At 42.5% G+C, this 258,553-nt stretch overlaps 2 protein-coding genes across 17 annotated transcripts; one reads left to right on the top strand and one right to left on the bottom strand.

Annotated features, from left to right (window-relative positions):
* Positions 1–15,002: 15,002 nt before the first annotated feature.
* Positions 15,003–29,590, bottom strand: FASTKD3 (FAST kinase domains 3). Of its 3 annotated transcripts, XM_007057803.4 has the most exons (7): positions 29,441–29,587; positions 23,830–25,299; positions 23,050–23,135; positions 20,845–21,019; positions 18,430–18,499; positions 16,923–17,037; positions 15,003–16,064 (listed from the first exon to the last, which is right to left on the bottom strand). In XM_007057803.4, exons 2-7 carry the CDS (start codon positions 25,268–25,270, stop codon positions 15,966–15,968), a joined length of 1,986 nt encoding a protein of 661 aa, XP_007057865.3. In that variant the 5' UTR covers positions 25,271–25,299; positions 29,441–29,587; the 3' UTR covers positions 15,003–15,965. The 3 variants fall into 3 exon arrangements, with proteins under 3 accessions (XP_007057865.3, XP_043396213.1, XP_037749284.1); XM_043540278.1 differs by lacking the exons at positions 15,003–16,064; positions 16,923–17,037 and having other exon boundaries at positions 18,447–18,499; positions 20,814–21,019; positions 29,441–29,588; XM_037893356.2 differs by lacking the exons at positions 15,003–16,064; positions 16,923–17,037; positions 18,430–18,499 and adding an exon at positions 21,609–21,796 and having other exon boundaries at positions 20,896–21,019; positions 29,441–29,590.
* A 37-nt stretch (positions 29,591–29,627) lies between these two features.
* Positions 29,628–146,367, top strand: MTRR (5-methyltetrahydrofolate-homocysteine methyltransferase reductase). Of its 14 annotated transcripts, none has more exons than XR_006288774.1 (15): positions 29,628–29,754; positions 39,969–40,123; positions 44,269–44,422; positions 47,027–47,144; positions 48,376–48,757; positions 52,438–52,560; positions 60,585–60,738; positions 83,697–83,782; positions 103,126–103,306; positions 103,972–104,014; positions 106,039–106,225; positions 110,072–110,138; positions 117,128–117,246; positions 141,141–141,233; positions 141,386–141,404. XR_006288774.1 is itself a non-coding variant. In XM_043540274.1 (15 exons), the coding sequence occupies exons 2-15, from the start codon at positions 39,980–39,982 to the stop codon at positions 143,049–143,051; spliced, it is 2,049 nt and encodes a 682-aa protein (XP_043396209.1). In that variant the 5' UTR covers positions 29,628–29,754; positions 39,969–39,979; the 3' UTR covers positions 143,052–146,367. The 14 variants fall into 14 exon arrangements, 9 of the variants coding, with proteins under 9 accessions (XP_043396209.1, XP_037749277.1, XP_043396210.1 ...); XR_005224445.2 differs by having other exon boundaries at positions 141,323–141,404; XR_005224447.2 differs by lacking the exon at positions 141,386–141,404 and adding an exon at positions 140,044–140,138.
* The last annotated feature ends 112,186 nt before the right edge of the window (positions 146,368–258,553 follow it).

Here is a 258,553-nt window from a genome sequence, read left to right as displayed (position 1 = left end):
AGCACCAAGCCGGCGAGTACATAAACCGCAAGGGGTACTTTTCAGTAGTGCTGCAAGCTCTAGTGGATCACAAGGGACGTTTCACCAACATCAACGTGGGATGGCTGGGAAAGGTACATGACGCTCGCATCTTCAGGAACTCTGGCCTGTTTCAAAAGCTGCAGGAAGGGACTTTATTCCCAGACCAGAAAATAACTGTTGGGGATGTTGAAATGCCTATAGTTATCCTTGGGGACCCAGCCTACCCCTTAATGCCATGGCTCATGAAGCCGTACACAGGCAGCCTGGACAGTAGTCAGGAGATGTTCAACTACAGGCTGAGCAAGTGCAGAATGATGGTAGAATGTGCATTTGGACGTTTAAAGGCGCGCTGGCGCAGTTTACTGACTCGCTTAGATCTCAGCGAAACCAATATTCCCACTGTTATTACTGCAAACATACACTTCAATGCTTTGTTGTACAATGATTCCCGATTAGCCTGGTCTACACTAGGACTTTAGGTCGAATTTAGCAGCGTTAAATCGATGTAAACCTGCACCCGTCCACACGATGAAGCCCTTTATTTCGACTTAAAGGGCTCTTAAAATCGATTTCCTTACTCCACCCCTGACAAGTGGATTAGCGCTTAAATTGGCCTTGCCGGGTCGAATTTGGGGTACCGTGGACACAATTCGATGGTATTGGCCTCCGGGAGCTATCCCAGAGTGCTCCATTGTGACCACTCTGGACAGCACTCTCAACTCAGATGCACTGGCCAGGTAAACAGGAAAAGAACCGCGAACTTTTGAATCTCATTTCCTGTTTGGCCAACGTGGCAAGCTGCAGGTGACCATGCAGAACTCATCAGCAGAGGTGACCATGCAGAGCTCATCAGCAGAGGTGACCATGATGGCTAGATTGTCGGGCTCAACGGGTAGTGATCAATGGTTCCATGTCTAGTTGGCAGCCGGTGTCAAGTGGAGTGCCCCAGGGGTCGGTCCTGGGGCCGGTTTTGTTCAATATCTTCATAAATGATCTGGAGGATGGTGTGGATTGCACTCTCAGCAAATTTGCGGATGATACTAAACTGGGAGGAGTGGTAGATACACTGGAGGGGAGGGATAGGATACAGAAGGACCTAGACAAATTGGAGGATTGGGCCAAAAGAAATCTGATGAGGTTCAATAAGGATAAGTGCAGGGTCCTACACTTAGGATGGAAGAATCCAATGCACCGCTACAGACTAGGGACCGAATGGCTAGGCAGCAGTTCTGCGGAAAAGGACCTAGGGGTGACAGTGGACGAGAAGCTGGATATGAGTCAGCAGTGTGCCCTTGTTGCCAAGAAGGCCAATGGCATTTTGGGATGTATAAGTAGGGGCATAGCGAGCAGATCGAGGGACGTGATCGTGCCCCTCTATTCGACACTGGTGAGGCCTCATCTGGAGTACTGTGTCCAGTTTTGGGCCCCACACTACAAGAAGGATGTGGATAAATTGGAGAGAGTCCAGCGAAGGGCAACAAAAATGATTAGGGGTCTAGAGCACATGACTTATGAGGAGAGGCTGAGGGAGCTGGGATTGTTTAGTCTGCAGAAGAGAAGAATGAGGGGGGATTTGATAGCTGCTTTCAACTACCTGAAAGGGGGTTCCAAAGAGGATGGCTCTAGACTGTTCTCAATGGTAGCAGATGACAGAACGAGGAGTAATGGTCTCAAGTTGCAATGGGGGAGGTTTAGATTGGATATTAGGAAAAACTTTTTCACTAAGAGGGTGGTGAAACACTGGAATGCGTTACCTAGGGAGGTGGTAGAATCTCCTTCCTTAGAGGTTTTTAAGGTCAGGCTTGACAAAGCCCTGGCTGGGATGATTTAACTGGGAATTGGTCCTGCTTCGAGCAGGGGGTTGGACTAGATGACCTTCTGGGGTCCCTTCCAACCCTGATATTCTATGATTCTATGATTCTATGGAGTCCCAGAATCGCAAAAGAGCTCCAGCATGGACTGAACGGGAGGTACGGGATCTGATCGCTGTATGGGGAGAGGAATCCGGGCTATCAGAACTCCGTTCCAGTTTTTGAAATGCCAAAACCTTTGTCAAAATCTCCCAGGGCATGAAGGACAGAGGCCATAACAAGGATCCGAAGCAGTGCTGCGTGAAACTTAAGGAGCTGAGGCAAACCTACCAGAAAACCAGAGAGGCGAATGGCCGCTCCGGGTCAGAGCCCCAAACATGCCGCTTCTATGATGAGCTGCATGCCATTTTAGGGGGTTCAGCCACCACTACCCCAGCCGTGTTGTTTGACTCCTTCAATGGAGATGGAGGCAACATGGAAGCAGGTTTTGGGGACGAAGAAGAAGATGATGATGATGAGGTTGTAGATAGCTCACAGCAAGCAAGCGGAGAAACCGGTTTTCCCGACAGCCAGGAACTGTTTCTCACCCTGGACCTGGAGCCAGTACCCCCCGAACCCACCCAAGGCTGCCTCCTGGACCCAGCAGGCGGAGAAGGGACCTCCGGTGAGTGTACCTTTTAAAGTACTATACATGGTTTAAAAGCAAGCATGTGAAAGGATTAATTTGCCCTGGCATTCGCGGCTCTCCTGGATGTACTCCCAAAGCCTTTGCAAAAGGTTTCTGGGGAGGGCAGCCTTATTGCGTCCTCCATGGTAGGACACTTTACCACTCCAGGCCAGTAACACGTACTCGGGAATCATTGTACAACAAAGCATTGCAGTGTATGTTTGCTGGCGTTCAAACAACATCCGTTCTTTATCTCTCTCTGTTATCCTCAGGAGAGTGATATCATTCATGGTCACCTGGTTGAAATAGGGTGCTTTTCTTCAGGGGACACTCAGAGGTGCCCATTCCTGCTGGGCTGTTTGCCTGTGGCTGAACAGAAGTGTTCCCCGCTGTTAGCCACGGGGAGGGGGGAGGGTTGAGGGGGTAGCCACGCGGTGGGGGGAGGCAAAATGCGACCTTGTAATGAAAGCACATGTGCTATGTATTTAATGTTAACAGCAAGGTTTACCCTGAAAGAGTGTAGCCACTGTTTTATAAAATGTGTCTTTTTAAATACCGCTGTCCCTTTTTTTTTCTCCACCAGCTGCATGTGTTTCAATGATCACAGGATCATCTCCTTCCCAGAGGCTAGTGAAGATTAGAAAGAAAAAAAAACGCACTCGAGATGAAATGTTCTCTGAGCTCATGCTGTCCTCCCACACTGACAGAGCACAGACGAATGCGTGGAGGCAAATAATGTCAGAGTGCAGGAAAGCACAAAATGACTGGGAGGAGAGGTGGCGGGCTGAAGAGAGTAAGTGATGGGCTGAAGAGAGGGCTGAAGCTCAAATGTGGCGGCAGCGTGATGAGAGGAGGCAGGATTCAATGCTGAGGCTGCTGGAGGATCAAACCAGTATGCTCCAGTGTATGGTTGAGCTGCAGCAAAGGCAGCTGGAGCACAGACTGCCACTACAGCCCCTGTGTAACCAACCGCCCTCCTCCCCAAGTTCCATAGCCTCCACACCCAGACGCCTAAGAAAGCGGTGGGGGGGCCTCCGGCCAACCAGCCACTCCACCACAGGGGATTGCCCGAAAAACAGAAGGCTGGCATTCAATAAATTTTAAAGTTGTAAACTTTTAAAGTGCTCTGTGGCATTTTCCTTCCCTCCTCCACCACCCCTCCTGGGCTACCTTGGTAGTCATCCCCCTATTTGTGTGATGAATGAATAAAGAATGCATGAATGTGAAGCAACAATGACTTTATTGCCTCTGCAAGCGGTGATCGAAGGGAGGAGGAGAGGGCGGTTAGCTTACAGGGAAGTAGAGTGAACCAAGGGGCGGGGGGGTTTCATCAAGGAGAAACAAAGAGAACTTTCACACCGTAGCCTGGCCAGTCATGAAACTGGTTTTCAAAGCTTCTCTGATGCGTACCGCGCCCTCCTGTGCTCTTCTAACCGCCCTAGTGTCTGGCTGCGCGTAACTAGCAGCCAGGCGATTTGCCTCAACCTCCCACCCCGCCATAAACGACTCCCCCTTACTCTCACAGATATTGTGGAGCACACAGCAAGCAGTAATAACAGTGGGAATATTGGTTTCGCTGAGGTCTAAGCGAGTCAGTAAACTGCGCCAGCGCGCCTTTAAACGTCCAAATGCACATTCTACCACCATTCTGCACTTGCTCAGCCTGTAGTTGAACAGCTCCTGACTACTGATCAGGCTGCCTGTGTACGGCTTCATGAGCCATGGCATTAAGGGGCAGGCTGGGTCCCCAAGGATAACTATAGGCATTTCAACATCCCCAACAGTTATTTTCTGGTCTGGGAATAAAGTCCTTTCCTGCAGCTTTTGAAACAGACCAGAGTTCCTGAAGATGCGAGCGTCATGTACCTTTCCCGGCCATCCCACGTTGATGTTGGTGAAACGTCCCTTGTATCCACTAGAGCTTGCAGCACTACTGAAAAGTACCCCTTGCGGTTTATGTACTCGCTGGCTTGGTGCTCCGGTGCCAAGATAGGGATATGGGTTCCGTCTATGGCCCCACCACAGTTAGGGAATCCCATTGCAGCAAAGCCATCCACTATGACCTGCACATTTCCCAGGGTCACTACCCTTGATATCAGCAGATCTTTGATTGCGTGGGCTACTTGCATCACAGCAGCCCCCACAGTAGATTTGCCTACTCCCAATTGATTCCCAACTGACCGGTAGCTGTCTGGCGTTGCAAGCTTCCACAGAGCTATCGCCACTCGCTTCTCAACTGTGAGGGCTGCTCTCATCTTGGCATTCATGCACTTCAGGGCAGGGGAAAGCAAGTCACAAAGTTCCATGAAAGTGCCCTTACGCATGCGAAAGTTTCGCAGCCACTGGGAATCGTCCCAGACCTGCAACACTATGTGGTCCCACCAGTCTGTGCTTGTTTCCCGAGCCCAGAATTGGCGTTCCACAGCATGAACCTGCCCCATTAGCACCATGATGCATGCATTGGCAGGGCCCATGCTTTCAGAGAAATCTGTGTCCATGTCCTGATCACTCACGTGACCGCGCTGACGTCGCCTCCTCACTCGGTATCGCTCTGCCAGGTTCTGGTGCTGCATATACTGCTGGATAATGCGTGTGATGTTTAATGTGCTCCTCACTGCCAAAGTGAGCTGAGCGGCCTCCATGCTTGCCTTGGTATGGCGTCCGCACAGAAAAAAGGCGCGGAACGATTGTCTGCCGTTGCTCTGACGGAGGGAGGGGCGACTGATGACATGGCTCACAGGGTTGGCTTAGAGGGAATTAAAATCAACAAAGGGGGTGGCTTTACATCAATGAGTATTTCAGGCAGGACTTCATGGAGGGTTCCAATTAGAAATGGTGCACCTAAGTAATTGTTCTTATTGGAACAAGCAGGTTGGTCTGGCCTCTGATTGATACATGGCTAGATTTACCTCGCTGTACCTTCTCTGTGAGTGACTGCAGTGTGACCTAGAGGAATGAGTCCCCTAGACGGGGAGGGGAGGAAGCAAATGAGTACAAAACAAATCTGGTCTATTTCTCGTTTTGATCCACTCCATCTATCTTTTACATCTTTGGCTGGCAGCAGACGGTGCAGAAGGACTGCTAGCCATCCTCATCTCTTGCCTGCCTGGCAGAAGATGGTACAGTAGGACTGCTAGCAATCCGTATCGCCTGCCTGCTCACCATAAGATGGTTCAATGGGACTGACTGCAGGACTAAAGAGAATGACCTGGTCAAGTCACTCCAAATTTAGTCCCTGCGCCCATGTCTGCCCAGGCGCTCCCGGCCGACGTGGCCAGGAGCACCTCGGACATGACGATGACGGCTACCAGTCGTACTGTACCGTCTGCTGCCACAAGGCATTGGGTTGATGCTGCTGTGTAGCAATGCAGTACCACGTCTGCCAGCACCCAGGAGACATACGGTGACGGTTACCTGAGCGGGCTCCATGCTTGCCGTGGTATGGCGTCTGCACAGGTAACTCAGGAAAAAAGGCGCGAAACGATTGTCTGCCCTTGCTTTCACGGAGGGAGGGAGGGAGGGAACGGGGGCCTGATGATATGTACCCAGAACCACCCGCGACAATGTTTTAGCCCCATCAGGCATTGGGATCTCAACCCAGAATTCCAATGGGCAGCAGAGACTGCGGGAACTGTGGGATAGCTACCCACAGTGCAACGCTCCAGAAGTTGACTCTAGCCTCGGTACTGTGGAAGCACTCTGCCGAGTTAATGCACTTAATGCACTTAGAGCATTTTCTGTGGGGACACACACACTCGAATATATAAAACCGATCTCTAAAAAACCGACTTCTATAAATTCGACCTAATTTCGTAGTGTAGACATACCCTTATTGTGACAGTCTGAGGCCCTGTGCTTAGGCTAAGATCTTTGGCTAAGCAGCAGAGGCAGCTATTCCAAACTAGTCACATTGAAAGAAGGTGCTATTGGGCTGTTAGGAATACAATCCTGTCCTGATAATGCCTATCGCCTCCAGAGGAAAGGAAGTGCCTAGAAGATGTAAAAGCATACTTAGTTTGATAGCATCCTGTCTGGCAAGAACTCACTTATCAATACTGGGATGTGAAATTCTCATTTCTGTGTTTGTTCTATCACTGTAGTCCCCATTTCCCTATTGTTTGTCTGTATAATCTCTGTCTGGTTCTGTGATTGTTTCTGTCTGCTGTATAATTAATTTTGCTGGGTGTAAATTAATTAAGGTGGTGGGATATAATTGGTTAAATAATCATGTTACAATATGTTAGGATTGGTTAGTTAAATTTCAGGAAAATGATTGGTGAAGGTATAGCTAAGCAGAACTCAAGTTTTACTATATAGTCTGCAGTCAATCAGGAAGAGTGTGTGTGGGGGAGTGGGAACAGGGAATGGGGAAATTGGAATCATGTCCTGCTAAGGGCAGGAATGGGAAGAGGGACACAGGTGTAAGGCTCTGTGGTGTCAGAGCTGGGAAGGGGCACATTAAGGAAGGAAACTGGAATCATGCTTGCTGGAAGTTCACCCCAATAAACATTGAATTGTTTGCACCTTTGGACTTCGGGTATTGTTGCTCTCTGTTCATGCGAGAAGGACCAGGGAAGTAAGTGGGTGAAGGAATAAGCCCCCTAACATCATGGTGCCGGTGACTTGGATACTTTGCATCTGATAGGTGAGTGGCAGCCTGTAAGTCCCCCTCCTGAACAGTCCACGTAGCTGCTTGGAGGGGGTATAGCGAACTCTCGTGATGGTAGTTGTGGGTTCTGGCAAGCCAGGGTAAAGGATTTTTTGGATAAATGGATAAGGAAGAACCAGGGCCCATACCAGGTGCAAGGGTCAACCTGGGATGAGATTAAAAAGGAAATGGAGGAAGTGTTAGGGGATCCAGAGGGATGGGGGGTGGTCCCTATTCCCATCCCCCCCCCCACTCCTTGGTATATGGGTAGTGGAGGAAGGTCCCTGCCCATGGGGACTGAATGCCTTCCAGGGAAAGGAGGCACTTCAGTCTGCTTGTGAGAGGTTTGAAGTAAGGGCAGCATTATGGGAAGCTGCCAGTAATCTTTCAAGTTTTGTGCTGCTTCAGCAAGGGCTGCTGAAGGGTTGTAAATTAGTTAGGAGTAGTTAAAGATGATTTGGCACAACAGGGTTTAAAGTCAAAAGCAGAGTTAACAGACTACCTTTGGAGACTGGGGCTGGGACTTGGTCCTGGGGGAGTGGAGAGAAAGAAGTGGGGAGGGAGGAAGTTTCAAACTGCAAAATGGCAGGTCTGCAGGAGCAGGAAACAACCCCCACTCTTCTCCCAGAGCCAGAATGAGAACCTGGGGATAAGGGTTCCCTACTGTTTCAACCCAGGGAGCCTACTCTTGGCTCAACTATATCCTTTTCTTCTTTTTCTCGGTTTACTTAATTTGCTGCTGGTAGCCTATACTTTAAACTGACCTGACAGGCTTTATTGGTTTCTTTCCACCTCTCCCCCTGCCTTTCCACACTTTTGTTTTTCTGAAGTTTTAATGGAGGGTACTTGGGAAAACTTATGTGAAACGTTTTTGGTTTTTTTTGGACGAAGTATGAGGGAGGTCTGCTGTATTCCACTGGAATTTTTGGAGTAAAAGATCCATGGAGACAAATGTTTTACTGCCTCTTTGAACAGTCTCAAGATAAAGACAGCACAGGTTAAGGCAGCTGTGTGGCAATAATTGTACTAGGTGGCTAAGTTATTACAGACAAATTGCACTACCTTAAAGAACTGAATGTAGGAGCAAGTGAGTGAAAAGTTACAAATAGCTTTTGCAAAAATTGATAATACAGGGTTTGGAGGAAAGTAAACGTTTTGGAGATGGTAAAAAGTAACAGTTGTGGTGTTACAAGATGGAAGTTTCTGTATAATGATAAAACCCAGTTATATAAACGTAACTGTATGTGCAACTCTGAGCAGTCACACTTGATGGAAGCTTGGTAATTAAATTATCCAAGGGGGTCAGATAGAGTGGCACCACTAGGCTCAATGGGCCCTTTTCCCACAGAAATGGTCTATAAGGGACTGCTACAGGCAGCAGGTGGAGAGAGAATCAGATCAATATTATTTGACTATTGGGTAACCTAATCAAAATCACTAAAGGATGTAAGTGGTTTCTATTGAAACTTAACTTGGCTGCCCCTCGTTGTGTCTAGTTGTACAAGTTGGAAGTGTAATCGGGGTACAGTTGTGTAAAGAGTAATCACAGTGCAAGGGATGTTAGGCAAAAGAGAATTGTGTGTGCGCGCACAGGTAAAAGAAAAGGAAAAGGGGAGGAATGAGGGGAACACTGAACCTTGGGGTGGCTCTGGGGGATCAGATTGTTGCTTTGGTGGGTGTGCATGAAAACTCTGTGGGCATGGGAGGCAGTTACACCCTGTGTAAAATTAATATGGTATGGAGGTTAAACTATGGAAGGAATGTGCATTTTCCCAGGATGTGTGCAGTGTATATTGGAGAACGGGTAAAAAAAAAAATGCAAATAAAACATGGTACTTAATTAAAATCCTATTAGGGCTCCAAAAGGGGCCACGATAGGTTGTGCTTTCTTTTTCAGATCTGTGTGTTTTGGAGCAGGAAATGAAAGTGGAAAGTAATCAGAACTCTAGTGGAAGTGGTATGTTTCTCTTTTAAGATAGTCTCTGAGCTGCTAATAGCTTTGGATCCAGAAGCAAGCTAGTAAGCCTCTGTGTAAATGCAAATTACCTAGCTGATGGGCATAAAGGAGCTGCAAATAATGAATACATCTGGTCAGCAAACAAGCTACTAGAAGCCTCAGATTATGGCCCTCCAGGAAAGGGAGGTGAAAAAACAAGTCAAGCCTGAAAATAAGGGGGACAGGTTAATCTTAAGGGGTATGTGTACAGTGCTAAAATCTGAAGCTGTGTCTCAGCTATTACCTGAGAATAAACTTAATGCTTGGTACAGCACAGAAACTATTGCAAACTTGGTCTGTTGTACAAGAGGGGAAACTGAGTTACACCACCTCATGAATTTCATAAATGACCAGTGAGTGGGGTAATTCACTAGCCTGACTATAGAACAAAATAAGGACAGCCTAGAGGTAATTCTTCTGTAAGGAATGAAACTGGAATCATGCTTGCTGGAAGTTCACCCCAATAAACACTGAATTGTTTGCACCTTTGGACTTCAGGTATTGTTGCTCTCTGTTCATGCGAGAAGGACCAGGGAGTAAGTGGGTGAAGAAATAAGCCCCCTAATAGTTTTTAAATGAAAAGTTATTTCAAATCAAAGACACTAAACCGACATGTTTTGACTTGGAGTACCTTTCCCAGAGTTGAAGAAGAGCTCTGTGTTGCTCAAAAGCTTGCCTCTCACCAACAGAAGTTGATCCAATAAAATATATTATCTCACTCACCTTGTCTCTCTGATTTCGGTTTTTTTGGACCAGAACACATCTCATAAAATGTTTCCATCGACCCTCTGAATGGGCAAGTCCTTGCAGGCCTACTACTCTTTTAGTCATGTAAGGATTTCCAGACCCAGGAACTGAGAACAAGAGACTCCCTTTGTAAAGTCTCATTTATTAATTTTCTTTACAGAGTACAAAACCCCTCCATGTAGGGCCTTCAAATCTAACCCTTCTTCTTGCTCTGGGGCTAATCCCAGCAAGCATCCTCTCCTGAGGTCAGAATTTCCCAGCTCTCCCAGCTGTAGCCTTCAGTCAGCTTTTCCCCTTTGTCCTTTTTACTCACTTTTTCCACTAGTAAACCAGAAGAGTTTAACTCTACCCTGCTACAGTCTCACAAAACTCCTCTCTAGGATCACCTCCCTCCAACTGAGCTCTAGTAGCCTTTTACCAGACCTAGGTGCTTGTTAGTCAATTAGCTGCATGAGTGGACTGGCTGGCTGGCAGTTAATTGCTTACCGGTCAGCAGAGATGGGCTTGTTCTCCTTAAAAAAGCCCTTCACAAGTGGACTGGGTCCTGACTCCCCTTAAAGGGACCAGCCACAAAAGGTCAAAAAATGCTTCTCAGTTCTAATATCCAGACAGCTAAAGCAATGCCCTGACTTTTACAAGTGCTGCCACCCAGCAGCTCCCACTGACTTCAAATCAACTTCCACTTGAAGTGAATGGGAGCTGCTAGGTGCTCAACACTTTTAAAAATTGGGACACTCATATAGGAGCCTAAATAGGAGTTTAGGTTTCTAACTTTAGGTACCTATTTTGCAACATCTTAATGTGAGATTGCACCTCCATGAAAGTGCTTAGGTGCCACTGCAATCCACAAAACTCTCTTGGCTGCTGCCTAACCTTGTAGGTGCCTAACCTCACTTGGTGCGTAAGTTTTTACCTCTGGACATGCCTATTGCAGCCTCACTCTATGTGCCCGGGCCCTTATCTCCCGCCTGAGCCCGAGAACAGCTCACAAAGCAGGGGAAAATAAGCTTTCAGCTGCCTAAGTCACCTGCTGGGGGCCAATGAGCTTGCCTATTGGATCAGAACCCTCAGAAAAGTTCACACAAAACAGCTTGTGAAGTGGTAGGGGGAAGAGGCCCTCCCTTATAACCTTTAGCCTAGTAGATAGAGTACTAATCCAGGATGTAGGAGCCTTTTGGTTCAAGTCCCACCAAAGGGGAGAAGGGATTACAACAGGGCTCTGGCATCTGTCAGATGAGTACGCTAAGCTGTGGGATACTCTAATATGGGTCTCCCCTATCGAAGTTATCCCACTTTTAAACAAACAACTGATTAATTAAACTGACTCAAATATTCAAAGCTCACTGGAGAAAAATGGTGCTGTGCTGCTCTTAAATGTAAAGATAAATACCTGGTGTTCTCACAAGAAAAATCCTGTTTGGTTCAGTACCCAAAGCAGCAGAAAATTATAGCATGAAGAGGCCTCTAATTATCACTAAATACTGTAGTGTGTTAGAAAGGGCAGGCATGTCTCCTTTGGACACACGTGGCTTTGGACAGTATTCATCTGAAAAAGTTCTCTCACTCTAAAAGCACAATTAACTGATAGTAAAAATCTCTCCTCTTCAGAGTAAAGGACTGAAATGTCTTCTTAAATGGTTGTATAAATTTTATAGGAACATAAGAGTGGTCATACTGGGTCAGCCCAAATGTCCATCTAGCCCAGCTTCCTGTCTTCCAACAGTGGCCAATGCCAGGTGCTCCAGAGGGAATGAATAGAACAGATAATCATCAAGTGATCCATCTCCTGTCATCCATTCCCAGCTTCTGGCAAACAGAAGCTAAGGACACCATCCCTGCCCATCCTGGCTAATAGCCATTGATGGACGTATCCTTCATGAATTTATCTAGTTCTTTTTTTGAACCTGTTATCGTCTTGGCCTTCACAACATCCTCTGGCAAGGAGTTCCACAGGCTGACTGTGCATTGTGTGAAGAAATACTTCCTTTTGTTTGTTTTAAACCTGTTGCCTATTATGTTTCAACTGAACTCAGAATACACAATATTTTCATTACCAGTTTTAAATGACAATCACGAGTTGTTGTATGCAGTGTAGTTGTAGCCATGTCAGTCCAATAATATTAGAGAGACAAGGTGGGCGAGATAATAATATATTTTATTGGACCAACTTCTGTTGGTGAGAGAGACACACTTTCGAGCCAGACAGAGCTCTTCTTGAGGTCTGGGAAAGATACTCAGAGCATCACAACTAAAGAAGATGGAACAGATTGTTTAGCATAAGTGGGTAGCACATATTCTAAGGGACCATTCAAGGTACAGCGGCCTGTTAATACCTCTGCAGTCACAGGACAAAAAGATCGGGTTAGTGGGTTACAGATTGTTGTAATAAACCAAAAATACAGTGTTTCTGTTCAGTCCATGATTTTTAGTGTCTAGCAGAGTTACCTTGAATGGTACCTTACAATATGTGTTATCTACTTATGCTAAACAATCTGTTCCATCTTGCATTTAGCTGTGATGCTCGGAGTACCTTTCCTAGACCTGAAGAAGAGCTTTCTGGCTTGAAAGCTTGTCTCTCACCAACAGAAGCTGGTCCAATAAAAGATATTGCCTCACCCACCTTGTCTCTCTAATCAGGACTTGTAACAGACATCAATGCATCCATTTGATTCTCAAAATTTTTGCTGTTGTTTAAAAATGAAAAAAAAAAATGTCCACAAGAACTATCAATCACTGATGTTCAAAACCGATAAAACCCCATCGAAGTCAGCCTAGTCAGTAAAGATTATTCCAATTAAGAGGGGCCTGATCGTCAAAGGGGCTGAACACCCACTGCTCCTACTGAATTCATTTTCAGTGGTGACTAGTCTGCACTTCTGAGAAACAGGCTCTTGTTTCTTTTGTGGTCACAGCTGAACTCTTCTGCTGTTTTTATAAATAACTTCTTGATCATGGCTTTCATAAGCAGAAAATCAAGTAACAAGCATAACAAGGGGTGGCGTGGTGGAGGGAGCAGAGAAGAAATGGTAGCACCTTCAGATTTTTTTTTCCCCACTCATAATTTATATTTTGCTACCAAGAACAAAACCTAATAAGGGTAACATGTCCTGACCATGCAGTAGCACCTTTCACAAGAGCTATCGCCAACCCCCTGCCTCACACACAGCCACACCCTAACAGCCAGGGAGCACACAGCCATGTTCCATACAGGTTATTTTTGGTGAAATACATTAGATCAAGATTTAGTCCTCACATCTAGTCTGCTGACTTCATTTACACATGATTTTTGCTTGAAAACTACAAAACATCAAGACATTTGACAACAGCACCACCTGCTGGGTAGTCAGAGAAACAAGCAGCACCACCTCATATTCATAACATGGGAAGTACTGATAAGACAGGCCTGCTCCAGCTTCAATCAGGCAAAGATTATTCTCCTAGCCCATAACTTTAATCACATCACTCCTCTCTCTTTGCATCCCTCTACTGCAGGACTCTCCTCCTCCTCGCTCGTCCTGCTGGGGAGCAGCTCCCTGCAAACATCTGAAACTAGCACATTATCCTTCTTCAAACTTTCCCTTACCCCTAAGCTGCTGGTGCACTGATGCCACAACCATACCATGCTAGCCTGTACTGTCTCATTGTTTTCTTGTAGACTCCTGTCTGTCTCCATCTGTTGCCTCCTGTCTTACACTCAGATTGCAAGCTCTTTGGGACAAGGATTGTATTTTTGTTCTGAGTTTGTACAGTGCTTACCACAATGGTCTATGGCAGGGGTTCGGGGTCGGGGGGGGTCGGGCCCCCTCAGGGGGTCACGAGGTTATTACAAGGGGGGGTCGCGAGCTGTCAGCCTCCACCCCAAACGCCACTTTGCCTCCAGCATTTATAATGGTGTTAAATATGTAAAAAAGTGTTTTTAATTTAAAAGGGGGGGGTCGCACATAGAGGCTTGCTATGTGAAAGGGGTTACCAGAACAAAAGTTTGAGAACCACTGGTCTATGACTAGAGCCCCTAGAAGCTATGATAATACAAATAATTAATAAGGCTTTTCCTTTGCTCCCCCTTACTTCACCTGTGGAGACTATTTTCTGACGTGCTGATCGGGGAGTACTGCTTGCTCTTTATAACACAAGCTGTCTTCCGACTGGTGCTCAGCTCCATTCCCTAGCTATGTGAGCCAGCAGAGTGGGGAGTTTGGATGGTTGAACTGACCCAGACTGGCAGACTGGCAATTTGCCAGAGTGCCATGCTCCCACACCAGTAAGAGCAGGGAGGGGTGAGGTAAGGATTGGGAGAGGACAAAGTGAGGAGAAAGCACGTCAGGGTAAATAAAATCTAGATGTCCTTCCAGCTTTTGGCATCACCTCAAACCTCTGGGTACTGTTTGGCAGCTCTGACAGATGTCTGCATTTCAAAAGCAATCAACAAGGATCTTTTCTGAAGGTACATCTACACAGGGATAAAAACTTTGCAGTTGGCCCACGTCAGCTGACTCAGGCTTGCGCTCCAAGCTGAAAAATTGCTATGTAGACATTCAGGCTTGGACTGGACCCTTCCCTTTTGCAGAGTTCCAGAGCATGGGCTCCAGCCCAAGCCTGAATATCTACATGGCAATTTTTCAGACCAGAGCCCAAATCCTGTGAGCCTGGGCCAGCTGCAGGTTTTTATCCTTGTGTAGATGTACCTTCAGAAAAAAAACAAAACAAAAAACCAGAACCCATGCTAGAAGAGGTGTATGTTTTAATGAAATAAGAAGAGGTGTATTTTTGTTTGGTTTTAAAACTACACAAATTTTCCCTCTGACTTAGGTCACCTGCCATCTGTAGTAATTACGGTCAATCTTGCTTAACTTTGTAGGTTGGCTTTACTATTTGCGCAAGTACCTACACATCACTGTACATAAAGGAAACAATCTAGCCTGCATGAAAGATTTTTCCTCACTGAACTCATCCTGTGTTCTCAAAGTAAAGCTGAGCTACCTCTATCTCACACATTGTCTCCAACAACACACATTCTGCCGAACAAACGAGTCTCTCAGTGCCACCTGTGTAACTCCATTAGCTTGTAATGAGTGGTCTTTATCAGAGAAAATAAGGTTGATTTGACAGTGCAAGGTAGTTGGGGATTCAAGTTTCCATCTTTAAGAATAATTCTTCCTTTTAACTGGAAAAAGAGCAGTACAACAAACAGTACTGGACTGATGACAATGCAATGAATTCTTCATACTTTCAAATAAATTATTTTACTCTGTGATCAGTGGGCAATAGTGCTCTTTATTGGAGCCACTGAACATTAAAACCAGTAATATTTTAGGTTCTATGGAATATAGCTGAGAAATCTAAAATGGTGAGAAATATAAATAAGAACATGAGCAAATATGAATGAAGTGCATTGATTTTCTTTTACATTTAAAATTCCTGGTAAATAGAAAACTTGCATACTTAAATCACATTATTAAAGAAATTAACAGTAGTTTAAATATATATGCAATTATGATAATAAACCATACTTTACTTTAGGGTACTTAAATTTGTTTCATAAGTACTAAGCCTTTTGAGTCACATGAGTGGCAAAATTCTACCCTGCTTTACATATTTTGGAAACTCCAATAATTCCAGTGTTGCACAGCGTAAGACAGTGCACAATTTGACACTGTGCAACTGAATTTATTGTACCACTGAGAAAAGCCCTGATCAGTAACAACTTGAATGTCTAGCAACTTTTAGTAACCCCACATACAATGATGTATTTACCCATTTATAAGCATATCTCTGTCAACTCTAAAAGGAAAAGTGCAATACCCAGGAAACTCAGCATGAACGGTTTTGCAAGCATTTCCCATTATTATTCAGCTGCAGTAAATGTTCACACAAAACAAAATAAATTCTGTTGCCCTTTCTAATTCTTTGTACATCAATCCATCCAGGAACTGGAGAGACTCACATTCGGAAGCTAAAATCATCCCATGAGGAGTTACTTTGAAAGTAGAGTGGTTCTCCCATGCAAAATATTTACACTTCACGGTACCTAGAGGTGCTGTAGACCAGTCTGTATTCTATTATTGTTATATTGTATCACCAGTTGAGCCTGTAGGTACAAGGAAAAATTTTCTTGTGCAGATATTCTACTATCTCTCTGTTGTTACCTAAAGTCTCAAACTCAAAAAATGGAATCTGGAAGTTAAAGAGAGAAATGGTTGTGAGAAATTGCTTTAAATGAACAACTGCATTATAGTCAATATTCTTTAAGATTAACTTTCATAAAATGAAATTTTCGTGAATGAATAATTTCATGTCATAAATTATGTTAAGCTTTTAAAAATGCAAGTTAAGCGTCCAATCTTGCAACTGACTCCATGCAAGTGGACCCTATAGGGACTGCCTGAGTGTGGAGTTCATTGCAGAATCAGAGTCAATTACTAAAGTTGGGTGCATTGCACTAGCTGATTATAACAAATTCTCCATTTGCAAAATTTAAAAAAGGATTTTACTTCAATCCACACAGGAAAAAAGTCTTTCAGCAAAAATTAAGTAAATATGAACAACAAGCAAAATAAAGAAAATGACCTAGTTGTGGGGATTCTATGAACAGAAAAGAGGCTTTATATGTATTCTTAGGAAAAAAAAACAAAAAAACACACACCAAGAAACCCTTCACCTTTAAAAAAATCCCAGTTAAGGTCTTTTGAAAATAAAAAAAAAAAGTGAGACATTTAGGTACAAATCCTAGTCTCACTGAACTCAAGTGACAAAACTTCCACTGAAGTCAATGGAACCAGGATTTGAATCTTAAAACAGTCATAGGAGCTGAGTGCTCTTGAAATTTGCAACTGGCAAGCAGAAAGAATGAATTAATAATAAAGAAAAGGAAGACCAGAAGAAGAGACCAAGAAAGGGAAGAGGTCACATAACCGGAGCAAGTCCACAACCAGCATGGGAAATGTTTGCAGCAGTACCTTTAACCTTTATTATAAATTAGCCTTCAATCTTTTTCTAGCTAGAGAAGCACTAGCTGATAGCTTCAGCCCTTACCTGCACAACTTCATAACCAAGTAATTGCAAATGTCTTTGTTTAATAGCTTCTTTGCCTAGAAGACTGTGGTTGTTGCTGCAAAACCTCTTTTGACCATCAATACACAGGGCTATTCTAAAATCAAACACAAAAGTGCATTTAAAAACAACGTTATCAATTATTAGACCTACTTTGTGGGCCCCAGGGAAGGGGGCAAGGGATACTGCCTCTTCCCCACACCCTTTTAGAGCACATAGTCCCTCATGGGGTCAGAGCAGAGGGGCTGCTACTATGATTGGCCCCTCCCAGGGTAGAGTGATTTAAATCAAGGCAATTTAAACAATTTGATTTTTTGTTAAATCATGTATTTAAATCAGGTTGAAACGTTCTGAAATTAATTTGAAAAAATTTTATATAGCAATTTTACATTAAAATATATAATGAATCAAATTACGTAAATTGTTTATTTGTAATGCCACTATTGGTGGGGTATCTTATTTGAATCTTACAAAACTGATACAGGTAAAAACAAAATATTGAAAACAAGAGTCTGATCCTGCGAACACTTATGCAGGTAGCTTTACTTATATGAATGTTACTTAAAGTTAAGCATGTGTATAAGGTTTGCAGCATCAAGGCCAAAAACTGTATTTTGATTAAAAATGTCTCTCAATGGCATAAAACCTTTGTCATTCCAAAGCAAAATTTGCCTCATCTTTCACAATGTGCAGTTTTCAATAAATTAAAAGTTATTGTGAACATAGGCCAAACTTTTTGAAAGCAAGAGGCTATGTTTAAGCTCCTAACCCCACATTTAGACAACTATAGGTGGGATTTTCAAAACTACCTATATGACTTAGGAGCACAAGTCCCACGGATATCAGACTGAAAATTGTGATGGAGGAGTACAGCCTGGTCAAAGCATTCAGCTTCCTTGACTTATGAAAGTACAATTGCAAATATAGTATAAATTCCTTGCTCATCAATTTAGTCACTGAGGTTGTGCTGGTCTCACACGAAGTATGTTAATAAGGCCCTGGACTTAACTTTTTTCAGCACAGATGACATTTTAAAGGTGAAATTAATTAGTAGAAAAAAATCTTTATGTAAAATCTGAAATTTTACAATTAGGAAACTAAAGAAACAAGTACCAAACATCCACTTTAGCAACTTAAAAGTATAAAATGGTAAGAAAACAAACAACTAATAAAGAAAGTAAAATAATCAGATTTAATTTTTATTTATTTATTAGAAAATTAGTGTTATCCATTCTGGCTCCTACATAGTGAAGAGTGAATTTCTCGTCTGTCCCTCATCACCACTCACAATCTGGCTCTATATGTGATACATTGCAAGTCAAGGTTTTAAGATACCCAGGGTATAAATCTGGCTTCACTGCAATCAATGGCAAACCTCCCATTGACTTCAATCGGGCCAGAATTTCACCCTGAATATTGCCATTTTTGTCAATTTAATGTAATCTCACAGTCTGATGGTCTTTGCCTCTAGTGTTTGTAGTTCTCTTACCTCCTGTGCACCTCCTCATATCGGGTGGCAGGTAATACAAAGCCTTCTTCATCTAATTTAATCTCAACATCTGGGTTGGGGGAGGGACGAGTGGAAAAGAAAAACAAATGCTTTCATACTATATACACTGCTTATTGTAATTTTATTAATATTTTTCCCTGACGGACGGACAAACTCCCCAAGAACGAACGTAGCTTTCTATTGCAAATTACATCTATCCATGTGCCCGTCTAAAAAGCAGTTAAGAAGAAAGAGGCGGTTAATGATTAAAGAATAAACAAGGCACACAAACATATGGAAAATATTTCTAAAAAAGATAAGTAAATTATGCAACTGCTGAGTATGTATAATCTGGGCAGCCAGCAATTACCACGGACAACCTAGACCTTCAGTTTGCCAAGATTTTAATCAAGGAATGATTCTGTGGCTTCATGCACACTTGAAGTGGAGAATTTTCTGACATTCAAGACAAGATAGTGGCAGATCTTCATTTTTCCATAGCTGTATTGCCTACAATGTGAGTGTATAACACTGCATGCACCTAGTAACTTCCTTTCTAGATCTCATTTTAACCACCCCACCAACTTCTTAGTAAAATATCCTTTCCACCCGAAAGTTTAAAATGAGTGGACTCCTGCTAAATAAAATTTACGTGTGCACATGCAAATCTGAGCTTACCTTTCCCTGCCTGACAAGACATTTTGGAGATGGTTTAAAACAAAATTTATTTTTTTTTAAAACAAAACAAAATCTCTCTATTTTTCCGTGTTTTCTTTTTCTGCACTGTGCCATGAGTCAGTTAAGAACTTTGAATTTCAAACTATGACATTCTGATAAACACTGCTTTTTAAAAAGGTTTATAGCGTTAATTTTGTCTGATTTTTTTTTTTTTTGGTCGAGAGATCACAATATACATTTAACAAATAAGAATATATTAAACTGCACATTTTCTGTTTTGCATAGAAAGAGCTGGGAGGTAACTGTAACTGCTGGCCATCACACCTGTTCACAGCCTTCAAAGAGAAAGCAAAGCGCAGCTGTTGGCCTGTTTCGGCAGTCTGGCTTGCTGTGAATACCAGTGTAGGCAGAAAAATGTGCAGCCTGGAAAAATCCTAGACAGGAGGGAAGGAGACATGGGTCTCTACTCCAAAGAGGTGATGGCTGAGGAGCTGCGAGACTAAAATGGGTACCTTTGGTGGACCATGGAGAGGGAATACAGGTGCAGTTGCTCTAAACTGTGACAACAAGATGCAAAGTTCCGCTACTATAATATTACTTGTGACACTGGTAGGCCAAGTGCCAGCTCACGCCAAGGCCCCAGGCCCCACTGAACCTTAAAAATGCATAGCTAGAAACCAATCTTGCTTTCCTGTGTGTTAGCATTATCAAAATAGATATTAGATGGTAAATTGATAAGAATGTGCTTAGACTTTATAAAATGCTTGTAATATGTTGCATATACTGATCTCACTTATAACCTTTATAGCCCATGGTATAAAGTTATACTCAGCGTTTGCATTGTAAACCTCTATAATTTTGTAACTCGCCGAATAGGACACACAGCACTGATTAATGTAAAGTGCTTGTCCATGGCCACTGAAGGCAAATTAAGCATTGTGTAGCATCAAAGGATTACTGACTGCATTCCTAATTTCCTCCAGGAAGGAGAGACCTCATCCCATGAACTCATCCCATCAGTTTGAACTCTGGAGTGGAGGGGATAAAAATCCCTGACAAGGAGAAACTGAATCTCTCTTTCATGCTGTTTAGACTGAGGGGCAGATATTCCTAAACATAAGCAAAGAGATCCCCATGCTACTTGGTAGGGGTTAGCCCCAAAAGATGCTTCGAATTGACCGATTGCTATAACTCTATCACCTTTTGAATCAGAGACTGAAACTCACTTTTGTATATGCTTTCTTGCTTTAACCTGTAAATAACTCTGATTTCTTTTTCCTAGTTAATAAACTTTTAGTTAGTTACCAACGTTGTTTTTGGTGTGAGATCTAAGGAACAAACTGATCTGGGATAAGTGACTGGTCTCTTGGGACTGGAAGCAACCTGAGTATTTTGTGATTTTTGTTGTAAGTGACCATTTGTCACATAGTCCAGCTTGCCTGGGTGGCAAGATAGACTGGAATGTCTAAGGGGATTGTCTGTGACTCCATTAGCAAACTATGGTTGTACTTTGGGAATTCACATTTGTTATTGGGTTGGTGACATCTAATTACAGATCACACCACAAGTTTGGGGTGTCTGCCCTGCTTTTTGACAGTCTGCCCTGAAATTGGCACTCTCAGTTTTGAGCCACTCCAGACAGTGTGACAATAATCATAGAATCAGAGAAGTGTAGGTCTGGAAGGGACCTCAATAGGTCCAGTCACCTCTACCTTAAAAAATGACATCACCACTCACCTAATGTATAGCAATATGGTGTCAACACATGAGAAGCAAAATACATTCTTGTTCCTAGCAGATCAACTAGTCCAGTCTTCACCCTGTTGTAGAGGTGAACGTCCACAGAGGACTCCAGTGAACGGCCTGGTATGAGAAAGGACTTTACTCGATACTTTGGAAGGAGTTTAGGACCCTATCAAAAGAGCAAAGAAAAGGAAATACTCATAAAATTTCACTTAGCAAGAAAAAAGATAAAATCTAAGCCTCTATCTGCTCTGCTCTTACAGTTACCTCAGTAGCACATAGAAACATTTCCTACATATGCAAGTAATTAAGAAACTAAAAAATAATGGGGTGGGTAAGCTATTTTTTAATAGCTAGCAAGTGTATTATTGTAAAAGAGTGTACATAATGTGCTTTAGAATCTTGTTGAATCAGGACCCTAACAAACAGGATGCAAATACTACACCATACTAAAACAACAGAAACACTCCAAGCAAGATTCTTATTATATGTCCAAATACATATTCATCCACCATCAGCCTCAAGGATAGCCTAGGCTAGTCCACACTACAGGCTGCAAGGAGACAAGCCTGAAGGGTTCAATTTCCCAGTGGAGCTGCTTGGTGAATCACAGGAGCTTGTGTTACCTTCTATATCCTCTCATACCAAAGAAAAAAACAAAGGGAAATGTCTTCTATGCACAGCTCAGTGCAATGGGTGAGTTCACTCCCAATGGATGTCGTTTGAGATCCCTGCTGTCTGAGTCATGGTAACTACACCTGCCAGATGTGCTTGGTTTCCAGTCCTCCTGACCTCCTGTCAGTTACAGGTGAGTCCCAGAATGCTGTAGCTCCAACACTAACATCAGCTCTGCCCTGTCCCTCCAGACCCAGGCACAGGAAACAAGGAAAAAAAGACAACACTGCTGGTAGACTCTTACAGCTGGGCCAGACAACACTTTACTTTCCTGTGGAAAGTAAAGAAATTAGGCAAGAGTGATTTGCCAGCATTTTACATAGCCAGAAATTGAGAGGAGAAGAGAAGAGGGCATCCCATGACTCAGATGTTCTTCCCACTAGACAAAAAATGCTAGCTCCTCCACTGGGCTTTCCTATGGGATAGGAAAAATAAAGATTCCATCTTTCTCATCATAAAGTTCTTCATAAAGACCTAGTTCTTAAGGTCCTCCATACCTAAAGCACGATTTCATTTATGGTCCAAAGAGTTTGTCACTTCCTCATCCCTAACACCTACAAGTACAGGTTTTATAACATATCTCAGGCTAAGGGAAGCAGTCCTCTCATCACAGTGCCCCCTTTCTCACCAGCCTTTGTATATTATATTGAATTTCTATGGGTTAAAGTGTGAGAAGCAGGACAGCTGTTTATTATGTAGTGGTTGTGAGAGAAACCATAAGGACCTGACCCTGTGAGATGCTGTATACCCTCAACCCCCAGGGGTGTGGATATCACTCAGCATCTCGCACCATCAGGCCATTAAAAGGGTAGACCAAGCCTTTCCTCCAAAAAGTTTGTTTTGATGAATTAGCATTTTCCTGCCAATAAATGTTTTGTCAGACAAATTGCCAGCCAGAGTAGGTTAAGTTTCTTTTACACATTTTTGAAATCCTTGCCAATAACCCTTCCCTCTGCAACCAGACAGATTCCAGTATATGCCTTCACACTGGGATTTTTTTTTTAAATGGCTGCATATGGTGCATTGTACGTAACTGGTTGTGCAGAGAACAAAAAAATAAAGTAGGACAAGCTCATTGTCTCACAATTTTAATCATGAAAAGAGACCTATATATCTATATCAGAGGTCTCGAAACTGTGGGGGGCAGAGGAATGTTCATGGACGGTGCAACAGGGCCTGGGCCTGCCCCCACAGCGGGCAGGGAGGAAGTGCCACCCAGCCCCACTCCCAGTTCTACTTCAGCCTTGCCCGCAGCTCCTGGCCCCTGACCGTGCCTCTGCCCCTGTACTGGCCCCAGCCTTGGCCCTGGGCCGCAGCTCCATTCCCCCCTCCTCCAGAGCCACGGTCCCACTCCTGGCCCAGGGGGTGAGGGAGGGGCAGACAGGGACAAGGGGGGGGGGGCATTACCCTGAATAGCTTAGGGACCACTGGTCTATATTATGTTGCTTCAGAAGGAACAATTATACAATGATTACTATGTGGACTAAAAAAATCCCAAACAATATTTCAACTTATATCTACTACCTCATAGAAGGGACACTCCAAGGTAACTGTTAAAAAGAGCTGGGTCAGCTGGGAGAGGACAAATCTGTCCAAACCTGGTGTTTGAGCTGAAACAAAAAGATTCAGACATTCAGTACAGATATGTGTTCAACAAGAATTCCCATGCAAGTCATTGTACAAAGGGGAGTTGTTTTTAAAGAAACATTCATAAAAGCTGCTTTATCCTGAATCATTAACAGAACATGCACATAAACTTAAAAAATACATATAAAAATCAAATATTTGAAAATCATCTCTCTCACTTACTTATAGCTGTATTTTTAAATTTTGAAGAAAAATAAATATCTGGCAAGATCTGGGTTCTTCATGTTATCTTGCAAGATATCATGACATCAGAGAGGCATTGAGTTCCAGTGGATTAAGCATGGGAAAGGAAGCCTCTTCCACCCATCCCCTCAATGTGTGATTCAGTTTCCCGATCTGTAAGCCGAGGATAATATTTACTAATTTCTGAGGATCAGCTGGTTAAAGTTTATGGAACACTTTTAAAATACGAAGGTGCTAAGTATTATTATTTAATCAGAAACAGTTAAAGCAGGGAAGGAGCCTATCTTTCTGCTCTCCTTTCGAAATTTCTGTCTCTAAACTTCGTACAGGCACCTTCAACTTCCTGATCCCCTCTTCTTCAGTTAGCTCCAACAGCTGATTGTGGAGTTTGAGATACATAGGTTGGCAAGGAGGTGGTATGAGAGAAGCTAATATACAGAGTACCAGAGACACAGTTGAACTTAGTTCCCTTACCCTGCAGCTGTTGAAGAAAATAGGGGTTAAATATTTTTGCCAGAAAGTTTACTGGGTAACGCTCAATAAGGGTGCATGAGTGGAGCAGATTCAGCAGGGTGTGAGGCTGAAACTGAGTAAAGCGAGCATTTAGTATCCTTTCAAGTTTTCTGAAGACAGAGGGAGCACTTGGTGGTAGGTAATTGAGTGTCCCAAATGGAACAATATACTCAGCAATCTGTCTGGTGGTGCATTTGTCGGCATTATAAGCAAAACTTTCTGCCACTGCATCAAAGATGGGCTTAGAACGGATCAGCTTTCTGCAGCAGTATTGCATGACTTTGCTGACTGTTTCCGGGTGCATGGTAAAGGAGGATTTGGGAACAAGTCTTTCCAGTGCTTCTGTGAAGAATTGGTCAGCGTGTCCAAAGTGTATGAAAGCTCCCAGCACATTTGCTAGTTCATCATTTGTGAATCGAGGGACGTGCCTCACTGAATACTTACATAGTTTTATTACTAAAGGAATTGCCTGAGTTTGGTCAAGAATAACCAGTGCATTCAGTATTCTGCTTATCAATTTAGGGCTTAGTTGGGGAGCTAAGGTTAAAGTGATGTTGTTCATGTGGTTTAACAAGTCTTGGTATTGTCCTTCTTCTGTAATACTCATCTGCAGCATTCCATAAACCATTGCTATTTCCTCAGTGGTCCATTCTTCAAGCTTTTTTCCTTGTACTTGGTTCACAATTTGTTCCAGCATTGTACAACCTGGGCCTTCCAAATCAAGCAAGCTTTCTCCAAGAATACACAGGTTTCTAATGGTTAATTGTCCCTTATCAAGCCGTTCCTGGCTCTCTGATACCAAACGCACAATCAAAGTACTCCAGGGATCTACACGCAACTTTATCAAAGCCTGCAATGCAGTCACAAGACCAGTGTCTGACAGCTTTTGTGATTCATGTTCAAACTGAAAGCATAATGCCCTGAAGACTTCATTCTCCAATATGTCTTCGGGATTCTTCAATCCACTGTCATCCACTTCAAATTCACAGATCCTCTGTAAAGCTGCTGCCGCCATGGTGTCGGATATAACTTCTAAAGAACTCAGAAATTTAAAAATCTCATTGGATGAACTGAAGCTGTTCAGCTCCATGAAAAATTTTTGTTCATCCATCCATTTGCCATCAGATTTAGAACTGTTCCCAGCATCTCTGTGAAGATGCACAGTTCCCGTAATGGAGTTAGGCTGGTTCCAGAGTTCTGCATGGTAGTTTCTATAAAACACACACCGAAACCTAACCCTTGAAAGTACCGTGCCAAAGACCGAGGAACCACAGCACCATGACCTTAGCTGTCTGCCTTGATCACTAAGGTGGTTCAAGGTTTTTCTTAGTGTTCCCAGGGATCTGCATGTGCGTACAGTAGAAGAATAAAACTGGAAACTCTGTAAGTTAATCAAAGCCATATCAGGTCAAGTGTTCCCCTGGAAGTTGCCTACAGGAGGAAAAAAAGAAAGGGACATTATAGAGAAATGACAGTGTAACAGGAATATAGAAATTACTTTACCATATTAGACCAGTGGCCCATCTAGTCCAGATGCTTCAGAGGGAGGTGGAAGAAACCCTACAGAGGACATTGAACAACCTGTCTATAGGATTTCTTCCTTGCTCCCTTAATGGTCTGTTTCCCAAAGACACCCCTCCTCCCATCAGAGAAAAATTATTTTGGTGTGTTTTTTTCCCCAACTTGATTACTTTGCACATTTGACCGCAGAACATGTGTATAGTCAGTTAGATCCCAAGCCTATGGGTAGACCTGCTCAAGCACATGCCTATACCCAGGCAGTTACAGGATCAGGGCCTTAGTTACCTGCGCATACAGCAACAGAATAAAATAAAATAAAATAAAATAAGACAACCTCATCCCATTCCTGCAGACACTTACATATCTACTTCACATTTACTTCACTTTAAGTATATGAGTTATTAGATTGACTTCCATGCTAATAGAGGAACATGTGTGAAAACATCTGCAGGATCATGGCTTCTCAATTAGAGGCCCTAAGAATTGGCATGGAAACTCAGGAGTAAGTGTAGTGCCGTACCTGAAACTACCTTTAACACTTATTAAAGTTGACTTGATTTCAAGTTCACGCTGTTAATTTAAAACAGTAATTCTCGAACTATGCAAGAGTCCTATTATTGACAAGTACATTTTTTGAACTGCACATTGATAAATTATGTATTTAACATAAGAGTAGCCGTACTGGGTCAGACCAAAGATCCATCTAGCCTAGTATCCTGTCTTCCGACAGTGGCCAATGCCAGTTGCCCCAGAGAGACTGAACAGAACAGGTAATCATCAAGTGATTCATCCCCTGTTGCCCATTCCCAGCTTCTGGCAAACAGGCTAGGGACACCATCCCTGCGCATTCTGGCTAATAGCCATTGATGGATCTATCCTCCATGAACCTCTCTAGTTCTTTTTTTAGAACCGTGTTATAGTCTTGGCCTTCACAACATCCTCCGGCAAGGAATTCCACAGACTGAACTGTGTGTTGTGTGAAAAAATACTTCCTTTTGTTTGTTTTAAACCTGCTGAGTATTAACTTCATTTGTTGACCCCTAGGTTGTGTGTTATGAGACTGAGTAAATAGCACTTCCTTATTTACTTTCTCTACGCCAGTCATGATTTTAGAGACCTCAATCATATCCCCCATTAGTCATCTCTTTTCCAAGCTGAAAATTCCCAGTCTTCTCTCTTCTCAGATGGAAGCTGTTCCATACCCCTAATCATTTTTGTTGTCCTTTTCTGAACCTTTTCCAATTCCAATAGATCTTTTTTGAGATTGGGTAACCACATCTGCACGCAGTATTCAAGATGTGGATCTACCATGGATATAAACAGAGGCAATATGATATTTTCTGTCTTATTATCTATCCCTTTCTTCATGATTCCCAACATTGTGTTAGCTTTTTTGACTGCTGCCACACATTGAGTGGATGTTTTCAGAGGACTATCCATAATGACTCCAAGATCTCTTTCTTGAGTGGTAGCAGCTAATTTAGACCCCATCATTTTATATGTATAGTTGGGATTATGTTTTCCAATGTGCATTACTTTACATTTATCAACACTGAATTTCATCTGCCATTTTGTTGCTCAGTCACCCAGTTCTGAGAGATCCTTTTGTAGCTCTTTGCAGTGTGCCTGGGACTTGCCTATCTTGAGTAGTTTTGTATCATCTGCAAACTTTGTCACTTCACTGTTTACCCCTTTTTCCAAACCATTTATGCATATCTTGAATAGGACTGGTACCGTTCAGATCTCTGAGGGATACTTGTATTTACCTCTCTCCATTCTGAAAACTAACCATTATTCCTCCCTTTGTTTCCAGTCTTTTAACCAGTTCCTGATCCATGAGAGGACCTTCCCCTCTTATCCCATGACAGCTTACTTTGCTTAAGAGCCTTTGGTGAGGGACCTTGTCAAAGGATTTCTGAAAATCTAAGTACACTATATCCCCCTTGTGCACGTGTTTGTTGACCCCCTCAAAGAATTTTAGTAGATTTGGTGAGGCATGATTTCCTTTTACAAAAACCATACTGACCCCTCCCCAAAAAATTATGTTCATCTATCTGTCTGACAATTTTGTTCTTTACTATAGTTTCAACCAGTCTGCCCGGTACTGAAGTCAGGCTTACCGGCCTGTAATTGCTGGGATCACCTCTGGAGCCCTTTTTAAAAATTGGCATCACATTAGCTATCCTCCAGTCATTTGGTACAGAAGCTGATTTAAATGATAGGTTACAGACTACAGATAGTAGTTCTGCAATTTCACATTTGAATTCCTTCAGAACTCTTGGGTGAATACCATCTGGTCCTGGAGAGGTATTACTGTTTAGTTTATCAATTTGTTCCAAAACCTTCTCTAATGACACCTCAATCTGGGACAGCTTCCTCAGATTTGTCACTTAAAAAGAAAGGCTCATGTTTGGGAATCTCCCTCACACCCCAGCTATGAAGACCAATGCAAAGAATTCATTTAGTTTCTCCGCAATGGCTTTATCATCCCTTAGTGCTCCTTTAGTATCTCGATTGTACAGTGGCCACACTGGTTGTTTAGCAGGTCTCCTGCTTCTGATGTACTTACTTTTTTTTGCTATTGCTTTTGGAGTCTTTGGCTAGCTGTTCTTCAAATTCTTTTTTGGTCTTCCTAATTATATTTTTACACTTCATTTGCCAGAGTTTATGCTCCTTTCTATTTTTCTCACTAGTATTTAAATTCCACTTTTTAAAGGATGCCTTCTTGTCTCTTACTACCATCCATATTCAACCAAATTAAGTTGTATAGCTACATTGACTCTGCTTTGAGTTAAACTAGCACGTAATCAGAAGGAAGTTTCGGAGAAGTATTTTTATTGCCCCCCTGCAAAGTTAATAGGGAATCTACTTGGCATGCACATTAATTAAAAAGAAAGAACAGTATGTTATTCACATTTCCCCAAACTTCTGCCTATTCGTCTGCCTGTCACTCTGTCCTTAGACTGAATTCCTTGGAAAAGGGACCATTCCTTTTTTTCTGTTTGGAAAGCACCACGCCCTATAGCAGGTGCTACTATAAAAACACAACAAATAGTAATACAAATATTTACTCTGTGTGAAACTTCAAGCAGGCCTTTGAATCAGTCCCCCTTCCTCCTATTTTATAATATTAGTCTTAACACCTTTGAAAGACAATCTAATTGTTCATAATGAAAAAAAAAAGAGTAAGGAGGCCTCAGCAAAGGTGTACTGATTTACAACAGCAAAGAATCTGGCCCTCTCAGTCCCAAGGTACAGATACCTCTCCCATAAAGGACATGTTACAGCTATGTGTAAAGGTACACTTCCCTGCACCTAGAGTTAACACTCCAGTGGTACATGATAATCTAATGAAGGACACAAAAACCCCTGATCCACAACTATACCCGTTCCTATATTTGTTTACACTTGTGCAATGGGGGTGCAAAATGCTCTCCTTTTTCGGCAGCATTTTACATTCACTTTGGACAGGGGTAAATGACTACAAAAAGAGGGCAACAGTTAATCGGGATTGCTACCAGAACGACTCCCAGGGAATTCTACAGAACGACTCCCAGTAGGAAGTGCTAGGTCTGGCAGCGTTTGCAAGACAGCAGCTATTTGCTAACTGGTGTTTACCACGTGAGACCCTTGGCTGTGAGCCACAGAGGACCAGTCTCCATTGCTAATTAAGGAAAAGAGTAAGAAGGCTACCAGATTTTGTTATTTTTAGGTTTTAGAGCCCAAAGCGTTGTTAGACACGAATTATTCTTTCTGAAATATTGTTTTAACCACTCGATCGCTCTTTAAAGAGCCAGTGACAGTTTCCACCAGAGCAGGGCTTTAGCACAACGTCCTCTGCCAATTTCCCACGTTTCCCTGGAGCCGGCTGCATTCCCGAGCGCTCCGACGGGGAAAGGATCACACACCTGGGAAGGGCAGCCTCCCCTCACCGCTAGGAGCCTTCTGGCCCCGCTCCCGCCACCCCTGCATCCAGCTCCCTCCCACTCCCCGTGGCTGGCTTGAAAAACACGGCGGAGCTGCCCTGCTGCTGCCCCGCCTGGCTCTGTACCTGGGTGACGCAGCCCAGGCCGGGCTCCGAGCGGCGACCCCACGCGCAGTTCCCGCAACGCGCGTGAGCGCGGCCTCCTCTTCGATCAGACCCCGCCCCCTTCCGCCTGGCATTCAGCGCCCTCACTTGGGCCAACCAGAGACTAACCCGGAGTGCCCGCCCCGCCCGCCCAGTCGCGTCTCCGCCGGAAAGGGGGCGGGGCCGCTCCTGGCTCAACTCCGGGCAACGCTCCAGTTGGCTCGCAGGGGGCTCTTCTGCGCGGTGGTTGCGAGGGTGGCGTGACGGCCTCTGGGACACTGGGCCGCGCGGAGCAGGTGAGGGGCCTGGCCGTGTCCTGCGGCGCGAGCGTGTTCGGAGCGGGGTGACCGTTGGCGGGCGGCCGCCCGGGCTGGACTGGCTGGGCGGCCCGTAGCTGCTTGGCGGGGGACTGAACCCTGCGGGGGGGGGGGGGGTCGCCGCCGCCGCCGCCGCTGTCGCTGTCTCTGCTCAGCCGCCGGGCCTCGGCGCGATAAACCCGGGACGCGAGATCACGGGAAACCGGGATCTGGTTAAAGAATTAAATCCCGTTTCCTGTCCGCCGGCGCCGGGACGAGACCGGCCCTACAGGTGAACCCGGGCGCAGCCTCCGCCTCCCTTCCCCTCAGTCCGCCGGTCTCCCGAGACTGGCCAGCAGGGGCGCCGGGTAGCGCCCGTTACCCTCGGGGAGGGGTGGCCAACCTGCGGCTCCTGAGCCGGGTGCCGCTCTACAGAAGTTAATACCCGGCTCCTTGTGCAGGCACCGACTCCGGGGCTGGAGCGACGAGCGCCAACTTTCCAGCGTGCCAGGGGGCGCTCAGTGCTCAACCCCGGGCTCTGCCACAGCCCTGCCCCCACTCCACCCCTTCCCGCCCCCTCCCCTGGGCCTGCCGTGCCCTCCCCCCCCTCCTCCAGGCCACGAAACAGCTGATCGGGAGGTGCAGGGAGGGAGTGGGCGGGCTGCCCATTGGTGGGAGGCGCTGGGAGCTGGGGTGGGGGAGCTGCTGACCTATTACTGTGGCTCTTTGGCAATGTACATTGGTAAATTCTGGCTCCTTCTCAGCCTCAGGTTGGCCACTCCTCTCTGGGGGTTGTGATAGGGAACATCTGTTCTCTAGGGAATTGGTTTCAAAGTGGATTGGTTTTTTTTTTTTCATTTCAGTTTAGGTCTTTTTCACACATCTGGCTCTTGGAAAGCTGAGTTATTGCAAAGACGTGTTCTGTAACTCCAGACACAATCTTACTTCTTCATATTATTCCTAGGTCTCACTTGGAAAATAGTTCAGTCATTCATTTTCTTCTGTGATGAGGGTTATGCGGCAAACAGTGTATTTGAGCTGCTCCATCTGTAATAACATGTGGCTCTCACATAGTTCTTTCCTTGACTCTTAAATCTTTAAAATTCTTCCCCTCCTGCAGAAGGGGACTCTCTCCCCCTTCCCCCGGGCACTCAGCGTTATTCAGTAGAATGTATCCTTCAGGACAAGAAGCCCTATTGAGACCAGGTGAAATTTTAAGACTCTAGGACTGTGTTCTCAGTTTATTTCTGGATTGAGTCTTACGTACAGTGGAGTCGCATCTTATGCGCGGATTAGGTTCTAACACGTAAGGCTAAAATCACATATAGTCAAAATTACCCTTGAAAATCCCTTAAATTGCCCATAAAGTTCAGTATACTGTACATGGTTTTGTGTATACAACCCTGTACAAAGAAAAGGAGTACTTGTGGCACCTTAGAGACTAACCAATTTATTTGAGCATAAGCTTTCGTGAGCTACAGCTCACTTCATCGGATGCATACTGTGGAAAGTGTAGAAGATCTTTTTATATACACACAAAGCATGAAAAAATACCTCCTCCCACCCCACTCTCCTGCTCATGCTTTGTGTGTATATAAAAAGATCTTCTACACTTTCCACAGTATGCATCCGATGAAGTGAGCTGTAGCTCACAAAAGCTTATGCTCAAATAAATTGGTTAGTCTCTAAGGTGCCACAAGTACTCCTTTTCTTTTTGCGAATACAGACTAACACGGCTGTTACTCTGAACCCTGTACAGTAATATGTACAGATGTATAATGTATACAGTAATGTACACTCTAATAAAGAGAACCTATGCAAACTATAATTTTACAGTACCGTATTTTTAATTACAGGGGGGTAATTACAGGGCGTCGTCAGGGCTTGATGTCGATCCAGGAGATGGAGGTGACTGAGAGCGAGTCTTAGACGAAGTGGTTGGCTCTGGTTCAACTCGAGAAGTTGATTGCGTAGGATTATGTGCTGCTGGTTGTTTTTCCTTGAAAAACATGGTGATCAGCAACTGTTGCTGTTGTCTCTTGAGTTGCTCAAACATTTCTTGATACGGTCTCAAATTGTCCGTAATACTGCGTGTGATTTTGAGGCTTCGTTCCATAGAGGGATTGTATTCAGAAATTAAATAATTCTTTATTGGCAGATGCAGCTTCACCAGTAGTCTGCACCTTTTTGAGGTTGAAGCAGTTCCTAAAACTGTTAAGCCAGCCTTGGCTAACTTTGAATTCCTTCTCATCAGAAGGCTGTCCCTCTTTGGTGGGAGGTTTGAACAGTGCGTAGAGGCTAAGAGCCTTTTCTCACAACGTGTTGCCAACGATAGGCACACGTTTACGGTTCATGTCTTCCAGCCATAAGTTTAATGCCTTTTCATTCTTCACTAAAGTCTTATCACTCACCTGGCTCGTCGTCATAGCAGTTATTGGAGCACTTGATGCCATGGCTTGACGAATTTGTCTCTCGAATCTTGATGGCACGGATGCTAGATTCGTTGCGGCCATATTTACGCGCCACTTTGGAGACTGATATACCATCTCTCAATAAGTCCAACACAGCCAGTTTTTCCTCCAGGGTTGGAACAGATGGCTGTTTCTTCAGTTGAGCATCAGATGAAGTAGTTGGCTTGCATTTAGGGACCATGTTGTACGAAAAATATGTATCGTTAAACGGTAGAATCACACTCAGTGCAGCGAGATGCTCACACTATGAGAGGCACGCAGGAACTGAGACCGACTGAGGGAACAGCAGATTCATGTCTCCCATCTCATGCTCACTCTGGGGCATACACTCATTGAGTGGAATGGTGGGTGGAATCACCCGCACTATTTACAGGAATCTTGTTGTTTTTCTTTTTTCTTTTTTTTTTTTTTTGCCAAGCGCGTATAGTTGAATTCGTGTAAGTTAAATGCACTATGATGCAACTCACCTGTATGAGCTTCCTAATCATGGCATCCTGCTTTCATTAATGCTTTTACGGTTAGCCTCTCGCTGGGTCCAAAGAGGTCCGTCAATGTGGCAGGGGAGCCCTTTCAATTGGAATGGTTGACTGAGGCTCAACATTACCCTCTTATTTTTGATATAGAGTCTTGATTTGGAATCAATGTGTATAAAACCTTCTTCCTTCTACTCTTCCTCCCGTATGAAAAGGCTCTCCTTTTTTTTAATCAGTTTTCCATTCTCTGGGAAAATATAATAATTGTGCTTTGAACTGTCACCTTGATTTTTTGTCTTTTTTTTTGTTTGTTTGTTTGTTTGTTTGAGCCTGTCCCCTGCTGCTGTTGACTTCTGTGGCCTGTGTCCACACTGTATGCCTGTACAATGTATTTTGACCATGTGAATTGTACACTTCCCCAAAGCATCTCGGTGAGTTTGTGTCATTTGCAATACAACTTGTCTTTGGTTGGCAGTGTGATGTTCTGTTCAGGACACCCGCAACTGTAAGCCACACTCCTCTGCCTCAGCAAGTGAGGACTTTGCTTACTCCTGAGGGAATTCTGTGCCAAAATATTTAAAAATCTATGCCAAAAAAAATAAAAATTATGCACACAATGTTTTACAATTCTGCAAATTTTATTGGTCAATAAATAAATGGCTCCGGCATGTCAGTGGGGAGCATAGGCCACTGGCTTCAATGAGGTGGGAGATCACTCTGCAGCCCCCACCTTCTCCACTATAGGGACTCGGCAGTGACGCTGCACCCAACCCTGACACAGTGCAAGGGATGGACCTGCCCCAGAAACACCCCAGGGCCCTGCCCCTCTGTGCCAGGCATACCAGGTGTAGGTGGGCAGACTCAGCCCAGCAGGATCCAAGTGCGGAATGGCTTAGTGTGGGGGATCCAGGTGTGGGGTGAGAGGTTTCTGTGTGGGGCAGTCTGGGTGCAGGTGGCTCAGTAGGAGATCTGGATGCACAGGGGCTCGCTGGGGGGTTCCGGGCGCAGGGGCAATAAGACTCTGCAGGGGATCCAAGTGAAGGTGGTTGGGGCTCAGCAGGGGGGTCTGGGTGTAGGGAGAAGGGGGGCGGGTGTTGGGGGCTTGGTGCAGGGGTTGGGGGAGTGGGGCTTGATGGGGTGGGAGTCCAGGTGCAGCTGGTTGGGGCTCAGGGGGTGAGGATGGGGGGCTTGTCGGGGGTCCAGGTGTAGGGGGGTAGGGCTTGTCTGGGTGAGGGTTTGATGGGCCTGGTTAACAGGGGAGCCACAGCTGCTGCCGAGGGGACTCTGCATGTTGGGCTCCTGCTTCCCCCTGGGATACCCCAGCCCCCTTCCTCACTCCAGGGGTGCTGAAACAAGTTATATAGTAGGGGTGCTGAGAGCCATTGAACCAAACTGAAACCCTGTATATAATGGAAACCACTTCAAGCCAGGGGGTATGGCAGCACCCCCACAACCTAGTTCCAGCACCTATGCCTCACTCCCACATTCCCCTCCCCCTGCCCTATTCCACCCACTTCCTTCCCCACTGCCTCTTCCCCCCTAATCCCCCCCTTCCCTCATTTTCCCCCACCCTCCCTCACCCTGCCCCACTGCGGGCACTCGCTGTTGCACAGAAAACAGGAAGGTTCCCAGCACGCAGAAGGGGAGCACAACTGGCACTAGGACCCAGGAGGTGGCGTTCAGCTGCAGAGTTTACACACAACAGATACATACATCACACAATGGTGTTCATGACCAGCCTTTCATTGATTTACATATGATACCTTACAAGATACCTTTTGGATACATATTACAACAGTGTGATGTTGGAGGCAGTGAATGTCAGGCCAGATATCAGTTACAGTAGAGTGGGCCCTATGCCAGTGGGCATTGAGGGGCTCTTTGGGTCACAGGCAGCCAGGAGGGCAAACAAATCCCTGTCTTGCTGTTTTCACTGTTTAGAACACTTTGTTGTTTTGGGGCATGTAAGTCTCAACAGATGTGAATGTGGTCAGGTTAAAAGGCATTGATGTGGCACTCTTGTCAAAATATGACACTTCAGTATTGTTCAATTTTATTATCTTTCATTTGGAACTTGTAGCCTAAGTGAACTGACCTACTGCCTTTTGAGTATGTACAGGAAAGGAAGAAGAGTACAGAAAATAGTATCAGTTCAGGTACATATCCTGCACTGTACACGATATTCACCAGTGTGTGAGTCACTGTTGTTTTATGTGAATCATGTAGGCTTCAGTTAGCTTCTTTGTGTGGCAGGGTCTTCGGATATTTCTGACCAACAGTGTTTTTCTAATTCAGGACAGATAAAATCTCCTTTTGTAGTTTTTAAATAATAAAAAAAAAAAAAAAGTTGGCAGTATTCAAAGATAAATAACTGAAGTAAGCCTGTTCAGACAGCATGTAGTTTTACTAGACTAACACAGGTACCTTGACCTGTTCAGAAGAGACTTGAGAGGTGCACAAAAGGCCAAGTGCCCCTCCGGCAGCTTGCCCAGATGGGGAGAGGAAGGGGCGGGGCCAGAACGTAAGAGGCGGGACCAGAGCCTCTTCCAGCCACACTGACTGGTGCAGTTCAGTTGCTGACTGGGAGAGCACCTGGCAGTGGCAGCAGCAGGCTGCCCCCCGCCTGTGCTGAGCTTCTGGGGACAGTGGCTGAGCAAACCGGAACACCCCCGCCCCTCCAGCATGCTCAGAGTTGGCTCCTGTCCTCAGAAGTCAAGCCTAGGCAGGGAGCAGGCTGCTCCTGCCGCTGCTCCCTGCCCAGGCTCAGGTTCCAGGGACAAGAGCCGACCCTAAGAGTGCCAAGGGGGCGAGCGGGGCGGGGCTCCGACTTGCTCAGCCTCTGTCCCGGAAGCCAAGCCCAGCCACAGCCAGGCACTCTCCAAGGCAGCTGCTGTGCTGCACTGGGCAGCATCTAGGAGTGCCTCCAGGGCCTGGCTACTAGGGAGCAGCTGGGGGGAGCCGGTGCAGCTTGAGAAAATTTTGGGGAGGCACCAGTCATCTATCAGTGCTCTTGTGCTGCTTAGGAATGTTGTGAGCAGCAGCAGCGCAAACACTGGAGCTCTTCACGGAGAAGGAAGCGGATGGTGGCCCCAAAATCATAGGTTGGAGGAGGGGTAGAATAGAGCTCTGCTCCCACAGTAGTCAGACTTTGATGTGGAGGGAGAAAGCTCTTCTTCCATTCTCAAAGCCAGAGGTGGGGAAGCTTCATACTGTAGAACTTCAGAGTTACGAACACCTGGGGAATGGAAGTTGGTCATAACTCTGAAATGTTTTTAACTCTGAACAAAATGTTATGGTTCTTCTTTCAAAAGTTTACAACTGAATGTTGACTTAATATAGTTTTAAACTTTACTATTCAGAATAAAAATGTTGTTTTAACCATCTTAATTTAAATGAAACAAGGACAGTTTCCTTACCAGGTCAAATATTTTTTTAAACTTTTCCTTTACTATTTTAGTAGTTTACGTTTAACACAGTATTGTACTGTTTGCTTTTTTTTGCCTCTGCTGCTGTCTGATTGTGTAATTCCGGTTCCAAATGATGTGTGTGGTTGATCGGTTGGTTCGTAACTTTGGTGTTCTTAACTCTACTGTACTTAGCCACTTACTAGCTTTAGGCAGAGAAGAAAGATGGATGTCATAAATATAAAGGGAAGGGTAACCACCTTTCTGTATACAGTGCTATAAAAGCCCTCCTGGCCAGAGGCAAAGTTCTTTTACCTGTAAAGGGTTAAGAAACTCAGGTAACCTGACCCAAAATGGCATCTGGCATCTGACCCAAAATGACCAACGAGGGGACAAGATCCTTTCAGATCTGGAGAGGGGGGAAAAGGCTTTTGTCTGTCTCTGTCATACAGATCAAGGATGCAAGCCCTCCAACTCCTGTAAAGTTAGTAAGTAAGCTAGCTAGAAAATGCATTAGGGTTTCTTTGTTTTGGCTTGTAATGTAAATTCTCTGTGCTGGAGGAAATGTGTATTCCTATTTTTGTGTTTTTTTTGTAACTTAAGGTTTTGCCTAGAGGGTCTTTCTGTGTTTTGAATCTGGCTGCCTGTAAGATTATCTTCCGTTCTGATCTTACAGAGGAGTTCTTTTATTTTATTTTTTTTTGTTCTTCTAATAAAGTTCTGTTTTTTAAGAATTTGATTGGGTTTTTTGTGTCTTAAAAATCCAAGGCTGGTTTGTGCTCATCTTGTTTATTTTCAAGCCTCCCCAGGAAAGGTGGTGTAAGGGTTTGGGGGGATATTTTTGGGAAAATAGGAACTCCAAGTGGTACTTTCCCTGATTGTTTGTTAAATCACTTGGTGGTGGCAGCATTCTACCTAATCCAAGGACAAAGACTTTTTGCCTTGGGGAAGTTTGTAACCTAAGCTGGTAGAAATAAGCTTAGGGAGTCTTTCATGCGGGTCCCCACATCTGTACCCTAGAGTTCAGAGTGGGAAGGAACCCTGACAGATCCTATGAGCAGGGCCAGGGAAAGCATTCTGGTAGAAATCCTGGTACCTGGGGAGGTGGGATTCTCACCAAGACATCTCCCATAGACTTCACTGGCTCTCCCTCTCTTAAACTTTTGCATCTGTTTCCAGTAATAGGTTTAGTCCTATTGCCAGTAAGTGGTTCAAGCCCTGTCCATTGCCATCAGTTGAAAAACAAATCAGGTTGACACAAACGTCCACTTGTTGAAAACTATGTACAGCTGGTATTTTGTTTATATGGATTTTTATTTCAGAGGTTTTTTTTCTGGATTTAATCTGATATTTTAAACTATTCACTTCTCACCAGATAGATCTAGTGCAGTGGCTCTCAATCTATTTATCATTGTGGGCTTCATATGCGGCCTAAAATGTGTTACCTGGGCCGCAGGTTGAGAACCCCAGTGCCCCTCCCAACCCCCCATGCCTATGCCCAGCGCCCCAGCCCCCACCCAGAGACCACTCCACAGAGTGGGGCCAGGAGCAGACCCCGCTGCAGGTGAGGGCAGCCCCAGTGCAAGGGCAGGACAGCCTGGCAACCCGGATCCCGCTGCGCGGCCCCTGCGGCCTTTAGCATGCAGCTAGGCCGCAGCTGTGTGCTAATTGGGCCGCATACGGCCCGCAGGTTGAGAGCCACTGGTCTAGGGAGATCATTTGAGATCAGAGGAGTCTCTGATAAGCGAAAGTCTTGCCCCACAGAAGGTTTCTATATTTGTGGAGCTATGGAGAGAAATGATGATCCATGTTTATATTGTATTCTGAGGTCCTAGAATACAAATATGCTTTCCACCTTGCTAAAGTTTAAGTATTGGTGTGTTTTCCATTCAGAATGATTCAAAAAGCTTGTTAGCCAGTTACCCTTTAGTTCCAGTAGATGAGCTAATGTAGAAGAATATCTATATTTCAGCATAAATGTGGTTGCATTGTGGCATCAGGCAAAGGAGTTGGCTGTCTCTCTCTTTGAGGATGTGAAAAGTAAAAGTTTAGAAGGAACAGACACTTAGCCTCTTGAAATGCAATTTCACCTCATTCAGAGGGAGGAGAAGCCAATCAGGATTAACATACAGGATTTGGATTTGCAGTCTGAATCCAATCTTTAACATACATGATATACCCTATGTAATTCCTGTTGAATAGGAAAAAAGGTAAATTTGTACCTTTTGGTTTTGTGTGTAAAACTTATTTCTCACAGGTTGCAAATTCAGACAGATTTTTTTCAAGAGGTCTTCATAATTATTAATATTAAATTTTATGTAAAAATGGAGTATTTTAATACACCAAAATGCAATGAAAGATTTATTTCTTCTCCGTAGTTACTTTTCCCATCATTTATGGGAATTGAGGCATGGTACTGGCAGTGTACCACTAACAGATATGTCTTAGTTCAGCCACTCTAATTTACAGGACTACTTAAAGCAGTAAAGGATTACTCTCATGCATTACCTGCAATAAAGCTGTGGAGAGCAATGTCCTGTCTTATCAGTAGAGCACCAGACATGCAGTGCTTTTCCTTTGTACTCAGACTGTGCTTGATGTAGATCCTGTTTCCCAGGGGGAAGAGAGGAAAATGCAGTTGTCATTTTGTCACAGGCTCCACTATATCAAAGCATGTGAATCATAAATTGAGAGTCTGCTGTAATTGATCATGTGGGTGTGCAGGGGGAAGATGCAAGAATGATGAGAAATCAGATTTGAGCACATGAAAAAACTCTTTCAAAGACAACATTTACTTTAATACATGTTCAGTTAGCACAGTAACTATAGTCACGAGATTTTTTTACTGGAGTTTCACAGCAGCAACAAAATGGTGACACAGAAGATTAATGTACAAAGGATTAATTTACAATATGTATAGAAGGTACAAGCCAGTTGTCATTTTTTCTTGCCAGTTCCAGTAATCTTCCTTCTCTTGTCTAAAGGTGTTTTAAAATTTTGACATGCCCATAAAAGAAAATCTCGAGAGAGTAGTTCGTGTAAAATAACTTTTTTTTTTTTTGTTATTAAAGGAGAAAACATAAATATATGCTGTGGGTTGTAAAAAAACAAAACAAAAAAACCAAAACCTAATGTATATTTGGGGAGGGAATCACATTTCATATGAGGGATTGCCTTGATCGCTTTAATATATATTCTCATTCTAAGGAAAAACATACTGATATTTGTGCTGTTATTAGATTAGAAATACTTAGTTTTTAAATCATGGAGTAAAGAATAATAATAAAGTACAGAGCCAAGTGATGAAGTCATTATTCCTGGAAAACACCTGTTGACTTCCGTAGATCTTTGATCTGTGTATAAGGGCTTTAGGATTTGGCCTACACTGGCTAGAGCAGAAATTACTTGCATTGGGAAAGCTTAATTTTTTAAAAAATAAGTAACAAAATGCACTTGTTTGTATGTTTACGCTGTTGGCTTCACCAGGTGTCCACCCATTTCTCTTATGCAAACTACAAAAATATGTCAGAATATACACCAGTTTTCTGTGGGAAATAAGGGATCATGTGACAAATAGCAGCATTCCGTTTCATGAGAATCATTGCTCTGTTGCTTTGTTTCCAAGTAAAGTCAATGAAAACCCACATTAATATGGTGTGTTGCTGTCACCAACTGGTCCTTCAAGCCTCAATCCTTCAAGGATCTTTATGTAGGCATATAGGGGTCAACCTGCATGGGACTCCCTCTAGTCTAGGCCCCTTGGTCTGCATTTTTAATGTAGAAACCAGATATCTATTTTTCTATAAATGATCAGGCTTCGATTTCTTTTTATGAAGTAAACCTGCCTTTCCTTTTCCTTTCTGCAGTGTAGTTAAAAATGTGCTGTGAAATAAAGAGGAGGTTTTTGCTGCTTTATGCAACACAGAAGGGACAGGCAAAAGCCGTAGCTGAGGAAATATGCACGCAGGCAGACGCACATGGATTTGAAGCTGATATTCACTGTATCAGTGAGTCTGACAAGGTGAGATACTCTATGCTGGTTTGGAAAATAGACTTTTAATAAATGTATTTTCCTCTGTGTGCTCTTATAGTAGCCATTAACAGTAATGGAAGCTATGTGCACGCATAGAGAAGAGAGTATATCACGTACATTTATATTTTCATAACATCCATGTCAGTGGTTCGGATCAGTACTAACTGAGGCTTCCACCAGCCTTGTAGCAAATGTATCCTTTTTATGGTTAATGGTTTGCTTAGAGTAGTAAATGAGTATATGAATATTCTTCTGTGTGTGTCTACACTAGCATTAAAGTGGCCTGTTGAAATGATTCTTGGACATGCAGAAATGAGTTGCTGGAATTAATTCAGTACTTAGTGGATGGGAGGCCATATCATTTAAAAAAAAAATCACAACTTTTTTTTAGTTTTATTTATTGTTTGTATTACGACAATGCCCAAAGAACAGGCTGGGTTCTATATATACATAGGTCCCAATACGGCAGTCAGATCCATGCAGGTTTATCTCTGTGACATGTAGAATCCCCACTGAAGTTATCCAGTCTAGCTTTGTTGACATAAGCGAATTTACAGTTGCTAAGGATGGCACATGATATCCGCGTGATCCAGGAAGTAAAGACCTGATAGAGAGGGGTTGTGATTTTGATTCAGAATGATTAAAATTCTTTGGGGGGTTTGTTTTGTTACGCCTACCTAGTAAAGGGAGTTCTAAACCAATGTGTTTTTAAGAACTCAGGAATCCCACACCCTCTGTTAAAGGTTGTGAAAGGACCAAATCCACACATCTGGGTCCTCCAACAAGAACAGAAAAGATAAAATTTGACATTCCTGATATTCCTGTGGAAATAAGTAAGCAGAAAACAAAACCTATTCTGGAGATCAGGGATGGGTGATATTTTCATGTAATCAAAGGAGCAACAGAGAACAAAACGGTAAACTATTTACTGTTCTCAGGCCATCTTTATGGGAAGTACTACTTGTTTGTCAGCAGAGCTTATACTTCTGAAAGAGCACTTATTGTGTAATGTTACTTACAGTAGCACATCTTGTGTATTTTATACACATTAACAATTCTTATGGAGAGAACATAAAGCAAGCCCAAAAGGTGAGGGAGCCTCCAATCTACTTCAGAGCAGTTGTCTCTTCCTTCCACACACTCTGCTGTGGAGGCATCTCCAGGCCTGTTTGGCTGGAGGTGGCTTGCTACTGGAACAAGTCTATTTTGTCAGACATGGAAAGTTGGCACTGAGCTGTGATTTACTGCTGAGATGAAATGTTGCGCAGGTGTGAGAATTTTTTGATTAAAGTTTATTATTTATTTTGGTAAGAGAAGAAGACAATTTGTATAGCTTTGCAGATCTCTTCAATTACAAATTCCCTCACTCCTTGTCCAGGGAGCAGCTGTACCTGAATGGAGAGGCCTTCTATTTGGCTGGGACAAATCAGGGAAAAATATACCAGGGCTACGCCTAGGTTTTGTGGGGCCTTGTGTGAAGTCCGACATGGGAGGCCTGAGGGGAAAAATTCTACAATCTGCACATCTTGTGTGGTTGTGCTTGTGTCAGGTCAGGGACTAACGGCTGGCCGAGTTAGACTAATTTTGCCAATAGGAAAAGGGGCATAACAATTTTCCAATGTCTCCTATGAGCACTTCCATGCAGCTGTGCATGCACATGCTCACACATTAAGACAAGGATGGAGCAGGCCCCATGCCACCTCTTTTCTTTTTTACCTCCTGACTTTGCACTTAGAGGGTAGCACAGAAGCCAGCATCTGAAAGTGCAGGGAGAGAAGGTCTTGACCTAGCACTGGGCACTCAGGAGTGACCTCAGCTGGAGGGTGGCCCATGACCTATCAACAACAGCTAAGCAGCCAGGGCATCTCTGATGCTTTTATGGTATGTCTGCACTGGAAAAAAAACAAAAAAAAACAACGCTCAGTGCCAAGATCTACATGTTCAAGCTTGTGGGGATCACACTACAGCAATAAAATAGCTGCATATACATGCCAACTCAGGCTGGAGCTCGGGCTATGAAGCCTTTGCTAGGAGGGTGGGGTTCGGGGTTTGGAGACTGAGCTCTAGCCTGAGCCAATACATCTACATGGCTATTTGTAGTGCTGTAGCGTGAGTCCGAGTCCGTAGACCCAGGTTCTGAGACTTGCTGCTGCAGTGCTTTTTTGCGGTATAGACATACTCTTAGTTACTCGAATGGGCCTGCTACAGGGATAGTTCCGAAAACAATAAAGGGGAGGGATTTATGCCATGATTGCTGAAGTCTCATGCACATACATGTATGGAAGGGTCTTGACTCTTCTGTATGGTATGCCAGCCCTCTTACTCAGAGCATGTCCCAAGGGTTTGTGGTTCTGTAGAGCTGTATGTGACTGAATGCCAGCATTGCCAGCCTTGCCTGTGGATTGATGGAAGACTCTTTTTAAGCATCATTATTTTGATTCTGATATATACAAAGAAAAAGAAGATGCATTGTCCTAATTGTGGGTTTATTCCTGCACAGCTATATTATAAACATTATAGCTGGCTTTGTCTGAGGGGTTGAGTTCGGGTGTAAAACAGCATCTGTACAGAAATACATTTCACTTTTTAGTTTTACAATTTATATTGGAAACAGCTAAAACAAGTTATTTGAAAAGTTGCAAAATAAAATAAAATAAAATGTCCTGATAGATCTTGTTTTCTTGCCTTCATTCGTAACTCAGAAATTTTTAGAATTATATAATGGTACTGGGTCTGTACAAGTGATGGTTTTTGTGTGCCTTGAGAAAGAGGTGGAAGACCTAGCAATTTACATTATTGTGGGTATGAAAAAAGTCCCACAAAATCTTAAGTTCTAAATTAAGACCTAATACTGCCTTTATGATAAGACCTCCTATTGTCTGTACTATAGATGCTTAAACTAGGAACTAGTAGCCTAAGCTAGATACTGTACATCTGTGTCGTACCTGTTATTTATAACTTGTCATAACCTTAATATTTAAATGTAAGCATTTTGTTTAAATAAAAGCACTTGGAACGTGTTTAAATTAAAAATGTCTTTTTCACGTGAACTGCTGTCTGTTCATGTGATTCCAAACTTACCCTGCAGGGATACTTTAGAGGGTGTAGATGTCTGATTAATCAAACTGACAGTTGATATGCTTTTGCCATTAAGCTCACAGTGCAGCTGCAACCACTTTTTTTCTTGCTATGGACAACTTGACTCATCAAACAAGCAGAATTGTTTTCACATGAGAATTTCAAATGCATGTAAATAAATGAAAGAGTTGATTAAATAGTTCTTGTGAAAGCAACATACAACACTTAACAATCACTTAAAAAGGAGATATGCAAAAGATGTGTTTTCCAAATGATAGGTGGCAGATACTGTAAAGGGCCACATTCTCAGAACACCACATGTAAATCTGGATATGCAAGTAATCATGTGCTCAGAATTTTGCCCTTAATTGATTGGCCATACAAATGATAAGGTGTGAGATTAAAGCCTTGTTGAAAATTTGACCCTAAATGTGCAGATGCTGTTATTTCACAGGATTAGTATGGATACCCGTGTATTGCTTTCACACTTTACAAAAATCTTATGAAAGAGGATGAGAGGGGTAATGTTACTGAGTGCAGTGTTTTTTTTTTTTTTTTTTTTAAACCATACTGCAAGACAGTGCTGTTTACGTCTTGTACAAAAAGAAATGAACACTGGTCTGTTGTGTAACACCACTGGCATTCTTTAGGTTAATTATACATACATCATAGAGTTAAGAGATGACCAAGCAGTTCAGACTTCTGACATGAGTTCATGCGGTCTGATAGTCTTTTTTTTCTTTTCTTCTTCTATACAGACTGTTTCACATGTTAGAATAGGTTAATAAACAAGAGGTTACAAGCAAAAAAAGTAGTACAAAGTGAGAGAATGTTGCATCCACCAAATAAACTTGTCATTATTTAGAAGGCTTACTGTGGTCTCATGCAAATAAGGAAGAAAAGAGAAGAGAGAGCATAAAAATGTGGGATAGGGAGGAAAGTAAGAGACCATTCAATTGTAAAAGACAACACTGCCAGGATCAACTCTTTGACTTGACTATAAATGTGTATTGGGTTATACTTCTTAATTTGCTTTTTTTCCACTCTTTTTGTAGTATAATCTGGCAACAGAAAAGGACCCTCTTGTTATTGTTATTTCCACTACTGGTACTGGAGACCCTCCAGACACAGCTTGCAAGTTTGTTAAGGAAATTAAAAACAAGACCCTGCTACCTGATCATTTTGCACATCTACGTTATGGATTGTTAGGTAATACAGTATTTCCTGTGTCACCTTTTCTATCAGAAATTAATTTGTCACTATATTGTCCCCACTGTAGTGTGGTATCTTTTAAGTCATTTTAAAATGGTAAATAAGCCTATTCATACTTTTGAAGGTATAAGGGATACTATTTGATTGAGGTCAGAAGCCAGAAGGTGGCTGACTAGCACTGCTGGCTGTGCCTGGTAAAAGATCTGCAGCTTAATTGGCTGATTCTCATAAAAGGAAGAGCAGGAAATGGAGAGGAGGAGCTGCAATACCTGACAGAGACTGGAGCTACTGCTGGGCAGAACTGTTCCCTGAAACAGAAATGGACAGAAGGGAGACTGAGAAGTTTTGATCTTGTTTGTCAAGTAGACTTGAACTAAAAGAAAAGGAACCATAACAACTGACCCTGCTGGAAACTAACTTTCCTAGACTTGGTGAGGTGATTCCAGGCAGAATTCCCCCAGGGAGAGTGGTGGCTCAACAAGAGCAAGCCAGGGTCCATCCAAAAGAGAGTGCTATGAGACCGGACCAAATCTCTTATAATACAGCTTTTATTCCTATATTGTTAGCTGATTTTATGTGTAATAATTGTGGAGCAGTATATGAGGGATTTGTCATGAATGTGATTCAAAATTAAAATGTGATTCATCAATTTAATATCCATTGGGCATCCTGGGGCTGAGAAGTTTCAGAGTAGCAGCTGTGTTAGTCTGTATCCGCAAACAGAAAAGGAGTACTTGTGGCACCTTAGAGACTAACAAATTTATTTGCGCATAAGCTTTCAAATAAATTTGTTAGTCTCAAGGTGCCACAAGTACTCCTTTTCTTTTTGGGGGTGAGAAGTAATTTGAGACTACAAATTGAGATACGAGGTGTGGGTTTGGAAAATATTTGTATTACCAAATTTATAATAAATTGACTATGTAAGTTTGGAGATGTGAAAGTGTAAAAATGTCAGTGTTTTTTTTTTCCTGAAAATTCTTAATGCTTGTGCCATGACATATTTCAACAATAGTGAGAAACATCAAATGGCGTTTGTTAATTAAGCTACAGTTAAAATTAACACTTGTCAGTAACTTAATGGGGGAAAAATCAAAGAATATTGAGGTATAAAACCAAAACCCAGACAGTTCTGGAAATGCAAAAGTTCATCTGAAAAGCTTTAATTCCACTACCAGAGTGCTGCTGACTGTTCAACCTGCATTTAGACTATCAGGCTAAAAAACTTGGTCATGTGTATTCTGAAGTTTATTTTTAGTTACGAGTTTTCTGAGGAGTATAAGAAGTATGCAGCCATGGTCCTATTAATTCTGGAGAAGATACTGTATTTATTACTAATTGCAGGTGGATGATTGAGAATGTGAAACAGAGCATTGATTTTTGTAACTGATTTCATGTTTGCTAGCTCTGTGTGTAATGCCATCTTTAACAGTATACCTACTGGGAGGGGATATAAGTTTTCAAGTACATAAAAGGTTGTTACAAGGAGGAGGGAGAAAAACTGTTCTCTTTAACCTCTGAGAATAGGATAAGAAGCAGTGGGGCTTAAATTGCAGCAAGGGTGGTTTGAGTTGGACATGAGGAAAAGCTTCGTAACTGTCAGGACAGTTAAGCACTGGAATAAATTGCCTAGGGAGATTGTGGAATTTCAATCACTGGAGATTCTTAAGAGCAGGTTAGACAAACACTTGTCAGGGATGGTCAAGATAATACTTAGTCCTGCTGTGAGTGTGAGGGACTAGATTAGATGACCTCTCAAGGTGCCTTCCAGTCCTACAATTTTGTGCTTCTTTGTGAATAGTGGGGAAAGATACCCTTTGTTATGCTATGTGCATCTTTTACTATGGCCTCTCCAGCCATTGAGAAGGCAGCGAGACCCCTAATCAGAGTGTAGTTAAGAGCAGATATTCTCTCTGACCCTGTGCTGGATCAGGATCTTTACTAAGGCGATTGAGGTTAAGGACCTAAGAGTTATGCTTGGATATTTTTTACTCAGTATCTCTGGTGGTTCCTGAGCAAGACAATGGGGGAAATTACCTGATTCATGTATTTCCATATACCTCTCTGGTTTTAAAATTTACCTTTACTTAAATTTTCCTGCATTTCTAATGTTTCTCTTTCTTTTTCTCTCTAGTATGTTTAATATGTTTTCCTCCCTTAAATTAGTGACATATATTAATAATCTTAGCTCTAGCTGAAATAAGTTTATTTCTTGGGTATTCACGTGAATTTACAACCTACAATTTGTTTTTAGTTTAGGTGTTTTGTTAGACAACAGTTTTTGATGATAAACACCTAAAACATGGCAGGAAGATGTTGCTTGAGGTATTTTTAGTGCCTACAGCTGTTGCAACAGAAACAACATTTTGAACTTGGCAGTGGGCAGGTAAATGAAGAGGAACCATTTGTCAGCTATACCTTAATAATGTAATCAGCTATTCAATTTTCAGTTCACATGTGTTTTGTTAATTTAGGACTTAAATATATCTACTTTTCATATACATACCAACTTCCCTGTTTGTGAGACAATATCTTGATTTTTCACTGTAAATTTTATATTTATTTGTTTGGTAGATATAAACCCTCTTTACGTGGATTTTTCAGGTCTGGGAGATTCTGAATACATGTTCTTCTGCAATGGTGGGAAGGTAGTAGACAAACGACTCCAGGAACTCGGTGCACAGCATTTCTATGAGACTGGACTGGCGGATGATTGCGTAGGGTATGAGCAGAATTAGTTTAATTGCTTTTTATTTTCTCCCAGTAAACACGGGATTTAAAGATGAATCCTGCCAGTTGCTGAGTACTCAGTGAAGCCAGTAGTATTTGACGATGCTAAGCACCTGACTGGATTGAACCCAGTATGAGCTAGAAGAATCATACTTAAATCTTCAGTGGATTTGAATGGGCCTGTTTACTGGGAAGTGCTAAGTATCCATAATTCCAGTGGAAGCTGTGAGGGCTCAGCACTTCTGAAAACTGCATCTGAAGACCTTTTCATAAACAGTGACATGCTTGGCCGTTTTCTACCTATATTATGGGTACAAGGTTTTATTACTAGTTTTTAGGTTTAACCAAAGAAAATTCAGTCTTATAAATACAAAACAACCACAGTTCTACAATATCTCTGTAGTTGAAATGGTGGGTAGTGTGACCTCTAGCTAGTATATGGAGACTGGATTCAAACAAAACCGTGACCTCAGCTTCATGCAAAGGAGATTTACCCATCTGAGCATACCAGTTTTTGTATCTCAACAGGTGGAGTCTTCTGTGCAGTTTGTTTTTGTCTCTGTCCCTCCGCCTCCCCCTCCTGCCAATAGTAGCAGGATTAGTTTGGGTACTCCCTGAAATTATTTTTGTTTCTCCTCTGTAAAATGGCCCACTAATCTCAGTGTCTCCTTTTCTTTAGAGATACAGATTTTTACTGTGAGAAAATAGTTTTGTTCTTGTTTTCCTGGTTTCACTTTCCATCAACTGGAGACCAGACCCTTGGCTTAAAGCTATTTTGAAATGCTGTTTATATTGGTTAGGCGTATGAAGGTGCTGGACGGAATAAAACATACAAACATTGCCACAACCATAAGACTTATTTTTGTGTTTTTAAAAAATGGAACTTTATTAGTTATGTCTGTAGCTTACAATAAACAGCTGAAAGTCATGTGTTTTCCAGTTACTCCTTTTTTAACTCCTTATAATGAGCTTCATCATAAGAGGATGAAGGTTGTATAGTTGGCAGAAAGAGTGCTTTTTACCCCTAAATCTGGGGAAAAAAATGTCATGTCAAATGCAAACATGAATTTTTAGTAAAGGAAGTCCTTTTAATGGCAGCTGTTTGTGTACAGGTAATAGAAAATGAGAAGTGTCATCAAGCCTTTTTTGTTCTTTTGGTTATCTGTAAGAATTAAAAGTGAAGTAAGTCATTCTTTACCTCCACTTTGCCTTGTTTGTTTCAGTTTGGAAATAGTGGTTGAGCCATGGATTGATGGGCTTTGGCTTGCCCTCAGAAGAGAGTTTACGTCATGGAACATAAAAGAAGACATGAGCAACAATCTCAGGGCTGTGTCTAATGGTGTCTCTGCAATGACTGTAGTCCCAACCATGTCAGGAATATGCAGCTTAGACTCAGAAATACAGCATTTGAAGCTAGAAGATTTAGAAGTGAAGGCTACTGATGCTTTATCCCAAAAACCAGCTAATGTTCATTCTGTAGTGTCCGTTCAAGATACTGAAGCTTCACTTGATCGATCAGTCCCTCCTCTTTCACAGTCTGCTCTTAATATTCCTGCTCTGCCATCAGAATATATAGATGTACAGTTTCAGGACGGCACTGGCCAGGTAAGGACTTCAGAGTTTTGGATGATAAAAGATAGAGAAAATTCTGATCAATGGATGTTTACACACATGTTCCTATAGTTAAATGGAGTGTAGCTGTGTGTAGCGGGGTGTTTATCCTGCTCCTAAAATAGAAGGGGTTAAAAGCAGCCCTGGAGAGGGCTGTGGCTAGGGATGGCTGATTGGGGAAGCAGCTGCAGCTGTGCCATGCCCTAATCAGGCCCCAGCTGGCCTGTATAAAAAAGCTGTGAGCCAGAGGCCCAGAGAGTCTCTCTCCAGGCTGGCAGAGAGCAGGGCCCGGATGCCTGCCTGACAGGGTACTAAGGGTGGTGCAATGCTGGGAAAGGAGCAGGATGAGCGTGGGCGCTCTAGGCTGGCAACTCCTCAGGCTGTAGGGCCTGGTCCAAGGTCCATAGAGGTACTGGGAGGCAGAGCAAGGCCGGACAGGTATTGGGGTTGCAAAGGGGGTAGGCCGAGGCAGCAGGTCCAAACCTCTCCTTGCCAGCGATAAGTGGCTTTTGCACTGCAGTCTCCCCCGATACAAGGGGCAAGTTGGTGACTGGCAGTAACCTTACACTGAGGCAAGGTGGGGATAGGGAGTGGGAGTTCCCCTGGGTGGGGTGGGACGGGGACCCTGAGAGACAATAGGTGTACTGCCAGGGGGCAGCCATCCAAGAGACATGGGGCACTGGGTCTGGGAGGGACGTGGGGCCAACGGTAAGGCAGATCACCGGCCTGCAGAGGATGCTCCAGAGGCTGGTGAGCTAATTCCCAACAACCAGCAGGAGGCGCCGCAGGGGTGAGTCGCACTCTCTTACACTGTGTCTGAGAAATTAGAGAGAGACAAAGTGGGTAATGTAATATTTTTTTAGTGGACCAACTTTTATTGGTGAGAGAGACAAGTTTTCGAGCTGAAGAAGAGTTCTGTGTGGCTCAAAAGCTCGTTTCTCTTGCCAGGAGAAATTGGTCCAATAAAAGACATTACCTCCCCCACTTTGTGTCTCTGTAGTTAAATGGGACCTTTGAACAAATTTCTAAGGCATATATGTTTCTGAAGGAAGCAGATTTTCATATTACTTTATAAGTAACAAATGTCTGCTTATATCTTGGGTAGAATCTGAATGTTTGTCAGTTTAGCGGACAGTGACCTGATAAATATAACCAGTTACATAACAGACAAGATAAGCCCTCTCTAAGAAAATTACACCAAAATGCCAGGAAGTGAACAACTTTAATTGCTGGAATCATCAAAAGTTTATTTTGTAGTAATGAAAAACTCCTTCCATTAATATCAGTCTAGTCCAATTTTCATTCAAAACGCAGTACTTTACAAAAGTCAGAAATGATCATGCAAAACCAGCTCAAAGTATACTCAATAGCTGTGACAAACTTGCCACCATAATAACTTCATACTAGTTTTACTGTTGTAAATTGAACAATAAATTGCAGGTTAAAAGCTAGCAAATAGTTGATATTGGTGCTTTAAGCTCAATATGCTTTTACAAAGAAGCCATTTTAAACCATGGTATGATATGCTATGCAAAACAAAACAAAGAAAGGCTCCACAGCCTCAGCTTGTGATCTTTTGCACTCTATAGTTATGAAGCCCAGAATGGTCTAGAAAATGCAGCTCAAAAATGGTACTTTGTTTGCCAGACCATGAGCATTTGGTTACATTTCTAAGTTTCTTTCAGATGACATTTGGAATTCTGACATGCTCTTTGTTCCCCTATTGTTACCCTGCTGCCTACGTATTTTCCAAGATCTCACATTGCAGCAACCATCCCCTTCCTTCTAGGCAAAACTAAAGGCAACTCCTACTGAAGCCCATCAACTCAGATTTTAGCGTCACCATAAAAGGATTCCCTTTCATCCACTCTCAAGTGCGGGGCTGGGTGCGTGGCCTCTTTAGTGATTTATTTGGACTCTGAGTCTGAGTGACTGGAACTAAACCATTCTGAGAGCAATTTAAAATGTTCTTTAAGGGGTAACAGTTCAAAATGAATATTATTCATTCTTCTGCTTTAATTATAAGGAGTCTTTAGGATTAGAGCTGGGTGAATTTTTTCAGACTAATAGTTTGTTTGGAAAAAGAAAACCGGTTCAGTACACCTGAAATTATTTGTGAAGGTGATGTCAATTCATTAAATAGTTTTGGCAAAAAAAAATTTGGGGAGGGACTGACATGTCATTCACAAAGGAGGAGGAGGTGGTGATGGTGCCTATTCATAATGACAATGTATAGTCATTGTGCCAAGAAAAGTGTGAACATGACTATAGAACCTGGTGGACAGGACACTTACCTGGGATCTGGGGGACCCAAGTTCCTGCTCCAGTGATTTTTTTTAAATTTATTTATGCAAAGTGGTTCAATTTGAACAGGAAGGATTGAGAGACCCCCAACACCAGAATATACTATAGTCCACTAGTTAAGGCACTTTCCTGTAGTGAGTGAGACCCAAGTTCAAATCATTTCATGTGAGGCATAGGAGAAAATGGCTCCTCAGTCTCCCACATCTCAGGTGAATGCCCTAATGACTGGGCTAAAAGTTATAAGGAGGATGGCACCACCACATCCCCTTCTCTTCCTCCGGCTGTTTTTGTGAATCTAGCCCTTAACAAATGTGTGGAAAATCCATTTGGGGTCGAACCAAAATGGATTTTTTTTCAGTTCACTGAAATTTTTTGCAATGTTTGTTTCAGTTTGACTTGAAATAATTTTTTTGGAACTGCCAGCAAACTGAAAAATTAGTTATTTGCCCAGCTCTGTTTAAGGATACTGATGTCAATAGTTGTCCTTGTTTTAATTGATAAAACAATTTGAATCCATCTGAGAAAACAGTATAATATATATCCCATTTTCAGTTTTCTTAATTCTTCTCTAATGGTAGTGGATGATGCTCACTGATACGGGTGGGAGTGAAATGAGGGCTAGAGCCTTGCCTTTAATTGAGGACACCCTCTGGCAGAGGTGGGCTGGAATTGTTAGCGTTTCCCCTTCACTGAGTTAGAAAGGGTTGCTACAGTGTAGCATGCTCCTCCTTCTGGGCACTGAGCATGTTGCCTCTCCTGGTGTGCACAGAACCTGAATTTTGGTTCTCTTTTGTTGTACTGTCTATAGAGTGCTGAGGCTTAAAAATACAACTGTATTTAAAGCTCTCTCCCATAAGCTGCTTACTGGTCTAACCCTAGCTGTATCCTATATTTCTAATTTTTAAATGGCTTATAGTCTTACTTCCAACATTCATTAGTTATGGTGTTAGCCACTCTGTCATCTTTTCCTCATACAGTATCTGATTTAATTGCCACTTTTAAATTGGATCTTTTAAGGTAACTCTTCAAAAAGAAAACTACTGAACCTGTATTTGGTATCCACTTTAGCAGTGACTTGTCAAACTGTGTGCTTTTTTTCCCACAATTTGGGCTTATTACACTTTAGAATTGAAAAGTGTCCCTGTTCATACTCGGGCATGAATTTTTTAAAAAGGTATGGGGGAGATACTGTATGTGTATATAGAGTGCATGTTTACAGTGTGGTTTGGAATTCTCTTTTTATGATGTTAATATGAAAAAGAAAATGGTCCCACTAATTACTTGTGAGTTTATTTGTGCATGTTATATAGTAGGTTGCCATACAGTTGGTCATATTTAATCAGATTAAACTTTTATGTCCTTGTTTTCAGGAACTCGGTGTGTCCTCATTGATTTCAGATGGTATAGTCTTCCATGTTCCAGTGACCAAAGCAGTTCAGCTCACTAGGGAAGATGCAGTAAAAACAGCTTTGCTGTTAGAACTTGATATTTCAGTAAGTTGATAAACCTCCTCAGCTGGTGGAAGAAAGGGTAAAAAAAATATTAATTGGAGAACAAAGCTGTTAAGAGTGATGTTATATGCTAATGTTCTGGGTTATATTATTAAAATATCTTTGTATAGTGTGTTGAAGTGTGGGTCAACTGAGGTTGATCTTGTTTGTAATGCAAAGGGGGTAGAGGGTATGGCCCCACATAAGCTAACATTTTATAGTTGTTACATATCTTATATGTTTTATATTCAAGTATAGTTTACTAGGCTTAATAATAATTCATTTCTAGTAATTTAACAAGAATCTTTATTTAGATACATAATTAACGTATATGCAGAACATCTTAACTCGGGTCAATCTATCAGTCCAGCATCACATCAACTCACTCCTCCCACTGTCAGCTCCCACACCCTAGAGATTCCATTCATTTTTTAAAGCCACAGTAACACCACATCTACTTTCTTCCAATATTTTTAGCACAACTTTATTTGTGTGTATCTGTCTATCTACAAAATCAGAATTAACTGCTTACTATAAGTGTTTTAACAAGTCTCCTTTGATACAGTGACCGTCTAACTTCCATGTTTTCTATATTGAAGTTGCTCTTATGACTTAGAGGGATGATGTCATTTTCATTTTCTTGCCGCTCTTGATGCGGTATGATATCATTTCTTTTTTCAGCTGAGTTTGAAAATTGCAATAACAATTGCAAATGTCTCCAATTTTGTCTATACACTTGACCATCATTAATCATGACACAAGATTGAGGTGGTACGTCTTTTGTTGAAGTGGCTTTCTGAACCCAATTTCTACCATTTAGATATGTACTTTATCATTTGGTTTCAAATAAGGTAGTTCATGCGATCCTTTATCATAATAATTATTTTGATACAAACTTGACAGATATTTATATTTACTTCTTTCCTTATTTCATTCAAATTTGTTTTTCACTTCTGAGTAACTTTTAGTTATTTTTTTTTTTTTAAACTTCTTTCAATTCTTTTTATAAATTCCTTTGCTCTTGGTACCATGTGTTCTTTTATAGTCAAGTAATCAACTAGTCTTTAATATATGCAGCTTTGTTGTAGCCATGTTGGTTCAATGGTATTAGAGAAATGAGATATTGGGTGAGGTAATATCTTTTATTGGACCAACTTCTGTTGGTGAGAGAGACAAGCTTTTGAGCCATTCAGAGCTCTTCAGTTCTCGGAAAAGAACTCCAGGCGTCACAGGTAAATGCAAGAGAGAACAGATTGTTTAGCATAAGCACGTAGCACATATTCTAAGGGATCATTCAAAGTAGAGTGTTCCTGTCAAGGTTCCTTCCCGACTCTGAACTCTAGGGTACAGATGTGGGGACCCGCGTGAAAGACCCCCTAAGCTTATTTCTACCAGCTTAGGTTAAAACGTCCCCAAGGCACAAAGTCTTTGCCCTTGGATTAGGTAAAACGCTGCCACCACCATGTGATTTAACAAACAGTCAGGGAAAGGACCACTTGGAGTTCCTATTTTGCCCAAAATATCCCCCCAAGCCCTTACACCTCCTTTCCTGGGGAGGCTTGAGAATAAACAAGATGAGCACAAACCAGCCTTGGATTTTTAAGACGCAAAAAACCCAGTCAGATTCTTAAAAGACAGAACTTTATTAGAAGAACAAAAAAAAAAAAAACAACTCCGTAAGATCAGAACGGAAGATAATCTTACAGGCAGTCAGATTCAAAACATAGAGAAACCCTCTAGGCAAAACCTTAAGTTACAAAAAGACACAAAAACAGGAATACACATTTCCTCTAGCACACGGAATTTACATTACAAGCCAAAACAAAGAAACCCTAATGCATTTTCTAGCTAGCTTACTTACTAACTTTACAGGAGTTGGAGGGCTTGCATCCTTGATCTCTTCCCGGCAAAGGTATCACACAGACAGACAAAAGCCCCCCCCCCCCCCCAAGATTTGAAAGTATCTTGTCCCCTCATTGGTCATTTTGGGTCAGGTGCCAGCGAGGTTACCTTAACCCTTTACAGGTGAAAGGATTTTGCCTCTGGCCAGGAGGGATTTTATAGCACTGTATACAGAAAGGTGGTTACCCTTCCCTTTATATTTATGACAGTCCCGATAACACCTCTGTAGTCAGAGAACAAAAAGAGGGGGTTAGTGGTTACTGATTGTTGTAATAAGCCATAAATGCAGTGTCTGTGTCTAGTCCATGATTTTTAGTGCCTAGCAGAATTACGAATTTAAGCTCCCAGGCTTGTCTTCTGAAAGTGTTGTGGACTTTGAGGATGAGGACTGATAGGTCAGACATAGAGGATTGCTTTGTGAAACATCACAAACGTATCTACCATAATCTCTCTACCACCAAAAGGACGGCCATACAGACCCTGAGATGTAACTACCAGGTAGTGATGAAACCAGCAGATGAAGGGGGTGCCATCATAGTCCTCAACCGTGATGACTACATTAACGAGGCCAAAAGGCAACTCTCTGACACCATCTACTAGAAAGAATTCAAAGAAGACCTTACACCACAGTTTACTGAGGAACTTAAGGATATCATCAAATCCTTCTCCAAACAACTCCAAGAGAAACTCTACAAACTCATCTCCCACAAACCCACCCCATGGACATTCTGCATGGACAGATGGACTAAACTCCCTCATAGGCTTCCATCACAACTTCTTACCAACAGAAGTTGGTCCAATAAAAGATATTACCTCACCCACTTTGTCTCTCTAGTCTTTAATAATGATAATAATTCATTGCTCATAAATTAACTGTCTTTATTAAATACATAGTTAACATATATACAGAGCATCTGAACTCAGGTCCGTCTCTCAGTTTAACCTCAAACCATCGGCCTCCTCCAGCTGTCAGCTCCCACATCCTGGAGATTCTGTTCATTCTCTTAAAGCCACATTAACATCACAGTGACTTCCATTAATTTTGGATTGAATGAGACTGGTTTTGTGAAAGATTCTGTCAGTAAAAGAAAGGGGTTAAAGTAACCAGAAATGAGGAAAATGAGGGGAAAAGTTGATGCCAGTAGAAATAACAAAAAGACTCTATGAATACACGACTTTGAAGATATTTTGAAACACTGGGTAATAAGGTAAAACTGGTATTCCGTGATACTTAATACATGCAAGCATTGATCTTACTAGCATTGTGTAGCAGGAATGAGGCCCGGTCAAGTGATATGGGTACAAGACAGGAGGCTAGGAATTCCTGAGTCTAATTCTGGTTCTGACACTGACTTTCTTTGTGTCTCCATAGCACTTAGTCTCTATCTCTATTTTCCTAGTTGTAAAAATAGAATGACTTTGCTTTACTCAGGGAAAACTAGAGAAAAAGCACCATACACAAGCTAGGTGGTATTGTATGGATATTGTTTAAATAAAGATAACATTTTTATCAATGTACTCCATACAGCCAACCTATAGAATTCTACTGCAGTGATACCACAGTCTGTTCAATTCTGTAGGTCCTTAAAGTTCCTTCTGTAGGCTCTTTAATCCTATTGGTTTAATTATTTTTCATTTCAATAGGACTCTTTCAGAAGTGCTTGCTTGGTTACAATTAGGGTTTGTTTTTAAATTATTCTGCCCCAAGTTTTCAAACAGGTCAGTACCTAAGGGAGTATGCACTCTTTTGTGTGTGTTTGTGCGTGTAACCCCAATTCACATGCACATCCAGAAGATTTGCGCTCCTGAGTCAGGCTCAAAAGTGCATGCACTTATTTGAAAATTTGGACCTCTATTGTTAGGATCACAGAGTCCTTTTTGCCTGGTGCACCTTATGAATAAATGTTTTTATTGTTGTTGTTGCCTACACACTGTCTACATACTTTGTACGATGCATGCTGGAGTTTCATAAGAACAGCATAAGTCCATAGTGGGTCAGACTAATGATCACTCTAGCTCAGTATACTGTCTTTTGACAGTGGCCAATGCCATGTGCTTCAGAGGGAATGAACAGAACAGGCAATCATTGAGTGATCCATCCGCTGTCATCCACTCCCAGCTTCTAGCAATCAGAGGCTAGGGACACCCACCTCATGGGGTTGCATCGATGACCATCTTCGCTAATAGCCCTTGATGGACCCATCCTCCATGAACTTTATCTAATTCTTTTTTGAACAGTGTTATACTTTTGTCCTTCACAACATCTCCTGGCAATGAGTTCCACAGGTTGACTGTGTGTTATGTAAAGTACTTCCTTCTATTTATTTTAATCATGCTGTTCGTTGATTTCATTGGGTGATCCCTGGTCTTTGTGTTATGTGAAGGAGTAAATAACACTTTCTTCTTCACTTTCTCCACACCAGTCACAATTGTATAGACCTCTATCATATCCCCTCTTAGTCATCTCTTTTCCAAAATTCCAGTCTTTCTAATCTCTTCTCATACGGAAAGCTGTTCCATACCCCTAACTCATTTTTCTTGTCCTTCCTCTGTACCTTTTCCAATTCTAATATATCTTTTTTTGAGATCAGGTGACCAAAAGTGCATGCAGTATTCAAGATGTGGGCGTACCATGGATTTATATAGTGGTGGTATGATATTTTCTGTCTGATTATTTATCCCTTTCCCAATTGTTCATAACATTGTTAGCTTTTGATTGGCACTGCACATTGAGTGGATGTTTTCAGAGAAGTATCGACAATGACTCCAAGATCTTTCTTGAGTGGTAACAGCTAAGATTGTTTTCCCAAGTGCACTACTTTGCATTAGGGCTGTCAAGTGATTAACAAAAGTAATCACAATTAATTGTGTGATTAAAAAAATGAATCGTGATTAATCGCACGGTTAAACAAGAGTAGAATACCATTTATTTTAATAGCTTTGGATATTTTCTACATTTTCAAATATGTGGATTTCAGTTACAACACAGAATACAAAGTATACAGTGCTCACTTTATATTATTTTTATTACAAATATTTGCACTGTTAAAAACAAAAGAAATAGTATTTTTCAATTCACCTAATACAAGTATTGTAGTGCAATCTTTTTATCATGAAAGTTGAACTTACAAATGTAGAATATACAAAAAATAACTGCACTTAAAAATAAAACAATGTAAAACTTTAGTGCCTACAAGTCCACTCAGTCCTACTTCTTGTTCAGCTAATCGCTCAAACAAGTTTGTTTATGTTTGCAGGAGATAATGCTGCCTGCTTCTTGTTTACAATGTCTCCTGAAAGTGAGAACAGGCATTCACATGGCATTGTTGTAGCTGGCGTTGCAGGTTATTTGTGTGCCAGATGCACGAAAGATTCATATGTCTCTTCATGCTTCAACCACCATTCCAGAGGGCATGCGTCCATGCTGATGATGGGTTCTGCTTGATAACAATCCAAAGCAGTGCGGACCGAGGCACATTTATTTTCATTATCTGAGACAGATGCCACCAGCAGAAGGTTGATTTTCTTTTTTGGTGGTTGGGGTTCTGTAGTTTCCACATTGGAGTGGTGCTCTTTTAACTCTTCTGAAAGCATGTTCAGATTTTGGAAGGCACTTCAGATTCTTAAACCGTGGGTCCAATGCTGTAGCTATCTTTAAAATCTCACATTGGTACCTTCTTTGTGTGTGTGTGGTGTCTTTTTTTTTTTTGTCAACTCTGCAGTGAAAATGTTCTTAAAATGAACAACATACTGCGTCGTCATTCAAGACTGCTATAACATGAAATTTATGGTAGAATGCTGTAAAACAGAGCAGGAACCATGCAGTTCTCCCCCAGGGAGTTCAGTCACAAATTTAATTACCCCCCCCCCCCTTTTTTTTTTTAAATGAGCATCAGCAGCATGGAAGCATGTCCTCTGGAATGGTAGTCGAAGAGACTTGTGTGTCATGTGCCATCTTATTGCCCAGTCACACTGTTTTTGAGATCCCTTTATAACTCTTCAGAGTCTGCTTTGGACTTAACTATCTTGAGCAATTTTATATCATCTGCAAATTTTGCCACCTCATTGTTTATCTCTTTTTCAAGCTCATTTATGAATATGTTGAACAGCACTGGTTCTGGTACAGATCCCTGAGGGACACTGCTATTTACCACTCTCCATTCTGAAGATTGACCATTTATTTCTACCCTTTGTTTCCTGTCTTTTAACCAGTTCCTGAGCCATGAGAGGACATTCCTTCTTATCCCATTACAGCTTACTTTGCTTAAGAGTCTTTAGTGAAGAACCTTGTCAAAGGTTTTCTGAAAGTTCAAGTGTGCTATATTCACTGGATCACCCTTGTCTTCATGTTTAACCCCCTTAGAGAATTCTAATACATTGGTGAGGCCTGATTTCCCTTTAGAAAAGCCTTGTTGTCTCTTCCCCAACAAATAGTGTTCATCTGTGTGTCTAATAATTCTGTTCTTTACTATAGTTTCATCCAGTTTGCCTGGTATTTAATGTAAGCTTACCAGCCTGTAATTACCAGGATCGCCTTTGGGGCAATTTTAAAAAATTGGTGTAACATTAGTTATCCTCTGGTTATCAGATACAGAAGCAGATTTAAATGATAGGTTACATACCACAGTTAGGTCTTGTGCAATTTTATATTTGAGTTCCTTCAGAACTCTTGGGTTAATGCCATGTTGTCCTGGTGACTTATTACTGTTTAATTTCTTGATTTGTTCCAAAACCTCCTCTACTGATGCTTCACTCTGGGATACTTCCTCAGATTTCTCACCAAAAAAAAGAATGGTTCGGGTGTGGGAATCTTTCTCTCATCCTCTGCAGTGAAAACTGATGCAAAAAATTTGTTTAGCTTCTCCACAATTATCATATCTTCCTTGCATGCTCCTTTAGCAGCTTGGTCGTTCAGTGGCCCCAGTAATTGTTTGACAGGCTTCCTGCTTCTGATGTACTTAAATGAAAAACTAACAAATATTTTTGTCTTTGGTCAGTTGTTTTTCAAATTATTTTTTTTGGCATGCCTAATTATGCTTTACCTTTTGACTTGCTAGAGTTTATGTTCCTTTATATTTTCCTAAGTAGGATTTAACTTTCCTTTTTTAAAGGATGCCGTTTTGCCTCTAAACACTTACTTTACTTTGTTTAGTCATGATGGTACATTTTGGTCCTCTTACTATATTTTTTAATTTGGAGTATATATTTAATTTGAGCCTCTATTATAATGTTTTTAAAAGGTTTCTATGCATCTTACAGACATTTCAGTTTTTGTGTCTGTACCTTTTAACTAGCTTTCTTGGTTTTGTGTAGTTTTGTGCTACTGTGGTGGGCTTCTTTGGGCCCCACAAGGATATTAAATTGAATTATACTATGGTTGCTGTTAACAATCAGTTCAGCTATATTCACCTCTTGAATCAGATGCTCTGCTCCACTTAAGACTTAAGCATTCATTAGCATCATGTACCTTCGCTTAGGATTAAGTCATCAGTTAACATCATGAACCTCAGCCAAATAAAGAGACTACGACCTCTTATTTATATTCAGAGATCAAGTTTTATGTTTAATTTTCTTTGAATTTCTCTCTTACTTGTGCTAATTTTCTCAGGAAAAGGAAATAATTGTATATAATTATAATCACCATTCACCAAAGTATTTTAACCTGCTAATTTTCTGTTAGGGTAACAAATTTATGTAAATTGTTCACCACGAAGATTCAGTATTTACTTAGTTTTCAGAGTGGTCGCCGTGTTAGCGGTAGCCATATTATTTAGTTCTCCAGACATAGAAAAACAATATACACAACTAATGATGAATTGGGGCCTCTTGTATATACAAATCTCCTTGTAAACACATTTTTTCTGCATAAACTGTTTAACTGGGCTTATTTTATATATCTGAAAAACTCTTCGACCAGTAAGAGAATAGGTTTCCTAAGTAGAAAGCTTAAATTTAAAAAGAAAAGGTTACATGCTTAGATTTCTGATGTACCAGGGCCAAATATAATAAAAATATAAAACGATGGTGTAGTCTTTAACAGCAGGATTTTGTTTTATGAGTGTGGAGAATATGGGCCATGGTTTACTACACAGCTTTATTTTAAAAAAAATAAATCTTTATCTTAGAAAACAACATTTTGCTACCAACCTGGAGATGCCTTCTGTGTCATATGCCCCAACAATCCCAAGGAGGTGCAAGAACTTCTTCATATCTTGGGACTTTCAGAAAGGAAAGAGTGCGTTGTTTGCTTAAAGATTAAACAAGCCACTAAAAAGAAAGGTAATGTATAATGCACTATTAAGCAACAAATAATGCTTGTTTGCCTGTTTAAATATAATGGAAGCTCATAGGTATGAACATTTTGGCTTGAATTTTTCAAAGGTTAGGACATTTGGTCATTTAATCTTATTGGCACTTAAAAAAAAAAAAAAAAAAGTGCGGGGATGGGTTTGCAAAACACTGGCCATGATTTTACTAGGTATCTCTCTAACAATCAGGAGCCTGTTCTGGTGAAACAAACTATTTTACTAAGATTACGTTTGTAATTTTTAAATCTGTTTGCTCTTCTTCGAGTGTCCTTTGCATATTGGATATGTGCTGACTAGTGCCTTTGACCAGTGCAGCCTTCTACTGGTATTGCCTGTTAGAGCACTCCTCCTTGCCCCTTCCCTCAGCGTTCTAGCACATTCTGAGAATGGGGCTGTACAAGGTGGCATGGCAGTGGTTGCTCCCTCAGTTCCTTCCAGCCACAGGACCAGATGTGAGCATTCTTTGAATTCAAGATCCTTAGTAAGATACGTGCCTTACTTTTTAAATAGTTAGACATTTGTAAATAGTTAATGTTAGTATTAGTATTACTGTTACTTAGCTATGGTGGATCCAAAGATCAAGAAATATGGATTTAAAAGATGTGCATCTTATCACACAGTTTTTCTGGCATCAGATGCCCATGCTCCGTGCCTAAAATGCTTAGGAAAAGGGCATTCTCCTATTCCTTGTACTATCTGTTGGTCTTTCACACCATGAACTAGAAGGAAGAGGCAGAACAGGCTCCAGGCCCTCCTTCTGCTAGAAGTCTTATGAGTTAAAATCTCCAGTTCTGACATTTCTAAGGAACATGAAAATAAGAGGCCGGCTCCAGGCTCAGATCCTACTCCTCGGGGAATTCTGCACATCCCCCCCCCCCGCCCTATAATTGGCACTGCAGAGCTGCTGGCCACCACTGGGAGTCACTGAACATGGGAGAGCCCAACTCCCCATCTCGCAGTGCGCCTGCACTGGAGATGTGGGCAGGTTGCGGTTCCCAGGTTTGCCAGCCTTCCTCGGTCACGTGGTGCAGCCAGGCCCCTTCCCTGTGTGGCAGCTGCCAGAGCCAGCTAGCTGCACCCCATGGGGAGCTCCGTGGAGGGCCTGCTGCTTTCTGGGAGGTGAGACTGAGAGTAACTAGGGAAAGACACATGACTCGAGTTGTTCTGGGGGCGGCTAAACCTTTAAATTGTGCCCCATCACTATCAGCAGGTATGGGTCGTCTCTGTACGACAGTAATGAAGCTGGACGGGTTGGAGCCTGTGGCTGGGCTCTGAGGGGAGGGGTGTGGGTGTGTGGTCCCTTGGCTAGGCTCCCGGGTGGGGGGGGCAGGAAGCTGGTGTGCGGATGTTTGGGTCAGGGAGGTTCCACGTAACTCCTTCCAGCACCCTTCAAATACCCCTTTCCAGTACACACACATCCCTCCAGAACCCTCCAAATGCCCCTTCCTAGTACGTACGTGTACACACACACACACCCCCAAATATCCCCACAAATTCGACTCACTTTGCAGTTCCCTCTCTTCTTTCCCCTCAACAGTGTCCTCTATTTGGGAACCTTAAAATATGGTAACCCTGGGAGGCGGGGGGCGAAGGGGGAAAAAACCAAAGAATTGACTAAAGACTGGAGGAGCAGAGTTCCCTCCAAGATTTGCCCAGCATGTGTCAAGGTTCCTTCCCCACTCTGAACGCTAGGATACAGATGTGGGGACCTGCATGAAAAACCTCCTAAGCTTATCTTTACCAGCTTAGGTCAAAACTTCCCCAAGGTACAAAATATTCCACCCTTTGTCCTTGGATTGGCCGCTACCACCACCCAACAAATACTGGTTACTGGGGAAGAGCTGTTTGGAAACGTCTTTCCCCCCAAAATACTTCCCAAAACTTTGCACCCCACTTCCTGGACAAGGTTTGGTAAAAAAGCCTCACCAATTTGCCTAGGTGACTACAGACCCAGACCCTTGGATCTTAAGAACAATGAACAATCCTCCCAACACTTGCACCCCCCCCTTTCCTGGGAAATGTTGAATAAAAAGCCTCACCAATTTGCATAGGTGACCACAGACCCAAACCCTTGGATCTGAGAACAATGAAAAAGCATTCAGTTTTCTTACAAGAAGACTTTTAATAGAAATAGGAGTAAATAGAAGTAAAGAAATCCCCTCTGTAAAATCAGGATAGTAGATACCGTACAGGGTAATTAGATTCAAAACATAGAGAATCCCTGTAGGCAAAACCTTAAGTTACAAAAAAGATACACAGACGAAATAGTTATTCTATTCAGCACAATTCTTTTCTCAGCCATTTAAAGAAATCATAATCTAACACGTACCTAGCTAGATTACTTACTAAAAGTTCTAAGACTCCATTCCTGGTCTATCCCTGGCAAAGCAGCATAAAGACAGACAGAGACCCTTTGTTTCTCTCCCTCCTCCCAGCTTTTGAAAGTATCTTGTCTCCTCATTGGTCATTTTGGTCAGGTGCCAGCGAGGTTACCTTTAGCTTCTTAACCCTTTACAGGTGAGAGGAGCTTTCCCCTGGCCAGAAGGGATTTCAAAGCAGTTTACCCTTCCCTTTATATTTATGACAGCATGTGAGACACCCAGACTGAGGTGTGTTACAAAAGCATAACAGAGAAACAGGAACTGGGTTGTCACGGTTTCTTTAACGCTCTGCTCCTGGAGGAATCTTTTTTTTTTGTTGTCTGTACTATTACAGACATACTTGGTGACAGGTATTTTGAAATCACCTTGATTTAGTTGGGGATTGGTCCTGTTTTGAGCAGGGGGTTGGTCTAGATGACCTCCTGAGGTCCCTTCCAACCGTGATATTCTATGATTAATTGGTCCTTCCGCCCTCGTTTCGATTGCACCGATCACAACAAGTCTTCCATTCTTCTCATATCCTGGCCTTCCTTTTCCGTGTGCGGCCATGTCTTTTCATGATTAAATCTTCCCATTTCTTTGGAGGTCGGCTGAGTGGTTGTTTCAGTTCCCGTGGGTACCACTCAGCAACAGCTGCAGTCCATCGATTGTCAGTAAGCCTCGCTATATGACCGGCCCATCGCATTTTACTGTGCCTGCTCTCAACAACGACGTCCTGCACTCTACTCTGCTGTCTGATCACTTCTCATTCTCAAAGACTCATACATTTCAAGGCCAGAAGGGACCATCATGATCATCTAGTCTGATCTCCTGCATATTGCAAGCCACAGAACTTCACCCACCCACTCCTGTAATAGAACCATAACCTTTGGCTGAGTTACTGAAATCCTCAAATTATGATTTAAAGACTTCAAGTTACAGACACTCCACCATTTACTCTAGTTTAAATGTGCAAGTGACCCATACCCCATGCTGCAGAGGAAGGTGAAAACCCACCAGAGTCTCTCCCAATCTGACCCGGGGGAAATTCCTTCCTGACCCCAAATATAGCGGTCATTTGGACCCTTAGCATTTTGGCAAGACCCAACAGACAGACGCTTGGGAAAGAATTCTCTCTAGTAACTCAGAGCCTTCCCAATTTAATGTGCCATCACCAGCCATTGGGGATATTTACTACTAGCAGTTGTGGATCAGCTACATGCTGTTGTTGTAGGCAGTCTCATCATACCATCCCCTCCATAAATTTATCAAGCTCAGTCTTGAAAACAGTTAGGTTTTTTTTCCTGCACTGCTCTCCTTGGTAGGCTGTTCCACTGATGCTACATCAGCCTCAACTGACCAGCAGGGCCCTTCCAAGCACATGCCTTGGAGTGGAGCCCTCAACATCAAAGCCCAGAGACTCTTCTTTCAGGGCTCTGCATGAGTGAAGAGAAAAAAAGAAACTGCCAGTTCCTTTGGTCACCTCGGTACTGAGCGAAAGGATAGGCAGATATTCTCCAGTTCAGTCTACAATTGCTGGTCTAGACCCATTGTCAGTACTGCCTTGTCTATCTCAAGACAATCTAGTCACTACAGATGCACCACGTTTCAGACTTAACTGCAGGAACCGCCTGGATACCTGGGTGTACCGAGACTTGTATAAATTCCTCCCTGACCCACAGAGTCCACTTCTTTTTGGCCCAGACCTCCTGAGGGTTGTCCTTACTCCAGAGGAGGAGTCTATCGTTGTCCCAGGAGCTGTCTCACCTCCAACCATCTGGCAGGAGTGGCTTGGTACAACAGCACCCCTGCTATTGATGGAGCAGTTCTTGGACTCTGATAAATGAAAGGAGATGTCCACAGCAGTATATCCACAGAGCCAGTTGAGCCCTGATAGACAGTCAAGGAGGGGTTACTCTTGCCATTCTGTTGGGTATGACCCCCTGGTCTTCCTGTCCCCCTCCCCTCCGCCCCGCGTCATTGGTACCAATTTGCTTGGGGTCCCCCACAACTGATCAATCCCTCTTTCTTGCCTTATTGGGGTCCATGGGATCATTATGGCAGGCATCCGGGTCACTCTCAAGAATTATACCACTCCTCTTCCTCTTGCCAGCTAGTTCTGTCAGTGTACAAGAAGGAGATGGAGGAACCGGATGCACAAGTACCAACAGTTCCGACGGTTGTGTCTTCGTCTTCCTTGGATGAGGCAGTCACTCTTTTGCCTTCTCCACTGGATAACCACTGCTGGTACCAAGAGCTGTTAGAAAGAGTTGCCAGTGACGTACAGATCCCATTAGAGGAGGTCCAGGACCCTTAACACCAGCTCCTGGACATCTTGCAGCTGCAGGGACCAAGTAAGTTGGCCATGCCTTTCAATGAAGCCATACTATAACTGGCTAGAGTAGTATGCCATGCTCCAGCATCCTGGGCCTCTACACTGAAAAGGACTGAGAAACAGTATTTTGTTCCTGCGAAAGGGGCTGAATTCTTATTCTCTCATTCTGCCCCCCAGCTTGCTGGTGGTTCAGGTAGCTCTTTGAAAGGGCTCAGTCACACTCTAAAATGGCAGATAAAGGCTCTAAAGACTGGACCTCTTGTGGGGGAAGGTCTTCTCCAGAGGCCTGCAATTTCATGTCACTAACTTCCAAGTGGCGTTAGCGAAATACAGTTTTAATTCTTATTCCAGGCTTGCAAACTCCAGAGACAAGCTTCTAACAGAAGGCAGGGCTCAATTTCTGTCCATTTTAGATGAGGGGAAGCTAGTGGCACAAGTAGCCCTCCAGGCTTCAGTCGATGCAGTGGACACAGCTTCCAGAAGTTTGGCTGCTAGTCTAGTCATGAGGAAGGATTCCTGGCTGCAATTCTTAAGGTTTCAGAGGGAGGTCCAAAAAACCACCCAGGGCCTCCCTTTTGATTAGCTGAATCTCTTCAAAGAGAAAATGGATGAGTCCCTGCACTCACTAAAAGATTTTAGATTGACTCTGCATTCCCTGGGGATTTATACTCCAGCCCCCAGGAAGAAACACCCAAGGCAATCCTATAGCCTGAGGTCACTCCCTCCTTATGCACCTCATTACCAGTGCACAGCTGAGTCTCTGCGCCTATGCTAAAAGATTCAGAAGCCTCGCTTCTTGGCCCCCTCTACTGCCACAGCCTCTACTCACTCTCAGCCACCAGATAAGAGCCACTTTAGACATATTGGTAGAGACCTGCGTACCTCACTGATGCCAAGCACCCTGCCCCTATCACCTATGGGGGCCATCTTACACCCTTTGCCCACAACTGGAACAAGATCACTGTGGGTTCTGGACATTATCCACCAGGGATACTCCATAGAGTTTCTGTCCTTCCCTCCTCACAAACCCCCTTGCTGGTCCCCCCCACTTGATGCTGTGGTGTGTTATTTGTGCTGCAGCATTGTTAGTGCTGCTGGTGTTGCTGTTCTTGGAGCTCTGATGCACTGTCTACTAGTGCAGCTCACACCATGTTAATTCAGCAGACTTCGATGTAATTCATCAGAAAGGCCATAGGCTTGGTTCAATGGCAAAGGTGCTCAGCCAGGATTATTGTTGACAAAGCACGGTATTAGCGTCCCATAAGATCTACAGGTACACCAACATGTATGCCCATGACAATGGTACCAGCTCAGTCAGGACACTAGGATCTTGTCCCTTAGGCTAGGACAAAGCTGCTCCTATGACTTCTCCTTTTGTTATGTTGATACAAACAACTATTACGCTCCAGACACTGTTAGTTATCACCCTTATCTTTATACCCAGCTAGTTCAAACAAAACCATCCTCTCCAGTCAGGAATGTGCTTACTTGGTGTTAGCTAGTACCTGTGTGGTGGTGTTTTGCCAAGGCCAGGCCTACTCTGGTTCACAGCCTTTGGTTCATGCTTTTAGTTATTCCTAGTGCTCCAGCAAGGCCTACACCAGATAATTGTTCAGTGGAAGGATAATCTCTCTTTTACACCGAGGGGCAATAGAATGCGTTTTGTCTCATTACTATGGGAGAGGGTGGTTCTCCCTGTTGTTTCCTAATTCTCCCGCCCCCCCTCCCAAAAAAAAAAAAAAAAAAGTAGGGAGCGTGGACACCCATCCTGGACCTTTGGCAACTCAACATTTTTATTCCAAAGCTGGAGTTTCAGGTGATTATGGTGGCATCTAAAATCCCCTCCTTTCATGAAAAGATGTGATTCGCAGCTTTTGATATGAAGGACACATTTCCATGTGGACATTCACCCATCACACAGGAAGTTCCTGCGTTTTATGGTAAGCCAGGAACACTTCCAGATTCAAATCCTCCCCTTTGGGCTGGCTATGGAGCCCAGAGTATTTACAAAGGTTTTCTCTGGGGTAGCCATTCAGATGAAATGCCAGGGTATTCCCATATCTGGATGACTGGCTCCTGAAAGACCGATCTTGTCAGGAGGTCAGGTTGGCGACAGGGTTTCTCATACAACTTTTAGCAGCCCTAGGCCTTTGCATAAACAAAGAAAAGTCTGTTTTGTTACCCACAAGGTCAATAAACTTTATAGGGGGAAGGTTGACTCTATTTCTGCAAGAGCATTCCTCTCCTCAAAATGGCTTCATACTATGAACAACCTGATTTCACACATCACCCACAGACCACAAATCACAGTGCATAAGTGCTGCTCTCTGTTAGGCCGTATGGCTGCATGACTCCTTTTGCCAGACTCCACTTTGTAATGCTTGCAAGCTTAGCTCCACTGGATCTATCAACCAAATAATGACCACATCAACTCCAGGATAGTCATTCCCACCCATTATCACCTCCTTAATGTGGTGGTTCAACCGGAAAAGGTCATGGTGGGAGTTCCCTTCTGAACTCCCACACCTACGGCCACCATTGTGACAGTTCTCCCTTTGAGGGTGAGGTTCTCACTTGGACAATCACACTGCTCAGGGTACCTGGAACCCACGAGAGACCAGCAGAACTGAGAGTGGTCCACTTCGCATGCAAGGCCTTCCTTCCACTTTTATGTTCACTCCATATACAGGTAATGTTGGACAAAATCATTAAGGTAGTCTATATAAACAGACAGGGATGAGCAAGATCTTGTCCCCTCTGCCAGGAAGCCCTCAGACTTTGGAACTGGTGGGTCAGGAACTGCATCACTGTATAGTCAAAAAGAAAAGGTTTACTAGTGGCACCTGTGCCACTAGTACTCCATTTCTTTTTGCGAATACAGACTAACACAGCTGCTGCTCTGAAACTGTATAGTCAGTGTGTCTTCCCGGTATTCACAACTCCCTGGCCGACAAATTAAGCTGAAGCTTCTTGATAGACCATGAATGGGAGATTCACAACACAGTCCTAAACGAGATATTTACACAGTAGGGTACTCTGCTATGGAACCTCTTTGTATCCCAAACTAAAAGGCAGATGCTCCTATGTTGCTCCAGGGGAGCTATGGGTTGCGACTCCCAAGGTGATGCTCTGCAGATGTCATGGACGAAGAGCCTCAGATATGCCTTTCCTCTCATTCCGCTGCTTCCACGGGTCGTAGGGAAGATATGCTGCAACAAAACTGACATCATTCCCCAACACCCCACTGGCCCAAACATTCTGCTCATAGAACTTCTAACAGTGTGTGCCATCCCACCAATTGGAATCAGCCTGTTCCCCTATCTACTAACCCAAGATGGGAGGAAGACCAAGCATCCCAAAGTGGGCTCTCTCCACCTCATGGCCTAGTTTTTGAGTGGGCATCAGAAATAGAATGCTCGTGTTTGGCTCCTATTCAGGTTGTCCTTAACCAGAATAGAAAAGAGTCTACTAGAACCTGCAATCGGGCCAAGTAGAGATGCTTTTCAGCCTGGGCACAGTTACATCAATGTTCTCCAGATACTGTAAGCATCCTGATTGTTTTAGACTATCTCCTGTCCCTGAAAACTTCAGGTCTCTTTCTCACTTCACTAAGAGTACCGCTAGCAGCGATTTAGTGCCTTTCTCACTCCCGTGGAAGGATGCTCGAGCTTTACTCACCCAACTACGGTACAATTCGTGAAAGACCTGATCAGGACCTTCTCACAAATGTTTAAACCTACCCCTGAGTGGGACCTTAACCTTGTCCTGTCCAAGATCACTAGTCCTCTTTCAGACCCATGGAGACTTGTACCATGGCCCACCTGTCCATGAAGATGGCATTCTTAGTAGCTATCATCTCAGCTAGGAGGGTTAGCAAGCTCAGAGCCATGTGGTGGACCTTCCTTATAAAGTGTTTCACAAAGAAAAGGTTTCTTTCTGACTACATCCCAAGTTTCTCCGCTAGACTGTTTCTGAGCTCCACATCAATTAAATGTTACTTACCTGTATTTTCCCCAAAACCCCATGCTTCCTCTGAAGGCAAGAGACTTTGCTCTCTTGATATCCAGTGTGTCCTGGCGTTCTACCTGCAAAGAATAAGCCTATTAAGAAATCGTTGAGACTCTTTATCACCATAGCAAAGAGATTGTGGGGGCAAGCCATATCCTTCTGGGGATTTCTAAATGGGTCTCAAGGTGAATCTTAAGAGTGCTACAAGATAGCAAATATTCCTCCCCTTGGGGGTGTCACACCTCATTCCACGTGAGCGCAAGCTGCGTCCATGGCATCCCTCTCAGACGTTCTGCGGCAGGACATCTGTAGAGCGGCCACCTCGAGTTTGATCGACACGGTTGCGATGACTATACTCTAGTTCATGCCATGGCTGCTGAAGCAGTGGAATCATCAGTATTTGCTGCCAGCTTCCTCACCAGCCTCCAGTCTGAACACTTCTTGCCAATCACCCATACGTGAAATACACATAGGGACCATCACTCAAGAAATGGAAGCTCCTTACTGTAACTGGAGGTTCTTGATGTGTGGTCCCTATTTGTATTCCACTCCTTCACCTCCATATGCTCTGCTTCAGATCCTGTTGGATTTGTGGTAAGAAGAAGAACTGGAGGGGTATTGACCCACACTGCCTGTTATATTCTTGGTTGGGAAGACTAGGAGAGCTACTGTGCATGTGTGGGCCAATGGAAGTTGCTTTGAAGTAGTTCTGGACTTGCGTGCATGGCCTGCATGCATACCCCATGTGTGGAATACAAATAGGGATCATACACCTCAAAGAACTCCAGTTCCAGTAAGTAACCTTCACTTTCTGCTAACACTGTTCCGTAATTCCAAAGAAAGAGGTCTTCAGCCAATCCTGGATCCGAGGAGGCTAAACAGAACATTCTGAAGCGAAACCTTTAGATGTACAACTCTAGAATCCATTATCCCCTCCCTCTCCTATCTAGATTGCTTTGCTATTCTCAATCTCAAAGAAGCTGACTTTCGTATGTTGATAAGACCATCACACAGAAAGGGTCTTTGTTTTTCCATAATGCAGAACCTTTTCCAATGCAGGGTCCTCCCTTTTGGTCTTTTTACAGTGTACCCTAAGTCTTTACAACCTGACTATCCGTAATGGCAGCTTTTCTGAGAAGACAGGAGGCTTTTGTTTTTCCATATTTAGATTATTGGCTCTGAAAAGTTGCTTCTAAAGACTAACTGAAGGAATTGCTCAATTCATATGCTCTCTGTTCCAAAGATTGGCATTTTTGATAAACAAAAAGAATTCTCTAATGACATTTTCACAAAATATCCTTTTCTTAGAAGCACGTCTTGACTCCAAAATGGCAAAAGCTGACCTTCTGGAGGAGAAATTCCTGAAGATGAAATCTACCAATCATTCTCTACTTCAGAGTCCATCTTAGAAAGTAAAGTTCTTCCTTTTCCCACCGGTTCTTATGGCATCAGTGACATCAGTCACAGCTTATGCAGTACTAAAGAGGAGACCTCTTCAACACTGGTTAGCAAGAAGCTTCAGACCTGCAAATACAAATGTGAATCTAATAACGTTCCAGAGAAAATCCAGAAAACTTTCTTGTGGTGGATGGACCAAGAAAATGTATGGAGCTGAGTGATGCTCAGCCCTCTCTTTTTCCATGATAATTAAAACAGACATCTCAAAAACAGGCTGGGTGCATGCACCTCAACAATTTTGTAACAAGTCGTCTCTGGAATAAGGAGTAGCGTCACCTTCATCTCATTGTTCTGGAGTTAAGAGCAATTCATTTGATACTCAGCTCATTCTTCCCTCAAATGCAAGGATCTGTCGTTCAAGTGGCCACAGATAATATGACAGCAATATATCATGTAAACAAACGGGTGACCCTGCTCATGATAACTTTGCAAGGAAGCAATGAAACTTTGGGATTGGTCTATACTTCATGAGATTTATGCAGTGCCTCTGCATGTGACAGGAAGTCTCAACCAGTTTGTTGATCAACTAAGCAGAGACTCTTCCCAGATGTATAAATGGTCATTGAAAGACTCTGTGATCTGGGACATTTTTGTTATTTTGGGCACTCCGAATATAGACGTGCCACAAGATTTATCAAATGTATTGTTTTTGTTCAAGAGCAGGAGTGAACACTTACTCTCTAACAGATGCATTCCTTCTCATTTGGGGTACAGATCTAATGTATATGCTCTCCCACCATTCTCTTCAGTGTTGATGGTTGTAAAGATCAGCCAAGATGATACTTGTCACCCCTGCGTGGCCGAGACAGTAGTGGTTCCTTCTTTCAAAGGGAACTACAGATGCTTATAGAAAAGGAGTACTTAGAGACTAACAAATTTATTTGAGCATAAGCTTTCGTGAGCTACAGCATGCATGCATCCGATGAAGTGAGCTGTAGCTCACGAAAGCTTATGCTCAAATAAATTTGTTAGTCTCTAAGGTGCCGCAAGTCCTCCTTTTCTTTTTGCGAATACAGACTAACACGGCTGCTACTCTGAAACAGATGCTTATGTTTGTCACTGGATCTTCTATCACAGCAGCAATGGAAAGTGCATCATCCAGGTCTACTTTCATTGGGTCTGATAATGTGAGCAATAAGATTCTGACAGAATTAGAGATGTAGATGTACATGTTTTACTTAATGCTACAAGACAACAAACAGAAAATGTTATGATTTAAAATGAAAAAGATTTCCACTGTAGGTATCAGATAAGGGTATTGATCCTATGTCAGCTCCTATTCAATCCATGTTGGATTTATTTGCTCTTTTCAAAGAATAAAGGTTTATCTATTAAATCACTTGGGGTATATTTAGCCACAATTGCAGCATTTTGTATAACAATAGATCTATACTCTTGCATAATATTAAGAGGTTTCTGAAAGAGTTATTAAATCTCTATCCCCCGTGAGAAAGCATACCCCATCATGAAATTCAAACTTAATGTTATCACAGATTGTCTTCACCCTTTGAACTTCTATCATTTTATTCTCTATTTCATCTTTCGATTAAGACTGCGTTTATTATAGCAATAACATCAACCAGGAAAGTTAGTGAACATCGTGCCTTAGTGGTCCTCCATTTACAGTTTTTCATAAAGTAGTTTTGTCCCCGCACAGAATTTACCAAAAGTAATTTTTCATTTCCATGTCAATCAATCCATTAGTCTACCAGTGTTTTTCCCCAGACCACATTCAAGTAATGGCAAGTCAGAATTACTCTATTTGGATGCTAAAAGATACTTAGGACCATGGATTTTAGATTTTTATGCAAACTGTTTCATATGTGGGTAACTATGAAGGAAATAACATCTGTGCATAAGTGGGATCTTAGGTGGGTCAGATAATATATATTGGAAAGTTTTATAAAAATGCCTCACAAGCTCCTCCTGCTCTGCTGAGAGCACACTCCGCTAGAGGAATTGCTGCTTCTGTAGCATGTATAAGGCATTCCCCACTAATTGAAATGTGTAAAAGCAGCCATGTGGATTTCAATACATATGTTTACTAAGCAGTGTGTGTTAGCATCAGGTGACCAGTTTGGTAGATTGGTTCTGTAGTCCTTGTTTAATTAGGACTCTTTACCCACTGTCCCTCTTTCGATATATACTGCTGACTAAACTGTCCCAAGAGTGGGGACATGCAGAATACACTCAAGAAATGAAGGTTTTTTGTAACCAAAGTTATTTGAGATGAATTATGCATATTCACACTCTCTGCCTTCCTTTTTTTTTTTTTTTTCTGCAGAGTTGTAACTACTCACAACTCTACATTGTTACTCAGTATTTTGTTCAGTTCTGGGCACCACATTTCAGGAAAGATGTGGATAAATTGGAGAAAGTCCAAAGGAGAGCAACAAAAATGATTAAAGTTCGAGAAAATATGACCTTTGAGGAAAGATTGAAAAAATTGGGTTAGTTTAGTCTGGAGGAGAGAAGACCGAGGGGGAACATAACAGTTTTCAAGTAGATAAAGATTGTTGTGAGGAGGAGGGAGAAAAATTATTCTTAACCTCTGAGGATAGGACAAGAAGCAGTGGGCTTAAATTGCAGCACAATGGTTTAGGTTGGACTTTAGGAAAAACTTCCTAACTGTCAGGGTAGTTAAACGCTGAAATAAATTGCCTAGGGAGGTTGTGTAATCTCCATCATTGGAGGTTTTTAAGAGCAGGTTAGACAGTCACCTGTCAGGGATGGTCTAGATAATACTCAGTCCTGCCTTGACTGCAGGGGACTGGACTAGAAGACCTCTCGAGATACCTTCCAGTTCTATGATGCTGTGATTAGCAGTGGACAGAACTGAGGCTCCACTGCTGCTGCGCGCACACCCCCCCCTTATAGTCCCACTGTCGGAACGTGCTTGAACACTAAGGGGGAGGATGGGATTGGGGTGGGTGAATGTTCTAATGGGCACTACTAATCGAAGGCTGCCCAGCTCAATAGCATGAGCTGGCGCATATCCCAAAGGTGTGAATATGCAGAGTCCATCTTGAAAAACCTCAGTTACAAGTAAGTAACCTTAATTTATTACAATCGGCAAATATAGCACATTGACTAAAGATTAATTTACCCAGCCTTTGCAGTGTCTTGACTAAATGGCAATAGAAACATCTCATTTATATTTTTTGTTAATTATTAGTTGATAGTAGGTTTGCCAAAGAACAATGTAGGGCCAGATCCTTCATGACCCCTGAACATGTAGGGCTAGATATGCCCTCCCACATCCTTCCGTTGTATGGCCCCCAGCTCCCTTTTTGCTGCACTGGTGGTGCAAGCAAGCTGTAAAGCTGCCTTAATGGGCCTACTGGGATTCAGCTGTGGTGTGGAAATCCCCAGCTGGAGTGACACAACTCAGCTAAACCCAAGGATTGAGGACTCAAAATGTAGTTCAGTTTCCGTATTCCATCCACTATTTACACACCCCAAGAGGTGTGTAGTCCCTTCAAGTCAGATTCAAGGCACATTAGTAGGATGGTGAGGGGAGGCTTGAACTGCAGCTGCTCAGTCTGTCCAGGCTGTGATAAGTAGCCAGAGAAATTCAATCTCTAGGGTTGTTAATGTAGCACCTTTGACAAGCCCTAAATTTGGCACTACCCAGGAAAAAAAAATGAAACTGAAATGTAGTTCAGTTTCCATGTTTGTGTGTTGTTCGTCTGTGAAATGCTGTACTTGTGAATTGCTCAGTATAAATAATAATGAAAAGGGAAGATTATGCTTTTGCGATCTATTGCTGTTTAAAACACTTCAGTGAGCAAGTTTCTTACTTGGTTGTTTTTATTTCTTGTATATATGGTATGTGTGTATGAACTATAGAGACTGCTGCTATGGTTGAAGTCAGTTATCAACTTTTCAAAAACTTCTCGTTCTGCAACCCAGTGTCTCCCACAGTTCTGGCTGTCTGAGCTGTTCTCATCTCTCTGTACCTTGCGGAAATGGATTGGTGTTTTGGCGCTGCAGTCTGGCCACTCCCTCTGCTCCCACTTGCAGCTAGATTGTCTGCTTCCACAACAGCAGACAGTGGCAGTCTCTTTTGCGCCTGCTCTTACTACTTCTATTTTAACTTTTCTGCCCAGTTTTTTTGGGCAGTGGGGAGCAATGTTCTCCCTCCTCAGCATTACATCTCCTCCCTGGATCAGGGGCTTAGCCCTCCCTGAGACTCCATTTCAGCATCTCCCTGCTGTCTTCTCAGACCCTTACAGGAATAGCAGAGCAGCCAAGAAAGCACTGGGTCAAATCCAAGCACTGTTCTATATGTGAGGCAGCCTTCCTAGGTTCAGCAGATGGTAAGTAGTGCATCCAGCCTTCCAGTCCTAACTCAGTTAGGTCCTGCAGCTGCAAGTCAGACAGGCAGGTATAGTCCCCTACCCACTGAGGCAGTCAAAACCCCGACTGAGAAAAATGGACCAGGAACCCTAGGGCAGAGCAGGGAGAGGTTCCAAAAGTGAGGAGGACCCTGACCAATTGACTTAGAGGGTAAGTCCCAGAACAAAGAATGGAGGCTTGTGAGGCCATAGGTTTCCCCTCCCACCTCCTCCCCCAAGTTTTAAAGTGCATCCCAAGCACCCTGGGGAAAGTAGCAGGGCTTTCCATTAGTCCTCTCCTTCCCAAGTCGACCAGGAGGATCTTACAAGTCCCCCCCCAAGCAGGGGGAATGGGACCCACTGGGGAAGGATACTGAGGCAAACCTTTCAAGAGGGCTCCAGACCTTAAGGGAGGCAAGCAGCAAAAGGCCTCACCAAAGCTGCAGCTGAGCGTTTATATTCCCAAAATGTGCAAAAAAGGTTAAAAAAAAAAAAAATCTAAAAAGGGGAAGAAAAAGCACAAACAATCCAGGATATATGAATTCTCCTCCTTTTCTTCCTTCTCCTCCAATGAGGAGGGTGAGCTATCCGGCTCTGAAACCTGAGCAGGCTCCTGTGATTTAGCCTCGGAGTAAAATCCTCCCCAAGGCTGCAAGACCCTTTCAGTCCTCTGAGGAAGTGATTAGGGATGAATGGAACAAGCCTGGTAAGGCAAGCATATTAATAAGAGTGACCTCAGGCACTATAACATTCAAGAACCAAACGACTAATGGTGCTGAGACACTGTAAGTTGATGCCAGCGTCCCTTGCCAGCGGTATGGTTGTTTCCTCAGAACGGGAGTTCTACTTTAGGGACCCCATGAATGGAAAGATGACCCCGTGAGGCCACTCTCTAAAAGGGCTTTGAAGCCGCCTCTGCCACTTCTGAACACCCCTGGCAGCTACCTGCTTTGAAAGAGTATCTCATTCCTGGCTGGAAAATCTCAAAGGCCTTAAGGACTGAGATCTCCCAGAACATGGCTCCACTTTAAAGAAAGTCTCCCTAGCAACAGCATTTGTAGCTGACGCCTCCTTGGATGCAGCATGGTTCTCAGGCTGAGCCATGGCTTCCAGCTCGGTAGCCAGTTGCCACCTCCGGCACCGACCCTAGAAGGTGGGAACTCAGTCAAAATGCTCAGCCAAGTTTACAGGCTCCCTCCTGTTTGGAGAAAAGCTGGATAAGATGGTGGCTATGGCAAAATCCATAGTCTCTCCCTTTGCAACCAGGTGGTTTCAGGAGAGAATCTAGACCAGCCTTCAGAGAGGATCTCCTTTCACTCCTTGTCAGCACAGAGCTACCAGTGAAGGGACAACAGATTCCCCAAGGGAACAAAGTGGAATCAAGGTCCAGGGCTCCCCCCAAAATCTGACAAAGATTGCATAGGCCTCGGCCCAGAGCTGAAGCTAGGGGGCAGGATTTCTCATTTCCTAGAGGAATGGTTTTCATTGACCACAGACAAGTAGGTCAGGGAAATAATGAGCCAGGGATACTCCCTCAGCTGTGGGCTCAACTACATCCATTCTTTATTCAGTCACCCAGCTTCAACACCCCATAAACAATCTGATCCAGAATGAAATACCTCATCTAATAGACTGTGTTCCCTCAGAAGAAAGATTCTCTGGGTTTTACTCCATCCTCTTCATTGTACAGAAGTGAATGGGAGATATCAGAGCCATTTCTGACCTCAAAAGGCTCAAGTGGATGAAGAAAATTTAGTTTTGGGTGCAGACTCTGGGCTCTACAATGTTGTCCCTGCCCTATGGGGACTTCTTGACTTCAGTAGATCTAGTAGTAGGCATCTTGCAGTGTAGAGAGACCATGGGTGTACACCCCTCAGAGGTATACTCAGTTGATTTTATGGCAGCTGAAGAGGCCCACTCAAGAGAGACAATCTCTGCTGCATCGGTCACATTTAAAGGTGATGTTTTGACCTTTGGGCTCTGCCTTCTATGAGCTCTTTTCTCCTCTGCTAAGCTGGACTGCTTCCTCTTCTAACTCCGGAGACCTTTGTTAAGCTCTTGTTTCCAAAGGCTGTGGTCTTGAGTGTGTTCTTCCCATTTGTTCACATCTATGTCCATTTCTTTGAGGTCTTGCTTGCATGCATCCTTGAAACGTCATTTTGGGCGTCATTTAGTTCTTTTTCCAGATGCCAATTTGCCATAGAGGAGGTCCTTTGGGACGCACCCATCATTCATTTGGCACATATGCCCAAGCCAGAGGAGGCGTCTCTGTTTGAGGAGTGTTTGCATGCTTTGTATGCTGGCCCATTTGAGCACCTCAGTGTTGGTGACTCTGTCCCTCCAGGAGATTCCAAAGATTCGATGAAGGTAACACATATGAAAGCTGTTGAGCCTCTTTTCCTGATGAGCGTATAAAGTCCATAAGATTCAGTAGATTTAACAGAAACATATCTCCATATCCCCATCAGACTCTGCCTTTGCATACTTCTGAGGTTCACCTATGGCAGGAAACATTGTCAATACTGAACACTTCTTTTCACTGTGTCTTTGGCCTCCAGGGTTTTTACAAAGATATTGGGGTTGATAGTAGCCAGACTCAGGTGTCAGGGAACTCATTGTCCCCCTTCCTGGATGACATCCTGATCAAAGCTCCATCGCATTCAGCAGCATACAGGGCCACGTCTCGGATGTTGATTCTCCTCCAGAAGTACAGCTTCATCATTAGTACCAAGAAAAATTCTCTGGTTCCATCCAGAAATTTATTTTCTTGCCCTGGAGCTGTAGGAGACCTACCATAGCATTATGTCTCCAACTGCTAAGTCGCCTAGCGTTTGTGCATAGGGATCACTCCACCAGCACAATCACACATCAGAAGTCTTCAAGGTTGGCACCAAGGTTGGCTAAAGGTTTAGCACCTCTTCCTAGAACACATGAAAGATCAAATACGGGCTCCAAAACAGGTATTCAACTCCTTACATTGGTGGCCAGCCCACAACATTGTCTGCAAAGATATATCCATCTGCCTTCCAGATCCTTTAGTCCTGGCAACTGATACCAGCCTGGAGGGCTGGGGAGCTCATTTGGAGACCCAGATAGCTCAGGGCTTCTGGAGCTAAAAAGGAAAAGGCTCACAACATAAACCTTGGAGAGTTGAGAGCGGTTAAGCTAGCTCTGCAAAGGTTCCAGCCCATCCTAAAGGGCAACCGTGTCCTGGTTCATTCAGGCAATATGACTATGATAGTATATTTAAATAACCAGGGGGACCAACAAGTTCGGCACTACAATGAAAATAATGAGGTGGGCGGAACAGTTATTCCTTTTCCTCAGAGCAAACCACATCAAAGGAGACCTGAACCAAAAGGCAGACTGGCTCAGCAGGCCCAGGGACAATAAGCCCTAGTGGGGTCAGAATCAGGAGGTTTTCAGTCTCCTCAATCTCATCATTCAGATGTTTCACCTCTCTTTGACTGACTTGTCCATGAATTGTACAAATGTAAATAGGCCAAAATTCCTCATAAGGGAGGTAGACTCCAGATCTATGGGGACAGATGCCTTATCGCACAGGTGGCTGCAGGGCATACCTTACAAGTTTCCACCCTTTTCACTACTGAAAAATAAAATGAGAACAGACAACAGGTGATACTGATAACTCCTCATTGGCTGAGAAGACCTTGATTCTTAGACCTAACGGGGCTGACACTGGAGTCTGTACTCCAGTTTCCATGGATACCAGGCATCCTCTCGCAAAGTCCTCTTCCTTATCTGGACCCAAAACGGCTACAACAAACAGTCTGGTTATTGCGAGGGAAGCACTAGAAGGTCTTGGTCTGTCCTCAGGAGTCATTAAGACGCTGATTACAGCTAGGAGAGTATCAACATTAAACGTATCTTGTCCAGATTCAATGACTATTGCCAAAAGTACAATGGAAATTCCAGGAATTCCAACCAGTGTTCCCTCTAATTTTCTCCGTCCATGTGCGGAATAAATTTTATGCGCACAGAAGTATGTGCATATGTGCACCACCAGTAGAAACAAACCTAGATATAATATATATTTTTAAAAAGTTACCATAGGGATAATTACTTCAGTCGGGACAGGCTAAGCATTTTAGAACTCACTACTCAAAGAATTAAATTTAAGTGTAAGAGAAATGAAAATAATGAAATTCATAGACCAGTCAAAACACTAAAATAACACACTTTGAAAGAATAAAATTACAGAGAATATATCTGTATTGCAAGAAGTACCAAGAAGTAACAACAATAATAATACAAGTATGTTTTGGGAGATGAGTGTGAAAGAGACTGTGTGCGCGACTTGGAGACAGTGCGCGTGCTGGCTGCTGAGGAAGTTTCTGAGAAATGTCATGTGCTGTCTCTTTAAGGCACTCAGTGAAAGGCACCTCCTGCTCTGTCCTGAGCCCTGTTGTCTCCCATCCCCCACTCTGCAGAGATGGGGTACATGGGCATGCGGGAGGGGGAGAGAGAGAGTATGAGTGAGAGACAAAGACTGTCTGAGCTGGCTGCTGGGGAAGTCTCAGAAACCGGGCGCTGTCTGTTTAAGAAAGGCACTCAATCACTCACCCTTCAGACTGCAGCAGCTCTGAGTCATCCTTACCCAGGCTGTCCCTTCTCCCCTGCTCTGCGGAGATGGGGGAGAGGGGCAAGGGAGAGGGACACCCTGACGTCAGCGTCCCCCCTCCCTCCCTTGCTCTGTACAGCCAGCAGGAGGGTCCTGGGAGCAGCTGCAAGACAGCAGTGTGGCTGCAAAGCAGCGCGGGGGAGGGACACCTGAACACACACTGCTGGATATGCGCACTCTGCTAATCAACTGGGTGGCACTTGAATCTCTCCTGGGCGGTTGCCCAACCACGTAGCTTACAGGGAACACAGATTTCAACCATTCTGCACTTGTTCCAAGACTGCATGGACAGAGGCCGTCAGTCCAGTACCATTGCATATCAAATGTCTGCTCTTAGTAGCAGGCTATTTGCAAAATCCTCAGACTCCCTGGCACACAGTCCACAAATAGCCACATTGCTTTGAGCAGTCCAATAAGCCACACCATCAGTCAGGCAGCTATTCCCAAAATGGCACCTTCCACTCATTTTGAGACTCTGACTTCAGTGTTGGCCTTTTATTTATCTATTAACACTTGTTTCTTAGTAGCTGTCACGTCTGCCAGGCGAGTGTTGGAACTGACAGCCTTATCTATACAGGAGCTTTACTTTGTGTTACATGAGGATCAGGTGGAGCTAAGGGCACCAGAATTCTGTCTTCCTAAAGTAAATTCCTCCTTCCATACTTCCCAACAAGTTGTGGTTCTTTTATTCTGTCCAAAACACAATATCCAACTGAACAGGTGTGGCACACCTTAGAGATCAGAGGAGTGTTGAAAACCTATCTCAGGCGAACTGACTCCACAAGAATATTGGGCTCCCTATTTGTGTCCTTCCACCTGAAATGCCAGGGATTCAGAGCTTTCAAGTTCTCCATTGCTAGGTGGATTAGAATATGTATTCTGGAAGCCTACAGATCTTCAGAGATTCCTGTCCCGGAAGGGATCAAGGCTCACTTCATGAGTTCCTTAGCAACCTCATGGCAGAACGACCAAATGTGTCCACTTCAGAAATTTGAGGAGCAGCTCTGACGGGGTTCCTGGTGTGCAACCTGGACTGTGGGACCACTGAGCCCTCCCAACCAACCAACCTGGGTGGCCTCTCACACTGTGATGCTGATGTCAAGCTCCAAGCCTCTGATAGGCACTGCACTCACACATTCAGGGACGCACCCAACTGAGTTTCATGAATGATTTCCCAGCCACTCATGAACTATCAATAGGGAGGCTTCAGCCAGTTCTCCCCGGTCTTGCACCCCAGAACTGTACCGTCTTGCACTGGTCAGAAGTCTGGCCAGTGTAAGTTTATTACCTAGTTTGCCATTTTGTCAAAGGAAAGTGGATGTGCACCAGCCTTTGTAACCTGAGCTCAGGTTTCCCAAGCACTTTAGACAAACTCCCTGGTAAGCATAAAACATTAAAGTAAGTTTATTAACTACAAACAAAATTAAATGATTATAAGTGGTAGGTATAAAGGTCAGAGAGAGTTACCTTAAGAAAATAAAAAGTAAACTTGCATTCTAAATCCTAAATTTTTAGTTTAAGCAAGAGTTGAATCAAACACCTTTTCTCACCTGGACAGATGGTACAAACAGGCTATAGTTCCTCAACACAAAGGCTGGGAATACCTTCCAACCTTCCCTAGTTCAAATTCTTTGTCTTTCAGACCTTCTTCCAGCTATTGAGATTGTGGGGCGGGGGAGAGGCCCAGTGATTATGTCACCGTCTCTTTTTTTTTATCCCTTCTTCCTGCTACTAGAAAGATCTTTGCAGTTATGTGGAGGTCAGGCAGTTCCCATTGGTCAAGCAGTATTGTGCATGTGCCTTCTCTAGAAGCCTCTGGGATAGTGGATTGTGTGTTTGATGAGCCAATAACAACCATCTGGCTATCGATGACTACTCCTTTGTTGTAACTGAAAGGCTGGTTGTGGGTGTTTCCAACCTCTCAATATATTTCAGTAACACAAATAGTAATACTTCATAACTTCACATACAGTGATAGTACATACTATCCAACAGATTACTATTGTTCAACAGATCAAAACTTACAAAATGGTACCTCGCAAGGCATACTTTGTATAAAACATATAATCAAATCACAGTGGTGAATATGGGAGTTCCAGGGTGCTACTTTGATGTACAGAGTGTCACTTGGTCTACAATTATAACACCTTCATTAAACACTACAAGGTGGACCTTTTATCTTCTGCAGAGACCTCCTTTGGCAGGTAGATGCTGCAGGCAGTGGCCCAGAAATAGACTTTTGAGAGAGCTCACAAAAAGGGGGATACTTCTTTCCTACCAGACTTTTGTTTCATAATCCTCCCTACATCTTTTCACTGCTCGCTACTTCCCAGACATTCAGAATTGTGGGAGACGCTGTGCTGTAGAACAGAAGATTTCTTACTGATAATGTTCATTCTGCTTGCAGCATCTTCCACAATTCTACCCACCCTGGATGGCTCATGACTTAAGAGTCAGATACTAAATAGAATCGTTACCATATGACTGTCTTCCTTGGTCTAATGTACATAGTTATTTCATTATCTCTGGAATATCTGTTGTTGGTGTTATATAAATTTTATAGCTGGGGAATAGTGGGAGCAGAGGAGGTGTGGCCAGAGCATATGGTGCCAAAACACTGATCCGCCTCCTTGAGCTGCAGGGAGCAGCCCAGATGTCCAGAATTGTGGAATATGCTGCTAGCAGAAATTATTGTTAAGAAATTTTCCATTCTGTGTGCTAAGGGCCACAAATCCGTTACAGTTGATACTTCACGCTGTTTGCATCTTGGGGGCAGTACCAGACCCATCAGTCACTGGCAGCAGAAGTTTGCCCCACCCTCTAAAGTTTCCTCAAGATTGTTCTGCCTACAACTGGCCAGTGGCTCAGCCAGACCTTGCAGCTGCAGGTCTTTTTCGAGGGAAATGCCAAACTTTATTTCAGATGTTTAGACTAATGGGCTCGGTAATGTGTCTGTCTAATTCCCAGCCAGGTCCAAAGGAGGAGATTGTCTCCTCAGCTCTGCTCCTCCTCCTGAGACATTTGCAGCAGATGTTGCTTCAGGAAGCAAACTAGGCTGAGAAGGGGGTCTGTGTGTCTGCCCTATTTCTCCTCCCTAATCCTGCCTTCCCCTCAACAGAAATCCCATTGAGTTGAGGTTTCAGAGTAACAGCCGTGTAGTGAGCTGTAGCTCACGAAAGCTTATGCTCAAATAAATTTGGTTAGTCTCTAAGGTGCCACAAGTACTCCTTTTCTTATTGAGTTGAGGGTAAGACTTCACACTGTATTAGCAGCTGATGAGCAGTCATTCTGTGCAGCTTTAGTGTTGTTTTGCAGTGTGGCTGCTCTCACTGTAACTAGGTTAACTTGAGATGCGTTAACTTGAGCTAATTGCAGTAAAGACATAGCCTTAGATGTCAGTGGGGTGTGGCAAAGTTGCAGCTTCCACAATCCATAGACCTCCCAAACCCTCCCATCGTAATGGAGAGCATAGGGGAAAACTTTGGAGAGCCTCTCTCCATGGAGATTTTTCCATCACATTGGAGGTGACAATAAGCTTGAAAATTCAGCAATAAAGCATATAGTAATGTGTGTTTAACAAACCCTATTATTTTATTTCACACCTTTTCAGTAAGCTTGAGTTCTATGGTAGGTTCTTCACTAGAGAATATTGTCTAGCTATTTAATAAAAAATGCCAATAATTCAGAATATGAAGTTCAGTTTAACTGTGATATTTCTTTAAAGAACAAATGCATTGTGAAATTATTGCTGGCTTTAACCAATTTAATTTCCATTTCTCCACTCCACAGGAGCAGCTCCAGAGCATATACCTAAAGGAAGTACTGTGGAATTTATTCTTACCTGGTGTCTGGAAATAAGAGCAGTTCCCAAAAAGGTTTTTATATCTTGCTTTGCTGTTTTTAAGAAAAGATCTTATAGATTTCAAGCCCAGAAGGGACCATTGTGATAATCCAGTCTGACCATAACACAGGTTATAGAAGTATCCCAAAATAATTCCTAGAGCATATCTCTTAGAAGAACATCCAGTCTTGATTTAAAAATTTTTGGTGATGGAGAATCCACCATGAACCTTGATAAATTTTTCCAGTGGTTAATTACCATCGCTGTTAAAAATTGATCTTATTTCCAGTCTAAATTTGTCTACCTCCAAATTCCAGCCATTTGATCATGTTATACCTTTCTTTGCTAGACTGAAGAGCCCGTTATCAAACGGGTATGTCGACACTACGAAATTAGGTCGAATTTATAGAAGTCGATTTTTATAGAAGCGATTTTATACAGTCGATTGTGTGTGTCCCCACTAAGCGCATTAAGTCAGCAGAGTGCGTGCACAGTAACATGGCTAGCGTCGACTTTCGGAGCATTGCACTGTGGGTAGCTATCCCACAGTTCCCGCAGTCTCCGCCGCCCACTGGAATTCTGGGTTAAGCTCCCAATGTCTGATGGGGCAAAAACGTTGTCGCGGGTGGTTTTGGGTACGTTGTCAGTCGTCCCTCCCTCCATGAAAGCAATGGCAGACAATCTTTTCGCGCCTTTTTTCCGTGCGGGCGCCACACTGCTTTCAGCAGACAGTGCAGTAGGACTGCTAACCATCATCATCAAACCACCGCTTCCGCAGATGCCATACCTGCAGATGCCATACCACGGCAAGCGTGGAGCCCGCTCAGATCACCATGGCAGTTATGAGCATTGTAAACACCTTATGCATTATCCTGCACTATGTGCAGAACCAGAACCTGCAAAAGCAGGCGAGGAGGCGATGGCAGCACGGTGATGAGAATGATGAGGACATGGACACAGACTTCTCTCCAAAGTATGGGCCCTGGCAATTTGGACATCCTGGTGGCAATGGGGCAGGCTCAAGCTGTGGAACGCTGATTCTGGGCCCACAAAACAAGCACAGACTGGTGGGACCACATAGTATTACAGGTCTGGGACGATTCCCAGTGGCTGCAAAACTTTCACATGCGTAAGGGCACTTTCATGGAACTTTGTGACTTGCTTTCCCCTGCCCTGAAGCGCAAGAATACCGAGATGAGAGCAGCCCTCACAGTTCACAAGCGAGTGGCTATAACCCTCTGGAAGCTTGCAACGCCAGACAGCTACTGGTCAGTTGGGAATCAATTTGGAGGGCGCAAATCTACCGTGGGGGCTGCTGTGATCCAAGTAGGCAACGCAATCACTGAGCTGCTACTATCAAGGATAGTGACTCTGGGAAATGTGCAGGTCATAATGGATGGCTTTGCTGCAATGGGGTTCCCTAACTCTGGTGGAGCGATAGATGGAACGCATATCCCTATCTTGGGACCAGACCATCTTGGCAACCAGTACATAAACTGCAAGGGGAACTTTTTCAGTGGTGCTGCAAGCACTGGTGGATCACAATGGACGTTTCACCAACATCAACATAGGATTGCCGGGAAAGGTACATGACGCTCACATCTTCAGGAATTCTGGTCTGTTTGAACAGCTGCAGGAAGGGACTTCCCAGACCAGAAAATAACTGTTGGTGATGTTGAAATGCCTATAGTTATCCTTGGGGACCCAGCCTACCCCTTAATGCCATGGCTCATGAAGCCATACACAGGCACCCTGGGCAGTAGTCAGGAGGTGTTCATCTATAGGCTGAGCAAGTGCAGAATGGTGGTAGAATGTGCATTTGGACGTTTAAAAGCGCGCTGGCACAGTTTACTGACTCAAACCTCAGCGAAACCAATATTCCCATTGTTATTGCTGCTTGTTGTGTGCTCCACAATATCTGTGAGAATAAGGGGGAGACGTTTATGGCAGGGTGGGAGGTTGAGGCAAATTGCGTGGCCGCTGATTATGCACAGCCAGACACCAGGACGGTTAGAAGAGCACAGCAGGGAGTGCTGCACATCGGAGAAGCTTTGAAAACCAGTTTAATGACTGGGTAGGCTACGGTGTGACATTTCTGTTTGTTTCTCCTTGATGAAAACCCGCCCCCTTGGTTCACTCTACTCCCCTGTAAGCCAACCGACCTCCTCCCTTCGATCATCGCTTGCAGAGGCAATAAATTCATTGTTGTTTCAAATTCATGCATTCTTTATTAATTCATCACACAAATAGGGGGACAACTGCCAAGGTAGCCCGGGAGGGGTAGGGGAGGAGGGAAGGACAAGGCTACACTGCACTTCAAAACTTATTGAATGCCAGCCTTCTGTTGCTTGGGCAGTCCTCTGGGGTGGAGTGGTTGGGTGCCCGGAAGGCCCCCCGCTGCCCCCCCCAGCGTTCTTGGTTGTCTGGGTGAGGAGGCTATGGAACCTGGGGAGGAGGGCGGGCGGTTACACGGGGGCTGCAGCGGCAGTCTGTGCTCCTGCTGCCTTTTCTGCAATACAGCCATATGCCGGAGCATATCAGATTGATCCTCCAGTAGCCTCAGCATTTCATCCTGCCTCCTCTCATCATGCTGACGCCACCACTCCTCTTGCTCATCCCTTCTGTGCTCTTGTTCATTTTCTGCTTTCCTGGACTCTGCCATTGTTTGCCTCCACGCATTCTGCTGAGCTCCTTCAGCGTGGGAGGACTGCATGAGCTCCGAGAACATTTCATTGTGACTGCTTTTTTTTCGCCTTCTTATCTGCGCTAGCCTCTGGGACGGAGATGATAAGGGGAGTGTTGAAACATTTGCAGCTGCGGGAGGAAAAAAAGGGAGAGTAGTATTTAAAAAGACACATTTTAGAAAACAGTGGGTAGATTCTTTCACGGTGAACCAAGCTGTTAACATTACATAGCATGTGCTTTCGGTACAAGGTCACATTTTGCCTCTCATATTGAGGGCCTGCTGGTTTGGTGTGAAATCACACACGCAGGGCCGGGCAACAGAATTCAGCTTGCAGGCAGCCATGGTAAGCCACAGTCTTTTGGCTGCTTCAACCTTCATAACATGTGGGAATGGTTTCAAACAGCAGCACCCTCATTTCCCATACCAAGCACCCATTGGGTTGGCCATTTAAAATGGGTTGGCCATTTAAAAAGAGGGGCTGCGGTTTTCAGGTTAAAGTGCAGCACAAACCCAACTAATCCCCCCCCCCCCCCCGCCAATTCTCTGGGATGATCGCTTCACTCTTCCCCCCACCGCGTGGCTAACACTGGGGATGATTTCTTTTCAGCCACAGGCAAACAGCCCAGCAGGAACGGCCACCTCTGGATATCCCCTTAATAAAATTCCTCTATTTCGACCAGGTGACCATGAATGATATCACTCTTCTGAGGATAACACAGAGAGATAAAGAATGGATGTTGCTTGAATGCCAGCAAACAATGATCCCAGACTCCGTGCTACTTGCCTGGCGTGGTAAAGTGTCCTACCATGGAGGACGGAATAAGGCTGCCCTCCCCAGAAACCTTTTGCAAAGGCTTTGGGAGTACCTCCAGGAGAGCTTCATGGAGATGTCCCTGGAGGATTTCCGCTCCATCCCCAGACACATTAACAGACTTTTCTAGTAGAAGTACTGGTTGTGAATGCATCCCAAGTCTTCAGGGCAAATTAATCATTAAACACGCTTGCTTTTAAACCAAGTATTCTGTTTAAAAAGGTACACTCACCAGAGATGCCTTCTCCGGCTTCATGGTCTGGGAGCCTGGGTTGGGGGGGTATTGGCTCCAGGGTGATAAACAGTTCCTGGCTATCGGGGAGAATGGTTTCATCCTCCGCCTCCTCATCTTCCTCGTCCCCAAAATCCTCATCTCTGTTTTGTGAGACTTCCCCCTTGCAGGAGTTCATGTACAGGGGTGGGGTAGTGGTAGGGGCACCCCCTAGAATTGCGTGCAGCTTATTATGGAAGCGGCATGTCTGGGGCTCTGACCCGGAGTGGCCATTTGCCTCTTTTTGGTTTTTTGGTAGACTTGCTTGAACTCCTTAATTTTCACGCGGCACTGCTGCGGGTCTCTGTTATAGCCTCTATCCATCATGCCCTTGGAGATTTTTTTCAAATATTTTGGCATTTTGTTTTTTGGAACAGAGTTCTGATAGCACGGATTCGTCTCCCCATACAGCGATCAGATCCAGTGTCTCCCGTTCAGTCCATGCTGGAGCTCTTTTGTGATTCTGGGACTGCATGGTCACCTGTGCTGATGAGCTCTGCATGGTCACCTCTGCTGATGAGCTCACCATGCTGGCCAAACACGAAATGTAATTCAAAAGTTCTCAGTGCTTTTCCTGTGTACCTGGCCAGTGCATCCGAGTTGAGAGCGCTGTCCAGAGCAGTCACAATGGAGCACTCTGGGATAGCTCCTGGAGGCCAATACCGTCGAATTGCGTCCACACTACTCCAAATTCGACCCGGCGATGTCGATTTCAGCACTAATCCCCTCGACGGGGAGGAGTACAGAAATCGATTTTAAGAGCCTTTTAAGTAAAAAAAAAAAAAAAAAAAAAAAATGGCTTCGTTGTGTGGACAGGTGCAGAGTTAAATCAATCAAGTTACCCTTTAATCTTCTCTTTGTTAAGCTAAATAGATGGAGCTCCTTGAGTCTGTCACTGTACGGTATGTTTTCTAATTCTTTAATAATTCTCTTGGCGCTAGATCCACAAAACCTGTGGAAACTGCCAGGATGCCACATTTTCATGTCCCTTTCTATTTCCATGATGCTCCTCTTCACATCCAGGCATGAAAGAGAGCAGATGCCTGTATAAAGAGGAGTCTTCTTTGAGGAGTGTCCCTGTGGTTTCTCCACTTTAGGTGAATCTGTGCCCCTGCACTTGTAATCAAAGATTTTTAGTAGTGCCTGGTTGGGTCACACATGTGCTGTCCCTGTCCTGCACCGCCTCAGGCGGTTACATAGTGCTGTGCAACCAACTCTCCCTCAGTTCCTTCTCTGCTGCCCTCGATTTGAGATGGCAGCATCTGACAGAGGTTCCCCATCACCCTCTCAGAGGAAGGAGCACTCCTCCAAAAAGGTGACAGAGAAACGGGGTCCAACCTCCCCTTCTCAGAAACCCATGAAAAAGAGACATTCCTCAACACTTCAGACCCCATCGGTACCGACTGCACTGAGACTGTCTACCTCAGGAAGTGGGACCATCCGGTGCTGTGTGAGCCAAAGACCTAAGCATCTGGCTCAGAAAAAGGCAAAAAAGGGAAACCTGCCATCCTTGCCTCGGTACTGCCGGAGCCACTCAAACATGCAACACCAAGCTGCTTAGCATTGCTACAGTCTCTGACACCACTGTGACGTTCCCCTTTGGTCATTTCTGGACCGGTGATCTGCTAGGTCACTCCAATCTATGACTCTGGGAGCCAGCCTTACCCTGCTCTGCTATGAGAATCCCCACTCCTGAGCTGTTCATACACAGCCTCTGACATGTAAACTGCTCTTTGCATTGTGCAACTGAATGACACTAGCCAATATCTCCTTATAGCCGAGGGTCAGATCCTAACTTGCAAAGCTTTACAAGCTTCATTGGAATCTGCAGACACGGGGGCATTGTCCATTGCCACAGCCATAGTAATGTGACCAGCTTCCTAGCTCCACTTCTCGGGTTTTCCAAAAGAGGCACAATCAACTGTCAAGGATCACCCATTCAAAGGACCCAAGCTATTTGCAACCAAAAAGGATGAGTCCTTTCACACATTGAAGGACTCCAGGGCGACTCTGAGATCCTTGGGCATATGCATGCCTACACAAAAGAACAAACGGGAACTCGATGCAAAGATCTAGATCCACATGCTACACCGGGGGTGGGCAAACTTTTTGGCCCGAGGACCACATGTGGGTGGGGAAATTGCATGCAGGGCTATGAATGTAGGGCTGGGGAGGGGGTTGGGGTGTGGGAGTAGGTGCAGTGTGCAGGAAGGGGCTCAGGGCAAGGGTTTGGGGCAGAGGAGGGGTGCGGGGTGTACGAGGGAGCTCAGGAAAGGGGGTTGGGGTGGAGGAGGGGGTGCACAGTGTGGGAGAGGGCTCAGAGCATTGGTGCAGGGAGGAGTGTAGGAGGAGGCTCAGGGCAGTGGGTTGGAGTGCAGGAGGAATGTGCAGTGCAGCAGGGGTTGGTGTGCAGGCAGGGGGCTCAGGGCAGGGAGTTTGGGGTGCAGGAGGAGTTTGGGGTGCGGGCTCCGGCCCAGCGCCGCTGCCGCAGCTTACCTGCAGTGGCTCTCACCAGGACCAGGGTAGGCTCCCTGCTGGCCCTGGCCACGTCCCTGCGGCCCCTGGGTGCGTGTGTGCGGGGGAAGCAGCACAGGGCTGAGCATGCTGCTTTTGCCTGTGAGTGCTTCCCCCCCCCCCAGCTCCCATTGGCTGCAGTTCCCCGTTCCCGGCCAATGGGAGCTTCGGGGGCGGTACCAACAGGGAAGAGGAGCGCCCAGAGCCCTCTGCCCCCCTCCCCCAGGGTTCGCAGGGACATGGTGCCAATTGTTTCCCGGAGCGGAGCGGGGCCCATGGTGCCATGAAGGTGGCAATCCTGCTTGCTGGATCCAAAGCCCTGAGGGGCTGGATCCGGTCTGCAGGCCATAGTTTGCCCACCCCTGTCCTACACGCAGCCTCAGAGGCAATATGACCCTCAAAGTCTGTGGAAGAGACCCGTAAGATGGAGACAACTCCCTTCTCAGTCCTCGACATCCCAACAACTCCCTCTAAACAACAGTTTTGAAGATTTGATTGAGGACTAGAGACACCTCTTTCTTTTTCTATTGTGGGCCCATCTGATACCATCCATCCATTCGGAGACCATCTGATTCCATACCACCCAGTGTGGTGAAAAATCACATTAGACAAATGGGCATTAGAAATGATCAAGACTGGCTATTGCATCCAATTTACCTCATCCCCCTCCAAACAACCCTCTCTCCCCATCCCTCTTCAGGGACCCTTTTCACAAACACCTACTGTGACAGGAGGTAAACCATCTCATATGTCTATGCACAGTAAAACCAGTACCAGCACAACAGAGGGAAGGGTTTCTACTCCCATTATTTTCTAACCCAGAAAAAAAAACGGGAGATGGAGGCCTGTTCTTGACTTAGGAAGACCCAACAAATTCATGAAGACCCAGCAAATTAGGATGGTCCCTCTAGCAATAATAATTCCACCACTAGAACAAGGAGACTGGTTCTCAGCCCTCGACCTCCCCGATGCATATTTCCACATAAGGATACATCCCTCACACAGGAGATTTCTCAGATTTGTTCTGGGAACAGATAATTTCAAGTACCAAATACTCCCTTTCAGCTCATCTGCAGCTCCACAGATAGTCTTAAAAATCCTTGCAGTGGTAGCAGCTCACCTCCATGGACAAGGGGTCATAATAGTCCCCATCTGTACGATTGCTTACTCAAAGCCTCAACTTAGGAAGAGGCAGTAGAAGCTACCCAAAAGTTAGTAGCTCTCTTCACACAGCTAGGGCTACAAATAAACTAACAAAAATCAATATTCACACCTGTGCAGAGACTGGAGTTCATTGGGGCCTACCTCGACTCTCTAGATGCTACAGCCTCTCTGCCCCCACACAGATTTTTCCACTCTAGTCCACCTAATCGCTATAATGCAAGCCAGCCCACAGACATCAGCCAGGACTTGCCTCCAACTCTTAGGCCATATGTCAGCAATGATATTTGTCATCAAATGCAATGCCTGCAAAGCACATGCAATGCCTGCAAAGCAAGCTCAGGACATATCTTCTACACAGACACAGTACAAACAAAATCTTACGATGCCAACCAAAGTAAAAAAAATTCTCTGGACTCAACCACACAACGTTTGCATGATAGTTCCCTTTTTGCAGACCCCTCCATCCATGATAGTCATAACAGATGTTTCTCTGCTAAGTTGGGAGGCACAACCACACAAGCTAAGGCTGCTGGTGCCCATCAGAATCAACATTACACATAAACCTACTGAAGCTGCCGGCAGTCCGGAATGCATGCTCAAACTTCCTAACCGTGATCAGGGACAAGGCCATAAAGGTGCTTACGGACACTTGTTCCGCCAAGGAGGGGCACGCTCACGCTCCCTATGCACGGAAGCCATGCTACTATGGAACTGGTGAATCTGCCACATCGACATCTCAGCCTTCTATCTACCAGGATGCCAAAACACTACTGCAGTTGCACTGAGCAGAAAATTTTCCCAGAACCATGGGAGGGAAATGAACACCAGGGTACTACAGAACATATTCAGACACAGGGGGTTCCCAACTATAAACCTCTTTGCGAAAACCCAGAATGCCAAGTGCCCATGCTGCTTCTCCAGAGCGGGACTGGGATCCCATTTTCTAGGCAATGCTTTTCTCCTCAAATGGGATGCACATCTACTGCATGATTTTCCCTCTGTGCCCCCGCCCCTTGTAGCCAGGGTCATACACAACATAAGGACCGACAACTCTAGAGTCACCTTGATATCCACCCACGTGGCCCAGACAAATGTGGTTTTCCTTACCTCTTGAAGACTTCTGTGTTCCCACCACACACTCTTTCTCATCTCCTGTCTCAGGATGCAGGCCAGATCTACTACCCAAACTTGGCAAGACTCCACCTGAAGGCATGGCGACTCCATGGTTCTGAGATGATTAAATGACCTCTTCAGAGGAGATAAGGGACATTCTTTTAAACAGCCGAAAATCTTCTACACAGAATACCTACCTGTGCAAATAAGAGAGATTCCATACCTGGTGCCAGAATAGGCAAACAGTAGCAACTACCTCTCCTTTATCAATAGTAATGGGTTACACACTGGAACTCAAGAAATCTGGTCTCTGAATGAGCTCGGTCAGAGTACATCTTGTGGCAATCAGTGTTGCCCCACTAGGTAGATGAGTTCCTCTTCGAGAGATGTCCCTGTGGGTGCTCCACTTCAGGTCAAGGTGCGTCCCAGTGCCTTTGATTGGAGATTTCTACAACAGTACCCCTACGGGCCGTGCATGCGCTGTGCCTACTTCACAAGCTGTCAGTGTTTGAATAGCGCGTGCACGGCCTGGGATCCTCAGTTCCTTCTCTACCGTCCCTGGCTAGAGACGGATTTCAGCAGTCCTCTCAGATTTACTCATAGATAGTTCTGTTTCTCAGTTTAATTTAGATGGTTTAGTCATAGTTACTATTTAAGAAAAATAGTTTAGTTTTTGTAGTTATTTTTAAAAAAAACCAAAACCTCAGCTACGGACATGCCCGGCTCCCCCGGCTTCAAGAGATGTGCCTCCTGCAACAAGACCATCCCTATCTCGGTCATTCACAGTGTGTACGCTGTTTGGGGGAGTCTCATGTACCCCCAAAATGCGTCCACTGTAATAAGCTTAAAGCATGAACCCACAAGGACAGGGAGCTAAGACTGAAACTGCTCCTCTTAGAAAACGCCCTCAGACCCACCTCTGACCCTGGCCAGCAAAGCTCTTTAAAACCCTCAAGGGAGAAAGGTAAAACAAAGAAACGGCCAGCTTCCTCCCCCCCTCAGGGGCTACTCCTCAGCAAAGAAGTCTCAGATGACTTCCACCTCACAAGTGCTCGCCGCTCCACGGCTCAGCACTTTTAACTCTGCAGGCACCTTAGGCACCTACTGTGAGTCGGCTGCTCAGCTTCCTGGTGCTGAGGCTCAGGGCGTTCAGCTGCCCGCTTCCTACAGCTCTCCCTCAGCAACCTTTGACAGCACAGTGCTGAGAGCATAAGTAGAGATTGCGGCACCGCCATTTAATCTTGTGGCGCCGCTTTCTCACCTGACTCTCCCGGCACAGAGCCTCCTCATGTTGCCTGCCTGCCCGACAGGTCTGGGGCACCTTCTCTTGTGGCACAATATGCACCCCCCAGTGCAACCTTCAGTGCAGCAGATGCCTCCGCAGACTCTGCCTGCACCAACGGCAGCGGCATCAGCTCCACTTCAGTTAACCCTTACTCCTCTCCTGCCTTATTATTCGGCACCTGAAGTCGCTGTTTTAAGTCCCCTGGATGTAAGAGTATCACATACCCCTCAATCTCCGCTACTCGGCACTGATCTATCACTAGGACCTTCAGCACCCTATCTGCAGTACTCCCCTACCGCTCCAAGCCTCTCAAGTGGAGAAGAGGAGAAAGAGGATGACGACGATATGTTTTCCTCACAATATTCCTCCCAGGTTCGCTTACCTATAAGTGGGAGACGCATCCCTCCTATCCTAGTGGCTCCCCACACTGGTATGGCAACCCCTGCATGGGATCACCTACCCCCTTTCCTAGGCAATGGCCACACTGGGTCCATGCAACTACACCACGGCACAATTGAGTGTTCACCGTGCCTCCCGTAGAAAAGCTGTCATACGCTTCCTGATGTTCTTACACGGATATGCAGATAAGACGTGAAATAGCCACTCCGCCTGCACAGGACATGGCTCCCCATCCTACAGCAATAGCACCACAGGAGGCAACAGTGCCCCCACCTCCTACCACTACTGATGATCTCATTCACTTTCAGGAATTATTTAAAAGGGTAGCCAATGAACTCAAGATTACCCTAGAGGAGGTACCAGAAACCCACCACGAACTTACCGACATATTACAAGCTACCACGTCATCCAGAGTAGCCCTACCAATTAATGGGGTCATCATGGAACCAGCTAAAATTATCTGGCAGACCCCGGCCACAATAACCCCCACTAGCAAGAGACTGGACTACAAATATTTTGTCTCGTCGAAGGGTTCGGAGTTTCTGTTTACTCACCCATCACCCAATTTGCTAGTGGTTGAGATGGCCAACCGGAAAAATAAGCACCAGCTTTCCAATTTACCCCGTCTGACAAGGAGAACAAGAGACTGGACTCTTTTGGGTGCAAAGGGTATTCATCTTCCACTTTGCAATTTTGAGTAGCGAATTACATGGCGCTCTTAGCAAAATATGACCACAAAAATTATGCTAAAGTAATGCAATTTATTGATGTTGTGTTGGAAGACAAACGACAACAATTCAAAGCGGTGGTGTCCGAGGGCCAATTGATCTCCCACACAGCTCTTCAGGCCGCCCTCGATGGTGCGGATGCAGCCGCCAGATCCACGGCCACAGCCATCATCATACGGCGTGCCTCATGGTTTACTACTCCCTCCTTTCCCAAGGAGATACAGAGCACTGTTGAAGATCTTCTCTTCGACGGGGACAAGCTCTTCGCCTCTACAACCAATGAGGTCCTCGTTCCATGAAAGAATCATGAACTACACTCAGATCTTTAGGCATTCAGCCACCTGCCACAAAAAAAGAGGCAGTACAGATATCAGCCATGCTTTTGCTCAAAATCAACATTTCAGACAATATGTTATGCAGCAACAACGCCATAGACCCAGAACCCAATGACGTCACCCTCCACAAACGATGGCGACTCACCCTCCTGCCTCTAACAAACAAATCTGAAGTCTTCAGCATCGATTTCAACCATCCATTTCTTTGGACACTGCCTGCGCCCATTCCTTGCTAATTGGGAAGCTATCACTATGGACAGATGGGTCCTGGAAGTTATCAGATCGGGTTATGCCATCCCCTTCCTCTCCATACTCTCCCCCCCCACTCTCCTACCCTGTCCCTCTTAAGGGACCCCCTCACGAACAGTTGCTCCGTCAAGAGGTATACCACCTCATACAACTAGGAGCGATAGAGCGGGTATCAGCTCAACAGAGGGAAAGGGTTTTACTCACATTACTTCTTGACAGAAAAGAAAAATGGATGGCGCCCTATCCTCGACCTTCGACATCTAAACAAGTTTGTCAAGAAACAGAAATTCTGGATGGTTTCTCTACCAACAATAATTCCAACGGTGGAGCAGGGAGATTGGTTTTCAACCCTTGATCTCCAAGACGCATATTTCCATGTCACTATCCACCCTGCCCATTGACGTTTTCTCAGATTTGCTGTGGGAATGGAACACTACCAATACAGGGTCCTGCTTTGGCCTTTCCACTGCCCTATGTGTCTTCTAAAAAGTGCTAGCAGTCGTAATAGCACATCTCAGAAAGAAAGGGGTCCTCATTTTTCCTTACGTGGACGATTGTCTCTTCAAGTCCCCCACTCACTTGGAGGCGATCCGAGCGACTTCTGCAACTGTGCACTGCTTCCACACCTTGGGTCTGCAAATAAACAGAAACAAATCTACCTTACGACCTACCCAACAAATAGACTTCATCGGGGCACACCTCGACTCCACCACGGGTCTTGCCTCTCTTCCCCAGGGCAGATTCCACATAACGGGTGCCCTAATTACCCAGATACATGCCAGCCCACGGGTTACAGTCCAAGATTCCCTGCAGCTGTTAGGGCACATCGCCGCTTCCACATTTGTGGTCCCAGATGCCAGCATGTACATGGGATGCCTTCAGGGGTAACTAGCCACGGTATACAAACCACATATCCACAGAGTAAACAAACTGCTAACTATGCCTCCGAAAGTCAAGGACTCGCTCCTCTGGTGGACCTGTCCTATCAACATCTGTGCCGGGATTCCCTTCTGACAAGAACCCCGTTCACTGACCATCACTACAGATGCATCCCTCACAGGATAGGGAATGCACATGGGTCACCTCACCATTCAGGGCCTCTGGTCCTCTATGGAAACTAAGCTTCATATAAATCTACTAGAGCTCTGAGCCGTACGCAGTGCCTGTTTCCATTTCCTTCCCATTATCCAAAACTGCAAAATTCGGATCATGACGGACAACATTGCATGCATGTTCTGTGTGAACAGACAGGGGGCAGCCTGGTCCCACTCCCTCTGCACAGAGGCGGTAAAACTATGGAATTGGTGCCTTCAGCACAATATCCATATCTATGCCTCATACCTGCCTGGTTCTCAGAACACCACTGCAGATGAGCTCAGTCGATCTTTCCCCATACAGCACGAGTGGGAACTCAATGACACCATTCTGTCCACCATTTTCCAGACCTAGGGTTATCCCCAACTAGATCTATTTGCTACGGCTATAAACAAAAAATGCCCGACATTCTGCCCCAGAGCCAGCCGGGGGAAACGCTCTCGAGGAGACTCCTTCATGTTCCCATGGACTGACACTCTCATGTATGTGTTTCCACTAATACCTCTGTAATAGTAACAGAGTAATACAGAAGATAAGAACAAACAGATCCAACATCATTCTAATAGCCCCAATGTGGCCCAGACAACCATGGTATCCCTTCCTTATGCGGATGTCGGTCAAGCCACCGATTCCCCTTCCCCCCCATCAGCAACCTTCTATCACAACCCAGGGGCCAGCTATTTCATCCCAACATACAGTGACTCCACCTGAGGACCTGGCTAATCAATGGTTCTCTAATGAGGAATTAGCATGTTTTGAACAAGTGTGGACAGTCCTACTACACAGCAGGACGCACACCACGCACAGTACTTATCTACATAAATGGAAGAGGTTCACATCATGGTGGACGGCCAAACAGACCTCCCCAGTTTCCGCCCCACTCCCACTGATACTGGATTACCTGCTAGACCTTAAAACATCAGGTCTCTCCACGAGTTCCCTCAAGGTCCACCTTGCGTCAGTCACCACATTTCACCATAAGATCGACAACACTACGGTCTTTGCCCATCCAGTAACCAAAAGGTTCCTGAATGGCATCCAAACGTTATATCCAGACGTAAAACCACCTGCTCCACCCTGGGATCTCCACCTAGTTCTCAGAGCCCTGATGGATAAACCCTTTGAGCAAATGGCTACCTGCTCCCTTCTCCATGTATTCATGAAGACCACTTTCTTGATAACAATCACATCTGCCAGACGAGTAGGAGAAATTGGAGCACTCATGGTGGAACCTCTGTATACCACATTCTTCCATGATAAGGTCGTGCTCTGCACGCACCCGAAGTTCCTGCCTAAAATGCACTCTTCCTTTCACCTCAATGAGCCAATATACCTACCAACATTTTTCCCCAAACCCCACACTAACGCTTTTGAAACAGCAATGCACACTCTTGTTGTGCGCAGAGCACTATCCTTTTACCTGGATAGAACAAAACCGTTTAGGAAAACCCCCAAACTTTTCATCTCTACCACTCAGCAATCACAGGGAAAAGCTATCTCTACACAGAGACTCTCCAAATAGATTGCAGACTGCATATGTCTCTGCTAGCAACTGAAGCACTTACAAACCCCTACATCAATTAGGACACACTCTACTAGAGCTGTCTCCACTTCCACTGCCTTTCTCCATAATGTCCTGCTTTCTGACATATGCAAGGCAGCTACCTGGGCATCGAACCTTACTTTCGCCAATCATTATGCTCTCATGCACATGGCAGCATCCGACACCAGGATGGGTAGAGCTGTCTTGTCAACAGCCTTCTTACCTGATCCGAAGTCCCAACCATCCTAAGGGATACTGCTTTTCAGTCACCTGAAGTGGAGCACCCACAGGACATCTCTCTCTCGAAGAGGAGGATACTCACCCTGTGCAGTAACTGACGTTCTTCAAGATGAGTGCCCCTGTGGGTGCTCCACTACCCGCCCTCCTCCCCTCTACTTCGGAATCTGGAACGCACTCCATTGTAGAGAAGGAACTGAGGAGCCTGGGCAGTGCATGCGCTATTCAAACACTGACAGCTCGTGAGGTAGGCACAGCACATGTGCGGCCCGTAGGGGTACTGCTGTAGAAATCTCTGATCAAAGGTGCTGGGACGCACCTTGACCTGAAGTGGAGCACCCACAGAGTGACTCATCTCAAAGAACGTCAGTTACTGCACAAGGTGAGTAACCGTCTCTTCTTGATTTTTTTTCCCCCACCCTCCCGCTATACGCTTCCTCAAGGGTCTTCATAACCTTTACCCTGAAATATCTGCCCCTACTCCATAATGGGACCTCGATCTGGTCCTGCGATGCCTTATGGTGGCCCCTTTTGACCCATTAGCAACATGTTCACTTCTCCACCTTTCAGTGAAGTTGGTCTTCCTGCATAAGCTGTATAAAGCTTAAACAGGTTAAACTTATACATTGTTCGCCCTCTGTAACACTGATAGAGAGAGATGCACAGCTGTTTGCTCCGCCAGGTATTAATCACTTGCTCTGAGTTTATTAATAAACAAAGGTGATTTTATTAAGTTTAAAAAGTAGGATTTAAGTGTTTCCAAGTAATAACAGCCAGAACAAAGTAAGTTAGCAAGCAAAATAAAACAAAACACACAAGTCTAAGCCTAATACATTAAGAAATTGAATACAGGTAAATCTCACCCTCAGAGATGTTTTAATCTTCTTTCACAGACTAGACTCCTTCCTAGTCTGGGCCCAATCCTTTCCCCTGGTACAATCCTTGTTAGTTCCAGCTCAGGTGGTAAGTAGGGGATTTCTCATGACTGGCAGCCCCCTTTGTTCTGTTCCACCCCCTTTTATAGCTTTGGCACAAGGCGGGACTCTTTTGTCTCTCTGGGTCCCCACCCCTCCTTCTGAATGGAAAAGCACCAGGTTTAAGATGGAATCCAGTACCAGGAGACATGGTCACATGTCCTGTGAGACCCCAAGCCTCCATTCTTCCCGGCCTGACTGACATGAACACAGGAAGGCTTACAAGTAAACAGAGCCATTTACAACCAATTTTTATAGTCATTGGGAGCCATCAAGCTTCTAAACCATCATTAATGACCCATACTTTGCATAATTACAGTAGGACTTCAGAGTTAGACTTCATATTTCTAGTTTTAGATACAAGAATGATACAAACATACAAATAGGATGACTACACTCAGTAGATTAAAAGCTTTGTAATGATACCTTACAAGAGATCTTTTGCATGAAGCATATTCCAGTTACATTATATTCACGCTCATTATATTCGCGCTCATTAACATATTTCCATAAAGCATGTGGAGTGCAATGTCACACCTATGACCACATCCCAATCTCTTACCTAAAATAGGTTCATCATTCCATTTGAACCAACCCATCCATCTCCCATCGTTTGTCCCAAAATCTCATGGGAACAAACGAGAAGCAAGTCTTCGTACCCTGGATGTCTTTCAGAAAGTCACCAAAGTTATTTCTTTCCATTATGGAATGATCTAAGGGAGACGCCATGTCCAAACAAAGGCTGTCAAAATAGATCTCCAGCTACACTGACTTTTGTTATCACCATTAACAGTTACAACCCCCGCCGGGGAACCCCACACACTCCACCAGAGCACTCTACATTGACAGCCTTCCTCAACAATGTACCTATTATGGACATCTGCAAAGCAGCAGCCTGGGCATCAGCCCATATGTTCACACAGCACCATGCCCTAGAGCAGCATTGTCATCAGATGCTCTACTGGGACTTATGGTTTTATCATCCGCCACGACTGCAACGCCGAAGACCCTCCCTTCCACTGTGGGGCACTGCTCTGTTCACCTACGGTCGATTAGACTATAAGTATTGTACTTGTATTTCAGCATATAGAGCAGTATAAAAAAGTCGTCGTCCGTATGAAATTTTGGTTTTTACTGACTTCGCTAGTGCTTTTCATGTAACCTGTTGTAAAATTAGGCAACTATCTAGATGAGTTGGCATATCCCTGGAAGACTTCTGCGTAATCCCAGGGGTACATGTACCTCTGGTTGAGAACCATCGCCTTATAGTTCAAAGTTATTTGGGTAGGGACAGTGGATGGGATTCATAAAGGTATCTAGGTGTCCAGCTCCCCTTTCAGTGGAAGTTAGGTGCCAAAAAACCTTTGTGAATCCCACCCAGGGTCTTCTGGCTTTGAACAGCACCAAGAACATTGGTGCTTAATAAATAATAATAATAAAGCATTAAGATCACTTCTTGCCTATGTCTCCCTGAAGGATCTTGGCTACATCAAGGCCTTGTGATACGCAAGGAAGTAAACCAGTTATAAAAATAACCTTTCATTTCAAATGATTCCAGAATGAATTACAGCCATAACAAGCTAAACTACAAGTGTTTATTCACACGCTCAATTGAAGATGTATCAGCCACATTAAATCAAATATCAGAGGGGTAGCCGTGTTAGTCTGGATCTTAAAAGTGGCAAAGAGTCCTGTGGCACCTTATAGACTAACAGATGTACTGGAGCATAAGCTTTCGTGGGTGAATACCCACTTCATCGGATGTGCTATCATCAGTTGTAACGTAGCATCAGTTGTGCTATCAGGGGCAGAAACCTAAAGTATGTCTACACTGTACACCACTGGTGATGGCATGTAGCATATGCATAGCTACACGCTCCTGTGAAAAGCAGGCGGCATCCACGCTGTAGTATGTAGCCACGTGTGGTAGTGAAAGGCTTTGGCAGTGGGGAGGTAAAGGGGAAAAGCTCCAGCAGCTCTCTGTGGCAGGGAAAGGTTTGGGAGTGGGACAAAAAACTGCTAAAAATAGTAGTGTAGCTGAAGAAGGCACTGCTTTGGCAGGTAGAGAGCTGTGTAGGGTACATACCCACAAGGTTCAGATGTGTCTTTATATGCCTAAGCCATGTCTCGCTATCTACACTGCTGTTTATACGTATGCTGCAGGAGGTGCAGTTTATGTACTCTACACGCTGCTGCAATGAGTGTGCCCTGTAGACATACCATTAGTTTCTAGGGCATTGACCTGAGTAGATCCGTTAAGCTTAAAATGAACTAACTGCAGTTGATCTGACATCTAACAATAAAACAATTGTTTGTTGTGTTGCAAAACTGCCTAATTGTGCTGTCTGTAGTAAATCTGTTCTTGTCTGTCTTCTTACCCTGCCATATTTCTTCAAGTACAAGCCATTATCAATAAACAGGCACACGTTTATTTTGTATTTTTTAAAATAAATAACCTTTTAAAAAAGGTTTCCCCTTTTAGACACTTCACCTTTACCAGGCAAGCCTCATGAGGCATATAATTAAGGACCAGGTTCTGATAACCTTACTCATATTCAGTAGGACCTTGCTCAGTGAGTGGTCCCATTGAAATAAAAGGTACTTCTCATGGAATATGGTGCTACTTCAACATGAGGATGGCAGAATTTGGCTGCAAGTGTATAATCGAAGCTGTGCTCACTAACCAAAGATATCCTGTACACGTTACGTCTCATAGACTCATAGAATATCAGGGTTGGAAGGACCTCAGGAGGTCATCTAGTCCAATCCCCTCCTCAAAGCAGGACCAATCTCCAACTAAATCTTCAGTATTATTACTAGAAATGGGTGGGCTGCTACATCCAAACAATCCAAAATGTTTTTTATTTTAATCATAACTCCCATGTGCTTTAATTCTGCAATAACTTGGCAAAATACTCCACAGATTTTGCAGCTGAGCCAGTACAGTTGTGGAATTTGATTTCACAACCAATAAAAACTACTTCCTTTACAGTTAATGCCTGGAAATAGCAGAAAGTTTTAAAAAATGCAACACTAGTATACAGTTCTGTTAAAACACACTTGGAGATACATTTAGGGAAAAATTCAATGAAATGCATTTTTGAACGTGCCATACTCGTTCAGTTGGAGTAGTTTTTACAGCAGGATCCACTGGATGTCAGTATTATACAACATTCCATATAAAAAAGCCTTTTAATTGGCCTAACCTTTCAAAACTGCATTAAACAGTTTTGCAAAATTTGTGTCAGCAATGAGAGTAAGTAGAGTAGTGGTTAGGGAATACCACCCAAGACAATTTTCATAACCCATCTGTTTTATAGTCTGTTCAGTGCACAACATGCTTTATATAACTTTGTAGTCAAAACTGTTACTTTCTGTAGAGGTCTTGTGCTAGAATGTAATTTGAGCAAACTCAGTCTTTTTTTTTTTTGAAGAATACAAGTTCTGATTTACACAGTATTTTGATTCACGTGTTTCTTTTTATGTACTGTGTATATTTTAATGTCATGTTGAAAGTATAACACTGCAAATATTTTAAACATGATTTTCACTGTTTTACAATACGCAACTTATTTTTCCGTAGGAAAAGCTCAGATTGCTGTATGTGGACATAGGAGAACAGAGTAGAATACTATAATTGCATTTACGCTGCTCAGTATATACTGTACTTAATATTGCACGTTTATCTAGCAGTACACACCATCCTCCACCTGACTAGATCAGATTTCATGACCTGCTACGCTGCCCCAGGCACTGAAGGAGGTGTCTGAGAAATGGAAAAATTTTCATGGGAGGTGAAAATATGTAGCACATAGCAAATTGCATTATTTGTTAACCTACAGGATGTCCCTGCAGGCAATCCAAATTGTTCCCAGCTAGTTGGGCAAATCTCCACTGAGGTAATGAACAAAATATCATGAAAATACAAACAGTAAAATTCATCCCAATTAAAACCTGCTTTCTCTTCCCCTAGGCATTTTTGCGAGCTCTTGTAGAATACACCAGTGATGCCAGAGAAAAGCGAAGGCTTCAGGAGCTGTGTAGCAAACAAGGAGCCTCTGATTACAGTAATTTCATTAGAGACCCAAGTATCTGCTTGTTGGATTTACTCCATGCTTTTCCAACATGCAAACCTCCACTTAACCTGCTGATAGGTAAGTAGCTGATTTAAGTTCAGTTGTGTTTAATTTCTGAAAATGCAACAGAGTATACGTTTAAGAACAAAACACTATTCAGTTATTGCTTCTTTGGGAATATCACTAGCCATGGTTATCAAACTGAAATTATAATCTGGAAGTAAAGACCTGCTCTTCGCTTTGTAGTGTTTGGCCTTGATTTTGCCAGTGCTTATGCACATGCTGAACTTCATGCAGGTGAGTAGTCCTGTTGACTTTACGCTGCTCCTGTGCATATTGATAAGCACTGGCATAAGTGTTTCCAGGATCACGGCCTTTATTTGTAAAGCTGCTTTAAAAAAAGGCTAACATTTTCAAGGGCCCATTTTCCAACACTTGGGGTTTTTGCCTTCTCGTGTTCTTCTTTTCTCGTGTTCCCCTTTTAGACACTTCACCTTTACCAGGCAAGCCTCATGAGGCATATAATTAAGGACCAGGTTCTGATAACCTTACTCATATTCAGTAGGACCTTGCTCAGTGAGTGGTCCCATTGAAATAAAAGGTACTTCTCATGGAATATGGTGCTACTTCAATATGAGGATGGCAGAATTCTTCCACAGTGTTGTTAGTAAGGCATAAGGAAATTTGCTTATGATTTTTGATGTAACAATGATAACCAATGGGTTTTTTATTATTCATTTCAGAACATCTTCCTAAACTCCAAGCCAGGTCCTATTCAGCTTCCAGGTACTGATATCTTTAGATTATATCTTGTTTGTAATTTAGGCATTGTTTTTCCTCACAAAAGGATACCTTGTTAAGGCATTACAGAGAGCAAACTCTGGGTTATATTGCAATTTAGTTTTGTTTAAGAGAACTTTGATCCTGCGGTCAGCGTGGAAATCAGCTTTACCTGTTTGAGTTTGTACATACACATGCAATCCCCAATGGCTAAAATCCCCAGCACATAGGTAACTACTGTTAGGGGGCTTATTCCTTCACCCACTCACTTCCCTGGTCCTTCTCGCATGAACAGAGAGCAACAATACCCGAAGTCCAAAGGTGCAAACAATTCGACGTTTATTGGGGTGAACTTCCAGCAAGCATGATTCCAGTTTCCTTCCTTAGTATCCTCCTTCCCAGCTCTGACACCACAGAGCCTTACACCTGTGTCCCTGTTTCTCTTCCTGCCCTTAGCCAAACATGGTTCCAATTTCCTTACCCCCATTCCTTGTTCCCATCTCCCACACACCCACCCACCCCCTCCCACCCACGCCCACTCACTTCCTCATTGACTACAGATTATATAGTAAAACTTGAGTTCTGCTTAGCTATACCTTAACCAATCATTTTCCTGAAATTTAACTAACCAGTCCTAACATTGTAACATGCTTATGTAACCAATTATATCCCACCACCTTAATTAGTTTACACCCAGCAAAATTAATTATACAGCAGACAGGAACAATCACAGAACCAGACAGAGATTATACAGACAGACAATAGCAAATTGGGAACTACAGAAGTCCCTCACAGTGGAACTATTTTTTTTATTTTATTTATTTTTAGAAATCTTGAGGCAAGACTAAACACATGAAAATGTCCTTGATTTATTTGGAATACTTCCAGCACAAGTGTGCAGTATGGCTTTAGTTACACACAGCAGGCAAGTAAATAATCTCAGGACTAGACTGGGCCATGAGGCATTTGCCTAGTGGATTGATGTCTTCCATGAGCAGCAAGGCTGTCTCGCTGCTCAGCTGCCAGTCCTGGAACTGCTTTACTCTGAGATCAGGCAGACTGAGTGGAGTGACTAAACTGCTCCCATTTACTAGTGCTGCTGAACTAACTCAGCCAGGTAGCTCCCAGCCTTTACCTTTGGGAAGAGATACAGAAGATCACTGCAGCCTGGCTCTCCATCCCCAAATCCTGTGAGGCAGAAAGAGGAGAAGGAAGAGACCCCCAATAGCCCTTTAACAGGGACAAGTATTGAAGGCATGGCAGTCTCTGGAAAGGACCTGCCCAGCAGCCTTCCCCAGCAGGCCAGGTTGAGTTGTCTGAGAAAGACATCAGGAAGCTGATTTATGAGTGAGAAGATTGCAAGGGGAAGAGTTATTGAGTGGGAATGGAGGAGGGGGAGACTGACGATGAGAAGGAGGAAGTAATTGAAGGAAAGCGATGAAATTGGTTAAAAAAAAGAATGGAGAGCTGGAAATAGATTAAAAAAGGATGAGTGGGAAGATAGGAAAGGAATGGAGAGAGAGAGGAAAAGAAAGGGAACAATATTAAACATTAAATAAAATCTAGAATGAGGGGAAATAGAAAAAGATGGAGACAATAGATGGAGGAGAAGAAATAGGGTGGAAGAAAGGAAAAATAAAACCTGGGTAGAAAAGAATCTAAGTTCATTTTTTAGTTTAATAAAAAGTGTTATAAAAATGTTCTAATTAAAAACACACACAAATGTTGTGTTGGATATAAATAAAGCAATATTCTTTGAGTGGCTGGTAACATTTTACCAGTGCTCTCACAAAATAAAACTCTCATGCATATGAATCTGATAAATTTAGAAGAGTTTTGTTCAAATTCTGTGAGTCATTCATATGGTATTGTCCAGGCACCTGCCAATCCAGCCCTGTACAACCCCACCCCATGAAGTCAAGGGATAGAATCTGACTTAAATGAGATTTGGATTAGGCTCAAAATGAAGCTACTGTACTGATTCCTTCTCAGATAGTATTTTGATTGTTCAATCATTTGTGTCATTGCAGCTCCAATTTATTTCAACCAGGAAAACTGCAGTTTGTTTTTAATGTTGTGGAGTTTCCATCCTCCCCATCTCGACTGGTTTCACGAAAAGGAGTGTGTACAGGTTGGCTCGCTGAGTTAGTTGCACCAATGCTTCAGCCACATAAAAATTCTCTACGCACAAAGGAAGAAAAATTATCAGCTGTAAAGGTACCAAAACAAGGTCTAAATTCTTGTGGTTTTAGGGTGATACAATTAGAATGTGTATTCCTGGAAAAAACAATTTTCCTTATTTCTTTGATCTGAGGCTCAGATATTCTGATACTGGCAATATGTTTCTCCATTTGTGCAGTTACACCCCTAGTTACAAGTTTCTCCTTTCCTTTGTGATCCCTTTTTTATCTGCAGTGTGGTATATCTCCAATGGGATTTTTTTTCTGTTTAAAATCTCTGTTAATTTTATCCATGAATAGCATATCCTGGCAAAGTATATATAACCATTGTGTTGGAGTGAATTCATGGAGGGATTTAAAATTAATAATGATGGGCCAGAATCCAAAACCCGGGTTTAAATGCTCCTCCAAACTCGGGAGGAGTTTGGAAGCAGATCTTCATTTGCAGCTTGTTCCTCATATCTAATCCTCACCTTGAAATGCACATGTAACTTGCAGTAATCTTCGTGGGAGTTACATGTGCATATTAAAAAGGAAATTAACCCACTATGAGGGCTCATTTACTGAAATTCTCTACTGGTTTAAATAGGTTCAGTTCCATTGACTTTTGTCAGCAAAGAATTTAGTGCATGAGTAATGTTAGCCCAGGCTTCTTTTGGCCAGCTTCCTATATACTTTTGACACTGAAAAGTGGAGTCTGGTATCGGGATCAGGACCTTGGTCCATGAGCTTTTTTTTCTGTGACAACCTCCTCCACAGCTGCCTCGGTCTTTTATAACTTTGTAAAAGGGTCAGCTGGCTTACGGTTAGCCAATCAGAGGGCAGTTTCAGCATTTCTGGTAAAACTATTTCTCTCCCTTTCTGAGTCTTCCTGCACAGGTAGATGTATATTTGATCGGCCAATGAGTAAAGATTGTAACACTGGAGTATTGACAGTATCCTTGCTATTCCCTCCCCCTTTTCAATGATTGCATATGGTTCGATCCCACCACACAAAGTATGACTATGAGTGTATACATATAGCAGTAATGTAACAAAGTGAAAAACTAATTATAGAGTTCAGGTAACCTATTTTGCTTTTCTAAAAAAATTTCACTCTTGCCATTTTCTCCTTGAAATGACTTCCTTTAGAGAAAGATTCATATGCTTGAACAGCCACTGAAAAGGTAGATTTATGACACTACTTCATAGAAAGGAACGTCTTTTTTCTCTTTTGCCTGATTTTCTGTCCAGCTCTCTCTTGGGTTATGGCACTTTATTCTGCCCCTATGCATTAGGGAGAGAGTATTCAGCTCCTTGCTCTGTCTGTGTGCTTCAGCCAGAGCCAAGATTTTTGATCAGAGGCAGAGAAGCAGAGCTGCAATGTGTGTGCTGGGAGGGGAAAGTGTGAGCAGTGCTCCCACACTGTTGAAAAATGCTGTAGAAGGGATGTTTGTGTAGTGTTGAAATAGTGGAAAGGTGGGTTTGTGTGTCAGCCAGTGGAATGGCTGATTCGGTAAGGTTCCATCTCTTTAAAAGACTAGACTCCCAATCTGGCCCCAACGCACTTCTAAGAAGGTCATATAGAGTGCCCTGTGAAAATTTTGTTTTGTTTTGTTTAAAAAATTCATCATAATGTAGAGGGCAAAATATTGAATTTCATGGAGTATGCATGGAATTAATTTTACAACTAAAATTAGCAGTAAGCAAACACATATACAGTCAACTAAATATTCAATTATTTCTATTTCTTTTTTTAATTAAAGTTAAGTATCAGTTTGTTGAGTGGTTCCTTTTTGATGGATTGCCTCTGCTCAGTAGGAATCGCCCATATGCTGAAACACTTTGGTTGGCATCCACAGAGCTAGGGACTGCAAATAAATATTACTTGGCAAATTTTGAAAGACATGGAAAGATATGGTTCTGTAGACCTCCAAAAGGTAATCATTGCTGCATTCCTTTGCATAAAACCAGTAGCCTTTTAATTCAGTTTTGCAGCTCCTGTTGAAATGATTTAAGAAATCGAGTGGGATGGCGTCTATTTTTAAAGTATGTACTTGCAAGGTATCAAAGACCCTTACTGCTTTAAGGAACTGGCATGCTGGCTGGGTGAAATGGGGTTTTCTTTCCATGCACTTCGGGAGGTTGTAGTTTGCAATCTTATCTGCAACTTCAGTAAAAGTTTTAATATATTGGCTTTGAATCCCTGCATCACCACTGTCTTGCTCACTTTTAAGTGCTCAGTAAGTTGTTAATTAAGTCAACAACGTTATTGTATACTTGATTCATGTACATCTCACAGCTTTCAAACCATTTGATCAAATCAGCAAGCTCTTTGCCATACCTTAATGTAAGGGGACTGTTGTCCCCTTACTAAAACTCAGTGGTTTGTTTGTTTGGTTTTATTGTTTGTTTGTTTGTTTGTTTGTTTGTTTGTTTTGATTGGCTAGCTCCTAGTACCAAAAGTAAGGGGAAGGGCCAATGGGAAATCAGGACTGTGAGACTGACTGTCCCCAAGAACAATGGGGAGAGGCCAATGCTCCAGGTCAGCCTGATTAACAGGGCAGGCAGGCTAATCAGGGAATCAGGAGGCCAGGGGGATTCTGTCCACCGTATGAGCTGGAATTGCCTGGGTCAGACAGAGTTGGGCTGAGCTAAGGAGAAAGCTGGGGCCCAAGCTGAGCTGGGGAGCAGAGCTGGGCCAGATCCAGAGGGACCAGAAAAGCAGCCCACAGAGCAGACCTGTGCTGGGAGGAGAGTTACAGAAGCAGCCCACAGAGCAGACCTGTGCTAGGAGGAGAGCTGCAGCAACCAGAGCCAGAGGGGCCAGAGAAGCAGCCCAGTGAGCTGGAGGCAAAGCAGCAGTAACAGAGCTGAGGTAGAGTGGAGCTGGAGTTGAGGCAGTCCAGTGCCGTGTGCAGCCGGGGAGAGCAAGGGGGACCCTGGGCAGCGGGCCCAGCCAAGACGCCTCGCCGGCCAGACTTGGATGGGGATTATAACCCCAATGGGGCGGAGGCAATTCTGGGAAGAAGGGTCCTGCCACCTAGAACTTAAGAGCATGTGGTCACCGCCAGAGCAAGTGTCTGAACCACAGCATCCCTGCAGCACAGCAAGAGCCTGAGAAGGAGGCCTGGGGCTTGTGAGGAACAGACTGAACTTCTCTTACATTCCAGAGATGCTGGTTGTGATGTCCCCGTGCCACAGTGCGGGGTTATGTGTTTTCCTTTAACCTTTCCCATTTTTTCCTTGTTTTTTTAAATTGATTGCTGTTTAATCAATTTGTATTTGCTTTGAACTGTATGTAATGATCAGTGGGTCAGGGAAGCATCCAGTGCAGAGAGCAAATCCTGGAGTGGGGACACCCTAGCCCCTTCCCTAAGTGACCAAAACAATGTTGGGGATCGAGCCCCCAAGGAATCCTGGGCCCAGCTTTGTTTGGGTTACGAGGACTCTGCCACGCATGAGAGTGGAAGGGGAGCCCTTGAGGTCAGGCAGGCCTATGGGTAAAGGAAATGGGAGTGAGGACTCAGATCCTTTTGCTAGCCCACTTCACCGAGGTAGTGTATAAGCTGGGAAAGTTCCCCACAATAGCAGGACCAATTCCCCCGCTTATGTGTAGATGAAATTGAGTTGTAGCTGTAAAATTTCTGAACCGTGCAACAGATGTTTCAGCTCCTTAACACTTTGTGTTTGTAACTTTCATCTCCTCTTCCACCAAACTCAGTGTACTGTGCATGGTAATCAGTAGCAGCATGCAAGCTTCGTATCTTGTCTTAACTGCCTTAGGTGGCAGTTTCATAGGAAGATTCAAACCCACAGCCTAGACTGCCCTTTGCAGATTTTCTTTAAAATGCAATTTTCTGCTCGGATGATATTTACAAACTTTTTTGACTCTTTCTGTTAGCTTGTCAACCTTTGGGAAATTGGTCCTTCAGATCTCATTATCAAGGGCTACTATGTCAGCACTACAGGTATGTTGAACTGAGTTAAGCAGTAATGCCAAAGCATTTGATTGTAAGCTTTTGACGTAGAGTGTGTTGTCAGAGATAGATGAACTAATATAATCAAAATCCACTCCAAAGGTATTCAGCACTTTACAGTAGCGTGTGCAATGGTGTTGTAAATAACCACATATAGGTAAATGGTATCGGCAAGGACAACTTTCCGTTCCAAGTTAGATTGTCTTCACAATTTAGGACTTGCAAAACAAAATATGTAACACATACTCATCTTGGGCATCAGTTAGTTTGTCAGTGACCACGGACAGCCACCCAGACTTCTTTACAAATTCCATAATCTCCTCCTTCTGACACTTGTCAACTTTAGGTAAATATTCATATCTCAGTTGGGTTGATGAAGGAATCACTCCACCATTTACTACATTCTTTCTGAAAAATTCCCATAGCCTTTGGTTGTCCAGTTTTATGAAGGGAGATATTTGTGCAAACAAATGTGTCTGTCTTGTCAATATTTAGGGAATTGCGTGCCTTACAGTTTTCAGTGGAATTTTGAAACAAGGAAGTCACTGGCTTTTATTTCTTCACAAGTAAAAGAGTTGCTATACTGCTCTCAGTTTCCACCTTTCTCTTTTGATAAGCACCTAAAGCCAGTTGACTGTTTTGAACTTTTTTGGTAGTGATGTACAGTAACATTTCAGGAGGTACAGAAGAGCTTATCTCCATCACTGGGTAAAACTCATGGTGGATACTGCTTTATGTGATCTGCTGCAGACACCTTTTTTTTTTTTTTTTTGAGGCATCCATTTTCTTATTTGTAGTGTACAGTGTTTCCCAGCTAGATTATATTCAGTCACATTGATGATGTGATTACTTTGCAGCACACTATTCTGTGCATGCGGGAAAATAGTACACATGGAGGTGTAACATCTCAACTGTGCAGTTTGCTACAGTGATCTTTGTATGAAATTATTTGTACACATTTTCATTTTGTTTAAGAATATTGAAAAAAAAATGTGGTGTTGAGCTAACTTCACGATTTCTTTGCAGTCTATGAAATCATGGTTTACATAGGGCCTTAGTCGCGTAGTATGTTGTAACCCGTGTTAGAGTGCTGTTGGGGGCTGTAAGTGTTGCCAGGGGGGTGCTCTTTTTCTCTCTCAGTGGTGAACCTCATGATTTTCCCATCTCTTGGGAGGTTTTGTAACAGGCCATGTTACTGAAAGTTACTATATTGGAAAAGTTTCTGGAACAACCATAGAAGATTGAGAGATTTCTGGTGTATACCTAAGGTCAGGGAACTGTTGGAAGATGACACCTTTTTACAGCACCTTATGTGTATATTATTTATTGCCTCATGAGAAGGGATTTATAGGGTATTTTTTGTCAGAGAATTGCTTGCTATCATATATATTCATCATGCTCTCAGGCTCATTAGAAATAAGTGAAATATCAGAAATCTGGCAGGATACTGTATAAGCAGCATGCCAAAAAGGAAGAACAACTGACACCAAAAAGTTTAGATCGCCATCTATTTGATTAAAAGAGGGAGTCCAGTTGCAACATATCCATAGTCAGAGGTAATTTGTCAAATTTACTAGAGGAAGATCTGTCTTAAAAATTATTTTAATTTTTCAAAAATTATTTTCAAGGGAAATTGACTCAGTGTGCATATGATGTAGTTTATCCCAACTTTCACAAACATCTTTGATTTAATATATATTATCACATTTTAAGTTACTACTGGGACATGGGAAAGGGGCCTAAACATATGGTGGGTGTGGGGGAGAAGAATGAAAGGTTAATTACTACAGTGGGCTGAACAAAATTCTAAGGTGTTTTTATCTGCTGTGTAAGCTAAAATTCAACATAGATAAATGTGCAGCTGTACACATTGATTGCAAAATATGTAGAATACCAATACAAAATGAATGAGGCTGATGTTGAGCAGAAATATACTAGATTAATTGCAAACTCTTTTAAAAATAGATATACATGTACCATTTGCAGAAGCAATATTAAAAAAAATCAGAACCACACACAGTATTGGAATACATAATGGCAAAAGTAACCCACTAACTCAAATATGGTGGAATGCACTATGGTTATATAAATACAAACTTCAGCTTCCCCTGCAGGAATTGCACTAATTTCTTATTGTTAAATAGCAAAAGGAAACAGAGGGCTGTAATATTTTTAGAGAAATGATAAAAGGGAGCTTCACACAGAGGATTAAACAACAAGAACTGAGTTGTTGTTTTTTTAAAAAAAACTTGTTTTTCGTGGTAGAGCAGAAGTTCTTAAATTTTATTCTAACATTTCTCCCCTTAAACTTTATAAATAAATAAAATTGTGGTCTACTTTAACGAAGGACCTAATCTTGCTCCACTGAATTAATTCACAAAAATAAGTTTGTCATTTGTCATTGACTTCAGTGGAGTACGTTGAGTCCCCATTATTGTTATTTATATGTATTATGGTAAGGGCTAAAGGCCCCGATTTGGGATTAGGGCTGCACTCCACTAGTCATCATACACGCACAGCAAAAAGATGACCACTGCCCAGAAGAATTCACAATATGAAGTACAAGACAGGAAGCAACAAATGGATGCAACAACAGGATTGGGGGAGCACAACATAGCAGTAAGATTATAGAATCAGAGAGCTGGGAGGGACCTTGAGAGATCATCTAATCCAGTCCCCTGCACTCAAGGCAGGACTAAGTATTGTCTAGACCATCCCTGATAGGTGTTTGTCCAACTTGCGCTTAAAAATCCCCAATGATGGAGATTCCACAACCTCCCTAGGCAATTTATTCCAATGCTTAACCACTCTGACAATTAGGAAGTTTTTCCTAATGTCCAACCTAAATCGCCCTTGCTGCAATTTAAACCCCTTGCTTCTTGTCCTATCCTCAGAGTTTAAGAAGAACAATTTTTCTCCCTCCTCCTTGTAACAACCTTTTATGTACTTAAAAACTGTTATGTGCCCTCTGTCTTCTCTTCTCTAAACAAACCCAATTTTGTAACTATTTCCTCATAGGTCATGTTTTCTAGACCTTTAATCATTTTTGTTGCTCTTCACTGGACTTTCTCCAATTTGTCCACATCTTTCCTGAAAAGTGGCGCCCAGAACTGGACACAATACTCCAGTTGAGGCCTAATCAGCGCGGAGTAGTGTGGAAGAATTACTTGTTGTCTTGCCTACTATACTCCTGCTAATACATCCCAGAATGATGTTTGCTTTTTTTGCAACAGCGTTACACTGTTGACTCATGTTTAGCTTGTGATCCACTATGATCCCCAGATCCCTTTCCGCAATACTCCTTCTTAGGCAGACATTTCCCATTTCATACATGTGCAACTGATTGTTCCTTCCTAAGTGGAGTGCTTTGCATTTGTCCCTATTGAATTTCATCCTATTTACTTCAGATCATTTCCCCAATTTGTCCAGATCATTTTGAATTTTAATCCTATCCTCCAAAGCATTTGCAACCCCTCCCAGCTTGGTATCGTCCGCAAACTTTATAAGTGTACTCTCTATGCCATTATCTAAATCACTGATGAAGATATTGAACAGAACCGGACCCAGAACCAGTCCCTGCGGGACTCCACTTGTTATGTCCTTCCAGCATGACTTTAAACCACTGATAACTACTCTCTGGGAATGATTTTCCAACCAACTGTGCACCCACCTTATAGTAGCTCCATCTAGGTTATATTTCCCTAGTTTGTTTTTGAGAAGTACATGTGAGACAGTATCAAAAGCCTTACTAAACTCAAGATATACCACATCTACCGCTTCCTCCCTATCTACAAGGCTTGTTATCCTGTCAAAGAAAGCTATCAGGTTGGTTTGTCACTATTTGTTCTTGACAAATCCATGCTGACTGTTGTTTATCATCTTATTATCTTCTAGGCCATGGCGCCCTCTGGGGCATTTTTGTGGGCCCATAGGACACCCCGCTGCCGAAATGCCTCCACTGAGCACGGCCGCCAGAGAACCGCCCGCTAAAATGCTGCCAAGAAGCGTTGGATTTATCGGTTGCATTTCAGCGGCGACACTTCTTGCCACTGCCGTTTCTCAGCAGCATTTCGGCAACAGGATGTCCGACACCCGCCACAGTCTTCTGGGAATAGTAATATGCTATTCCCACAGAAAGGTTGGGGACTACTGTTCTAGGTGTTTGCAAATTGATTGCTTAATTATTTGCTCCATTATCTTTCCGGGTACAGAAATTAAGCTGATTGGTCTGTAATTTCCTGGGCTGTCCTTATTTCCCTTTTTATAGATGGACAACTATATTTGCCCTTTTCCGGTCTTCTGGAATGTCTCCCGTCTTCCATGACTTTTCAAAGATAATTGCTAATGGCTCAGATATCTCCTCAGTCAGCTCCTTGAGTATTTTAGGATGCGTTTCATCAGGCCCTGGTGATTTGAAGACATCTAACTTGTCCAAGTAATTTTTGACTTGTTTTTTCCCTATTTTAGACTCTGATCCTACCTCATTTTCACTGGTATTCACTATGTTAGATGTCCAGTTGCCACGAACCTTCTTAGTGAAAATCGAAACAAAGATGATTATTTGCAGTATAACAAACAGCAGTCGCAGTTCACCAGCTGCCTAGCACATTGTCACGTGTTTTGTGGACATCACAGTTAGGTGAAGTTGAAGGAGTGATTTGAAGAAGGATAATGTAGTGGCTTTGTGATGATTTTTATGTACATGTGATGGGATATTCAAACCCCATACTGGGCAACAAGGGTTAAGGAGATGTTCTGAGCTGAGCCAGTCCCACGCTGCCATACCTGCAAAAGATGCACACGCTAGAGATGGTGTTAAAAGGGAGAAGAACAGCTCATTTGTGGGCAAACCAGGGAAGGGAGCAGACCTGCAACTTGTAGCTCCTGAGGAAAGGGTTGAGGGAAAGCAGGATCTCTCCCAGCAACAACTGCCGGAAGGTTCCTCCCTGAGGGAAGGGAGAATCTGCTTCAGATACACCTTGAGAGGGAAGAATTTCCTTCTCTCTCTCATATGAATTGTTTGTTTGTGTTAATTCCCCTTGGGTTGTTTGTGGACTACCAGGACAGGGGAGAGATTGGAAATTGACCTGGCCAGAGGGTCAAGTCACAGGAGGAGGCAGCTGCTGCCCTGAGAGAGAGAGAGAGAGAGAGAGAGAGAGCTGCCACACCAAGCATGGCCACAAGGAGGCATTTAGTGGTAACCTGACCCCCTTGCCAACTTTACACCGGACCCCCTCCCTTTACACCTCCTTGCCACAGACTGGGAACTTTGGACATTAGCGGAGTGGTAGGAAGTGGTCCAGGGAAGGCAGCCTAGGCCTGGGTATTAGGCCTTTGATAGCCCTCACAGGGCCCTAGGCGGGAACCCAGTGGAGTGGGAGGTCCCTGGCTCCCCTGCCAACCTGCCCTCCACCCCGCATGTTGAAGGGTCTAAGCCCTGACCAGGCAGTGTTCCCCACAAAAGCAAACCATCACATTGTAGCTTTTCCTACGCAAAAGGGGTGGCATTTAAGAAATCACAGAGGTGCCTGAGGAAAAACTGCACCGATGGACAATGACTGTTGACATCACTGGTAGAGCAGAGGTGGGGGTTGACATGATTGGCCTGAAAAGAAAAAGACAAGAAGCTTGTGTTTGATGCAGCTAAACAGGTGGAACTAACAGAGGGATGCAGGGGAGGGTAATGTGGTTAGAAGGATAATCCAAGAAGATACTTGTGGCATTTTCAGTGGATTTAAGGGGGCAAGCATTTGTCAAAATCAGAGAGGAAGGTGTTGCAATATGTGAGATGTTGGAGGGCCTGGATAAGTTTTATCTGTGTGGGCAGAGGGAAGTCTGGATCTTGGAGGTGTTTTGAAAGAAGAAGCAGCAAGATTTAGACATGGCCTGGATGTGTAGGTCTACAGAGAAGGCTGAGTCAAAGATAATGCCCAGACTATTTCCTGGGTTGCAAGAAGGATGGTGGTGCTGTCCACAGTGATGGAGAAAAGAGCCTCTTCTAAGGCAGATGTCTTATTTTATATTTTATTTTTTTGCTGAACTAGTTCAATTGGGCGAGCATTGGAGTGAAGATCTAAAGGTCCCATTTCAAATCTGGCTTCTTGTGGTAGATTCTCTATCACTGACAACTTTTCAATAAACATTGGATGTTTTTCTAAAAGCTGTGCTCTAGGAATTTTTTCAGGGAAGCTCTATGGGCTGTGGTATACAGGAGATCAGATTAGATAACCACAGCAATCTTTTCTGGCCTTAGATCTGTGAATCTCTTCTTCCAACTGTCCCTTTGAAAATGTTCTCTTACATTGGGGGTAGGGAAATTTTATAATGTGTTAAACCTCTGGACAGGGGAAACCTGTTAACCTTGTTTCTAGCTGGGTAATTATTATCTTCAATTAAGCTGGCACAAACAGACCAGTATAGAGAATATTTAATGTTCAACAGATGGTTCAATTTTTGTTGAGAGAAAAATGTCTGTCTCTCACTCACTCTCACAGGGAGTCAGTCTTGCAGTTCCAGAGAAACTCACATTTGACTCTTTTCCATAATAATAAGAGATGATGGGAGCAGGGGTCACAAGTGGAAGGAAAGAAACAGTTTAAGATTGCCTTGTTTCCTCAGAGTACTACAGATCAAAATTTCAAGAACCTCTAAAAATGCCTCTCCTAAATTTGAGATTGTATCAGTTTTGATATTCAGAAACCCATGTTTCTGTGTGCATTTACCCACTTTTGGACGTGCAGATAGACTGCAAATTTGGCATCTATATTTTCAGAGACCTATTTGAAATTTGGCCTCAAATATTTACATGACTTCAGTAAGCTGGGAAGTTTAAGCAGACTACAATCATTCAAATATAATTCATTAATTTGTTCTGTGTACGCGTGTGTATGTGTGTGGGAACGAACACACACACACACACACACACACACACACACACACATATGTTCCCACACATGTAATAATATTTAATTTCATTCTAGGTCTCTATTTTTGCTCGTCCAGTCAACACTTTCCACTTACCTTCAGATCCATCTGTCCCTTTTATGATGGTGGGTCCAGGAACGGGAGTTTCACCTTTTATTGGTTTCCTGCAACATAGGTATGTTCTGCATTATTACATGAAAAGCTACCAGTTTGTTATGTAAAGGAAAATGTTTCATAATATTTGGTGTCAGGTTGACATGTAATGGGTAACTTTCTTCAGTTGTTTCTAGTTGGACATATTCTCATGCCACTTACTACATCAGAGGTGGGCAAACTACGACCTGCGGGACCGTCCTGCCCGGCCCCTGAGCTCCTGGCCCAAGAGGCTCGCCCCCGGCCTCTCCCCCGTAGCCACGCTGCCGCGCAGAGCTATATTCTGGGCAGCAGGGCTGCAGAGCCCAGCCTGACCCGGTTCTCTGCTGCGTGGCGTGGCGCGGCTGCCTGTCCTGGTGCGGCCATGCTGGCCAGCCTCCGGCGCTCCAGGCAGCGTGGTATGGGAGCAAGGGGGAGTTAGACAGAGGGCAGGGGAGTTCAGGGGGTGATCAGGGGCGTGGATAGGGGTCGGGGCGGTCAGAGGGCGAGGAATAGGAGTTGAATGGAGGCAGGGGTCCCGGAGGGGGGCAGTCAGGAAGGAGAGGAGGGGTTTGATGGGGTGGCGGAGGGCGGTCAGGGGACAGGGAGCAGGGGGTGTGGATGGGGCAGGGGTCCCGGGGGGGCACTCAGGAAGGAGGGGGGGGTTGAATGGGGCAGTGGGAGGCACTTAGGGTGAGGGGTCCGGGGGCAGTCAGGGAGAAGGGGGGGTTGGATGGGGCAGGGGTCCCAGGGGGGCAGTCAGGAAGGAGGGAGCGGATTGGATGGGGTGGCGGGGGGCAGTTAGGGGTGGGGGGGTCCAGGGGTGGTCAGGGGACTGAGAGCGGAGGGGGGGTGGATGGGGCAGGGGTCCCCTGGGGACCGTCAGGGAACAGTGGGGGTTGGATGGGGCAGGAGTCTCGGGGGGGGGCGTCAGGGGGCGAGAAGTGGGGGGTTCAGATAGGGGTCGGGGGTCGGGCCACGCCTTGCTGTTTGGGGAGACACAGCCTCCCCTAACCAGCTCTCCATACAATTTCAGAAACCCGATGCAATCCTCGGGCCAAAAAGTTTGCCCGCCTCTGTACTACATCATCACTAGGGCTTTTGTTGGAAACAATTTTATTTTAATTTTCATAGTGTCTAAATTCATGGAACACATTCTGTTTTCACATAAATGTGCTGGATATAGGGGGAGGTGGATGGTTCAAGGGACTGATAAGAAGAAACAAAATCTTTCATTTCTGAGTCTCTAGTAGGAGTCCAGAAGAGGTCAATAGTTATTGAAAGTTGTTACTGTGCTGTTGTTTGATCTAAGAGAAATGAATTAGTAGTCTCAGTTCATGTCCTTCAGAACAAGAGTCCACATCACAAAACTTAAAATGACAAATGGAATTTTTGACAGCCTTTCTGGCAGTCATATTTAAGAGGCCATGTATTGAATGGGCATGGAAATTGGAATCCCTGCTGACTCTAGGGGTATGTTTAAATGGCAAAACAAATACCTAAGGCAGCAAGTCTCAGAGCTTAGGTCCACAGACTTGGGCTTGTGTTGAAGCGCTAAAAATAGCTGTGTAAGCATTCGGGCGCAGGCTGTGAAGTCCAAGAGAGTGGTTTTAGAACTCAAGCTCCAGCCCAAACCCAAATATCTAAACAGCTATTTTTAGCACCATAGCATGAGGCCCAGTCTGTAAACCTGGCCTTTGAGACTCATTGCTGTGGGTGTTTTTTAGCTGTGTAGACAAACCCCAAGAGGTCCCACCAGGTGATGGCTGAAGTACGTGAGCAAAAATTTTCGGGATATATACCAATGCTCCTGCAGTTCCTGTTCTGTGGATGAATAAGGGCATTGTACCCCGAAAACAGATGTAGGGTAGCCCCAGAATAGCTCACCTATTGCCCTCTCCTGTTTTTACTAAGGGTTTCCTAAAAACAACCCACTTATTAACCAATCTGTTTTCCTAAAGTATGGGTCTCCAGGATAGCTAAGGAAATAGCTGGTGGACATGGATACAGCCTTCCAATAAATGATTGACAGAAACAGGATTTTTTTCCAAAACAAGGCATTTTTGGATTAGTATAAGCAATAATCTCTAAGGGTATGTCTACACTACGAAATTAGGTCGAATTTATAGAAGTCGGTTTTTTAGAAATCGTTTTTATATAGTCGATTGTGTGTCCTCACTCAAAATGCTCTAAGTGCATTAAGTGCATTAACTCGGTGGACTGCTTCCACAGTACCGAGGCTAGCGTCGACTTCTTGAGTGTTGCACTGTGAGTAGCCCCACAGTTCCCGTAGTCTCCGCCGCCCATTGGAATTCTGGGTTGAGATCCCAATGCCTGATGGGGCAAAAAACATTGTCTCGGGTGGTTCTGGGTATGTGTCGTCAGGCCCTCCCTCCCTCCGTGAAAGCAAAGGCAGACAATTGTTTCGCGCCTTTTTTCCTGAGTTACCTGTGCAGACGCCATACCACAGCAAGCATGGAGCCCGCTCAGCTCACTGCCACCGTATGTCTCCTGGGTGCTGGCAGACGCGGTACTGCGTTGCTACACAGCAGCAGCAACCCATTGCCTTGTGGCAGCAGACGGTGCAATAGGCCTGAAAACCATCGTCATTGTGTCCGAGGTGCTCCTGGCTGCCTTGGTAAGGTTGGTCAGGAGCGCCTGGGCAGACATGGGTGCAGGGACTAAATTAGGAGTGACTCTACCAGGTCATTCTCTTTAGTCCTGCAGGCAGTCCTATTGTACCATTTTACGGTGAGCAGGCAGGAGATGAGGATGGCTAGCAGTCCTACTGCACCGTCTGCTGCCTGCTGAAGATGTAAAAGATAGATGGAGTGGATCAAAACAAGAAATAGACCAGATTTGTTTTGTATTCATTTGCTCCCCCGTCCCTCCCTCCCTCCGTGAAATCAACAGCCGACAATCGTTCTGGTGGGGTCTGTCAGGGGCACCTTGAAAACTTTAATGGAGATTCAGTCCTGCCTGAAATACCAGAGGGAGGGATAGCTTAGTGGGTTGAGCATTGGCCTGCTAAACCTAGGGGTTTGAGTTCAATCCTTGAGGGGGCCATTCTGTGTGACAGTTGTTTTTGTTTCTCCTTGATGTAAAGCCACCCCCTTTGTTGATTTTAATTCCCTGTAAGCCATGTTGTCAGTCGCCCCTCCCTCCATCAGAGCAACAGCAGACAATCGTTCCGCGCCTTTTTTCTGTGCAGACGCCATACCACAGCAAACATGGAGCCCGCTCAGATCACTTTGGCAATTAGGAGCACATTAAACAGCACCTGCAGTATCCAGCAGTATATGCAGCGCCAGAACCTGGCAAAGAGAAACCGGATGAGTAGGCGACGTCAGTGCGGTGACGAGAGTGATGAGGACATGGACACAGACTTCTCTCAAAGCACGGGCCCTGGCAGTGTGGGCATCATGGTGCTAATGGGGCAGGTTCATGCGGTGGAACGCCGATTCTGGGCCCAAGAAACAAGCACAGACTGGTGGGACCACATAGTATTGCAGGTCTGGGACGATTCCCACTGGCTGCGAAACTTTTGCATGCGTAAGGGCACTTTCATGGAACTTTGACTTGCTTTCCCCTGCCTTGAAGTGCATGAATACCAAGATGAGAGCAGTCCTCACAGTTGAGAAGCGAGTGGCAATAGCCCTGTGGAAGCTTGCAACGCCAGACAGCTACCGGTCAGTCGGGAATCAATTTGGAGTGGGCAAATCTACTGTGGGGGCTGCTGTGATGCAAGTAGCCCACGCAATCAAAGATCTGCTGATATCAAGGGTAGTGACCCTGGGAAATGTGCAGGTCATAGTGGATGGCTTTGCTGCAATGGGATTCCCTAACTGTGGTGGGGCCATAGACGGAACCCATATCCCTATCTTGTTACCGGAGCACCAAGACGGCGAGTACATAAACCACACGGGGTACTTTTCAGTAGTGCTGCAAGCATTGGTGGATCACAAGGGACGTTTCACCAACATCAACGTGGGATGGCCAGGAAAGGTACATGACGCTCACATCTTCAGGAACTCTGGTCTGTTTCAAAGGCTGCAGGAAGGGACTTTATTCCCAGATCAGAAAATAACTGTTGGGGATGTTGAAATGCCTATAGTTATCCTTGGGGACCCAGCCTACCCCTTAATGCCATGGCTCATGAAGCCATACACAGGCAGCTTGGACAGTAGTCAGGAGCTGTTCAACTACAGGCTGAGCAAGTGCAGAATGGTGGTAGAATGTGCATTTGGACGTTTAAAAGCACGCTGGCACAGTTTACTGACTCGGTTAGACCTCAGCGAACCCAATATTCCCACTGTTATTACTGCTTGCTGTGCGCTCCACAATCTCTGAGAGAGTAAGGGGAGATGTTTATGGCGGGGTGGGAGGTTGAGGCAAATCGCCTGGCTGCTGGTTACGCGCAGCCAGACACTAGGGCAGTTAGAAGAGCACAGGAGGGTGCGGTGCACATCAGAGAAGCTTTGAAAACCAGTTTCATGACTGGCCAGGCTACGGTGTGAAAGTTCTGTTTGTTTCTCCTTGATGAATCCCCCCCGCCCCTTGGTTCACTCTACTTCCCTGTAAGCTAACTACCCTCCCCTCCTCCCTTCGATCACCACTTGCAGAGGCAATAAAGTCATTGTTGCTTCACATTCATGCATTCTTTATTCATTCATCACACAGATAGGGGGATAACTGCCAAGATAGCCCGGGAGGGGTAGTGAAGGAGAGAAGCACCGGGTGGGTTGTTGGAGGAGGGAGGGACAAGGCCACACAGCACTTTAAAAGTTTAAAACTTTAAAACTTATTGAATGCCAGCCTTCTGTTGCTTGGGCAATCCTCAGGGGTGGAGTGGCTGGGTGGCCGGAGGCCCCCCCCACCGCGTTCTTGGGCGTCTGGGTGAGGAGGCTATGGAACTTGGGGAGGAGGGCGGTTGGTTACACAGGGGCTGTAGCAGCGGTCTGTGCTCCAGCTGCCTTTCCTGCAGCTCAACCATATGCTGGAGCATATTAGTTTGATCCTCCAGCAGCCTCAGCATTGAATCCTACTTCCTCTCATCACGCTGCTGCCACCTTTCAGCTTCAGCCCTCTCCTCAGCCCGCCACCTCTCCTCCCGGTCATTTTGTGCTTTCCTGCACTCTGACATTGTTTGCCTCCATGCGTTTGTCTGTGCTCTGTCAGTGTGGGAGGCCAGCATGAGCTCAGAGAACATTTCATCGCAAGTGCGTTTTTTCGCCTTCTAATATTCACTAGCCTCTGGGAAGGAGAAGATCCTGTGATCCTTGAAACACATGCAGCTGGTGGAGGAAAAAAAAAGGGACAGTGGTATTTAAAAAGACACATTTTATAGAACAGTGGGTACACTCTTTCAGGGTAAACCTTGCTGTTAACATTACATACATAGCACACGTGCTTTCGTTACAAGGTCACATTTTGCCTCCCCCTCACCATGTGGCTAACCCCTCCTCCCTCCCCGTGGCTAACTGCGGGGAACATTTCTGTTCAGCCACAGGCAAACAGCCCAGCAGGAACGGGCACCTCTGAATGTCCCCTTAAGAAAAGCACCCTATCTCAACCAGGTGACCATGAATTATATCACTTTCCTGAGGATAACACAGAGAGATAAAGAATGGATGTTGTTTGAACGCCAGCAAACATACATTGCAGTGCCTTGTTCTGCAATGATTCCCGAGTATGTGCTACTGGCCTGGAGTGGTAAAGTGTCCTACCATGGTGGATGGAATAAGGCTGCCCTCCCCAGAAACCTTTTGCAAAGGCTTTGGGAGTACATCCAGGAGAGCCGCGAATGCCAGAGCAAATTAATCATTAAACATGCTTGCTCTTAAACCATGAATACTGTTTTAAAAGGTACACTCACCAGAGGTCCCTTCTCCGCCTGGCGGGTCCGGGAGGCAGCCTTGGGTGGGTTCAGGGGGTACTGGCTCCAGGTCCAGGGTGAGAAACAGTTCCTGGCTGTCGGGAAAACCGGTTTCTCCGCTTGCTTGCTGTGAGCTATCTACAACCTCATCATCATCATCTTCCTCATCCCCAAAACCTGCTTTCGTGTTGCCTCCATCTCCATTGAAGGAGTCAAACAACACGGCTGGGGTAGTGGTGGCTGAACCCCCTAAAATGGAATGCAGCTCATCATAGAGGCGGCATGTTTGGGGCTCTGACCTGGAGCGGCCGTTTGCCTCTCTGGTTTTCTGGTAGGCTTGCCTCTCAGGTCCCTGTTATGGCCTCTGTCCTTCATGCCCTGGGAGATTTTGACAAATGTTTTGGCATTTCGAAAACTGGAACGTAGTTAGCACGGATTCCTCTGCCCATACAGCGATCAGATCCCGTACCTTCCGTTCGGTTCATGCTGGAGCTCTTTTGCGATTCTGGGACTCCATCATAGTCACCTCTGCTGATGAGCTCTGCATGGTCACCTCTGCTGATGAGCTCTGCGCTCACCTGCAGCTTGCCATGCTGGCCAAACAGGAAATTGAAATTCAAAAGTTTGCGGGTCTTTTCCTGTCTACCTGGCCAATGCATCTGAGTTGGGAGTGCTGTCCAGAGCGGTCACAATGGAGCATTCTGGGATAGCTCCCGGAGGCCAATACCGTCTGATTGCATCCACAGTACCCCAAATTCAACCCGGCAAGGCCGATTTCAGCGCTAATCCCCTTGTCGGGGGTGGAGTAAGGAAATTGATTTTAAGAGCCCTTTAAGTCGGAAAAAAGGGCTTCGTCGTGTGGACAGGTGCAGGGTTAAATCGATTTAATGCCGCTAAATTCGACCTCAACTCCTAGTGTAGACCAGGGGTAATACAGTAGTAATCTAAAAACACAAATCCCTTCAACAAGTTAAAGAGCACCCCATCCGCAATAACATACAGTTGAAATGGTTCTTAGTGGTTGCACCCTGTCACAGATGGCCAATCTGTCACAGGCTGCTGACAGCAATTTCTATACGCTTTAAATCTTATACATTTCTTTCACTATCAACACTCATACATATATCTTTATTAACCCACACATGCACACTAACACTATACTATGCTTTTCTATACTGTACTATAATTATAACTGGCAAGCTTACTCTGCTGACTTCTGCTGCTGCTGCCACTGCTGCTTCTTCAGGTCTGCTGCTGTTCTCTGCTTTGCTCTCTTCAGTTCCTACTCCTTCGGCTGCTCCACTCCTAACTGCCTGGCTGCCCGCTGACACACTGCCTTTTATAGTGTCCTGTCAGAACTTTCTAGATGCATGACATCATCAGATCTTTCCTGCACATGCTCAGTACCAAACATTACCTCACATTCTTGAACACATGCCAACATTCCACGCATGCTTACTGCCATTGTTTACCCCAGAGTTATGATTACCTCATCTGACCTTTCCCTTACTTTTGACCTTTCCACCTACATTTGTATTGCACATGCTCAGAAATATCATGTGACCTGCAGCTTCCAATAGTGACTCTTGCTTATTCAAAATTGAGGTCAGGAATGCAAGATGGACTGGAGAATTTCTCCAGTATCAGATTCACTCTCCAAAGCAGTCAGTCCAGCACCTTTTATTAAATGTACTATTGAAAAAAAATGTGTTTAGCAAAGTACAGAACAATTACAATCCTGACAGTTGAAAAGTGCATCAAATGCACAAACTACAGAAGTTCATACTATTAAAGAGATGATGTACATGATGTCTAATTTATCTGACTAGTAAAATAACCTGATGTATAATCTCAGTTTGTTTGTTTTATTATTCTGATATTAGTTTATAATCATACTCATACACTCTACCATATTAATAGAAACAAAAGAGGCATTTTAACCACCTTAATATGCAGTAAAAATTATACTTAGCTGATATTCGGTTATACCAGAAACAGCAAAAATAAATATCAGTAATAAATCATTTTCTTCACATTGTGACATTAACAAAAGATAGGATTTAATATCTGGAAAAAGAAATTGTGTGGTGGTGTTAGTCAAGAAGTAGTAATTTCACTAGCCTCCATGTTTATGAGGAAATAAGCAGCTTCTGTGTACTGATGGATTTTATAGACCATATTTTTGGAGTTTTTTTTATTATAAGGAGACAAAGACCACATACTTTTTTAAAAACACTAAAAGTGCAATAGTTCCATAAGTTCAGATGGGAATTTGTTTTATTACGCTGGCTGTCTTCTCTCCTTCCTTCCTCCTCCCATCAAAAAATAAGGAACTCAGTATAAACTTGTGTATTGGTATTATATACAGTTTTTGTGGCAAAGCAAACCTTCCTTACTGTAAAATATACAGTAGTTAGTGATTAAATTACTTTAGGACAGGGGACACCAACATATCTTTCTGGTTATCTACCAGTGGTACACTTATACCTGTACCCATAACACACAGTCAAGTATAGAGGAGACCTTTCCCCTTCTGTTCTTCTTACAACTTCCATTTATAAGGGGAGCAAAGGTAGATTTTATCGCATGTTGCTGAGTGGCTGAAGTTAGTTGGTTCTGTGAATGCCCTGGAGGTGCGTGGAAATGTACTGATTGTCTTTTTTAAAATGGTGTAATTAAATTTTGGCTTCAGGTTTTTTTTTAAGCTTTTCACTTACTGAAATCAAATAGCATGTTCTCTGAAGCTCAAAAGGTAAAATGAAATTTTAAATATTATATACGCTATGCACAGATGCCCTGGTCCTTCAAACAGTAGTGTTTGCAGGAGGAGGACCATAATTAACAAAAGAAATCCCACACCAAAACGGCTTTTACTTTCTGTTTGTGCTTTGTCTTTTCAGCATTCCTTTTGTTACCAATAATTCCAGATTTGCTCATTCTAGTTTGTTGGCATTTCAGCTACTCAGGCTCCTTTACTTGAGCACCATAATACTTTATCTCAAACCAATCCATTTTCTAATTAATATGTATTCTATAATCAATTAGTCACCAATATATTTTTCTCCTTCTGTAAGAAAAGGAGCCAGGAAATATTTCCTGGAGTCCATTTTAGAAGTGCTTTCAATAACATATTTGTAACTCATTTCTTTCCCTTCTTCACATGTCATATCAACTTTGGTTTTTTTTGTTTTGTTTTAGTTTGTTTTAATTTAGACACCATTCAAAGACTTTATCTAAGCTAAAACAGAAGCAAGAGAGCATCTATTTCTGCGGTGGTTTATTGTTCACCTGGTTATACTGTGTGGGAATAGTTACTGTATGAGCCATTATAAAGAATAAATAATCCTATCTACAGTTAACACTCCACTACTTAGATATGTATGATTACACAGAGGAGACTGCTGAACAAAGTTTGTTATTACCTTCAGAAATAGAGGACACAAGTAAATATTTAACGGTAAACATTTCCATGGGAGATTAGTGTTATTTTACATGTGTTATTTATGTGCATTGCCATCAACTCAAAGCTTGATTATTTTTGGAGCAGGTTTGTTTCATATACTATAAATACTGCAATAAAATATTCTTGGACATGTTGTTTTTGGACAATAACCAAACCCTTTTCTTTTGCACTGATGTGCAATAGACTAATTCTGACTGACTAATTCCCATTCATTTCTGAAGAGTTTCAAACGTGAATAAAGACAATTCTTCTGTTATTGTAGGAAAGTAGTAGTTTGTAGACCTTTTGTGTGTGTGGTGGAAAAGACTAGAGTTTTGGACTCAAACCTCTGCAGATCAGTTTTCCATCCTGCTTCTGACTTAACGTTATAGGTTTAAAGCATGAATGCAGAGCTTTTGATTTTAATTTACACTGTGAGATTTGGAAGAGTAAGTGATGTGTTAGTAATGGTGAAAAAAAGCCTAGGTAAGTATTTGTATGTGAAGCATGAAATTGAATTGTTGCAATGTCAAATGATTTTCTGTTGGGTAATAAATTCTTAGCAAAATATTAATTGGGACAGGCAGAAACTGCATTTGCTGATGTAGAGGTGTTTAAGAGGATTTGTTGTCTAAGTTTACTCTCATTACTACTAAAGAAAATCATAATGTGTACTGTTTAACAAACCAATCTATTTGCTGCTGTGACTAATTTTCTACATATTATAATGATGCCAATAGCCTGTTGTTGTTAAGGGGCTGTTTGGGACAGCCAGGAATTTTTCGGTTTAATCAAATTTTTATGTAGTTACAAGCCAAGGCATTTTAAGTTTTTTAATGCTAGTCCATAGCCCCAGAGGGTATAATGACCTGCTGAAATGTTTTGTGAATGTAAAGCTGGTTTAAACGTTGCAACGTCCGTATATTCAATCTAAAGATTTAAATAAGTTTACAGCTGTGGTTGCATGAGTCAGGGCTAGTGGTCATTGTCAGTAGCTCTTAAACATGTCATCTCAATTATCCTTCAATCCACTCTTGAACCAGGGAGGAGAAGCAAGATAGGTTCCATTAAATTTCTCTTCAGTTTTCTTTAGATGCTGCAGCAGAAGCTTATCTAGAATGATCTCTGATCAGGAGAAAAATCATTTGAAAGAGCATTCCTAGCAGCAAAAAAATCACAGCAAAAAGGAAAAAAATGCTATCAGAACCCAAGATGCGCGTGCACACACAATATGCTCAAACAGTTCCACCTTAATTTCCATTTATTGATTGATTCATTTGGAAAGATCTTATTAAATTTACTCCCCATGGTGGTGGTAGTAATACTTTTGCTGTTATAAAGCACTTTTCACTAGTAGATTTCAAAGCATATTGCAAAGGTAGATGAGCATTGGGGCCCTTACTCAGCAACACACTTGCATGGGCTTAAGTGCTTTATTGAATTGGAGTGTTAGTGAGTAGCAAATTTATCAGATTTAGTCTTTTAACAAAAATGTCAACAAAATTTCCAAAATGAAACTGATTATTACAATGTGTCTGACACACACACATTTCAGAGGGCACAAATTACACAGTGATTGAGGGAAAGTGAAAGGGCATCATACTGCTTTATGTGCTCCCATTCCGTCTGAGCTGAATTTAAATACTATTTCCTTTCAAACATAGCACGTGCCTTCTTTGTAGGAATAACATTTGATACATAGTGATAAATTCTTTATAAGAGGAAGGATGTGTGCAGTGGTTAGAACAAAAGACTGGGAGCCAGAACTCGTGGCCTTTATTCCTAGTTCTGTTATGTATTGTGTGACCTTGGACAAGTCTCTTAACCAATCTGTACTTCACGTTACCTATAGCTCCCACAAATAGTGAGATTTAATTATTATTTGTAAAATACCAGGAGATCCTTAGATTAAAAATGTTCTGTAAGAGCAAAGTGTTATATGTGGCTTGTATAGACAGCAGATGTACTCTTTCAAGGTGCATGAGCATATAAAAGGCAGAATTTGGCCTTCTGTATTTCTCTGAGTTCCCTGAACTTTCTGGAGGACTCAGACTCTGGTGCTCAACTGGTATAAATTGGCAGAGCTTCTTTAAATCAATGGAGCAGCGCTAATATATGCTATTTGAGGATGTAGTCCTGGATACATAACTGTGAAAGCTGCTACATCCACACGACTTCACACATCATATGTATTTCCAAGGAATCTCACACTCACCTTTTAAGCTGTATTGAATTGGTAGATTTTCTTTGGCAAGTGCCCTTATGCTCTCCTGTGACTCTTTATAAAATGTGGCACGCTGACAGGTTTCCTTCCAAATACTGTGAGGAGCTGACCATAACAGAATTGTACCACAATACTGTAATTATTTAAATTTTTCTGTATTGTTAATGTTGCCTTCAAAGTTGGCAGAAAGGCATTTTAAATGTCTGTTAGGACACTGACAGTTTTATCATACATCTTTTTCACATGATAAATAATATAAGTTTAAGTGTTAATTTTCATATTTAGCACCCAATCCTAACCATGGCTTGCATCATCTTTTGGGGCACGTAGGTCATCTGAAGTGACTGTGCATTGGGAGAGGTTGGGTTGGTGTGTAAAAGACTGAGGAAGGAAAAAGGAAATGGATATACTCCACAGCATGAAGCTGCAAAGAAGATATAAATGAAGTGTAGTACCCTCCTTGCACAGCTCTATCAATAGGTGAGGAAGAAACCAAAACAACCAACAATGCTGCAATGTACTTTGTAGAGTGAGATGGTGCACTCTCTGCTTCTTCCCCTCCCCTCCTCATTCCCACTTCAGGGCAGGGATAAAGGGTCCTTCTCACCCCCAGTGTCTTCTAGCTAGCTCCGTTTCTGAACGGAAAGCCAAGATGATGTCTTCAGGCTCCACACCCCCTTTAAATCAATCCTTCATGTGGGACGCAGTCTAACCCTTTCCTCCCATCTATTTCCCCACACTGGGATGTTCAGATGGCATTAAGCAAGCTTTAAGCCTCCCCAGCATCATTTTTCAAAGCTTGAATGCATTTTATTGCAATTGGACTGGACAGATTCTGGGAATGGGAAAGAGGTAGGCAGCGGCCTAAGTTATGTATGACTGCCCTTTGGAGGCGGGGCTAGGGGAATTCTCTCTCAGGACACAGAGTAGCCTCTGTTGCTGAGGAGACCTGAGGGGCATGGAGTTTCCGTGATTGTGAGCAGAATCAGGCCCTTAGTGAGTATGGAAGGTTCTCTGGGTGTTGACTGTGTATGTTTTGATTGCCCTGAACATTTTGGAACCTATGGTAGAACACAGTGAAGAACACATTCCTATTAATAATAATAAATAATAAAAGTTCTTATATATTGCTTTTAGTCTTCAAAGTGCTGTACACACACTAAATGATCCTCACAATACTTCCAGTAAGTAGGTGGGTAGAACTATCTGCATTTTTTTAAAGATGAGGGAAAACTCAGAAGGAAAAAGAGGGAAAGTGACTGACCCAAGGCACAGAGGCAATTATTGTCAGATCTGAGACTATACTTGAGAGTTTGGTGCTAAGATCATGGGACTAATGTGTGTACTCCATGCTTTTTTCAAGTTCCAGTCAGTGTTTCCAACCAAACTGCTTAAAGTATATACTAAAAACAGACAAAAATTAGTGCTTTGAATTTGTGCTTAATCATCTGCTAAGATCCTAACTTTAAAATATACCACAGTTCTGTAAATCTGCAGTGTTTTGAGGAATGCATAAACACCCAGTGTCCAAACAAGAACATCTTGAAACCACATAAAAAAATCTTAGATCTTGCTCAAAAATATTATTTGAATTTCACAGACTTCCATCCAACATTGTTTGCACCTGATTGATCAGTTCTGTTTTTAATCTTATTTTTGACAGTCCACAAATTTTGCTTAATAAATTCTTCAAGGGCTTGCTGATGTGCATTCCACATTAGGCATGTGTGAGCTGCATTGCACCATTGCTGGAAAATTTTCCCTCAGTGATATCTATCAGGCAGCCTCTAGCGCCCTCTGGTGCCATGCACCAGATTAAGGGGTGATGCTAGGGGCCACACACCCTCTGTTCCTTCTTAGTGCCCATGACGGTTGCTGGAACAACTCCTCTTGCTTCAGCAAGGCTTCTTCTCGGTGGTTTTGTACTCTGTTTTATAGTTTGTTAGTTTTAAGTATAGTTAGTAAATATATAGTATAAGTAGTATTAGTGTAAATAGTTAGAACACCCTCTCTCCTATTGTTGAGGGGGCTCTCTTGCCCATGTTGGATAAAAATCAATGTTTTGGGGGTTTTTTAATCTGTTTTTTTTATTTAAATCAGATTTTTTTGATAAAATGCTTTTTGAGGAAAAAACCTATCTAAAGATAGATTTAATTAAGATACATTATAGCTCAAAGATGGAATAGGGATTATAAATTCTAATTCTGTAGTATGAGACAATATATTCATGTAACGTTTAAGAAAAGTTTTGTAAATGAGTTCCAATAGTTCATGGATTAGGGACCCAATCTTATGGGGTTCCAAGGGCTTCTGTATAGATTATTTAGGTTAATCTTTCTATCTACCCAATGGGACTCAGTGCTCAGTCTAAAAGATACCATCAGGGATGCTTAGTTTTGCAGTTCTGAAACTGTGGATTTGTGTCTCTAGAGATAACATGCTCGTTAACAGCAAAAATGTTTTTGAATGAATAAATAAATAATATAGAGGTGAGAATTAACAGATCTCAACCCTATTGTCCCTCTGCAAATGTGTGTGCACAGAGTCAATCCCTTACCTCTCTCTAAAAGTGAAAAGTTTCAGAAAGTTCAATGAATAGAAGATTGTTGGGGGCGGAAGAGATCTGGACAGGGAGAAGAAGTCTGGAGATAAATGTGAGAAGGGAGGGACAGGCAGTAGAAACAAAAGTGAAACTGTTTGAGCAACATATTCCAGAAGTCTTGAGGCCTTTCTGAGTGTAGCCTTAATTCATTTGAGATCTACCATACCATTCTCTCACTAGAATGGAAAACCTATAATGGCAGCAGGCCGTAAAAGAGACCCAGTTTGGGAATATTTTAATGAAGTTCCTCTACCTGTGGGTAAGACAGGCATGCGTTCAAAATGAAAACAGTGCAACAAAGAAATGCAAGGCCTGGTTGTCCGAATGAAACAACATCATGAGAAGTGTTCCTTCTCAGGAGGAAACTTCGTTGAAGATAATGAAAGGAACACGTCTGAACATGCAGGATCTTCAGGTTGGTAAACTTTTTTTATTTCATACCTCTTTCTTAAGGACTGCCTCTCTTCGTTCTGGACTATTACTGATTTCTCACGTTTGAGCAAAAAATATAGTTGTTACTCTATGTTACTATCATTTTAGATGCAGTTGTGATTAAAAAAAAAAATACCTGAAATAGGCAGATCTTCCTTTTACAGTTTCACCTTTAAAGTAGTACTGAGTGTCAGTGAATGCAATGAGTAATACTAAATGAGCAGTATGGTAATAATAATTAAATAACTGCATTGACTTATTTTGTTTAGGAGAATCCATCCTCAACATACAGGGTTCTGAAGACTATCCACCTTCAAGATCACCATCATTTTCTATAGTTTGAGTTATATCGCCATCATCCAGAAACAACCATAGATAAGTTTGTGATTAAAAAACAAATACAAAAAGTAGTAATTGATGAAAAGATTGCCTGGTTTGTTTATGCAACAAACTCTCCTTTCTGTATGATTGAGAACCCACACTTTATTAACATGGTTCAGTCATTAAGACCAGGATACAGTTCTCCCAACAGAGCAGATGTCACAGGCTGCATAAAGTGTATGAAAGAGAAATTGAGCAGTGTGCAAAAGGTCTAGAGGGTAAAATTGTTAACCTGAGTCTTGATGGGTGGAGCAATGTCTGCAATGATCCTGTTGTATGTGCTTGTGTGACAACAGGAGACGGAAATGTCTTCCTTACAGAAACAATTGATACATCAGGAAATGCACACATAGCAGAATACTTACAAGAAGTAGCAGTAAAAGCTATAACAAACTGTGGGGAAAAAAATTCAAATATCTAGTACGCAGCTTGGTCACAGACAATGCTGCAAATGTATCCAAGAACAAAATGCAGGGAAATAGCTGTTTTATTGCTGACGCTGTTGAAATTTGGAAGGAACTGAGTGAGCTCTTAAAGAGAAATATGCAATGACAGAGTTAAATTACAAGCATTAAAAAAAAGAATGGGACAAGCACTATCTCCAGCTCATTTTCTTGGAAATATTCTCAATACTCGGTACCAGGGTCAAACCTTAACTGCTGAAGAAGAGGAGTTGGCTATGACATGGACATCCAGCAGTCATCCCTCCATAATGCCACCTATAATAAACTTCAGAGCTAAGGGTGAACCATTCAAGAAATATATGTTTGCTGATGATTTAAAAAAAGTCACACCAGTGAACTGGTGGAATTCACTTAAGCACTTGGATTCAGAGACTGTTGAAGTGATAATATCACTTTTAACAGCAGTAGCTTCTTCTGGTGGTGTAGAAAGCATATTTTCTTCCTTTGGACTAATTCATTCCAAATTGAGAAATCATTTGGGACCTGAAAAAGCAGGAAAGCTTGTTTTTCTTTTCCAGATTATGAATAAACAAGAAAATGAAGGTGAAGATGACTGAGTTAGCTGCAGAAGCCAATATTTTAAGTTTCTCATGTTGACCTGGCTGACATAGTCGATTTAATTTTTGTTTTGTTTTTTAAATATTTCATTTAACTATTTTAGTTAAAAGCAATTTTAACAAAAGCAAACCTGATTTTAAAAAACTTAAATGTTTAAATTCAAAAATTCATATGCTTGTTTTGTTAAAATATTATCTGTTTGCTGTTTAAAGAAAAAAAATCCAGAATACATAACGTTGTTGTTTTAGTTTAAATAAAACAATTTAAATGTCTCTGTCTGGTGATGTTCTCCTCCTAATACAGCGTGGCAAGAAAATCCTCCAAATATTAATGATTAACCTGTTGAATTGGAGATAGTTCACCTCCCAATGATTTCATAAATATCTGCTTCAGTTACCTTTGGTAAATGAAATAACCAAACAATCATTCATTTTCTGATATAGCTGTAAAACTAATCTGAAAAGTTTTCAAAATAAATAATTTAAAAAATATATAATATGTACCTTCCAAAAATGAAACCTACATCTGTCTCTGAGTTGTGAAGAATATGTATTAAGGTTATAACAGCCACCAAGAATGCACTTTTATGTAGATATCCATGATTAAATCAAGTCTTTCTGACGTGATTTAAATCATGATTTAAATCAATTTGATTTAAATCAAATCCACCCTGCTTCCACCCTGCTTTTGCCCCTGGGGCTGGGCACACCCCAGTCTCTGGGCTTCAAACCTTGTGCCTCCTGTGGCAAACCTATGCCTGTGAGCGACCCACGCTCCAATTGTCTGGAATGTTTGGGGAAAATTCCCATGAGAGACCAGTGCCAGCTTTGTCAGGACTTTAGACCCCTTACAAAAATGGAAAAGAGAGGTAAGACTGAAGGCTATGCTAATGTAAGCCATCAAGCCATTCCAATTCTGCACTGAGCATTTCAGCCTCGGTACGAACCGCTCCTCTGGCACTGCACGCTGCTCCGTACCATTCCCCATCTCCGGTGCTGAGGAAGAAGCACAAAAAGCAATGCACCGACAAAGGGCGTTCACCAGTGGAGAAGAAGGACAAACATGGCAAAGGCAATGGAGTCCAGGCCACTTCTCCATCCATGGTCCCACAGCACCACCGTCAACTCTGCCCAGAGTTTCAAGTCCAGTGCGGGACCCTCTCCTGACAGCCAGAAGCCACCATGGCACCAGCAGATTGACAGTACTGTCAACCTCTGAGGCCTTTGCAGCACAGGGACTTATTGGCACTCCCGGTTCCACCAACTCTGATGGGACAGCTGCCATCTCCACTGACTGTGAGCAGGAGGGAGCATGGGGCACAAGCCATGCCTGATACCCTCTTCGTGACCATCTCCGTTGTGCCACTGGTCTCCAGATCCTTGGCACCGAATGGAGACGGGGGGGGGCGGTACCACTCCACCGTAGTTGCCTTGTGGGGACTCTGAATCTGAGGTGGAATGCTATGTCCAACAAAAGGGCCACCACCGGTACCCATTCTGTGCATCTCCGGACATCGGTCAGTACTGGTCAGCCCCCCAGTGCCTGGCCAAGTGAACGGTGGTCTGTGCAGTGGCCTTACTGGAACCCTTGGGGGTTTCCCCGGTATTGGGTCACCCGTCCCATTGATCTTACTTGGTGGCTTCCAAGCGGCTGGCTACCGTTCCTTCCTGCTCAGTACTGGACCCAACTCCTGTACCGACCCCGGTACCGATGTTCAGGATGTGGCTTCCTTCGACGTTCTTGGGGCTGAGGAAAAGGAAAAAGCCCCTCCTCCGGTACAAGCCGCTTTTGCCGCCTCCTCCCCAGACAAGTCAATCTCTGAGCTGAGTAGCTCACTTCTGCAGGACGACTTCAGGGTCTGTTAGGACCTTCTGAAGCTGATAGCAGCTAATCTGGGGGTAGAGATTGAGGAGCTTAAGGAATCATCCCACAGCCTTATCGACATGGCTGAAGCGACTCCTAACTTGCCCATTAATGAGGCCAGTCAAGGCCCTGTGGCAAACTCCTCCTTCTCTGCCCCACACCTCAAAGAGTGCTGAAAAGAAATTTTATGTGCCAGCCAACAGGTACGAGTACCCATACTCCCACCCTGCTCTAGGGTCCCTCATTGTGTCAGTGGCCAACAAGAGGGCCAGACAAGTGCTACCCCCAAACAAAACGATGCAAGAAAGCTGGACCTATTTGGAAGGAAAGTTTATTCAACAGGTAGTTTATAGCTGCATATCTCAAACCAGCAATCCCTACTGAGGAGATATGACTATAATCTGTGGGACTCCTTGTCCAAGTTCAGAGACTCTCTGCCTCATGACTCAAGGCAGGAATTCTCTGCTGTCTTAAAGGAGAGTCAGAATGTTGCCAGGACCTCACTCCAGGTAGCACTGGTTGCAGCTGACCCAGCAGGTAGGACAGTGGCCTCCACTGTCACCATAAGGCTATACTCTTGGCTTCAATCCTCAGATCTCCCTCACGAGGTCCAGCAATCAATCCAGGATCTCCCTTTTGAAGGCTCCTCATTATTTTTGAGACAGACGGACATGAGACTGTATGGCCTGAAGGACTCAAGGGCCACCCTGCCCTTGAGTCCCTGGGCCTCTATGCTTCATCTACTTCAAGGAAGCATTTCAGGCCCCAACAGCCACCACACTTCTCGGCTTCACCTCTGAGACAGAACCCTTTTAAATAAAGAGAGAGGTTACCAGCAATGTCAGCCACTTCCATCCACCTCAGCTTCCCAGCTGGGTTGCATGGGTACTCCAATGGGCCCACGCAGGCCTTTTGAAGATGCGCCCAAGGGTGCCATACCAATTCTCGTCTCAGATCCTGCCTCCCCCTGATTTTTGGACTGACTATCCTGCTTCCGCCTGCTGTGGTCCTGCATAACATCGGACTGCTGGGTGCTAAATACAGGGATGGTTGGCTATGCCCTCCAGTTTTCATCCACCCCTCCTTCCTACACCCCAACGCTGTCCCTCTTCAGGGACCCTTCTCACGAGCAGGTCCTCATCTAGGAGGTGCAGACCATTCTACAGATGGGGGCCAGGGAGGAGGTTCCTCAAGACATGAGGGAAGGGGTTTTATTCACAATATTTCCTAATCCCAAAATCCAAGGGAGGGCCTTCAACTCATTCTGGACCTATGTCATCTCAACAAATATCTCAAGAAACTGAGGTTTCACATGGCCTCCATTATTCCCTTTCTGGTTCCAGGGGACTGGTACACCACTCTCGAGTTTAAGAACACTTACTTTCACATTTTTATCTTTCATGGCCACAGGAGAGTTCTCATGTTTATTGTAAACCAAACTCACTACCAATTCACAGCCCTTCCCTTCAGCTGATCTGCAGCCCCCTGGGTCTTCATGAAGTGCATGGTAGTGGTAGCTGCCTTCCTCAGACTGTGAGGAATTCAGGTCTGCCCGTACCTCGACAACTGACTGATCAAGGTCATTCAAAGGCTCAAGTAAAGAACAACATCAGCATGGTCCAAGCCACCTTCTGAGCGCTGGGCCTGTTGATAAACCAGCAAAGGTGGACTCTTATTCCAGTTTAGAGAACAGAATTTATCAGGGCAGTGCTCAACTTGATCCAAGCCAGAGCCTTCCTCTTGGAGGCCTGTTTCCAGACTGTTGGACCTGATATCCAAGGTCATGGTACACCCATTTACAATAGTCGAGTTTGCCTTAAGCTACTGGGGCACATGGCCGCATGCACTTACATGGTCCAGCATGCAAGTTTGGCCTCAGGCCCCTGCAGATGTGGCTAGCTTCAGTTTACTTCCCGAACAGACACCATTTGGACTTGGTGGTCACTGTTCCATCCCTGGTCCGTGCCTCACCCAAGTTCAGTAATGATGGGAGTCCCCTTTGTGGCCCCCACAGCTGTCAGGGTCCCTAGAGTCGGATGCATCAGTCCTAGGTTGGGGAGCCCACCTGGACAGCCTGAGGACTCAGGGCCTGTGGTCCCAGGAAGAACTTTCCCTGCACATAAACGTCAGGGAATTCAGGGTGGTTTGCTTAAGCTGCCAAGTCTTCCTTGCTCAGATCTCAGGTAGGTGGTGCAAGCTTTGACGGACAACATCGTGGCCATGTTCTGTATCCACAAGCAGGGAGGAGCTCGATCCTCCACCCTGTGTCAGGTGGCCATCCATCTATGAAACTTCTGCATGAAGCACTCCATCCACCTCAAGCCTTCACATCTTCTGGGAGCCTGGAATACACTTGTGAATGACCTCAGGAGATTCTTTTCCTCTCACCACAAGTGGTCCCTTCACCTGGAGGTCACCAGGTTCATCTTCCAAAGGTGGGGCTCTCCCCAGATAGATCTGTTCATGACCAAGCAGAACAGGAAATGCCATTAGTTTCGCTCACTGTGGGGGCACAGCCCAGGCTCCCTCTGTGAAGTCTTCCTGCTTCCATGGACAGAACTCCTGTTCTACGAATTTCCCCCGTCCCTCTGGTTCACAAGGTCCTCCTGAAAATCAAATGGGACAAGGCGAGTGTTATTCTTACAGCCCCGGTGTGGCCACACCAAGAGTGGTTTGGCACACTACTAGATCCATCAATAGCAACCCCGCCTCCGCTCCGTCCAGACCTGATCTCACAAGACCACAGCCAGTTACTCCACCCAAACCTCAACTCCCTTCCCCTAACTGCATGGATGTTACATGGCTGAACCCGGAGGAGCAGGCCTGTTTCGAACAAATTCACCAGGTCTTGCTAGGTAGTAGGAAGCCATCCACTACGGCAGGGGTTCTCACAACAATTTTTTTGGTAGCCTCAGAGTGCAGCCACCAGCTTTTGTTGGTGGCCGCTCTGACAGTTTTTTTCCTAAAATAATTAACTTTAGGAAAAACACACAAAATATAAATGTCCAAATATCATAATTTATTTATGTAGAGTTTCTTTTTGCAGACTCAATAATAAAAATAATGTGCAGTTGTGTCTATTTTTTTTACTGGATCTAAACAGAATAGAAACACCAATATGGTGCTTTGCACATTCTTGTCTTTTTTGTTGTTTCTTTTGCGGTGTTCTTCAAGGACAAAGTCCAAGTACGCCTGCACCCAGCCTTCCTGCCAGAGGTGGTTTTGCAGTTTGATAGCAACCAGGCCATTTTCTTGTCAGTCTTCTTCTCGAAGCCTCCCAAGAACGCAGAAGAACACCAGATTCACTTAAATGTTAAGCATGCCCTCATCTTCTGTATTGAGAGGACTAAATCCTTTTGCAAATCCACGCAAATCTTTGAGGCAGTTAGCAGAAAGGGTGAAAGGACTTCCAGTGTCAGCCCAGAGGATCTCATCCTGGGTAATCTCCTGCACTGGGGCATGTTATGAACAAGCGAAGGTCCCACTTCCTGCCATCATAACTGCACGCTCCATGAGTGCTCAGGCCTCTTCAGCAGCATTCCTCGCACAGGTTCCAATCTACAGGGTCGCAACTTGGCTGTTGATGCATCCCTTTGCATCCCACTATGCCATCACTCAACAGGTTCAAGATGATGCTAGGTTCAGAAGAGCAGTGTTGCAGTCAGCATGTTCGTGAACTCCAAGCCCACCTCCTGAGGTACTGCTTGTGATTCACCTAACGTGGAATGGACATGCGCAACACATCTCAAAAAACAACAGTTACAAAAGGTTAGTAACCATGGGGGTTTTTTTAATTTTAACACTATTGACTGATCTTCTAAACACAGTAGTTTGTGAGTTGAAAGTTTAGTTCCTTTCTTCTGAAGAGTTTTGTGTTAGAAAAAAAAGCTAGCTTTCATTCTGGGTTTTCTTTTTGTACATAGTCTACGTTAGTCAGATGGAGATGCCATAGATTGCATTGGCAGCCGCTTCTGAAAGTCAGTGAAATTGTGATTTATGTAGGTTTGTGTTGAACCAAGAACTTCTCTCATTAGTATTATGGGATGCGGGTAACTGCTTATATAATTGAGATTAGTCCCAAATGATGTGATAGCCTTTTTATCACACTGAAAAGTCTTAACAAGGAAAGCTTAAAATGTTTGATGAATAATAGTGCATTGCATACACATGTACTTTTTGTGATTTGTTAGTTGTGTATGGTAAAATGTGTATCATATTTTAATTAAACCAACCCATAAGAATGTGCTGGCATACTGTTGATTTGGGGTAAAAGTTTGATATTCCAAAGCTTTAATTTTAATGTGACTTCACCCAAAACATTACAGTATTGCTGGTAAACAGATGTGAAGCTAAAATGTTTGGTTCTCTTAAACACCTGAAAATTCAGATGTTTAGAAAAGCTGATCCAAAATATCCAAACGTTTTGAAGTCTTTGTCTTCAGCAACGTCTCCCTTCCTCTGACTGATCCCAGGTCCCCCTCATTGCCCCTGTCTTCTCATATCTTTGATATTTCAGACCAGGGCACCTCTTCTGCCAACCCTAGGCAGCATTTCAGCTTTTGTTGGGGGAAACCAAGGCCCTCTTCCCAGCTCAAGCAGCATCAGAATTTTGCAAGGCAATTCCCCCACACCAATCCAGGAAGCCCTTCTAGCAGCGACAGGACACAGGTCCACTTGTGATCTTTCTGGTAAACAGGGCTACCCAGAGTCATGCATTTGCTCTGGTGCCTTCTCAGAGCCTCATTGGAACATCGTCTACCCAGTTGGCTTACGCACAATCAATAATAATGAGCAGCAGCAGCAAGATTTTCCCTGCAGTGACCATTCTCAGCCATCATTGGCTATTGTGAAACAATGGCAGCTAACTGCTTTGCCTCGTTCCATCAGAGAGAGCGTGGGGAGAGAATGAATTAGGAGGGGAACAGAATTAGCCAAAGGGGAGAACAATTTGGGAGAGCTAAGTTCAGGGAAAGAAGCAAAACTATGATTTTTCCCCCAGGTAAGCATCCTACTGTGCAGGTCTCCTGGCAGAAACTAGCTCATGTCTTTTGTTCCATGGCAAATGTCTCCTGAAGAATTAATTGGAACTTGCAGGTATGGCAAAGCCTTACCCCAGAGCAGGTTTGACTTTGGCTAAAGTGGAATTGGGACTCTTGAGAGATGCTACCAGATGTGGTGGGTCCCACAATGCCATTGGAAAAGTGTAAAGGGGAGAGAAAAGTGGTCATTGGGTGGGAGTATAACAAATGAAGGGTTTTAGATATGGTAGGAACAAGTATGGACTGTCTTGGAACCTCCCTGATTCCTTCCCTTCACCAGGGGAAGTCAGATGATGAGGGAGAGGGGGTTCTGGTAGCCATATTTTAAAATAGGTTATGTTAAAGGGATGAGTAAAACTTTGGATCTGTGCTTATGTTATTAACTGAATCCAGTTGTACAAACCTAGTGTTTATTTCTCATCCCTATAGCATTTCTTTAGATCTTGAAATACTCTCCATATCTCACTTTAAAAGGTTTATAGAATTTCAACACCAAATTGTGCAGTGATTATATGAAATATTTCTAAAACAAAAGTTAAACAGAAAGTCACAGATAAAAACCAAGTACAGAGTTTTTTATTTTGGGCATTATTTTTAGCAGTAAAACTAACTCACCGTGATTTAGTATTGCCAAGATTACTCCTATAAAGTTGGAAATGATAGATATGCAGTATGCTGAAAATGGCTTGAGCAGATTTTTCTCCCCAAATATTTGTGTAATGCTTCTAGTGAAAGATACTAAGGATGATAGCCTTCACTTTCATTATTCAGGATTGTAGGGAGGGATTTTCAAAAGGGCTAATTGTTGGCCTCACTCCTCTCCCTTTGAAGTCAATGGCAAAGCTCCCATTGATTTCCGTGATAGCAGAGTTAAGTCAGTGCTGAGTGCTTTAGAGTGAAGTCCCCTTTATGCTGTTTTGCCGCCATAAAGTGCAAATGAGAATCGGGTCCTCAGAGTTTAGATGATCTGTGAGTGTAATAGTTGCAGTACTGACTGAATAAAAGACTGGGTTTCCACGTTATGTGTACATGTGTCTTTTTTCCCTTGTGCATTTAGACAGAAACTCCAAGAAGAGCATACGGACTGGAAATTTGGAGAGACATGGCTGTTTTTTGGCTGCCGACATCAGGACAGAGACTACTTATTCAGGCAGGTTCTGTAGGTAGTATTGGAACTCTGTTGCACCTTGTATTTATGCTTTGGATACCGATTTCTAAAGTTTTTGCATTGTCTTTCAGAGATGAGCTCAGAAGTTTTGTTGAAAATGGCACATTAACTCATCTTAAGGTTTGTTTCTCAAGAGACCCTTCAGCTGCAGCAGAAAAAAAACCAACTAAATATGTGCAGGACAACATTCGACTTTGTGCTAAAGAGGTTGCCAGAGTCCTGCTGAAGGAGAGAGGTTGTTTCTATGTATGTGGGTGAGTAGACTAGAGTTTGAATGCCTAACAGAGGGAGCATTTAATAGAAATTGTTGAATACGTTTGAAAGACTTGCAGTAGCATCAAGTAAATGACTGGCATTTACAATACAGTAGAACCTCAGAAATACGAACAGCTCGGGAATGGAAGTTCGTAACTCTGAACAAAACTTCATGGTGGTTCTTTCAAAAGTTTATAACTGAACATTGCCTTAATACAGCTTTGAAACTTTACTATGAAGAAGAAAAATGCTGCTTTCCCTTACTTTCTTTTAGTAGTTTACGTTTAACACAGTATTGCACTTTTTTAGACTTTTTTTTTTTGTCTTGTCTCTGCTGCTGCCTGATTGTGTACTTCCAATTCCAAATGAGGTCTGTGGTTGACTGGTCAGTTCATAACTCTAGTGTTTGTAACTCTGAGGTTCTACTGTACTGAAATATTCCTGTTTTTTAGAGTGTTAACTTTATGGTATAATGTTAATCATCCACCTCTACAGCTTAATCTTTTTCTTAGGTTATGGCCAAGTATTCCACTACTCTATTGATTGTTCTCACAATAATGTTTCAGAAATGTTTCTTGTTCATGTAGTGTTTTCCAGTTAAAATAGGACAGGCTACAAGCAAATGGTGTAACTCTTGTGAAAGTGGAAGATATACACATATATACATGTAATGAATTATGGAGGTATGTGATAACAGCCCTTCAGCTGGCACTCTGTAGGTTTGGAGGTATAGAGCAGCAGACTGCTACCCAGGATATCTTCCCTTAGAGAATTCCATTAGCCTTCTTTTCCTGCCCTTGTGGGACTTTAGAGAATGTTTTCTGTAACGGTAACATCCTTATGGTGTGAGGTTTTTATGTACGGAGATCTAACACACTTGCAGGTGCAGGATTTTTGGGAGCATCTCTCTGTTTGTAATGCATCCCTGATTACTTACAAACAGTTAACTGAACACGTGGCATTGGGCCCAGAAATTAGTAGCTTCTCTTTCAAAACCAGAAGTCTGCTTCTTATGCTACTACTAAGTGTTCAGTAGTATTAGGGCTTTTATTGTTTCTGTATCTGAGCAACTAGAGGGTAGCATAACCACAAACACTTGAGCAAGTCTAATTCCATCCAGCAGAAGGCAATTATTTTCTTCCAGTTTAAATGTGGATCTGAGTTTCTGCTCCATATACATTTGAATGTATTGAAAGCTTCATGTCTTAGCTGTTTTAGGTACTGTTGCCACCACTCCCAAGTACATGAGCAATTAATGTCTATGGTATAAGCCAACATAAATTCTGCATTTCTTTATTTTAAAAGTATTGCTTGTTTCCAAAAACATCCTGTATCTGTGGCTGCCGGTGAAAGGAGAAATCTGCTAATAAGTACTATTTTTTTGTCTCTGTCTTTTCTAGAGATGCGAAGCACATGGCTAAAGATGTGAATGATACTTTAGTGGACATTTTAAGCTCTGATGCTGGAGTTGACAAATTGGAAGCAATGAAAACCCTGGCTACATTACGACAAGAAAAACGCTATCTACAGGATGTCTGGGCCTAAATGTGTGACCTCTGTGCCTTTGCAAAACAAAGACTGTTAGATAATTTTCACCGTATATACTGTATGAAGACTCCGCTGATTCTTTGGATTACTATTATTTCAACTTCACTTAAGTAAATTCTCTCTTAAAAGCAGCCAATTGATAATTTAAAAAAAAAATTTCTCTAGTCATTTAATTCTTGATCATTCCTACTGATCTTTTGAATGGCATTTAAAACCTTTACAACAACAACAACAACAAAATGGAACCTATGAGTCCTCAATTTGTAGCAGTATTACCAAGTAGATTCTCATGGAGCTCCATTCCTCCAATTTAATAATGGTATACTTTGAAAATAAACTTCTGCATTTATATAGTATACAATATTATATATATTATCGTATACAGCACACGTAATGTTACTTATTTAGTTGTACTGTTTATCACGTACATCTTATTGCCAAGATTTAGTTGAACATATTACATGTAAGTATTTTGAAGGAATTTTTCTTTGCCTTATAACATATGACACAAGTTGCAAACAATAAATATTTAAAATATTGTCAAGGAATTCTGGGCACAATAACTCCCTCATTAGAGGAGGGTTTGGAACAAATTGATAAACTAAACGGTAATAAGTCACCAGGACCAGATGTTATTCACCAAGAGTTCTGAAGGAACTCAAATGTGAAATTGCAGGACTACTAACTGTCATCTGTAACCTATCATTTAAATCAGCTTCTGTACCAAATGACTGGAGGATAGCTAATGTGATGCCAATTTTTAAAAAGGGCTCCAGAGGTGACCCTGGCAGCTACAGACCAGTAAGCCTCGCTTTAGTACCAGGCAAATTGGTTGAAACTATTGTAAAGAACAAAATTGTCAGACACATAGATGAACATAATTTGTTGGGAAGTCAACATTGTTTTTGTAAAGGGAAATCATGTCTCACCAATCTACTAGAAGTCTTTGAGGGGGTCAACAAGCACGTGAGATGGAGATCCAGCGGATATAGTGTATTTAGATTTTCAAAAAGCCTTTGACAAGGTCCCTCCCCAAAGGTTCTTAAGCAAAATAAGCAGTTATGGGATAAGAGGGAATGTTCTCTCATGGATTGGTAACTGGTTAAAAAATAGGAAACAAAGGGTAGGAATAAATGGTCAGTTTTCAGAATAGAGAGAGGTAAATAGTGGTGTCCCCCAGGGATCTGTACTGGGCCCAGTCCTATTTAACATATTCATAAACAATCTGGAAAAAGGGGTAAACAGTGAGGTGGTAAAATTTGCAAATGCTACAAAACTACTAAAGCTAGATAAGTTCTAGGCAGACGATGAAGAGCTGCAAAAGGATCTCACAAAACTGGGTGTCTGGGCAACATAACGGCAGATGAAATTTAATGTTGATAAATGCAAAGTAATGCACATTGGAAAACATAATCCTAACTGTACATATACAATGATGGTGTCTAAATTAGCTGTTATCACTCAAGAAAGAGATCTTGGAGTCATTGTGGCTAGTTCTTTGAAATCATCCACTCCATGTGCACCAGCAGTCAAAAGAGCGAACAGACTGTTGGGAATCATCAAGAAAGGGATAGATAATAAGACAGAAAATATCATTTTGCCTCTATATAAATCCATGGTATGCCCACACCATGAATACTGTGTGCAGATGTGGTCGCCCCATCTCAAAAAAGATATATTGGAATTGGAAAAGGTTCAGAAAAGGGCAACAAAAATGATTAGGGGTATGGAACAACTTCCATATGAGGAGAGATTGATAAGACTGGGACTTTTCAGCTTGGAAAAGAGGCAACTAAGGGAGGATGTGATAGAGGTCTATAAAATCATGAGTGGTATAGAGAAAGTAAATAAGGAAGTGTTATTTACTTCTCATAATACAAGAACAAGTGGCCACCAAATGAAATTAATAGGTAGCAGGTTTAAAACAAACACAAGAAAGTATTTTTTCATGCAACACTCTGTCAACCTCTGGAACTCCTTGCCAGAGGGTGTTGAGAAGGCCAATACTATAACGGGGTTCAAAAGGGAGCTAGATAGATTCATGGAAGATAGGTCCATCAATGGCTATTAGCCAGGAGGGGCAGGAATAGTGTCCCTAGCCTCTGTTTGCTAGAAGCTGGGATTGGGTGACAGGGCATGGATCACTTGATGATAACCTGTCTGTTCATTCCCTTTGGGGCACCTGCCATTGGCCACGGTCAGAGGACAGGATACTGGGCTTGATGGACCTTTGGTCTGACCCAGTGTGGCCGTTCTTATGTTCTCCACCTCCAAGCTTTTCTATGAATATTGATATTTGAGTGATGAAGTAATGGGTTTACAACATTTTGCAGATACTCGGAAACACTGGCTGATATTGAGTAGGTTTTCCCAGCTAACTCATGCGAAATATCTTTAATTCATTCCTTTAAACTCTGCTGGCTTAATTCTAGGCCTTTCCTAACAAATCTGACATTTGTGCTAAATTTTGTTGGATATAATTATTGCAGCTTGAGATAGGAATACCAAATTATTATTATATTTTCTGAAATTAGGTAATTTGAAACTCATTTTACAGCCTTAAATCTTTTGCTTCCTCAGAAAAATCTGGATTACTACCACCAAAATAAATTTTTCCAAATTCAGGTAGAAAAATCCATCCTCTGCCTAACAGGGATGCTCAAAGGACAAAAAGCTCTTTTCTTCCTCATTTCAACTGTCTTTACTTTTACCTTTCTTCAACTCACCACTCCCTTTGCTCCCTCTCCTTTTAACTCATGACTCATAAGTCCCCACTTCTTTTGGTTCCTGCCCATCTTTCTCCCCAAGATTAGACCCTTAGAGGAAGAGACAAAGGGGAAGAAATATTTCTCAGTTGTGGCATTGCTCAAGTATTCTTGTTAGGGAAAATTCCATTTTTACTCTGTCCTACACATAAAGCAGCACTTTGTATTCTGATTCTAGTTTTATAATGTTTGCCACTGTGGTATTTGAGCTCAGTATAGGCAGAGGGAGCAGTTGGGGGAAAATGTGATAATCAGAATAAAATCTCAGTTTTTTTAAAAAAGAAACTGCAATTAACTCTAATTAAAATTAAATTTTATTAAAACTTTGACATAATTGCAAAGTAGCAATTATTTAAAAGATCAATAGAAAAGCTCAACTAAAATTTTACATACCAAGCTTTATAGAAAAAGGTTCTAATGCTCCACAAAGAGGACATGATGGAGATATATGTAATAAAAACTATTAAAATATCAATACAATGTAATTTGGGATTCAACATGTAAAATGAAACACACACACACAAAAGTAAAAGAAAGAAAGAGACCTAAAATTTATTATTGTTATGCTGGAATCACTAGTGTATCATGAATATCAGTATATTAGACTAGGCATTCACCTTCACATACTTGTCTTTATTTACCTGAGACAAAAAGGTTTTAGCTTTATCATAATCAAAAAAGATGTATTGCTAATCATCTTTTATCAATTAGTGTTTGATTGAAAACATCACTGAGACCTGGAAATCCAAAGAAGCACATTCAGCAGATAGGGTTAACTATTTTCTGTGTCATTAATGAGTTGTCTTGGAAATACCAGGGAAAGTTTGAAATAATGATTTTAAGAAACTGCCAATTTCATTTCCTTTTTCAGACCACTTACCATTCATTTAATATCATATGATATGCAGAAGTAATGCTAGCTGGTCTAGTAACACTACTAGTAGCTTTTATTAATAAGGTTTTTTTTAAATGGCCATATGGTCTCCTTCCAACCAGCTTGACTGTGGCTCCTGTGTTGCACTGCTCCAGCGATTTACAGCAATTGGAAAGCTAGTGAATCCAGCCCTTTGAGGATTTTGTCAGTGTGTTAGAATCCTTGGATAGTATAGAGCTACTAAAGCTACTGCTACAGCTCCTGATAGCAGACAAGTGCCAGTATTTTTAAAATCACAGTTAAGGTGTATAACCATCTACAAAAGAAAAAGGAAAGAACAAAACCAACAACCCTCTGATGGTGTTGGTGTTGATTTTCTGCTATGTTATATATGTTTGGTCTTTTGTAGGGGACACTGGTTGTGGGAGGGAAAGGCATGCATGGGAGAACAAAACTGAAAATAATCAACAGGCAGAACACAAATCAAATACTTACCAAAGTTCTAAAACAGAAGAAACACAAAGATTGTGAATGAAGTTTTTGCAAATTAATATATGGAATAAGATGTGTGTATAGGCTGCATTGTATCAGCATGGTTGAAATATGCAAAACATTGTGGCCAGGTCCTCAGCTGTCCTAAATGTGAGATGCTGGAGATGACTTCACTTTAGAATGGATACATATCTCACAACCTCTTTAGAATGTGAAAATGTAGTTATAACACTAACTGTCCTAGCTCATTGCTTTAATATACCTGATTTCTTTTTGTTTGTTTTTTTGCTATGTTCCTTTTATCAGACATCCCTGTGACCCATATCCAAGGCATCCTTGCCTTCACAACAAACAGAAGAACCTCTGTTTTTTACACATTTTCCCTGCCTCCTGATACAAGTAACATACCTGAAAAGCTAATTTCTATTTTGTTCATTTGTGTGTTGGACCATAGATGTTGGGTGAAAGCAAATTGCAAAGTAATGCTGAAATGTATGAACCTAACTCAGGCCTTGTTCACGCTGGCCATCTCATCTGTGTTTAGTCAGCTTGAATTGATTGTAAGCCATGTTAGGAGTTGAAGTTATTTGGGTTCCCCACCCCCACCCCCCTGTGGGCTGCTGTAAGACGATGGGGGTGATGAATGTATGGAAGAGGTAAAATGGATGTTGAAGGGGCATAGAGGAGAAGCGGTATATGTGGTATATCTTGACTTTAGTAAGGCTTTTGATACTGTCTCGCATGACCTCATAAACTAGGGAAATACAACCTACGTGGAGCTACTATAAGGTGGGTCCCATAACTGATTGGCGAACTTCCCAGAGAGTAGTTATCAGTGGTTCACAGTCAAGCTGGAAAGGCATAATGAGTGGGGTACCGCAAGGATCAGTTCTGGGTGCATTTCTGTTCAATATCTTCATCAAAGAGAGTACACTTACAAAGTTTTGAGACCATACCAAGATGGAAGGGGTTGCAAGTGCTTTGGAGAATAAGATTAAAATTCAAAATGATCTGGACAAACTGGAGAAATGGTCTGAAGAAAATAGGATAAAATTCAACTAGGACAAATACAAAGTACTCCACTTAGGAAGGAACAGTCAGTTGCACGTATACAAAATGGGAAATGACTGCCTAGGAAGGAGTACTATGGAAAGGGATCTGGGGATCATAGGGGATTACAAGCTAAATGAGAGTCAGTGTAGCACTATTGCAAAAAACAAAACAAAAAAAAACCATGCAAACATCATTCTGAGATGTATTAGCAGGATTGTTGTAGGCAAGACACGAGAAGTAATTCTTCCACTCTACTCCATCCTGATTAGGCCTCAGCTGGAGTATTATGTCCAGTTCTGGCCACCACATTTAAGGAAAGATGTGGACAAATTGGAGAAAGTACAGAAAAGAGCAACAAAAATTAAGGGTCTAGAAAATATGACCTATGAAGACTGAAAAAATTGGGCGTTTAGTCTGGAGAAGAGAAGACTGAGAGGGGACATGTCAAGGTTCCTTCTCCACTCTGAACTCTAGGGTACAGATGTGGGGACCTGCATGAAAGACCCCCTAAGCTTATTCTTACCAGCTTAGGTTAAAATTTCCCCAAGGCACAGATTTCTTTCTTGCCTTGGGAACCAGCTTAGTTTAAAAACCTGATATGCTGCCACCACCAAGTGATTTAAACAAAGAACAGGGAAGAGCCCACTTGGAGACATCTTCCCCCAAAATATCCCCCCCAAGCCCTACACCCCTTTTCATGGGGAAGGCTTGATAATAATATCGTCACCAATTTGCACAGGTGACCACAGACCCAAACCCTTGGATCTTAAGAACAATGAAAAATCCATCAGGTTCTTAAAAGAATTTTATTTAAAGAAAAGGTAAAAAAATCACCTCTGTAAAATCAGGAGGGTAAATACAGGGTAATCAGATTCAAAACATAGAGAATCCCTCTAGGCAAAACCTTAAGTTACAAAAAGACACAAAAACAGGAATACACATTCCCTCCAGCACAGTGAATTTTACAAGCCAAAAAACAAAAGAAAATCTAATGCATTTTCTAGCTAGATTACTTACTAACTTTACAGGAGTTGGAAGGCTTGCATCCTTGATCTGTTCCCAGCAAAGGTATCACACGGACAGACAAAACTTTGTCCCCCAGCTCCAGATTTGAAAGTATCTTGTCCCCTCATTGGTTATTTTGGGTCAGGTGCCAACGGGGTTACTTTAGCTTCTTAACCCTTTACAGGGGAAAGGATTTTGCCTTTGGCCAGGAGGGATTTTATAGCAATGTATACAGAAAGGTGGTTACCCTTCCCTTTATATTTATGACAGGACATGATAGCAGTTTTCAAGTACATAAAAGGTGGTTACAAGGAGAAGGGAGAAAAATTGTTCTTAACCTCTGAGAAAAGGACAAAAGCTATGGGCTTAAGTTGCAGCAAGGGCGGCTTGTGTTGGACATTAGGAAAAACTTCCTGTCAGGGTGGTTAAACTCTGGAATAAATTGCCTAGGGAGGTTGTGGAATCTCCATCATTGGAGATTCTTAAGAGCAGGTTAGACAAACACCTGTCAGGAATGGTCTAGATAACACTTAGTCCTGCCATGAGCGCAGAGGACTGGATGACCTCTTGAGGTCCCTTCCAATCCTACGATTCTATGATTTTATGATTCTATGCCACAAATGTCCAGAGTTGTTTTCAGTTCTTGCTGGAGCATCATATACTAGCTGTTTCTGGATGCTGGATGTCTGATCAGCTGCACCAGTGATTTGATCCATTTTGTAAAAAGATTTTCCAAGTTGCATGACTAACTAAACTTTCTGTGATTTCTCATCAGAATTTGAATTATTTCCCCATGAAAATGAAAAATATTTTATAGGTGAAAACTAGCACTTTGAATGCAATAATATTTTCATTACGCTATTGAAAAACTGCCAGGAACAGCAGAAATGGCTGAAAAATTCTTAGAAAATCTTACAAAATGCCAGAAGGATCTCAGTTTTTATATGTAAAATCCCAAAACAAAGATTTGAGAACTTTCACCCAGATGTAGATTGAAGTTGATTGCTTCTCTGGTTGCCTCTTCTAGAATTTATCTTAATTGGTTTTAACCTGAAATTGTAGGTGAAAATAATGGAAGTAAACTGTGACACCCTGTACTCCATGTTCACCATTTTCATATGATTATGACATAATTTGTACAAAGCATGAGGTATCATTTGAAAACTCAAAATCTGCTGATTATCTTCTTGTTGAAATGTGTGTAGCAACACTGCATGTAAAATTAAGAGATTTTGCTATATGATTGTTACTGAAAAATGTTGTAAGTCTGGGTAACACCCACAAACCAATTTCTCAGCGACAAAGAACACTGGCACACTAACAAAGAGCTAAAAGGCCATTACCTACTTAATCAGCGGGGTGGGGGAGAGGTATAAACAAAAAATTTACATTTCCTCCCAAAAACACTTTGAACTGCATATACAAGGGAGATTGCCTGTACCCTGCTTGTGTGTGGGGGGGAGGGGGGGTAATCTTCAAAGAAAGAAGGAAAGTGACCTCCACATCATCCCTCTCTTCCCATCTCTCTGCTTATGAAATCAACAACTCTGACAGAACTGAAAAGGTGGGGGGAAAGAAATGGTCACAGCCTGTGAAATGTATTGTACCTGCTGGTAAGAAAAACTTCTTTTCCTTTTATATCTGTTAGCCTTGGTAAAGTTTAGGAATTAGCTTGTGTATTTATCCTTTTATTTCTTTTGTAACCAATCCTGATTCATACGCATCTCTACTTTTAATCACTTAAAATCTATCTTTCTCTAGTTAAACTTGTTTTATTGTTTTATCTAAATCAAGCTCTTTTTGTTGAAGTGCTTGGGAATCTCTACTTAAGTCAACAAGCCTGATGCATAAACATTACCCATTGTTGGAATGCCAGATTAACTATGATCTTATACTGTCCAGGGGGCTACTGAGCAATATAAGATGCACATTTTTGGGGAGCAAGGCTGGGACTGGGAATATGCAGGTGTCACCCCATATATAATTCAAGAATGTCTAGACATATCATTCGTTTATTCAGCTCTGAGTGACTTTACATTCTGGTGACTGAGTGAGCAAAGCCAGGAAGGGTTTGCTGTTCACTAGCAAAGCAGCGTAAAAGGCACCTGAGGCTAAAGAGCTAAGGGAACACAGCAGTCCAGATTGCCTGCTGGGGAATGTCACATAAACACAGTATAGTGCCTTCTTTATAGAGGAGTAAACTGAGCTCTTTGTTATATTAATTTCTGACTAGAGATGCTGACTCTTTCAATGAGGAAGCCAAATTCTGCTAGCACTCTTTTCCAAAGTATGTATGTAACAGGCTTGACACTGGGGCTACATTTCTGCAGTGACACCAGACATTAACTCTCTCAGCTTGGGCAATGATTTACACCAGACTTGACAAACTTTTTAGGAAAATTTACCCTGGCACAAAATTTATATGCTCAATACTTATAATGATTTATGATGCAAAAATTAATGGTGTTTTTTACTGGCCCACAAAGGCAAAAAAAAAAAAATCCCATGTGAGTTGGAAAGGAGAATTTTGCAAGGCTGTTTCTCTCTCTCACACACACACTCTCTCTCTCTCCCCCAGGAATGTTCACAGCAAGCACACCTCTTTTGTCTTACCACTAAAAATGTGGATGAGTTGTAACTTTTATTAGTATTATTTATTTATATTATACTAACATCTAGAGGCCGCAGCTGAGTTCAGGGTCTCACTGTACTAGGCCTTGAACAAACACAGTAAGAGACAGCCCATGCCCTGAAGGGTTTACAGTCTAAATAGACAAGACAGACACAAGAAATAAGTATCATTCTCTTTTTCCAGATGGAAAATTGAGACACAATACAATTCACCCAAAGTCAGAAAGACAGCATGTGGCCAAGCTAGGAACTGAACACTGATCTTCTGAGCTATTGATCAGGGGTTTAATCAAAAGACCATCTTTACTTTCCTAGATGAATTCTTCATTCATTAACACTTGTTTATCATTATTACAGGGGAGCCCTGCCTTGCATGTGCAGAAGGAGTGCACAATTTGAAAGACATGATCTTTCAAACGATTTCTTATATACTAAAGAGAAAGCTCATATAGGTTAGCAAAGACACATCAATCAAAAAATAAATAAAAATTGGTGACAGAAATAATAGCTGGAAAGAGAGAACTCTGGCTTTAAACAGATAATCCTATCAACAAATCAACCCCATAATATAAATAAAGATGATCTGTGTTCCCAACATCTTCAGTGCTAGTTCAAAGTGTAGACTATTTTGAAGGATTTGTTTATTGAAGTGATTAGCTTAGATGAGAGGATGAAGAAAAGTGAATGTAAAATCAAGTGACAAAGAGTTTTTAAAACATGCTAAATTCTCAGCGTATGAAAATGTTTTTTGAAAACAGATAAATTCCCTAGTAACCACTGAATCACTATCAGAAGTAAAATGTAGCATGTGTGAAATTTTCCTTTGTACATTTAATGTAGACTATCTCAGAAAGATTTTACAACAGATTCTACTTTTGTGGGCCGGTCTCATCTACTCACTTCCTTTTGGTGGTTTTTCTGTTTGTCACCCACTGTATATATAAAAAAGGCAGCACAAAGCAGCCATCTGGGTTCCTGGGTGTAGGGGAATCCTCAGATGACAAAACTAGCGTAGCTGACACAACATTACCTGTTTCCCACCTTCTTCGTAGAGGACATGTTGGCTGCACACAACTCGAAGTTTCTTTAAAGATTGCATCAGCCCCTGCTCCCTCCAGGATCAGGAGACTGGCTTGAAGACACCCCCTCAGCTGTGGAGGATGATTCCCAATGGGTTACACTTCTGCACATTCCTAGCCACCAACATTTGCACTGCAGAAGAGCAAGCAGAACAAAGGCTATTGTTAGTAAGGGTATGTCTACGTGGCCCCTGGGAGAGTGCCTCCCAGTGCTAAAAATAGCAATGTAGTCACAGCAGCTCAGGCTAGCCACCTCAGTACATATCCATGGGGTCAGGTGGGATTGTACTAGGGTGGCTAGCCTGTGCCGCCATGGGCAAACTGCTACTCTTAGCGCACCAGCTTGACCAGAGCTAGTGCTTGTCTGTCTACCCAGGTTGTTGTCAAGAAACTTATAATGAATGGTGTTAGATAAATGTATATTAAATAATGTTTGAGAAGTAGATTTATATGTAATAGTGTTATAAAAATATGGAAGATAATTTTTCTGCTTTCTGAATGTGTCTTGTTGACAGCTTTTAAAGGTGGTAAAAAATAAAAGAAGTTGGTTAGTAACATATCTACTGTGTAGATAATAGGGCAAAGCAAAATAGACATGTGTGATTTATTAGCCAGATATAGCCCTCCCTCGTAAAACAGTTTAGGGAGGATGAACACTGACTGAACAGAGCTAGCCAATCACTAATTCCAAGACCTCAAGAAGCAGATAAATAAGAATATGACAACGGTTGTAAGTAATAATGAAATACATTAAAGCAATGAAAAGAAAGCTAGATTGAAGGTGGAGGATCGTAATAGCTTCAAAACAGATATATATATGAAGAGGTGTCAATTAGAGTTTTAGCAGGATAAGTAAAAATGTATGTTAAAAAGGAAGGATTTGGGCAGGCAGGGTCTCAGACAAGGATGCTTGCAGCACATTCATAGGTTATAGCCCTTATTATTCCTTAGTCCTCACCATTCCAGGTCATTAAAAGAGTGGGGGGAAAGAATAAATTTATTCTTTGGGTATGAGTTAATGGGAATTAGGTGCTAGGACTTTGGATATGGGTGCTGAAATTCATGGTGCCCAGGAATTTTATACAACCAAAATAAATGCTGCCCCACCAATGAGGTGAAACCTGGCCCTACATGCACAAGCCCCTTGATCTGAATAATTATGGAGCTGTGAGTTGGGACTCCCCCCGAGACCTTTTTCACTTGGCTTGTCCAAAACATCTTGTCCAATTCTGGGAGAACACTTCATCCAGTTCTCTGGGATCCAAAAAACTCAGTTTCATTCCAGATTTCACTACTCAGGTTCCTTTACTTGGCATACAGCAAAGCTATGCTGAGTTGATCAGACTCAAGCGTAGGGCATGAGTATAGGGCATACCAAACATCCAGAGTTACACAGAAAATTGCTTCCTTTATATACATTTATACATTACATTGCATCATATGTTTTTGGACTGGCTTGGTCACTTTGCAGGAACCAATCCCTGTGCAGCAACATGCTCTGTCCATGCATTGTCCAGTCTTGACCTACTCCTCATCTCTACATTCCTAACTAAGTTTGTCCATTCTTAGTATATGGGTGTTCTCCCTCTTATCTTAGCTGGCTCAGACATTGTCTTTTTTGCCTACTGACCTATTTACTAATCTTAATTAGCACAAACATTCTGTTTTCAGCCTAATGATCTGTTTACCTTTCTAATTCTATCCTCCAAGAAATGAGGCCTTCCTCCATGTGTTAATTACTCATGTCAGGTCAGGCCTCAGCTACACTGGGAAGGCATTTCAGAGTAAGAGAAGTGGATTTGGAGGATCATCTCCCTTTTGATGTGATGTTAGAGGATGATCTGGAGGAATAGTCCAAGATGGCCTATGTCACAGGTTGGAGAGAGAGTAACATTTGTCCAGTGGGACCTAGCACAGTATTGGTGCCCTGGGTGCTCCTTGGGACTCAGGAGATTGCACCCTGGCTCTCACCAATATGGCACAAACTCTGCCCATACCTAACAAGCACTTGACAGAAACATGGAGCAAAACATTCAAGGCTGTAGGGTCCATGTGATGGTAAAGAAGTTGCCCCCTCAGCACCTCCACAGCTCTGGAAATGCTTGAGTTGACTGAGGCAGGATCTGACATGGATTTTCTGGGAAGAATCTGCAACACTGCCTTGTAGTGGTTAAGAGTCATACAAAGCTGTAAGATGTTTTGGTTTGACTCCAGGGTTTTGGAATGACTCCTTATACAGATGTTGGAGGGCTCTGAAATTCAGAAAATGATCCTGGTTCAAATTTAGAACGTCAGAATTGGGAGAGAGAGGACTTGTGATCTAGGATTTTGGATCAGACCTCCTATCTATAACCATTAAATTTCAACACAGGCTGAAATGAGACAACTTGACATAAAATAGCCTGATGAATCACTAGTCTCATCTCTTAGATGGCTGGTATATAGCAAGACCCCAAGGGTGATGGGGCAGGATCAGAATAATTAAGTATCTACCAGGTAACACTACTGAGAGAAAAAGTGAGGTGAAACCAAGGATAGGAACAAGTAGCTGAGACATTAAGATAAACATTGACAGGAAGAGCAAGAAGTTAGTGGAATGCACTAGCAAGGGAGACAACCATTGTTGCAGATATTAGGAAAAGGTTAGACAGGGCTTTAGCATAAATGACATCATCAATAGGCAGCATTAGATAAGAAGCCCTGTTTTCCATGCCTCTTTATTAAAGATTTTCTCTTCCTTACCTATTGGTCTTCATGTTTTTATCTTCTTTTCACAAACTCTCTCTCCAATCTATCCTTCCTTCTTGTTTCTCATGTTTCTAGTTTTGCTTTTTGAATCTTCTCCTCATGACCAATTTGTGCCTCTTTAACACTTGGAAAATTTGGCTAAATCTTTTTATACAGATTGTGTTAATATTCAAACACAGACCCATGTGGTCTTTCCAGGACTCCCTGGGTCTGATTCTATTAATTCCTTCAAAGAAAACCAACAGCCTCTTGGTGTGAGAGGAGGAACAAGGACTCAATTTGGGTGGAGGTTGGGTGGGTGAATGGACCAAAATAGTGTAGTTCAGTCAAAATGCAGCCACTTCACTGCTCAGCTGCAGTTTACAGGTGCTGTCACTATGGTAACAGCCTCACTGGGATGTCACAATGGAGATCTTCCATTTCATCTTTCCATTACAATCTCTTCTATCACTGGAGCTCAGGTGGGGGCCGGGAGAGGCATAGGCAGTCACAGCCAGGGTCAGTTTATCATTGTAGCTATAATAATGGCATTTTTGCCACATGTCTGACAGTGCACAAACACTGAAACCCATACAGAGAGACAGAGAATAAGTGTGATAGCCAAAGATCAGAGACCATCAGAGAAGTCCAGGACACTCCAGAGGCAGGTCAGACTCTGCCTCGCACCCACACCTGCTAAACCAGCAGAAAATGAATTTTTTATTTGCACATTTAGAGCTAGGCTGTGAACCTCTCACTCCCACTGGGGAGCAGTTACTCATGAATGGTCCCACTGACTGCAGTGAAACTAACCGAGAGAGTGCTGTGCCGGGTGAGTAAGCATCCACTATCTGGCTCCTTTGTCTGTCAGGTCTTTGGGGCAGGGACATGTCATAACCACGGGCTTGGTAAAGTGCTGTGAATATTTATGTAGCTACATCATAGCCTGCAAATCCTATGGTCTTAAGTGCTTCATCATATGATTCTTGCTCACATGCCCAAGGTTAAACTGATCACCAGATTTGGGTATGCAGTGTTTTTGTAGCCGTGCTGGTCCAAGCATATTAGAGAGACAAGGTGGGTGAGGTAATATCTTTTATTGGATCAACTGCTGTTGATGAGAGAGAGAAACTTTCAACTTTGGTCTAAAGGGGAGTTGTGTTGCTCGAAAGCTTGTCTCTCACCAACAGAAGTTGGTCCAATAAAAGATATTATCTCCCACACCTTGTCTCACAAAATTTGGGGTCAGGAAGGAATTTTCCTTCATGTCAGATTGGCCAAGGCCTTGGCGCTTTTTCACCTTTGTTTGCAGCATCAGGTTGGGTTCATCAGCTGGGATCATCTGGGCCCATTTCACACAGCCATTTCCTGCCATTGCTGAGGCCTCAGGCATAGGTGGCACCTCCATAATTCCTGTTTGTGCCTAAAAGCTGTGTAGACTCCTCATTTTATAGGATAATAGGCCTGATTTGGATTTAATAATGAGTTTGATTTAAAAAAACTTCATTTGGAAGGATTATAAAGTGGGCTGCATTTATCTGTAGTCAGCGCCTCTCAAACATGTTTTCTCAAACACTATGGAACCACCGAGTTTACAGCCAGAGTTTAAATGTCCTTTGTCCTTTCAGTGGCCATTCACAAATGGAGCGGGCAAGAGCTCCTCTGAGGTAATGTTTCTGTGACAGGATGGGCTGGGTCCTTACTGGAGCCCAGGCTCAGTTCCACTTGTGCTTAGTTATAGGTTTAAGCTTGGATTGGTGGCTGGGTCTGGGGAACAGGGAAAATAAAGGCTAAAGTAGATGGTATGTCTTAATGGTGATAAAGGACCTCCCATCTGTCACCATCTTGCCTAAGTCAATAATTAAGTACGTAATTCCCACAAGAAAATTCTTAATTTCTGGTTCAGATTTAGCCCAAAGTACTTATAAATACAGTCACAGAATTTGATTGCTGCCTTTTTCTATCCTTAAAATAGGAGTTTCAACCAAAATCCTACATTTAGCAATGATTTCATGACAGCAAATATGGAACTACCGGTGAATTTTTCACTGAATAAGTGTCTCTCTGCTCCCATTGCATGGTGGTCACTGTGCCCAGCTTCCCTAGAACTAAGAAGAAGTCTATCAAGAATTGTAAGATTGAGTGTAATTATGGTATGTATTGCCAATTGGGAAGACCCTTAGGTATTTCTCTGTCTTGTCTCTTCTTTATCTCTGGAAAAGGCTGGACACTGAGGCTGTGCCATTTGCCCTGACGCAGCTTCTAGACTTCTAAAGATGGCTTAGCCATCCATTCGGATCTACTTCCTCACAGTTTGGTTAAGGAAGATGCAACTATAGTAAGTTGCTATTGGGCAGTATCTGAATACATGTGCCCAGAGAAATCTGCAAGGAATGTGCTATTTGTGTATTATTCTCCAGATTGTGAGTAGCTCTGGCTGCGTTTATCCTGACGAGAACCTCTGAACATCAAGTCTGGCGAGAAAAGAAGCACTTCTGCAGACGTAGAGGTTCAAGGATGTATGGAATAGTCAAGTCAAAAGTTGAGTGGAGCCCTAAGAGTAAAAGTTTCCCCTTCACCAAACTACATCCACCTAGTTTCTCTGTGACAGAGAAATACTGGCTTTCTAATGGGTTGGGATATCTATTGCCAGCATCCAGCAATCATATCTGTATGCCCCTGTTCTAAAGATTGGACATAACAGAAGCAGGCAAAATAGCTATCAGACAGCACAACAGATTTACTAAAAACTTTCTTGTATGTTTGTTACACATTCTCTTTTGAACTGAGGAATGTTTAGGGTTAGAGTCTTGATATCTTCCCTGAATCTCAGAAAATTTAGATTGAGAGAGAATACAGTTTTCTGTGTTTACCACCCCTCCCCCCAAAACTAAAACTTCACCTTTTACTGTTCAAGAGTAGTTTCTTCAGAGAGCAGATGAGGAACAATGGCGTTCAATCATAAAAACATCAACCAAAGTAATTGTGTATAAAAATCACCCTCAAGAGAACTCTATGCCAGACATAGAAAGAATCATCCCACTCAGCCACCCCCAAAGCAAAAGACAGGCAAGTAGAAGAGCTTGGCATTGTGCCCTGAAGGACAACAAACTCAGATTTTTTTGGCTCAAAGGGGGGGATGAATTTAAGAGTCTACAGCCACTCTAAGGAGTGTTCAGGATATTCTGTTCCACTATGTGTGACTGTCCCACATTATTTATAGTAGACATCCAAGAAAACCTTTTTGTCCTTTTGTTTATTTACAAAACAAAACATGTAGCATTCTCACAGTATTTTAAGTATAGTATGCCCTATTTTTGCCTCTGGTTACTCCTTTGTCATCTGTTATGGGATCCTGTTAAAATTAAAAACTCAGTGGAGCTTTTCATATATTTTACTTCAGAGGTTTATGTTTTTGTATTCCGTAATTGGTACTTTTTCACAACACCACATTCTGTTACCCTGGCAAAGTCATTAGTAGCTTAAGTCAAGGACACCTTGTAGTTCCTTGCTCTGCTTCCCCTGCGTGAGGATGAAAAAGTAAAATTGAGCAGGTTTACAATCCAGTTTCAACACCACACTCCCACAGTAAAGTAAAAAGGACAAAGTCAAGCAGCCATCAAAGACTCCTTTCAGTCTTCTCACTGACCAAACTGGCATTAATAATTTTGCTCCTGATGCAAGAACCCACATCTCTATGTTCCACTGCAGCTGGTTATCCTCTTTGATGTGACATTTTCCTTACACAGCTTTTCAAATATCAGGCCTGTATGCCAATTAGTAATGAAATCTACTATATAAGGAGAGGTCTTTTTTTGAACTGGAATGTGGGTCTTCAGGAAAGTGCCCAATGAGCTAAGACAGACATTCATATGGTTAAGCAGCAGAGACTTATACCGAGGTTTTCCCATATTCACCCCATTTAAGCCAGAGTTCATCTAATAGGCGATCATGCATTGAGGCCACCAAATGAGTACCACATATAATGTTTTCAATATGGGTGCGTTCAGCACTAGCGGGCAGTCATACAGTCTACTTAGTAATGGTCTTTTCTAGCATTGTTACATGGAAGGTTAGTTTCTTTTATTATGAAACTGTATTTCGTTGCTTTAATAACTTTGCCACTGTAGTGGGGTAAAATGTAATTTACAGGTTATCATTCAGATGTGAATTATGTGTGAAGGTTTGTTAGTGAACAGTGGAAGCAATGGAATATAAAACAGTTATACTCCTTTGTCATTTTTTAAACAAACCAAGCAGCCAAAAGAATTTAGTCATTTGAGACATATTTTGGTCTTAGAATTGCTGCAGAAGGTTTTATATGTTAAAAAACTAAGTGTTAAGGAGTTATTTTTCAGTATATAGTAAATTTTCCATTTTATAAAAGGCATTTTCTCACTTGAAATAAATTAAAGCCTCACAAATTTACAACAGAAATTTTTTTGCAACATAATTATGCTCTAAAAATATAATCAGATATAATCAATAGAAATTTAAAAAAATCTAAAGTTATTCCAACTCAAGGAGAAATAATTTTGGAGTTACAGAATACATGGAGAAAATTATTGTTTACTTAGAAATTGTTTTACTTTTTGGAAAACCTTTTTCACATAAATCAAATCACCACAGGGATATCTAAATACTTAAATTGTAGGAGTTGAATCATACATAATGGGATCTTCATGAACCTATGCCCTAATTATTGGCAAGACAGGCAAGAAATCATGTTTAGTAAGCATTACTGAATCATACCAAAGTACTTGCCTCATCATTCGTTGTCCTGTCAAAATCTCCCACACGAACGTTCTTGTCAGCTGCTGGAAATGGCCCACCTTGATTATCACTACAAAAGGTTTTTTCCCCCCACTCTCCTGCTGGTAATAGCTCACCTTACCTGATCACTCTCATTACAGTGTGTATAGTAACACCCATTGTTTCATGTTCTCTGTGTATATAAATCTCCCCACTGTATTTTCCACTGAATGCATCCGATGAAGTGAGCTGTAGCTCACGAAAGCTTACGCTCAAATAAATTTGTTAGTCTCTAAGGTGCCACAAGTACTCCTTTTCTTTTTGTCAGAAGACAGAATACTGGGCTAGATGGACCTTTGGTCTGTCCCAGTATGGCCATTTTTATGTTCTTAAATCGTTCCAGAGCAGGAATATTTTGTTACAAAACCAAAATATGCTCCCAGGCTGTGTGGGATCCTGGAAGGCCTGGCAGCCAGGAACTAGGCAGGTAAGCTGTCAGAAAACCAGACAAGTTTCCACAGATGCGGATACAGTGGTGAAATAAGAAAAGACACATGCATGGAATTAAGCAGCAGGTCTCAACTTTAATTCAACTTTAGCTCAGGAGAAGGGTGCTATACACCCATCTCCCATACTCTCCTACAAGAGGCATTTAGTTGGTTCCAGTGCAGGGGTTACAGGACTCCTTACCATATAATCCATAACTCAGGGTAAACTCGCCTCAGTTTACGCAGCTCTCTGAGCCCTAGCACCCCCTTTCCCCCCTCGAGGGGGATAGAGGGTGCAGAAGGATGGGGACCTCAGCCTGCAAGGTCTGACTTTGGCCCACGAAGGCCACAAGGTCTCACCCTATCCTGGGAGCCGAAGCCCATCACCAAATCCCAGGTCTTTTGCCTCTGGGAACTTTTCATTTTATCCTTTTAGCAGCACTGGAAACTGGTCACAAATTGCCTCAGATTAACAGCTCAACACAAGTACCTCAGTTAAGTACTAAGCACATTCCTACTTAACCCACTGTGAATTGAAGGTGCTGTGAAGAAGGGAAAAAAAATCCTCCTGGTCCTGTGCCAATTGGCCCATGAGAGAAAAAACTCCTTTATAACTCCCAAACAATTGGCTAGACTCACAGCATCTTTCTTTTACAGTAACTCCAAGATACCAGTTCAAATCCAGAATAGAAATGAGCAGGATTACCTGATAGCTATTTGGTGTTCTATGAAAAATGAATGTGTCTAGAAATTCCAGTTCCTAGTGGAATGTTATCTACACTCCTGAACATATCCTTCATGTTGGCACCAAGCAATCAGATACTATGATAAAAACAGATAGAGAAATTAGTCAGCCTTAGAAGAAAATGATTGGACATAGAAATTTAATTATTTTCACACTCCTAAAGATAGTCTTTCCAAAATAGGATTGAGATATGTTGGTGAAGCAGTGAGGGAGGAGTGTATACTGCTACTATTGTACCTGTAGTGTAGAGAAAATTGGATTTAATCTCCAGTGTTGAGCTCTCACTTTTCATGAACATAAAGTTCACTTTATACATTGCAGTAGCTAATGAAACCTTCAGCAGGGTCAGACAGCTAAAAGGCTTCACCTATAGAAAAAGAATTGGATTTCTCAGTCAGCTTGTATTGACTTTGGCTGTGTACCCCAAGTATTATGAATTAATAATTGTGGTATCTTGATGATTATATTGCATTTGCAAGCTGTCACTTTCAGAGTGTGTGTGTGTGTGCGTGCACGTACACGTGCATGAGGAAGGCTGAGTGTCCTCATCCGTAGTGTAGTATGTGCTCTGGGCCTAGTAGCAACAGTCAGTCTTCAGACAGCTGGCATATAGTAAGGTAGGATGAGTTGTGTTAGGGAGCAGCCTGCTTTCTCTCTCTCTGTTTGAGTTCTTGTGTGTTATTGTTCTGAATGTTCAGAAATAAGGTAGTGCTACATTCCAATCTTCCAGCAGGAGTATTTATGTTTTTATCTAACTTCTCTGTGTATATACTGAGAACATAACATTAACTACATCAAAGGTTATACAAAATGCAGTAGAAGTTCCAGCCATGACAATCACAGATCAAAATGGTAAATAAAAAAGACATTTAATCTGTGACTTTAGATGTTATTTTATGACTTCTTCCAAAATAATAATGCACATAGTTAACTTGTCCTATGGTGTTTTTAGTGCCTGAAATGTAGACATTCAGAATGCTTATGCCCAGAGGCACGGTCTTATTAAAATGTCATTTTTTTCAATTGTGAAGCAGCATTGCAAGTTTATAAAGGGTCATTGGCTTGGGTCACCTGCTGGGATACTATGTAGATATTATCCATTATAAAAATGAAATGAGAACTTAAAATTTCAGGGAGACTAACTGCTGGGCTAGTGACTTCATATTAAATTCTCTACACTGCCCTCTGGCAGACAAAATTGTGGCTTCTGTTTTTATACTTTTGTACCTAAAGGGCCTGATCAAGGGAGGTGCCGAGCAACTTCAGTGTTCGATGAAGGTGGTGGAAATTAAGATAAGTTCACAGCTCTCACCAGGGAATTGGCACCTGACAAGGTTGGGGTATTAAGGCAGCACAGATTTTGGTAGAGCGTAGGTCTGTGGAGTGCCTTGTAACCATAAAACCTTCAGCCAATAAAGAGACACTGGTGGGATCTCAAGGGAGCTCATGTAAGTCCTCATTGGCCAAAAAGATGGTAGCCATGATATGAAACTACAATGGTGTGGATGTAAAGCATAGAAAAGTGGGGCTATCCCAAAATATTTGACAAGAAAATGGAGGGTCCACCCCGTCCTCTCAACATTCAGAAGGATAAACTGTTAACTTCCAAAGTTTATAAATAAGATTTATAAAGACAGGTTTCAGAGTAACAGCCGTGTTAGTCTGTATTCGCAAAAAGAAAAGGAGTACTTGTGGCACCTTAAAGACTAACCAATTTATCTGAGCATAAGCTTTCGTGAGCTACAGCATCCGATGAAGTGAGCTGTTGCTCACGAAAGCTTATGCTCAAATAAATTGGTTAGTCTCTAAGGTGCCACAAGTACTCCTTTTCTTTTTAAGATTTATAAAGCTATTTCTGACCTACTGGCTAATGCAATATTTTTCCTCAAAGCAACAGAGACTAGCTAAGGTCAGATTGATCCAGGAGTAATTCATAAGCAATACAACGTAAAATTAATGGGCCATGCTGTAAATATGCTTTAGGACATATGTGTCAAAAGTCATGACTTTTATAAGTGCTTAGGACCTCATATAGAAGGCATTTAAAACCCACCTAGACTAGAGTATGCAAAGTAGCACCACTGCATACACTAAGCTCTCAAAGGAACAATAATTCATTTCTAAAAAATATTATGGAAGAAAAATATGCTATATAAATACTTTAGTACTAATAATTGTTCAGAGTGTTTAATTCAGAAAGCTGGTTCAGCTTCTTCCATATGTGGTACTTAGTCCACATTGTACAGTGACATTCAAATCCAAGGAAGAATGAAAGAACTGAAGTAGCTCAGTAGGCACCGTAACTGTCAAACACTAAAGCAACAAAGCCTCAGGCAGAAACTCACAGGAAAACCTTTTGTCTTCGTATCCTGCAAAGGCTTATTTTCTGTGCACTTCCTCTCTTTCATTGTCAAGGAAATAAAATTAAAATTAAACTTTCTGTATATGCAAAAATACATTAAGAGTAGAGTTGGCCTGAAGTTGCAAAGGTCAGATCCAAAGGTGGATCTGAACTTCCGCAAAGTACATGAGAGTTCAGATCTGAGATTTTAGTGTGAGCCTACCTATAATTAGGAAGCTTTGCTAGCTGATTGTTCTGTACCAACCTGGTGGTCTAGTTCTGAGAAGAGAGACCTCAGCATTATTAATGTTTCCCACGTGGTCCTTTGTATTCTGGTGTTGCCAGTCCCAAACTTAATATCTGCAGAAATTGCTTTCAGGTATTTGCCCAAATCTGGCTGGCTAAACAAAATGTGAAAAAAGGCCTTTTGCTGCCACAGTATAACATAATAAAGTAACATTGTGGAGTAAAGAGTGTCCCTGCACATTGTCATCTAAGTCACGTAAACAGAGTTTTCTATTTTGGCAAAAATTCAGGATACCTACCAGCCTTCACAAGTACCCTGTTGGTAGTAGCACTAGGGCAAGCAGGCAACAAAATAAGCATGTCAGTGCTAAGGGCAAATTGGGGACTGCTATTGTTAGCATACACAGAAACAAAATCCTTCAGTAGAAGTGACAGGACAAGGCTCTAATCTAATGTGAGCTGAAATGTGCAGACATTGAGATGATGGCTTGGCCTTCCAGTGTTTTATAGTTTGGCTGTTGGCACCTGACAAGACAGATGATTATACTACTATTATTGTTTTCTGCTACTGTAAAGCAAGGTAACAATATGATTCAGTAAATGTGACCTTTAGCAGTTATTCTTACAACCTGCAACACTAATAGCCTCCATTTGTATTATAATAGCACCCTCTGGCACCACTATTATAAGGCGCTTGTCATTATCTGCCCTATGAACCTATGTTTTCACTGTATGTAAGTATTCGTTGAAGACAAACTTGACCTGTGCTGCAAGGTTTTCATGTTGAGGCAAAATTATTATTATATATATTGAGGCAAATTGCCAGCACTACTTTGATGGGTCGCACACTTTCTCTTCTTGGGGAAGGTTCAGGGCACCATTTCTCGCCCCAGAACTGGGGTATTAACTGCCCCACTAGTGTCCTAGAGGTGGGGAGTGGAGAGGGAGGGACCCAGGCCCACCCTCTACTCCGGGTCCCAGCCCAGGGGCCCTAGGGATAGCAGTAAACCACTTGAACTAGCGGTTCCTTCCCCTGGACTACTTCCCTCTCCTGCCTTTCAGCTTGTGGGGCTTCCTCCCTCTGCACAAACCAGGTGTCCCTTTACCTAGGGTCTTGGTCTTCTTAGCTCACCACAGCACTTCCCCAAACTCTCGTCTGCTTCCCTCCAAACTGCTCTCTGCTCCAACGCCAATCCCCTCTGCTTCAACTCCTCCAGACTGCTCTCTGCTCCAACACCAATCCACTCTGCTTCAACTCCTTCCCTTGTCTGATTGAAGCAGGGGGGTTTTATCAGGTGACTGGCTTCAGGTGCTTTAATTAATCTATAGCAAACTTTCTTCCCTCTACAGGGAATAAAACTCTTTTCTGCTTCAAAAAAAAAAAAAAAAAAAACCCACTCTCCTGCTGCCCTCTGGCCATGCTGTATCACAATATATAAACTAAACAAAAACAAACAAAAAAACCCAAAATGCTTTAAGCTAAATTTGGTGAATATATATATTTTTGAGTAAAATAATATAGTAGCAGTTATGTGGGTTTGAAACTTTGAAATCCACAGCATTTCTTTGCTGCCTAGCAAATAGTTGTATAAGCCAATGGCAAACTGTGTGTCATGTACCCTTCTACTGGTCCGCATAGAGGTTAACAACCTACTGTTGGTATTGGTTACTTAAGTTGAAGTGATAACAGTCTGTGTTCTGTATCTAAAGGTGCTGGCTTCAAATCTTTTTGAGGACTCATAAGGAGTGTCAATAAGGTTTCACATGATCGCATCTCTGGGGAAGGATGGGAGGGAGGTTGGTTCAGGGGTTTTTGGTTTGTTTTTGGGTTGGATTTTTGTTAAACTGAGGAAATGATATAGAAAAAACTATTCTAAAAGAATGTTAAGTTTGATTTTGATACACTCTTCAATGGCATGGTAACATACTACTTATTCTACAAGACCCCTGCCTGCAGTAAGCAGGATGAACAATGAATAAAGAAGAGGATTATAAGAAGAGAAAGGATGCTGTCTTCTGTTTAAGGCATTGAACTAGGACCAAGGAAATCTGTGTTCTGTTCCTGGCTCTGCCATAGTCATCCTATGTGATGTTGACCAAGACTATCAAAACCCATATGCATAAAGGGACCAAAGTCAATTTGCAAGTTAAACTTTTACTGAAGTCAATAAAAACTTAGCCTGAGTAAGAGATGGAAATTTAATTTCACCAAGTACTGAATGTTAGGCTGCTATATTACATACCAATTATATCACAGTGAAGGACTATGGAAATCTTTGGCACAGGACATTACAGATCTTTCATTGATACTGGGTCAGCCCTGGCCACCAGTCACAACTACACATGATGGTAAATCTTCATTCACCTAGGTTCATCCATTGCCTTCATCTCCATTATTTCTGCTGTACTGACACTATACATGGAACAATTTTCAAACCCAGTCCAAACCCCTACCTTCCTATTCAAACACCCTCAAAAGACTCATTACCTCTTCAAAGCCCACAAACCACAATGCAGATCAAACACCTTCTCCACACTAATATTAAATAAGGGGTGAGAGGAATGAGATTAGACTACCAACCAACTCTCCTCTATTTTACTACTCTCCTCTGGGTCTCCTAACATAGAACCACAAAATAAGTCCAGAAGGGATCACTTTGATCATCTAGTCCAACTTCCTATATAACACAGGCCATAGAACTTCACTGAATGAATTCCTGCTTGAACTAGTGTGTTTCTTTTTTACAAAAATATCCAGTTTTGATTTAAAGATTTCCAGTGATGGAGAATCCACCACAATCCTTGGTAAATTGTTCCAATTATTAATTTGTTGGCATCCTTTCTTCTGTGAGAGATGGTGGGAATTGAAGCCTATGATGTAGATGGTTTCCAATGTCTCATGTGACTGAATAGTCCAATCCAAGATTTGCATGATCTTTGGCAGTTATTGCAAATGTATGCATCTTGGGAGCTGCTTGCTTCCTACGAGCTCTTTTCTCTTCAACCAGTAGGCACCAGCTTGTGTCATGGACCTTGATACCCTGATTGAGATGTTATGATCACTTTCAAAGACTTCCCATTGATCAGGATCAATTCCAAATTCCTTCATATCTCATTTGAATGTGTTTTTATAGCAAAGTTTGGGACACCCTGTTGTTCTTGTTCCCTCTGATAGCTCCTCATATAGCATGTCCGTGGGTATGTGTCCATCTTCCAACCTACTCAGATGGCCCAACCAGCGCAGTCATCTTTGCTTGGGCAGGCCTGTCACACTTGGTAAATTTGCCCTTTGAAGAAACTCTGCATTGGTGACTTTATTTTGCCATTTGGTGTGAAGTAGGCGGCATAAACAACATAGGTGGAAATTGTTTAACCTTTTCTCCTGATGAGCGTAAGTTGTCCATGTTTCTCCACCATACATGAGAGTGCTGAGGATGCAAGCTTGGTACACTAACATTTTGGTCTTGATGGTGAGCTTTGAGTTGTTACATGCTCTTTTAGTTCTCTTTTAGTTAGTCTGCTAAAGGTGGTGGTAGCCTTTCCAATGTGAACATTTAGTTCTTCATCCAGTGAGAGGTTGGTAGTCACTGTAGAACTTAAATAGCTGAACTTTTGGACAACTAGCGGGTTTGCACTTAAGATAACTGAAGGAGCTTGTGGAACCCCCTGTCCTAATACACCCTGAGCTAGATTCGATCTAAAAAAACCCATCAGTGTGTATGTTCCAGAGTAACCCACATTATTTAGTATCTGGACCAAAATGCTGGCCAGACCAATGCCAACACAAACTGCTTGAAGAACCTCTGTATATTCCATTAAAGAAAAAACAGCTCATTTTAATGCTCTGTTAAAAATGAAAACTAAAGCAAATCAGAACCAGGAAATGCAAAGTTAAGTTTGAAATTTGATTTTAAGTTATTTACATGCCAAGAGTCATTTAAAAAAATTAGCAACTGTAGAGTTATCCTGAGCTCTTTTAGTTAAAAGCTGCAATAATTATTTTGCAATGGGAAAAATTGTATTTTTCCCCATCTTTACATAACTCAAAATTCACCTTCTGGCAAAGATATATATGGAGAGTTTTGCCCCCAAAGATGCATATTTTTAAATGTTTTGAGCAACTGAAAACAGAAGGCTATAATGGAAAGGGTTTTGTAAGTTTTATATAGCAGTCAAGATTAGTGCCCACTCTAATAATTTCCATTCTACATTTCAGCACATATTGGAGGCTTTTTACTGTTACCTCTTTTCACTGGAGGCCACCCACCTGTAGCATTCATGTTTAAGAAGTTCTTATTATGCTAATGTATTTGAGCTCTAAAGGTTATTGTCAGTCAGGTTCACCTCCAATCCTTCAAGCTTCATAAAATTTAGCAAAATAGTTCCATTTCCAAATTTACACAGATCACTTCCTTCAAACATGACTGAGAAGGTGATTAGCTAGGTCCTTCTTCCTTTCAAAGAACAGTACAAGCACTTAAAACATTTTCACACTGCAGGACATGGAAAGCTACTGAGTCACTCATTGTTAAGATACTGTTACTGTTCCATTAACACTTGAAGCATCTGAAGCAAGGTTGACTATAGGAATGCTTTTGGTACTAAAATTAATTGATCTGTGGAAAGGTAATGAAAATCTGGTGTGCCCATAGGAAAATGAAATCTACTTTCTCAATTCTCAGACTCCTGAAGCCTTTAGATGCAACTACTATCTGTAAACAATGCGATAATTGGTTAAATTCTTTGATATACAAACAGCTTCTTATTACATATAATAAAGGAAAAGCAGTACTACTCAAGGCCCTGCCTTCTATCTCTTGTAGAAAAGCCAAACTTGCTTGGTTACATAAATAAAAATGCATGCCTCAGGTTCGCTATGAATTATGAAGCTGAAGACTATGTCTCCTCTCACTTACATTGGTTTTACTCTGGTGTAATTCCATTAATTTCAGTGGAGTTACCCCATAACCTAAGGGAAGAATTAGGCCTAACATACTGTAATGTCCAGGGCATGGGCCGTCATACCTAATGATTAGAAGCCAGTCCAAGCTAAAGATCAGAACCAGAGCAGCATCAGGTACAAAGCCAAAGACAGAGATAGGTGCCACACCAAGGGTCAGAGCCAAAGCCAGTATCAGGGGTAAGGCATAGGAGCAGGAACCTGGAGCATGTCAGGAAAGTCGGAACTGGGACCAGACAGGGATAGAGAGGACAGGAACCAGGAGTTGGGTAAGCAGGAGAGATCTATAGAGGGAGGCAGACAAGGATTCCTCTTACTGCTCAGACAACTTCCTGTGCCTCTTCCTGGTTTAAATAGCACTCCTCAGCCAGTCAGGGTACTGGATGTTTCCCCTGATCAGAAGCTTCAGGGACAGGGACCTTTGTAGGCTAGCGCTGTGCTGGTTCCCTACTAGAGCTGCTCAGGGGAGCTGCTGTGTGGCAGTTGTAGCCTGAGCACTGCCTGGGGAGCCATGAGAAAGGGTTAGAGCCCCCCAGTCCCTCAAGTGTACCTTCAATAATCCAGGTAGTGCAGGTATCTAGTGTAGTACAAAAGTACGTTTCTGGATACAAATCTAAGGGAGTGATCATTTGATTTTCAATTGTATTAAGGGGAAGAAGACTTTCATGCTCCAATTTTACTGTATGAGACAAATCCAGGTTGATAAGCCATATAAAGCATACCCTTAGGGCCTAAATTCCTCCAGCTAGTCATCAACTGTCAAGAAGTGCTTGACCCAAAGATCATTATGAGAGATGGGCAATGTCTGGATCTAGATCTGAAGTAGCCAAAGTTTATCTGAAATCCAAAGGTAGTTTGGTTGTGAATTTGGCTGAGGCATCCCAACCAAGCTGGCAGAAAACTTACGAGAAGAGCTGTTCTCATAAGATTTCAGCTTCTGTCTGTTGTACCGCCCTCCACCCACTATCCTGCCCTTCCACTCACTGTTGCTGTTGTCTCTCTCCCCTGGGGATTGTGGACAGAAATGGTCTAGGCTCAGGAAATTCATTTCCTGGGAGACGCCACTCTTGTTTGCTGTTACCTGCTTGTGCTCTAAAGTATGGATCCTGCTCATCCTGGGCTCATAACTGGGCAAGACAGCTGCTGGTTGTTCTGAAGCCAATATTTCATTGGTATGCCTCTGCAGAAGCTGCCATCAAGAGACGGTGGTTATTTTTAAAGAGGTGGCCTTTTGCTTGCAGAAGACAGTGGTGGTGGTGATGTGCTGTTATGAGCAGAAGGAGACCTCAGTAAGGGACCAAATAAAGCTTTGCTGAAGGTAAATGAATTTGGGCAATCCAGCTGCCATTACAAAGTCAAAAGGGTGTGCCAAACAAAGCAAAAAAGTTCAAAACAGCAACAGATGCATGTAAGGAAATAACAGAGCAAAACAATCCAACCATCAATAGTGAGAATAGTGAAGATACTGATGTGCAGTGCTCCATACATAGCATAACATCATCAGTATATCTTCTTCTTCCCCCACATTGGAACAGGGGTAGAGTGCCGTGAATATTGCTGATGGTGTGCAGTTCCATGGTTCATTGACTGGCCCACAACAGCAAGATTTATTCATAGGTTTGAGACCATGGTACCCTGGAGACAAAGAGATGGGACTGGACATGGATAGGTAGGTGGTTTGTGAAGGAGAGCTTTGAGTTGATTGCCCCATGATCCTGAAAATCTCTCCATCATGTCCCTCTAAACTGCCATGTCTAACTACCAATCATGGCAAAGATACTCTGCCATCATCTCCCTTTCATGTTTGCTTCTCCTCCAGCTCCAAGTCCTCTTCTCTTCACCTTGAATCTATCCCTAGGTCCTCTCACTGATATCTGAGCTCCATTTTGTGATGCAAGTCTGACTGGCTGGAGCAGTCCTTATTAGCACTGTGCAAATCATTGATGTTTTTGGTTCATTGGGAGTTCAACCAAAAAAATGGTTTGACCTGAACATTTCATTCTGTGTATTTGTAAACTATTTTAAATAAAAGAGGAGAAAATGAAGTGCTAGATTAATAAAACCATGGACGGGGAGGTGTTGTGCTACCCTTTATATCCAATCGCCCAGTGGTGAGGGTACTCACCTGGGATATGGATGACCCAAGTTTAGATTTCTGTTCCTTCTCCTGTAGAAGCTGTTCCACTTTGTATAAATAATTAAGAATTCAGCAGACAGGGACTGGATCCTGGGTGTCCCCCATCAGGTGACACCCTGAACTATTGGTTACAGAATCATTCTCACTTTCTGGCCCGATGGCTATTCAAGTATTTTACACAAAGAGGAACAGCTTCCACAGGAGGGATTTAGAATGCACCACCCCAGATAATCCTATAGCTTGGTGCTCAGCACATCGTCTAGCTCCTTATAAAACAGGCATCTCACTGGGACAGCGGCAGACTTGGAATTATTATTCTTGAACCTCTCGTAGCTCACCTAGAGCCCCTTTATATTCTCTTTGACCTGCTGTTACCATGTTCAGACAACAGTTTCCCATCTTTGTCATCATACTGCTGGGAACTCCTTTTCTGGGTTCTCAAGGCACGGGTTTGACTTGCTTTGACCTAAAGGTCGACCAGGGCTTTGGTATCAGCTTCTACCAGGTGGCTATATGCTGCTACATGGATTTCTTGCCAGGCATTTTTCTCACTGCTGTATCAGATACCAGAGATGAACAAAGCTGAAAGCCCTACAAGCAGTGTGGGACTGAGAATACTGAGCAGAGCCATATGAAGGTAGGCAACTTCTGGCCAAGGGACAGAGCACAGATATATGGCAAGATAGGACACAGCACTGGGTGCCCTGGGAACTTGTGGAAATGGATTGGTGGATCACCATCTACCAACTGTTGTGATTGGTTGTGGCCATGTATTTGCCTTGCAGACACCTTAAGTTAGCAAAAAACAACACAAGAAACTTTGTGGTCTGTCCTATACCTCAGAGAGTGGTGGCTGTCTCATGGTGTAGCATTACTACAGCATGGCTGAGGGGTGTTTGTGTCTGAACACAAAGCATGTTAACAAGATCATTCATGATTCACACCAAGCTAAATCTCTAGTGAAGACAAAGACATGCCCTATACACCTCAGTATCTCTTCCTCTATTCACACACAAACATACTAGCAGGAGTCTTCTCGAGATGGTAGGTGAGCCAATCACACATAGGGCAGTGGGGAGTGACATTTGATTCTACCAGCTGAAACTACTGTTGAAAAGTACTATATGAGAGCTAAGTATGTATGCATGTATTTATTATTATTATTAATAGTCCTTGTATGTTTCTCTAACAGTGATGTCTAACATTTTACACACCTAGAACTATTAAAAATCACACCCACAATGATTTGATTGTTCAAATCCACTTTTGTTTTGCTATTCCTTACAGAATCCCATTTTCTAGGGAACTACGCAAGGGCTTCTGTGATTTGTAGTTTCAATAGGCAGCATCATCTGTGGGGAGGAAACTATGTCTTACCTCTGCTCCATGTGTGGAGGGCTGGCCTCATCATGCACCCAGTCTAGTTCAGGACAATCTCATTCAACACAAGGTAACAAATTAATGTTACATTAATTACAGAACATCCTATATTCCATTGTTGGTTTTCCACTTTCTCCAATGGAATATTTCCAAGTTGTGGACCCAAGAACTCTAAGGTTAATCTGATTCATTTCTTTTGGGGGCGAAGTTATGGTACTTTATTTCATACTTTATTTCAGTTGCAGCATAGCATTTAGGGATTTTTTTCACTTTGCATGACCTGGAAATACAGACCCAGATTTTCACCAGTCTTGTGTCTACTGTAGCCAGTTAGAGTACCATCATTTTATGCCCATGTTGTAAACACACTCACAAAATGCAAAGAAGCGGGAATCAGGCCCTATTGAGTCCAGGTTTACTATTAAATGGCCACTCTCAGAGCTAATGTTTTTGCCCTCATTTTTATTGTTTTGATTATGTTATTACCAGCCTCCAAAACCTAAAAACAAACAAACAAATTGGCAAATAAACCTAAAATCAGTCAATTCAGCTTCATGACTCACAGTGGATGAAGATGGAATCCATCAGAAGCTTACTGGATTGTTTTTATTTATTCTGCTGTATATCCTTATAACTTCAAATTGTGACTTCCAAATTACCATACCCCAGAATGGAACATATATTTTAACATTAAGAGGCAGTGATTTTTCAGGTTAAATATGAAAGGTATAATCACTTATTGCAAATATTCACCCCTTATTTATGGTTCAGATATTTTGACTCTGTTATCCTCTGTTCTTAATAGTTTTCTTTTTCACAGAAAAGTGTGAATCATTTTTATGGTGTCATAAGGAGACTGATTGACTGAAGCTGTGTGAAGCCATTTTGGAAGAAGTACTTCCCAAAATTGCATCAAATCTCATTAGCGACAGCACTTAAGAATTTCCCCTACCACGGCTAATATTTGGGGACAAGCACAGGCTTGCCTAGTTGCTAATGCATCTGTACAACATAATGAACATTATTCCTCATAAATGAAAGCCCATTTCAAATCTGGGTTCCAACAACATAAATAAACAAATTATTATACTTCTAATCTAGAGAAGACTGGGGATAATCATACCTAATCCTGATCCACTAATACCGGGAAATGTAATTGTGGGATGGTCTACTGCTTAAGTCCATGTAATTTATGTCACTCAGGGGTGTGAAAAAGGCACCCTCCTGAGCGATGTAAGTTACTTCAACCTAAGAGCTGTCCACACCGGCACTATGTCAGTGGGAGATGCTCTCCTGCCAACGTAGCTTCCACTTCTCGCGTAGGTGGAGTAATTATGCCAAGGAGAGTGCGCTCTCCCAGCAGCGTAGTGCATCGTCACCAGATATGCTACAGTGGCGTAGCTGTAACAGTGCAGCTGCGCCAAGGTAGTGCTGTGGTGTTGACTTGCCCTGTAGAGTCATTTCCATCATACTCTGTTTTTTCCACATCACATTGTAATACACTGCATAACAAGATTCAGTACTACCTGAATACTACCAATACTATTCAGTACTACTGGGATACTTCATAATGTAACATACTGTCCTGAGAACTAGGATAAAACAAATGTTTTAAGGAGAAAATTATTTTAGGAATTCTTTTCAAGAGGTCAGACTAGATGATCTAATGTTGTTCTGGCCTTAAATTCTATGAAATTATTAAATCTCCAGTGAACTAAATCATTATTTAAGTAGTTATAAACAATGATCTCTTTAAAGTTTTTCCTTTTGCATAATTAAAGTTAGTGCAAAATTCACAGTATTCTCTTTATTTCGTATATACCGGGGTGGCCAACCTGAGCCTGAGAAGGAGCCAGAATTTACCAATGTACATTGCCAAAGAGCCACAGTAATAAGTCAGCAGCCCCCACATCAGCCCTCTCCCTCTACCCCCACCCCGACTCCCAGCCCCTCCCACCCACCAGCAGCCAAGCCAATCAGCGCCTCCCCCTCCCTCCCCAACCGCACCTCTCGATCAGCTGTTTCGTGTCATGCAGGAGGCTCTGGGGGGGAGAGGGAGGAGCGAGGGCATGGCAGGCACAGGGGAGGGGGTGGGAAGGGGTGGAGTGGTGGCAGGGCCTGGGGCAGAGCCAGGGGTTGAGCAGTGTTCACCCCTCGGCACAGTGGAAAGTTGGTGCTTGTAGCTTCAGCCCTGGAGTCGGTGCCTGTTCAAGGAGCCCCATATTAACTTCTGAAGAGCCGCATGTGGCTCCGGAGCCACAGGTTGGCCACCCCTGGTATATACCATTAATGTTGATGAATGACAATCATCTGTTGTTAAGAATTTAATAACTATCACTTTTAAAAAGGATTTTTCACAACTTAATGTGGATCCAGTAGCTTTTTCAGGGCTAGTATCTTGCTGTTCATTCCCAGCATCTTCACCGATGCTAGGAAATATGGTTCCCCAGTGCTGCTCACTGTTGTATGAGGTGTATCCTTGCATTCCATTGGTTTAAATGAATGTTTGACTGAAACTGTTGCCAGCCTCCTTGTTGGCAGAAATTATGGCTAAGGAAGCCTGGTTTTATTGTATGCTTTGCAAACTGGTGAGAGGAACAAAGATGCATTATGGTGCATAATGTATGAGCTAGTAAGAAATAAACCAAGTGCCATCCCAGAAGATTAAACCTTCTCAGGTATAGAATGTGGGTGCTTCCAGAGACATGGCGGGGGCCTGAAGTCATTGTGAGTTTTATTACTTACTGCCATGGAAGCAGAAGCAAGCCCATTTCTTTTTTAAACTTTGCAAAGGATAAAATTACAAGGGCCTCTGCATTACTAAAGTTCTGCAGACACTCTGCAGGCAGCATGCTGCTGGACTGGCCACCAGGTGGGGGTGCTTTGGAATGCTCGTGTGTGCTGATAAGGGGATCCATGCCACCTTTAAGAGGGTAGCAAGGAAGGGGCTGTAGGAGACAGGCCAGGAACACAGCCACTATATCCACTCTTATGGGGATCTGCTTGTCCTAACTCCTGAACAGGGTGGGTATGCAAAGTGGCAGTGGCTGCTTATCTAGTTCACGATAGCTTGAAGGGCCTGTCATTCAGCTCTTCTTTTTGTTATTATTTATACTGTGGTAACACCTAATGTCCCAAATCGAGGATCAGGGCTCCACTGTGCTAATTGCTGTACACCCACATAATGAGAAAAGGGTCTCTGCCCCAAATAGCTGCCTTGATGCCTGTGCCTGATGCCTGTCTCTTCAACCCACCACAGAATTTCAGAATTCTCCCCTGAAAACCATTTTCTTTTGGCTTTCTGCGTACGGTGGAGAATTTCACCCTAAGAATTATCCCAAGTAAATATCACACAACCAATTATCCTGTCTTGACATTCTGTGGGTCAATGGGGTTGCACCAGGTGCAAATAAAGGTAAAATTTGGCCCAAGATGTATGTTGGTTTTTATTTCCATGTACAATGGTCAGCTGGATTTAGTCAAGTGTGGAGAAAGTAAATAAGGAAGTGTTGTTTAATCCTTCTCATAACACACAGGCTAGGGGGTCACCAAATGAAATTAATAGGCAGCAGGTTTAAAACAAACAAAAGGAAATATTTTTTCAAACAACGCACAGTCAGTCTGTGGAACTCTTTGCCAGAGGATGTTGTGAAGGCAAAGACTATAACAGGCTTCAAAAAGAACTAGATAAGTTCATAGAGGATAGGTCCATCAATGGCCATTATACAGGATGGGAAGGGATGGTGTCCCTGCCCATCCTGGCTAATAGTTTTTTTTTGCCAGAAGTTGGGAATGGGCGACAGGCGATGGATCACTTGATGATTACCTGTTCTGTTCATTCCCTCTGAGGCACCTGCCATTGGCCACTGTCGGAAGACAGGATACTGGGCTAAATGGACCTTTGGCCTGACCCAGTATGGCCGTTCTTATGTTCTTAAGTATCCCAAATATCTTCTGATTTGTATAGACTCCCTTTTCTGTGGCTTTTTAATATATCTAATTTTAAAGCTTTTATTTAGAATCATAGAATCATAGAATATCAGGGTTGGAAGGGACCTCAGGTCATCTGGTCCAACCCCCTGCTCAAAGCAGGACCAATTCCCAACTAAATCATCCCAGCCAGGGCTTTGTCAAGCCTGACCTTAAAAACCTCTAAGGAAGGAGATTCCACCACCTCCCTAGGTAACGCATTCCAGTGCTTCACCACCCTCCTAGTGAAAAAGTTTTTCCTGATATCCAACCTAAACCTCCCCCACTGCAACTTGAGACCATTACTCCTTGTTCTGTTATCTGCTACTACTGAGAACAGCCTAGATCCATCCTCTTTGGAACCCCCTTTTAGGTAGTTGAAAGCAGCTATCATATTCTCATTCTTCTTCTCTTCTGCGGACTAAATAATTCCAGTTCCCTCAGCCTCTCCGCATAAGTCATGTGCTCCAGCCCCCTAATCATTTTTGTTGCCCTCTGCTGGACTTTTTCCAATTTTTCCACATTCTTCTTGTAGTGGGGGGCCCAAAACTGGACACAGTACTCCAGATGAGGCATCATCAATGTCGAATAGAGGGGAATGATCACGTCCCTCGATCTGCTGGCAATGCCCCTACTTATACATCCCAAAATGCCATTGGCCTTCTTGTCAACAAGGGCACACTGTTGACTCATATCCAGCTTCTCGTCCACTGTAACCCCTAGGTCCTTTTCTGCAGAACTGCTGCCGAGCCATTCGGTCCCTAGTCTGTAGCAGTGCATAGGAGTCTTCCTTCCTGAGTGCAAGGCTCTTAATTAAACTGTTTCCAAGATCCATTATTCAGTGGCATTAGATGACTGCAACATTCCTTAGTTCTTTGAATTTACTTGGTATAACTAGTCTCATTAGAAAAATAGAAGCCCCTGATTGGTTCCTGCAGTATCTCTAATATGTTCTGAGTAAGGAGTGTATTTAGCAAGATGATCCAGTCTTTGAAGAAAAAAAAGGTCAAATATTAATAAAATTTTAGAAACAAAGTTGCTGCTTTCAAAACACTTTGAAACTCGTCAGAGGTTAGTTGATTTGGGGTTGTTTTTGTCTGTTTGTTTTTGACACCTTATGAGCTGCAGTCTAACAAAAAAAAGATAAAATCTCTTTTAAAAAAAAAGTTAAACAAGGCATTAAGATTGATGAACCCTTTTTATAAGATGTGGCTTCGCAGCTGCACTATGCATTTGTTTTACCTTCTATTGGAGATCAATCACCCCATAGGTCAATACATGAGATTTCTGCTACAGGAGTTTTAAGAGTCTCTTTCAGGCGTCAGCCGAAATAAATCATAAATCAAGAAATCCATCTGTCACTATTTCTGAAACTAAGTTAATTCTACCAGCCAAAAATGATAAATAGAAGTGCCTGAGGTTGAATTTGTTAAATAGTCTCTAGACTTTGCAATCACTTTCCTGCTCCCAGAAAATTGTTCTGAAATTAAATCAAAGGACAGATTTACTTTTGCTTTTTTTTAAGTGGACTTTTTAAAGCTGGAAACATTCACAAAATGCTTTCTGCTGCTTTGTGTACAAAGGAAAGAGAGGTGTCACCATGAGTGTCAGCTTGTGTATAACCTCTCTGCTTGTCCTTGTATACATGCTACAAGGACCGGGATATCCAGATGAAGAGGAAAAATACAACAAAAAAGCCAAGGACAAGTCAGGCAATAAAATATTTATAGCCTGCCTTTCCCCAGATTTGATCAGTTACAACAAATCTGGGAGAAGCCAGAGGCTGGGTGTAATGGACAGTAATGGTGATAGTGATTTAAAAACTCCTGTGCACTGGAGAGGTCTGACTGTAAAGCTACCTTATAAGGGAGGACCAGGGGTATTAGATGGGTGTGATATGAAAATAACTAGGAAGAATAGAAGATGTGGGGGGTCATAGTTATGATTACGAATTTTAAAGACTAGGGCTCCTAGGGACTATGATAATACAAATAAATAATAATTAATAATGAAGTGACAGTGTAAATACTGTATTTTGTAATCTGAAATACAGACAAGTTGACCTTTATTTATTTGTGCTTCACTCTTATTATTGTTATTTATTATTTGTGCTATCGTAGGAGTCTCGGTCTTTTCTTAAATGCATGATATTGTCATTACTGTTTAGCTGAAAGGCGTGGGCAATTGACAGGAAATGCTATCTACCCCAAATCTCTAATTCACAGCATAATAAGAATAGGTCTGTGTGTCATGTTGATGCCTGATCATAGTCTGCTGCTGCTTGAAAGCAATAAGAAGATTGTTCAGAATATGCCCTACCTGTTACTTATATTATGATACTGCACTGAATTTTGTCATGTCCTTACTTCAACATTTACAATTACAAATAATTTTCAATTTACTCTAAAAAAAACCTCTTTATGTTTGTCAATATACTTGTGATATTCCTGGTCTTCCAGTCTATGAACTACATTCACACTAGTCTCTATTTGCATGACATAGGGCTAGGGGTCTGATGGTGGAACATACACCAAGAAGAGTTTTAAGCATCCACAGCCCCGGGTCCACCAGGAACACAGAAGTGGCCAGCACTGCCCCAAATGCGGGTGGCATTGACTGAGGTTATGGTATACCCAGAGCACCTGGAACATGCTAATTCAGAACACATCCCTCCACCCTGGCAGTGCCCTCTAGAGGGACTCTTATGGAGCGCCAGCTGCAAATTAAAACTGCCCTCCTTCAATGCAATCCCTGGTAGATGACAGTGGCTTGCTCATCACACATCTTCCCTGGAAAGCTCTCTAGAGCACAGGTGTTCTCACTGGCACGGAATGGGTGCAATTTGCCAGCAGGGGTGAAGTGGGTTGCATGTCTCAGGAAAGTCAGGTTTGTTTGCCCATAAAGACACAAGCAATTATTCATGAATGAGTGCCTGAAAATGACCATGAATTCCACCTCACCGGGCTCACCACCATTGTGTAGTGAAGGGTCACAAAACTGCAAGTAGAGACTGAAAACAAGGAAACTGAAAACAGGAGGTTTCTCCAGTGTGTTGTCTGTGTATTTGGTTTCATGAGTCTTCATTCTCTGATTTTGATTCACATAACTAGTCTGTGGTATGTTTTGTAGGCAGATCTGCAGTGGCATAAACACAGCCATGCATGCAGCATATGCTACATGGATGATGAATTTGTTCATTTGCTAGCTCGCCAGGGGGGTGGATTTATTTTCCAGGTGGTAGCAGGGAGTGGAGGAGAAGGAGGCTTACTCTGTCATCTTGCACAGATCCAATGCTGAAGGCTGATGCCCCAGCTGTCACTTTTGCCACTTGGTGAGTGAATCTGAATCTAACTTTTATTATCCCTAGATAGGAGATTGTTGACACTGGAATTAAATGGGCATATGTGAAATCATAGCTCTCTGCCTCCATGTATCACACTTGTGGGAAGTTCATTGGTAGAACATCAGACTTTTTGCAATTCGTTAAGTGCAGGAGGAAAGAACAGTGATTTTTTGGTGTCCTTCTCCATTGTGAATGATTAAATATGGTGGCCAATCAGGGGAAAAATTGAGAGTACGTAGCTCCCTAGAGGGAAGTGTGAAATCTTTAGCAATACCTTGGTATGAACAGGAGAGGGGTGTAATAAATCCACTGTGAAATAAAGAAAACCTTACTATGGGTCCTCCCTGGGAAAGGGATTTCCTAAGTCTTGGAACTCTGCAAATTTCTCAGCAGTGGCTAGTAAATGTAACGAAGGGACAGGAAAACGCAGTTCTGAATGTATGTCATCTTCCCCACTGTTCTCCAGCATTCACCGAAAAGATCCAGAGAGAGAGAGACAGAGAGAGACAGAGACAGAGAAGAAACAGAATGGACACAGAGACCTGCCCAGGATAAAGAGGGGACAACAACTCCAGAGCAGGTTTGCAGATCCTACTTTTCTGCACTTGGGAGCTCTCAGATCACACGGTACTGGCACTTCTTCCTTGCTTTCAGTTACTTCTATGGACATCCAGCTTTTCATTGCAAAGAAGATTCTGGCTGCCTGTAAAACACCTGGAAAATGAAGGGGACTCCAGCCTAGAAGCCTCCATTTGGACTATTACTATAAAAAAGAAGGTTTCAGAGTAGCAGCCGTGTTAGTCTGTATTCGCAAAAAGAAAAGGAGGACTTGTTAGTCTCTAAGGTGCCACAAGTACTCCTTTTCATTTTACAAAAAAGAAGGAGCCGAGGAAACACAAACAACCCTCAGAGACTACAGTCTCTAGCAGAATTGGAGCTGCCTAAATGCAAAGAGTGTTCATAGAATATCAGGGTTGGAAGGGACCTCAGGAGATCATCTAGTCCAATCCCCTGCTCAAAGCAGGACCAATCCCCAAATGGCCCCCTCAAGGATTGAACTCACAACCCTGGGTTTAGTAGGCTAAAGCTCAAACCACTGAGCTATCACTCCCACCCCCAAAGAAGCAGACAGACAGACTGGTTGGAAAACATATAACAAGCTATCCCTCCCCCATCACTGGTAGTTGGTAGTCCATCGCTGCTGCTGCTGCTGATATTGTCGCAGTTCTCATCTATGGCTACGCATATGACTCCGAAGTCCAAACCCTGATGCACAGAGTTGGCAGCACTGAGGATATGGAAAGTCTGTACTTATGATGTTTAATGATGCAGCTCTGTGGTGATATTCACGTGCAGCCTGGAGATGAATTTGTCAATCCTGCTGAAACCTGTTACATGCTGATCTTGTGAGTCCTCTTCTAAGCCATTTGCTCAAGTTATTTGGAATTGATGCCAGCCCACTGGAGACTGCTCTTCAGATTATCTCTGAGCACGTATATGGATGACCCTTCTTTCTTTTGACCTGACTCAGCTCCCCATACAAGATTTGTTCTGGGAGACAGTGGTCTTCCATTCTGATGACATGTCTGGTCCACCTAAGTTGTGCTCTCAATAACATTTCCTCAATACTGGTTGTGTTTGCTCTTTCAAGGACTTAATATTAGCCACTCTGTCCTGCCAACAAATGCTCATTACTGAGAGGAAGGCGCACATGTAAAATTCCTCAAGCCGTTTAATGTGACTCTATAAGGAGTCCACGTCTCAGATCCATACAGGTGAGATGTTAGAACCACTGCACTATATATCTTCAATTTGGTGGAGAGACAAATGTTGTGTTGGTTAAGGACTTCTGTTCGGAGTCAGACAAGGGCCTGGCTGGCTTTACTAATTATAGAGGAAATTTCCTTATCAACGGAAGCCTCACGTGAGATGGTGCTGCTCACAGACTTGAACTGATCCACATTTTTCAGCTGTGCACTGTGGATGAAGATGGCTGGCACTGGGGCATTGGAATGAGGTGCTGGTTGGAAACATAGACTCATAGAAGATTAGAGTTGGAAGAGACCTCAGAAGGTCACCTAGTCCAACCCCCTGCTCAAAGCGGGACCAACACCAACTAAATCATCCCAGCCAGGGCTTTGTCAAACTGGTCCTTTAAAATCTCTAAGGATGGAGATTCTACCACCTCCCTAGGTAATCCATTCCAGTGCTTCACCACTCTCCTAGTGAAATATAGAGCTCATATAGATCCTGGCATCGCTCACCCTTCCAGACCATTCTGCATTTATGTCTGTAAACCTGCCATGGTGGTCAACCAGCCCTTGGAGCACCATGGAGAAATATCCCTTTCTGTTTATAAACTCTGATCCATGGAGGGTGTGGGGGCAAATAATAGGCACATGAGTCCCATCAATTGCCCCAGTACAGTTTGAAAACCCCATGCCTGCAAAGCCATCGATAATTGCCTGAGAATTACCAAGCTTTGTAACTTGGTGCAGCAGTACCATACGCATGGCAACACACACCTGCATGACAATGGTCAGAAGAGTTGATCTTCCCACACTGAATTGAGTGGCTACAGACCAGTAACATTAAAGGTGGCCAGCTTTAAATGGCAATGGTGACCCACTTCTTGAAGGTATGAGCACTGGTTCCAGGGCTAGTTGAGCACAGAACGCTAAAAAGGGTGCTTTCTGCCATCCTGAAATTCTCTTGCCACTGCTAGTTATCCCAGATCTGCAGGAAGACCCTTTCCCACCAATTGACACTGGCTTCCCAAGCCCAGAAAAGGTGCTACAATGTATGGAGCTGCTCCAGGAAGAGTCCATGTAGTAGCATTTGCTTTGTGTGGTCCTTGTCTTCCTCATCCTCCTTCCTCTGCCACTGCTGTTGCAGCTGGAGGAGTCATCTGCTTGGTAGTGCAGTGGGCATAGCCCAAAACCAAAGCCACGTGGCTTCAAGGGCTGAAATACAGCCCACGCAGCCTTGGCATATTTTCAGTTGCCAACACAGCAATGCAGAGCATTGTTGGGCCCATGCTGTCTGACAGCAATCTGAAAATGGAGCTAGCCCACCCAGAAAGAGAGACAGCATGGGGTGAAGGCAGCAGAATCTAGGGTTGCCAACCTTCCCGGTTTTGCCAGGAGTCTCCTGTAATCAAGACCTATGTCCCAGAGGCTACTGAAGACAAACTGGGAGATTTTAGGCGCTAAAAGTCCAGCGGGGCTAAGGTGGGCCAAGGAGCTGCTGCCATAGGGATGTGCCAGTTGCTCTTGGGAGCCACCCAAGATAAGCACCGCCCAGCCAGAGCCCAAGCTCCCCACCCCCTACCGCAGCCTAACCCTTTGCCCCAGCCCTGAGTCTGCACCCTGGACTCCCTCCTGCACTGAAACTCCCACCCAGAGCCCACAACCCCTCCTGCACCCCAACCCCCTGCCCCAGCCTCGTGAAAGTGAGTGAGGGTGGGGAAAAGCGAGCAACAGAGGGAGGAGGGACGGAGTGAGTGGGAGTGGGGTCTTGGAGAAGGGGCAGGGCAGGAGCATGGCCTTGGGGCAGCGGCAGGGTAGGGTGCGGGGCAAGGGTGTTTGGGTTTATGTAATTAGACAGTTGGCAACCCTAGCAGAATCATGGGATTTTTTTTTTAATTTGACCCCAAGTCCCATAGTTACACAGGTTTCCGCCTGGCTTCCATGTTCATCCTACAGTGCACAGTGAGAGAAATATCAGAATGCACAAAGCTCAGCAGATAAGCAAAGGACCATGGGATACTGTCATAAATATAAAGCGAAGGGTAAACCCCTTTAAAATCCCTCCTGGCCAGAGGAAAAATCCTCTCACCTGTAAAGGGTTAAGAAGCTAAAGGTAACCTCGCTGGCACCTGACCAAAATGACCAATGAGGAGACAAGATACTTTCAAAAGCTGGGAGGAGGGAGAAAAACAAAGGGTCTGTGTCTGTCTGTGTGATGCTTTTGCTGGGGACAGAACAGGAATGGAGTCTTAGAACTTAGTAAGTAATCTAGCTAGGTATGTGTTAGATTATGATTTCTTTAGATAGCTGAGAAAATAAGCTGTGCTGAATAGAATGAATATTCCTGTCTGCGTGTCTTTTTTGTAACTGAAGGTTTTGCCTAGAGGGATTCTCTATGTTTTGAATCTAATTACCCTGTAAGGTATTTACCATCCTGATTTTACAGAGGTGATTCTTTTTTTACTTCTATTAAAAGTCTTCTTGTATGGAAACTGAATGCTTTTTCATTGTTCTAAGATCCAAGGGTTTGGGTCTGTGGTCACCTATGCAAATTGGTGAGGATTTTTACCAAACCTTCCCCAGGAATTGGGATGCAAGGGTTGGGAGGATTTTGGGGGGAAAGATGTTTCCAAACTATGTTTTTTCAGGAACTCAGATAAAGTTTGGCGGTGGCAGTGGAAGTCCAAGGGCAAAGGGTAAAATAGTTTGTACCTTGGGGAAGTTTTAACCTAAGCTGGTAAAAGTAAGCTTAGGAGGTTTTCATGCCGGTCCCCACATCTGTACCCTAGAGTTCAGAGTGGGGAAGGAACCTTGACAGATACTCTCCCAGAACTCCATGTGCTTAGTACACAACAAGCCCCTGCCACATGTACACAATGATATGAACTGAAAGAGGGTACAGTTATCCCATGTACCCACTATTAGTGTGGCTTGAGTGCTACACATTTGCTAACGTGCATCAACTCACTGCAGATTAACTCCCCATGTCGACGAGCCATGGTTCTAGGTAATTTGGACTCTGACTTATTTCCATTTCTTCCATACACTAGCATAACTGATCCTTCCACCACCTTGATGAACTCATTAGTTACAGAGACAGAGGTCAAATTGTAGCTGTAGAGCTCTGCTCCAGATGGGGTGGTGCAGAGCCCTTCCACTTCAGGGGAAGCTCAGACACAGAATCTGTCTCTGAGAGGCACAGTCCTTCCCAAGGGGACTGCACTGGCTGCACTCTCATTTATGTAGGGGGTCAGACTGCTCCCCTGCCCCGCACACCTGGCCCACTCTGCAAACCAGTGTGGAGAAGAGCAAAGTCATGAACCTTCTTCCTCCCTGGCCTCTTTGGGCCCTCTGCACTCCACCAAGTGCAGGGATGGCAACTGTGATTGACCTTTGCACAGGGCACGTGAAAAGGGGTCACTTTGGGCATGCTGCATCTCTTGTGCACCCACGTAAGACTAGCCACAACTTGGCCTCAAATAGTCTGGTTTCAAAAACTGAGTCCATAGATTAGTCTATATCCAAAGATGCACTCACTCATTTTTATCTGTAACCAGGACAAGTGCTCAATACAATTATACACGTGAAAAAATCTAAGAGTATATTATATTCCCCATTTTAAAACATTTCCTCTTTTCAAAAGAATGCTGCTTCCCCATGCTAATAAAGAGATCTCCAAGTCAGGTGACTCTATTGTTCTCCCTCTGCAATTTTTTATTTCATTATTATGGCAACTTTGTCCTTTGGTTAAGTGTCCAGAAGCTGTGGATTCTTAAATCTATATGTGATCTGGAGTATAAACAACATCATCAATTATGTAGCTGAAAGTGATCATTTGAAGGGACACTCATGGTTGCCCAGGTCTCCAACTAGATCGGACTTGAATATTCTCCCATACTGGAGAGTTTGCATTCATGAGTTAAGGAAAAATAATTTAATCATTCTTTGCTGAAGCTCAACATTACAAACAAAAACCTAATTTATTACATGGGTGAGCAGCAAGAAATAACCCACTGTGCATACTTTGTCTTACTATAGTGCGTACGTATTAGTCATTTGCAGTGCAACTCACAGTAAGTCATTCAGTTGGTTTTTAATTTAGCGCTACTGCACCAGCAAGGATGAATTTACCCAAGTGTACCAAATTGCAGAAGTTTCTACCATGATCACAACACAGCCTTTTTTTTTTTTTTTTTTTTTTTTTTAGGAGATTAGCCTGGCTGTGGCCCAGAACACAAGCAATAACAAAACAATTGCAGTTTGATACCAAGATTCAAGCTGCTGTTGAAACTATCATATTGGAAAATCTTCCTATATTGCTATATAAAGTTTACAGGCAGGAAATGAACATCCCATACAAATGAGGTGTTAAAATGTATATAACAATTTAGCAAACAATAATTTTGTTGTGCAAAAATCAGAGGGAACACAGGATGTGCCATAATGGTTCACAATTTTGGTCCACCCAATCCAGTACCCTGCCTCCAGAAATGGCCAATACCAAAAACTTCAGAGGAAGTCAAATGCCAATTTGTCCCTAACTTGTTATGGTGTAATGTACACTGGAGAGAATGGGGGAGAGGGATTCCTTCCTGACCTCTTCAAGGATCTGATCAAACCTTCTAACAACATAAGATTTGACTAACTTGACTCTATCATTGGAGTTAATTTGCATACCCCAATGGACAGCCAATCTTTCTCCACTCTGTGAGAAGATCAGCAACTATTTGTGCATGCAATTGATCTATACAACTAGATAGATTAGAGTAGATTTGATTAGATTGTGCTTTATTTTCTGTTTGAAAAGCATCTAGCACATTGTAGTCCAGAAATCAGATTGAGAAAGGTCACTGGTCACAGGTCCTCGGTATGTCAAGTGATTTGCGAAGATAAGACTATTTGGAGTCACTGTAATGATAGAGGAGGGGAAAAGAGAATTGTAATCCAATCAGGCTGTCTCCGGTGTGGTCCAGCAGCAGATCAGTATTCTGCCTCAGACATTTCTGAAACGGAATCGGTTCCATTAATTTTCAGAGTGAAGATGATCTAACATTCTAGTAAAAATGAAACTGATTTATTGAACTAGATTTCAGGCACAGCCCTGAATTGACTGCAGTCAACCTCACTGGCCCAGAAGAAGCTCGGGGATATTCTGTTTAGACAAGCAGAATGACTCCCAGAGCTTGCTGGTGCACGTGGGAGTGCACAAATTGTTATATACATGGACCATCTTATGGTGCCTACCACAATGGGGTTCTGGTCTAAGACTGGGGCTCCTAGATGCTATGGTAATACAAATAAATAATAAAAACAAAATAATATAGCCAGGTCTATCCTATAAACTATACTGGCAAAAGCATCACTTTCTTTTAGTATAAGCAGCATCTACACTAGGAATGTCTACTGTCATATATTGGTATAGTTATATGGCCAAAACTTCTCTAGTGTAGACCTGGCCTTCGAGGTACAATCTTCTCCCTCCTTCTCCCCACAGCAAATAGGGAGGTTGGAACAATTATTATATGTCTTGCTATCCCTCCCCACTATCTGTGGGGTACCATGCCCCCTTCGGGTAGCAGCCCTTCAAGTGTTCTTTGCAAGAAGTATGTTACCAGCTTTCTAAACAGTACTGGCCTAGGAGTAATTTTTACCTTGGCTTAATTCATACCCAAACTAGACACTAATGATGAATTGCATCAGTACATTAAAGTATACACTATATGACACTGAGAAACTATCTAATTTCTGTAAAATACAACAGTTTATGTGAGATTCATATTCTAACTGATTTACACTAAAGATTTACTTTTCAGCAGATAGGCAGTATGCTGCTAAGTACTACATAATGAATATACAATTACAAATTCAGTGCACATGGAATTATACATGTTTATTGCTTTTCACATTCCCCTTCTCTATACCCTCCACCCTGCTAGTGACATCACTTAGTTGTACTTTAATCTGGAATTGTCTATACATCTATTTAGATTAGATTAGGCCTGTCAATTAATCTCACTTAACTCATGCGATTAACTTAAAAAAATTAATCACAATTTTAAAAAATTATTGTGATTAATTACACTGTTAATAGAATACCAATTGAAATTTATTAAATATTTTTCTACATTTTCAAATATATTGATTTCTATTACAACACAGAATACAAAGTGTACAGTGCTCACTTTATATTATTATTTTTATTACAAATATGTGCACTGTAAAATGATAAACAAAAGAAATAGTATTTTTCAATTCACCTCATTCATGTATTGTAGTGCAATCTCTTCAGCGTGAAAGTGCAACTTACATAACTGCTCTCAAAAAGAAAACAATGTAAGACTTTAGAGTCTACAAGTCCAGAAGCTTGGTTTGTCTAAAACCTATAAAAATGGTCAAACTGGTTCACTTGCCTATCGTTCAACTTTTGGCCCACCCAATAAATGCAAAGGAGCTTGGTAGCCCCATTCTAGTCATTTATGCACATCACCAAACCACTACAAAATCTGGCACAATTGACAATATCTTCTCAGAACAAAGGAACGACTACTCTACAAACCCAGTGTACCATCTAGAATCCAGGACAAAAATCTGCCCTGTGTACAGTGTTACAGTGCAAGTGTTGGAAAACATCCTCAGGGTCTTGCAGTGAGTCTGCTGATGTGAGCAGGATTTGTCCCCTTGTTTAGAATAAAAGGCATGGATACTTTAAGAAAATACAGGTTATCATCACAGAAGTAGAATTAGAAGAGGATTAGAGATAAATGAACATCTGTGAATGAGAGCCTTAGAAAGTTGCTTATTTTTGTAACAAACCCAGTACAGTTTGTATAATCCTAATATACTTTGGGTGCTTTGTCAATGTGATAAACCTTTTATACCAGAACTGAAGCATTAACTCAGATGTTAATAAAAATGACATAATTTGTACTGATGCTGAATCAGTTCTTCAAGGCTTTAATCAACAATTTATATCGAACTAACATGTTTCAGTTTGAAACATTTTTGGACGGGATTTCAGGTTTCAAAGAGAGATTGACATACTGGGTTTGGTATCTACTTCAAAGGTTCTGACATCCTTGCTTATGACGCATGACTCTAATTTTATTCAACAGCTTTTTATATTTACAAATATTCTTTTACTGGAAAGAGGACTCTTGAGAAAGATTAGATTAGTCTAAGGACTTTAGATTCATTTTATTACATCAGCTATGCAGGCTTTAGGCCCCTTATCCTAGGTAGTCACTTTGTACCACACTGCCAGTGCAAAGCAACACTATAAGCATTGTAACTGAACAAGGCTTTGGGCCATTCCTTCCAGAGATGTAATCCTCTTTCTAACACCATTTCATACACAGTCTTTCCTACTCTTGCCCCCTCCCCCAATGCACACCTGCAGTCAAAAAGCAAATGAAAAGCATCAGGTTACTTAATGGAATGGAAAATAATACAGAAAATATTCTGGTGCCATTGTATAAATCAGTGATAGGGCCACACCTGGAATAATGGATTCAGTTCTGGTTTCCTCATATCGGATAAGATATAACTGAAATGGAAGGGAAGAATCCAGAGTTGGGTGACAAAAATAATTAGAGGTATTGGAAAGACTTTTACATGAAGAGATTGTAAAGACTAGAAATGTTTGGCTGAGATAGGCAATGAAGAGAGAGAAAATAGAGGTACACAAAATAATGAAGGGCAGAGAGATGGATAATCATGTGCTCCTATTTGTTCCCTGTTACTACAAGAACAAGATTCAATGGAACTGAAAAACAACAAATTTAAAACAGATACAGGAACTGATTTTTTCTTTTACACAGGAGCATTAAACATTCAAAATAGCTGAATATTCGTATGAATAGTGAGAACATCCATATTTTCATTAGAGAGGATTTCAAAAATAGGGCTATAAACCCGCATGCTTCAGGGCATAAGCCAACCTGTAAACTGATAGCATTCTCTCTGGGTAGGTCATTCCATAACTGTCCACTTTCCCCTCCTTTCGAAGCATCTGCTCTTGGTCACTGTCAGACTAGATGAACCTCTGATCTGCTACTCCAATCCCTGGGTTTCTATGTGCATCCTCTTTTACCTCTGGTCTCAGTGGAGCCCAAGAGAGACCCTGAGGTCACACCTAGTTGCTATCTCTAACAGCATACAGCTCGGGGGGTCCAGCCAGAAACCTTGCAGACCAGGTACATTTTAAACGGTGCATACTTTGAAATGTACATAAAAGGCTTTAAGAAGGGTGCAGTCTTCATGTGGAAACGTCTGAAACTCTGTCCACCACTCACCACACCCACCATTTACATTGCTCAATCTAGCAGAGATACGTGATGTAACATATCCTCTCCCAAGTGCAGTCCGGCCAGTGTGGATAGTGCAGTGTAAAACCATGTCTACATTCTACCATCAGCTATGAGAGAGCAGTTGGTGAAAGCTGGGATATTCTTTAGATAAAAATCTATGAAGTGTATTGTACATGAGGATTGCAAGGCAAAAGCTGATATCTTTGTCCTATCACTTATAATGGTTCATTAATGTAAGTCACGAACACTGGAAAAGTAATTAGACAATATTCAGAGATGCTTTTAAGTAAAAGATAAATCAATCGATAGTGAAGTCAGGTATTTAAAAATGAAAGTGTTGTATCTGTTAGCACACTATGCAAACAAATGCTGATCACTCCCGTATCTCCCACACCACCACCCAGGATAACTAACTAACTAGATCTCTGGACTCAGTAAATGAATACAGTAGAAAATAAGCACCAGGTCATAGAATCATAGACTATCAGGATTGGAAGGGACCTCAGGAGGTCATCTAGTCCAACCCCCTGCTCAAAGCAGGACCAATCCCCAATTTTTGCCCCATATCCATAAATGGCCCCCTCAAGGATTGAACTCACAACCCTGGATTTAGCAGGCCAAAGCTCAAACCACTGAGCTATCACTCCCACCCCCAAAGAAGCAGACAGACAGACTGGTTGGAAAACATATAACAAGTAAAAATGAAAAAAATTTCCTTAAAGTACTGCTGTGATTAAAGTCATAGCTTTAGATCTCAGACTTCTTAGAGCCATGATTAGTTCTGGTAGTGCTTTCTTTGATGCTTGGAAAGCACCTAGCACATTGTAGGCTTAACAAAAACAAATAAATAGTTCTTCGCTGCTACAGCTGTGTGTATTAACTACCCAAAAGCACTGTTAATGCAGAGTTAAGGTGCCCAGTGGCGCTTCATGTCCTTCCAGCGTGTCTAATTTAACTACATGCAAACCTTCAAAATCAGGAAATGAAGAGTTAAGATAATGCAAACTCAAGAAAGATCTTGGAGTCATTGTGGATACTTCTCTGAAAACATCCACTGAATATGCAGCGGCAGTCAAAAAAGCAAACAGAATGTTTGGACTCATTAAGAAAAGGACAGATAATAAGACAGAAAATATCATATTGCCTCTATATAAATCCACGGTACGCCCACATCTTGAATACTGTGTGCAGATGCAGTAGCCCCATCTCAAAAAAGATATATTAGAATTGGACAAGGGTCAGAAAAGGGCAACAAAAATGATTAGGGGTATGGAATGGCTTCGGCATGAGGTGAGATTAATAAGACTGGGACTTTTCAGCTTGGAAAAGAGACAACTAAGGGGGGATATGATTGAGGTCTATAAAATCATGACTGGTGTGGAGAAAGTAAATAAGGAAGTGTTAGTTACTCTTTCTTATAACACAAGACCAAGCTGTCACCAAATGAAATTAGTAGGCAGCAGGTTTGAAACAAACAAAAGGAAGTATTTCTTCACACAACGCATAGTCAACCTATGGAACCCCTTGCCAGAGGATGTTGTGGAGGCCAAGACTATAACAGGGTTCCAAAAAGAACTAGATAAATTAATGGAGGATAGGTCCATCAATGTCTATTAGCCAGGATGGGCAGGGATGGTGTCCATAGTCTCTGTTTGCCATAAACTGGGAATGGGTGACAGAGAATGGATCACTTGATGATTACCTATTTTGTTCATTTCCTCTGCGGCACCTGGCATTGGCCACTGTTGGAAGACAGCATACTGGGCTAGATGGACCTCTGGTCTGACCCAGTACGGCTGTTCTTATGTTCTTAAACTATTAATTTTATTTTTAGATGAAATTGATCGGATAAAAAATTACATTTGTATTTAGGATGTTCTCATTTATTTAACCCCAACCTTAATTCTGACCATACACTAAGAAAATAATGAGTAGTGAAGAATACAGTGTAGAAATGTCAATGCTAATTATCAAAAGTAATTCTCCTGTTTAATAACTTTATTATACACAGATGAACAATCAGTTAGGATTGAAGCTGGAAATATATAGCAATTCATTAGTTAATCTAATTAAAAATAATATTATTTTAGTCAGAGCTGGAATCACCACTTCTTATGGTTGCTTATTTCTCCTCATTATAAAACCCCGTTTTCAGTTGCCTATAACTTTATCAAAGTTTAACCATTTGGGCTGAAAATTTCCATGCTGGATGCTGGCCTTAGGATTATTTTACACTTAGAAAGTTTCAGCCAAAACAGTTCAGCTGTTTTCAAGAGCAAGGCTAGGAAAAAGTACATTTTGCCATGTTAAAAAATTCTGGCATCCCTTTTTGCAGAAGCTGTGGAGCAGGGATTTCAGATTTGGTAGAGGGGCGGCATTCATGTTTGGGGTGTGCCTTTTGCTCTTCTCATGACAATTCTCTCACATATAGCCAAGTTATAAAGACTTTGAAAAATTTCAGCACATACTCAGAGATTTGCTAGAGATTTGCAGCTGAAATTGCCAAAGATTCCACCTGCACTGACCATGCTCCAGTCCCTAACAGCTTCTACGTGAGACCTTTTTACGCATGTGCCATCCCCACAAAACAACTGGGTATGTTCCAGGCCAGGAATATAGGAGGTCAGCAGGACTTCCCCACATTTGCTTCCCTGTTGCTGCCGGCCAAGTGGGGCGAGTCACCAGAATTGAAAGCAGAGAGACCATCACCACTGTGCTCTCAGTGACCCCTTATAGTGTGTAAGAGGAATATGCCTGAGTCAAATGTAGAAGGAACAACAGCCAAATGGCAGGAAAAGTAAATTGGGACAAGGAGCCACGGGTGGCTGGAGACTAGGACTTGGTGGGAGGGAGGAAGGGAGAGAAACTGGGATTGGAAGTCAGAGCAGAAAGAAGAGTGGGATCCAGGGAGAGAAAAAGAAGTGGACCTGGAAGCCTTTGGCGTGGGAGACTGAGATCAGATGAGCAGTCTGGGACAGACTGGGCAAAAAAGTGGGAGGGGCTGGAGCTGGGGGAAGACTGAGATTGGTAGAGGAATCTGAAGAGGGAGAATGGGACTGTGAGCCAGTGATGGTGGGGATACCTGGAGCATGGTGGGATATGTATGGAGAGACACAAATTGGCTGAGGAGCTGAGAGGGGAAAATTCTGTTTGACTGGGTGATGAGACTAGGACTGAGATAAGGAGCCGGGGCAGGGAAGAGACAAGATTGGGACAGAAAGGTCAAGCTTGGGTGGCAGTGGACAGCAGAGGGGTTTGTGATCATTAGAGCACACTTCCTTCCAGAGCCTAGAATGGAAATCAAAATTCCCAAGTCTCACATCCCTCTGCTGTCACTAAATGTCTGTGAAGCGTGTGTCTCATCCCCCTCTAGTGCTAGTCCACAGAAAGGATGACAAGAGCCTATGCTACCTTAATTCAGCACCCCCCCCTTGTGTTTTAATTACATGATGTACTTTTCCCCACAGGACCCCTGCCTCACTCAGTGCACAGTATGGATGGTGCTCACTTAATGAGTAGTTATTTGATATTTTGTTTTATCTTCATTATTCAATATATGGCCCCATTCAAACCCTGCTCTGAAGACAGAACTATTAAGTTCCTCATGGGTTTTTCTATGAGGGTCACCACTATGGTATGTGAGGGATCTACAAATATTCATTTGTCTTCACAAACATACTTGTGAAATTATCCCCATTTTACAGGTGGGGAACTGAGGCACAGAGAAATTTAGGTCAAATGTTTCTACTAATTTTGGGTGCCTAATTTAAGGTGTCTGAGATCTGATTTTTCAGAATACTTAGCAGTATATAGCACTTTATATGTTCAAAGAACAGCTCTTGTTGACTAAAATTGCAGCTGTGAGTGTTCACCACTTGTGCAAATCAGCCATGGTCTCAAACTGGGCACCTAGAAAATGAAGAACACAATATTAGAGACTACCTGTAGAAAGTTTAGTTTAAGTAACTTGCCCAGCATCATGTAGAAACTCTGTGGCAGAGGCAAGAATAGAATCCAATTCTCCAGAGCAGCATTCCAGGACTGCCTTAACTATGAGACTCTCCTTTCTCTTCTTGCAGTCTCCTGCCTTTCACTACACACCTTCCAACTTGTGCAACAAGTGATGCAGGGGTCCTACAACCTTCTTCACAATACAAAGAGCAGCTCCATCCCTTGTGCAGTGAATGAAGTAGTGGTCCTGTGGAAATGTATTATCGGAGCAGAAATAAGGTTATATAGCTAACCTTAATTCTGGCATTTCCTAACTTTTGAGTGCTTGACTTTGAGACCTTAATGTTCTTTTAATTTAGTATTTTGTGTGTGATAATATGAAAAATGAAAAGAAGTGTTGTTATTAAAAGTAAATTAACTGAAATGTCCTTACATATGTATTTCCCAAACACCCACATTTATATGAGATAAGAGTTTTAAAAAATAGAGTTATAAATTCTCATGCTTCAGGGCATGAGCCAACCTTTAACCGACAGCATTCGAAAGAAACTTTGCATAATGTTTGCTTTCCCCTCTTTTTGAAGTATCTGCTAGTGACCACTGTCAGGTTTAGATGGACCCCTAATCTGCTATGCCAATCCCTAGGTTTCCATGTGCATTTTCTTTACAAGCTTGTCCTTGTGGAGTCCAAGAGGGATCCTGAGGTGACACCTCATTGCTATCTATAACAGCATACAGCTCGGGGGGGTCCACCCAGAAACCTTGCAGATCAGGTACATTTTAAACGGTGCATACTTTGAAATGTACACAAAAGGCTTTAAGAAGGGTGCAGTCTTCACGTGGAAACCTCTGAAAATCTGTCCACCACTCACCACACCCACCATTTACATTTGCTCAAACTAGTAGAGATACATGATATAACATCATTTCCGAAGTGTAGTCTGGCCAGTGAGGATAACACAGTATTAAGATAAGTATCTTCATTCTACCATCAACTATGAGGGGAAAATAGTTGAAATCTTTGATATTGTTTAGATAAAAATCTATAGAATATATAGTGTATGAGGATTGCAAAGTTACAGTTGATTTATTTGTCCGATCAGTGATAATAATTCCGATAAGCCACAACTGTTGAAAAAGTAACTGAACAACAATCAGAGAAGCTTTAAAGTCAGGGACTCCCACAGTAAAAAATATCAAATGGTGAAGTTAACGATTTAATAATGAGAGCATTATATACCTGTTAGCACGCTGTCTGTAGAAATGCCACCCACCATCCTTCCCACCCACTCCCATCTACCCCATATAGATAGAAGCCTTCACTTAACATATGACTGCAATAGAAAATAAGCAAGGAACAAGTACAAGATGAGAGAACATGTAAGAAGTAAAAATGAAAAACTTTACCTTAAAATATTGCTGTGATCAAAGCCATAGATTTAGAACTCAGATTTATTAGAGTGACATTTTTGCTGTCCTGATCATATCTAGCCAACCTATTAAAAATTAGAGCTGCAAGATAATCCATTTGGTGAGCAAGCTTATGAGGCGTGGGTGAGTTTAATTAAAGTAAATGAACAGTTTAAAAAGGAATTAAAAAAATTAGCGCTGTAAGAAGAGGGAAGCATTACTCTGAACCAACGTCAGGAGACCGTGGGGTGGCCTGGTGGGGAAGTTATCACTGCTAATGGGAAACTAATGTCAGAGGCAAGGAAAGTCATGCTGGGCTGAAACCACCATCACGGAACCAGAAGAAGAGGGAGGGTGGGGCACCTCCCACACGGCTCCCTAGCAACAGGCCATAACTGAGGCTGAAACCTACCGCTTGATGCAGCTGACAGGAATGACAAATACAGCGCACGTTTCCCTAGCCAATAAAATAAAATACATTTCACTCCCTCATGCTTTCGGGTATGAGCAGCTCACTAGCTGGGGCCAAGAAATTCCCCCTCTGGTATTCTATTGCACAAGTAGAGGCACTTGTGATGCAGGGACCCCTTGAGGCCAACTAGCAGATCACATAAGAAGTGCATAGTGGGTTATCAGAATCCCCTGTGGCTATGTGCATAATAATTCACCAAACGGTGGCACGTGAAGTCTCTACCAACAGCCTGTAATGCATTGGTCATCATTGTCATTGTGAGATGTATGGATGGATAATTTTTAAGGAATCATATATCTATACTGGATATTATGTTCTTAAAGCCTTGAAATTAAAAGCAGGTCACCAGAAGGCGACTGGCTTTCGACAGGTTCAGGTTCTTGGACACTTATCTTTGCCTGGCCAGGTGTGTATTATGCATTATGTGTCTGACAATGTAAGTCTATTTGCACACGGAACCACCAGCTAATCAAGGTTGCATAACTGAAAAGAGATTGTGAAATGTACAGGCAAGAACACACAGCAAGAGTGGGTCCAGTTTATGGACAAAGGTCACTGGACTGTTTTGATTTATCTGGGGTTGTAAAGAGACAGAGAGTCTCCTTCACTGAGGAGACACACTGCCAGCATATTCTGTCTTATGAAAGGTAGCTCACAGCCAGCCTGACTGAAAAATACTGCAAAGACTTTGGGTGAGCAAAACTTCATTAGCCAGGAAAGTATCTTGCTTCTTAAGTCTAGGCTCTAGAACAGTGGTTCTTAACCTGGGGTGCACACACCCCCTGGGGGTGCGAGATGCCCTTTCTGGGGGTGTGAGACATGGCAGATTTTTTTAGAAGGTAAATCATCGAAAACAAATTAAACACAGGCATGTAAGTACAACTACTTTGTTTCATCAAACCTATGTATTTATTAACATTATACATTTTTTAACGATTACTGTAAAACCCAAACCAAAAATATATCTAGGTTTAAAGAACTGACCTACTTCAACAATTTTTGATAAGGGGTGCGAACCAAAGGGGTGCAGGCTGCAGTAAAGGTTAAGAACCACTGCTCTAGAACGTAAAAAGAAAAAGGAGTACTTGTGGCACCTTAGAGACTAACAAATTTATTATGATTTTGTTTTGCACATAACCAATTGTTTCCAATATTTTTACTTGCTGTTATTTGAATCTCTACTCTTTGTTATACAGATGTTTGCTTGTTTTCACAACAAATATATCAAAGTGCTTTTTGTTAAGCAGAGCTGAGATCCTGAGGCATAACTGGTAAATTGAGGGGTACTGTTCCTTTGGGAAAAATGGAACTGGGGATTCTGGGAGTGTCCAGTGGAACAAGGGCTGGCACTCCAGGAGGATGCGTGGAGGGCATAGGGGTTGGAGCATGTGATAGGGTCCCCGGGGTGCAGCCTGGACTGTGGGATAGCAGAATTAACATATGCTATTTGTTGCCTGCTTTCTACCAGCATAGGACATTTATTCTTCAGGTGATCAGTGGAATTACAGTGATAGCTCCTTTTGGGCTCTTCTGTTTTCACAGGAGATTTAGAATGGGGATTAGAGGAATGGTTTTGGGGAGGTGAATGCCCAGCGTCCCAGCCACCCTCCTTTTCCCCAGGGGTAAAATGGGAACCCCACTTTCCACTTTCTACCTTCTTTTTGTGGTTTACTCTCAGTAGATGCCTGGGTCTGTTCAAAGGCATCAGCAAGAGCAGCCATTTCATCCATAGTTTTCACATTTTTGTCCCATAGACACTGTTTCACATCATCTTGACATCTGCTTAAGAAATGCTCCTGAGCAATAAGGTCAAACATCTCTTCAAATTTTGCAGCCCCTTTTCCCTTCACCCATTAGATCTTTCATTCTGTTTACATATTCCCCATTACTCAAACCAGCACCCCGCTTAAGATTCCTAAATTTGATCCTATATGTTTCAAGGATAATCTGAAATTCTTTCAAAACTGTTTCTTTGAATTTAGAGTAATTTAAAGCATCCTGAATTGGCATTTCATTAAATATTTTCAGAGCTTTACCAGTTAACTTTGCAAGCAAAGTGGGGATTTTCTTGTCCTCAGGAATCTCATGAATCACACACAGCCTCTCAAAGGTAGTGAAATATTCTGCAACATTACCTGTCTCTTTGTATGCAGGACACAATTGTTCCCATTTGTGGATTTTTTGAGAGGTGGGAATCAGTGTGTGGGTGTGTGTGGAGGGGGTGGGAGTGGGGGGTTCTGGTTCTGCTTGTCTGCCAGATACAGTAGGTGATTTCTGTGTCTCTCTCTTTCCCGATCTTCCTTGGTTTTCAGCTCTAGGGCCCACTAATGTGCTGACTCCTCAGCTTGCTTCTGGGCCCTCATTTCCAGCTCTTTTAATTCCGTGGCCCTTTTATGTGTGGCTTCCTCTTTGTCCCTTTCTGCTTCAAGACTCGCTGGTTAGCCTCAACTTCCAGCTGCTTTAACTCTAAGATTTTCTGACGTTCTTTCTCTTTTTCTGCCAGCTGCTGTCTGAACAGCTCTAACTTTGCAACTGCATCACTCTCATCCATCGTTCTGCTCTTTCTGGTCCTATTTCCTTTTCCAAAACAAGCAAACAGAAAATAACAAGCTGGTAAACTTCTCTTTGACTGTTCTCAACAACCACAGTTAAAACCTCTACACCAGTGCATGAAGTGCAAATCTCACTCAGAACAACAGGCTATCCATTTCACCCTACTCGCTTCACCACTGTGACAGGGTCCCTGGACTGTGGGACCACTGAGCCCTGTTAGAGGGCTTTCCCTCCACCCTCTCCCCTGGTTCTTGTCACGTAGACAGAAAAAAGACGACCAGAAATCTAGAGTGCAGACAATGTGATGTTTATTGGGGTTAGTTTCCAAGCAAGCATATTCCGAAGCCCTTCATACCAGTCGGGCTTATCTCTATATGCCGATAGTTTGTTCCCCAGTGTCCCCCTTCCCAGCTCTGATGCTGCAGAACATTTACCCCATGTCCCCCTTCCCAGGTCTGACGCAGCAGAGCCTTGCCTGTGTCCCTGTTCCCCGTTCCCTATTCCCTGTTCCCATTCCCCCATTAGCAAACATGATTCCAATTTCCCTTCCCCCCACTTCCTGTTTGACCCCAGTTTATACAGTAATATTCTCAACCAATCATGATACTTAACCAATCATTTTACTGAAATTTAACTAACCAATCCTAACATATTGTAACATAATTCTCTAACCAATTATATTCCACTACCCTAATAAACTTACACCTAGCAAAATTAATTATACAGCAGGCAGAAACAATTAGAGAATCAGACAAATTAACAATAGAAAAGTGGGGCCATAAAGATAAAACAATTTAGAAATGAGGGTTTCACAACCACAACCATTTATAAGTGATTTCTTGCCAGACAGGATGCTATTGAACTAAGTTTTCTTTAATCATCTTAAGATCTGTTTCTTTATCTGGTGGTGATGGGCACTGTCAGGACAGGATTGTCTTCCTAACAGCCCAATAGCACCTTATTTCAATGTGACTGGTTTGGAATGTGAGGATGTGACCGTTCGTTTCCCAGCTTATGGCTGCCTCTGCTGCTTAGCCAAAGGCCTTAGCCTAAGAACAAGGCTGCAGACTATCCTAGTGAAGGAAGGCCCATACACAGACGGACTGTGATTTTGATTCTTTGTTTTTTTACCCCTTGTAACTAGCTAAGTGATAAAAAATACACCTAAATTCTTAAAGTGTAGGCCTTTACAGGCCTTTATAGGCAGGCCTGAATATCTATATTCTAACAAGCCCTCCAAACCTTCCCTGGGCATAATACTTCAACGCGCACTTGTTCCACTTACCAGGCAATTCCAAGTACCTGATTAACCAGAAGTATTTTTGATTGTACTAACAAACTATCTCTTGAATGAGATATTTCAGTAGTGACCCCCCTATTGTAATATAATTTTAGTTCTAGAAGAATCATAGAATCATAGAATATCAGGGTTGGAAGGGACCTCAGGAGGTCATCTAGTCCAACCCCCTGCTCAAAGCATGACCGATCCCCAATTAAATCATCCCAGCCAAGGCTTTGTCAAGTCTGACCTTAAAAACTTCTAAGGAAGGAGATTCCATCACCTCCCTAGGTAACGCATTCCAGTGTTTCACCACCCTCCTAGTGAAAAAGTTTTTCCTAATATCCAACCTAAACGTCCCCCACTGCAACTTGAGACCATTACTCCTTGTTCTGTCATCTGCTACCACTGAGAACAGTCTAGATCCATCCTCTTTGGAACCCCCTTTCAGGTAGTTGAAAGCAGCTATCAAATTCCCCCTCATTCTTCTCTTCTGCAGACTAAACAATCCCAGTTCCCTCAGCCTCTCCTCATAAGTCATGTGTTCCAGTCCCCTAATCATTTTTGTTGCCCTCTGCTGGACGTTTTCCAATTTTTCCACATCCTTCTTGTAGTGTGGGGCCCAAAACTGGACACAGTACTCTAGATGAGGCCTCACCAATGTCGAATAGAGGGGAACGATCACGTCCCTCGATCTGCTGGCAATATAATTTGGAACTGATATAATTTTGGGAGGAATGTTGTGGACAAAATGTTGAGCCCTGGTACCATGTGAAGTGCAGAGAAGAGAACCTGAAAATGACAGTATCCTGTGTATACCCCAAACAGATGCCCCCTTCTTGTGCAAGCCACTAGAGGGTCAATATCCCAGGTAAAATACTTCATTATTGTTTTCCCCCTCTCACTGAGTAACAGGCCTACACTGTCCTTGGCCTTCCTCTTGCTTCTAATGCATTTATATAATGTTTTCTTGTTATCCTTTTTGTCACTAGCTAGTTTAATCTTGTTTTGTGCATTGGCTTTTCTAATTTTGTTCTTACATACTTGTGGTACTTGTTTATATTCATCCTTTGTAATTTGACCTAGTTTTCACTTTTTGTAACTCTTTTTTTTGAGTTTCAGATAATTGACGATCACCTGGTTAAACCATCATGGTCTCTTGCCATAATTCCTATTTTTCCTACGCAGTGGGATACTTTGACCTTGTGCCTTTAATAATGTGTCTCTTTGAAAAACTGCCAACTCTCTTGAACTGTTTTTCCCCTTAGACTTGCTTTCCATGGGATCTTACCTACCAATTATCTGAGTTTGCTAAAGTCCACCTTCTTGAAATTTGTTATCTTTATTGTGCTGTTTTCTCTCCTATGATTCCTTAGAATTATGAACTCTATCATTTCATGATCACTTTCACCTAAGCTGCCTTCCACTCTCAAATTCTTAACCACTTCCTCCCTATTTGCTAAAATCAAATCTAGAACAGCCTCTCCCCTGGTAGCTTTCTCCACCTTCTGAAAAAAAAAAAAGGTCTCTAATACATTTCAAGAATTATTATGTATTATTTTGCCAACAGATGTACACATTCCATATGCAGGTGAAATATTCATTTCAGTTAATATTTGATGTCTTGAAGCATGAGTACTTTGCATATATGCAAATATTGTTAGTGGTCATGAGATTTTTGTTAGTTTCTCGAGCAGTGAGAACTTCTTCACACAGCTCTACCTGAAACCAAAGAAGTCTGTGTGGAAACCTATCCACCAGCTGCTCATTTAATAGACTGTTCAACGCACTTTACTGGGGAAATATATTAAAAATATACAGGCTGAGAATCGAGATGTTCTGCACATAAATCAATTCTGACAAGAGCAGACCAAAAATAAATGTTCAAGTTAGTTTAATATTCTACTCTGACAGCCCATGCAGAGAGCTAACAATCAGCTGCCCAGCTCAGACTATTTAAAAGCTTCAAGGAATTTTCCAAACTTGGTACAAGTCATTGCAAACTCCACTGACAAGACAGGACTTAAATATGCAGGTCTGTCGAAGGAAAGCTTTTGTTTGTTTTTTTGCAAAAAGTCAAGGTAAAACTAAGATTGAAACATTTATAAATCTGGAAAGGAATGTACAGGATCTATGGCATTACACACAGGGAGCTCGTTGAAGTAATTGAGAGTTACAAGGAAAGTTGTCATAAAAACTCTTAAACTTGATTACTGATAGAGCTCAGGGGTTAGAAAAATCACCTGATTCACCCAGACATCTATTTTATAGAGATCTTTTGTGCCTGAGAAACACATAAAAAGCAGAAGGCAAACAAATGAGCTGCAGATGTCATATATGGCAAATAATTCTCTGTCAATATGAATAGGAATAGGTCCAGAACTTCTGCTTGTGACTGTAATAGGGGACATCCAGAGGATGGAACCAGACTTTGAGAGTAGACTGCCTCCAGCTGGAACCTGGGGAACTACTGTGGAGTAACTGGACATGGGAATGGAAGCACAGGGGCTCCTGGGGGCAGAGTCAGCTGTGGAAGCAGATACACACATTAGCAAGAACCAGGACAGCAGCAGCAGGGAGAGCAACCCCTCACTGAGGGACTAGGATCTACACGGCATCCACCTCTCCCCAGCCATGCTGTCTTTGGGAAAGAAACCACAGGAAGGAGTTAGCCGGAGGCTGTGGCCATCACAACAACCACAGAAGCAGGTACTGCTGCACTGGGGTAGGAGGGAAAATGGGGTGCAGCCAGGGCCACCCCTCCCCTAACAAGTAACACCCAGATGCAGAGCTGTGTAGGGAAGATGGGCACTATGACCTCTGATGGGCACTCGGGCCTAGGCAATGCCACCCCTCCCACAGCCAGAAGAAACTGCAGGGAAGAGCCAGTTGAGGCTGATGCCAGCAGAGCAGATGCAGAAGCAGTTTAAGCCAGGACTGGTGGATGCTGTTAACATTTTCTACAGTTTGGACTGAAATTTCTCTGCCCTGTGCTGGTTGGCTGTTTGCTCCAATCCTCTGCCATCTCCTCAGTCTTCTCACCCCAGTCTCACTCCACACCTACCCATTATACCTTCCTTTTCTCACTTCTCCTTGTCTCTCCATTTAGCTAACCCACTCCTAACCCCCCCCCCCCCAAAGTAAAATAAAAGATTGTAGAACTATATGTGCTGCCATCTGTTGTTCACCCCATGTCTGTCTGTCTATTTAGATTGTAAGCATTTCAGGGCAGGGACCCTCTACTACTCTTATGGACAGTGCCTAGATAGGGCAATTTCCTGCAATATTCTTGAAAGATCTTATTGTATTAAGTCTATGTATTGTGAGCCAGGATTTTATGTAACCTCTCTGGGCATGAGATGTGATGTGAGACCTGAAAATTCAAAAGACTATATTGAAAATCTGCTACAGAGTTATAGATCTTTGGACAGTAAGTGTTAAATGGATTTCCTAGGGAATCTCTAGGGAGAGATTAAGGCAAACTACCCAACTCTGGTTATGCAAAACCCCAACTTTTTGAAGCTGCACCCCGAGGAGTGGGTCATTATCTGCTGATTACCTGTAACTGAAGGCCAATATCAAAGGCCCAAGCTGTATAAAGAAATGGCTGCTTGCCCCAGCCTGGGTTCTGGTTCTGGATCTAAGATGCAGATGAAGTTGTAACCGCAAGGAAAATCCACATGTGCGTTTTGAAGGACTAAGACCTACCAGAGCCTGAGGCTGGAGTCGGGATGAGCTTTGGTAAGCTTTTTGGCATGCATGTAGGTTTTTTAAATTGTTTTTATATGTTATCTCTGTAATGTTTTCACCTTGACTCAGTATGTGGGGATCAAAGGACCACCACCCTCTGATGGGTGATTGTGATGGGGCTCACCCCACACCAGTCCTGATAGGCTTAACAAGCACTTGAGAGGCCAGTTAGGTTTCTTGTGTGAGGGAGGGTCAGAGTTAATTGAGAGAGAAGCTGGGGGAGGCTTGGGCCAGCACTATAAAGCCAAGAGGCTGAAAGCAGCAGGGGAAGGGGGCTGTTGTCACTCTCGGAGCAAGGAGGCAGTCCAGTGAGAGAATAAGCTCTGAGCTCCTGCCCTGGAGTAAGAAGTCTAGCAAGAGGCCAGGAGTGGGTGGAGTAGCCACAGGGAATAGAGTTGGTTCCAGTGCTAAACCCAGAAACAGGAGAGAGCCAGAGACAGGCAGACAGACTGAGTAGGAAGGAGGATACAGCAATGGGGGGGGGGCTGGAACCCTCTGTAGCAGATGTGCCCAGGTTCCCCTGCCAGCTACTGGGATGGTGGCACAGAGCCTGAGGAGGGGCTGAACACCATCTGGCAATGGCAAGCGGAGAGCTGTCCTGTCGGACTTTGTAACCCTGGAAAGGGTGGGCTAAATGGTGACCTGGCCAGAGGGGTAAGTTACTAGAAGAAAGATTATTGCAGAGTGAGCAATGAACAGCAAAGGGCACCCAACACAGCAAAAGCTACATTCCCTGACATAGATGCCAGGAGGCATGATAGTGGTGAGTGGAACCCCCACTAGACGGATCAATCCTCCTCCCAGAGAAGCTGAGTTTAGACCATCGTGGTGGGATAGAGAAAGGAATTTGGCTAAGAGGGAGATTTGAAGAATCTCCCTTGCCTCACCACACTGCTGTTAAAAGCTGTTGAGAATCGCTTCACAAAGAGGCAGCCCTGCCTTATTTCTCCCTTTTTGTCTGAAGAGTTGCTTCCTGGAATACTCCAGGAATGGGGATGGGGGGGGGACGGGACCGCAAACCACTGCTGGGGCAGCTGACACCTTCAGGGAGAAAGAGACCCCCCCAAAACCAGGTGGAAGGACGAGGTCTCAAATGTATACCTAAAGGTTTTGGGGCTACAAGGGCAAGGAGGGATGGGTAAGAGCTATGTCACGCTGATTCTAAAGAAAGAAATTATATGGCATTGTTGTCAAATGACTGTATGGATTTTTGAAGGCGGTATGCTGGCTTGATAGAAGAATGTTTATTTTATGCATAGTTGAAATATGAAATGTAATGGCTTAAATGGTATCCTGGGAATAAACCTTTGGATTCCCCTAGGATGCCAGTCAAGTACCCTAGTTACATTCACTTCTTGTGTGGGGGGGGGGATCTGACAGGGCAATTCCTGCAGTATCCTTGAAAAACCTTATTGTATTAAGTTTATATATTACTGTGGGCCAGGATTGCATGTAACCTCCCTAAGAGGGAGATGTGAGATCTGCAAGTTCAAAAGACTATATTGAAGATGTGCCAGACAAGTATTGACTTTTGGGACAATACATGTTAAGTGGATTTCCTGGGGAATCCCTAGGTAGGTGCAAATTACCCAGCTCTGGTTAGTCTAAAATCTACTAGCAGCAAGGTCGAGTTTTGCCACTGACTTGATCGGGAACAAGGTTGGACTTATTCTGTTGACCAGGCTCACCACCGTCACTCAGGGTGAGTGCAAGAAAGCATACTTGTTAGTACTCATAGGCTCAGATTAAACTTCCCTCCTTTCAGGATTTTTTTACATGGAATGTGCATACTGTACTATTAACAAGCACTAGTGATGTGTCTATAACTTACTTGACTGGTGCAATGGGAGACCTAAACCTTCAAAACAGATGTTACTTTTTAGGCTCACATGTACATGTTTGTTTGCTTTTTTTAAAAAGTGTTCCTGTATTTTTTAAGATCAACAAATGGTCCAAAACAGACATGCAAAAATTGATACCAAGTACGATAAAATAAAACTTAGCCAATATAACAAGTAGCTGATCAATACTATACAGTGAACAAAACATGTTCACTTGAGACAAAATATTAATCTGGATAAGTAGCTATTGGATTCTAAACATTAGGAAACTTTTTTATATGATTGTGCTTTAAGGTATATTTCAAACATTTAAAGGATATGATGAATCCAATCAGCAATAGGAAACTACACTAGCTTTTTCCAAGTATGCTTTCTTTAAGGTCTTTATATGTACTTGAGGTACAGAGGATTACAGCAGGACTCCATATTGCACAGCAATGTAAATTAAATGTCGTTAAACTCAAGTTAGGTATAATGTAAGGCCACCAATTCATAACTTTCTGCTTCATTACTTTCATTAGCTTCTTTTTAGGGGTAGAGAAACGGGCTTTATATATAGTGTAAACATAAGGGCAAAAATGTAAACAACAGGTGGAAGCTTCACTGAATATAACCTCAATTCTGTTGACACTACATTGTTAGCCTTAGCTGGCAATCCAGAATCATTCTGAAATGAACACAAGTGCAAATAACTAATTAATGAGAAAAATCACTTGCAACTTGACATTAATCCTAATAATGCCTCAGTAAGAACAATCCCACAGTGACACCAAACAGTCCATTCCCATTTTGCTGATGATATAGTGGAACTGACTAAACCAAGGAACCAGAAATATGTAACTTCTAAGTCTACAAAGGTCAAACATATTAACCAGTAATAGGCAACATTGGCAAGGACCTGAGAATGCTTTACAACAGATACTGCAGGCATATCTCAAGATATACAGATTTTTTTTTTAATTGGAAGGCACTGGATGAGCAAACAATATATATAGGTGCTGATGCCTTCAAACAAAAAAAGGACTAAAAATGGGGTTTTAAAGTCTGTGCATCTTGAGACACGCTTGCAGTATCTATTTTTTCAGCTTGTTGCCTATGACTGGCTTAATATGTTTGACTAATATAGTCTCTTAGAAGTTATAGATTTCTCTTTCCTTAGTTTAGTCAATTCCACCATAACATCAGCAAAATGGGAATGGACTGTTTGGTGTCACTGTGAGAATGTTCTTACTGAGGCATTATTAGGATTAATGTCAAGTTGCAAGTGATTTTTGCCTCATTAATTAGTTATCGGGATTTGTGTTCATTTCGGAATGCTTCCAGATGACATTGCCAGCTAAGGCTAGCGATGCTAACACTGGCTAGGTACAAAGTTCCCACAGCAAAAGATTAAATGAGAACTGTTTTACAAAGTTAAAAGGCATCGTCAATTACATCCAAACAGGCCCTGGGTACAATGGTTTTGTATGCAAGGTCAACGAACCTCACAAGGTTGAGACTTTGCTGATGTTCAGATGAACACCCTAAAGTTGAGAATTTTTTATCCAAACTCTCAATACCTTGCCCCTTCACTAAGTCCTCCATTTGCCCCATAGTTTTCTTCCCTTCCCCCCAGATAGCCAGAGCGCTCTCTCTACCTCTATGTCTAAGGAAGTAACTCTCATTTACAGAGATTCCAGGAGGAACAGAAATGACTGTTCATATGCTCAGCTAGTAAAAAACAAAACAAAACCAAAAAAACTGACAAAAAGCATTTCTTCAACAGCTGATTATACATTCATTATCTGTAATAGTGCCATCTGGTGGCTCCCAATAATTTCACACCTTTTGGAGAAAAGACTTAAAGTATTTTACAGGACTTCCAATATAAATTGGTCAAATATTTATTGCAACAAAATGCACCTTAGGAACACAGCAGGGAACACAAATGGTAAATGGGTAGATGACCCAACACTCTCACAAATCTTGGGAGACAGGCCAGTCCTTGCCTACAGACAGCCCCCCAACCTGAAGCAAATACTCACCAGCAACCACATACCACACAACAGAACCACTAACCCAGGAACCTATTCTTGCAACAAAGCCCGTTGCCAACTGTGCCCACATATCTATTCAGGGGACACCATCACAGGGCCTAATAACATCAGCCACACTATCAGAGGCTCGTCCACCTGCACATCAACCAATGTGATATATGCCATCATGTGCCAGCAATGCCCCTCTGCCATGTACATTGGTCAAACTGGACAGTCTCTACGTAAAAGAATAAATGGACACAAATCAGATGTCAAGAATTATTCATAAACCAGTCGGAGAACACTTTAATCTCTCTGGTGATGCAATTACAGACATGAAAGTTGCGATATTACAACAAAAAAACTTCAAAACCAGACTCCAGCGAGAGACTGCTGAATTGGAATTCATTTGCAAATTGGATACAATTAACTTAGGCTTGAATAGAGACTGGGAGTGGCTAAGTCATTATGCAAGGTAACCTATTTCCCCTTGTTTTTTCCTACCCCCCGCTCCCTCCTCAGACGTTCTTGTTAAACCCTGGATTTGTGCTGAAAATGGCCCACCTTGATTATCATACACATTGTAAGGAGAGTGATCACTTTAGATAAGCTTTTTTTTAAGGTCAGGCTTGACAAAGCCCTGGCTGGGATGATTTAATTGGGGATTGGTCCTGCCTTGAGCAGGGGGTTGGACTAGATGACCTCCTGAGGTCCCTTCCAACCCTGATATTCTATGATTCTAAGCTATTACCAACAGGAGAGTGGGTTTGTGTGTTTGGGGCGGGGGGAGGCAGAGAAAACCTGGATTTGTGCTGGAAATGGCCCAACTTGATTATCATACACATTGTAAGGAGAGTAATCACTTTAGATAAGCTATTACCAGCAGGAGAGTGGGGTGGGGGGAGAGAGTAGCACTTTTGTAGTGGTAAACACCCATTTTTTCATGCTTTGTGTGTATAAATGATCTTCTACACTTTCCACAGTATGCATCCGATGAAGTGAGCTGTAGCTCACGAAAGCTTATGCTCAAATAAATTGGTTAGTCTCTAAGGTGCCACAAGTACTCCTTTTCTTTTTGCGAATACAGACTAACATGGCTGTTACTCTGAAAACAGTTTAAAAACCACTGCTCATTACATTGATACGAAAGTCATATAGTAAGTTATCACAAGGGATCTTAAATTTGAATCTAAGGCAATCTTCTGTGGGGTGGCATTTGAAGAAACAGATCTTTGTAGTCAATAAAGCTATGCCAGTCTACACCAGCTAAAGATCTGGTACATTCTTTATAGTATTTGACTTAAATACTTGCTTGTTTCTGGTGTAGGATTTCCCAACTGTAGTAATCTAAACTGAATTGTTTTGCTTGATTTATAGTTACCTAGACAGACTAGCTGTCTGCATGGAAGTGATTGTAATTCTGGAGAGAGAAACATGGCAGTGACTAACATGATTATTTATGAATGGTTAATGTAAACTGCTTAAAATGTGTATTCACTAATTCACCCCTTAAACAGATGTTTTAACATTCTGTAAAGTAAAGATTCAATTGAATCTTAGTTCTGCACTAAGTCAAAATTATGTTCAATTGTATCCAATGTTTGGTTTTATCTGCCTGCTTCTTGTGCTGAAATCAGTGTGGCTATTTTCAGACTTTCTGTTGGAACTCTAGATTCTTTGAAGGCTTCGTGTCCATGTTCTGATACTTGGAAAACCTTCAGGTAGTATGCTTGACTTGCACTTGTGACTTAAATCTAACGACAGGATACATCCCCTACATAAAACAATGAAGATGACAGGCTCTAAGATTGTTACTCAAAATAATTGACTAGAAAATATTAAATAGCTTTTCCTATTATCTCTGGGATAGAACTCTGATAAAACCTTTTAGTTAAATATTTATACAAGAGGGAAGATCATTTTACTAGATTTATTCATATTAAGTTTTATTTACAACTTACTTGTCAGGGACAATGGGTCTTGGACCCTAGTCTACAGGGCTCTTCAGAGCTAGCAGGTGCTAACTTGCCACACAGGGACCTACTAACTGTTGTCAAAGTAGAAACTGGCTTCAAACAGAAGACCCCAGTCCTTGGAGCCAAATGGCAGAATGCTGGGGGCCCTGACTGGTCCACAGCCCCTATTTAAAACCAGCACAGAAATGGGAAGCTGTTCATGCAACAGGGATCCACCTTGCTCTGGACTGTGCCTTATGCTTCCTGCTCCCGCTCCCCTGGCTTGGTCTTCCTGGTCTCCTGACCTGGCCTGACTCAGGTTAACATCCATAGTTCTGCTCTCAAGTTTGCCTCCTGGTAACTGGACCTGCCTGCTTCCTGACCCTTGACTTTTGGTATGCCCTCTGGCCTGTCTTGGACTCTGACCTGCTGGTGTCTGACCCAAACTGCCTCGTGCTTTGACCTTTAGGTCAGACTGCCCACATACTGGTCATGACACTTACTTGAATGAGGATAATTCCCTTCTCATAAAAAAAAAATCCATTTTTACTTTTCCTTCTTTTCTTTCCATATAACTCTCACTTAGAACATAATTGTTCTTAATCTTCCAACCCAAACTTTCCTTTTTTTCCCCTTTGGTCTCCTCTGTCCCTGGTGAGACTGTGCCCCTCAGAGAAGGTAATCTCACTCTCCTTTGTGCTTCAGACTCCAATTCTACACCACTCAGTGGGGAAACATTCCTGTCACTAGGAGAATCCTACCTCATCTTGATGCCTGCTTGGCACTTAGTGACACCTGCGGTTCAGCTACTCAGCATAGTAAATCTGGCTGGGCTTTGAGCCCCAGCATGTTTCTTCATACTACTGCTGCCCAATAGACCAATGGGAATGATCCTAAGTTTGAATGGGACCTCACTATCCTGTCCTATGGCTGTTCTGTGTTCATAGATAATTATTGCCTCTTCATTTCTCTTAGGAATTCTAACTAATTAAAGGAACAGCCTCCCCATAATCTGTGCAGATTAGCTGCTGCACTATTAGAAGTCCATGGTTATCAACTACCATTTACCCTCAGGCCCGCTATCCTTCATTTACAACTTTCACTAGCCAAGTGACCATCTAGGGTATATTCAAATCCGCTACCAATTATGTCATGCTGAGCACAGAAAGAAAAGTAATGCTTTCTCCAAAATGAAGTGGTATTTCCCGGAGCCACATTTTCCAGTGGCTCCCCTGCACGTGAAGCTTCATCTAACCAGCACTTCTAAGCCTGTGTAAAATCGTAAACATCTTGTTCCCCCAAGCTGCAGTCAAGCCAACAAAATCTTCACTATCACTGGGGGTAAAAACTCCTGAGGCTTGATTGTTGTGCTTGTTGTTCGACAGATGTTAACGATAATGTTTGACATCACAGTCTGAAGTGAGCATACTCCTTTCTTTTGATCCCTGAAAGTCTATTTGAATTGTACCTCTGCTGGGCCAAAGGAAGTGGGCACTGCTACTAATGGAAATAATTAGTGGTGGTGCTGATGTGTTTGCTGTCTCTCCTGCCTTTTCCACCCTAGAAGCTGAAACAACACTCCTTCCTCCTTGTTTCATCACCGAGTGGGAAAGTGTCATAGCAGTCTCATTAATAGTGGGTAGATGTCTTGCTTTTACCACGGGAGTTGGCACTTTTGGAAGAATATTAATTAGTAGAAACCCTGCATGTTGCCAAGCACTTGGGAGAGGGAGTGGTTAAAATAAATTCTGTCTCAAAATTTAAAGTAGAAAGGAGGGACCTGGAATATGCAGAGAGTAACTTGGATCTAGGGGAAGCACCTAGCCTGATTTCATTTTATTCAAGGTTGTTGAGGTTTTTTTTTTTTTTTTTTTTTTTTAAAAACTCCCTTCCCTTGTATTCACTTGGTGCTCCTAAGAGGAACCCAGAATTTTAAAAACAAAGTATTGCTGCTAACATCTGCCAGTCTTCTGCATGATTTGTGTATCACGGCATGGTTATGATTCCCTGTCCAATGCATAAAATAGCTTTTCATGAGGTAGCATTTTCTGTGGTTGATAAGAAATGTTGTTTCTTGTAGGATGGGTTTCTCTGCTTATTTCCTTTGTACCCATAAGGTTGTCGGTGATAGAGAATGAAAGGGCGCTTTATTGAGCCTAGTGGATGCTGGCAAAGCCTGGCATTCTCTCTGGCTCACTAACTGCTAGACTGTACTATCTAGTGCTGCCACACAGGTTATCCCTAAATCTTGGCCTGGATTTGAAAAGCAGTCATGGAGTGGATTGCTGACTACACCACTATATCCAGTTCTCCTGTTTTTGTCTTCTGTCATCTCCTCTTTTTCTTCACAACTTTTTGTCTTCACATCTTTTCTCTCTCATTTCTTCCTTCTTTTCCATTATCCTTGCCTATTTGTTCATTCTAATTTCTCTGTTCTCTTCCATCTTTCCTCTCATTGCTTTCCCTTAACATCTTTTATATTCTGCTCCCTAACTGGTGCACCTCCCCGGACTAAATCATTTTGTCCTGTCTGTTTCCCCATCCTCCCCCTGCCATTGACTTTTTTTCTTCATCTATCTCAGTCTCTCTTGTGTCTTTATTTTTTCCATTCTTTATGGTGGTTTTTATCCCTCAACCCTGCCCAGATTCTCTTTGCTTCTATGATCTGTTCTGCACGTGCCCTCTCCACAGAAGGAAGGAGCAATGTACCACTTGTCACCTCTTCTTTTCCTTGTAGGAGTAGGGAAACTGCTGGACTCCCTCCAGTGCACCTGCAGCTTTCCCAGGAGCAACAGAGCTGGTAGCTACCTGGCTTCAATCTCTTTGAGCAGCTGCTTCTGGATCCCATAGAAACATAAAGTGATGTTCAGGGAGGGAGAAACCCTCCAACGGAGGCAGCCATTCTTGGGCTCCTCCTGCCATAACCCCTTCGCACACCCTTGATATGCCTGATGGTGTTTAGTTGTCACATCACGGCTGGGGACAGCTATAGCAACCAGAATGCTGCTCCACTTCCTTGTGCTTCTCATTTAACCACTGCTTTAGATCAATGAACAGAGATTAAAGATATGGCATGATGAAGATTTGACTCTCACAACAAATCAACTAAAACCCAGGAGACTTGCTGCAGTAGCAATTAATTTGCAGCACTGATGCAGAATTCCTGTTTTCTGGATAGGCTGAAGGAATGAAATCCTTTTGAAAGGTGATGTGTCTGAAAGAAGAGGAGTACTTGTGGCACCTTAGAGACTAACCAATTTATTTGGTTAGTCTCTAAGGTGCCACAAGTACTCCTTTTCGTGAATACAGACTAACACGGCTGTTACTCTGAAACGTGTCTGAAAGAGTATTTCAAAAGCTGTTTGAAAGACCAAGAAATCACTGGATCACGAAAAACAGTACAAACCTGCTTGTCAGCACAAATCCCATCAGTTGCAGCTTGTTTCTCTGCCCCGTCCCCCCCTTTCTGTTAACTTGTTCCAAAGGTGCTCAGAAGCCATATAGGCTTTTGTTTTCCTTAACAATATCCCCTGCAATCTACTGGTGTCCTGAGCTGCATAAAGGGTTTGAATGACATGAGGTAATTATAGCAAGCCTTATCAGCAGGTTTCAAGTCTAGTGGGCTGTTGAAGATCAAAAGACTGTCATAGATATGATCAGTTCCATTTATCATATTATCAGCGTCTCCATTTTCACCTTGTACTTCTCAGTGTTTTTAAATTCTGGTCTCTAACTCCAGCTGTGGCACTTATTATTGTTATTTCTTACCTTTTGAACCTTTGAGTTTTAAAATCTTACTAACTGCATCACTTTTGTCTGCTCAGTAGAGAAATCCTGGTTAACATGTTGTTACAATAGACTGAAGCTTAAAACTGTTCCTGATATCTTGAAAGGCTGATCAGCTGCCTGGGTCTGTTGCTAAATTTAAGTTGGATCTGTACCTTTTGAAAATAAAATCCTTCAGTAATCAGATTTCCTCAGATCCTTACCATATTGCATTTTTCCTTCAAGGATTAAGAAGAAACATTTGTCAGCCCATCAAAAATTTCAAAACTATAACCAAATAAAAATTAGAATTTGCAGTAAAGCACACATTTCTCCCCCTCCAAAGTGTCACCATTGATATATTTAACCCTAGCATTTTGATTGCAGTACTGGGGTACTGCTGAAATGAAGGATGACTTAAAGGGATTAATGCTAATGAGAGCTTGTTCAGCCATCTATAAAACATACTCTGTGTGGAATAAGTTCTTTGCCTGATGTGAGGCAAATATTAAGTGAATTCTGAGTAACTGGATTTTCCCTTTGCCCTAATTCTGCTTTTTATAGTTAAAGACAAGTTAATTTCAGGAGGAAATGATCACCTTGAGTGCATACTGCTCTATGCCATCACAGAGTGATCGGGGGACACATCTCATGTCTAAGCACTTTATACAAATAAAATAGGTGTCGGGGGTGTTTGTTTTTTTTTGATAACAGCATAAAATATTCCTTCATAAATTAACCCTAATAAAGGAAATGCTGGTTGGGTTTTGGATCCACAGGAAACAACTGTTCCATTTCCATACACCCAGCCACTTGGGTTTGGATGAGTTCACAAATCCCCTGCTGTGTACATTACGTCATACACTGCACAGTTGCTGAGCTGCCTCCATGGACAATAAACTCTGCACTGATCCAGGAATGACCCTTGACTTATCTCCACATTTTTGTTAATTTTTGTAAACATAATCAAATAATACGCTGCCAGAGGAAAGCTGTGGATACTGCTAATGCTGCCTTAATACTACTGCACAGGTGAATGATAAGGATTGATTAGTGAATATCTGTAAATCACTTTGAACATGTAAAGTGCTATCTAAGTGGTAAGCATTATTGTATTTGCAGCAACTGTTTAGTGATGGTCTACATGAGGGCTGTAAACCAGGCACTTGTGTACCCATCAGAGGTGACCTGTGTGTGTGTGTCTGGGGGGCAGGGAGTGGAGGGATATGGGGTCACGTTCCCCACACAGACACAGTTGCTGCTTGGCTGGTACTGAGCATGCTCAGTAACATCTGCTGAAGCCGCTGCCCTCATTCTGCCTCTCCCATTGTTGGCAGGTATAGGTCATCTCTGGTACCCATGATGCAATTAATTATAACTTACTACCTCCATATTTAATGTGAACTGCGGAATCCTCTTTCAGAGTGACTACGTTTGATGCCACTTGAGCTAGTTTGGTCTATTGCTTGTGTGCATGCAAAGCTGCTGTGCAGTACTTTGGGAGCCCTCCAACTGCTACTCCCCACTGCTTAGCAGGCAACCATTCCTGGCCTGTCTGTCTATCTGTGTGCCCTCTGCTGGTCTGTGGTCAATTTGGTGGCAGGTCCCATCCCACATCTGAAAACTGGCTCAGGGCCAGCATTTATCCATTTGTTCTTGGATTCAAATACATCAGCTTTGCTGTGATAGTGCTCTAGAAGCCACCAGAGCTATCCTGAGACCCTAGGTCTCATCTCCCTCTGGGGCGATATGTCAGTGAAGAAACTCTTTTTGTGGACTTTGCCAAACAGAGACCCTGAGGGGCCACAGCTCATGTGCCAACGAGTGTAGGATAAAGAGCTAACAGCTCAGGAGAACTTTACATTCAAGTTAGGAATGGCAGGAAAGGTGGAAACGTGATTAGTCCATTAGTCTGAGGAGCTGTACAGTATTTTGATCAACTACAAAACATCCCAACCCAGGATGGTTGTGGTCCCTGCTGCCTGCTCTGTTAACACTCTCCCTCACCCACCAAAGACAACCAGCAAGGCTCTTTGGAGGGTGAGCATGAGGAGGCCAGGGAAGACCTGTTCACTGAAAGCCAGGATCTCTTTGGGACCCAGGACACTGATGCCAGCCAGGCAGAACGCAAGCCTAATGTCTCCCATGCAGCAACACAGCCCAGTTTCCAAACAGAAACCCAGGCCAGATCCTAGGAGGCAGATCCTCTTGAGGAACCTTGGCATGTATCTATTATTATTACTGTGCTACATGGCTCTGATAGCTTCTGTTCCAGTTATCCTATGGCCACCATCATTTAAGTGGATGTGAGCTAGGAGCCTTTCTGAGTGTCCAACCCCCACTTCTCTCCTCCCTCAGTCCAAATTATCTGTTCACCCTGCCTTCCCCCCACGGTACACATTTTCAGAATGGTGGCTGCTCTGCCTGGGCAATTGCCCTCTGTCTCAGGCTAAAGCCTTGACTACTGACCATTTTCAGGCCTATGCCACGGAATGCATATACCCATCTACCTATTTTCCTTTCCCTGACCACATCTGTCCTGCCTGGTGAACCTTCCCCCCCGCACCCCCCGCATTTGCCAGCTGAAAATGGCTGCTGGCAGCATGGTGCAGCTGCTGCCTGTACCCCACCCCCCTCCCATGTCAGATTTGAATAATGAAAACATTCATTTGTGTGAAATTCAACCGTTTAAAGAGACAATGGTTATAGGAAAAGAAGCTTGATTAGTATTTTCAGTTTACATGAGGCAGACATGGACAGTGTATTCCTGAAAAGGTACAAAGAGTGCAACTCCCTGCTGAGATATAAATACTCGGTAATAAGGAGTGCTTCAGAAAATCATTGCAGAACCGTTTCTGCTGTTCTCTGCACTTTCATCATGTCTGCAGGGTTGATTAAAGACTGAGAAATTTCTTGGTTTTTTTGTCTGGACGTTATAGGGATAGCTGCAGGTCATTTGTTCAGGTATAACTCACAACTCCCTTCCACTCCTGCAGCACTTCTGAGATACACTGAAGTTGTTCACCAAGGAGGTTATCTTACTGGTTCACCCCATTGTCTTTTTGAGTAAGGCCATTCTCTGCCTTCTAGTCACCTGCCTCAGTCAGGATAGCCTAAAGAGGATGTAGAGGGGATTATTATCCAGCTTGTCCCCAGATGCCCCCTGCTAACCCTCCCACATTGTACAAGCAAAAGTGCAAAGCCAAACCAGGAACTTAACCCCCAGCTTAGTCGCCAAGCCACAACAGCAAACCCAAACAGCATATGCTGCACAGACAAAATCCCAGTATTGCCTTCCTCATGCATATACCACTTACTATCTGTGAGCTTCCCTCAAGACTGGGAAGAATCCCTGGGAGGGAAACTCAGCAATACATATCCAAATCATATTCCAGAGAGGCTATGAAAATGTAATCAGTAACTGCATGTGTGTTTTTATTTGATTGTTTCTTCCACTCCTACAGCCAGGGTACCTGCAGCAGCCAGATCCTCAGCCAGCAGCCAGGGGGCCTTTATCAACAGATGAACAGCTGGCTAACCTGAATGTGTGTGTGGTACGTGGAGAAAATGGAAAACTCCGGATGAAATGTTCACAGACCTCATTGCAGAGTCCCAGAGACAAATGAAAATAGTGGAAAAATTGAGGCTGTATGTGAGGATGAAGGGGGGAAAAATAAATGGAGCTCTCCAGAGGGCTCACTGGAGTAGCCAAAGACATTACAGTGGCCAGAGACATGGCCTTTTTGCCATGGCAAAAAAGGGAGGGAGATACAGAAGCAAATAATGGGGGCTATACAGAGCCAGACCACTGGGCTGCAGTGTATGCTGCTATTCGGGCAGCAGGTGATGCAGTGTTGTAAACCAGGACCCAGCCGGGTTTTACAGCCCCTGGATCAGGGTACTGGGACAACAAGCAACTCCTCCCCACTGCAGCCATGCTCCCAGCTGCCATTCCTTCACAGCCCCAAGCTCAGGACGGTGAGAACAGCCACACCTGGGAGCCCAGCTCCTAATAACTTGGAACCTCACCACGCAATTCCAGAAAGAACAAGAAAAGGCAGAGGCAAGTGTCTACTCAGCTGTGATGTGATGTCCCCATTCCTTTGGTGCGTCCTACACTGCACTGTCACTTTGAATTTTTGTTTCATTATTTTCTAATGAAAGGCTTATTTCTGTTTGCTTTATAATAGATGGTTAACGATAAAAACCATTAAAAATTCACGTATAAAGAGTCAGCAATGCATTTTACACAAAAGATCCATAGATCGTAAATAATTCACAGGGTTTTACAAAAATATCTAGGCACAGAGACTAGGTAAAACCAGAATTACCACAATGTCCCACTTCACTTCCATCCATAAACAACACTGCACTGCTCACACTACATCCCACCCCTCAGAGGTTAACAGCTGGATAGACAGCTGCACATTTGCAGGCCTGAGACTCAAAGGAGGATCAATAGGCATCCCTGACAGCATAGCACTGGCTGTTCCCATTTTCTAGTGGACACCTGGCTGCCTACTCGAACTGCTGAGCAAGTCTCTGTGCCTCAGCCTACCACCCATGGTTAAGGCTTCTCCCTCACTCTCTCAAATACTGTGCAAAATACAACAGGCCACTATAATCTTAGACACACTTTTTTCTGCAGCTTCTAACCTAGCCTGCAAACAGCACAACATTCCTTTCAAGCAGCCAAATGCACACTCTGGCATTCTGCAGCTACTGAGGCGATAGTTAAACAGTTCCTTCCTTTCTTCTGTCCAAGTGGCCTGAGAAGGGCTTGATTAGCAAGGGAAGCAGAAGATATACTGGGTGTCCCAGCATAACTGGAGCAATGTTCACACCAGTCCTGTCCATTGTGATCCTGGGGGCAAACTGTCCTTTATCCTTTAAGGTAAATAGGTTCAGATAGATTGTAGGAGCAGGATTTTATATTTGTACTATAAGAATTAATGTATGTCTTGATTTCATTTTACCAGCCAACCCATCTGAATAGCAGAAAGGAATGACCGCCTGGGACACTGGCAGAAATGCATCTGACAGACTGCCAGTGTGTGTACTGATGTTAAGGCAGGGACAGACCAGAACAATGCTTCTGACTGATTATGGTCACCCTTTTGTTTTAGGATGGTTTCCTATATGTATTACAAATTAGGCACTCTAGTTAAATATAGGTTTCAGAGTAACAGCCGTGTTAGTCTGTATTCGTAAAAAGAAAAGGAGTACTTGTGGCACCTTAGAGACTAACCAGTTTATTTGAGCATGAGCTTTCGTGAGCTACAGCTCACTTCATCGGATGCATAGCATATCGTGGAAACTGCAGAAGACATTATATACACACAGAGACCATCTCTGTGTGTATATAATGTCTTCTGCAGTTTCCACGATATGCTATGCATCCGATGAAGTGAGCTGTAGCTCACGAAAGCTCATGCTCAAATAAACTGGTTAGTCTCTAAGGTGCCACAAGTACTCCTTTTCTAGTTAAATATAGGTTTCAGAGTAGCAGCCGTGTTAGTCTGTATTCGCAAAAAGAAAAGGAGTACTAGTGGCACCTTAGAGACTAACCAATTTATTTGAGCATAAGCTTTCATGAGCTACAGCTTCATGCATCCGATGAAGTGAGCTGTAGCTCACGAAAGCTTATGCTAAAATAAATTGGTTAGTCTCTAAGGTGCCACTAGTACTCCTTTTCTTTTTAGTTAAATATACATTTCTTTGTTTTAAGGTTTAGTATGTCTATGTTAAGGAGATTCAAAATAAACTGACACTGTTTGTATTTTCAAAGGTCTCTGTAAAAGACTGTTTGTGTGAATGAGGAGTGTATGCATCAGCAAAAGATAAGGTGTGAAGGCCATTGTTATAGCCAGATGGCCGAGGAAGGAGTGAGGGAATTTAAGGACATCAAAGAACCATCAATGCGCATCCATAATGAAGAAAGAGCAGACTGACAACCCTAAGGTGCAGGCTGGCACCCCTGAAGACAAGACAATTGATTAAATCGAAACCAGGGCAGGATGACCCTCTCAGAGGTGTTTTGAAATGTTAACATCACCAATTAAGAAGTAACCGGTCACAAACTGACACAGCAAAATCCATAGACTTCAACAGAGAAAAAAGACTATAAGAAGAGGGTGCTTGGCCATGGGACTTTGGGTTCATCTTGCCACACCCCAGAAGCATCAAATCGTGACCAACAGAGCCCTGCTCCCCTCTGCGACCAATCTGGCCGGCCACTAGATTGATCCAGACTCTGGACTGGTAACGATAAACATCAACTGGCAGGACTGTGTGCATTGTGTGTGTGTGTGTGTGAGATTGAAAAGCATATGCTAACTGTTGTGTTCTCAATAAATGCGGGGTGCTGCCTTCTTCTGTATAAAGATCCCGTGTGCTTCTCATAGCATCAGTCACCCTTCCAGATCACCCTGCATTTATATTTGTAAACCTGGTGGTCAACCAGCACTTGGCACACCATGAGTATGGGGTCCCATCAATTGCCCCTGCACAGTTTGGGAACCCCATGCCTGCAATGACATTAATAATCACCTGAGCATGAACAAGCTTTATAACCCAGTACAATAGTACCTTTTCCATGGCATTCCACACCTGCATGACAACGGCCCTAACAGTTGATCTCCCCACTTCAAATTGGCTGGCTATGGACTGGTAGCATTCAGAGCATGGTTGCATTCCAGATGGCAAAGATGAGCTGCTTCTCCACAGGTATGGGGTGCCACATGATGGTACTCTGCTGCTGTAGCTCCAGGGTTAGTTCAACACATATCTCAAAAGAGTCACCCTTTGCAGAACGATCCTTTGTCACCAATGTTTCCTGAGCCCAGAAACAGCCCTGCGTGGTGTAAAGCTGCTTCTCCACTATCAGTTCAAATGTCTATAAAGTGTCCTCTTTATCCTCGTCCTCTTCCTCATCTACTTCCTTCACCACCCTGGAACTGTTAGTGCTGCTGGAGGATCTGCTATTACTGCCACAATACCTGCTAGGTGGGGCAGTGGGTGAAGTCCAAAATTGAATTCATGTAACATTGAAATACAGCCTAAGCAGCGTTTGCATATTTGAGGTTGTTGGCATAGTGTCAGGGAGCACTGTTGAGCCCGTGCAGACCGACAGCAATTTGAAGTTGGTGCTAGTCCATCCAAGAAGAGAGGAGGCATGGGGTGAAGAGAGTGGAATCATGGGATTTTTTTTTAAAAAATGGAACCCACCTTGCTTCCACTTTGCATCACACAATGGAGAGTGAGAAAAAATGCCAAATGCCAACTGCTCAGCAGCAGAGCAAAAGAGAATGCCCTGGGAGAATGTCCCACATTTGATATGCACCAAGGCACCACCTTGTGTACACAATGTTGTGAACTAAAAGAGGCACAGCCATTCTTTGTGCACATTACTAGCGCAACTTGAGTATTGAGAGTTAAATAAATTCACAGCAAATCGATCAGGTTTAACACCGCCATAGGTGGAGACAAGCCTCTAGACTAACTACAGATCCATTGCACAGACTCTGCCATCTAGCGGTGAAAAGAGAGAGATACTCCCACCTGTTCTAGTTCTGTACAGGTATATGATGGGTAAATAACAGACAGTCAAGTCCTACTAGTCTTCACCTCTCTGGGTAAAACATAAACATTTAACTGATATGCATCTGATTCAAATTAAGATCTACATGCTTTTCCATTTCCAAAGTGATTTGATGTTTGGAAAAAAACAAGGCCTAGATAGTTCTTGTGTTAAAGGCTAAGCATTCCTCTTGAGTAGAAGCTAGGAAGTGATTTAAAATCCAGAGCACTGGAGGCTAGGTATTTGGGTCCAGGAACATGCATGGATGTGTCAGTGACAGTGTAGACTGGTGAGTTTGTGACATCACCATATGCCATTAACATTTCATTCCATAAGCAAATAGGCACTGCATGCCAACAACACTTTGCCTGTCCTCATCTTGTCAACATTTTCACTGTTGAATATACTAGGTTAATTGAGACACAAGAAAAGCATATTTTAATCCCTCCCTATACAAAATAATGAGCTAAGAATAATATTTCCAATATTAAATCATGTGTACTCTGAAAGGAGACACAAGATAACATCCAGGACACTCTCCGATTTGCATAATCCCAACAAGAGTCAAAATAATAACTCATTTTATTGAAACATAAATCAACAAAAATATCAAATAAGAAAGATCTGTAGTGACATTAAACTCTGATCCATAAAAAGCTGCTCCAGATTTGTAGAGTTAGGAGGATATTTGGAACTATCTGTAAGACTGTCTAAATGATGCCCCTAGCTATTATTTAATTATTCCAGTGTGAGGCTATTACTGAGATAGAAGGGATCAGACTCTAATAAAAAAACATATTTTCTTTAATAACATATGGTCATTCTGCTTGCCAAGGCAATATACTAGGGATGCATCAAAATTGCAAGGCCCAGTTTAGTTTTAAACCAGAAAATGTTGAGGTGATTAATTCAACAATTTCCACGAAACAAAAGTTTCTAGCACCCTTCAAAGATCCCCTCAGATGCCCTCTCATCAACCCTGATTCTACTCAGAATTTAAGAGTGAGCACACTATTTTTCTTCAGGTTCAGCAGCACTTTTGCACTCTTGGGCTATAGCGGAAGCAGGAGCATTCTAGAAAGAACTATTGGTTCTGCCTCTGACTTCTGCTGGTAGACTTCGTTTTGGTCAGGCATGGTAAGAATTGGATTAGCCTTTTGCTTTCCGGTTTGTATTGGTTTAAAATAATTCACACATCAAATGTACAAGTTCTTTTTGTTTTGCATTTTGCCAATAACAGGAAAAATTCTAGAATCACACAACGTCTCCAACTTCTGCTCCCTGCCTGCAGAGCCTCTACTTGGAAAGAAAGACATCAGTGAGCACACTTGTTACTGCCACCTTACTCATAGTGCAGCTGCCTAATTTCAAAGTTTGCTTCCAGAAAATGGTGTACTGCATAGCTAATGAGTAAATAGTGTACAGAACTGCCTAGGAGGATTCTTGGAGGAGTGAGGCAAAACAGCATTAAGAATAAGGAGCGCTTGAAGAAACAATGACAGCAGAAAGCCACATGGGCCCTAACTGAAAGAAAGAGGGTTGCATGTGCTGCAAATCAGAGCAAAATTTGGCCCAGCAGATGAGCCTTAAGGATTTCTTAATTTTCAAGTCGGCCATTTCTGAATAGGAAGCAATAATGGGGTCCAAGAGTTTCTAAGTGGGAACAAGGTGTCCATAATAAAGCAGTGGCAAGATTTTTTTCTTTAATTAAAAAAAAAAAGATAATGAGGCAGGATTATATTCTCTGTGGAGCAAAGGAAGCACCAGAAAACAAATGAAAGCAGTTTCAGAGAGGCTGAGGGAACTGGACTTATTTAGGCCACAGAAGAGAAGAGTGAGGGGGGATTTGATAGCAGCCTTCAACTACCTGAAGGGGGGTTCCAAAGAGCATGGAGCCCGCCTCTTCTCAGTGGTGGCAGATGACAGAACAAGGAGCAATGGTCTCAAGTTGCAGTGGGGGAGGTCTGGATTGGATATTAGGAAAAACTGTTTCACTATGAGGGTGGTTAAGCACTGGAATGGGTTACTTTGGGAGGTGGTGGAATCTCCATCCTCAGAGGTTTTTAAGGCCTGGCTTGACAAAGCCCTGGCTGGGATGATTTAGTTGGGATTGGTCCTGCTTTGAGCAGAGGGTTGGTCTCGATGACCTCTTACAATCAGAATAAAAGGAAGGTTCTGATAGGTTCAGCTCAGAAGCAAATCTTCATTTGAAGTTCTATCTCAGATTGTCCCTAGGCACTGTACAGTAGCATGTGTGTTATGCAAGATCATTCTGTAACCTAAGACAGTTCTTCATGCACACTGGGAATGGGTAAAGGTAAAGGTAGAGAACTGTCCTTAGCTCAAAATAGTCTTGTTTATGAATGCACAGTCAGTCATTCTTTTTTCTCCCTTTAATACCTTCTAATTATTTTTTCTTCTTTAATGATATAAACAGTGTGTCTGATGTATATTTTATTTAAGTATACTTACAATATGGGAAAATAATTCTGAGGCTGTTTCTGCAAGTGTCATCTAAAAACATCTGGGTCAGCCTTCATAATTTTCACTGAAGGTAAGTGATGTTTTTTATAGCCAGATGATATTGTGTGAGTGGGTTTTATTAAAATACTTTTATTTGTATTACCTTTTAACCTGATGAAATCACTCAAGAAGCTTTCCAAGTTTTGAGATACTATGATTTTGGCGAATGTCTGGCCATCTGAAATTGGCAAATGTCCTAGCGTAGTCTTATTAAGCAGAATGGAATTTTTTCAGATTTCTTAACAGACAATAAGTGGAAAAAGGGTTGGGAGATGGGCTTTAAAAAGGAGTAGGTGAGCCAGTGAAGGAATGCTGAGAAAAGATCTAGACAGATATAGCTCCTTTCAGGCAAAAGATATTCAAATTGTGAATAATACAGAACAGAATTTGTTTTTATGTAGTTATTTTCAGTCACAAGTAATGGCGAAGTTATTTACTAAGTAATGAGTTACTGGAGATGCTGTACAGGTAGTGAGGCAACTAGGAAAACATGCCAGCCATTAGGGACTTAGCAGTTCTTCCAGAGGCAGAAACATAAGTGGCTAGGGATCTTCTGCTGCAAAAATTAGGTGCCAAGTGAGTTTGGGCACCTACAGATTTGGGGCAGCTTGTGGGTTTTGTGAATCCCAGCAGGACCTGATTGTGAGATTTAGGCCCATAAAGTGGCAGTTAGGTGCTTAAGTCCTGTGAATCTAGCCCCTAGCAGTTAGGCCTTGTAGCTCTTAGCATTGAAATGCCTAAAGTCTCTTTGTGAGTCCCCAGGTCTGATCCCTGCTACTGTTTTTTGACAAGTTCCATGAGAACTTGAAAGGCAGTGTTCTCTTATGGACTGAGGGTAGGACTGGGAACCAGGAACTCTTTGAGTTCATAGATCTTGGCCACGCCTCTAATTTGCTGTGTGTCCCCCTGGGTAAATCATTTATGGACTAACTTTCAAAAATGCATATGAACAAATGGAGTTTACAAAAAGTATACATAGTTGTGCAATTAATTTGCATGTGCAATTATCACAGCTACACATGGACATTAGGTATTTGCATCTGCAAATGACCAGCTAGAACTGACTATTTGCATATACCCAATTTGCATGGCTAACCGCAGATTAGGATGCTGGTCAAAATGACTCCTGTTGACTTCAGTGGATCAGCCTGTAAGTGTGCACACTCCTCCATACGGGGTCCTTAATTATTCTGTGCCTCAATATGCCCCTCTGTAAAACGGGGATAATGATTCTTCTCTACCTCTCAGGGTTATGTGAGGTTATATTGCTAATTGCTAAAATATTATTAACTGTAATTTCTTCTTGAAAGGCCACTGGAGATGGTCAGAAGAGACCATGGTTTTATATTTCATTGGACGGATTGGAAATTAAAGGTGTTAAAAAGAACACATCGCAATACAGAATATTTTTTCAGCAATAGTACTTTGTTGATTTGCTTGGAATATCAGCTATACAGCAACACAATAGCAGGTATCTCTCCTCTTCAGATTATATGTAAATTAGTGATACTTGTCACCAAAGGAATGGTATAATCAGTGCATTTAGGTAAAATTTTAGACATCATTTTCTATTATTTGAGCTTGTCTTTGCAAGTTTTAGCATTTTAGCAAATGTAACAAAAAGTATCTTTGTTGCCTGTATGTTTATTGTCTGGAACTCTTTAATATCTTGTAAAATCAAGATAACAGGTTATATATAAGCAATTATTCAGAATCTAAGGGATATTGTATTTGAAAATACATATGGGCCTGACTTTCAACTCCTAAAAGGAGTACAGAATAAGAGAAGATGAAGTCTGGTTTCGCATTCAGAATCCTCAAAATATATATCCTTCCTGAAAACTAAACCATGAACATCTGAGAAATGGACTAAGGATTGTAGCAAGTATTTCACCATTCCCTGTGTGATCAGTGCATGGGGGAATGTTGGTTTGTTTCTGCCAGCCTCAATCATTGAGTTATGCTAAATTATTGCATGTCATGCGTCATCAAACACTAATTAGTGTTTTTTCTCCATGCTTAATAATACAGAGAATGGCATAGTACTTGCTTCAGCCCATAGGGAAAAATTTATATTCATGTTTTCCTTGTTAAATGAAAACTAATGTATTATTATATATGTCATTAATGCACACTGTCCAAAAACAGAGAGTGAAATCTTTCCTGACCCCATTAAAGTTAATGAAAACTCCCATTGACTTCAATGGGGCGAGGAATTCACCCACAGTGTGTACAATATAGCTGTGGCAGTAATTTAATGTCTGGAACTTTCTGAAGGCTTGATTTTTCTACCTGAATGTTGCATTAATGTTAGTTTTCTGAGTTTATACATTTTAAGGTCCTGTGCTGTAATTTTTAGATTAAAAAATGATACTGTCCCTTTCACTGATGCACTGTCTTTTTAATGAAAAAAATAAACCTTTCTTTAGAAATACATGCAGTTTTATTTAAAGGAAGAGCATTTTCATTTTTAAAGCTGACTTCTTGTTTTTTGATCATTCACAAACACAGATGCACAACACTTAAGATGGGAATTTGCATGGGGAAAGGAATTTCAAAGAGCAATAAAATAAGTTAGCTGTTTGATCTGAGTAATCACGGTGAAAGATGCATAAATGATCCATAAAACTTTTATGAATTGGTCCCATTGGGTATGTCTGCACACCAAAGAAAAACCCGCGGCTGGCCCTTGCCAGTTGACTCGGGCTCATGGAACTTGGGCTGTGGTGCTGTGTGGATTTCTGGGCTGGGCTCTAGGACCCTGTGAGGTGGGAGGGTCCCAGAGCTCGGGCTCCAGCACAAGCCTAGAAGTCTGCCTGGCAATGAAAGCCCCGCTGCCTGGGTCAGCTGTGGGTTTTCCTTTGCTGTGTAGCTGTACCCTTTGTGATTAAGCAAGATGATGGCCTGGTGCGCTGTATGTGCAATTACTTATAGCACTGCCAAGCTGATGCTGTTGGCTTATTTTAGCTATAGTTTGTTCTCAGTTTCTCATTTCTTTCCTATGTCACTTTTTCATTATGAAGCGATGCTTGAATTGACTGTGTGCAAAAGTTAGACTTTGCACCTATTTCTAAACTAACATGCATTTTCGATACACTTAGATGCACAGGTGTGTGATTTTTAGACCCACAAATGGGGCAGACTTTTTTTTATTAGCAAATCATTAGTGTCTCCTGAAAACAGCAACTCCAGACTGAACTGATTGGTATCTCAGAAACATCTGAAGTTCTGTAGCTGCAATTCTGACCAAAAGTGTTCTCAAACAGACAGAAAGCAGTAATTAAAAACAAAAATGAAAGAATCTCTGACTTTACTATCACCGAGTTCAAAGCACTTTTCAAAAATCATTAGTTTGTCTCAAGTTCTTAGGAATGTCAGTCTGAGGTGTAGGTTGCAAAAGGCCTCAAATACAAGTTACCAGTAGTTGCAGGGTGCAGATGACAATTTTAAGGGAAAATGCTAAAGGTCTTAGGCATGTCAATGTCCTAGGGTAGGTTTTTTTTAACATGCATTTGCAATTTTATACTTTACACCATGGCCATGTCTTCTTATGTTCTTATGTTCAACCTAAGCAAATATTTTTGAGTTTTTGTTTCATTGAGAAAAAACAAAAATTCAGTTTCAGTTTGAAATAAAATCTTTTTTTCAGATTTTTTTGACTGAGCCACAGAACTGAATAACCAATTACTCAGCTCTACTCAGCATTTTCTGAAAATCAGGACACCCCAAAGCAGAGGCACTCTAAATAACTAATCACTTTTGAGAATATAGACCATGCAGGTCAAAGAACAGACACAGACTGAGATTTTGATTTGCCCTTCTAAGAGATACAGCGCTAAATTTTCAACCAATGCAAAAAGAGGCTTTGAACCACCTCCTGCTCCCGCCAAAAGTATGGGCTGCTGAGTGAGCCAGTACAGTATCTGGAGAAACTTAGAGAGCCTTGGAAAATTTCTCCCCTGCTTTAAAAATTATCTAATCTATCTATCTACAGTCTAAAATTAATGTTTGAAAATTAAATGACAAATCTGGGGAACTACAAACCAGACAGCCTCACCTCAGTTCCCAGAAAAATCATGGAGCAGGTCCTCAAGGAATCCATTTTGAAGCACTTGGAGGAGAGGAAGGTGATCAGGAACAGTCAACATGGATTCACCAAGGACAAGTCCTGCCTGACCAACCTGATTGCGTTCTATCATGAGATAACTGGCTCTGTGGATATGGGTAAAGCGGTGGACATGATATACCTTGACTTTAGCAAAGCTTTTGATACAGTCTCCCACAGTATTCCTACCAGCAGGTTAAAGAAGTATGGATTGGATGAATGGACTATAAGGTGGATAGAAAGCTGGCTAGATTGTCGGGCTCAATGGGTAGTGATCAATGGCTCGATGTCTAGTTGGCAGCCAGTATCAAGCGGAGTTCCCCAGGAGCTGGTACTGGCTCTGGTTTTGTTCAACATCTTCATTAATGATCTGGATGATGGGATGGATTTCACCCTCAGCAAGTACATGGAGGACACTAAGCTGGGGGGGAGAGGTAGATATGCTGGAGGATAGGGATAAGGTCCACAGTGATCTAGACAAATTGGAGGATTGGGCCAAAAGAAATCTGATGAGGTTCAACAAGGACAAGTGCAGAGTCCTGCAATTAGGATGGAAGAATCCCATGCACTGCTGCAGGTTGGGGACCGAGTGGCTAAGTGGCAGTTCTGCAGAAAAGGACCTAGGGATTACACTGGATGAGAAGCTGGATATGAGTAAACAGTGTGCCTTTGTTGCCAAGAAGGCTAATGGCATATTGGGCTGCATTAGTAGGAGCATGGCCAGCAGATCAAGGGAAGTGATTATTCCCCTCTATTTGGCACTGGTGAGGCTGCATCTGAAGTATTGTGTCCAGTTCTGGTCCCCTGACTACATAAGGTATGTGAACAAATTGGAAAGAGTCCAGTGGAGAGCAATGAAAATGATTAGGGGGCTGGGACACATGACTTACAAGGAGAGGCTGAGGGAGCTGGGGTTATTTAATTTACAGAAGAGAAGAGTGAGGGGGGATTTTGATAGCAGCCTTCAACTACCTCAAGGGGGGTTCCAAAGAGGATGGAGCCCACCTGTTCTCAGTGGTGGCAGATGACAGAACAAGGAGCAATGTTCTCAAGTTGCAGTGGGGGAGGTCTAGATTGGATATTAGGAAAAACTATTTCACGAGGCGGGTGGTGAAGTACTGGAATGGGTTACTTTGGGAGGTGGTGGAATCTCCATCCTTAGAGGTTTTTAAGACCCAGCTTGACAAAGCCCTGGCTGGGATGATTTAGTTGGGGTTGGTCCTAGTTTGAGCAGGTGGTATCTCTTCCAACCCTAATCTTCTATGATTCTATGATTCTAACTCACACTCTTAGGCTTACATCCTGAAAATGCATACCCTCTTTGTTTAGCTTTACCCATGTTCCCATTGAACTGAATTCTTATTGAGTTTTGCAGGATTGGGGCCATATTGTGTATTTTTCTGGAACAGAATATACCATGTATAATAAAACTGAAACTTCAACAAAAGTACATAAATATAAAGAAGTTATTGGGAAAAAATGGAATGAGCAATATTTTTAACGTAGCAGTTTTCAGGCCCTGTCCTCTGTTGGTTTGGAATGGGAGCCCAGGCATTCAGCACAACTCAAAAATCACTTTGTAATATGCATGAAAAAAAATGTGTATCAAATCCTTCAGTTTTCACATAGGCAGAACAGTAATTGACTTGAAGTGTGGCTCTACTTTGAAAAATGACTATGTAAACATAAGACCTCATTCAATGGGCCTGCTTCTAGTGTGTATTGAAAGTAATATAGGTTTGTTTTAAATATGCAGTTAAAATTTTACTGCTTTTTATTCTTGTTAGTCCCATGAAGTTACGTCTGTGCAAACCCACTGAAAGCAGTGCTCTTCCACGGGAATTAATTGAAGGCAAGTTTGAAGACAATAGGCTCTAATTTGACCTTCATAACTTTTGTTACTCATGATGATAACTTTCAGATCCCAGTGTGAGTGTGCAGGGATGATGGATTAAAAAAAACACCCAACCTTTTGCTTGTCAACAGCATTCATTTGATATGGATATCACTGAGAGACAATAAAGCATGAAACTCCAACTGCCATTTTACAGTCATCTTCAGAGCAGAACCACATTTGAAATGTGAACTTTGCCTGAGTAAGGACAGAGACTCTGGCCCTACCATCCCAAAACGTAAGTTTCATTTAGAGATGAATGGTCCACTCAGGGAAAATGACAACTGTCTCAGACTTTCATCCATTCCCTAAGCTAAATGCAAATGTTTGTTTATGTTTGGATCAGTCTGAATAAGCTCTCCCCAACCCTGTGGCTCGTTTCCCTATTCCCACCAAAGCCCAGTTACTGACTCTGTTGATCTCCTCCCTTTCTTTCATCGCCAAATCCCTTCTCCACTAACCCTCCTTGCTCCCACTGCTTATTCTCCCTCTAACGTTTAAGATGCAGGCAAGCAGATCTAAAAGATTCTCTACTGTAGCTCAAGAGCACCAACTACTGTAAATTTACTAACATTCTGGTATTTCCCCTTATTTGCACCCCGAGGTCACAGCGTTACTATGAGAAGCCCAGGAATGGTAAATCTTGTATGTTTTGAGGCTTCATCTCAGACACACTGTTTGTTCAGTGGGAGCAACTAACAAGGAAGCTCCAGACTGCTGAGATATCTTCAATGAATGATACATTAGGGGCGATATGGGATGCTCCCAGATCTACCTCTCTTGTTGAATATATTACTCTCCCTTTTAACCTTTATTGGCTTGTTAATTTTTATACCACTTCCAAAGATGAGAAGGGCAGGGCATGACACTGGGAGGTGACTGTATCTTCTGTTCCAGACTGTACAGTGTAACAAAACTATAGCTGCACAATTAGGGTCATCAGCTGAACACAACACATGTGAAATGGAGAAATAAAACTCATCGCTTTTATGGTACCAATCACAGGGCTCTGCCACTTGAGCTAAAGAAGCCTTTTTCTTAGTTGTTGGTAGTAGTGCAACTTTTCCTTCTATAGATCAGCCCATAGAGACAGTAGTTCATTTATACATTAGCCATGCCATTCCTTAAACCATTGTTGGCCCCCTCATGATTCAGCTAGAGTTGCTGAAGTATCCATAATTCTGCGTGATATATCCACATCACTCTTACTTTGTGTTACGTCTGTTGGTCCACGGAACCTGTTACAAATACTTCCCACCCTCATTATAACACTATCATTTAGGCCTTAAAGTTTATGCTGAAACCCTCTGGAGTGCTAAGAAAGCTGTTTTCACTGTTTTCCCTTAGCTGATAGCTGTTTTATGTCAGCTTAATTCTCAGATCTTCTGGAATGTGTTTCTTGTGCTTGGAGTACATAGAAAAGTAAACTAAAAGGCATGTTGAAGTCATAAACAAAAAATACATAGTTAGCTATATATCTGTAACTATATATTTCTATTTCTTCCAAAGGATTAAAAATATGCCATTAATTAACAGGGACTAAACATGTGAGAAAGATAAGGCTATGCTTCACGGACATCTTTCAAGGATCCTTAATGTCTTGTTCACCCACAATATGTATCTGTTAAAAGAGTCATTCAATTGCTAGGGTGAGGGATACACTGAACAAAATAGTTTAAATCAGTGGGACAGGAAATAATTGCTGTACTATGCAGATTTCTAAGACCCAGAAACATAAAAGTAAAACTTCCAAAAATCAAAACATCTAACTCTAAAAGAGAAAGTAAATTTCACTGAAGAATGATGTAGGGAATTTTCTTTTTTTCCCCTTTGTAAGTTGGAGAGATAATTAGAGTTGGTTAGATGGTTTTTAAAACCTTGACAGAAAGAACAAATAGTTTTCTTTTTTAAACAGCAGAAGGTAAATCCTGTTTCTACAAACACTAACAATGTACATTACACTAACAATGTAGTCATAACAGTGAACCATTTTGGCTGAGGCCTACAGAAGCGTCCCTGAGAAAGCTATTCAGATGCAGAAACTCCACAAAGCCTTTCTGCACGCCTCCTGTTGTTTCTGTTATGTAGAAACATAAAGCATCTTGGAAACCTTGCTGATGCCCACTGAAACTTCACTGCATCTCTGTGAGTTTGCTCTGAGGCCACACTTCATTGAGGAGGATTTCAATAATTCTGCTAGGACAGCTCTGTAATTGGACAGATGGTCCCAGAAGTTTCAAGGCACATACTCACTGTGAGCTGGATTCGGATACCCTTACCCACATTGAGTACTGTTTTGTTCTATAGATAGCCCCCATGTAGCCAATGCATCTTTGTAGAGTAAATTACTGTTCAGAGTCAGTAAGTGTATCAGAATCTGGTCCAAGGTGTCCTGTGCTGACCAAAGGTCAAACTTAATGGCATTTCCAGGAGGTTTTTTTGTATAGAGGGCTCCAACTTTAATAACTTATCATAATGAGTTCAGTATGATAGACCCAAATCATAAATACAGTTGCAGACACTGACAGCAGACCTGAAAAGAAACCCAAAAAAGAAACTAAAAGAGAAACCAAATTTAATCAAATCTAATAATCAATTGTGACACAAGAACAAATGGACAAAGTCTCTGAACCAAAAAGGTTGACTGCTTATTTCCAGTGCTCAAATAAATGTTTTGATTAGATCACATTGGTAGGTGAAGCAATGGTTCACATGTAAATGTTGGGGCAAGCTGCCATTGGTACGTTGTGAAGCCAAGGGGATGACTGAATCATAGAATCATAGAAGATGAGGGTTGGAAGAGACCTCAGGAGGTCATCTAGTCCAACAACCTGCTCAAAGCAGGACCAACCCCAACTAAATCATCCCAGACAAGGCTTTGACAAGCCAGGCCTTAAAGCCCTCTAAGGATGGAGGTTCCACCACCTCCCTAGGTAACCCATTCCAGTGCTTTGTCACCCTCCTAGTAAAATAGTTTTTCCTAATATCCAACCTAGACCTCCCCCACTGCAACTTGAGACCATTGCTCCTTGTTCTGTCATCTGCCACCACTGAGAACAGCCGAGCTCCATCCTCTTTGGAACCCCCTTTCAGGTAGTTGAAGGCTGCTAACAAATTCCCCCTCACTCTTCTCTTCTGCAGACTAAATAAGCCCAGTTCCTTCAGCCTCTCCTTATAAGTCATATGCCCCAGCCTCCTAATCATTTTCGTTGCCCTCTGCTGGACTCTCTCCAATTTGTCAACATACTTTCTGTAGTGGGGGGCCCAAAACTGGACACAATACTCCAGATGTGGTCTCACCAGTGCCGAATAGAGGGGAATAATCACTTCCCTTGATCTGTTGACAATGCTCCTACTAATGCAAGCCAATATGCCGTTAGCCTTCTTGGCAACAAGGGCACACTGTTAACTCATACCCAGCTTCTCGTCCACTGTAATCCCCAGGTTCTTTTCTGCAGAGTCAAACAGGGAAAACCATTAATAATACAGGGATGCCACATACAAGTTGTCACATCCAGAAGATCAGGCCGAGAACTGGATAGCTCTGACTTGAATCTCCTCTGCTGAGCATGCTGAAAGGAACCCAAAGGAACATTACAGAGAGCACTTAGGCACTGGTGGTGATCTGTGCATGAGACACACCTACTGGGGCATCAAAGGGCCAAAAACCTTTGGGAGCCAATGAGATCATGTCTGTCTCATACTAGTACTAAAAGACTCAAGAGTCATGATCTAGTCAATATGGTATTTCTTTTTTTTGGGGGGGGGGATTACTAATTATCTTTGAAAGATTGCAGTTCACACATGCTCACTAGAGATTTTGAGTTTAGCAACTAAAATCTCTAAAGATTCTGTCCTCACTGAGCATGTTTCAGCATGTGGCCTGCACATGAACCATCCCCGCAAAGCAAGTGAGGATTCTCCAGCATAGGACTATGCTTGCCTCAGAAGGACATTTCCTGTAATTGCTGCTCCCAACTGCTCTGGGCTAGAGTGAGGCCAGGCACTGGAACACAGTCCTTGCCCAGAGAGTTTGTAATCTCAATGGACAAGACAAAGGATGGGAGAAGAAGCAGTGACAGAAAGAGAAGTGACTTTCAAATAAAACAGCAGGTCAGAGGTAGTGCCAGAAGCAGAACCCATATCTCTTGAATTCCAGTCTAGTATTCTAATCACTCAACTACATTGCCTCCCTGTTCACTTTGCTGGTGAAGAAGACTGAATTTGTAAACTACATAGCAAGAATAGCTTTGGATCAGGAGTTTGGAGGCTCTGCAGACATACTGTGTGGAATTTGTAAGCTCCAGAAATCATGTACTTCCTTTTTAAGGAACATATATGTACTCTTGAGTACAGACGCTCCCTTCTAGGAGAGAAATAGTTGTTGATGCATCTTAAATTTGGAGCCTTTTTCTCACAGGGGAGAAAACTCTTTAATCTCCTCCTACATTTCCAGTCTGGATTATAGATTCGCACAATCTGTTCCCACTCTGCACAGACTGACTTGCAAACCACCGTATAATCACCAGTTACTGGCCACAAACCCGATCCTCCTTTGGGTCACCTGATACCGTGGACCAGAAATACCAACACTTTACAGCTACCTTCTACGCAAAAGCTGGAAACACAGCCTTTCCACAGCCCATCCTCCTGCTTTATAGCATATTCACATTTTACCCTCTCCTTTATATCCAGGACTAATACAAAATGAAATCCAACAGTCTTCTCCATCCAACACTTTAGAATGAGCTAGCAAACCCTGTATCCACTCGATAGTTATCTCAGTCACAACTCTGGGTAGGGCCATAAGATCCTACATTCCAAATATGCATCCATCCTCTCTAAAAATGTTGGCAGTGGATGCCAGAGTACCAAGTTCACCCAAGCAGGTCAAAGACTTCTTTCCTTGGAAGGAGAGGCAGGAATCGGTATATATGCAGATTTCAATACATGCTCACTTGTGACAATAAAATGTTTCTAAAGTTGTTGTAATACTTAGAGTATTACAACAACAGGGGGATAGTGAGATAGGATATGGCTTCAAGAGCTAATCCAAATTGCCTTTTAAATGCTTAGTTTTTCATACTGCTGTGTTCCAATGAGGTTTTTTTCCTTTAAGTCATATGTATTTTCAAGCTTATCTCTGTCTAACAAAGTCTTTTGTTTGACAACCAATCAACAGAAGAGACACATAAAACAGTAATTCTGAAGTCTATAACTACTGAGGAAAATAATCAATTCATTATATTTGAGCTGGTCAAACATTTTCTGACAAAATAATTTTCCATCAGAAAATACTCTTTCCGTGAAATTTAAACTTTCTGTAAGAACATGTCAGTTTTGACAGAATTTTGTTTAAAGAAATCTAAATGAATTATTGTTGATTATGTTGTAGTGAAACGTTTAATTTTTCAGTTTGAAAGGACTTCATTTAGCAGTTTATTTTAGTTTACATTATAGGTTGTAATATCTAAAATGAAGTCAAAAGAAGCATTAAGTGTTTTGATTTTATCAAAGAAAAATATTCTGATTGACCCCAGATTTTTTTTTTTTTTGAAAATATTATTTCATGGCAAATTTCACATTTTGTTTCCTTCCTGATTTGGAACAAAAACAAATGGGGACTATTTTGGTTCCTGCACAACTCTACATTCTATTTAATATTACTAAAGTTGATTGTTCGTCATTAAAAATTAATAAAATTCATAATTTTAGTTTAAAGAAGGAAAAGTTGTGGCACCCTCTATTTTAATTAAAGGCCAAAATTTGAAACCTTGGTGCTTTAAAGTTAGGCTCCTAAATTCATATGTAGTCTTCTCTTTATGTGTCTAAATGAGAATTTGGAAGCGTAACAGTAGGCAAGTATTTTTGTAAATTTTCACTTATATGCAATACAATGCTATCGGCTAAGAAAAAGAGAGTGGAAGTTATATAGTTGGTTCACACTTCTGGTTTCAAATCCCAGGCAGAAGTTTCACAAGCTTAAAAGTAAACTAATGAAATTAGAACATCCAGGGCTATATTTTCAAAATACCCTCTTAATTTCATTAATTCAGCTTTGAAGTGGTTCTCTGCTGGTGCATGATTGGGTCCTAAGTAATTAGATAGCTAAATCCCATTTTTCCCCCCCCAATGGATGTTAGACACCTAAATAGCTTTGAGGATCTGGGCGTAGAAGTCTAAATTCTGTCATCTGTCTGTATTTTGTTGCACCTGAAATTGTAAGCAAATTAGATGGTGTTATTGAAAAGTATCTAAATACCTGTTCATGATGGGTCAAAAGAAAACTTACAAGCAATATTATCATTTCAACTCTGAGTGGGGAGTGTGTGTGAGTGAGGGTCTGTTATTATCACTACTACCAGAGAACAAAAATTCTGGATAAGTAATTTGTCTCCTATATGATAATGGAGAGAGAGAGAGGAGTAAAAAGGTAAGGGGGAAGTGAGGACAGAGATGGAGGTGCAATGGAAAGGAGGAAATTGAGCGAAGAGAAACTGATGTTCAGAGCATAGAAAGAGGAATTGTAATTTTTTTTTAAGGTTCCATTTTCTGCTACTGATGTGTGTTGCCTCAATATTTGCAGAAGTCCCTATAGTAAGCATATAAGGAATACTGCAAAGAGTGAGGTAACCTATTAGTTTTAAAGGTGACTACTGTAAGTGAGATTATATAGCTTTTATTCTCCTATGATTCAAGTATAAAAATAAAAAGCCATCGGTTGTATGTCAGATTTGAGTTCTCAGAATGAAACTGTATCACCATTGTGCCTGACTTATACTTTTGCTGGATCAGTGTGGCAGTAAATGCTTTTTAAGTGTATCTGGATTTCTAATAACTTATCCTATGTATGCCTTTTATCATGTTTGAGATAATGTGTTAGAAATGCAATACTTTGTCACTGGGGACATGCAACAAGCAGTAAGTGAAAATGTCCAGTCACAGCCTCTCTAATTATAAATATAAATAAAAATGCTAGGGCTTTGCCCCAGGGAATTTAGTACACATAAAAGAGCTCTTTAAGAGTATTATTGTGCTAAAATGATCATTTCCTTTGAGTGTCTCTTCAGTGGAAGCCGGCAGCTGTGAAAGGAAACATTACATATTAACCCACTTTTCACATGCTGTGGGAGGAGTCTGTGATTCCTAGGCGTGCTGGGTTGCTTTGAGATGATGCTATCATCTGGAATCAAACTAAGTCTTTTTACAATGGCTCCTGGAATGTTTTGAAGTCTCAAGAAACTGAAGGTTCCTAGAACTATGAAGGAGAAAGGACGTAACTTCAAATTGTTTTTCAAAGGACTTTTGAAAGGCCACATTTCTGCAGTAGCTCTGCATGAATTTGGAGTGCTCAGGGGCTGTCCTTTTTGTAGTACAACACAAAATGTTCAGTAAAAAAGATTTCAGCCTTATAATGTGGTTCATATGTAGCATCAAATATAAAAAAGAATAGTGGGTTTTTTTAGGTCAAAATCATAGCCATACTCCAGAAGATGGCACTATATAGTTTTTTATCACAATTTTGCAAATGGTGTAAATGTGTACTCAGATTTCCCCCCACTAATTTGTACTTGCTCAGGTGCCTCCCTATCCCTTCTGAGAACTACATTAAGTAAGTGCCACTTCACGGAAGATAGTCATTACTGCAACAGTAACATAAGTCTGCCTTGGACTATATTATATTAAATTTCTCAGTTTTCTATATACATCATGAAGAGAAACATTGAGACCTGAAGCCTGTTATTTTTTTTCTTATGGGCATAAATATTCCATTTGCAAGCAACGTATGCAGAAGCTCAGCATATTAGCATATATATCAGCTGAGACATCATGTTGGCAATTAGTAATTTTAATTTAAAAAGAAGAGTGAGTGCAGAATCTGAAGCTACACACGCCTATCAGCCTTTTGATAGAAACTGGCATTGTAAATTAACTAGGGAACAGTTAGCTAAGGTCAATTACATTAAGAAAAAGGTTGTGATTTTAATTTCCCCCACAAGAAAATCACCATACCAGCATGTCAGGGGAGCTTTCTCTCTTCAAAGCAGTGGATCTGTCACAAAAAAAAAGAGAAATGTAATTAAAGTGCTCAAGTTCTTTAAACTGCTAAACTAGATGTTGCTGAAGTTTTCCTGACATGAAGTATTTTCCAACCTCTAATGGATGCCAATGCAGGGTAATCTTATAAAGGCATTAACTGGACGTGGATATTATAATGTCCATTACAGAGGTCTTTGGACTGTCCACCTGAAGATCTCCATCTGCAACAGCGAAGTATCAGCAGCAAATTATTCAGGTTGGGAGGATCCGACAGAGCCACCCTTAGCAAGGTTAGGGTTGCAAGTTATTTCCCTCTTCTGAGACTCCCTGTGATTCCAATAATTCAAAGGGAATTATTTAGTTCAAAAGGAATTATTTTGAGGAAGTTGTATAGCCTTTGTTATTCAGGAGGCCAGATTAGATGATTGTTGTGGGGCCCTTCTGGCCTTGTAATCTATGAAGAGGATCAGACCAAAGGTTTTGTGGAGGGTATTCAAGATGTTTCCGTAGGGCACCCCTCCATTTATCTGACTTGTTTTAATATAAAAGAGTTGAATTAATCTTCAGATTACCCTTTGGGTCTTGCTGCAAACATACAGTCCAGTTCTTTCCATGCCTAGTTGCCAACAGTTTTAGAAAAGATTTTCAAAAGTCATCTGTTCTAATAAGCCAGGGGACTTGGGAGCTACAGGTTTCCTGTTTGCCAGAGGGTTTTAGCACTAAGCACCTGATACAGTGCCCACTGAAATGAGAGGAAGGACTCCAATGGACTTTGTTGGCCATTGGATTGAGCCCAGTTACAGCACTTCACAAACATGGCTTCCCACAGATTATTTGTGATGTAGGTATTATCCTTAATTGTGCCTTCTGAAACAACATTAAAAACAGTTTTCTGCAGGCTACATTAGCACTTACACAGTTACTTATCTATAGTTCTATCTAATTTGTTTGTGTAGTTCCCATCATCATATTCATACTGATGTGGGGTGATCCATTGCTGCAAATCATTTTCAGTTACTGTTTACTTCCCTTGTATGGGCTCGATTTAAGGTCACTGATGCATAACAGACACCATATAGGGAATAAGATGACTAGGTAGATGTGATAGCAACTGTTTAGATGGTAGGGTTGCCAACTTTCTAGTTGCAGAAAACTGACCACCCTTGCCCTACCCTTTCTCCAAGGCCCCGTCCCCTGCTCACTCCATCCCCCACTCCATCGCTCGCTCTCCCCCACCCTCTATCAGTTCTCGTTTTCACCTGGCTGGGGCAGGGGATTGGGGTGTGGGAGAGGGTACGGGCTCTGGGCTGGGGGTGCAAGCTCTGGGGTGGGACCATGGATGAGGCATTTGGGGTGCAGGAGGGGGCTTTGGGCTGGGGCCAAGGGTTTTGGAGTGTAGAAGGGGGTGAGGGCTCTGGCTGGGGGTGTGGGCTCTGGGGTGGAGCCGGGCATGAGGGGTTTGGGGTGCAGGAGGAGGCTCTGTGCTGGGGCTGAGGGGTACAGAGTGTGGGAAGGGGCTCAGGGCTGGGACAGGGGGTTGGGGTGCCGGCTCTAGGAGGGAGTTTGGGTGAGTGAGGGAACTCAGGCAGAGGGTTGGGTCTTGGGAGAGAGTTCGGGGTGCAGGCTCTAGGCGGCGCTTACCTCAGGTGGCTCCCAGGAAGCTGCCGGCATTTCCATCTGTCTCCTAGGCAGAGGCATGGCCAGGCAGCTGTGTACACTGCCCCTGCCTGCAGGTGCCTCCCACACAGCTCCCATTAGCTGGGGTTCCCAGCCGATGGGAACCGTGCAGCTGGCGCTGGGGGAGGGAGGGCAGCGTGCAGACCTCCTGTGGCCGCCCCTAAGCCTAGTAGCCAGAGGGAAATGGCAGCAGCTTTCTGGGAGCCACGTGCAGCTGGGCAGTGCTGACTGGAGCCGCCAGGGATGGAAACCAGACACCTGGCAACCCTATTAGACAGTAATGAGTATGGGATAAAGGAGGAAGTAAATCAGTGGAATATTTTCACTTAATGTACCAATATCAGATATTTTTGAATGTCTTAATTCAAGCAGTATTTTTCATAAAGGCACACAGATTTTAAACTCAATCCTCCAGACAGGGAGGGAATCTTTCAGCAAGAAACCACAATAATAAATTGTTTTTCTTATAAAAGCAACAAACAGAAGATAAAGGATGCAACTACCTCAAATACATCTCAAATAATCCACATGGACAAGGGGAGTGATTTTAGGGCCTGTCTACACTACAGCCCCATAGTGGAGACATCAGCCCAATAATTACTACCCTCAGTTCAGCTCCCTGCTGGAAGCCCAGCTTCCCCCGCTCCCCACTAGCTCTCGGCTCCGTGCTCTCAGCTGGGAATTGGGATCAGCCGCCCAGACTTCGTCCCTCCCTGAGCTGGGAGCAGCCTGGCTAGGGATGGGGAGCTGGGGACAGCTGAGCTGTAGCTGCCCAGCGTTCTTGTCAATTTCACAGTTCTAGCATGGAGCTGTGAAATTGACAAGACAGCCAACAACAGCTGATGTAAGTAACACAATGTCTACACAGACACTGCATCACCCTAACTACACTGACATAAGCCCTACTCCTCTCGTGGAGCTGGGGTTATGATGTCGGTGTAGTAGGGCACTTACAGCGGCCGGAGCAAGACTGTAGTGTATACACTGACAATTAGCTCAACGTACGCTGCTTTACATCGACCTAACAATGTAGTGTATACCAGGCCTTAGATTTACCAACCATGAAACTTAGGTAGTATGATAATGTTAGTGTTGTGGGTATCCTTTCAATTTATAGTTGATGAAAGAAAAGATAATTACAGTAGAAACAAAATTCTTTTAAACTTTCCCTTACGGTACTTGTTGACTGTCGGTCTCGTGCCAGTATTTAGCCTTAGATGGAGTTTACCACCAGCTTTGGGTTGCATTCCCAAGCAACCCGACTCCAAGAAGAAACAAAAGACGTTCTGAATAAAAGCTTCACTGGAATTTGATGCTACCAGGAAAAGACAATGGACTAAAAGAACAATAATAAATAATATGCCCCAGTGATAAAAGGTACATGAATTTTTATGTTAACAGCATAGCTGATAAAACTGGTAACATTTCTCACAGCATATAAGATCAATACATTTTGAGAGTTTCATACGTTCCCACAGTGAGCTTGAACACATACACAAAATAAATTATGGATCAGAGTTGAGACTGGGTGTGATGTTTCTAAAACAAGAAAATCGTCAGCGTTAAAGATAAGTCCAGCACAATCTTTATTATATTGAACCTAGTCTTGCTGTTATAATTTAATGAGGATATGTAACCTGTCATTTAAATCAATTTCTGTACCAGATGACTGGAGGATAGCTAATGTGACACCGATTTTTTAAAAAGGCTCCAGAGGAGATCCTGGCAATTACAGGCCGGTAAAACTATAGTAAAGAATAGAATTATCAGACACCAAGATGAACACGATTTGTTGCGGAAGAGTCAACATGGTTTTTGTAAAGGGAAATCATGCCTCACCAACCTACTAGAATTCTTTGAGGGGGTCAACAAGCATGTGGACAAGGGGGATCTAGTGGATATAGTGTATTTAGATGTTCAGAAAGCCTTTGACAAGGTCCCTCACCAAAGACTCTTAAGCAAAGTAAACTGTCATGGCATAAGAGGGAAGGTCCTCTCAGGATCAGTAGCTGGTTAAAAGATAGGAAACAAAGGGTAGGAATAAAGGGTCAGTTCTCAGAATGGAAAGAAGTAAATGGTGGTGTCCCCCAAGGGTCTGTACTGGGACCAGTCCCATTCAACATATTCATAAATGATCTGGAAAAAGGGGTAAACATTGAGGTGGCAAAATTTGTAGACGATACAAAACTACTCAAGATAGTTAAGTCCAAAGCAGACTGTGAAGAGTTACAAAGGGATCTTACAAAACTGGGTGACTGGACAACAAAATAAAAGATTAAATTCAGTGTTGATAAATGCAAAGTAATGCACATTGGAAAATATAGTCCCAACTATACATAGAAAATGATGGGGTCTAAGTTAGTTGTTACCACCCAGGAAAGAGATCTTGGAGTCACTGTGGATAGTTCTCTGAAAAAAACCACTCAATGTGCATCGACAGTCAAAAAAGCTAACAGAATTTTGGGAATCATTAATAAAGGGATAGATAATAAGACGGAAAATATCTTATTGCCTCTATATAAATCCATGGTACACTCACATCTTGAATACTACATACAGATGTGGTTTCCCCATCTGAACAAAAATATATTAGAACTGGAAAAGGTACAGAAAAGGGCAACAAAATTATTAGGGGCATGGAACAGCTTCCATATGAGGAGAGATCAATAAGACTGGGACTTTTCAGAGAGACGACTGGTGTGGAGAAAGTAAATAAGGAAGCATTATTTACTCCTTCTCATAACACAAAAACTAGGGGTCACCAAATAAAATTAAATGATGAAATGAACAGGCAGCAGGTTTAAAACAAAAAAAGGGGGGAGGGGAAAGGAAGTATTTCTTCACACAATGGCCAGGCAACCGGTGGAACTATTTGCCAGAGGATGTGGTGAAGATCAAGACTATAACCGGGTTCAAAAAAGAACTAAATAAATTCACAGAGGATAGGTCCACCGATGACTATTAGCCAGAATGGGCAGGGATGGTGTCCCTAGCCTCTGTTTGCCAGAAGCTGGCAATGCGTGACAGGGAATGGATCACTTGATGATTACCTGTTCTATTCATTCCCTCTGGAGCACCTTGCATTGCTGACTGTCAGAAGACAGGATACTGGGCTAGATGGATCTTTGGTCTGACCCAGTATGGCCTTTCTTATGGGGAACTGCCTAAATTACCATTTCAAGATTAAAGGGTTACGGCCAAATTACACTGTGATTACATCATGTAATTCCAGAGTAATTCCATTTGCTTCAGTATAGTAACTCCAGATTTACAACAGTATAACTGAGAGCAGGTTCTGGCCCCTGGATAAAATCGTTGACTGTTCCTTTTATACTCACAAATGGAAAATCTACCTATTAATTATTTACAGTTTTTATTTTCAAGCTGCTGGGAAGTTTTCCTCAAAAATTCAAACTCCAACACACTTACCTCCATTCTCCTAAACTCCTCGTTAGAGACATAAGGAGTGAGTCAAAAATGCTGCCAAATATCAGGCCATAAAGCTAATGGCCTATTCAAATTGCTCAGAATGAGAGAGACAATGAAACCACTTATACCAGCTGGTTATTGTGAGCAATTTAGCAAATGAGGTTTCCAGTGTGGGTTGAAAAACTTGCACTATTAACAACATCTGTGAAAAGAATTGTGCTACATTATTCAATATTGTGTTGCATAGCTTTCACGCTACCAGTCTACTGCTATCCACCAGAAAAGCTAGTGCCAGAAACAAATACAAACTTTCCCTTCTATCTATAGGGAGATCTTATGTCCTCCCAAGTTCTGTCTTGCCCTTTGTAAGGCAACCTGTCCCAGGATGAACTAGCAAAGTTTCTTGTATCACCTTTGTGATTGGTGAACTACCTGGAATGAGGTTGTAGTTTCCAAGGTCTATAAATTCCAGCAGCCATCACTGGTTTTTACAGCTATAGTGTTTATGAAGCAACAGCCTCAATAAACTTTCTTAAATGTTTACATTAAACAGGCCATATTCAGCAGTTGCTCCTTCTGCTTAAGCACTGTGAACCACTTCCTCCTGCCAGAAGAGAGGAGAGCTATGGAAACTGCTCCCTGGTTCAGCTTCCTGTTCTGTCAGCCATGGGACTTTAGAGGAAGGGTATTGCAACAGGAGCCCCAAGAGGATCTTTGGCTGAGTCATGCAGAATTCCTGCGAGTGCAGTGTTGTATTAGTTTAGGTGTAATATATAGGCCCACAGACTTAAAGGTGCTAACCTGACCCTGAAACTGTGCAACATTAAGTAGTGTTAACCAAGGTTTGGGGTTTGGTGCACAGAGACCACAGGCTGCTTAGCACTATGGAAAACGCACCATTAAAAATCTTTTAAGCCCTTTATTAAAGATACAGGAAAAGAAGGAAAAACAGTTAAAGCATTTTAAATGTAAAGTATTAAGTAAGGCTTTTATTTTAGCATCATCCATTGTTCCCTTTCCCCATAGCTGGAGACAGATTTTAGAACCAACCTTCCCCCTCCATTCCTCATATGACAGTATTTTGTATAGTATTAAAGATGCTAATAACTGTCCTTTTGAGGAAAAGAGAAGAAGTTAATTGAAATGATCTGGAGCTGCTGTTGTTGTTAAAGTCTGATCCCATTTTCAAGAAGGCAAAACAACAAACATACACACAAAAGGAGAGAGTAAAGGACAGCAAAGATAGAAAGCATAGTTTCTACTATGCAGCCTTGCTTTTGGAAAATCACAGGCATGGCACACAGTCTTATTAGCCACTCTAAGACCTGGCAAACTTGTACCAAGATCGGGCTAGTTAGGGTATTGTTTTTATCTGCCTCTCTGCTCACAGGCTTACAGCAGTGATGCAAAATATACAGTCTTGGCTGCGTAAGTGGGACTGATTAGACAGAAAGCAAAAGAAAAGAATAGGAAGGAGAAGAAATAAGTTGGGGAAGAAAAAGGATGCATGGTGTGTGTGTGTGTGTGTTAGAGAGAGAGAGAGAGAAAGAGAATGACTATTACATCCCAGGTAGTGTTTGGGATTTAGCCAGAGGCGGTACAGCACCGGGGTCCCTCTCTTTGCCTGGTCTGTGAGGACATCTCTCAGGATCAGGACAAAGAAGGTCTGATTGTGTAAATCCTGGGGTGCTATAAGATCGTGAGGGTGGCAGCCATGATGGTAAAACTAGCTCCTTCCCCCTCTTTCAGTCAGACAGCATCTGCTTCCAGCACATATCCCCCCCCCCCCAAAAAGGCTTTTTTCTAAGACCCCAAAAGAGATTGGTGGATGGAATAGTCTGTCCCCTCATTATTTCATTAATCAATTCGGACTAATTTACAAAACACCAATTTTGATCCATTGATTTCTGGTCCCACACTTCTCTTGTCTACCAGGCATGATCTTAATGCAAGACCTTGAGTTATATTGTTCGGCCTTTTCTGTTTGGACTAATTCAGTCTTGTCCCCCTTTTGCACCTTTCCCATCAACATTTGTTATAGGTTATTGTGACATTTGATAAACTTTCACTCACTTTTTACACTTGAGTTCACAATTAGGGTAAATGTATATGTAAATGGGGGAGGTTTAGATTGGATATTAGGAAAAACTTTTTCACTAAGAGGGTGGTGAAACACTGGAATGCGTTACCTAGGGAGGTGGTAGAATCTCCTTCCTTAGAGGTTTTTAAGGTCAGGCTTGACAAAGCCCTGGCTGGGATGATTTAACTGGGAATTGGTCCTGCTTCGAGCAGGGGGTTGGACTAGATGACCTTCTGGGGTCCCTTCCAACCCTGATATTCTATGATTCTATGATTCTATAGGCTACACTATCACAACAGGAGCAAGGATTCCTTGCTTGAGTGACAATCCTCACATCCTTTGAAAAGATGAATTATGTTCTCACTGCCACCAACTTTGTGTCCTTTGTAGGAGCAAGCACTGGCAACAGCAGAAACCTAGAGCATTGCCACTTCCCCTCACCGTAGTATAGTCAGCCCCTGTGCAAGGAGAAAGCTCCTTCCACTCTCTCACTGGGTTGTGTACCAATGTGGTGCTGGGCACAATCAAGCCCTGTGTCTAGGGAGTTGCAGAGGCATTCTTGAGTAAAAGTAATCTTCTGTTCTTTCCTCTCTTTTGTATATTTGTGGTTTATATTTCTGAGAATGTTTTAGGAGAAGGGAGAAACTGGAAGCAGACACTTTGAACTTGAGTCTGATCTCACTAACATGGATGTACACTGAAATCGCTGGAGTCAAAGTGATGTCACCCCAGTTTAAGTTAGGTCAGGAACAGGTCTTTTGGTTTTACCTGCTGCATTATAGTAGCAGTTTCTTCAGTGTTGTTCTGCTTCATGTCTCTGCTGGCTTCTTTTTGAGGGCTATTCTCTATTTGCTGCAGATTATAGCAGAATTTTTTTTTTTGCCTCAGTTTTGTTTTGTGCCTGTTGGTAATTTTCTTTTGAGGTTATGACCTTTTAATATATGCAGCACCAGTCAATTCAGTGTTTTGTTCATTGCTGTTTGTGTGGGGGAGAGGGGGAATAGGATTGTGTCTTTTCCCCTCTCCTTTAATAATGTTCTCAGTGAGACACAAGCAATAAGATCATGGGGGAAAAGCATATTGGAAGTTTCTTGCCACAGATTTAGTGTATGGATGGTGGGATAGGCGAGTTCTAAGAGAAGGTTTCAGTGTTGGTAGCCTCTTACTTTCCCCATGATTGGTTACTCAACAGAAATAAGACCGAAGAAAAGATTAGTATGTCTGTCTGAAGTTTCTTTGGAGTCTGTTGTGCAGGCTACCTAGATAATAGATGCTATGATGCTATAGAACTCTTACTTAGTAATGAGGGAAGCAAGAACTGAGGCATCTGAGGCAGAAATTAAAGCATCCATTGAAAAACTTTAAAACACCCATGGATGATAGATTGTGCAAAAAGGTTGGGTCAAATTCTGCTTTTCTATGTGTAAAGCCAGAGCTACTTCAGTTACAGTTACTCCAAATTTATACCACTGGAACTGAGAGCAGAATTTAGCTTAAGGGACATCTTACAGTGATGTAAATCTGGAATAAATCTATTAAACTCAATGTACAACTAGTGTAAATGAGAGAAGAATTATACTCAATAGCTATAGTTTTGATAAAAGTCATTGGGCCAGATTCATAGGTTATAAAGTCAGAAAGGACCATTTTGATCATCTTGTCTGACCTGTCATATAACACAAGTCATAGGATTTCCCTGAATTAATTCCTGTTTGAACTAGAGAATAGCATTTAGAGAAACGTCTAATCTTGCTTTTAAAATTGCCAGCGATGGAGAATCCACCACAACCTTTTGTAAGTTCTTCCAAGGGTTAATTTCCTTCACTGTTAAAAATTTGTACTGCATTCCTAACTTCAGATACAGAAATGATGCAGGAAAATAAATTGGATAATTACATTAAGTAAATCATATCTTACATGAGCCATCTTGCATAAAGTATATCTCAGTTATGCCATATCCATATCACAAGCATATTTCCATAAGAATATGGTGTGTACCGTCAGAAAATCATCCAGATGACTCTTGCTAATGACTCTTTTCTGCTTTACAGCCTCATGTGAAAGAAAGATGATGTGCACAGGAAAACAACATGACATGGGGTTTCAAACTGGGAGCTTATAATCAAGAAGGTGTTTATAAGCAGGAATGATTATTCCACTTCCAGAAGAGAAGGCACAGTTGGAGGAGTGGTAGCAGGAGTGGCTTTAGCTGTCTACCAAGAACACTGACCAAAACTCAAAAACTTTCAAGAGTGGTGAGAACTCTCAGGGCAGGGAAAATTGCATTCATGTGTCTTGTTTTTCCATAGCTCTGTAACTTTCATATGCTGTCCAAGAGTAAGGTAACTGTGTGTGGGTATTTAAGAAGTTCCTTTGCAAAGTTTGTGTTTCTTGCTTTGATTGCCATGTGCCCCCAGAGACTTAAACTGTACAGCAGAGTGTCCACGTGGGTGAGCTCTGGGGGAAGCTTTCATAAACTACTAGGGAGGCTTAAGGGCTTTGGCACTGGTCTCAGGGCCTAGGGCAGTTGAATTGCAGGATCCCATATCTCAAAGGAGGGGGGCAGAAGGAGTCTGCACCCAGGAGCATCCCCTAGAGGCCCAGAGTTAGAGACAGTGACTGGACTCTGGCATATGGGATCCATAGGCTAGATCTAGTTATAACACCTTGGTAACCATCTGCCGGCGGGGGCGGGACTCAGCAGGTCTGAAACAACCTGAGTTGCAGGATGTTCAGATATGGATTTTTAGTTTTGCCTGTTTGTGACCCAGGAACATAGTAATGCCAACAGACAAGAGGTACAGAGGAGATCTAAGGGGATTAACAAGAACCACTTGTATGTGGTATGTACATTCTATTTCACGAAAGAATATCATGTGAGGTCTGAAATAAAAGCCAGTGTCACATTGTTCATTAACATCATTGTGAAATATATGTACAGTTGTTCTGTAAGGAGATATGTATATACAATGAAAATTATGTTACTAAGGTCTGTGTTTAGGGACTGGTCAGCAGCAAAGATGAAAAAAAGGCTTTCTGTCAGACAAGAATTGCTTATCTATCTGGCTGTTTACATGTAAATTATGTATTGTCTGGTTCACGAGTCTCCTCTTCCCTGTCTGAACTGAATGTTAATGAAGGACTGTGAACAATGTAACACTGTCGCAAAAAAAGCAGACATCATTCTGGGATGCATTAGCAGGAGTGTTGTAAGCAAGACATTTGAAGTAATTCTTCCGCTCTACTCAGCACTGATGAGGCCTCAGTTGGAGTATTGTGCCCAGATCTGGGCACCACACTGCAGGAAAAATGTGAACAAATTGGAGACAGTCCAGAGGAGAGCAACACAAATGATTAAAGGCTTGGAAAACATGATCTACGAAGAAAGCTTCAAATAACTGGGTTTGTTCAGTTTAAAGAAGGGAAGACTGAGTGGGTACATGATAACAATCTTCAAATATATGAAAGGTTATTATAAACAGAGGGTGATAAATTGATCTCTTTAACCAATAAGCACAGGAGAAGAAGTAATGGACTTAAATTGCGGCAAGGGAGTCCTAAGTTACACATTAGGAAAAACTTCCTAATTGTACAGGGAGTTAAGCACTAGAACAAATTACCTAGGGAGGTTGTGGAATCTCTGTCATTGGAGGTTTTTAAGAACCGGTTAAACAAATACCTGTCAGGAATGGGTCTAGATTATACTTAGTCCTGTCTCAGTGCAGGGGACTGAACTAGATGACTTTCCGAGGTCTCTTCCAGTCCTACATTTCTGTGATTCTATTTTATGAAAACTTCAGAGAGAGATAAATAACAGAAAAAAAAGCAAGCATTGGTGGTTGTAGAAATGGGGAAGTCTATTTTGAGGTGTACACCAAAGGTTTGTTCTGGTATATCTGGAGGAGAAAGAGAATAGCCTGGCATCATTCACCAATGAAGTAAAAGGACAACATCTTTGCTTCATGAAAGAGGGGTCTCAGCCATGTTTGGTTGAAAACACTGGAGAGAACGCTGGGTGAGATAAGATTCCTTAGAGAAGAGGGTAACGTTAGTTAAGTTTAGTCTCTGGAAAGCATGTTATGATTTTGTTTTATATGTAACTGTTTGTTTTCAATATTCTCATTCACTATCACTTGAATCTCTGCTCTTTGATAATAAACTTATACTTGTTTTCACTATAAATATATTAAGTGCTGTGGTATTAAGCAATGTGTTGGTGTTGAGTTGAATCGTACAAACTGGTGCGTATGCAGTTCCTTTGAGAACAGAAGATAGTAATTCTGTGAGTGTTCAGTGGATAAGGGGCTGGACACTACAGGAAATGCTCCAAGGACTATGAGGTCGGTGTGTGCCTGTCGCTACTTGTACAAAGAGAGTGAGGTCTGCAGAGGTCTGGAAAGCAGTGCTTGTGTGGCCAGAGGCTGTTGGTTTCAGGGAGCTGATCCACAGCAGGTGCAGACAAGCCTTCCTCGTGCTAAGGGCAGGTGGTGGAGAGGTGCCTCACAACCCTGAGGGGTACCATACTGTTACAAAGCTTGGGTGTCGCAACATTCAGATTATCTCCAAAGCTGGGGATATTCATATGTGGGGTTTTGGTTTGGGCTCATCTCTAGGACTGGGTGTAATTCTGTCTGAGTTTTATTTTCTGTTCATTTAATATATTTGCCCACTTTGATTTTCTCTAGTAATTTAATAATCCTTCCCCATGGCTTTTTCAGGGTCTCCTTGAGTTCCTTTAGACAAAGCAAAATAGCAGGTCCCAAAAGCTGTGCATGAATAAATGAATATTACTGATTTTTTTTCTTTTGTGAAAGTCTCCTCTAGTTTTTTCAGAAATGATCCCTTGCGCTCACATACAATACCAAATCCACCTCATTCACAATTTCTGCAAGAGTCTGTGCAGCCTCATGAAAACTGGGCCCCCAGGGTTTTCATTGATTCTAGCCCTTGATCTTAGTAATGTAAATATACCATAGAGCACTTTTAAGCTGGAGGGAACTCATGGGGACTCACATATGTCCCTTGCTAACAGAACAGTCTTTTATTCCCCTGAAGGAGAATCAAAGCTTTCATTTTAAAATCATAGTAAGTCTCTAGCCCTCTTCATTGTGAAGATGTAAACTGATTGTGAGGGCTGGAAAGAAAAAGAAGCTGGGCTCTGCTTCTGCATCAGGACGCTGACAGGGAACTGGGAGGAAGCAATACATTTCTTCCTTCTCTCCACTGACTCTTCTAATTAATTGACTTATTGTATTAAGGGGTTAACTAAAGAAACATCTCAGTGAACCTCCCCAAAATCACTAGGCCCTGTGCACAGTGGTGTAACCATGGTGGACAGAACTGGTTTTGATTTGGAAGGGTGGGTGAAATTGTTTCAAAGGCCTGCACAAAAAAAAACAAGCATTTTTACTCCTCCTGTTGGTAATATTGTCACCCTTCTCTGAGGCAGCTGATCATTCAGGCAGCTGCTGAGATATTGGTTTTTCCCCCTACTGTCACAGCCCCAGCAGCTGCTAAAAAGAGGAATGAACATTACTGCAGCATCCCCCACTAGTGTTGCAAGGAATATGTGAAGGATGCACCATGTGGTCCCAGTTTCTCCCCCTCATCAGCCACTTCAGCAGTGTTACAACTGCTACAAGTCACCTCTTGTTGCCAGTGCCTGTCTGCCCAGCCCTGCCTTAGAATTTGAAGAACCAGCAGAGGTGGGACCTGGAGCCCCCATCGTCCACTGGAGACTAACCCACTAGCTCAACATATCACCAGCTAGGAGAGACTACCATTGGGCAGAGTAGATTCCCTTGCCTCAAGAACCAATGGAAATCTATTCCCAATCACCCTCCCTGCCCATCACTGGAGAGGAGCAGTTCCTGACTCCAGAGGCAGCCACTGCAGGACAATTCCCTGCTATCACAGCCATCAGTAGAGGCCACAGAACTTCCACCTATCAGCACATTTGCTTTTGTGAGTTATCACTGCCAGGTAGTGGAACCAACAGGGGAACCTTCCAGGAAGTGCTGGGAAGGGAATGTGTGGCAATGGTTCAGGAGGTACTGGGCTCAGAGTAGGAGGAACGGAATGGTGGGTCTGAGAGGAAATAATATGGAATTAATGGATTTTGAGGCATGTGATTGAGAATGGAATTGATTAATTTTTATTGGTGAGGGAAAAATGGAGAAGGAAATTATTTAAAATAATTATGTAAAATAATGGGAGAGCCAGTACCTACCTTGTAACTATTGATAAATGATTTTTTAAAAATTATGACTACCACTAATCTTATCCTTCTTTCTCTTATCTAATTTATATCTTACCACACTGTAGTTCTTACTTTCCAAGAAAAGCCACGATTGCATGAAGAACGTTAAACTGTGATAGTACAAATGCATTTTCTTCAAGTAAATGCCAGTGTCAGGAAAATTTCATTTTAAACAATGATTGGATTTAAACTCTTAGGTGGGAGCTTTACCCAAGCTCTGTACATGTGACTTGTGGCCAAGAGTTCACGGGAACTGTGCCTACATATCTATTCAGGGGACACCATCACAGGGCCTAATAACATCAGCCACACTATCAGAGGCTCGTTCACCTGCATGTCTACCAATGTGATATATGCCATCATGTGCCAGCAATGCCCCTCTGCCATGTACATTGGTCAAACTGGACAGTCTCTACGTAAAAGAGTAAATGGACACAAATCAGATGTCAAGAATTATAACATTCATAAACCAGTTGGAGAACACTTCAATCTCTCTGGTCACGCAATTACAGACATGAAGGTCGCTATCTTACAACAAAAAAACTTCAAATCCAGACTCCAGCGAAAAACTGCTGAATTGGAATTCATTTGCAAATTGGGTACTATTAATTTAGGCTTAAATAGAGACTGGGAGTGGCTAAGTCATTATGCAAGGTAGCCTATTTCCCCTTGTGTTTTCCTACCCCCCCCAGACGTTCTGGTTAAACTTGGATTTATGCTGGAAATGGCCCACCTTGATTATCATACACATTGTAAGGAGAGTGGTCAGTTTGGATGAGCTATTACCAGCAGGAGAGTGAGTTTGTGTGTGGGGGGGTGGAGGGGGGGTGAGAAAACCTGGATTTGTGCTGGAAATGGCCCACCTTGATTATCATGCACATTGTAGGGAGAGTGGTCACTTTGGATGAGCTATTACCAGCAGGAGAGTGAGTTTGTGTGTGTATGGGGGTGGGGGGGGGTGGTGAGAAAACCTGGATTTGTGCTGGAAATGGCCCACCTTGATTATCATGCACATTGTAGGGAGAGTGGTCACTTTGGATAAGCTATTACCAGCAGGAGAGTGAGTTTGTGTGTGTGTGTTTTTGGGGGGGGGTGAGAAAACCTGGATTTGTGCTGGAAATGGCCCACCTTGATTATCATGCACATTGTAAGGAGAGTGGTCACTTTGGATAGGCTATTACCAGCAGGAGAGTGAGTTTGTGTGTGTGGTTTTTGGAAAAAAGGCGGGGGGTGAGAAAACCTGGATTTGTGCTGGAAATGGCCCAACTTGATTATCATACACATTGTAAAGAGAGTGGTCACTTTGGATGGGCTATTACCAGCAGGAGAGTGAGTTTGTGTGTGGGGGGGCGGAGGGTGAGAAAACCTGGATTTGTGCTGGAAATGGCCCAACTTGATTATCATACACATTGTAAGGAGAGTGATCACTTTAGATAAGCTATTACCAGCAGGAGAGTGGGGTGGGAGGAGGTATTGTTTCATGGTCTCTGTGTATATAATGTTTTCTGCAGTTTCCACAGTATGCATCCAATGAAGTGAGCTGTAGCTCACGAAAGCTTATGCTCAAATAAATTGGTTAGTCTCTAAGGTGCCAGAAGTACTCCTTTTCTTTTTGCGAATACAGACTAACACGGCTGTTACTCTGAAACCTGTCATATTGAGATATTGTTAGATACATGTTAATATCTATCAGCTGGGAGTTGTGCTGGGCTCAAATTTGAAAGAAAAAGGTAATAAACCCTCCTAGTTAACAAGCCTAAAAAAGGTTAATAGCTTTTCCAAATTAAATGTTATGTTAATCACTTGGTGACTTTGTCTCCTATTGTAATCATCCCTGTCATACAGCACCAAAGATAACCCTATTTACTCTTAATGTTAGAGCTGTCCTGGACCGCCATTTTGATAAAACCTTTTATATTAATCAACCTTTATATTTAATAACCTCACTAGATAAAGTCTAATTTTTAAAAAAATGATTCAAATGTCATGCTTTACGCTTATGTGCTTTTTTTAAAGTAGTTTTTTAGAGGCATCCCTGTCTGTCACATATCGAGAACTGCTTTGCAGGAAAATGTAAGGAACTGGGGGAAATCAATGGATAAACTCAATTCTGCTGTGTTCTTATGTCTCAAAGCATTAAACAATTGCATGTCGGCTTGGAAAGTGGTAAAATAAGTGTGTCTATAATTGAAGCCTGACTTCTGAAGTGTTTTCTGTTGGGCATTTTAAAGATTTTTTTAACACTTTTATTGACATTAATTAAATGTCCTTTATACATTCCCTTTTCAAATGTAATCAGGTATAGTATAAACAAATTTAAAAAATAACACCAGCAAATACTGCAAAACCCTCTTTCTTCTTTTTATCAGAAAAGTGGAATTAAATTATATATTTAGACAACTTTCATAATGATGTGCACCCTAACATGAAATAGATCAATGCAACTTAAATTTGCTCAACACCAGGACAAAAACCAAACTTGGTTTTTGGAACATATGGACAATGTACGAAACAGGGAAGCTAGCTCTGGTCACAGCAGAGATGAGACGCTACAGCTTACACATCCTGGTGTCAGCGAGAGCAGATGGATGGGATCAGGAAGATTAACAACAGCCTCGGGAGAAATTTTGCTGTAGTCTGGGCGGGATGATAGACAACACCATGAGAGTGTTGCCATCCTTTTGAAGAAGGGAGTGGAGCATTCCCTGCTTGAATGGACGTCCATCAGCAACAGACTTATGAGAGTCAGTCTGAAAGGGAGACATAATATCACCCTGATTCAGTGCTATGCTCCGACAAATGACAGTGATGAAGACGTAAAGGACAAATTCTACCTTACACTACAGGAGAAGTTAGAGAGAGTACCAAGCCGTGACCTAACTATCGTCATGGGAGACATGAATGCCAGGGTCAGTAAGCACAACACAAACAATGGGAAGACATGGGTCTGGCACCATGAATTAAAACGGAGAGAGGCTTGTTGATTTCTGTAATATGAATGACCTAGTCATCGGCGGAACCCTATTTCAGCATTGTGAAATTCACAAGCTGACATGGTGTTCTCCAAATGGCAGAGATAAGAACCAGATTGACCATATTATGATCAATGGCAAATGGCGACGCTCACTGACAGATGTGAGAGTGAGAAAGGGTGCAGATGTTGGCAGTAACCACCACCTTGTGAAAACTGAGAAGTGTGGGTTCACCAAACAAGAGACATAGACATTATGACATTGACAAGCTAAAGTCCCCTGAAATACAGAAAGCCTTCATTCTGCAGTTAAAGAACAGGTTTCAAGCACTTGCAGACCTTGATGAAGAGGAGGGGAATGCAGATGAGGAGATCAACAAGAAGTGGGACAAAGTAACAGCAATTTACAAACAGAGCAGTGCAGCCTGTCTAGGCTACAGGCAGAAGAGAAGGAAGGAGTGGATTACACCCAGCACATGGAACACCATAGAAACCAGACAAACCTGAAGAAAAAAGTTTTAGACACAAAATCCCAGAAGCTGAAGGACAAATACTGCGAGTAGTATAGCAAGGCACATCGGGAGGTTCAAACGCCTTGTGAGAGTGGACAAACGGCATTATATTGGTAATCTGGCAACACAAGCAGAGGATGCAGCTGCTTGTGGTGAACAAGAAACTGTCTACAAAATGATGTGGCTTATCAGTGGTAAATGGCAGACACCAACAAATACTCTAATCAGGAACAAACAAGGACACCACTAACAACCGAAAAAGAACAAGAAATGCGCTGGACAAAAGAAGATCTTGATATCAACACAGATATCTCTTCCCAACTAAGGAAGAGATCATTCAAGCCATCAAATCCTTAAAAAATGGGAAAGCTCCTGGCAAGGATACCTTGAATGCAAAATTGTTCAAGGTAAACCCTAAGTTAGCAGCATTTATCCTGGCCCCTCTAAATACATCAGTCTGGGAAAGGGAAACAGTGCCAGATGAGTGGACCAATGGGGTTATAGTGAAGATACCATAGAAAGGAACTCTCAGTGATTGTAATAACTGGTGTAGTATCACACTTTTATATGTGCCAAGGAAAGTATTGTGTAAAATCATAGTCCAGCATATATCAGAGGCAGTCGATAACGTTCTCAGAAAAGAACAAGCTGGTTTTCGGAAAGGGCGTGGATGCACAGACCAGATCTTCACTCTATGAAACATAGGCCACCAGAAAACAAGATGGTGAAGAGCTGTGGAAGCTGAGCTGAAAAACCTGGGGCATAGCTGGGGAAGCATTGAAAGACTTGCCAAAAACAGACAGGCATGGAGGAGCTTCATCACTGCCCTAAAAGTCAGAGGCGTAATAGGAACATGACGATGATGAACTTAAATTTGGAACATGTACTGATGATGGGGTCTTTTTCTTTCTATTTGGGACACTTACAAAACTACTGTTATCTGACAGCATAATGTCTGATTTACTCAAAATGCTTTCCCTATGCTAAGAAGGGTTAATATGATTAGTAGTGAATGGGAGAGAAACAGGGAAAACTCAGTGCTACAGGAAGTGGTGCTGGGGATTCACTAGGGGGAGCTCCTCTGTGTCAGCTTGAAACTCATGTCCCAGTATTGTGCAAGTTAATATCAAGTGGTGATGACCAAATTCCAAACTGGATAGTTTGATCTAAAATCCCCTTGTAATTTCACAAATTAGTCTTCAGTTTTTCTCCTTAACATTCCTATTCCTATGTATTCCTATGTTGCTTGTACAGGATAATTGCCATATTCTACTTCAAACATGAGACAGCAGATTACTGCTGAGTGGAGTGATCTCTGTTACAAAAACTGTGTGAAGCACTTTGGGATACTATAGGATGACAGATGCTGTATAAATGTGAGTTATTAACTTCTGTTCTAAAGACTTCAGTATAATATTGGTATTTTGGGGCTCTTGGAGGGCTCCAATTAGGAACAGATGGGAAAGCAGTCTATGAAATTAAAAGCCACATAGAGTAAAGGGTAAGAGTTTTATTTTCTCCACAAACTTCTTCAATTTTCATCACTTTGCCAATTTTTATGTTGAGTATGGACTTTACCTCTGGAAGGCTGAATGGTATAAGTGTGCAAGTGGCAGTCTGAGCTATAACTGAAATTATAGTCAAGATCACAAATGCACCACAAATGGTGGATAATGCGGGAAGCAGAGTTTAATATCCCAGAAAGTGATTCTTCTCCTACTGATTCCAGTGGTACTACCAACAATGATTTCATGGGAGTGGAATTGGACACCTAGTTGTTGTTGGGATCCTTGACAATTTAGCCAATTTGGATGGGAACGGGATGATGATGCAGAGCATGACATTTTTCCAGTCAGCTCTTTAAATCAGGATCTGTCTCCATAATGCCACTTTATTTTCCCCTTTGTTGGCTCACTGCCTTATTAACAAGAAGATTTCCACTTCACTGGATTCTGTCATAGCTCTGCTAATTTGGGAGTTCATTCTGGTATAAAACAAGGTCTTGAAAACTTCAACAGCTATAGATGGGTTGGCTTTAAGAGGGTCATAAACCAGCTTTCTATTATAACAGTGGTAATACAATCAATATTCTATACTAGATTTGATTTGAGAGCAGGAAGAGTTTTAGTCCCTTTAAGAAACAGATCCGTTTTTTTAGTCTTAACTCTGTTTTTACCCTGTTATGTCTTCGGTATGATTTGAATGGGGATGAATCAGATAGACTGGTTATCTGAAGAAGCTGATTATTTTTAGAGTTGAAGAAATCATAGCAACAGGGTGTAATCTGAGAAAGGAGAGGATACTCAATTGCATTACAATACAATATACCTTGTATCTGGATTTTCATAGTAATTTTTATGCTTTCAGTGGAATTTTGAATAATAATTCTAATAATTTTTAAAGTATCTTGTCTTGAACAGCCAGGTTATAGGGGTTTAATTTTCACTGGGTGTTAGTTCATTTTATTTATGATGCTCTTGTCTTTATAGTGTTGGTGAGTCTAGAGTCCAAGAGTTGACAGCTGAGCTTTGTGACTGTTGGCCATGAAGACTGGATTATGTTTTACAGCAGGCTATATGATAGTTTAGGATAAGATCCAACTTCTATTCTAACCCTCTTTTTTTTTCTTTTTTTTTTTTTCGCTATGACTTTCCCAATTGTTTTGGCACTCATAGTTTCTATGGTTGATATTAATATAGACTTAAAATTTCTTGCAAGTTTAAGCAAACTTGGTTGAGGCATATTTGATCAATACTTGAATTAAAAAAATAAAACAAATTATACACACAAAGACAGACCGACATAGATACACAATGCTCTTCCACTTAGGTTTTGATCAGCAGTTGCATGTAGATACTTCAACAACAAGTAAAGGTGTGTAATTTCAAATTGCCCTGCTTTTACATCTCATTGATCTTCTTGGTCCCACAGTTTGGGAACCACAATCCCATGAAGCTGCAAAACTTCTCGACAATGCAGTTGTGTTTTCAGTGCAAAATTATTTGACACAAAACTTTGTGGAAAACTTAAAACAAATTGAGTTTAATTTTAGAATAAACAACACCGTGGATGTTGTGCTGATTGTGTTATACAGTTTTAACTTTAGTTAATTAAACCCCTCCATTTTGAAACGTATGTCCAGCTGCACAGTTTCTGCCTGGGAGAACTAGAATGCTGCGTAAACTAGGATATTTTTCCACAGAAGTTAGGTGCAGCTTGCAGCAAAATGATGGGGGACCTGACTTTGGGCTCAAGTTACACTGATTTTGAGATTTAGAAACAAATAGCCCAAGAGGCTTGTAAAACCTTAGGTTGCAAGTTCACCCATCACAACTTGGGACACTTTACATGGCTGAATTTGGAGTTGTTGAATTGTTTTCTTATGCTCATTTTCTCATGCAAACAGCTAAAATAATAAATCTAACTGAAAAGCTAGTAATTTGTTAATAGAAATACAGTAAGGTCTCTTCTTTCCCACCATAACTGAAAAATAAAATAGCAAAAAACCATAAAATTATAGCTAGACTGTGACCAGCTGCCTTTGCCCCAACCCCTTGTGCCCCAGCACAGGTGACCCTGCTCAGAGTTAACAACAGCACAGGGCCTATCTTCTTGAAAGAAGGCAAGGAGTGATGTGGTGCCGATAGGACTATAATTCCAGCTCTATCTTCACCAGTCAATGTCACTGGTCCAGCAAAGATGGGTGCAATTTGCTCAAACTGGCACCCCTGCTCCTCCCCAGCAAACGGGTCATGGTTTAAAGCAGTGGTGGGCAACCTGCGACCCGTGGGCTGCATGCAGCCCATCAGGTTAATCCGCTGGCAGGCCGCGAGACAGTTTGTTTATACTGACCATCCACAGGCACGGCTGCTCGCAGCTCCCAGTGGCTGCGGTTCACCGTTCCTGGCCAATGGGACCTGCAGGAAGTGGCAGCTACCATGTCCCTGCGGTCCACACCACTTTCCACAGTTCTCATTGGCTGGAAATGGTGAACCGCAGCCACTGGGAGCTGCGGGCAGCCATGCCTGTGGATGGTCAATGTAAACAAACTGTCTCACAGCCTGCCGGTGGATTACTATGTAGTTTTAATGTTCCTTTGCTTCAGTCAGCTGAAGGAATGATCTTCCATTAGCAGTTTTGGTCCGAAAGTACTGAGTTCTATAGTAGCTAATCCCAAAGAAACTAAAAGCTTTTGGATGATGGCTGTTTTCTTTCTTTTAAAACAGTTATATAACTTGCCAATGCAAAAACAAAGCATTTACAAGGCCGTTTGTAACGCAGATGGCCATAGTTCAGTAAAAAAACATGGGTTAATTTTTGCACTCGTTGCCAGATCACTAAAATATCTCCAACATATGCATGACCTCTACAGTACTGTGATGTTTGATATCCATAAAA

The sequence above is a fragment of the Chelonia mydas genome, chromosome 2 (genome assembly GCF_015237465.2).
Source record: "Chelonia mydas isolate rCheMyd1 chromosome 2, rCheMyd1.pri.v2, whole genome shotgun sequence".
NCBI classification, from domain to species: Eukaryota; Metazoa; Chordata; order Testudines; family Cheloniidae; genus Chelonia; species Chelonia mydas.
This window is presented reverse-complemented; position numbering and strand designations above follow the sequence as displayed.

Excerpts from the sequence above, each read along its gene's own strand:
- FASTKD3 (XM_007057803.4), bottom strand. The coding sequence starts at position 25,270 with ATGGCTTTGATTAACTTACAGAGTTTCCAGTTTTATTCTTCTACTGTA. Across the intron at positions 23,136-23,829 it reads TTTTCTTCAACAGCTGCAGG|CTCAAACACCAGGTTTGGAC; the intron begins GTAAGGGAACTA and ends TTTTTGTTTCAG. Across the intron at positions 21,020-23,049 it reads TGGAGTGTCCCTTCTATGAG|GGTCCTAAACTCCTTCCAAA; the intron begins GTAGTAGATATA and ends CTCTTTTGATAG.
- MTRR (XM_037893349.2), top strand. The coding sequence starts at position 39,980 with ATGTGCTGTGAAATAAAGAGGAGGTTTTTGCTGCTTTATGCAACACAG. Across the intron at positions 44,423-47,026 it reads TCTACGTTATGGATTGTTAG|GTCTGGGAGATTCTGAATAC; the intron begins GTAATACAGTAT and ends TGGATTTTTCAG. Across the intron at positions 52,561-60,584 it reads TGTTAGAACTTGATATTTCA|AAAACAACATTTTGCTACCA; the intron begins GTAAGTTGATAA and ends TCTTTATCTTAG.